Source organism: Diceros bicornis, chromosome 7 (assembly GCF_020826845.1).
Source record: "Diceros bicornis minor isolate mBicDic1 chromosome 7, mDicBic1.mat.cur, whole genome shotgun sequence".
Taxonomy (NCBI): Eukaryota; Metazoa; Chordata; class Mammalia; order Perissodactyla; family Rhinocerotidae; genus Diceros; species Diceros bicornis.
Genome location: NC_080746.1, coordinates 19354635 through 19588923, shown reverse-complemented (window position 1 = coordinate 19588923; position 234289 = coordinate 19354635). Strand labels below are relative to the sequence as shown.

At 46.8% G+C, this 234289-nt stretch overlaps 7 protein-coding genes and 1 non-coding gene across 25 annotated transcripts; 6 read left to right on the top strand and 2 right to left on the bottom strand.

Moving 5' to 3' along the window:
• The first annotated feature begins 6408 nt into the window (after positions 1-6408).
• Positions 6409-29151, top strand: PAFAH1B2 (platelet activating factor acetylhydrolase 1b catalytic subunit 2). The gene is made up of 6 exons (XM_058545170.1): positions 6409-6514; positions 13302-13389; positions 20660-20749; positions 21589-21705; positions 23143-23265; positions 26796-29151. Exons 2-6 carry the CDS (start codon positions 13309-13311, stop codon positions 27072-27074), a joined length of 690 nt encoding a protein of 229 aa, XP_058401153.1. The 5' UTR covers positions 6409-6514; positions 13302-13308; the 3' UTR covers positions 27075-29151.
• Positions 29152-37559: 8408 nt separating this feature from the next.
• On the top strand, positions 37560-37690 carry LOC131409207 (U6atac minor spliceosomal RNA). Its single transcript, XR_009220885.1, has one exon. It is a non-coding gene; the product is annotated as a U6atac minor spliceosomal RNA (small nuclear RNA).
• A 2058-nt stretch (positions 37691-39748) lies between these two features.
• Positions 39749-56010, top strand: SIDT2 (SID1 transmembrane family member 2). Of its 2 annotated transcripts, none has more exons than XM_058545158.1 (26): positions 39749-40764; positions 42444-42565; positions 42838-43002; positions 43088-43133; positions 43549-43650; positions 43758-43841; positions 44616-44715; positions 44913-44978; positions 45908-46001; positions 46357-46409; positions 47151-47222; positions 47391-47462; positions 48467-48585; positions 48895-48968; positions 49066-49132; positions 49728-49801; positions 49942-50065; positions 50305-50422; positions 50917-51053; positions 51291-51399; positions 51665-51741; positions 51892-51938; positions 52216-52321; positions 52998-53108; positions 54378-54491; positions 54584-56010. In XM_058545158.1, exons 1-26 carry the CDS (start codon positions 40582-40584, stop codon positions 54644-54646), a joined length of 2499 nt encoding a protein of 832 aa, XP_058401141.1. In that variant the 5' UTR covers positions 39749-40581; the 3' UTR covers positions 54647-56010. The 2 variants fall into 2 exon arrangements, with proteins under 2 accessions (XP_058401141.1, XP_058401142.1); XM_058545159.1 differs by adding an exon at positions 41014-41274 and having other exon boundaries at positions 40699-40764; positions 42838-43133.
• A 1931-nt stretch (positions 56011-57941) lies between these two features.
• On the top strand, positions 57942-63427 carry TAGLN (transgelin). The gene is made up of 5 exons (XM_058545171.1): positions 57942-58021; positions 61632-61823; positions 61930-62107; positions 62396-62498; positions 62853-63427. The coding sequence occupies exons 2-5, from the start codon at positions 61644-61646 to the stop codon at positions 62995-62997; spliced, it is 606 nt and encodes a 201-aa protein (XP_058401154.1). The 5' UTR covers positions 57942-58021; positions 61632-61643; the 3' UTR covers positions 62998-63427.
• A 259-nt stretch (positions 63428-63686) lies between these two features.
• PCSK7 (proprotein convertase subtilisin/kexin type 7) lies at positions 63687-89330 on the bottom strand. Of its 2 annotated transcripts, none has more exons than XM_058545166.1 (17): positions 89131-89330; positions 87762-87881; positions 86804-87283; positions 85919-86053; positions 85132-85297; positions 83900-83990; positions 82910-82964; positions 82310-82448; positions 81415-81515; positions 78660-78827; positions 78077-78184; positions 77057-77159; positions 67265-67421; positions 66609-66703; positions 65737-65830; positions 65406-65523; positions 63687-65124 (listed from the first exon to the last, which is right to left on the bottom strand). In XM_058545166.1, the coding sequence occupies exons 3-17, from the start codon at positions 87269-87271 to the stop codon at positions 64759-64761; spliced, it is 2364 nt and encodes a 787-aa protein (XP_058401149.1). In that variant the 5' UTR covers positions 87272-87283; positions 87762-87881; positions 89131-89330; the 3' UTR covers positions 63687-64758. The 2 variants fall into 2 exon arrangements, with proteins under 2 accessions (XP_058401149.1, XP_058401150.1); XM_058545167.1 differs by lacking the exon at positions 89131-89330 and adding an exon at positions 88523-88579.
• A 62-nt stretch (positions 89331-89392) lies between these two features.
• RNF214 (ring finger protein 214) lies at positions 89393-133760 on the top strand. 5 transcript variants are annotated; one of them, XM_058545160.1, is made up of 15 exons: positions 89725-89833; positions 91380-91495; positions 93667-94177; positions 94877-94936; positions 98279-98419; positions 101658-101797; positions 128399-128495; positions 128935-129023; positions 129616-129706; positions 129896-129994; positions 130217-130593; positions 130726-130858; positions 131072-131176; positions 131461-131556; positions 132440-133758. In XM_058545160.1, exons 2-15 carry the CDS (start codon positions 91383-91385, stop codon positions 132503-132505), a joined length of 2118 nt encoding a protein of 705 aa, XP_058401143.1. In that variant the 5' UTR covers positions 89725-89833; positions 91380-91382; the 3' UTR covers positions 132506-133758. The 5 variants fall into 5 exon arrangements, with proteins under 5 accessions (XP_058401144.1, XP_058401143.1, XP_058401145.1 ...); XM_058545165.1 differs by having other exon boundaries at positions 89731-89833; positions 93667-93712; positions 132440-133755; XM_058545163.1 differs by lacking the exon at positions 89725-89833 and adding an exon at positions 90061-90526.
• Positions 133761-135113: 1353 nt separating this feature from the next.
• Positions 135114-159074, bottom strand: BACE1 (beta-secretase 1). 2 transcript variants are annotated; one of them, XM_058545168.1, is made up of 9 exons: positions 158386-159074; positions 143576-143664; positions 141842-142058; positions 141202-141339; positions 140360-140494; positions 139066-139167; positions 138557-138706; positions 138131-138302; positions 135185-137461 (listed from the first exon to the last, which is right to left on the bottom strand). In XM_058545168.1, the coding sequence occupies exons 1-9, from the start codon at positions 158644-158646 to the stop codon at positions 137220-137222; spliced, it is 1506 nt and encodes a 501-aa protein (XP_058401151.1). In that variant the 5' UTR covers positions 158647-159074; the 3' UTR covers positions 135185-137219. The 2 variants fall into 2 exon arrangements, with proteins under 2 accessions (XP_058401152.1, XP_058401151.1); XM_058545169.1 differs by lacking the exon at positions 138557-138706 and having other exon boundaries at positions 135114-137461.
• A 5500-nt stretch (positions 159075-164574) lies between these two features.
• Positions 164575-228525, top strand: CEP164 (centrosomal protein 164). Of its 11 annotated transcripts, XM_058545139.1 has the most exons (34): positions 164575-164679; positions 168661-168779; positions 169408-169510; positions 174495-174606; positions 181644-181848; positions 184151-185818; positions 188560-188715; positions 189130-189264; positions 189973-190050; positions 197299-197682; positions 198715-198795; positions 200673-200756; positions 204792-204877; positions 205885-206052; positions 206988-207104; positions 211588-211797; positions 215452-215583; positions 215668-215884; positions 216898-216975; positions 217214-217345; positions 217733-217855; positions 218985-219128; positions 219548-219631; positions 219777-219845; positions 220164-220339; positions 220945-221071; positions 221455-221486; positions 221984-222191; positions 223198-223305; positions 223958-224072; positions 224628-224969; positions 225849-225915; positions 226816-226944; positions 227123-228525. In XM_058545139.1, the coding sequence occupies exons 3-34, from the start codon at positions 169429-169431 to the stop codon at positions 227220-227222; spliced, it is 5949 nt and encodes a 1982-aa protein (XP_058401122.1). In that variant the 5' UTR covers positions 164575-164679; positions 168661-168779; positions 169408-169428; the 3' UTR covers positions 227223-228525. The 11 variants fall into 11 exon arrangements, with proteins under 11 accessions (XP_058401122.1, XP_058401124.1, XP_058401120.1 ...); XM_058545141.1 differs by lacking the exon at positions 168661-168779 and having other exon boundaries at positions 189139-189264; XM_058545137.1 differs by lacking the exon at positions 168661-168779.
• Positions 228526-234289: the final 5764 nt, after the last annotated feature.

Genomic DNA, 234289 nt, shown 5'->3' with positions numbered 1-234289 from the left:
CACATGGATATTTATAGCAGTTTTATCCATGACTGCCAAAACTTGGAAGCAACCAAGATGTTCTTCAGTAGGTGAATGGATAAAGAAACTGTGGTACATCCAGACAATGGAACATTATTCAGTTATAAAAAGAAATGAGCTGTCAAGCCGTGAAAAGACGTGGGGGAACCTTAAGTGCATGTTACTAATTGAAAGAAGCTAATCTGAAAAGGCTATGATTCAACTACTGGGCATTTGGAAAAGGCAAAACTATGAAGTCAGTAAAAAAAATCAGTGGTTGCCAAGATTTGGGGAAGGCAGGAGGGAAGAATAGTTGGAGCATAGAGGATTTTTAGGGAAGTGAAAATATTCTGTGTGATACTATAATGATGGATACATGTCATTATACTTTTGTCCAAACCCACAGAATGTCCCATGCCAAGAGTGAACCTTAATATAAGTTATGGACTCATATTAAAGTATCAGTGTGGGTTCATCAGTTGTAACAAATGTACCACTCTGGTGGGGGATGTTGATAATTGGGGAGGGTATGCATGTGTGGGGGCAGGAGGTATATATTAAATCTCTGTACCTTCTTCTCATTTTGCTATGAACATAAAACTGCTCTTAAAAAAATTGTCTTTAGGGGCCGGCCTGGTGGTGCAGTGGTTAGGTTTGCGTGCTCCACTTAGGCGGTCCGGGGTTTGCAGGTTCGGATACCAGGCGTGGACTGATGCACCACTTGTCAAACCATGCTGTGGTGGCATCCCATATAAAGTAGAGGAAGATGGGCACGGTTGTTAGCCCAGGTCCAATTTTCCTCAGCAAAAAGAGAAGGATTGGCAACAGATGTTAGCTCAAGGCTAATCTTCCTAACACGTACACAAAAGAATTGTCTTAAAAAAAAAAATTTCAGTTAAAGGCATCATTTTTTCCTAGAAGTCTTTTCTGACCACCCCACGTCCAAGTTGGGTTAAATACTCCTCCTTTCATTTTTTAGAGTATTCAATGCTCTCCTCTATCACTGCATATTATATTAGAATCATTTGTCCTTGTGTCTCTGTCACTAGATTGTGAGTTTCTTGAGGAAAGGAATGTTACCTTACTCATCTTTTCTCCTCATGGTTTAGCAGAGTGCTTGGCAAGTAGTAAGAATGCAGTAAATATGTACCGAAATGAACAGAAATTTAATGGGCCTAAGATCACTTGGTCAATTACTTGGCCATTGCCTTTAAGAATATCCGGCTTTTTAAAGCATAGGAGAAGATGCAAGAAACTGTCTGCCAGAATTAAACTGGACTAGGCCAGGTTATCTCCGGAGTTCCAACTTCCCACTGCATTGCCACCTTTTAGGATTCCTGTTGGTGATTCCCTTTCTTGACTTTGATTCCAGCATCAGCTCCCCTCAGCTTTCGTGGTCTTTTTTCTTGAGACCTGAAAATTGACCTCAACTTTATTTATCAATCAAACCTTTACCAAAAAATATTCATTATGCCAGGCACTTCCTGGCACTGTGGTTACAAGGAGACAAGGCTCCTGCCCTAGAAGAACTCATATTCAGTCAGGGAAAGAGATTTGTAAACAAAAGGTTAAGAGAGAGATACATACTAAAATAAAAACATCCATGGACTCTTGGCATTCAGAATTCAGGGTTTTATTTTGAGAGACCCTGCAAATCTATGATATAAAGATTTGTAATTTTAATGAGGTGGAAATGTGAATGAAACTACTTTCAAGGTTGGTGACAATGAAAGCAAATCACTACCCAGTGAGTGAGGCCCAGATGCCTAGATAGGATGCATATTTTGCTGGGATTGGGGTTCTTCATTCCTCCTCAAGCAAATTGTTACACTCATTACAGACATCACGTGATTGCTTAAAATTTTCAGGTACATTTCATCAGAAAATTATATGCTGCTGTGCGGTTCTCAAAAATGGGGAGTTCTCAAAGTCCTCAAGAAAATGTTCTTATGAATGTGAAGGACATATTAGATATACTTAAGGATAAATTTATCATATATATAGACCTGTACAAGGAAAGCTACAAAATGTTGCTGAGAGAAATTAAAGAAGATCTAAAATAATGGCACAATAAACAGTATTCGTGAATCAGGACTCAGAGTTGTTAAGGTGTCAATTCTCCCTAAACTGATGTATAGATTTAATGCATCCCAATCAAAATTTCAAAAAGCCTTTTTGTAGGAATCAACAAGTTCATTCTAAAATTTATATGAAAATGCGGGGCCAGCCCCATGGTGTAGCGGTTAGGTGCACGTGCTCCGCTGCTGGTGGCCCAGATTCGGATCCCAGGCGTGCACCGACGCACTGCTTGTCCGGCCATGCTGTGGCGGCATCCCATATAAAGTGGAGGAAGGTGGGCACGGATGTTAGCTCAGGGCCAGTCTTCCTCAGCAAAAAGAGGAGGATTGGCATGGATGTTAGCTCAGGGCTGATCTTCCACACCAAAAAAAAAAAAAAAGATACTGTTAAGAAAATGAAAACACAAGCTACAGATGGGGAGAAAAATGTTTGAAATATGACAAAGGACTTTTATTCAGAATATAAAATAATTTTTATAACTCAGTAATAAGGAGACATACAATCTAGTATTTTTTTTAATGGGCAAAAGAGTTGAACAGGCACTTCACAAAAGAAGATATATAAGTGGCCAAAAGAACATGAGAAGATGCTTAATATTATTAATCATTAGGGAAATGCAAATTAAAACTATAATGAGATATCACTACATACTCACTAGACTGGCTAAAATTAAAAAGATTGACAATATTATGTGTTTTTGAGGATGCAGAACAACTGGAACTTGCACACACTGCTTGTGGGGGTGTAAAATAATAAACCACTTTGGAAAATAGTTGGGTAGTTTATTATAATGCTAAACATACACTTGCCATTTGACTCAGCAATTCCATTCCTAGATATTTATCCAACAGAAATGAAAACACATGTCCACACAAAGATTTCTACATGAACTTTCATCTTAGTTTTATTCACTATAAGCAAAACTAGAAACAACTGTATGATTCCATTTATATGAAATTGTAGAAAAGGCAAAAACTAAAGCGGGAGAAAGCAGATCAATGTTCTGTCATGTAAAAATGACTCAGGAGCCAACTTGAATAGGGTCTCACTAACTAAGGATGGGGCAATCTGGTTATCAATAAGCTTAATAATTGCAACGGAATGAAACACATCAAGTGTGTTTCAATCCATGAGTTTGTAACGATACTAAAACATATACTAAAACATACACGTGTGCACACACACACGTTGTTAAAAAAATAAGAATATGATACATTAACACTTATCAGTTGTGGAAACAAAAATGTTGTTATAACATCTTCTTTACTATATTTCTAACAACATCTTGGCCTGATCCCAAAGATCTTAAATTTGAGAAATATAGGGGCTGGCCCCATAGCCTAGTGGTTAAGTTCCATACGCTCCGCTTCGGCTACCCGGGTTCGGTCTCCGGGCGTGGACCTACACCACCCATCGGCAACAGCCACCCACATACAAAATAGAGGAAGACTGGCGCAGATGTTAGCTTAGGGTGAATCTTCCTCAAGCAAAAAGAGGAAGATTAGCAACAGATATTAGCTCAGGGTGAAGGTTCCTCAGCAAAAAAAAAAATTGAGAAATATAGTATTTACTGAATATATGCCTACTGAATGAAAGGAATTGAGGCAAATGAAAATGTGTTAATTGCTAAGGACGTGAGTGAAATTTTTTTTCCTGTGGAAACATTTCTTAGTATTGTCTTAACAATAAACCAGGGGCCGGCCCGGTGGCATGGTGGTTAAGTGTGAGTGTGCTCTGCTTCAGTGGCCCCAGGGTTCGCAGGTTCGGATCCTGGGCACACACCAACACACCGCTTGTCAAGCCATGCTGTGGCTTAAAGTAAAGGAAGATAGGCACGGATGTTAGCTCAGGGCCAGTCTTCCTCAGCAAAAAGAGGATGATTGGCATCGGATGTTAGCTCAGGGCTGATCTTCCTCACAAAAAACAATAAACAAAACTTTGAAAGTCTTTTTCTGTAAACCATCTGACCTTGTGTTCTACCCACAGAAATTTGCTAAATTCACACCGTGTGTCCATTCTCAGTCCACATAGCTTTTCTTCCCTCTTTTCACATCTGGAATGCCAAGTCCTCTGAAATCTCCCAGTTTTATTACTGTAAGTAATGAAATGCCAAGCAGTCTCCTGAATTCCGGGTCACTTGGGTAATATTTTGATGCTTATTTTCAAAGTCCTAGGTTTACATTGGATCATGTTTACTCAAGCCCATTTGAGGACTCCAATTAGTCAAATTTCGCCAGGGCTTATATATTTCCTCCCTTTAGGTTGGCATTTAGTCACCAGAGAAAACACTAAAGAATCTGCATGGATTCATAAAATCTATCATCAATGGAAAAACAACTTGAAGGGCAAGCTCTCCTGATAATTTTCAATCTATGTGTCTTATAGTCAGAAAAGTTATTTTTACCTGTCACCAACTTGGACTGTATGGAAACAGAGACTCTGAGTGGGGCCTAGCAGGAAGAGAGGTTGTGTGTGGGAAGTGGGGAGGGAGATAGGTGTGTATGCTACCAGAATTATGTTCCTGCATGTAACTCAGGGAAGGGTGGAAATTTAGAGCTAGAAAAGACCTTAGCAATGATCTAGTCCATCCCTTTTATTTTACAGACTAAGAAACAAAGGGTAGAAGAAGTTAAATGAGTCGTAGCCCTCAGACAAGGACGCAGGGCACCTTGAAGCCTATTTTAGTGTCCTTTCCTCTATACCACCTATGTATTTTTGAAAATGAATTATTTAGAAAGCTGAAACAGACGAATTCAGGATATAAGCTCTTAATAAATTTCAGGGTTCAGTGACATTGAGATTTTGCCAAAACACTAAAAACCGCCTGAGCCATAAAGGTATTTAAATATTTGCAGAGGCCAGTTTCACTAGGTCTAGTATTTCCTGGGGCACACCTCTCTCGTTTATGTGTCTTAATTAAAAAGTTGAAAAACAAGAAAGTATAAAGATAGGCCATGGGTTCCACATAGACACACATTCAGCTCTTGATCATTCATTCCTCATTCAGCAGTATTTGATGAGCATCTGCTATGGATCAGGCACCATGCCAGGTGCGGGGAATCCGTGGGACAAGGTTCCTGCTCGCTCAGAGCTTACAGTATAGCAGGAAAGACAGTGTGCTAAAGCAGTAATTATGGTAAAGTGTGTTGAGTGTAAAAATCGAGGAAATACCACATTCCATGGATTTATCCCTGGAGAATAATTAAAGCTATTTCTCTTCTGTTATCAACATATTTCTGGGCTGTCTCCTTATACCGTCATTTGAGTTCCCCAAACACGAATTCTTTTCAATAAAACAAGAAACATTTACTGAGCACCTACTGGTGTGCCCTATATTGTGTGAACATCTGCAAGAGAACTCCAAGGTAAATTAGCAATTTAAACATCATTCTAAACGAGGACAAAGTTATTTCGGATTACATATGCCTGATAAATTTAGTACCACTTGACAGCACAGATGATGTGGAAAAATAATTTGATATATCTTGAAACTTTAGGCTCCCAGGTTTTTATAGTATTCTTAACTGCTTTTGTCAGCAAGATCAGAACCCCCTGATCATTTGCAGAGCGCTGGAAGGCTCCACCGATTCCCCAGCAGAGATCTGAATGAATCCTATCCATCCTTAAAAGCGCCAGCTCAGAGCGCTGCACCCTGAACGTTTCCGCGTACATCTTTCGCCCCTCCTCTCTTCCCTTACAGATCATGCATTTATATAGCGTTTAGCATATAAAGTTTTCAATATTGACTTTGTTTATGTAAGTCTTTCCCTAACCTAGATGGATCGTTAAGGAAAAGACTGTGAATCGCCATTCCCCGATGCTATCACCTTAAGAGGCGGTCACCTAAAATCCGTACATTCATCAGAGAAACAAATTCCACTCGTAAATGTAGGGAATTGCCTCATTAACCTTGGGGCCCTATTTCCCTCCCACTCGCAGCAATCGGTTTATTCCATGGGGTGGAGAAGGAAGCCAGGCTGGCTGGGTGGGAAGGGAATGGCGTCAGTGTGAGGTCACGCCACATTGTCCCGAATGCCATCTCCACGCCGCAGGGACATTAACTCAGGATCGAGGGATGCAGCTGGAGGAAAGATAGAGACCCAAGTCGCGCAGTCTACACGCAAAAAAGAGGGCAGGATAGAGAACAAAGCGGGGAACCTCGCCAGGCGTGACAGGACACCTGAGCGCCAGCAGCCAGCGCCCGCAGAGAGGGAAAGTGGGGAGGGGGGAGCCACGCCGAGGCCGGCAGGATGGGGCGGGACTTCCGGAAGCCATTTGCCTGAGTGGCAGGGGAACCGGAAGTGGGGGTGCTGCCGCTGGTGCTGGGGCCGGAGGAGGGACGCGCCGGAGCGGGGCCGCCGGGACTGAGCGAGCGACAGACGCGCCACCCGCCGACGCCGCAGCCGCTTGGGGCCCGCACGGACCCTCTGCCTGAGTGAGTGCATCCAGGGTCGCGGGGACCCGGTGGCTCAGAAGTGGGGTTGGACGGGCTGCGATGTGTTATTGTGAGAGGCCCGCGACCTCCCCTCCCCCACCCGCCGGGCCCCTGCCCCCGCGCCGCCACCCCCTGCCGACCTTGGGGGGCCTCGTGCGCGCGCGCTTTCTCTGCGCACCCGGCGTTGGTTTCCCAGCCGACAGCACTGCCCCGGGCCTCCAGGCCGCTCGGCGTCCCCCGAGAGCCTTTCCCCGGCACCCCACCCCCAAACCTGTCGCCTCCTCTGCGCTGGCCGCCTGCTCCACCCCGCCTTTCCCGGTGGAGGAATGCCGTGGCGGGGCGGGCCGCCCGCCCCTGCCACCCCCCGGAGCAGGCCTCCCGCACCCCAGCCCCTTCGGCCGGTGGTTCGCGCTGCAGGCGCCGTTTGTAGCAGCTCGTCTGCCTCCAGTCTCAGCTGTGACCTTTTCCCTCCATCCCCGACGTTGACCGTCTGACCCTCCTCTCCCCATTCCTGTTGTCTGAGGCCTTTAACGCGGGCCCAGTTACTCTGTTGTGTTTTGACTGAGCACTTTCTCCTCCTTTTGTTGAAGAATTTCAACTCTTTAGGAACTTCTCTGTTTCCTCCCCTAAAGTATTCAAAAATCCATGGACTGTCACGACTCGAACGGGATTATTTCTTAGCGGGCTGTCCGGTCCAGCACCTCATTTTAGAGATGAGGCCCAACGAAGTTGGTGATGTGCCCAAGGTTAACCAGCTAGTTCAGCCTGCCGGTGGGCAGGTTTTCTTAGGTGCTTTTACCTGGTCCATGTCCCTTTACTTACCAGATCAGGACCTTCTGGCCTGCAGGTTTGTGATAGACCCGTTCCATGGTGACTCACTGTTCTGCTTTCCATAGCTCCCAGGCCAGCGTGGCTTTTCATAATCTGTTTACACACCTTAAGAAAGCCAAACAGTTGAAGCTTTAGCCTCTTTTTAGAGCTTATCCACGGAGAAAGGGAAGACCGCTTGGACCCACCTTAGGACCTCATTTTGTACAGCTTTAAATTGGGGGGTGGGTAAAGGTGTGGAGAAAGAGGAAGGGGAAAATGGGGATGCTTGTCTCCCCTGAGCAATTGAGTACTCTTTGTCTTTGATATGCCTCGTGTCTTGCGATTCTGCTCCTGGGCACGTTGTTCTGATATAAAGGTTGCCTCCTTGTGGGGGAGCAAAGGAGGAGTAGGAAATCATTGTGCTTTAATTTGTTGGCTTGGGTATTTGATAAGTTATGGCTGTGCTGGAACCCAGGGACCCAGCCACCAGCCCGCTGAGGCAGGGTATTAGGATGGGGCCCGCCTTCCTCTTCAGAATAACCCTGCCAACTCCCTCTGAAGCAAAATGAAGTCTCAGGTCAGAGTGAAAACACTCTAAATCTTTTCATTCTTAGTGCAACTTTTCCCTTTTGTCTGTTTCCTGGTTAAACTAGAGAAACATCCAGCCCAGCTTGAGAGTTTATAATTCGTTGTTTTTGGAATTGGCTTCTGATTAGACATGCTACACCATGCTGGTATAAGCATCTGGAAATTCTGGTGTTATACTGTCATAGTCCGGGTTACGTACAGAAGATAGAAAATGCAGTTAAAGCAGGAAATGCTGTGCAAGTCGCTTATTCCTCATCTTCCCAAAGAACTCATTTTAATGGACAGTTAAGCTTCCCTCAAATAGAATCTCTCCTGGTATATTAACAAAACGTTTGTTCTTGGGACCTTTATCTCCGTTCTGCTGGGTTTTTCTCACCGAACCTGCTGTTTGTGATCTAAGAAGTGAATGAGGGTCCGGCCTGGTGGCGCAAGCGGTTAAGTGTGCGCTCTCAGCTGCGGCGGCCCAGGGTTCGCCGGTTCGGATCCCGGGCACACACCGACGCACCGCTTGTCAAGCCATGCTGTGGCGGCGTCCCATATAAAATAGGGGAAGATGGGCATGGATGTTAGCCCAGGTCCAGTCTTCCTCAGCAAAAAAAAGAGGAGGATTGGCAGATGTTAGCTCAGGGCCGATCTTCCTCACACACACACACACACAAAAAGTTAATGACTTGCTACATGGGGGAGATTATTATGAATAAAGTGAGATGGGAGTCAATTCCCTCCCTGTTGGTACTTTTTTTTGTCGTGTTCCTGACTACAGCTTCACCATTCTGAATACTGCTATGTTACAGTATTGCTCTTTACCTGAGAGGAAGTCAGAATTACTCAGAATTTTGTGACCTATGATAGTTCCTTATTCATTCTTCATTTTTATTGTAAAGAATACAACAGTTTATCTGACTCCCAAATTATTTGAATCTTCAAAATGCATAGTCCTCTCAGTTGTATATTTCCAGCCTGCTTCTTAGAGGAGATTACATGGGTTTGTGGCTCAATGTTTCTTTTCCTGCTGTTTAAAAATGTTACCAAGCCACAGCCATCAGTAAAACTGAAAGCTACTTTGTATTGTAAGATTTTGATTTGGCAAAATAATACAAAATCCAAGTGTCTGAAGGCACAAAGAAACAAACTTTTGCGCAGATGCTTTGCTCTTGTAGAGGAAGAAGGATGACCTTATATTCATAAAGAGGAAAAAAAAGACCAACTGATTAGGAATATTTTGCAATCTTCTCCCGGTTCTGCCTACCTGGTAGCTTCAGATCAATGACATTTTGTTCCTCAGTTTCTCTCTATATATAGCTTTTTTATTTTGCCCGGGAAGAAATTTAGGACTGAGATGGAAGTATTTTGCTCAGGGTATCAGAATGCCATTAAATTAGGGTCTTACTAGTAGAAGATATAAGTGAATTGACTTAGTAAATTAGAATTTATCATTGTTTCATATATAGAGCATTCTGTATAGAGCCTAATGGCCTTTGCTCAAGAGTAGTAGGCTTTGGAGTGTGTCACTTCGAGTTCAAATCCCAGCTCTCCATATCACGGAGCAGCTTCCTTAAATCTCACTGAGCTTCAGTTTTAGCACAGTGTCTTGCAAATAGTAAGTTCTTAATAAATCTTAATAGCAATTATTATTTTAGATCAGTTGTTTACCTGTTGGGCAAACTGTGAAAATTCATGTCTGAAAATTGAATCATAGATCTAAAGAGATCTTATAGCTTATGAGACCATTGGTCTTGAAAGTAGAGTATGTGCACCCCCCAGGGGTGGTGGATAAGATGATCCATTGGAATACAGGAAAAAATTTAGAACTACCTTTTAAATTTATTTTTTATGTAAAAAAAGAAAAAAAACCTCAACTTATATTTAATATACAGATCAACAATAATTTACATGTTTAATTTATAAATAAATATACGTATATTGGGGCCGGCCCCGTGGCTTAGTGGTTAAGTGCACACGCTCTGCTGCTGGCGGCCCGGGTCCAGATCCCAGGCGCGCACCGATGCACCGCTTCTCCGGCCATGCTGAGGCCGCGTCCCACGTACAGCAACTAGAAGGATGTGCAGCTATGACGTACAACTATCTACTGGGGCTTTGGGGGGTGGGGAATAATAATAAATAAAATTTAAAAAAATATACGTATATTGGGGTGCATTTCAAAAAGATTTTGAAACCTTAAAAAATGTTTGAACCCCACTAATCTGGACCAGTCTTTACTCATATGCTTTAGTTCACATTTTGCTTTCCTGTTAGGTGTTCACCTAGCCTCTCTGAATCTCCATTGGAGGAATCTACCTTGTGAGACAGACCATGTCATTCTGTAGTCATATTCGCTAGAAATTTGTCTCACTGTACATTCCATCCAGTGGCCCTGTCTTCCTATTTGGGGACATGCAAAATAAGCCTGACATCTCTTCCTTGTAATCTTTGAATACTTGGACAGCTATTTATGTCCCTGTCTTCCTCTTCTCCAACCAGTTTTTCTACAGATTAGAAACATGCCCATTTCTTTCAACCATGTCTAATATGACAGGTTTTCAAATTTCTCACAATCTTGGCTCCTTTCCTCTACACGCTCTCCAGTTTGTCAGAATTCTTTTTAAGTTTTTCAGCAAGATCTGGACATGATATCCCAAGAACTGAAATGAGGTTGAAGTGTCTGCATTTAGTCTTTAAGTGGTGAGGGATGTATTTGAATACATATATTATGAAGGCGTCTCATGTTCGGTTTGTCACCCTTGTTCTTGAAACAATCCCCGGGAAAAGTACTTTCCACTTTCCATATAGTAAGAGTCGGACAGATTATTTCTCTCCTTTTCAGTAGTGATCTCTCAATTAAGTCTGTCTTAACTTTTTTTTTTTTTTTTTTTTTTTGGTGAGGAAGATCAGCCCTGAGCTAACATCTGCCAGTCCTACTCTTTTTGCTGAGGAAGACTGGCCCTGGGCTAACATCCATGCCCATCTTCTCCACTTTATATGGGACGCCGCCACAGCTTGGCTTGACAAGCGTTGCGTCAATGCGCGCCCGGGATCCGAACTGGCGAACCCCGGGCCACCGCAGCGGAGCGTGCGCACTTAACCGCTTGCGCCACCGGGCCGGCCCCAAGTCTGTCTTAACTTTTGCGTCAAAAATACCTAACGTTATGTTTTTCCAGGTGGGAAAAGAAATGAAAATAAACTAATGAGATGGTTGGGTTTTTAAAATCTATTTAAAAAGTTAGGAAATAGACTTTTTCAATTAGTGAGTGGAAAATGGAGCTGTTTGTTGCTATATTTCTTTCTATTGTATGTCTAATTCTGAAATCCTTAAGATGGGAAAGTTGGTTGCCCCTTGCCTGTCTTAAGGCCAATAGAGCTGGTTGATTAGCAGGGAAGAAAGGTGCTTTTTAAATTAACACTTTTATTAAGCACCATGTCAGATTTAACCTGAATAGCCAGAGTAAATCTAGAATTGAACTTAGACCCGAAGAAACTTTTATGTAGAAGGTATAGAATGTTTTATTGGTTCAAAAACAAAAGCAAAACCCCAAAATTAAATGTTTCTGTATGGCTATTTGTTTTAACCCCTTTAATCATTTTTTCTTTTTCCTTTATGCATCTTTTAATTTTTCCATAGCTGTCTTAGACAATGAAACCCCAAACAGATACCATAGTCTGCTTGGAGCTATACAGATTCATCTTACAGTTCTTCCCAGTTGTTGCATTTTACATTGATGTCTTTAGCTCCATGTAGTATGTCTTTTGGGTGGAATGGTTAGATATAAGGCCCACTTTAGGGAGTCAGCATGAACTGGTTTGTGATCAGTGAGACAGATGTGACATTATTGGGGTCAGGCAAATCTAATTTCAGTCACTCACTGCACAAATTACCCAAATTGTCTGATGCTCGTTTTCCTCATTTTGCAGTACTTTTGTGAGGATTGGAGGTGGTATATATAAAACATAGCATCTATAGTCATTCATAAATAGCTATTATTTTCTGATAGTTGCAAATTTTAGTAATCTAAAGAAATATATACACAGGATGTGGATGGTATTTTACGTCTTTTGTCAGATATGGGCTTAACCCAAAGCCTAACTTTTTCTTTAGAGCTAATGTCTTTTAGAACTGAGCTAATTTGTTTTCATAATTAGTGATAAAATTGTTTGCTTCTGTAAGTTATTTTTCATGAATGAAGGTATGCTTTCATGCTTAGGGCTTGTTAAGTTCTGATTCTCAAAAACTACTACCTTGGCAATCCAGCATGTCTTGTTTACTCAGTAAATGCTTATTGATGAGTATAACTCAATCCTCTTTCCGAGAAAGCTTAGCTGTGCTTGAGGATGGCAAAGGAAGGAAAAAGATACAGAGTATGGCCTCCTTTTCTATAAGCCACAAAACTGCAAGTTTTTCTCATTTTCGTCATCCTTTGCATTTGCCAAGTGATGTCTTGAGCCTGATATCTCTAGTATGTATTCTCCAGAGTTGGATGAAAACAGTCTGGTTTCTTACTTGTCTTTCTAGAAGGTTGGCATTTTTGACTTTTCTGAATTTCACTTATTCCTCCTTCTCCACTATCCAGTGCAGTATTTGGGCTCATCACTAATCACATTTTCTTAGTAGAGACCTGTCAAAAATAAAAATACTTGGGGCTGGCTCTTTAGCACAGCTGTTAAATGCACATGCTCCGCTTCGGCAGCCTGGAGCTCAAAGGTTCGGATCCTGGGGGTGCACTGATGCACACTGCTTGTCAAGCCTTGCTGTAGCGTCGTCCCGTATAAAGTAGAGGAAGATGGGCACGGTCGTTAGACCAGGGCCAAATCTTCCTCAGCAAAAAGAGGAGGATTGACATTGGATGTTAGCTCAGGGCTGATCTTCCTCACACACACAGGAAAAAAAATAGTAAATGTTTGTGAGAAACCAGTGCCAAAGCCCATGACTAGTTTTATCATAATCTGTGGTACAGTTGTTTGTGTGATGTGTAGTAACCAGTGGATTCTAATCATTGCTGTAGTAATTCTTCAGTGTAACTCTAGCAGCCTAAAAGACTCTAGTACAGATTTTATTGAACTATGTGTCTGATTCCTTGTGTCATTTGGTCCTTACAGTAACATGTAATCATGACAAATTAATATAGATGTGGAGTGTATACTTAGAGCAGATTTTTTAAATGGAATGCACTGTTCCTAAATGATATTCAATGATGCTAGGTATTTTTGGGACTTAAGCAGTCATGTCCTGGAACTCTTCTCTGCTGAAAATAAACTCTAGTTGTTTGTTTCTAGGCAAAACCACAGTGGAACTTAAATTATTATTTAAAACCTGACATGTAAGATTTAAGTAAGTGGTAACAAATAAATATTCCTGGTAATGAATGAAACATGACATAGGCATTTTTTTCCTCAGGTATAGAATGAGCCAGGGAGACTCAAACCCAGCAGCCATTCCACATGCAGCGGAAGATATTCAAGGAGATGACAGGTGGATGTCTCAGGTAAAAGGAAGTACACGTATATTATTCACATGAGATGAGTCTCTTCAATTTTGAGAGTCTTTTGACCAAAGCTGCAAAGGGGTGTTTTTAATGGTCAACAAGAATTTATTACTGTAAATAAAAATCTAACATTGGAACGTCATGCCTAGTCACCATCTAATGTTGGAACTTGAGGACTATTTTCAAAGCATGATAATTGCCTTCTGTTAATTTTAAAAGATAACAATGTCTCTACAGTATTCTTTTTTAAGTTTTTTTAATTTTGAAGTAATTTCAAAATTATACAAATATTACAAAAATTTGAGAAAGAACATCTATTCTTCATCTAGACTTATCAATTGTTAACATTTGCCACATCTACCTAATTATTACGTTTGTATCTATTTGTATATGTATATAGCAACATAATGTATTTTATGAACCATTTGAGAGTAAGTTGCAGTTATCATGCCCCTTCACCCCTAAATATTTCTGTGTTTTCTAAGAACAGAGACGTTTTCTTACATAACTACAGTATAGTTATTAAAATCAAGAAATTTGACATTGATATACTGTTACCTAACCCAAAAACCATATTCACATTTCTCCAGTTGTCCCCATAATGTTCTGCCCAGTCTAGGATCACACATTGCATTCAGTTGTCGTATCTCTTTATTCTCCTTTAATCTGAAACGTTTCTCAGCCTTTGACTGTTGACATCGACAGTTTAAAATAGTATGGGCCATTTATTTTATAGAATGTCCCTCAGTTTGAGTTTGTCTTTTTCCTCATACTCATTTTTCAGATTGTGTGTTTTTGGCAGGAATATCAGTGAGTGATGTCTTCAGTGCATCACGTAGAAGGCACGTGATTTTGGTTTGTCTCGTTGCTAATGTTAACTTGGATCACTTGGTTAACAATGGTGTTGGCCTAAACCAGTTCTTATTTAGTTATCATAGAATGGACTCATGGGTTCTTATTTTATTCAGTGGGGTATAGTCCGTTGTAATTTTGAAGCTCAGATTGCCCAGATTTAGCAAGTAGGAATCCCTTCATGCTGGCCCCTTTGTCTTCTTGATGTCTCTCATTGTTTTTTTAGCCTTTTATTTTCTTTTCTATATTTTCAGCTTCCTTTTAATAAACTGTTATCACTTAAAAATAACTCTATTTAACCTTTGTCTATTTGTTTCCAACCATATTACCTCTTTGAAGTAATAAGTTCTATGTGATTTTAAGTCCCCCAAGTTTCGTGTTTTAGTATTTAGTCTATTTATACTCTTCATAATTGTATAGTGTTCTCTTTCTGTTTCTCTCTCCCCAGACTTAAAGAGCAGTCTACCAACTAGCTTATTTTGAGTGGTAGGTAGTTTTTTTTCAACTGTAGCCATATGGATCAGCTACTTGGTTATTTTTACTTAATCTTTCTCATTTGTTTATATCTTTTAAAAATATTATGAAATATTTTGAGCATCTGTGTATTTGCCACTCACCCTAAAAAAATAAAACATTGCTAATAGAATTGGTGTTCCCTATACAAGTCTCATTGATCACATTTCTTTCTTTCCTACCTCCCTCCCCCAAGCCAGTATCCTAAATTTTTTTTCATGAATTGACATACTTACACATATAATCTCTAAACAATATATATAGAATTTTTGCATATTTTTAAAGTTTATGTAAATAGTGTCTTTCTGAATGTATTTTTCTGCAGTATATCATATGTGTTAAAAGTGTAGCTGTAGTTTTTAAATAGTATTCTCCTGCTCTATATGATAATACCACAGTGGATTTGTCCGTTTTCTCATTGATGGACATTTAGGTCATTTATAACTTTATTAAAATTAGTAACTAAAACTAGATGCGTTTGTTGTTCCTAGCGTAATTTAGCAAGCTTTAAATAATTAGCACTGACTGGAAAAAAATTCGTCAAACGGAAGAAAAACAGATACGACTATTTAAAATGTTTTTTAAAACTTGGATGATATGGAAGGACCGACTAACTTTACTAAATATTAAAATGTATTACATGCCCAGATCTTGGTTTTTAAATACGTTTCTCCAGTGAAAGGAACCAGGGTTCCTTGGAGAAATGATTGAGTCTACATCTGGAACAAAGAAAATAAAAGATGAGCCTGGAGCATCTTGTAGTGCAAGAAGCAAAGAAGTACTCAAAAAAGAAAAGGAAAAAAAAATGGATGGCAAGAATATCGCTGAAGTGATGTGTCCTCAGTGCATCACATAGAAGACATGTGATATTGGTTTGTCTCATTGATGATGTTAACTTTGACCACCTGCACCCAAAGTGCAAGGTTGGAAAATTTGAGCAGTGCAATAAATGATGATATTGGTTTATAAGTCAAAGAGTAAAATAAATATTCATGAATCCCTTCTGCTTTAAATAAGTGATTGGATGAATTACATAAATAGAGGAGAAGGGAGAAATCTTCCTTAGAGAATAATTTTAGTTAATAAATGTAAAAGGAAGGAGGGAAAAGAAACTCATGATTAGAATACCACAGTAATAATTACTGCAGGCAAGATCCATTGCTGAATACTAAAATTAGTGGCCACAACTTTAAGGAGAAACAGTATATTTGCCTAGCCTCCAAATATCTCCCTGTGAATTACTTTGGTGATTTTACATGCGACCCCATATTTTTTGATACCCCCTCCCTCCAGGAGGTGGAGCTTAATTCCCCCCACTCTTAGTGTGGGCTGGATTTAGTGTGTCGCTTCTTTTTCTTTTTTGTGAGGAAGATCAGCCCTGAGCTAACATCCATGCCAATCCTCCTCTTTTTGCTGAGGAAGATTGGCCCTGGGCTAACATCTGTGCCCATCTTCCTCCACTTTATATGGGACGCTGCCACAGCATGGCCTGACAAGCAGTGCCTTGGTGTGCGCCTGGGATCTGAACCCCGGGCCACCAGCGGCGGAGCGTGCACACTTAACAGCTACGCCACAGGACTGGCCTTAGTGTCTCGCTTCTAACAAATAGAGTATGGAAAGGAAAAATAATAACTTTATGGTGGAGAACCTGGCCAGCACCACCCTAACTAAGTGATCAATGTTAACATCACCAGTAATAAGTCATGTTGATGTCATGTACCCCCTGATATGATACAACGAGGGCACATCACCTCTGTGGTGGTCTTTCAAAAAGATCCATAACCTCTGTCTACTCATGAGAAAACATCAGACAAACCCAAATAGCGGGACATTCTCCAGAACACTTGACCACAGTTAAACGTGTCAAGGTCATGAAAGACAAGGAAAGACCAAGAAACTGTCCCATTTGGAAGAGACTAAGGAGACACGTAGAGCAAACGCAACGTGATATCCTGGACTGGTTCTGGGAACAGAAAAAGGACATTAGTGGAAAAGCTGCCGAGATCTGAATAAACTGTGTTTTAGTTGATAGTATTTACCAATGTTAATGTCTTAGTTCTGACAAATGTACCATGCTTACGTAAGATGTTACCGCTGGAGAGAGCTGAGTGAAGCATACATGGGAATACTTTACTATTTTTGCAGCTCTTTTGTACATCTAAAATTATTTCAAAACAAAACATTAAAATAAAAAAACAATCATGATTAAAACAAGTATTGAAGTGACACTCAATACTACCCATGAAGTATTGCCAAAATATCAAACCCTAATCTAGACTTGACTACCACGTATCAGGAAACACTTGGAACAGATGAACATGTTGACCACTACCTCAGGGATGCAATCAACAAAATCCAGACTGTGGAGATTCTGTAGGTCAAACAGTCATATTCCTTAAAAAATAAGTTTGGGAGGTGGTGGCAGAGGGAGGGGGAACCTGTAGATTAAAAGAAATTTAAGAGACAGATTGTGTGGATCCTGATTTAAAAAAAAAACTATGCTTTTGATGGTGAACACCACGTAGACTATACAGAAGTCGAAATATAATATTGTACACCTAAAATTTATATAATGTTTTAAACCAATGTTACCTCACTAATTTTAAAACGTAAAAGTTTTACAACATTGAATTTGAACACTGGTTATTTGTTGATATTAAAGAATTGCTATTAATTTTGAGGGAATAGAATTGGTACTGTGGTTATATTTTTTTAAAGGCTTTTTAAAGAGTTACATACTGAAATATTTATACATGAAATGTTAAATCCTCAATTTGCTTTAAAATAATCTGAGGATGGGGGGCCATAGTTTGGGGAATGACTGAAGTAATAGTGGCCATCAGTTAGATGATTGCTGTAGCTAGTGATGGGTATGTGGAGATTCATTGTTAATCTCTACTTTTGTGTGTTTGATATTTCTCATAAGAAAAAGTTTTTTTTAAGGGTGATAATTGAGAGACTTGACTATAGACAAATTTAATACCAATCGCATCAGGGGCCGGCCCCGTGGCTTAGCAGTTAAGTGCTCCAGCTCTGCTGCTGGGGGCCCAGGTTCTGATCCCGGGCGCGCACCGACGCACCACTCGTCCGGCCATGCTGAGGCCGGGTCCCACATACAGCAACTAGAAGGATGTGCAGCTATGACATACAACTATCTACTGGGGCTTTGGGGAGAAAAAGGGAAAAAAAGGAGGAGGATTGGCAATGGATGTTAGCTCAGGGCTGATCTTCCTCACAAAAAAAAAAAAAACGCATCAAAACATATTAATCAGAAAAAGAAAGCTCAGCAGCAGAGTGACGAAAATATTTGCAGTAAATATTACAGATGAAGTATTGATATTTTTTGTTATATTATCAATAAAAATATCCTCAAGTTACCACTAGATAAGTATCTCAAACATGACAGGAAGTGTTCAACTTTTTGTTTCCAAAAAGTACAGATTAAAACAATGGGAAGAGAAAGGAGGGAGAGGGAGAGAGAAGTATTAATATTCAGTGCAGTTGCAAGTACAGTAAAACCAGTTCTGATGCATTGCTGGAGTCAGTATAGGTATAGCCCTTTTGTTAAGAATTTGAAAGTATATCCAAGATCCATGAAAGTGTTAATTCCCTTTGACCTAAGAATTTCCAACATGTAAAAAATAAATTATGCGTGAATTTCTTCATCACAGTAAATAGGCTACTGGCAAGGCTATCAATAGGAAAAAGAGCTAAAATAAAGGGTGTGTCAACAGGTGCATTCAGTAGGATATTATATGGCTGTTAATTATGGTTATGAAAATTATGTAGCTGCATAGAAAAATATTTCTAGTATAATGTTAAGTGCAGTTATAATGGCTGCTGGTTATTGAGTACCTACTGGGTGCCATCCAAAAGCTGGGCCCCTTTCATAGGACTCTCATCTTCACAACTCGAGAGCAGAGCTGCCAGCAGATGTGAAAAGCAAGACACAGATTATGTGCTTGCTTAAGGTCACTGGACTAGGAAGAATTCTAGGACAAGCTAGAATTTGAACATAGGTTTTTCTGTCCCCAGAACCATTGTGCCAGAAGGAGGTGTACATAATGATTCAACTATGTTAAAAGGGGGGGGGGGGCATGTGAAAAAATAGCGAGAAAATACCCCCAAATGGTAACAGGTACTGAGTTAAGATGGTAGGATTATAGGTGTTTTGTTTTGCTCTTTTCTATTTTTCCAACCTTATTGCAACTACTGTTATACTTAAAAAGAAAATGTAGAGTACTCGAATCTTTAGAACAGCAGAGCTTAAATTCCAAGACATTCTATAAACATGAGCTATTTTTCTGGTATTGGGAGGTAGTTGGTACTGTAGGACACACAGTAGAGAGTTAATATGATGTGAAAGTGCACATACTCATTAGCTTAAGTTTTATTCTTGCTCATCTTATCCCTTCAGTTAAAAACTGAAACAACGGCAGTTTTTCAAAAAATTTATTTACAAAAGACATGGATGTAAGAAAAAAGAAAAAGCTATCTCAAATTCTATCACCCCAAGAGGAGCTCTTTTAGTAAATTGTCAGATTATTTCTAGAAGTATTTTTGTATTTTCACCTATAGCAGATGAATATCTCAGTTTCACCAGTGTCATCTGCACTGCTATTACCAGTAGAAATACTTAAATAGTTAACTCTATCTTAATTCCTAGGGGAAGCATAATTGAATATAGAGTTTGAGAAAAAGAAACAAGGTTCAGACTTTTCCCTAGAACTGGGTTAGAAACCTGTTACCTAAAGCATCATGTAAATTTGTTTCAGAGATGAATATAAAAATTTAAACTACATCCTTTAGCATCGATGGGTAAAATCCATTTTAAAAAGTTGTGGGCCCGGCCCCATGGCCGAGTGGTTAAAGTTGCGTGCTCTCCACTTCGGCGGCCCAGGTTCACGGGTTCGGACCCCGGACGCAGACCTGCCCCACTCACCAGCCATGTTGTAGCAGTGTCCCACATATAAAGTAGAGGAAGATTGGCACAGTTGTTAGCTCAGGGCTAATCTTCGTCGAGCCAAAAAAGAGGAGGATTGGCAACCAATGTTAGCTCAGGGCGAATCTTCTTCAGTAAAAAGTAAATAAGCGTCTTGTGCCTTTAGAGCAGAGAGAAGCATTTCAGGACTAGGCCACCAATGCTTATAAATTTGGATTAGACTGAAAAGGCTTGAGTCCTAGTTTGCCAATGTCTCACGTTTGGAGGTTAACAGACATTTTCAAAGGCCATATTAAAAATATCCAAATAAAATACATGCCTCTTGATTAGATCCTAGTTCAAAAAATAGATATCTAATACTTTATCCAACTCTTAGAACAACTGGAAAGATTGAATATGGACTGAATATTAGGTGTTATGGGATTATTGTTCATTTTCTTAGATGTCATAATGGTTTTGTGGTTTTATAGGACACTGTTATTACACTTAGAAGATGCACGCTGAAATATTTAAGGGTGAAGAATCACAGTGTTTGCAGCTTACCTTCAGGTGGTTCAGCACACATACACACAGATAAAGCAGATACGGGAAAATGTTACTGTTGAAGATAGGTGGAGGACGTACAGGTGTTCATTGTACTACTGTAACTTTTCTCTCTGAAATTTTCTTTAAAAAGGTTTGAGGAAAAGATATAAACTTTTAAAAAAACACATTAAACGTATTTTTCTGTTCTGGTTTCAGTTGCATTCCAGTTTTCTTGAGCATACTAGAATGATCAGTATGGTAAGGGTGGGAAGAAAGTTCCAACAGTTAATTGCGGATCGAGAGGAATCAGCTTTAGGAACAGACCAAATAGAATGTTCAACAACAGAGTAACTGGTTGGACAACTGTTCTGTCTGAGCCAAGAAGTCTCACAGGAAAAGAAATGCCAGTTTCTGATTTTTCTTTCTTCTTCAAACCAGCACAACAGATTTGTTCTGGACTGTAAAGACAAAGAGCCTGATGTGCTGTTCGTGGGGGACTCCATGGTGCAGTTAATGCAGCAATATGAGGTAAAGGTGTAAGGGGCGAGCATGCTTCTTGGCTACTAATGAAAATCCGTTCATTGCTAACAGACTTTCATTCTGGGCTGAACCTCTAGACTCATTCCTAACACTTTAGAGAAGCTCAAGTTCAAAGTATAAGGGAAATCAGACCTACGTAATGGGGTTCTTTGTGCCACCGAGCACTATGAGGCAAAAAAAAATTAGCATTGCTTGTAACTAAACTCCTTTTGTTGCCTTGGCTTCCAAGAAGCGTCACATTATATTTGTTTGTATTTGTCCTCGTGGTTTTCAATTCTTCTTTTTTGTATTTTACTATTCTCTTGTATTTGCTCATTTATGTTTGTCCTAGTCATGATTCTCAATTCTTATTGTTTGTGTTTTACCATTTTCTTATTTTATGTATTTTTGTAGTGAGCTGTTCTGAATCCTTTGTTAAAATTAGGCATTCTTCCAAGGGAGACTTTAAAGAAAAGATAGCTTTATTTCTTTTTGGCTTCAGCACTCTAAATTTCTTCATCTCGTGTTTCTGCCTTACCCGATTCCTTTAAATGGTTGAATAAAGCGAAAGGAGGGTTTATTGAGTTGGCAATTTAAATATAAATGTTGGTACCTCTTAAGGGGCATCAGGTTGAGTTGGGACTCAGTTCTTGAGCTGAGACCTAATGCTGCTTTAAGAACTGAGTTATACAGTGGCATCTTCAGAGTTCTTTAAACAGTGAGTGGCACACCATTTGCAGTGTTATGTTTGAATATTGTCATTTCAGATGCTTCACAACACATTGCAATTGAGGGATTTTACTTCTCACTAATTTTGGCTTAAATAAATCAAGTTTTTCTGTTTTTAGATATGGCGAGAGCTTTTTTCCCCACTTCATGCACTGAATTTTGGAATTGGGGGAGATACAACGAGACATGTTTTATGGAGACTAAAGAATGGAGAACTGGAGAATATTAAACCTAAGGTGAAATGCTTATTTTTTAAAGAATATCATTAATCTTGAGTCTTTTCAGATAAACTGTCTGAAACGGGTAGTGAAAAGAAAAATTGCTTCTTCTGGGGCTGGCCTGGGGTTCGCAGGTTTGGATCCCGGGCACGGACCTGTGCACTGCTCATCAAGCCGTGCTGTGGCGGCATCCCATATACGAAATAGAGAAGGATGGGCACAGATGTTAGATCAGGGCTAATCTTCCTCAGCAAAACAAAGAGGAAGATTGGCAAAGGATGTTATGTTAGCTCAGGACTGATCTTCATCACCAAAAAAAAAAAAATTGCTGGGGCCGGCCCCGTGGCTTAGCGGTTAAGTGTGCGTGCTCTGCTGTTGGCGGCCCAGGTTCGGATCCCGGGTGCGCACAGATGCACTGCTTGTCCAGCCATGCTTAGGCGGCGTCCCACGTACAGCAACTAGCAGGATGTGCAACTATGACATACAACTATCTACTGGGGCTTTGGGGAAAAAAAGAGGAGGATTGGCAATAGATGTTAGCTCAGAGCCAGTCTTCATCAGCAAAAAGAGGAGGATTGGCATGGATGTTAGCTCAGGGCTGATCTTCCTCAAAAAATAAAAAAATAAAGAGAAAAACTTGTTAAAAGTGCAGCCTCCACCCCAGTGACTCTTCCTTGAATACAACTATGTATTTATACCTATTACACTTCCTTGGGTATTTTTGTTATTTTTTTCTGGAAGATGCTTGTAGTCAGGGAGTCTTGATGACATGAGTTGCAAATATTTTTTGCCAGATTTTTTAGATTTCATTTTATTTTAATTTTTTTTTTTTTACATACAGAGATTTTATTTTTATACAGTTGAATTTACTGTCTTTTTTATATAGTTTCCGGATTTTCAGAGATTAGCTTCCAACTCCATGATGGTGAAAGAACTCTCTCATTTCCTCCTGGTACAGTTTTGCCACTTAAGTATTAATCTCCCTAGAATTTATCCTGATGTGTATGAGGCATAAATCAGTGTTTTAAGACGGTTCCCAGTTGAAGTTATCCAACACCATTTGAGAAGTTCATCTTTCCTTCTTTGATTTTTGAAATAAGATTTTCCTCTAAATAATTGGACATTCCTGGGGCCAGCCTGGTGGTGTAGTGGTTAAGTTCACACATTCCGCTTCGGCAGCCAGGGTTTGCTGGTTCAGATCTGGGGTGCAGACCTACTCATTGCTCATAAAGCCATGCTGAGGCGGTGTCCCACAGAGAAGAACTAGAAGGACCTACAACTAGGATATACAACTAGGTACTGGGGCTTTGGTGAGAAAAAAGAAAAAGGAAGATTGGCAAGAGATGTTGCTCAGGGCCAATCTTCCTCAAAAAAAAGTAAACAAGTAAATATTGGACATTCCTTTATTCCTGGGTATTTATCTTTTTTCCCTTTTTTTCCTTCCCTCAATTATAGGTCATTGTTGTCTGGGTAGGAACAAACAACCATGAAAATACGGCAGAAGAAATAGCAGGTGGAATCGAGGCCATAGTACAGCTTATCAACACAAGGCAGCCACAGGCCAAAATCATTGTATTGGTATGTAGTCTTTGGGTGGCGGAGACCTTGATATCATTAGGTCAGGTGAGGAATCTTTTAGCAATGTGATCGCTCATGAAGGTACAGAATCTTTAGGTGGAGACAGTTTATAATACTCCTGAGAAGCTCTTCTCTGATATATCCCGTTTTCTTACCGGTCTCATCATTTCCCAGACCAGCTGTGGGGTCGTCTTTTATCTGCTCATCCTTGTTTAGAAGTGGAAATCCTCTTTGTTGCCTCAGGTAGCCCTTTTTTTTGACTGCCTTCTGATAATTTTTAAAATTGCTGTGAGACTCATAGTCCTGGGTCTCTCTTTATTAGACTTGGGTTTGGATTAGCTTAGATGTGTTGTTCTGTTCCGCTGTTAATATGTTAAAGGTGGTGTATTTATTAGAATCTCTGAATTCTCTAAAACATTAGAGATTCCATGAGCAAGAAAATGGGTACTTTTCTGTTACCCCTAATGGAAAGTGCCACCCTTTGTAGAATTAAAGCATTAAGTCTTCATGGTCTCAGAGGTAAGCAGCTGTCTATTTCAATGTAAAAGATTACCTGTAGATATTCTTAGCCCAGCTAAAAATGTATGTTTTAGCAAAATCTGATATGTATTCAGTTCTTGAACGAGATATTGATAAGAAGGTAGTCATTTATACAGCAAGCATGTGAGGATCACCACGTACAAGGCACTGTCCTGAGCATACAGAAATGAGTAAGACAGAGTCCCTCTCAAGGAACTCACAGTCTAGTGGATGGACACAACAGGATAAAGAGAGAATTATTATACTGTATGCTGATGGGAGTAAGGGGACTTCTAGTTGAACATCTGAGTTTTGTTTTAAAGAATTCATTGGTCTCCAGACAAATGGGGAAAGGAAAGAAGAGAAAGCATGACAAAGGAAAATCATCTAAGACTTATATATGTATGTGTTTGTTGGGTGAGTGAAGGAAGGTGCTAGAAGAATTTTAGGATTGTCATTGAATAAAGTTTGAGGCTGGCATGGTTAGGAGAACAAGTACACAGCCAGGTCATGTGGGAATTTGTATGCCATGTTAGGAGTTTGGATTTTATCTTACAGGTGCTGGGGAGCCACGTCTTATCTTTTTAGTACATGGTATTAATTTAGTTGTTTATATCTTTCCTCTTGCCAGAAAGGATTACATTGCGGTTAAGAGTCCACCTCTGAAGTACAGTGGCTGTACATAGTAGTTGCTTAGGACATGTTTGTTGCACGAATGTTGCTGAATAAATCCTCCGTAAATATTCTTTGTTTCAACCAGACTTTTTAATTTGATATACAACGGTGTTATCTACAACACTAAAACATTGGCAGTAACCTAAAATAGTCAGCCCCATGGGGGAAGGATTGCATAAGTCATTGACTGTAATAGCACTAATCGTATGACAATTATGCAGACGTGAAAACAGAATTTATGATGTATTTAAATGAAAAGTTGAAATACTAAACAATATGTATATTTTATGTAGAATTACTTAAAAGCATATATGCCATCAGAAAAGAAAATTAAGGGGCCAGCCCAGTGGCGCAAGTGGTTAAGTGCGCGCGCTCCACTGCGGCAGCCCAGGGCTCGACGGTTCGGATCTTGGGCACGCACCAACGCGCTGCTTGGCAAGCCATTCTGTGGAGGAAGATGGGCATAGATGTTAGCCCAGGGCCAGTCTTCCTCAGCAAAAAAAAAAAAAAGGAGAATTGGCAGATGTTAGCACAGGGCTGATCTCCTCACAAAAAAAAAAAAAAAGAAAAATAGTTGTTACATGGTGAAGGGATTAGGAGCTTAATGTTTTTCTTTTATTTTCTTTAACATAATATTTTAGAATTAGTAATTATTATAGGAAAAAAATAACATGGTATACCCTTGATACTAATATATTAAAGAAAATGCTATGCAAATACATAAGCTACTTTTCTCATCCTTGCTTGAAAATCCCATAGGTGTGGTTCCCTGTTCTTGAGGCTTACTTATTCTTTATTGCTTTGTTGCTGTGGTATTCTTTGTAAGTCAAAGCAAAGTATATATTTACTGTTCACTGGCCATCGTTCATGGTTGCTCAGTATATCTCAACCAGACTTTGATATGTCAGCATGGAGGGCTGCTCTTTATTAACTATTAGATGCAGAGTCTTATACTTTTAACAGTCATATAAACTAGAGTTTAGGATTGACCTCATCTATGAAATTTTTGAGACACTTAACAAGGATAGAAGGAGATGGACTAGGGTAGCAGAGTCATAATTCTCTTTTGTAATGATACAGTCACACTATAAATTGGTAATCAAGGCTCCCCAATATTTTGCTGAAAAAAATTTAAAGCAGATATGAACAAGTTCTTTCTTTGGGCATAAATTTTTTTTCTTTTAATAGTAGTTTAGTAGAGGACCTACAGCAATCTGTTTTTGTGAAATAAGACCTCTTACCATACCCTGTAGGAGAAATGAGTGTCAAAATTTTTGCCTGAATAACAATAATTTGCTGTGTGGCGTCATTAGCTATAAACCAACTAAAAGGTTGGGATGTCTGACAGTAATTTTATAATAGGATCAATTATCTGTAAAAGCTATTTCCAGTTTGAGATGATAAAACCTTGCTCTTGCCATATAAGAGCAGGCTTTTATTTACTATAGTAGAAGGACAGACATCTGATTTGTCTGAAAATTATATTAGATCATTAACATATAAGTTAAAAAGGAATTTAGGACACATCTCTGTTTTTTCCTACCAGATGTTATATGGCTCTGATTCATCAAGACAGCATTTGTTCCAGCTTTCTTTCTCATGTTTAGTAGCGTAGGTTTCATGTGGCGTTAATAAATAGATGTGTGTTTGAGCCAGATTGTTCTGATCGCTATATGGAGAATGAATTAAAGGGAAGGCAACACTGGAGGTAGGAAGACCAGTCAGGAGATTTACGTTAATTAAGGTGAATAGTGATAAGTTCCCTAGCCATAGCAGGGAATATACTATATATATAAGTATATAATCAGAATAGAGAAAAAAGAATGGATTAGAAAAATATTTAAGATGTAAAAGCTGAGTAAGTTGATAAATAGGTAAGGTATGTAGGGTGAAAGACTCAGGGATGTTGGAATGACCAATTGATAGAATGTAAGAGGATCATAGCTTGGGGGGAAGATGGTGAATTGCTTTTTGACATGTTAAGTTGGGAGTGCCTCAGAACACTCAAGTTTGGTTCTATAGCTGGATGTTCAGTGTGCAGTTCTGAAGCTCTAGAAGAGATCTGGGCTCAAGTGTTTAGAGTGCGGAGAGTAGTGGGCCAAGGACAAGACCTGAAGAATAGCAAGAATTAAGGGACAGGAGAAGGGAGAGGAACGCATGAACAAACAAGGAATGGTCAGAGAACTTTGATTAAAACCAGTCTAGTCCAGTGTTTCAGAAATCAAAGATGTAAAAAGTGCCAAATGGAGCAGTTGTTACAGGAATATCTGAAATCACAAATAAATAAGTAGAGAAAAACACGTTCTCATCTTATGTTGTTCTCTGCTCTGCCCCAGGGTTTGTTACCTCGAGGTGAGAAGCCCAACCCTTTGAGGCAAAAGAATGCCAAGGTGAACCAGCTCCTCAAGGTTTCCCTGCCGAAGCTTGCCAATGTTCAGCTCCTGGATACAGATGGGGGCTTCGTGCACTCGGACGGTGCCATCTCCTGCCACGACATGTTTGATTTCCTGCATCTCACAGGAGGGGGCTACGCAAAGATCTGCAAACCTCTCCATGAACTGATCATGCAGTTGTTGGAGGAAACACCTGAGGAGAAACAAACCACCATTGCCTGACCGGCTCCCAGCAGTATTAATAGCATCCCAGCTTCCTCAGATCAGTTATATCACTGGCACTACAGAATCCTTCTCTTTCTTAAGGCACTTTGCATTGTAGAATGTTCATGGATGTTCATATCTAGTGTTTGAAGGGGAGGAGGGATTTAAACTGGTCCTGTACATAGGTTTGTTTGACACAGGAGAAAAATTAGCCAAGGAAGATTTGTGTTTAAATTCATTTGAAACCAGAAGGGGACTTTTTAGTTGTATGTGTGACACATTCATTGAATTATCACTGTTTTTCCTAGGACAACATCAAGCCTAAGTACTGAACAAAATGAAGATTCTTTTCTTGGCCTTTCTTTCTATGGATTATGTCATATATAATAATGATCAGAATTGTACCTACTTGGCTTTAAAAGATTTTTTTTCCAGTTTTTAAGTTTCATAATTTAGCCTTTTGTTTTTATTTTGCTTCACTCATCTGTATTCTCAGTGTTTTCTTAACATATAGCGTCAGATTGGACATGCTTGTCCTTCAGATATAGGAGATGCTATAGTTACAAGTGAATTTGTTCCACTCTAAATCTTTTCCATGCTTAGCAGTGAAAAATAGGTTTTGCCCCGTTTGGGGAACTGTAAGGAGGGTATTATTTTTATGCTGCTGATTATCATGTCTATAATAGACCCATGCATGCAGCCTTTCCTCCCTCTTCCCCCTCATCCCTCTTCTTTTTTGGTCCTTGTTGACATTACAAGCTTGGAACACATTTTTGACCTAGGAGCTCTGTTGCTGGAAGTATAAGTCCCCAGCCAGTTACTCTCATGATGATATAATTGATGTGTAACTCATTCTTGTGTGGTGTTCTGTGCTATAGAGTCGGTGTAGTGCTCTCTGTATTCAGAGTTCTGGTTTGTTTTCTTTGTTTTTCCCTTAAAACCTGTTACAGTTTCCTTTTTTAGGAAAAAAAAAATCAGAACTCTATTTCCCATTTCATAGGCCCTGACATTATTTCAAGTTTTATAGTGTCTTAAGGTGTATATTTTATTTTTTTATTGGCTTAGCTTTTCAATTATATCAGTCCAGAAAAATTTGGCCTTTTCTCATGGGAAACAAGTGAAGCTGCTCTTTAGAATAGACGGTCTGCTTGATCCCACCATTTTAGTAAAAAAGAACTAGGTTTATGTAACTTTCAAGATTTCCCCATAATGTATCTTCATCTGTAATTTCTTTCAAGAGAGTTTTTTGTAATCTTAATGGTTTGCTTGAGCTACAAGAACTGCCATTTTAAAAAATAATGGGACACTAGATGGTTTATTGTTCAGTATACCTAAGGAATATGTACAAACTGGATCTACAAACAAAGATTTTAAACTGGACCAGGTGGGTATTGAAGTCATCTGCCAAAGTGTGCTCTGCAGTGATTCTGCTTAACATTCAAGTTCAGTAACCAAGGTACTTGTTTTATGTTCTGCTTGCAAGGCAACTGGCAGTGCTTTTGTGTATCAGAGCGGGGTTGCTGATTTGTGCTAAGAGCCACTTCTGATTGAGAGCGATAGAACTTGGGCTGATTTTTTTTCTTGTCAAGCCTCTTCCTAGGAACTTTTTGTTTGTGTTTTTGTCTTTAAAAAAAATACATTTCTGAATGTATCATGTCTTCATTAACAACAGAAAATACACAAGGTGTTTACTAAACTTGTTTACTATATTAAAATTTCCTTTTTAGTAGCCCAGGTTCTTGAGTTTTTCAAGACAGACTTTTTTCTTAGCTGAAGTGTAATAGTTCTAGGGAGGAGAATTAATTAAGTCACAATTTTGTGTGTGAAAAGACAGTATCCTATCCAGGTCTTTCTCTGTTTGTCAGAAGGTGGGAGTAGGGTCCAAAAAAACCCATTAAGTTACTCCTGCAGCATGCGCTTTTAGCTTCTCTCTTGACTAAGGATCAAATATCCCTTGTGAGCTGGCCTTCAGCTCCTTTGCTTATGTGTATAAACCTCGGATGTTACTACATTTTATATCTACCAGAGCTATTCAAGCAATAGTATTTGAACCACTAGCCTTTTAAATAAAAGTCTGCCCCATTGCTAATGTGCAGGTATGGAGTCCACTTTCATTTCTTGCCAGCTTTCTTTACACTGCTTTAGGGAAAGTGTTCATCTGTTTTTCTTTGACATCCCAGTTTGCTACAGTGACAGAACTTAATGCTTAATCTTTGGATTTCTCATATATATATATACACATATATATGTATATATATATCTACACACACACACACACATATATGTATGTATATAAAAATTTAATGCATTGTTCAAGTGAAATGTCCTAGTTGTCATTGTGATTAAGGGGCCAACTTTCCAGGCAGCTAGCAGAGGTATTCTGTTCTTCTCCCAGCAAACTGTAATTCCTTTGCCCACCCATTCCCACTATACTAAATGACAGCCGATGATGGCACTATAAAGATTTTGTGATCACATCTCAAATGTGGCAGGTTGAGATGTACTGCCAAGAGTGACCTACAGCATGTTGTTTTGCTTGGGCAGTACTCCGGCTACCACCTTGGGTCTGTTTGGCCTGTTGAGGGCATCTGTCTAAACCTGAATCTTTTGTCTAAAACCTTAACTCAACAAAACCTTGAGTAGCTCATGCCCTGCTCTTAAGAATTCTGTGTCTCCTTGTTAAAAAAAATTCCAACTTTCTTTTTAGTTTTTTTAACTTAGTCACTGTTTACAGTTGTATGCTAAAAGCCTGAAATACTATCTGTGCCGTAGTGTATGAGCATTGCCAATTATATATTTATTGCAGTGAAGAAGCTAAAAATATATGAAAATGAGGAGCATGTCCACGCTCCTAAATCTGTGTGGGTGCATGTGGGAGGAGTGAGTTGGGGTCTCTCGAAAGGAGGCTTTTTGGAGTGGAGTCTCCCGGGCTTTTCCTCCATGTTCCTGCTTGGGGAGCACTGCTGCTAGCTGACTGGACTTCCCCAACAGAAGTTTGTGATTCTGCTTCGGCAAAGTTTCATTGACTAGTAGAACTCATTCTGTTTTAGTGCATATTTCAATATAAATGTAACCATTTCACTCAAACTCGCTGTCTTTCTGTCTCCTTTATCACAGTTTGAATTCCAATAGAGAAAAGAAGGGATGGGGTTTTCTTCCTACCTTATCACAAGCAAATTGGATACTTAAATCTTTTTGCTTCTTTTCTGTGGAACTGAAGGTACCAAGCTGACTCTCATCACTTATCTCCTTGGGGTGTAGGATGGTAGGGTGGGATGAGCAGACATAAGGAATCCTAAGTAGATAAATGAGAAAATTGTCAAAGGAAATGTTTCAGATTGGTTAAGAATATGTGGCAGTTAAAAACAGAATTAACTCTTAAACCATTGAAGTGACCTTTTGACCTTTTTCCTGATTTCAGTATTTCTTTATTTCTTTATTTCTTTATTTATTAAAGATTTTATTTATTTTTTCCCCCCAAAAGCCCCAAGATAGTTTTATGTCATAGCTGCACATCCTTCTAGTTGCTGTATGTGGGACTCGGCCTCAGGATGGCCGGAGAAGTGGTGCCTCGATGCTCGCCTGGGATCCGAACCCGGGCCACCAGCATCAGAGCGCACGCACTTAACTGCCAAGCCACAGGGCCGGCCCTGATTTCAGTCTTTAGAATTTATTCACACTAAATGGCCCAGTTTCCACTGTTTCTCCATTCCTTACACTAATAATTACCAGTTTTTCTTTTTTATACTTTAAAATATCTCTTTCTACAATTGCCCCAGCTTGAACTTGAGTGCTTCAAATTGAGTGAACTGTTCAGAGTTCCTGTGCCATCGAGGAAGAAAAGCCTCAGGATGGTATTTCCCATCTATTAACCACCTAAGCACTTCATGTAGGTGCATCCCCATTTCGCTGTTAGCTGAGAGGCCAGGGACGTGGTGTATCTTATCCAGGGTGAGTCATGTAATTTAAATGGTTGAGCCAGAGAGTTGAATCCGGCTTTACCTGACTTCAAAGTCCTTGCCTTTGCTACTACTCATTCAGCTTGGGCTATCTTTTTAGCTCTAGATTCCGATTCATTGAATTCATTAGAGGTACATCCCTAGTTCCCTTTCAGTTGAAAGCCCTGGGAATGAAGTGACAATCTCCTCTGGACCAAGGCAACAGCTTCCTTCAGTCTGTAGCCAGTCTGCTCTTTTTCAATTCCATCCTCTATGTGGCCACAGAATTAGAATTGATTTAAAGTGCATTACCTGGCCATCTTGTTTCCCACCTCAAAACCAGCAGTAGAATTACATTGTGTTTATGGAGCCAGAATTTTTGGTGGTACACATGAAGGGTTTAAAGACTGCCTGGCTACTATATTAGCATGTCAGTAAGTTCAGATGGACAGGAAGACACTACCAGGGTAAATGAAATAAGATTAAAAATCTGAAGGAACCAGCAAAGTATAAGTACAATCAAAATAAATTGCGGAAAGATAACTTTAAAATAGACAGGAGTTGCCAGCTTCCATATGCTGAGGGGTGGGTGTGGGGACTGCAATTGCAGATGAAAACTTTGAGTGAGGGTTCATATCAGACCATCAGAGAGCACAGTCACCTCCCTTCACGTCCGCTGGTACATGAATCCGGAACTCATGGCAAATCAGTTAGTCTGGGTGTATGCTATGGTCCACCTCCTCCGAACCAGGTCAGTGGCATCAGTCTCAGTATAACACGAGGTGACCGTGGAGTCCAGGACAGGGACCTTGGGCATGGACATAGTTCTCATTTATCACCCCTGCCTCCCCACACTAAAACAGCCTGCCCCAAGCACAACCTCTTTAGAGCTATGTGACCAGAACAAGGGTCAGTTACCCAACTGGCCCATCAGGGTCTATCCTGATGGCTGAGACCACCAACCACTTCAGTAATTACAGCAAATTGATATGCCAACATAATGTTCCTTTGCTGCTAATAGTTTCTATGGTTTTTGTAACATTCACTTTATCACTCTTCACCACAGTGATGCTATTGGATTAAAATGGTTTACTCCTACAAGAGGATAAAATTTGGAGATTTTAAACTGAGGTATTTTTGTTTTACTCCCTCCCCCCATATCTAATCACACCAAGTTCCTCTCCATCCACCCCCGCAGAGACCATGCCTTTGTCAGCTGCTTGCAGGTTCCCCTTAGATCACAGAGCAGCAGTGACAGCAGCCTGGGTCCTGAGGCTTTGTTGACAGTAGCCAAACTACCCCATGTGAACCTCTTCAGTGGCCCAGGAGAAGTGGAAGAGACAGTAGTGTGGGAGAGGGGAAAGCTCCCTCACCAGTATCTACTTGGGGAAAAACTGGACAAAACCAGCAGGAGAATCCATCTCTTACTTTTCTCCAGCCATGGCAGGGGTGAAATCATAACTTGGCTACATATTTTTACATGGCCATGAAGCAAAGATCTTAAATGTTTTGCTAAACACATAGTCTTTCTTTGAGTCTGGCCTGATGTTATGCTATGCCTCTTGCCTTTTGATTATTCACTGCCTTATTTTAGCTTAACTCATCACACCAAAAAATATATATCATTTTACGCACTGATCAAGTTTTGACAGCACACCTGTAAAGAATTCATGACACATCAGTGTACTGCACCATGCTCCTTGATAACCACTGAGACTCCAAGCTATTAAATAGAACATCCAGTGCTCTCTGTGACCTAGCCCTCTTCAATTCATACCCTCTCACCCCTTACTTTGAACTTTTGTTACCGCACCAGGTCCATTTTTGCCCGCCACCCAAAAAGCCAATCACCAAGACGACAAGATTGCAGCAGAGAGAGAGGATTTATTAATCACAAGGCAGCCAAGTGAGGAAAGGAGAGAATGAATCTCAAATCCGCTTCCCTGAAAAAAGGGACTCGGATATTTATGGGGTAGGGGCAAGGTGTCTGAAATGATTGGACATGAGGAGAGGTGAGGTAATTGATGATCTGTGCAAACCTAGTCAGGCTTCGTGCCTCTTCGTAGGATGCATGTTCACAGAATGGTGGCCTTAGCATGCCCTGAAGGTGAAGTCTTAATCTCTTGACGTCCAAAGGTCTCTTATCAGACATATGTCTGCGCGGTCCCAGTTGATGGCTTGGTGGTCTCAACCAGCCTAAAGTGGACAAGGGGTTCCAATTCCTGAAAAAAGCTCAAACACCCATTACCATGGTGTCCCAGGCTTCTAGGGAGATGTTATCTATAGGAACCTAGTGGGAGTCAGAGAGCATATTTCCTAAACAACACAGTTAACAATGGGTAAGTTTATCATGCAGATTTAAGTTCTCGCCTCTGTTCTGATAAGTTTCTAGGTAAGGCTACCCCCCCCCCCTTCTTCCTGGTACAAGGAAGAAGATACCTTTACAAATGGAGATTTCCTTTGCAAATGTAAATGTCTCTTACAAAGAGTAACCAGAACTAAGAATGGGCTTAGTAAGGACCCTCCCAGATACCTGGAGATGTCTATGGTGATGACCTGTTCTGGGGTCAGGCCTCCCATCCCAGACTCTTTTGGTCAGTTAGTGGAGGTGGGGGTCAAAGTGTTTTTCAGGCAGAGACATATTTTGAGGTGGCCAATTCCCATCCCCATAGTTACTAGCTGCTTAATCATCAATGGCTAACTGTTCCACTGTCATGCCGATAGCATTGAACTTTGCGTCTATGCCTTTGCCCCGAGTTGAGACCCCCTGTCTGGAATATGCTCCTGCCCTGTTGCTAGGCTGGCTCTTCTTCATCTTTTAAGAACCCCTCAGGGACACCTCCTGGAGTGTTTTCTGATTTCTCCCATTTCCAGCTCTGGTCTATACTAGGTCTCTCATCTCTGAGTTCCCACAATCCCCTGTGTAAATCTTTTATCATTGCACTTATTGCTCTGTATGGTATGCTTACCTATTTGTCTACACTGCTAGAGTATGAATTCCTTAAGAACAGAGAATGTGTTTTAAGTGTCTTTGTTCCCAGCACCTCGCTTAGTGACTAGTACAAACTAGGCACTGAACAAATGAAGGAATGAATGAATAGGAGATTGAGTGATCTGTTCATGGTCATCTAGCCAGTAACTGTCAGAAAGGGAACTGGAGGGGCCGGCCCCATGGCTTAGCGGTTGAGTGCGCGCGCTCTGCTACTGGCGGGCCAGGTTCGGATCCCGGTGCGCACCAACGCACCGCTTGTCTGGCCATGCTGGGGCGGCGTCCCACATACAGAAACTAGAAGGATGTGCAACTATGACATACAACTATCTACTGGGGCTTTGGGGAGAAAAAGGGGAAAGAAAAAAAGGGAGGAGGATTGGCAATGGATGTTAGCTCAGGGCCGGTCTTCCTCAGCAAAAGGAGGAGGATTGGCACGGATGTTAGCTCAGGGCTGATCTTGCTCACACACACACACACACAAAAGAAATGGAACTGGAATACAAATCTTTTAACTTCAATTCCTGTGCTTTCAATGGTATCATGCTACTGCTTGTGAGAAACAATAGACATTATTCCTGCTAGTGATACACGAGAGCAAACAGAATTCACTTAAGAACAAGAAAAACAGAAAAAGGCAGTACATACCTATTACAAAAATTTTTGAGACATTTTCTGGAATTGTTTGATTGGAACTAGATGGAATTAATAAAGACAGTTTTTATAGGAAAAGTGAAGCTAGAGGAAAAAGCTAGACTGGCTCAGAGGAACAAAGGTACTGTGAATGAGAAACCACCTTCGTGAAGGCTCCGAGGACCAATGAAGTAATACAAGAAGATCTGGGAGTGGGCTATAGCCAGAGTGTGAAGAGAGGGGACCCTTTCTATTATTGAGAACAACTCGGAATAAGGCCTGGGTAGCCGCCCTTGATCTTAAGATACAACCAGAGAGGAGTAACGTTCTTCAGTTGCATTTTCTGATTTCTCAGCCAGAGACCCAAGCTTTCTTGAAACAGGAGGATGGCTGGCTCATTTTTATCAGTGATCTTTGGAGACACAGATTTGAGTTGATCAATTATTTATCTGCTTGTTTTCAGCAATCTGACTACCAATCTCATTTCCTGGAAAGCTCTGATGTTGGTTCCATCACATGGCCACAGGGAACCAGATGCAGGGCCTGAATGTATTGCACACGTTTCCCAGTCTGAATGGTGAAAGCCCAGGTTTAGGAAATGGAAAGTGGCTGATCCATCTCTGGCAGGAAGTCCTGCCCACTTGGTCAAAGCTGCTCTCTCTCAACTCCCTTCCTACTCTTTAGCCATAGTTCAGGATGATGAATGTGGCCAAGCCCAGCTCCACTGTGTGCCATTTAGGAGGACAGTGGAGATAAGACATGACTCCTGAAGGCTCGGAAAGTTTAATATGCCTAGGATGCACAATGCAGAGGTTTCAGTGTAGAACTTTCTGACGTCAAAGTCCTTGCTTTTTCCATAATACCACGAAGCAATGTGACAGGTTTGAGACTTTATCCCCAGAATGACAGAGTAAATACTATATCTTTAACTGATTCCCAACCTGATGTGCATCCAGTTTTCACAGTCCTTGAAGGAGACACAAGGACCAGACACAAGGACAGCCCTAGGAAAGACCAGAACTTGCATGATGGAAAGAAGTGCTGTATTTCCTGCTGCCAGGGCTGCCTATGTCCAGGACTATTCTATTTGAGCTCCAAGTATATACACTGACCCTTTTAAAAAAAAATTTTTTTTTCCTCTCCAAAGCCCCAGTAGTTAGTTGTATATCATAGTTTTAAGTCATTCTAGTTCTAAGTGAGCTGCTGCCACAGCATGGCAACTGACAGATGGCTGGTGTGGTTCCATGACCAGAAAGCAAACCTCCAGCTGCTGAAGCAGTGAGTGCCGAACTTTAACCACTAGGCCCTCAGGGCTGGCTCCACTGACCCTTTTTATGGTCATGATGAAAACAGGGAACTTTACGTCCATTTTCTTCAGAGGGGTTGGTTTTGCAACCTTTTTTTTCTGGGTTAAAGTTACACCATTACATAATGCTCAAGTCCAATTTGATTCTGCCCCCACCCACAGGTATGGCTACGCCCTAACCACTAGGTTCCTAAATTACTTGATTTTGTTCATCTAATCCATTTTACTGTGCTTCTTGCAGTGTCCTGTTTTTTTTGGTGTGGTGTGTGAGGAAGATTGGCTCTGAGCTAACATCTGTTGCCAATCCTCCTCTTTTTGCTGAGGAAGATTGGCTCTGAGCTAACATCTGTGCCCATCTTCCTCCATTTTGTATATGGGACGCTGCCACACATGGCTTGATGAGCGGTGCATTGGTGCGCGCCTGGGATTCGAACCCGAGAACCCTGGGATGCTGAAGTGGAGCACATGAACTTAACCGGTATGCCACCGGGCCAGCCCCAGTGTCCTGTTCTTGGTGCAGTCTTAAGGTCATTTTAACAACACGCCTGGGCCGGCCCTGTGGCTTAGCGGTTAAGTGCGCTCGCTCTGCTACTGGCGGCCCGGTTGGCCCGGGTTCGCATCCCGGGCGTGCACTGATGCCCCGCCTCTCCGGCCATGATGAGGCTGCGTCCCATATACAGCAACTAGAAGGATCTGCAACTATGACATACAACTATCTACTGGGGCTTTGGGGAAAAAAAAAAAAGGAGGAGGATTGGCAATAGATGTTAGCTCAGAGCTGGTCTTCCTCAGCAAAAAGAGGAGGATTAGCATGGATGTTAGCTCAGGGCTGATCTTCCTCACAAAATAAATAAATAAATAAATAAACAATATGCCTGAGCCAGCTGAAGCTTCCTTCCTATATTCTTGCTCCAAACCTCAAAAATCCAGTGACTTAAAATGGAGCTGGCCCCCTGGAAAGCTGGGAAGCTTGTCAGCTGCCTGGTGAATGGTCCCATGTCCTAGGTCCTTTCTGCACTCAGGCTCTGAAGGTTAGCTCACAGGGAAACAGAAGGAAGTCATCTGAGCCTTGTGACCCCACTCTGCCCCCTTCATCGCCAGGGCGAGGCGTTTTATATAACAAGGCAGAGAATGCAGTAGCTGGACCTGCGTAGAAGGCCAAGGGGGCTGCTGGGAGGCCTTGACGTCTCCTCTTTGCGCTCACAAGTCTGGCTTTGAGACCCAGCACTGCCCTTATTTTATGCTGACTGCTGGGGCCAACAAAAAGCTTTCTCTCCTCTCAGGGCTGCCAGATCTCAGAAAGGGCCTATTCATAACTGTATTGGGCTGTTCCCTCCCTGCGGGGTGGGGCAGAAGGTCTGAGGAAAGTTCTGCAGACTTGAGAACAGCAAGAAAACCTGGAGCTGCTGCCCTCCTGTCTGAACACTCAGGGTGCTGAGAATTCAAAGATTAAGCCCTTGAGAACTTGCAAAAGGGAAGGATCCCCTCTGGGTTTATTTGAATAGATTTCTCCCAAGATATTGCCAGGGGAAAACCGAAATATTGATAGTCCACAGTTGTTTGGCCCCAGAGCAATGGTTCTCAAAATTCACTGTGCCTAGCAAACTTCTGGAGAGCTTGTTAAAACACAGATTTCTGTGTTGTATGAAAGGAGAGAAGGTTAGCACTCCCCTTGACAAGGACGGAAGAGGACCTCGGGCCTGACAACATGCATATGGTTAAGGCATTGCCACCTACTTGGGGACTGCCCGGTGGCACAAGTGGTTAAGTGCGCGCACTCCGCTGTGGCGGCCCGGGGTTCGCCCGTTCGGAACCCGGGCACACACCGACGCACTGCTTGTCAAGCCATGCTGTGGCGGTGTCCCATATAAAGTGGAGGAAGACGGGCATGGATGTTAGCCCATGGCCAGTCTTCCTCAGCAAAAAGAGGAAGATTGTCAGATGTTAGCTCAGGGCTGATCTTCCTCACACACACACACACACACACACACACACGCACACACACAAAACAAAAAAACGCAGATTTCTGGTCTCTACCTCCAAAGACTGTGATTCAGTAACTGTAAGTAGTGTCCAGATGTGCATTTTAAACAGGCCTAGAGGCATATTTTGCCCCAAAGCCTAAGTGGCAGACGTGACACGCTTCTCCCCAGCCTCCCCCACCGGCCCCAAGTCTGGGCTTATTTACAGCCACAGCACCAGCCAGGACAGCCTATAGCCAAGACTCTGTGATCCTCAGCTTGTGGTTCACACAGCACCCAGGCAAGTTCCTGGTACTTGGTAGACCAGTTAAATTACATCAGGCTCAGTGGGGCGCTCACACTCAGGGTGGGAGTATTTCTTAGAGTTCCAGATTTACTGGCAAGATGAGGAGGGGGTCACGATGAGAGAGTTGGCATATGGAAATCCTACACTGACTCTCCAAACTGGGCTGCTGAATGCACAGAGGGCTCATTATGAGGACACCTCTTGTTATCCTGAGAGTCCTCCCATTCACGTTTGTCTAGATGTGCTGGAAAGAGTTCTGGACCAAGGCGTTGATTCTAGTGAGTCCTCCCAAACTGACCTCTCCCGGGCTTCACTCTGCCTCTTTGTGAAATGAGAGGTTGGCCCAGGCATCCGCATACGTTCTTGTGGGTCTGACTTTCTGGGATTCTCCAGCCCCTGCAGCTCGCTTCTCATCTTTATCCTCAAGTATGAGTGCCCGGCAGGGTCCAGGTCTCATTCCCCCACATGCCACTTGCCCAGTATAACTAGAATAGTACCAGGCACATAGTATTGTTATTGCAGGAATGAAATGAATCAATATTTATAATTGGTTATAAGGTAAAAGAGTCCTCATTGGAACAGTGCCCAGGTAGTAAGGCAGGGGCTGAGGCTGCTGGAATCTTGCCAGCAAGAGAATGCTGACAAGCCATTGGCTTGGGTGGCTCCATCACTGTGTCTGACAACTTCAGAAGTGGCCACATTACATTTCTTTTCTTTTAAACATATCAAATTTATCTTATGAAAGGAATTTGTGTACATTGTAGAAAATTTATAAATTTGTAAAAGGTATAAAAAATTTAAAAACTACCCACAATCTAGTGATTTTTCTTCTTTTTTTTTGGTACTTTTCTATACTTTTGGAATTGGAGGAAAATGATACTATACAGGTTATTTTAAACATCATCTGTAATTCAAGGAAAATCATCACTAAATTTTTATGCATTTTTTTCAATGTTTTTCTATGTATGTCTGTATATTTGGAAAATATACTGTTTATATACTGTCCTATCCTGACTTCTCTGCTTACATGTCCTTTTAAGTCTTAAGCATCATTTTCGATGGCTTCATGATAATAGTGCATTTAACCACTCCCTCATTATGGACATTTAAGCTGTTTCCTTTACACTTTATATAATAAATGTCACAGTGATAAGCATAGCTGCCCACACATTCTTATCTGTTTTTCTAAATTCCTTAGGATAGAGTCCCAGAAGTGGAATTACTGGGTCAAAGAGTATAAAGCTCTTTAAGCTTCTTGAAACACAGTGCCAAAATATTTTGTAGAAAAGTTTTCACCAATTTACACTGAAAGTCACTATCTTTCAATGAGCTTCGTAGGTGCCTCTGCAGAGAAGAGGAGAAACAGCCCCGCAAGCATGAAGGCATCCCTGACGCCATGAGGCCGCTGCAGCTCCCTCTGTAGTTCTGCCTCAGCTCCCCCTCCCCTGGCAGGGCGACAGCGTTGTTTCCCAATTCTTGGAGTTCTCCGTTTCTTAAGATCCCAGGAGAAAAAATGGCCCAGGGGTGAAGGATGTTAGTGGTAATGGCAGTGGGGCTGGGGGTGGGGGGATCCGTAAGCTTGAGCAAAGAGAGTCTGACAATAAGAATTCAACATTTAGAGATTCTTCACGGGAACATCCATCTATTCCAAAGTGAGCTTCCTGAGACGGGCAATATAACGAAAGAAGAGGCAGTGGCGGCATAGGAGCAGGAGAAGGCTTCCAGCTAGAGGGCTGCGGCCCCTTTAAGGCCAATCCCGGTCCTGGGCCTTTAAATCTGTGTCAGTTTTCCCTGACGTCAGCGGGCGGGCCGGGCGCCCTGCTGTTTACCGCCTCGCGGCGCAGCACACGGTGCCGAGTTCCCCGCGCCGGAGCCTCCGCGTCCGCCCGCCTTAAAGGGCCCGCGCCCCTGAAAACTCGCCGCGCCCCGCGGCGTCCGGTCGCTACCGCCTATCGCGCCCCTCACCCTCAGACTCTCCTCCCTTCGCAGCTGCCCCTCCCGCCGGCTTCCCCTCCTTCCCTCCTCCCCTTTCCCGGCGTTTCCAGGCTCCCGGCAACCAGCCGCCCTTCTCTCTCTCGGCCCCGGCCGGCGGCCTCGGGGGCTCCGGGCCGTGCTCAGCCCCTTGCGAGCTGGGGTCCCTTCCCGTGGCCCGTACCCGACACCGTTCCCTCCCCCTCCGCGCCACCCCCTCCCCTCCAGGGCCCCTGGGAGCGTCTCTGCGGCTCCGGGGAGGGGACGTTTCCTAATCTCAGGCCGGGGTTAAAGTTCTGGTCCTGGTGAGATGCTGGAAGCTGCGGCCAGAGCTGCAACCCGTCCCGGAGGTGTCCTGTCTCCTGTCGCCGCCGCCGCCGCCACCACCGCTACCGCCGCCCCTGCCGCCCTGCCAGGGCCATGTTCGCTCTGGTCTTGCCCTTCTTGGCGCTCTTGGTGGCCTCGGTCGACAGTCATCTGGGGGTTCTGGGACCCAAGAACGTCTCGCAGAAAGACGCGGAGTTTGAGCGCACCTACCTGGATGAGGTCAACAGCGAGCTGGTCAACATCTACACCTTCAACCATACTGTGATCCGCAACCGGGTGAGGGATAGGGCTGGGCTGGGGGTGAGTGGGTGAACAGGCAAGGGCTAGGCGAGTCTGTCAATCCCCTACGCTTTTAGGAGGCCCCATGTACCAGCCACCGCACTGGATTCCGGTTTCCCAGAACCACACTGGACCCTCTCGACCAGTCCTCTTTGCTTTGCCACCAGTGTTTCTCTGAAGCTCCCACCGGGCAGTTTCTGAAGTTGTCTCATTCCCATTTTCTCTTCCCCTCCTTTCCACCATCAGTGGTCTGAGCAGGACTGGCCTGCCGCCTACCCCACACGCAGAACCTGACAGCTCTGTGGGGTCTGGGTGCAAGGGAAAGCAGGCTTGCTGCTATCCTTGGCCCAGAAAACCCCAGGGACGTGAGCAGGCCTGAACTGAAGGCTCTGCCCAAACCAGTCACAGCCGAGACTCCCCAGGGAGGTGAAGCAGGACTTCCCTAGGCTGTGGTAACTGCTGGGACCTTCCCAGCCCTCTTTCTGCCTTAGAAAGCCAGTTGGCCGTGTAAGTTGGTGGAGATAAGGCCAACCTCAAATTGGGTGGGAGGAGAGGGGGAAATCTACCTCACCCTGATTTTTTTTTTCCTTTCTTTCCCAGCCGTGAGTTGAACATGGGCAAAGCTGGGTCTGGGAAGTCTAGACCCCAGGCAGAGCTGAGATTTGGAGAATTCTTGGAGCCTGGCTGTATGGTCTCCTGCCCAGCTCTCTCCATGACTGGATTTACTGGGGAGCAGTGGAGTTGAGAGTGGGAATCTGATTTTTTTTCAAGAGAGGAGGGATTTAGTTTCTGTGGCGGGCCAGGATCTGCTTTTGGTGCCTGGTTCTCTGAAGTTTGATCTCCTGCTTAGAGTCCTTTCTACCTTTTTCCTCATATCTGGGGTCACCCTGAGAGCTGTGGCCTCTATCCCTCTGGGAATGCTGCCCTAGGGCTTTGGTTTCAGCAGCCTAATAACAAGCCTCCCCAGGATTTATTTAGTTTTATTTTTTTCTTTAAGCTCACGCTGTCCTATATACTGTCCTCCATAGCACCAAGGGTGAGAGTGTCTCTGTTTTATAGGAGGGGGATTTGAGGCTCAGAGATGTGAAGTGACTTCTCCACAGCCCTGTACCTTGGTCAGAGCTAAGGACAGAATTTGACTTTCTTGGCTTTCCACAATCCCTGTGGTGGCCACCCTGTCCCCACGCTGGTCTCTGGTCTCCAGATCAATTGTTGAATAGGAGCTTCCTGGCTCATAAGGAAGAAAACTGAGGAGCACTTTTTGCTGTCCTGTGTCCGCGTGTGTGTGTGCACGTGTGTGTGCAGGCATGTGCATCCCATGAACGTGGATGGGAATGGGGCCTCCTGGAGACACCTGAGGTCTCCACTGTGTTTCCTGTTGGCCAGTGATGCCCTACAGTTGCTTGGGTCCTGGTACCCTGCACACACCTGCCATCCAGGAGCTGGCCTCTCCCATAAGCCTCTCCTCTAACTCAGCACAAGTGCCTCCCAGAGACTGGGGGCTGCCCTGGCAGGAGAAGTGTAGATAGCTTCCCAGGCTGACCAGGATGGGGAAAGAACAAAGCGGTTGGCATGAGGGAGGGCAAGGCTCACAGTGTCTGGAGCCACGTGTCCTGGGTGGCAGAGCTAGAGTCACCACAGGCTTGACTGAGGGGCGTTTCCATGTCATTCTGCAGACGGAAGGTGTACGTGTGTCTGTGAATGTCCTGAACAAGCAGAAGGGGGCTCCATTGCTGTTCGTGGTCCGCCAGAAGGAGGCTGTGGTGTCGTTCCAGGTGCCCCTAATCCTGCGAGGGCTGTGAGTAGGACCCGGGGATCAGGGCGGCGGGGAGGCCCAGGCCAGGGCCTCAGACCACCCAGAGCCCCTCTGTTTCTTGTCCCCATTCCCTGAACCAGAAGGCTGGTCAACAGCATGAGGGCCAAGCCGGCCAGGCTGGAGCTTGTCAGCTTAGTGCGGGGAGGGGAGGGAAGGGGTGGAGACCAGAGTGCAGGAACTGTGGCTTTGCTTCCCTGGAGTGGCATGCTGGTGGGGACAGTGGTCTCGTCCTGACTCTCTGCTTCGGGCCATAGATATCAGCGCAAGTACCTCTACCAAAAGGTGGAACGAACGCTGTGTCAGCCCCCCACCAAGAATGAGTCCGAGATCCAGTTCTTCTACGTGGATGTGTCCACCCTGTCACCAGTCAACACCACGTACCAGCTCCGTGTCAGCAGAATGGACGACTTTGTGCTCAGGTCTGCAGGGGAGAGCGAGGGGACCACAAGACTGGCCTCCTTCCCAAGCTCTGGGAGTGACCGTGGGGGGCTCTTTGCCCTGCAGGACCGGGGAGCAGTTTAGTTTCAATACCACAGCAGCCCAGCCTCAGGTAAGATCTCCCTGTTGACCTGCCCTTCAAGAGGAGACGGGGAAGCGTGAACGTGGGAGTGGGAGTGGTCGGTGGTCTTTGCCAGGAGTTTCAAGTTGGCTGTACTTTCCATGAAGGGCCTCTCTGGACACAGAGGCTCTGGCCCTGAGGTGGTAAGGGGCAGACAGCATGAGAAGTGCAGAGACTTGGGGTCTCGCTGCCATCTTTCCTACTTGCCTCTTGGGCACTGTCCTGAGTGCCCAGATGAGGTTGAGGAGAGTGGTATACAGAAAATGGGGCTGCTTATGGTCAAGGCCTATCTCCCCAGAGAGCTTCCACTGCCTAACCCTGAGAAGATTCACACTGTTCCATTCTAGAGGGGCAAAGAGAGCATCCTCATGAGATGAAGCTCTCCCCGCCCTCCCTATGCCCTCAGTACTTCAAGTATGAGTTCCCGGAAGGAGTGGATTCCGTGATTGTCAAGGTGACCTCCAGCAAGGCCTTCCCCTGCTCAGTCATCTCCATCCAGGATGTCCTGGTAAGTTGCCTGCCCTTTTACTCTCCACCAGCGGGTGGCAGGGCTGCTAAAGAGAGGGGACAGGGCCCAGGTCCCTGCCTTCTGCCTCTCCCCTTCTTCCCCTGTAGTGTCCTGTCTATGACCTAGACAACAACGTAGCCTTCATCGGCATGTACCAGACTATGACCAAGAAGGCAGCCATCACTGTGCAGGTAGGAAATGCGTGTGGCCCTGTGGGAGGTGGGGCCTGGTGATTAGCTTTCCAAACCCTTGCTTCTTTTCCTTTGCCCCATTCCTACCCTACCCACATGACTGAGTCTTGGCCCACCAGTCCCTGAGACTTTGGGTCCCCTGATATATGTGAGAATTGAATCATAATCCCAATCACCTTTGGGGACAGGAGAGAGCAGAGTACCCTCTCTGGCTGTCGTATCTACTTCATCCACTGTAATGCTAGCAGGGAGAGGAAAGGGGGCCTGGCTGATGCTTTGTGTTGCTCTTGGCAAAGGCTGAAACCTCTGCTGGAGGCAGGGAGGGGAAGCCATGTGTTCACCTCACAGCATCCAGGCGGCACCTAATGGAGGAGGCCACGTGGCTCCTCTGCTTTTTCTCCTGGCTGATGCTCGGCCTGTAATAGGGCACCCGTGGGTTTCATGGTGGTGGGGCACACACACATTTGCTCATCTGGCTGTAGTGTAGGTTCAAAGTTTGGGCTCTGGCTCAGATAATCCTGGCTCTGCCACTTACTGGCAGTGTGGCCCTAAGCTCACTTCTGAGCCTGTCCAACAGAGATAATGATAGTACTTGTCTCATAAGGATCTTTGTGAGGATTATGTAAAATAACACATATGGAAAGAGTTTAGCATAGTGTCGGGCTCAAAGTAGGTATTCAGGAAAGGATGGTGATGATGATGATGGTGGTGGTGGTGATGATGGTGGTGGTGATGATGATGGTGATGATTGTCATCATCATCACCATCCTGCAGCGCAAAGACTTCCCCAGCAACAGCTTCTATGTGGTGGTGGTGGTGAAGACTGAAGACCAGGCCTGTGGAGGGTCCTTGCCTTTCTACCCCTTTGTAGAAGGTACATTTTTTGCCCTGGGTCTGGCTGTGGATGGGGAGGGCCTGGTCACTTCCTGGGAGGTAGAAGAGCCTGTGTGACTGATTGGTGGACCTGATGGGATATGGGTTTGGCCCCCAGACTCTCCCAGGCCTGGCCCCACCAACTCTAGCCACGCTCCAGGCAGCCACTTGTTTACCAGTTTGACATTTTGCTTCCAGATGAACCGGTTGATCAAGGGCACCGCCAGAAAACCCTGTCGGTGCTGGTATCTCAAGCAGTCACGTGTGAGTGTGGGTGGCTGAGGAGGGGTGGACCGGTCTCTGGCTCTTCCTTTCAGACCTGTGGTAGGGAGGGCTCTCGGAACGGGAAGGATGATGAGGAGCTACTCGCCCAGGCTGCAGGGGGAGGAGGGGAGTGTTCTTGGCTGGGTTCACGCTGGGAGGCCCGGGAGGTGAGTCCCAGTGTGGTGCAATACAGAGTCAGTGACTAAGGACTGAAGTACTGAGTTTTAGTTCTCTCTCTGCCACTTATGAACAGTGTAATCTCCTCGAGCCTCAGTTTCCCCATCTCTGTAACAGGGCTCATAGAGTCTGTCCCAATAGTCTCACTAAGTTGGGAAGTTGAGCACAAAATTAGTAGGAAGTGCCAGGCCCCTTCGTCCTGCTCAATAAATATTTACTGAGGGATTGAATGGAGCCCTTTTTAAACTGGAAAGTATAAGATAAAAATGAGATTGTGAGGGGAGGAGATCGAAGCTGCCTCTCTTATGTGGATTATTTATTCAGCACATGTTTATTCAGCACCTTCTGTGTGCCGGGTGCTGGGTTCCGGCTGCAGTCCTTATGGAGATCGTCTCTAGAGGGACAGGAGCCTGTTCCTGCGCCAGTACCGAGCAAAGGCCAGGCCCCTGGGAGCACAGGACGGAGAAGGCTTCCTAGAGGACACAGTCCCTGAGCTCTGTTTTGAAGGTTCAGTCAAGATGGAGTTTTCAAGAAAGAAGTAGAGGAGAAAGTTCTAACAGAGGGAGCAACACGAGCAAAGACAGGAATGTTGTCAGAGTTTGGCCTATTTGGAGAACTGCCATTGTTCACGCTGGTGGGGTCACTACATTTGAGGGGAGCAGTGGTGAGAGGTTAGGCTGGGCCCTTGTGTGCTGTGATGGGCGGTCGTGGAGGGTATCGGTGTGTTCACCTTCCTGCTTCTCTGCCCACAGCTCAGGCCTACGTTGATGGTATGCTCTTCTGCCTGGGCATATTTCTCTCCTTCTACCTGCTGACCATCCTCCTGGCCTGTTGGGAGAACTGGAGGTAAAGTGGAAGTGCGGGGCCCTCCCCTGTTCTGCGGTGGGTTGGGTAGGGGTTGTGGGGGAGATGGCCTGGCAGGATCTGAGCTGGCCCAGAGCAATCTTCCACACCATCCACGGGGCATAGGAAGGCAGCTCCCTGTTAGAGTCTGTGGTCCATGGGCCCTTCCTCTGGAATCAGCCCCTCCCCCCAGCTTTCTTTCCCAAGCTGGGAGACCCCATATTGCTTCTCAGCCTGGAAGGAACCCTGCCATCATGGATGCAGGACAGGGGTGGAGAGGGTGGAAGGCAGGCTGGCCTGGTGTAAGAGGGATCTTCGTCCTGTCCCTCTGGTTTGCCTCTGGATTCTGTCCCTCCAGGCAGAGGAAGAAGACCCTTCTGGTGGCCATGGACTGTGCCTGCCCAGAAAGCGGTACCTCCAGAGGGCCTGGGTGGGCGGGCAGAGTTTGCTCTGTTTTGGAGGGGGTGGTGGTGGATGGTTCCCTCGAGAGGTTGGAGGAGGAAGGGCTGACTTGGGGCTTCTGGCTATTCAGATTGGGAGTAACACTCTACAGATGGAAATGGGGCCAGAATATTGTGCCTGTCTGTCCCTACATGCCCGTCTTAAAGTCTGCCACTTGATTCGTTCTCTGGGTCTAGCTACAGTGTCCGCCTCAGATGATGTGGCTCACAGTCCCTGGGATTATTAACCTCTCCTTCTCTCTCTCTTTGTTCCACCCTCCCTCTCTTTCTGTCTTCCCTCCTGCTTGGGACCTTCTCTCTCAGCTTCTCTCCTTGGTAAGCTCCTGGCGCTGTGGGCAGAGGAGCTGGAGTCCAGAGTGGGGGTGTGGGGTGGAATCACAGGGGTGTCTGGTGGGACCTGGGCCGGCCCATGCTGTCTGTCCTTGCTGCTTGTAATTTAGATGCATCTATTCCTTGACCTTTCTGTCTCTTTAGAGAAGACAAAGGGTGGTGAGTGTTCCCGTTGGGGACGCACACGGGAGGTCGGGCAGATGGTGGTGGTGGGAGCGAGCTGTTTGCCGCGATAGGTGCTCTTCTTGGCTGCTGCCATGGCCCCTCTGTGTCTCTCTTCTCTGGATTCTTCCTCACTCTTCTCCCTGGCTCTCGACCTCTCTGCTCCCAGGCCTAAGGGGAGCTTGACTTCTTGTTGCAGGTCACCCTCGAGTCCTGGCAGACTCCTTCCCTGGCAACCCCCCTTACGAGGGTTACAACTATGGCTCCTTTGGTACGTGTCAACGCCAGAGGTTGTGCTTGCCCGCTCACAACCTAGTCTCAGGCCTCCACCTCTGAGATGGCAGTGGCAGCTGGCCTTCTCAGAGCCCCTTGGGGATGGGTCCAGCATCTCCTTCCCGAGGTCTCTCCTACCTGCCTGACCACTTGCCGTTCCCTGCAGATAACGGTTCTGGATCCACCGACGCCCTGGTTGACAGTGCGGGCACGGGGGACCTCTCCTACGGTTACCAGGGTGAGTGGCCCAGGCAGGGCAGGGCTGTGCAGTGCCGGGCTGGTGCTGGCTGGATGAAACTTGATGGTGGGCAGTTGCCTCTTCTGCCTGACGCTGGAACCAGGGAAGGACCTGCCGTCTCCCTGCCCCTTTCCTCCCCCTCCTTTCCTCCTTGGCCCCACGTCCCCGGTAACTTTCCCTTTCCTTTGAAGGGCAGGACCAGTTCAAGCAGCGTCTCCGCTCTGGCCAGATGCAGCAGCTGTGCATTGCCATGGGTAGATGTGGGGGGCTGCTCTGCCAATCAGCTCCTGCCAGGGCCGTTGACTGGAGCCTCTCTCCAGGGCCAGGAAGATGCTTTTTGCATGGCTTCCCCATCTAATACCAATGATAGCCAGCTCTTGTGTCTTCTGAGATCAGCAGGCACTGGCCCCTGATGCTGGTGGGCTGTCATGTTTGCCAGCACCTGCACTCCCTGGCCTGCTGGGGTAGGGCTCATGGGTAGGGGTGTCATGTCCTGGCCTCTGGGGGCTTTGGTCAGGCAAGGTCACAGCAGGAAGCTTCTGAAGACAAGGAAAGAACAGATAAAGGAGCAGGTGCTCTTCCTAGAGGCAGCCTCTCATCATTGCCTGCACCCGAGGGCCTGCTGGGTCTTTACCCAGGGGGGCCAAGGCAGTGTCTTCTCAGAACACACGCAGCTGGGCATGTCCTAATCAGCATGACTTCTGTCCAATTCAGTCCTGTTGCTTGTGTCTGGGGCCTGGGATCTGCTCAGTGTCCTGGCCTGGAAACCCTGGCTCAGTGAGAGGGCAGGGCTGGAGTGGTTCCTGTTTGGTGGCCTCTTCGCAGAGCTGATCCTTGCTCTCCTCAAGGACTTAGGAGCACCTGATACCTCCTCCCAGGGCCTGAGCCTACCTCCACCCGTGCTCTGTGCCCACAGTTTGTCTTTCCACAGTTGCCCCAGGTGGGCAGGGACAGACCTCAGATTCTGTGCCCACCGGGCAACCCTTCCCCCTTGTCCCCCCTAGAACGCCCCCTTGATCCCGTGGGCACTCGGCCGCGACTGGACTCCATGAGCTCTGTGGAGGAGGACGACTATGACACACTGACTGACATTGATTCGGACAAGAATGTCATTCGCACCAAGGTCTGTCGTTGCGCAGGCTGGCCCAGCATGGGGTCTCCCAAGGAGGGAGACTCTGTGTTCAGGCCCCAGCACGTCTCCCTCTGGGGTGGCATGTTAGGGAAGCAAAGGGAAAGAGCTCAGCTGTGGCAGGATGGATTCCAGGGGAACTGACTCAACTCCCAGCCCTTCCAGGCTGATTGGTCAGCAGCAATGGGCTGGCACCACAATCCTGGCTGCGTGACGGCGGCTTCTCTTGTTCTCTTCTAACCTGGGCAAGAGAGGCTTCTCCCAGGCAGTGGGACAGTGGGGCTCACTCCAGCTTCTCCCCAGCAATACCTCTCTGTGGCCGACCTGGCACGCAAGGACAAACGCGTTCTGCGGAAAAAGTACCAGATCTACTTCTGGTGAGTCGGCGGAGCACGTGGGGCTTCCTGTTATTGGCAGGGCAAGGTTGCGGTTTCCTGGGTCCTCCTGCCTCACCACTGCCCTCCCACCCCTTAGGAACATCGCCACCATTGCTGTCTTCTATGCGCTTCCTGTGGTGCAGCTGGTGATCACCTACCAGACGGTGAGAGGCCGGGGCCGGCTCCCCTGGGCCTGTGCTGAGCACCCTTACAGAGCTGCAGCCTTGCCTTGGCCGCAGTCTGGGATGCTGCCCCAAAGTGCAGAGCCTCCCAGCCTGGGGCTCTAGAGCGAGCACAGGTCTTAGGTCACAGGCCCTGGGTTCAAATCCCAACTCTGCCTTACCAGCTGGGTGACCTTGAGCAAGTCACTTAACCTCCTTGAGCATCAGTTTTCTCATCTGCAAAATGAGGGCAGCACGATACCAATGACAGCACCTTCCCCAGCTTGTTGCAGGAAGTCCTGGGACTTTCTGAAGCCTGGTTTCCCTTCCCTTTTCTCTGTACTGTGGGGCAGGAACCTCAGTCACGGTCATGCCCCAGGGTTTTCAGCCACTCCTAGGGAGGGGGACAGTAACTGTGCAAAAGGAGGACTTGCCTGGTGGACATGGGCACACATGCTGACCGTAGGGGCACTTCCTCTCCAGGGCAGAATTGGGACCTAGTGGTGTGGCGGGCCTGGGGCCTGGCCCCCCTCCCCTGGGCAGTGGGCTGAGCCCGTGTGTTAGCAGTCCCCCTCCCTGTGCCTGCCCCCTGCTGCAGGTGGTGAATGTCACAGGGAATCAGGACATCTGCTACTACAACTTCCTCTGTGCCCACCCGCTTGGCAACCTCAGGTGGGGATCGGCTTGGGATGCCCCTTCCCCGGACGCACAGTGTACCAGGGCAGGGGCAGGGGCCCTGCGAGTGCCCATCTCTAGTGGGGAAGAGGCCAGGGTAGAGGCTAAGCCGGTGTGCCCTGTGTTGCCTTTTCTAGCGCTTTCAACAACATCCTCAGCAACCTGGGGTACATCCTGCTGGGGCTTCTCTTCCTGCTCATCATCCTGCAGCGGGAGATCAACCACAACCGGGCCCTGCTGCGCAACGACCTCTACGCCCTGGTGAGGGAGCACCTGCCCGCCGCCCAGGCCTTGGCTCCACACCCTTTCTAGCAGGCGTGGCCCTGCTCCGCCCTGCCCTGCTGTGCTCAGCCCTGCCCTTCCCAGCCCCCACGCCCACTCTACCCACATCCCACTCCTCCTCCGCTCTTCTCGTGGTCTCCCTCTTTTGGATCCCTTCCTTCCTTCCTCCCTTCCCACCTCACCTCCTCTCTCCCTTCCCTTCTCTTTCTCCTCCACAGGAATGTGGGATCCCGAAACACTTCGGCCTGTTCTATGCCATGGGCACAGCCCTGATGATGGAGGGGCTGCTGAGCGCCTGCTATCACGTCTGCCCCAACTATACCAATTTCCAGTTTGGTGAGCGGGGCCACCCTCTTCCCTGGCTGAATCTAGAACCTAGAGAGGTGACCTGCCTGAGTCTTCCGTCATCCCCAAGTCACCCACAGGGATCCCCAAGACTCAGCTTTGTAGGAGACTCCAGAGCTGGGTGCTGTGTGCACACGTCCTAGTTTATAGGAAATAGGCATCTGGACGGTGTTTCATGCTACGGAGTATGTGCCAATGCTGGGAAAACAAAGATAATGAAGATATAGTCTCTGATCTCAGGGTGCTCAGACTAAGTTGTCCTTGTCAGGGGAAGTCAGACTGTGGGGGATGGCCAGTGGGGTGGCAGTGTGGTGTGGCAGGGACAGTTAAGGGACTGGAGTTGCAGCGCCAGCCCGCCACCAGCTCGCTCTGTGGCTGAGGTGAGGTGTGGGGGTCCCTCTTGCACTCTGACCGTCCGGGCTGGGAGGTCCATGCTGAGGCTCGGCGGATGTTTCTGCAGCTCACGTCTGCTTCCTCCACCCTAGACACGTCGTTCATGTACATGATCGCCGGCCTCTGCATGCTGAAGCTCTACCAGAAGCGGCACCCGGACATCAACGCCAGCGCCTACAGTGCCTACGCCTGCCTGGCCATCGTCATCTTCTTCTCTGTGCTGGGCGTGGTGAGGCCCACACCTGCTCTGCTCACCCCGTAGGAAAGGTGCACGCGCATTCACACACACGTGCGCGTGCACGTGCGCCCTCTCCACCTCCTGCAGGACAGATCCCTGCTCCTTCCCTCGGGTCCCCTCCCTGGGCCCCTTGGAGAGTCCCAGCTGGGCTGAGCAGTGAGGAAGGGCGACTGTGGGAGCCGCCTTCCTCAGTCCCTCCTCACCCCGCCCTCGGCGGCCCCCTGACAGGTCTTCGGCAAAGGAAACACAGCATTCTGGATCATCTTCTCGATCATTCACATCATTGCCACCCTGCTCCTCAGCACACAGCTCTATTACATGGGCCGCTGGAAGCTGGGTGAGGGCATCCCCAGAGGGGGACATGAGGGCGGGGGCCTGCCGGGCCCCATGGAATGAGGGGTTGGTGGCCTCGGGGACCTGGACTCACAGGAGACCTTCAGGTTCTGCCCTCTCACGGGGGGCCTGGAGGAATCGCTGGCCTCAGATGAGGCCTTGGCATAGCTGTGTGCTCCGAAGGCCCTGGACCCTCTCAGCTGGCATAGGCCAGGGGGCCAGGAGAGAAGGGTCCCCATGCCTTTCAGCACCTTCCCTTCTCCTTGCAGACTCTGGAATCTGCCGTCGCATCTTCCACGTGCTCTACACAGACTGCATCCAGCAGTGCAGCGGGCCCCTCTACGTGGTACCTCCCGGCTCCCCGGCCCCTCCTCCTCCCTCTGCAATCTTCCCTCCAGTGGTGGGGAGGGGAGGACCAGCTGACTTGGGGCTTCTTCTACTTCTCTCCCTGTCTCTCTTCCCCTCTCTCAGTCCCTGTGTCTCTGCTTCCCTGCAGGACCGCATGGTGCTGCTGGTTATGGGCAACATTATCAACTGGTCACTGTGAGTTTGGCTGTTGTCGGTGGTAGCTTGGCTGGTTGTCGGGCAGCTGGGGACTTGGCCAGCCACTGGCTGCCTTGGGGGCCACGGACAAATTCTAAGCTTTGGGCATGAGAAATGAGGGCTGACGAGAGAGGTGTTGGCACCTGAGGTTCTAGAATCTTCTGTGGGCCTCTGAACCCAACCCCATATCATAATAAAACAGAGTAGGAGCAAGGGAGAGCCCTTTTCTTCCTCTTGGCCCTCCCCTGCTTCACCAGCCCTTCCTCCCTCTTGCCAGGGCTGCCTACGGGCTCATCATGCGCCCCAACGATTTCGCCTCCTACTTGTTGGCCATTGGCATCTGCAACCTGCTTCTTTACTTTGCCTTCTACATTATTATGAAGGTGAGTGGGGATGGCTGAGCCTCCTCTGCCTGCTGCTCTGCCTTTTGGGAGGGAGATGGGCACAGCCTGTCTGGGGTAGCACTGAGAGGGAGTGACACTTTTTCTGTCCATCTGTCTATGCCAGTGACGTTTGAGGAGGGGAGAGGCTAAAGTCTCTTTCATGTACCCCCTGGGAGCCAGCTGCATCCTAAGACCCATTTACTGAGCCCCTTCCATATTCTAAGAATGGCCCTTGAAACTGGTAGCACTTGAGGCCACAGTTTGTAAGAGTTGAAGGGGTTCAGTGCAGAAGGGCTTGAAGAGGGGGGCTCACTGAGTTTTGGGCCTCCAAGGGCCAGGTGCTTCCCAAGGGCCCCTCAGGCCAACCAGTGTGAGAGGAGCCCCCTGCACAGGGAGAGACCCCTGGCCAGCACACCCTGCCAGCACAGGGTTCTGGGCACATGGAGGCCCAGCCAAGGCGGACATCACGGGTGAGGACACCCGGCCGCTAACGTGGGACAAGCTGAGCTGGGTAGCTAGGTGAGCTGATGGTGTGAATCTGAAAAGGCTTCCTGAGGGATCCGTCCTGAAAGCCTGGGAAGACACCAGGAAAGCAGCCTCAGGGGCAGGCCCGGAAATGGGCCGGGGCGAGGCCTGGCCCTCAGGCTGCTCTTCGCTCCCCACCTCCCACCCCCAGCTCCGGAGCGGGGAGAGGATCAAGCTCATTCCCCTGCTCTGCATCATCTGCACCTCGGTGGTCTGGGGCTTCGCACTCTTCTTCTTCTTCCAGGGGCTCAGCACCTGGCAGGTGGGTAGTTGTCCTGCCAAAGGGGTGGGGGAGTTGCCCACAGGCTCATCATGAGCCAACAACTGGTCAATTCTCTTCTTGAACATCGTTTGTGAGCACCTACCATGGGCCAGCCCTTTCACAGCTGCTTTCTGATTGAATCCTCCTAACGTTCAACATGCCCACATGGAGGTATCCCCATTTCATTTATGAGGCAGCTGAGGCTCAGGGAGGTCAAGTGACCTGCCCAAGGCCACACAGCCAGTGAGTAGCACAGCTGGGGTTTGAAGCCAGAGATGTCGGGCTCTATCCTCTGCCTCATAGGGCACCTACCATGGAATTCTGTGATCACAACTAAGTCTCTCATGGTCTCTGCCTTTGAGGTACTTATAATCTATTTCAGGAGAGAGACTGTTAGTTCCTGGCTTGCTGTTTACAATATAATACACGAGATGAAGGGTATAGGCAAGACGGGCAGAGGGCATGTACAGGAGGGCAGAGGACAGAGAGGCCTCTGTGAGTTAGGAGGTCCAGGAAAGCTTCCTGGAGGAGGCAGGCCTGGCTCTTGGTCTTAAAGGCCCTGGGTCATCACCCAGGAAGAGCCCTGTGGCCCAGAGATGCTGTGAGCTGAGTGCCGATACAGAGGCAGAACCAGATGGGGCAGATTTGGGGATCAGCGAATGTAGTGAGTGGAGCCGAGTGATGACTGTGAGCTCTTTGCGGGCAGGGCAGGTCTTTCTTGGTCATCTCTGTGGCGTCAGCATGTGGCACAGAGAGCTCCCAGACACGGTGTGATGTTTAGCCAGTGTTGGATGGAGGTTATGGGTAGAGCGTGGAGGACCTTGAGTGGCTCGGGTCATGGCCCGCGTCGTCCTTGGGCTGGGGTGTGTGATCTGACAATAGTGCTTTGCAGCAAAAATGGGCCTGGAGGAGCCATGGAGGACTGATTAGGGCAGGACACAGAGTCCAAGGCAGGGAACTGAGTTAGGAGGTTTGTGGCCTTCTAGCTTCTCAAGGTAATCACAACCCTCTGTTCTTAGATCAAGAAGGAGAATGTAAGGGGAGGAGGGTGAGAGTGGGAGGAAGGGAAAGGGCAGAAGCGAGCGTCATCAGGGAGACGTCTGTAAGGAAAGGCCAGCTCTCAGATGTGGGAGACGAGGGCGAGGAACGAGTCAGGAGGGTGCTCTCCTTCCAGGCTGGGAACAGGGAGTGCCCTGGAGGGAGACGGGAGGGGTCAGGCCCAGCCTCGAAGGGCAGTATCAGCAGGCAGCTCTCCCTGTTCCTCCCCAGAAAACCCCCGCCGAGTCGCGGGAGCACAACCGAGACTGCATCCTCCTTGACTTCTTTGACGACCATGACATCTGGCACTTCCTCTCCTCCATTGCCATGTTTGGGTCATTCCTGGTACGTGAGACTCTTCTGGCCCGAGCCGGGAGGGTGGAGTAGGGGTAGAGGACCCCTCCTTTCCTGTACGTGACTCAGCGTCCACCCCCCAGGTGTTGCTGACACTGGACGACGACCTGGACACGGTGCAGCGGGACAAGATCTATGTCTTTTAGGGGGAGCTGGGCCCCTTGCTTTACTCACGGGGCCTTGAGTGCCTCAGCCTCACTGCCCAGAGCCTCGGTAGCTCAGGGGTGTGAGTCCCAGCCCTGCTGCCCAGTGCTGGGTGGCGGCAGGACAGCGAGGTCTAGCCCGGGCTTGGCCCAGCACAGTCATGGGGGTGGCCTTGAGCCTCGCAGCTGCCCCCTGCCGGGGAGGAGGCCTGCTCCCCTGAAACCCCAGACGTTGGCCAAATTGCTGCTTTCTTCTCAGTGTTTGGGCCTTCCACAATCCCCTGTCCGTTGGCTCTCCATTTGTCCCTCTGCAGGAGGAAGGAGGGAAGTGTTGCCCTGCGCATCTCACGCCTTGCATTCTGCCGGTCCTTCCCCTCCCCACCGGCCTGGGACCCAAAGCCCTTTCTGCCTCCCATGCTCCCCCCCCCACCCCCAGGGCCCTGATCTGGTCCCTGAGTCTCTGTCCTGCACTAGGAGCCCCACTTCTCTTTGGGCCTGTACCTGGCTGCCATCACTGCCTACTCCTGTCAGCCACGATGGATGGGGGTGTAGGATTTTGGGCTCTGGCCAGCTGGTGCCAGGCTTTTGGTGCTAAGGCCTGCGAGGGGCCCTGGCTGGCTCTTTAGCAATGAGAGTCAGCCCACATGTGAGAACCGCCTTTGATCTGAGGGCTTGAGTTCAGAGGTCACTTTCCTATCCCATCAGCCCCCAGACTGATGCTGGCACCAGGATTGGAGGGAAGAAGCAACTCATCCCTTTCCTTCCTTTTTCTTTCCAGGCTCTTACTCCTGCCAAGCCCCAGCTGGGGGCCTTTCAGTGCCATTGACACTGCCCAGGAATGTCCAGGGACAAAGGAGGGCGGATACAAAGGGCCCAGCCCATCCGACCTCCTCCATAGCCGTGGGAGCCCCAGTGCCTATCTTAGAAAGGGGCTCAAGAAAGGGACATATTTCCCTCTGTGTCTCCGGTCCCAGCCTCACTCTAGGACCCAGGGCTGGCTCTTAAGTTTCCGTCCAGTCTTCAGCCAAGTTCTGTTAGTCACACACATGCATACATGTGAAACCTTGGGGATGACACGAGGTTGCCCAGCTCTGGGCGCCCTGGCTGCTCTGGTCCCTGGCTCCCCTTTGTCCTACCTGGTTCACTCCAGCTGCCAAGGTTGGGGGAGGCCAGTCGGGCCTCGGCCTCAGGATGGGAATGTGTTTTATTCTCTCCACTTTGTTTTTATAGCTCTCCCTTGGGCTGGGAGAGGAGGTGGTTCTGGATTTTTTTTTCAGAGCTCCGTGTAATGTCTGTTTCCATGCTATGGTTGCATTTCTGTTTACTATGAATGAGTCTGCATTCAATTAAAGAAACAACCAGACGCAGTTCTTGGGCCCCTGTTTGCTCCCCCTTTCTGGGTGGAGATGTTGGGAATGAGGGCTGGGGCAGGGGTACTCCGTTTTCTAGTTCTTCTGGTCTACCTTTCTCTTTTCCGAGCCTGTCATATCGGGAACAACAATTCCTTGATTCCTCCATGTTTTTCCTCTCCTTGGGCAGTGGCATCAATTCAGTAACCATCTACCAGGGCCTGCTCAGTGCCAGGCACTGTGCCAGGAGGGGAGGATAGTGTGAAAAAGCCTTAGCTGTGCCATCTCACCTCTGAGATCCCCCCTTACCTGGCAAATGAGTGGCCTTTTGCTCACCTGGTCCCCACCCACCAGACAGGCCAGCTTCACTTCTGACCTGAGCCTCCCCCGGCTCAGCAGGCTCCAGGCGCGGGCGGTGCTCCCTGACATGGGTTTAATGGACGAGCATGCAGGCTGAGGCCGGAGTGGTGCTTGGGGAACTCAAGATGGTGATGGATGGTGCGCGAGTGGGCGCATGGATGACAGGCAGCCTCCAAGAGGAGGGAGTTTTGAAATGGCCCTGGAAGGTTGATTTAGATTTCAGCAGCCTAAGGAGGCCAAGATTTGGGGGGCAAGGAAGCTAGTGCATTCAGGACAGAACCAAAGGTCTGTGGGCTGCTCTTAGCTGATCCCCAGCTCCTCTCCCTGCTCTTCCCCGCATGCGCCACTGGGGGGCACTATAGCTCTATGTGCCAGTAGGCTCTGGAGGTAGGCGGCTGTCTGTGGTGTGCTCGCACCTCCCCTGACTGCCGTGCCTGGCCGCCCCTCTCTTGATAGTGCTGGGTGTGTGCGTGTTGAGTGTGTGGTGCAGTGTTAGCTCCTTCCTGCCAGGTTGCCCTAGGATTTGGGGGCGGGGGGCGGGGTGCCACAGCGGGCAGCTCAGAGACACCACTGGAAGTCTCTCACCTTCTTAACCTCCTATCCCTTCCTGAGACTGCTGAAGCCAGGTACAAGCAAGACACAAGTGGGACTCCTTCACCACTGGGTGATAGAGTCCAGTCTGTTTTCCAGGGTGGGGAGGAAGGGATGACAGCAGCCTCTGAGCCTCCTACCCCAGTGTTGGTGTCTCAGGCCCTGCCAGGCCTTAGAGACTCTCTTACCGTCACTGCCCTCTGAGTGAGGGCCAGGGTGAACCCTCGAATCCCACCTCCCGCTAACGCTTATAACTCAAGACCCACCCCAACTGAAAGCTCTCCTCAACCTGAGCAGGGTGGTACCGCTGAAAGAGTGGGTGGGGTCGGCAGGGATGCCCAGGTTCTGCCACTCACCACTCACCATGTGGTCTTGGGTAGGATGCACTCTGAGCCTCAGTTTCCTCATCTGTAAAATGGGGGTAGTAAGTATGCTCTCACGGTATAGCTGAGTATAAAATGAGAGCATTTGTGAAGTGCCTGGCGTGCAGTGGGTCCCCAGGAAAGGTTAGTTCCTATCTCCAGCTAGAGCCAAATCTCCCAAAGGAGAGGGTGGCTGGTTAGTCCCCCACAAACCTCAGGAGTGGCATCCCCCTCATCCCTTTCCTCTCTCTCTGGCTAGACCCTCTTGAATTCTCCCTCCCTTCAAACTTGAGGGCAGGGAACAGTGAAGGAGGAGCAGCCCCAAGTCCAGACAGCAGGGAGAGCCTCATGGTCCTGCCCATAAAAGGCTTTTCCCGCCGGGTCCCGCTGGGTCTTGCCGGCAGCGCGGCCCCGCCCCCGCCCGCTCCATCTCCAAAGCACGCAGAGAATGTCTCGGGCAGCCCCCGGCAGACTGCTCCAACTTGGTGTATTTCCCCAAATATGGAGCCTGTGTGGAGTCACTGGGGGGGCTGGGGGTGGGGAACAGGAGCCGGTTTCCTCCAGCAGGGAGGGGACCGAGCGGTGAGCCAGCGGGGGAGGCTGACATCACCACGGCAGAAGCCCTTTAAACCCCTCACCCAGCCAGCGCCCCATCCTGTCTGTCCAAGTGCAGACAGAGAGCGCTCACTCCTTCCAGCGAGTCCTGAGGAGCCCCTGTAAGTGCATTTGTCCTGAGGTTGGAGGGAAGTGGGCTGGGGCTTGACAGTAGCAGTGGGTGTATTGCAGGCAAGCCTCCAGGGAGGTCCTGATCCCCAGCCCCCCAGCTGGGGAAGCCCATCCTCTCGGTCAGCTTGCATTCCCCATCTCCAAATGGGGGTGGGGGGTGCTATCTTGATGGGTGGGATGGGCTTGCTAGAGCACCCTTTGGCTCAGACTGGGTGGCACTGGGCTCATTGAAATGCGCAGGGTGACTTGGCAGGTGCAGAGGGGTTGATAGTGGAAACCTGGGAACTCGGGTGAGAGGGGCACTCCCCATTTTCAGCCACAGTCACATCCACTGGGTGTGTGTTAGGCTGAAGGTGTTGTCGGGTTAGACCCAAGGCTCTGTCGTCTGTTGTCCATCTAGGAGGACGTCCAGGGAGGTGAGGAGGTGTGGAGGTGTGTGGGTACACTAATGCTGGAGAGCAGTGTCCCACTGGTGGGTGCCCAGGGCCTGAGCAGCACCAGGAGAGCCCCTGGGTAGCCACTGAGGGGGTGTGAGGGAGTCACAAAACTCATAATCTGGACCAGGCTGGGGTGGCAGGGTACAGAGACAGGTGAGAGAGCTGCTTTTCCAGGCACACAGCTCCTTCCATGCTCTGAGAGTTGGGGGGGGGCCACCCCCACTACAGGCAGAGGCGGTGTGGGTGGGCACCAGGAAGGAGTTTTGGAGTGATGGCCTGGGGGCTCTGACAGGGCCAGGCAGGCCTGGGACCCTGGGCCCTTCCGGAAGGGTGTGGCTGGTTCCCCTCAGTGGTTGCTATTCAAAAGGTAGCAGTGAGCAGGGCTGCTCTTCTGTGTCCCCAAGTTTAGATGAGCTGCCTCTCTTGCCATCTCAGAGATCCACATGGGCTCACTCCTATTTGCTGCGTTTTATTTTGAAGAGGGGGCACAGCAGTCCTGGAGAGACCACTGGTTCTGCTGGGTTTTCGGGGTTCTGCTGGTGGGAGGTGCCCCTGCTCTTCTGCAGCTGGACTTCATTCTGTTTTCTGGGCTCAGCATCACCCACTGGGCCACTCTGGAGGGGAGGCTGACGGGAGCCACAGGACAGGAGGGCCAAAGCAGAGCTTTAGGCTGTCCTGTCCATCCTGGCCCAGAAGGCTTTGTCTATAAATGCCCCCCAAGGGGGCTGCCCTGTGGCCGTCTCCCTCTCCCTCTCCCCAGGTGGGACTGTGGAGGTCTTCGTCAGAGGACTGAGGGATTTCTTGGAACTCTCCCCTTTCAGACTCTTCACCAGACACGAGAAGGATGGGGGTGGGGGTTGGGGGCATTTCATTCCTCTCCCTTGTTCTGACCAAAATCCAAGTGTTGTTTCTAGACCTAGGGGCTGCAACTTTGTGTACTTGTCACCGTGCGCCTCGACACCTTGACTGTTTGGAATCTCCTGAGACTGAAAGCGGGGTGTGGGGGGCGTGGGGGACACACACTCTGCTCCCATCCTGTTCCTCACACACCCGCACATGGTCTGGGAGGGCCGGCGGGGTGGGGGAGTACAAGGAGGGCGGGGCACGGATGTGGTGGGTGCCTGGACCGCAGGGATGCCTGCTGCCTGCCTGCAATGATGGGTGGCAGCCAGGATGAGGGGTTGGCTGAGATCACCTGGTCCCAGCTGACTTGTGGGTTTTGGCCACAGCTTGTTGCCCAGGAGGCCGTGGGTGGCTGGGAGGCAAGGGTGAGACCCAAAGCAGGGTGCGGAAGAGAGGCTCTCGGCTGTTTGAGGTTGAGCAGAGCCGAGCACCCTGCCTTTGGGTTCCCTGGCGTCACTGGCTGGGAGAGGGTGGTGGTGCTGAGCACCACGTCCTCAGAGGCAGCCCAGCCCTCACCTACAAATAAGGAAACTGACGCAGAGAGAGGTGAGTTGCCCAGTGGCTGGAGTTTAGATGAGTCCATCTCGTGTTCTTTCTCTCCAACTTTGCTGTGCCCTCACTCAGTGAATGAATTTGAAAAGCTGTGGAGGCTGGAGTGGGAAGGACACTATTTTTACCCCTCAGTCTGGGTCTGGCTCTCCTAGGTCACTACCAGGAGAGCGGCGCTAGGGGGCAGGGGGGCACGGGACTGACATTTTGAGGAGCTCTGCTGAGGGACAGGCAGTATGTTAGGTAGTAACAGACATTGTCTCATCGAACGTTCACAGCCCTCTGAGGTAGATAACATTGTCTTCCCTGCACAGACAGGGAACTCGAGCACAGACATGTTGTCAGCAGTGGGGAGAGGAAGGGTAGGGAGCTGACGTGGGACCGTGTGAGGATGATGTTCACTCTGCTTTCCACGGGGCTGGGTACGGGGGGTCTCAGCTCTGACAAGAGAGGGAGTTGAGGGAACGTACTGACTACCTCCATCCTCAGGCCATTCTCTCTCTTCCGATCTCTGACCTCTCTGAGGCCAGGGGATGAGTTTGGCCTCATTTGGTACCTTGTTCTGAGGGCTCTTCAGACAAACTTGGGCCAGAAGGTATACCACCCCAGGATACCTGTGGCCAGGTCAGGTTCCTCTTGACCAGCCACACCCACATCTGCCCAGCGGCTTACCTGCCTGGCCCTGCTCCTACAGCCCTCCTCTATTAGTGGAGCTCTCCTTTGCAGTGCCTGCCCAGGACCTCAGGGCAGCGGCTACTGCTGGTCTGGACAGGGAAAGACTTCTCATGCTCTGGCTGGCAGATTCTTGGCTCTGAGATATCCCTGGAGGACTCTGGCTTCTTGGTTCGTTCAGCCACCGCAGTGTTAGGAGCCGGAGGGCATGAGAGAGTTGATGGGTATACCAGTTCTCTGTCTCTCACCTGGCTCCCCTGAGGAAATGCAGCTTCTTGGCCAAAAGCTCTTGGGCTTTCATGGCTTCCTAGATCTTGCCAGGGGTGGGTAAAGGTTTCAGCCTCTCCAGCTACAGGCCAGAGGCTGAGCTGACCTGGCCAAGAGCTAGAGTTTTGGAGTTCCAGCTTCCAGAGGATAAAGTGGGGGAGAAGTAAGAGTTGGAACTAACTCCATAACCTGAAGCAGAGCCAGTAAACCACCTCACACCTAGCTGGACAGACACCTGCTGGCTTTATTTTGGGAGGCAATGTGGCCTCCTCCAGAAGGCCTCTCCAGTGCTCTTGTGGCCAATTCTGGCAAAGAACAAATGGTCTAGACTAGGTGTTGTCAAACTATGGCCCACGGGCTAAATGCTGTCTATTTGTGTAAATCAAATTTTATTGCAACAAACACACACTCATTTGTTTATGTATTGTGTAAGGCTGCCTTCACGCTATAGCGGCAGAGACCATATGGCCTGCAAAGCCTAAAATACTGTCTGGTCATTTACAAAAAGTTTACTGACCCCTGCTCTAGACTGCCAAAGATCTGGTCTCCCGTTGCTTTGGTCTCCAAGTTCAGAGAGGCTCCCTGGACTGAGGCCACGAGCCTGGCCCAGATTAGCAGTGCCGTGAAAACAAAATCAGGAAGCAAGGGCCGGGAGATAAACAGCCAGGATGGTTGGGTGCCCCCACAAAGCCAGAAGACCTGCCTGACACATGTGAAAGCAGAGCTGTCTCTGATCCCCTGACCCTCTCCCTTCTCTGGCCTGCTTCCTTAGCTCTCCCCCAACATGGCCAACAAGGGTCCTTCCTATGGCATGAGCCGTGAAGTGCAATCCAAAATTGAGAAGAAGTACGACGAGGAGCTGGAGGAGCGGCTGGTGGAGTGGATCATAGTGCAGTGTGGCCCCGACGTGGGTCGTCCAGACCGTGGGCGCCTGGGCTTCCAGGTCTGGCTGAAGAACGGCGTGGTGAGTGGCACCCTGGGAAGGGGATGGGGCTGTGCCGCCCTGCTGGAGTCGTGGGGGCAGGCACCCCGAGCTGAGTGCCAGGCTGCGTTCATTCTGTGCCTGGCAGATTCTGAGCAAGCTGGTGAACAGTCTGTATCCCGACGGCTCCAAGCCCGTGAAGGTGCCCGAGAACCCACCCTCCATGGTCTTCAAGCAGATGGAGCAGGTGGCTCAGTTCCTGAAGGCAGCTGAGGACTATGGGGTCACCAAGACTGACATGTTCCAGACTGTTGACCTCTTTGAAGGTGCAGAGAGAAAGGGGTGGAGGAGGCAGTGGAGGACGGGAGGCTGAGGCAGGGACGAGGAATGATCAAGGCATGGCATGACGGGTCTGCATGGCAGGGATGGGCCATGCTGGGAGAGTACCACACCACACTCACGAGGGCATGCTGTGGGTCTACTCATGCCTCCTTTGACTCTGGGACAGATTTTGCCCCTGGGTTGGCCATTTTTCTGAGGTGGGGCAGGTCCTGCCTTGGAGTCCCTATTACACAGTCCTGTAATTCATCCCCCTCCCCTCTTTCTTCTCACAGGCAAAGACTTGGCAGCAGTGCAGAGGACCCTGATGGCTCTGGGAAGCTTGGCAGTGACCAAGAACGATGGGCACTACCGTGGAGATCCCAACTGGTTTATGAAGTACGTGGCCACTAGGGCACTCTAAGCTTGGCTCTCTGCATGAGATGGGAGGTGGCCTGGGCTAATCTGTTAGGGCGAGTGATTTGGGGAAGGAGGTAGCCAGGAAGGTACGAGAAGAGGGGGAAAGTGAATGTCTAGGAGAGGGGGAAAGTGGGTCTCTAGTACTTCCTGACTCCTCCCTTTCTACCCTCTTCTGCTCACCGAGTCTCCCTAACCTGTGGGACAAGCTAGATTAATGAACAAGAGAGTGAAACAGGGAGGGAATGGCATCAGGCTAGGAAGGAACAGGAAACAGACAACAGGTGGAAAACACGCAGTCCTGGCAAGTCTTTATCCTGGTTCCTCCTCTTCCAGGAAAGCCCAGGAGCATAAGAGGGAATTCACAGAGAGCCAACTGCAGGAGGGAAAGCATGTCATTGGCCTACAGATGGGCAGCAACAGAGGGGCCTCGCAGGCTGGCATGACAGGCTACGGACGACCTCGGCAGATCATCAGTTAGAGGGGGAGGGCCAGCCCCCAGCCCTGCCCTTCCCCAGCTCATTGGCCGCAGCCATCCCGCCTTGCCTGCCTCACCCACACCTGTGTAGTTCCTTCAGCCCTGGCCAAGCTTCGAGGCTCCGTCACTGAGCAAAGATGACTGCACTTGGGCAGCTCTTTCCACCCCTCAGCCTCAGCCCAACTTCTTACCCCAAAGCACCGCTCGCCTGGCCCTCCTTCCAGCTCCCCCACCTCTACTGTCTCTGCCTCCTGGGCTGAGCAGGGGGAACGTGGGCTGGGGGTGGCCTGGGAGTGGGGCAAGTCCACTGTCCTCCTTGGCAGCAGATGCCCATTGAAGGAGACCCAGCCCAACCTCCCCCTACTTTTTGCTGGAATATTTTGGGGGTTGAAATTCAAAAAAGAAAAAAATACATACATCAGTCTTTTCTCAGGCTTGGCTGGCAGAGTTTGATTTGCCCTGGTCGCTTCTGTTGTAGTTCCAGGAAATGTGAGCAGGGAAGAGGCGGGCAGCCCAGGTTAACGCGTGCTCCTGGCTGCTGTCCTCTGAACGACGCCGCACAGCCCAGCATTCCAGGGGGTCAGATGCTTTCAGAGGACCAGGTGGGGGAAGAGGAGCGTGAACTCGGGAACTGAAGGGGAAGAGGAGCAACCTGGCACCTCGCATTAGCTTTGGGGAGGCAGAGGAAAGGAGATGGGGAGTGGCAGCATTGTGTGGAAGGCTTTTATTTTGGAAAAGCTGTGCAGAAAAAAATTCAACAAAATGTTGCTGTGAAAAGAGAAAACCAAATCTTAAGCGTTAAAAAAATTCAAATCGACAACTAGCTCAGAAGAGGGGAGGAGGCCAAGAATGGGAGGAAGAGTCAGCCTGTCAGGCAGACAGCTGGCCTCTGGTGGGTGAGGCCATTTCCCTGAGCGCTTTGCAGAGGAAGACAGGGTGGTCGCAGAGCTGGAGCAGCAGTGGCTGACAGCTGTCACAGTCCTGCCGCAGACTCCCCTGGTGAAGCAGCACAGGCCCTAGGAGCCGCGCCCATCCCCAGCTTTGCCGGGAGCATCGTACCGATCCTTCAGGATGAAGGAGGGTGGTGATGGCGAAGGAGTCAGGGGTGTGTTCAAGGTTGGCTTCGGATCAGGGATAATGGAGGCAGCTGCTTTTAGGGCAAGAATTCCGGGCTGAGAGCTGATTGCCATACCAATATGTCCAAGGTCCAAAGCTTAGGCAGGAAGGTGAGGGAGAGAGAAGAAAAGTTTGCTGTTTTTGGGCCCTGGGTCATTAGAAGGACAGGCATAGCCAGGGGCTGTTCCCAGCCTCTACCCCTTAGCCCTCTTCCCAAGCGGCCCCAGTGATGTTTCTGTTGAGATGCTCTTCTGGCTATGGCAGGCACCTTCTCACCTATGCATGGGTGAGGGTCCCCATGATCCATCCCACTGGCTTGCCCAGGAGAAAGGAGGATGGAGGCTTGCCCAAAGAGGGGAGGCAATCCCTTGTCCAAGACCTTCTCACCAAAAGCTCCTGTTTGGTTGGAGGAAGATCCTGAAGTTGCCACACTGTTCTGTGGCACTATTGTTCTGCCACTTGCACCTTAAGAAGGCCATTGCCTTCCCTGAGTGTACTCAGAGGGTGCTCTTTAGCCCTCTGGATTCCAGATGTAAGCATCAGGACTGCTTTTTTCCCAGAGCTCCCAAGACTTCGGAGCAGTTTTCCAAGCTTCCCCAAATTTGGGAAGGAAGAGCCTGTTCCATGTTGAGTCTGTCAGGCCCTGGGTCAACACATCTGTTCCTCCTTCCCCTGCAACAGGTCTGGGGGTAGGTGCTGATGAGGGCAGTCCAGGGCACTTCTGATCTGGCACTGGCTCCAGTCCCCTTGATCCAGCAGGTCTGGGGTAAGGAGACCAGAGGTGGTGGGAGGGCCCTCATGCTCTGTCTCCACTCCATCTGGATCCTTGCTGTGGCAAAGTGGCACCGATTCTAGTTCTGTCCCCTCTTCCCTGGCTTTTCGGCTTCGTTGGGGCCAGTGGCAGGGTCCACTCCTACAAATTGGATGAGAGGCCACATTCCTCTGGCTCAAGTATACTTCCAGCATGTAGTAAATGGTCCAGAAGATGGTAAAACAGCCTACCAGCACCAGGGTCTGGGGAAAAGTCAAACACCTATGTTAGGGACAGTTTCCCAAAGCCTGCAGCCTTTCTCAGCCCAGAACAATGAGCTCAGAAAGTCCCTTTCCTTCTAGGGACTGCCTCTCCCATCCAAACCACTTCCCCAGCACACACAGGAATGCTAAGAGTTAGCCAGTAGACTGGGACCCAGGTCTTCCCAACCCCTCATTCCTCAAGTCACCTTGAGTATCTCACCAAGGACTAAATCCCCCAGGACACTCCTGCCTGCCTGTAGCTTGAGTCTTGGCCCTAGTACCTTGAGGGTGTTAGGGGTGATGGTGTAGCCATCTTCCTCAGGAATTTTCAGTCCAGGGGGGCAGGGCAGAGTGAAGCCATCGTGCAGGTATTTACCACTCATGGCACTTTCCAATAGCCTGTGGAGAAGAAGAGAGAAGAGCACGTCCCACTGAACTTGGTTCCTCTACCACCTGCCCACCCATCCTCCCGCCTTACAGCTGAGGAGAGGGAAGCCTCTCAGAAAAAAGGGGAGGGGCGCACCATGGGTTCCCAGGGAGGTGGAGCTCCCTAAGCGGCCTCTTCTCCCACCCCATGAGTTGCCTTCCCTCTGACACATGTAGCAGACCTACCTTTGTCTGTCCCTGATGTCTACTGGACTCCACACAGAGCCATACAGGGTCAGCTGCCATTGCCGGAGGACGCCGGCCTGGAACGTCTCATCCCCTGGAGCGGCAAGTGGGGCAGTCCATGAGCCAGGCCCCTCTGCTGGCCATGCACAGAGCAGGGACCCTGCCCACCCCGCCCCCCAGGGACTGGACCACACGGTCTGCTGCAGTAGTTGTCTGTGTCCCACTGACCCCAGGTGCTGTGGGCGTGCCTCACGGGGTGCCCTTAGGAGGGAAACGGGGAGGCTGAAAGGTGGCACTTCACAGCACAGACGTTTTGCCTTTATCTCCTTCATATTTCGGGGTTTCATTTGGAGTTTTGCTTGAGAAAAAAAAAATGTCCTCTCCTAAATTAAAGAAAGGTTTGAAAACCATCCGTCAAGTGAATACCTAATTTGACTGGAAGTTGGGAGGGTTAGGTTCAATCTCCAGTTTTCTCACTGAAATACTGTGTGACTTTACGCAAGTCACTTCAAACCTCTGGGTGGGCCTCAGTTTTTCCAAAAAAATGGTGAAAATTAGTCCTGCCCTTACCTGCCTACCAGGGCTGGCCGAAGGATGGTTATATGTGAAAGGACTTGAAATGTGGTTTCAACAAGGAATTTTTGTTGCTATCCTGAGGAAAAATGGATCAGTCACTTCTCCAAGGAATATGAGAGGTAGTATAAATGCACAATTTTAGATTTCAATGCCCATTTCTTGGCATCTACCTCGTGGTCCAATGGCAACCCTATGTATTCCACATGGGACAATTTTTTGTGGGGACTCTGAGATGCAGAGGGACCAGATGACAATCATGAAAGGAAGGGCCCTGATGGAAGGGTGGGCAGGCTCACCTACATCCCTGATAACGAGTCTGTAAGTGCCTTTAGCTCTTTCCCCCCAGCATCGCACAGTGGAGAAGGTCCAATCATTGAAGCCGTTGGGATCCCTGGGGAAAGAATGGAGGAGAAAACTTGGAAGGCAGGGAGCAGGGAATGGACTCCTTTGCCCAGAAACATTGTTTTCTTGCTGTAGTGGCCATGAAAATGTAGCAGTTGTTGCCTGAGCTACAGCCATTGGGGAGGGTGCCATGAAGGGTCTGCAAGTGCTGTCTCCTGCCCCTGGGATCTCACAGCGGGATAAGGGCTTGTGTCAATGTGTTGCAGTGGGAAAAGCAAATGGGGAGAGAGCACAGGCTTGGGAGCCCGACAGATCTAGGTTTACTGTTACTTTCTCAGGCACTTACTGGCTCTGTGCCTTGTTTCCTCCTTTGTAGAAGGAACTTACAAAGTCTACTCTGCATGGTTCTTAGAAGGATCAGAGAAAATATATATAAAGTGCAGTGCTTAGCACATTGTAAGCACTTGAACACAGCACATAATAATGGCTTCCAGCTGCCAAGGTCAGCCAGAACCACGGTAGCTTAGTACCCGTGTCCCCTTCTGTATCTTTTCCTTAAAAAGGCCCTTGTTGCAAAGAGAGCTCAGAAGGAATGGGCAGGTGTACGTACGAGTCCATGCTGCGGGGGGCGCCAATAAGGGACATCATGCCACTGGGGCAAAACAGCTTCAGTTCCAAGCTGCCACGTCGTGGATGAGTGATGGAGACTGTCACTGCCACATGCTCCAGGGTCTTCAGCCCCGACATCTCCAGGTCCGTCCTGCTGACTGTGGGAAGTCAGGCTGGGCAGCTGGGAAACCAGCCCCATAAACACTTACGCCCTCACTTCATGCCAATATACACAAAGGCACATACCATTGAGGCCACATACAAATATCTATGGCAACCCTAACAGGGACCTAGTGCACACTCGTAAATGGAATGCAGTTGCTGCTTTCAAGGAGTTCACAATCTAGTTAGAGTCTAGTCGGGAAGACAACACATACCCAAGACACAATATCAGATCCAAACAGGGCCGCTTCAATCATTCATTCATCCAAAAACTAATTTCCTGAGTACCTCCTATATTTCAGGCACTGTACTAGACGCTGGGAATATAAAGACTAGTTGGACACGGGCTCTGCCTTCTACCTGCAGGTGGAAAATGATATGGTATGAGGTATACACAACTGATACTAGAACAGAGATGAGTTGGGTGGGCTTAGTCACACAGCAGTGAGACGCACTCTGAAGAAGGAAATGAACAGACTGGTAGAGAGGGTTGGAAGAGGGTATTCTAGATGGGGAAATGGCAAGTTCAAAGGCAGTTGTGGAAATGAACAATGTTCATATTGAAGGCAATACAAAAATTTTTAAAAAACTCCCGAAGTGAATAAACTTCAAGGAAATTATGCTGAATGAAAAAAGTCAACATCAAAAGAATATATAATGCACGATTTCATTTATGCAATATTCACAAATAACGTAACCACAGTGATGGAGAACACATCGGTGGTTGCTAGGCATTGGGGATGGGGCAGAGGGGATGGGTGTGGCCATAAAGGCGTGACACGAAGAGTCTTGTGGGGATGGTATGGTTCTGGATCTTGGTTGTGGTGGTGGTTACGCAAGGTTACACATGTGGTAAAACTGCACAGTCAGACACACAGACACACAAATATGAGTGCATGTCTGTTAAAATCTGAATAAGCCTTATGGATTGTAACAATGTTATTTTCTTGGTTTTGATATTGTACTATAATGGTTTAAGACATTAACATCGGGAGAAGGGTACACAGGACTTCTCTGAACATTTCTTTGTAACCTCCTGTGAATCTACAATTATTTCAAAATAAAAAGTTAAAAAAAACCCACCAAACTACTGAAGTAGAAGACTCAATTGGGGAATATTAAGAAATTAGGTTACAATGAGAAATGGTTCTCTCTAAAGCACTTTTTCTTCCATTACTTCATTCTAACAGGAAAGGAGCGAACAATGCCTTCATTTTGCAGACGAAGAAGCTCCGAGTGGTGCTGAAAGTAGGGGCAGGGCACCTAGGATGGGAAAGGCTTTACAAATTTTACTTTAAGCAAGCAACTGAGAGCTATTATAGAGTATTCAGCAAGGATGGCGTTAAAAAAAAGTGCTGAAGGAGAGTTACTTTTAACAGCTCTGGGTAGGATGAATTGGAATAGGAAGGAAGAAACAGGTGACAGAAGGCCAGCTAAAATGCCACTGCCTTATTCTCGGGCGAGGCAGTGTGAGTGGTGGTAACTATGATTGAAGAAGAAAGAGAAAAGGAAAGGCACAAGGCTCTCTGTGACACCACTTTCTGTCCTTCCTTGTCCCGGTGCCAACTGGCCTCCTGCTCGGTCTCCTCTCCCCGCATCCACAGAAGAGTGCCACCCCCATTACCCACAAGGACACCAGCGTTCATGAGGACTACCTCTTCGATGTCCTAACTTCCCATTTCTTTACCTCCTCAATTCCAAAGACCTATCTCCATCCCATGTCAGCACTCACTTCCATGACCAGACATTGGACCTTGTCATTATCTGGGACTGCTTCACTTCTGAATGATTTCATAACTTTCATTGAGGGTTTTATTATATAAGCAATGCAAATTAATTGAAGACAAATTAGAAAAGTAGTTGAGCAAAAATGAAAGAAAGAAAGCCCCCACAATTCCTGGTAACATTGGTAAATATCCACCTAGACCTATCTCTGTGCATGTATGTGTGCAAGTGTCTATTTTCTTTAATTCCATCTGTCAACTCTTCCAAGCCAATGTCCCACCTTCTCTGAAAGCAACCTCCTGTCCTTCCACTTTCCCCACGCCCTTCTTGACCCCTTCACTTTCTTGCTCCTCAAGAAGTCCATCAAGCTGCTCCTTCTCACTGGCTAAGACCCCACAGCTCATCTCTCCAACACTCCCTTGTACACTCGCAAGCTCCCTTTGCTTTCCTTTCTTTCACAGTAACTATCTGGCAAAAGTCCAACACTGGATCAGTACAATTATCCATCTTCTTGGCTGGATCTTCTTGCTTACATCTTTCCTACTACAAATGAAAAACAAAAACAAAGAAACCGTTTCTCAACTCTTCACTTCCTTCCACCTACCAGTGTTAACAGCATGGGCCCTGGAGCCATCCAGCCTGGGTTCAAATACCAGCTCTGCCATTTATTAGCTATGACAATTGCATTAGTTTCCTTATCTGTAAAATGGGGATAGTAACAGTACCTACTTCAGAGAGTTGATAGGAGAATTAAATTAGTTACTACACGTAAAATGCTTAGAATAGTACCTAGTAAATATTAAGATTATATAAGCATTAGATATTATTCCTTTTCTTTACTGTTAAACTTCTTAAAAAAGATGTCTATATTCACTCTCTCTACTACTTTTTTTTTTTTTTTTGTAAGGAAGATCAGCCCTGAGCTAACATCCGTGCTAATCCTCCTCTTTTTGCTGAGGACGACCGGCTCTGAGCTAACATCTATTGCCAATCCTCCTCCTTTTTTTCCCCAAAGCCCCAGTAGATAGTTGTATGTCATAGCCACACATCCTTCTAGTTGCTGTATGTGGGACGTGGCCTCAGCATGGCCGGACAAGCGGTGCGTCGGTGCGCGCCCAGGATCCGAACCTGGGCCGCCAGCAGCGGAGCGCGTGCACTTAACCGCTAAGCCACGGGGCCAGCCCACTCTCTCTTCTTACCCTCCCATTCATCCTTAACATATTTTTTTTCTATCAAAATAGTATAGTATACATGGTTTTAAAAGTAAGTTGGTTTTGGAGTGCTTATAATGTAAATGAGCAATTCCCTACCCTGGTCAGATGGGTCACCACCTTTTTGATCCACTCCCCAGAAGCAAGCACTTTTTATTGCCTTTAGTTGTTTTCTTCCAGAATCTACCTTCATGTTCCTAAATAATAAACATGTATGGCTGTTTCATGGTTTATCAATTCTAGACATGATTTCCAATTATAGCAGACAAGGATTTAACACCAGGCCCACACCTTCTCCCTACTTTGCCCTCCTTTCCATCTTCTCAAAAATAATCACAGCACATTTTGATTAGATCAATATTTTGTTTACCCTACAATGACCTTATAAATATTATATGGAATTTAGCCAAGTAGTGTACAATGATTATATTTCATTTTCTGAACAATTTGCTGTTTTCCCCTCGAGTTAATAACTGCCCTGTTTTTTGGTTTAACTTAAATTCATGTCCCTATCACTAATTCTTCCCAAACTGCACAAAAGAACCACATAACCTCTCTGAATACTATTTTCTCAACAAACAAACAAGTCAGGGGCTCCCTTAACGCCATTTGCTCCGTGAAGATTCTATCTCTGGAAACTGCCGTCCCATTCCCATCTGCCGCACTGCTCTGAGCTGGACCTTCCTCTACCTCTCACTTGGGGTTTGGCTTCCTCTCTCTCTCTCACCCTTCCCTCCCTCCCTGCCTTCCTTTAATTGGCCTGGGACCTGACTGTTTCACAGAGGACGCCTACATATCAGGGCCTCTGTCTTTTTTTTTTTTGGTGAGGAATATTGGCCCTGAGCTAATATCTGTTGCCAATCCTCCTCTTTCTGCTTGAGGAAGATTGTTGCTGAGCTAACATCTGTGCCCATCTTCCTCTATTTTTTATATGTGGGATGCCGCCACAGCATGGCTTGATGAGCGGTGTGTAGGTCCACGCCCAGGATCCGAACCTGCGATCCCCAGGCCGCGGAAGTGGAGTGCGCGAACTTAACCACTATGCCACCGGGCTGGCCCCTAGTATCTCTCTCTTTCAATGAGGGGTCATTCCATTTCTCCAGAGAGGATCTTCCAATCTCCTGGCTGCCAGTGCCTTGGGATTTGAGCAGCTGCCTTGGTGGGGTGGGTCTCCCTCTCTCAGAATACTCCCCGTCTCTCGTTTTCTGCTGTACCTGGGGTCCTTGGCTCTGGAGAATAAATTTCCCAACTCCTGCCCGGATAAGGAAGGGGCCATCACCTGGCTGCTAATGATGGGAGAAGGTACCTGAGAGTCTACCTTTTAATGGATCCCTATTATTAGTCTCATACCTCTCTCTATCTTCTGTAGTACATGGGGCCTCCAAGTCCCGAGCCCTGGGGATTCTGTGGCATGAACGGGCTTGTTTCTTACTACCGCCCCTGCAGGTATCTGGTATGCAAGTTTCTTAGCCTTGCTCACTTCTCCATTCATTTTCTGTCTTCCAAAAATGTGATGAAATCACTCCTTTGCTGTGGTCTCCTCTCTCATTCTCTTTGTCCCTGTGCTTATACCATTTTTATTCCTTTATTCTTATTTTGGTGAGGTTTTGGGAGAAAGCAGAGATAAAAAGCATGTGTTCAATTGCCATCTTTAGCCAGAAATCTTGTCCTGTCCCTATTAATTATTCAACCACCTGCAATCCAGCTTTTGCCCCTATATATACACTGAAACAATGTATTCTTCTCAAGGTCACCAATGGCCTCTTTGATAAACCCAGTGACATCCTTCAGTCCTTGTCTACTTGCCCTCTCTCAACGAAACTGTCCTAGATGCCTGCAATTCCATCCTCCTGATTTTGCTCCCACCTCTCAGGCCGTCTCTTCTCAATTTTCTTCAGAGGCTCCTTTCCTCTGTCTACTCCTTTACTGCTAGGCTATGTCCTAGGTCCTCTTTTATCCTTTGTCTACCCACAACCCTGGTGATCTCATTCTTTCCCAGACTTTTTTCTTCTATTTTTATGCTGGTGTCTCCCAAATCATTACCTCTAGTCTAGACCTTCAAACTTATTTATTCAACTGCTTTCTGGATATAACCTTTCGATGCTGCACAGAAGCCTCAAACACAGCACAGCCAAAATTCTCTTCCTCAGTTCTTCATACTCCCTTTGGCCCTTGCCCAAATCTGCTCTTCCTTCTGGGTTCTTAATCTCTTCTGATGGCATCACCATCTAATCAGTTGCCCAAGCTAAAAACTTGGAAATCCTTTTATATGTAAAATATATACAATATTTATTTATATAAATATATACATAATATAATGTATATTTATATGTGCACTTGTATATATAAACTTTTATTATAGAGAACTTAAGACATATAACAGTAGAGAGAACAGATGTTGTCAACACCTAACTTCAATAATTATCAATACATAGCCAATCTTGTTTCGTTGATGATCCCCTCTTCTTCCCCTTCCCAGATTCTTTTGACAGAATCCCCAGGCATCATATCATCTCATCAGTAAAGATTTCAGTATGTTATCTCTAAAGGATAAGGCCTTGAGAATCTCTTTGACTGCTCTCCTTCTCCCTTACTGCTAACATCAAATGGTGACAATTTATCTTGAATGCTCCAGACAGACTTGCAAGATAAAGTCCAAACTCCTCACCATGGCTCATACGGTTCTATCTGGCCCTACCAGCTGCAGTTTCAGGTCTTCCTCTGCCCCTCACACCCCATGCTCCAGCCACACCCCATGACTTGCAGCTCCTTGAAGACGCCATCGATTCTGCACGTTGCCCCTGCTGCCTGGATGTCCCTCTCCTCACCTCTTCTCCTGCCTAGCTTATATGGTGAAGCTCAGGTCAGTCACCAGTTTCTTTGAGAAGCTTCTTCTGTCTTCCCTGGTGGCAGGAGGCGTCTCTCCTCTGACACTTGTGTCATGTCGGTCACAGTGCTTACAAGACCGTGCTCCACCTCCAGACTGGACTGTCTTCTCTACCAGATTGTGAGCTCTTTGAGGGCAGGAATCGTGTCTTATCTCTGAATCCCTACAACTTAATACAGTATCTGGGAAGAGGTAGGTCTCATATATTTGTAGAATGAATGAGTGAATCAATCAAGAGACATTTCAGAGAAATAAATGAAAAGACTAAATTGCAGGGGAAAGGATAGGGGAAGACCCAGGGAGAGGCAAGGGATATAGAGGGATGGAAAACTCCAGAGTTTCAAGTTTGGAAGCCTAGGGAATAGTAATGGCACTGATATAAATGGGAGAAACGTGGAAAGCAAGCTAGCTTTTGAGAGGTGATAATGAAATTTAAAATTTTGTACATGTTAAATGTAATGTATTGGTGGAATATCCAACAGCACACAACGATTTAGGAATAGAAAGATGAAGGAAAATATTCATGGCATAGTTGGAGGAGAGCATTACCACGGCAGAGACAGGGCCTACAGATAGTAAAGGACATGTTATAGAACATTATACAACAGAATTGAGTCCAGAAAGAGCGCTGTGAGTGTGGGTCTGTGTTAGCACGTGCACACAGTGGCACGCCACGTGCATTTTCTTACTGGTGTGCATAGAGACTCGGTGGCCAAGCATGCGAGAACACTCGAATATCTTACTGGAATTAAATGAGTTAATACGTTAAATGAGTTAATCCTTAGAACAGTGCTTGGCACATAAAAAGCACTCGTTTAGTTGATGATAATCATCTTATTATTATTATTTGGCCTTTGGTAAGCTGGAGTCTTTTTCAACTTTTGCCCTCTGGCCAGAAGATTCCAGGGCTTTCTTTGCCCATAATCTTGTGGAAGCTATGAAAATCTCTATCCCTCTCACTGGTAAGGAATCAGAATAAGAGATTTTGATCTAGGAATCATTTGTGGAGAGGCGGTAGCTGAAGCTATAAACACAGCTGCACTGTGAACCATGGACTGAGTCTTAGAAGACACTCGTAGTTTGGGAGTAGTGGAAAAGCAAACAAAGGGAACAAGGACCTCGGGCACAGAAGCCAGAGGTGGTGATGGAGCAAAGGAGGTCACAGAAACTAGAGGAGGAGAAAGGCTGCCCCCAAGCCCTCATTAATAGGGTCAGAGCAACCAGAAGATTGAGAAGGGTGAGCTCTGAACTAGCCCCTGGGTCTGGCCAGGGAAGGGCACTGTGAGTAATGACGGAAGTCTTCAGTGGTAGAGAGAGTGTGTGATAAAAGTGAGCAACTGCTTCAGTTAATTCATTTGAAAAGGTTACAGGTTGAAGGGTGGCAGGGACTTTAATTTCTTTCCTAATAGGTGAACCGTGGATGTTTGAAGGCAGAAGAAAGAATCAGCGGAGAGGGCAAGACTGGGCTGGAGAGGGAAGATGTGGGGAAGCAAAGGAACAGGATCCATCACACAGGCCCGGGGTTGGCCAGCAAGGGTGTAAGGATGCAAGTAAGGATGAAAGGAGAGGTGCGAGTGGTGTTCAGGAATCTTCTGTAAATACACACGGACTCTCTTGGGTTTCACACACTCCTCCAAACCCCACTTTCCCTCCTCCCCTCTGGTAGAGATTTCAGACCCAGAGTCAGACCTAAAGGGACTGAGGGGCCCCAATCCCTTCTGTCCCATATCTCCTGCTGATGGGAGAAATCAAAGCCTGTTCTCGAGCTGCATTGCCCAATATGGTAGCCACAAGACACATGTGGCTGTGTAAACTTAACCATAATAAAATTAAAATTTAGCCTGAGTCACACTAGCCACATTTTAAATGTTCAATAGCCTCATACGGGCAGTGGCCACTGAACTGAGCAGCACAGACAGAGAACATTTCCATCATCATAGAAAGTCCAATTGGACACCACTGCTCTGGGATCTTAGTGGTATTTCACCTCCTCTTCTATTGCAGTGATGTCAGCTCCCTCCACCTTAGAAAAAGTTCTCTTTCCAGCCCTCAGACACTGAATCACCCAGGTCTTGGTGGAAGGACTACAGCTTGGCTACAGGGGGAGAGGTTTCTTAACTGTCTAGACTGAGTTGCCCAATTCCGTATTAATTGAACTTCCTTCCTTCTACCTCCAAGAACGCCTACAAGCTTGTACCTCTGTTCTGTCTGCTCGGGGGTCGATGGAGTCAGAACAGAGGGAGGACACCTTTGCTGACTGCAGAAATCAGCAGCGGTCCTGCTTGCAAACCCAACAAGGGCTCCACCAGCAAAACCCCTGGAGTCTTGACCTCCCTCTGCTTCACCCTCCTCTCTCCACTACCCCACCTCCTGCTCTCCTCTGCCCAGGACCCTTCGTCCTATTTTCTCATGCTTCCTAGTGACAAACAAGCAGTTGCCAGATGCCTCTATACCTAGGAAGTTTGTCAGACATGCTGCGCCAACGTCCCCTGGTCAGTGGGAAGCAAAGGATGACAAAGCTGGAAAGGACCCTAGCCCTCTTCTAAGTCAACCCCTCATCTGGCAGAGGCGACTGTGGGTTACTTTGTTACTGAAATGACAGGAAGCAGTCCTGAGTGGGAGGTATAAATTAAAAGGCACACTATCTCCAAGACACGTGAGTGCAAAGCCCAGGGGTTCTGACCAAATTGCATTCCTGGGAATGTTCCTGCACTTCTCTGCCTTGGCTGATGCTTTATGCCCTTTCCAAGATAGCATTCCTTTTACGGAAAATGCAATGAACTGGGCCCATGGATTTCCTTCCATGTAGAGGGAAATTGGGCAAGTGCTGGAAGTGGTTAGGGAGACAGACAGCGGAACTCTTCTCAGTGAAACCTCCACCCAAGGGAAGCCGCCCTGCCCCTCCCTTCCGAGCTCCTTTCTTTGCCCATTCCTCCTCTTGTCACTACTCTGGTCTGATCACATCCTAGGAGGCCGGGAAAAGTGAGGACGGAGTTCTGGTTTGGGCATAAAACATGACATGCTTCAATCTTCACAAAAAATATGAATAACTCTGCCTGTCAAAATTCCTCAAGGGAAAAAAAATCCCCCAAGGAGCTGGAGGTAGGGAAAACCCTCACGTGGGAACTCTGGGAAATCTGCAGACAGATGATCCTGTAGCACAAGTATCCCAATCCAGCTTCCCTCCTCTCTGGAAGCGGTTCAACCTCTGCGCTCCACACAAAACCTGCTCTCACTTACAGACCTTCAGACAATCCCAGTGACCCTGGGTGTGATGGAGACGGGGACAGAGGATGGACAACTACAGTCCAGGGAGACGTCCACATTCTCCTCTGTCCCACCCCCAAAAGACCCTATCTGACTCTCTCTATCAGACAAGCCTGAGAATCAAAGGAAGAAATCATCAACTCCCTTACTTCATCCAAATGCCACTGGGCTGAAGAGAATCGTCTGGGAAGTTCTTAGCATGCAACTCAAAGGAACGTCTTTCAACTTTTGCCGAGTCTCCCCAAGCCCCAGTCCCACTCCTCCCACCAGCCTCTCTAATCTCAGCTGCTCAGCAGCTCCTTTCCTCTACCAGTAACTCAGGAGAATGGTCTTGTTTAAGCAGCCAGGGGACCGGCCAACTCAGAAGCAGCAACATGTCCTAAAATGGTCAAAGAAAACTCCGCAGGTTTGGCTGGAGCTCAGCTCCTAAAGGAAGGGGGTAGACTCCCACAGGGAGGGCAGGGAGGACGGGTTTAACTTCCCCATGACCCCGCCCCAAACCTCAGCCCCAAGATTAACCCCCTTTCTGCTGACTACTTACCATTCCACAGGACCTCCAGGGAACGGGGAGACAGCGGAATTGCCTTGTTCTCTTTTAACACGGGGCTGACATAGGAAGCTAAGTAAGGGACAGATGTCCAGATCTATTAAAGGAAGGGGGGATGGCAAGTGAACAAACAAGACTGATCCCACACAGCCCCTCCCGTCTCCCTCATCAACTTGATCCTGAGGGCCCAGCTCTCTTATTTTTCTTCCCGTCACCACCTCCTTTCACTCCTGAGGCTCCTGCTGACACCCTGCAGTGCTCCCTGTGGCACCCAATCAAGGAACCAGAGGAAAAGGCTGTGTCCAGGGTGGGAGATGAGAACCAGAGCACCTCGAGAGCCCCAAGCTAACTCAGGTCCCATTTACTCTCTACCAATACAGCAGTCCCCCTTATCCTCGGGGCATAGCTCCCCAGACCCCCAGTGGATGCCTGAGACTGTGCAGAGTACGGAACCCTATATATACTATGTTTTTTCTTAAACATACATACCTAAGATAAAGTTTAATTTATACATTAGGCACAGTAAGAAATTAACAACAATAACTAATAAAATAGGACGATTATAACAATATACTGTAATAAAAGTTATGTGAATGTGGTCTCTCTCTCTCAAAACGTCTTATTGTAGTGTACTCTTGTGATGTGAGATGATAAAGTGCCTACGTGATAAGATGAAGTGAGTGAATGACGTAGGCATTGCGACATAGTGTTAGGCTACTACTGACCTTCTGACAATCTGTCAGAAGGAGGTTATCTGCTTTGGAACAGCGGTTGACCACGGGTAACTGAAACTGCGTGAAGTGAAACTGTGGATAAAGGGGGATTACTGTAGTTTGGAAACTTCAATTATAGTGTTGAGCCTGCGTCTTCATTTGTAAATGAGTATCAGCCAGGATGAGGGTAAATGAAATGGACGAACATTTATTAAGCACCTACGATGTGCCAGGCAACGTTGCTCAGCCCCCTCCCTGGGTCACCCCACATAGGCTCCCTGCCCTGCCAACACCTGTTCACCTTGGCTGCATTAACGAGTCTCCAGGCATTGAGGAGGCCGAATCCATGCTGGTGGCTGTGGCTGAAGCCTGCCTCATTGGTGACCCACTCTGCACGGCGATCCTCATACTGAGAGGACAGAGGTCCTGGTTAGTCTCCTGCGTTTCCAAAATAATCTCAACACCTAACTCTGGTTTCCTGTCTTCCTGCTGGCTGATCCAGTCCAGAGTCTCCCACTGAGGGTACTAGAAACAGACTCCCCAAGGAAAGCTGGGACAAAAGGTCAAAGCTCCACGACGTTACCACCCCAGCGGCCTGCTTCTAGAGAGGGAGCCAGGAGTCACAGGCTCCAGAGCAGGGGAGCCCAGCCAGAGCTCTCCTTTGCCGGTAAAATGGCATCAGCAGAAGAGGTACAAATGAATTTAGGTTTGTGGTCTTGATGGGGTCCCCACACCTGTTCTATACACACCCAACTCTGAAAGAGATTTGGCATCTAATGTTTGGGGCATTTAGAACCTGAAGCCTCTTGATACCTGCAAGTCCTTGGAACCAGAACTCTGGGGCCGGCTGGGCCAGGCCATTTGTCCACCTGCTAGGATCTCACCTGGGTGGCTGTGAAGACAATGATGTGCTGGACATCACGCCATGTGAGGCAGGGCCGCACCTGCAGCATTAGGGCTATCATGCCAGCTGCCAGAGGGGCTGCGGCTGAGGTCCCTGTGTGGCCCTCAGTGCAGCCTGTGCCCTTCTGAAGGTCCCAGTCGGTGGTCACCTGGGCAGTGGAATGGAGGGGAAGGGGACCGCATTAGAGACTGAGTTCAAAGGTGCTGTGGAGGGAGGGGTGTGCGCTGGTCCTCAGAACGAGCCTCTCAGGTGGGCCCTTCCTTTGGGAGAGCTGAATCTTTGACCAGAGGGAGGCCCACCAGCAGGTCAGGACATAGGAGATCCTTCATCCTTCCAGGCCTCACAGAGAATCTCTGGCAAACTGAGAAAAGGAGAAAAATATGAAAGAATTACTTAGGAGGGTCTAGTTGTGGGGGGAAGGAGACGGAGACACGGGAGATGCCCTATGAGCAGAGGACAGTTTCCCGATTCCTGCTCCTCTAATAACCCGTTCCCAAATTCTCCACCCCAGCCCTCCAATTCCTGCAACCATGCTAGACGGAGGAAGTGGCCAGGGGAGCTCCCTGGCCCCAGCTGGAGCTGGGACAACAGTGACGGCACCATTCAAGGAAATCCAACTCGGCAGCTCAGTGATAGGAGCTGGAGTGACATCAGTGTGAACAAAGGGAGTGTGTTCTGAGGGAGAGGGAACTGTCCTTTGCCCACCCCATAGGCTCAGCATGGGATTCCTGTCTACACTGCCTGCCCACCCTGGCCTGTGGTGATTGACAGGACAAGCTTCCTCATTGCTCTGGGCCTGGCAGCCCAGTGTAGTTTCCATGGGTGCCCCCACCTACCTGTGGTTCTGAAGTGGAGGGTGGAGGTGGGGGTGGGGGAAGAGGGGAGTCGCCTTGCGGGAGAGATGGCATCTGTGGACATCGAGTTCTTTTCATGCTCTCATCAACCCTGGAGCCACAAAGGGCTTAGGTGAGGAGGGCCCTGCGTAAATCTGCTCCACTCTGTGGCACTTTGGATCTAGCATGTGGTGCCAATATTAAGACCAGAGAATTTTTTCTTCCAAACTTCTCTTCTGGGTCAGATACCAGGGTGCTAACTTCTGCCAAGAGCTGCCCTTTCCCCATTGTACTCACTGCTTCCCTCCCAGCTGTCACAGCAGCTGCCAAGAGATGTAATTTTCACTCAGACACTGTGCGCTCCAGAAGAAAAGGGAAAAAAACTCTCCAAGTTGTAGCCTCAATGAGAGTGGGAAACCTGGTGTGTGCCAGGGAGCAGATTGATTTTTTTCCTGTTAAGGAAACAGCCGCACAGTGACAGCCTAGTGTGCAGCTGTGAGGCCTGTGAACGTGCCTGTTGTGGGAGGAGCCCCAGGCAGCAAATGGTGGGCAGCATACGCCTCCACGCTCTGCCCTCAGGCAGACAGCTCCACCGAGCTTGTCACTGAACAGAAACTGGCACCAGGAGGTTTCTAAGGCCAGGACATCCCAAAGATGGGAACCTGGCTAAACAGACTCACTTTTCATATCTGGACTAATTACCGTTGAGATGGAAGGTGGGGGTGAGGGTAGGGAGTGGAGCTGGGTTAAGAGGGGAAAGCCAGGCACCGCAGAGCAAGAGTAATAATTATGCTAGGAGCCTTCCTGGTCCCCAGCATGGGCTGGGCTGAGCGGGTTCTGTAGACGTCTGCCAGGGCCTGCAGAACACAGTTATTCCTGCTCCTCCTCCTAACCCAGCCTGGCCTGGGGTGGGCGTCCCCTGCACCCAGACCCCTGCCTGCTGAGCGAAGCCCCTCTCGCCCTTTCACCTTAGTCCACTCCCTTTTCTCTTCTCCCTGGGTGCGAGGAGGGCTGGGGTCAACTGGCACAGAGCCTCGGAACATTGTGTTGACCAGAAGACATTTATTGGCAAAACAAAATTTCAGTTTTGGAAAATGAATTTGAGCCAGCAGGAAGACAAAGCAGACTAATTCCCAAAGGCCCCAGAGAGACCTCTCAAATGGGGCCACCAGAGAAATCTGATACCATCTGGCTGCAGCCCAGCTCTTCCCTGGAGCCCCCGGTCCCCGTCTTACTCTTTTATGGGCAGCAGGGACAGGCAGGGAGCTCTAGGACGATAGTCCAGAGACCTGGCTTGAACCTGCTGGGAGGGAGGTAAGCCAGCCGGGTGCAGGTACCAGACCCTGAATTCTTTACAAGGTTCTCACAGCTTGAGAAGGTCCACTCTCCACTCTAATCTCTTGTTTGCTATGGCTCCCGTTCTAGCTCCAAGGAAAGAGCTGTTTCTTGGGCTGATGAAGACACTCCCCTGACTCCTTTTCCCTCCCCACCCACAAAGACAACCACTAGCTTTACTCTTGATGAGGAACATGACCAGAACTCACAGTATTTACATAAGAGCTGAATAGCAATGGAATGATGATGATTATTTTTTTAAGCCCACAGAAATTAGGCAAGGCCCAAATTCTACCAAAGGAATACATTTCAAAGAAGTTCCTCAACCAACGTGATGCTTAATAGTTCTTAAAATTTTAAAGACAAAAACCATTCACACTGATTTATTTAGAGTCCTCAGCTCTGTTCTTCCAACAACGGCATACCCTTAGAGATACAGATCTGCTCGAGAAGAGGCACTTGAGGGACAGGACCGGGAGGCAGGGAACAAACAGAAACACGGTTGTGCTGCCTGACAGAAGTCTTGTGGGACAGGGGCAGGGAGTGGAGGGCTGGGGAGGCACTCACAATGCTCCGGAGCATCTTGTCCCCACCACTGAAGGTGACTGCCAGCATGGAGGCACACTCCTCTGCATAGAAAGGCATCCGTCCCTCCTCATCCACAGCACCTGGGCACAGAGTAGGGAAAAGAACCGGGATACGGGCTTGAGAACATTGAAGTCATCTTTGAGTTATTGTCTGGGAGGCTGTTCTGAGTTTAAAAAATGATCTCAGTGGCCCAAGTGCCTCAGAGTGCCCACACTCCTTGCTGAACGGGCGACCTCAGACGGCAGAGGTATTCTAAGTGCCCTGTTAGAGGTGCCCTAGTCCCATTCTTTCAACTGGCTCCAGGGTAAAACTGGGGGCATTCCACCTCCATCCCCACTCATCCATTCACACATTCACTTTCCTCAACATTTATTAATTATCTACTGGGAGTTACACACTGTGTAAGGCATTGGGGCCAGATGGAAACGGCCACAGTCCTGATCTCAAGGAGCCTATAGTGAGGGAGGAAGTTAGGTAAGCAAATAAATACAACTGGCAAATGGTAGGCTAGGGAGCACAGGTAAAGGGCATTTAATTTAGGTTAGCAGGGTGTCAGGGAGGCTTCAAGCAGGAGGCAAGTGGCCCATGGGGAGACAGGCCGGAGCAGAGGCCTAACCAGTTGTGGTGGGGGTGCAGGCCGGGTGGGTATCTCCAGATGATGGGTGGAAAGTGTTCCCAGGGTATGGTGACTTCTAAGGAAGTCCTGAGATCCTGTGTGAGCAGGGCTAGTCCCTCCTAACTATCTGAGCCCGAAGAGAAGATCATGCTCACATTTCACCAGTGAGTGACACACACCCACACACCCATACACACACACACACACACACACACACACACACACACACACACACACACAGCACCCCCGGGTCATTACCTATGGTGACGGTGTAGATGGAGTTGGCGTAGCCATCGTAGTTGCAGTTGTCGTTGTGCTGGCCCCCATTGCCACTGGCTACCACAAAGATGCTCCCAAAGCCCTGGCGGCCAGCCATCACCCCATGTTGCAAGGCAGCCTGAGGAGCAAAAACATTGGGGATCAGTTGAGATGCTCATAGAAAGACCTCTACCTTCCATACCAGTTGCCCTCTCCTCCCCTTCTAGAAAGAAGAGGAAAAAAGCCCAAAGGCAGCGGGCATGCGAGAGACCTAATGATGGACTCAAGAAGGGGAGGAGGCTGTTAGTTGAGCAACCATTTGACGGATGTACTCTGCTTATCAGACAGGGTGGGGCCAGAAATGGGGAGCCGAGCACAAAATCAAAGGGAAACCATCTCAAAGCACCGTTCCACTTCTCTCTAAGAACTAGGGTCCCCCACACTCCCCACCTCCAAGTTAGGAGCAGTCTTCTGAGAGGAGGTGGTAGGTCTGCCACTGCAGATGGGGGTGGGATGGGAGAGGGAGCGACTTGTAGTAGTTCTTCTAGGAACTGAATGGTGTCTTAGGTCTCCTAAAGTCTTCATGCAGTTCACAGTTACCTTTCCAAGCTGATGGGGGCCATCCACTGTCTTTCCATCATCATCTGGTCCCCAGCTGTTGAGAAACACCCAGAAGGAAGAGCGAGAGGCAGGCTATGGCTGCCCACCCCGGCCTCCCAGTCCGAGCTGGCCACTCCTCTGCCTGGGCTCTACTCTCCTCCCAAAGGGTCCAGTTCAGGACTCCCATGATTAAAGGACATAGAGTTCAAGGGTCCAGCCCTCACTCCAAAGTGGAAAACAGAAATATGTGCCAAGGTTCTTTTCCTTGGAAACTTTCCCAGTTTAGGACTACTTTAACTTGCCCCTAAAAATCCTTTCTCAGGTCCCAGGGAGCAGGAGACAGTACACAGTGGTAGACAGGGACAGGGTCTACCCCGTGCCGATCTAGGGATCTAATAGTAGGCTTGACGGCAGAGCACCCATGAAAGGAAGTATTCAATCTGCGTAAGTTCTTGGATCTGAGGCGTTCTCTAGTCTTTCTCTAAGAGGAAATGTACATCATGGATGATGTCTTGGATTTGAGGGAGGTGCTGGTTAGGGGGAAGAACAAGTGCCATCAACGTCGTAGGGGCAGCCTAATCTCAGTTCCTCCTTATCCACCCCACCTTAACTGTGAGCTGAAGCTGCAGGCGTATTTTTGTGTGTTGGGTGGTGGGGATTGGTGCTGAGCGTTCAGCTCAGCCGAGGTTGGAGAGGAAAGTCCACTTTCTCCCAGAAGCCTTATGAGTTTATTAAACAAATAAACAGAGGGCAGGCTGGAGCACTCCTCATGTGGCAACCTGATTACTGGGTGGCATGGGGCTTAAGACTGAGAACCCAGTGGCTGGGGATCTGGAGAAATGAGGGCGATGGACTTATAGGTGGAACCCAGTGAGGAGACCCCTGCTGGGACCTGCCCGGGTCAGCTCACTTTGCTATTCTTGTGTTGGAGGATTCATTCCAGGGGCCCGAGCCTCCTGACCTCTCACCTTGTTCCTGGGTCTGCCTCACCTGCAGCTGTAGATGTCATTGATCTGATAGTGCTTGTTGAATGCCACAGCCTCCATGCTGTCTGTGAGGGGTCCATCCAGTACCCGGATACCTAGGCAGTGAAGGCCACACCGGCTCCTCAATAATTCTGGTCCCCTAATGGGGAACTGGGTGGTGGGGAGCCACACGTGGAGACTTACTTTTCAACCTCTAAGCACTCTTGTATCTTTTGAATTTTTATACCATGTGTATGTAACTGTCCAGAAATATTTTTTAATGTAATGCTAAATCTTAGACTTTAAATCATAGGTGACAATGCAGGTAGCCAAAGTTCCCTTCTTATCTGTATCTTTAATCATGTGAAACACTGGTGTGGTGCCTGACACATAGAAGGTGTTCAATAAATGGTACTCATTACCATTACTACTCCCACAGATGCCTAATTTCACCCTCTAAAATGGGGTGGCTCACATCTGGTGACCATGTAGGACAAATGGAGCCTTCAGAAGGGACTCGGGCCCTGAAGATTTCTGGCTCCTCTGTAGCCTCACTTACAGAGAGGGCTGCTGACCTCTGCTGGAGTGTAAGAGGAATACAGGCAATCTTTTCAGTGTGTAGGGTCCAAGAATATGAGGAATCGTGGGGGGGTGCTTCCCCATTCATTCCCTTCACCTTCTGCCTTAATGGACAAAGACTGAGAGGCAAAGGAGCCACAGAACCACCCCCACTGGGGGCCCGGGCTGCTCAGCTCTCTTGAAAGGATAGAGTACAGACAGTGACCATCAGAAGGGCTGGGAACTTGAGAGCTGGGAGATGGAAGAGGAGTCTCCACAGACACATGGGGTCAAGGAAGAAGGGTGGATGAGAAGACAGCTGGTAAATTATGAAAATACAAATCTAACGTAAATAAGTAAAAGGAGTTATCATTACAACGAGTTGGGTCATTGATGGGGCATAATGGTCAGAAAACGGGAAGAGGAGACTGAGCAGGCGGGGCTTGAGGCCTCCACCCCACAGCAAGAGCATTTCCACTTTTATCTGTTTTATATAGTGGGGTTTGCTACTAAAAACATGTTTGAAACACCACTGCACTGAAAAAAATCAACAAACTGATTTGTCCTACAGATGCCTATTATAAGCTTACCCTTTGCTCTGCGCAGTGTGTTGAGGGTGGGTTCAGAATTCAGGGAGGGGGGCAGGGAATCATGACTGTCATCACAGGAGAAGCCTACTGAGGTGAGACCAGAAGGTACCTGCTATGCGGCTCCCATATGCCACTCCCACTGCACAGAAGCTGTTGTTGGGCACAGCGGCGATCTCTCCTGCACATCGCGTGCCGTGGTGGTTGCCATTCTCCACATCCGGGTGGGGCATGGGGTCAGGGTCATTAGAGTTGAGGTCGTAGCTGCCCTCAGGGCTCTGAAACATTGTGGGGATGACATGTAGTCACTCACCTGTTATGAGGGATCAGGTCTTGGAGCTCAAGGAAAGTGGGCAACTGGGAGTTTGGGGCTCCGAGCCAGGGCAGCAGGCCCATCTCTCTCTGCAAACCACGCGGGATACAAGAAATGAGAACAGGACACATTGGGGCAAAACGGAGAAGTGCCACAGCTCTCAGCAAACATCTCTCTTGTCCTTTATAGAAACGTGCCCAGGAGCCTGCTCCACGGCTTGGGAAACCTGGGATAGAGAGACTTAGGGGTACCAAAGGCCAGGCTGGAGAGAGAGGAAGTTGCTCAGCACTTGGGTGGAGAGGGAAGTTGCCTTCAGGGGCCACTCCTTACTCCCCACGGCAGGGAGCGGCGACAGGAACCAGGAAGTACCACCTGGGATCCTCTCCTTGCTGAGGCTGGAGCCACTCCCCGTGTCTTAACTGACAGTCTGGAATGCTGGCTGGGGAAAAGGAGAAGATGAACATCATCCCACCTCCCAGGCCCTTTTCTTTGGCCCAATGACTTCTAAGAAGGGGGATAAGCCAGAAGGAATATCAAGAAGGAGGTAAGACATGGGGGTGGGAGGGGTGGTTCCAGGGCCACTCACATAGTTGGGTGCAATGTCCTGGATGGTGTGCTCCACGCCGTCATCCACTACCACCACGGTCACCCCTCGCCCGGTTACATTGCGCTCCCATACACCTGTCACGTTGATGTCCCTGCCAGGGCTCCGCCGGTTATTCTGGAGGAGAGCCAGGGTCAGGAACTGCTCTCAAAGCCTCGAGAATCCAGTGACACACAGCATAGCCCATAGAGAGACAAGCTGCAGCTAGCAGCCCCTTTTCACTCTTGGCCGCCATCAAAGAGCCAGATAGAGGTTGTAGACCAATAGGTCTAGGAGGGGATGGAGCCGAGAAGGGACAAGTGAGAGCTTTGCCACAGCCTAGGTCTCCAGGAAAGTCTGGCATCACTCACAGGCAATAAAGATGGAATGGTGGCTAGGGGTAAGGGTCAGATAATACAATTAATATGCCACATAATATATATTAACGTTATATAACATAATGTTAGTAGTTAACAATTGTAAAGTGTTTACCATGTCTCAGGCACACATATATTAATTCACTTATCCTAACCATAATTCTACAACGTAGGTACTATTACAATCTCCATTTTACAGAAGGGAAAACTGAGGCACAGAGAGGTTAAGCAGCTTGCCCAAAGGCACATGCTAGTAAGTGGCAGAGCTGGAATTTGAGCCCAGGCAGCCTGGCCCCAGCACCCAGGCCCCAACCGCTGCAGTCCACTGGCTCTCTAGAAGCGAGCACAGGGAAGGTGGAGCCCAGGATGAAACACACCACCGAGGCCCACAGAAAGGTCTCCTCAGCCAAGGATGGGGACAACTGAAGAGTAATACAGTCAAAAGCCCACTGAGGAACTGGATACCTAGAACCTATCCATCTGAAGCTAAAAACCACAGAGCTGGACTCACCAGGTGCCACTGCTGTGGGTACTTGGGGTCATTGAAGTGGACGCTGCGCTTGGCCCGCTTTAGCAGCCTCTGCTCTGAGTGCCAGCGCACAGCTTCATGCCTGGCTAACACAGCCTCCGCCTGCTGCCGGACGGCCTCCACCTGCTGCTCCTGCCAGTGCCCAGCCGGCTGGACGAAGAGGTAGTGTCCCTGGAGCTCCCCGATGCGTCCAGCATTCACCAGCCCTGCTGCTTGGGCCAAGGCGTCTGCCCGCTGCTCCAGGGTCTCTTCCTCCCCCTGGCCTTCCGGGCTGTCCAGATGCACGGCCCAGCTTAGCCCCCCTGGACCCTGGGCCCCAGGCCCACCTGTCCCTGCCAGGCCCATGACCCAGGGAACCAGCAAGAAGAGCCCAGCTAACTCAAGCCAGAGGCAGGTGGATAGGCCCAGGGGGGCATCCAAGTGTGGCACTTTCTGCCTCCCCTTCGGCATCAGAGCAGTAGGCTGCAAAGACAAAGGACACCAGAGATAAGAGCTGTTACCTGCAGGAATCTGAGGGGGAGACCGAGCCACTAATGTATTACTCCTGGAACCCCCCATCTGCTCCTTTTAAATTATTAAACATTTGATCCTCTCTTTTTATTCACATGTATCCCTGACCAACAGGGAAAGCCCCCAGGTGGAGTGTGGGCCAGTACTAACCCCAGTGGATACCTCCACAGCACAATGGGCCAATCCCCATCTCACTAGATGATCAAGCAGAATGGCCAGTTGCTAACAGGCACCATGCTGCTCTCTCCCACTGTTGCCATGAAAAGGGCTCAAAAGTCATATCACTCCCACAAATTACTGGCAGAATCATGACTGTTCTTTAGAAGAGACCCTCCTCCCTTATTTAGAGGGGACATAAACCTCTCCCCAGCTGATTTCTCAGTCCAGTTGTCCTCAGGGCTAACTCCCCCCAGTGGGGCCCCATTCCCACCTGGACTCTGTGTGAGGGTGAGCTCCTGGTCTGGCTAACCACCTCACGCTCATTTTGTGCCAATGGAGAACAGGCATCACTTTCACTGTGAGTAGTGTTGGCTCAGCACAGACTGCAGACCTGTAGGTCCCAAGAAAAGAAGAAATGTGTCCTCCCAAACCCAGTGGAGCAAGCAGAGGCTGGCCAGGAACTCCAGGACCTTCCACCAAAGAAACTGGCCAATGACCAAGGATCATTTCCAGGGATCTCAAACCGAGAGAGAAGAAATGACTGGAATGCAGCGCTCAAGGACTACCTTTAGTCACTGGCTCAGGAGGTTGGCTCGGAAGTGAGGGCTCAGGCTCCAAACCCGGCACTGCCAGCCCTGGTTTGACAGAAGGGCCAAATCAGAACTGATGGGCAACTGTGGCGACAGGGGCAAGTAAATGGGTCGCAGATATGTGTGTACTTATTGGTGGCTGGGCTCCTTTAGAAGCATCTGCTCTCTACTGGTGTCACCCTGAGGCACGGCTTAGTCCCCACACACATGCCCAAATGGATCCAACTGAAAACATTACAGAAAAATGGGTATTTTACCGAAGTCTCTTTGGAAAGAGAGAAGGGAATTTACACCACCTAACATTTCCCTCCAAAAATCTGCATTCCTCACTTTCTCTCTTTTCCTCTTAGGTTCCCAGGCATATTCCCTCTCAAATTCTTCCCTGCCCTCCAGCAGCCTAGACTGTCACAAGATATTCAGATGTCTTTCCCAGTCTGCATACCTCGTTAAGTAAAAAAAAATCTTGTTAGATAGCCAGAGAGAGTGACCCCTCTAGGCAGGCTCCTTCAGTCTCAGCAGATCCCGCAGATTTCCGGAAGAGAAGAGAAACCTGACCACCACTTCCTCCTTTCCCTTTGGCAGAGAGTACCTTACCCCCACCCGCCCACCCCAGGCTTCTGAGAAAGGAACCTTAAATACCCTTTGAAAGTGGATTCAACCTCACCCAAGGGCTGGGCATATCTTTACAGATCTCAGGTGCCAAAGGAGAAGAGGAATCCTATGGGCAGACCAGAGTCTGAGATTCTGCTTCCAAGAGACTGTCCATCTCGCAGCCTCTACACCCTGCTCCTAGAAACCAAGCTGCGTCCAGGGGTCAGCTTCATTGATTTCCCCCTCCCCCGCCTCGATTGTCCCGTGCATGTGCGCCTCTCCTCAGAGGGACCCACACTATCTGGAATCCAAGACCCTGTTGCCCCGTCTCCCTGGGCACCCCCACGCCAGGACTGAAGGCGCACTCCGGGCAGCTCCCTCATTCTCAGACACCAGCTTCCCCCACTTCTAGGCCACTCGGACTTCCAATGCCCCGCCCCCACCGAGTTCCCAACTCACCGGCCCGGCCGCAGCTGCTGCCGCCGCCTCCCTGCGGAAACTCGCGGCTTCCCGGGAGCCCGAGGAGCCAGTGACAGTAGCATCACTTCCGCCCGGCGGCGCAGCCAATCAGCGGCGGGTCCCCTGGCCGACACGACGGGCCGGGAGCAACCGGCGCTAGGGGGCCGGCTCCCCCGGGCATCCTCCGCCGGGAGAGGAGCGTGCGGGTGTGGTGGTCTTTCCTCGTGGGGTCCCAGCGCCCCGAGTTCTCGGGGCATCTTCTAAAGGAGCCCTCCCCAGGGACCGTCTTCTTCATGGCGTCCTCTGGAGAGGGCATCTCGGTTGCGACCTTTAAAAACACCTCGTTCTTCTTCTCCCTCTGACCGCCATGGCCCCGACTCTCTCTGTAGCCTTCCTAGAGGAGCTCCTCCCTCCACCAAGTCTCCTTCCTTCTCGCGGTCACATCTCCTTTCTTCCCTGCGTCCCCGGAGAGTCCACTTGTATCTTAGGGGGCTTCCGCCGCGCCCACGTCCCCTCGACGGTGCCAGCTCTGGCCGCCAGAGGGCGCCGTCGCGGGCGGCCGGTGCCACCGCGGCCTCTCCTCTCCCGGCCGAGCCTCTCCCCCTCCGCTCGTGCCGCCGGAAGTGGGAGGTGTCGCGCGCGGGCCGGCGCTCGACCCCTCCCCCAGGCTCGGCCGCCCCCTCCCCCCGCTCCGCCCGCTCAGGTGCGTCCCGTCCCTCCCCCCTTCCCTCCCGGGGGCGCGGCGCGGGAGGGGTGTGCGGGGCGGCGCGGGCCGGGGGCTGCGACGCGCGGGGACGGGGTCGAGGTGGGGGGCGTGGAGGGTGCTGTGCGGATGGGAGCGGGGGGTCCTGGCCTAGAAGTGGGACGGGGGCTGGCGCCGGAGTTGGGGGGCCGAGAGGAAGGTGCGAGGGGGTTCTGGCTGGAGGAAGCGGCCCGCTCCGCTAGTCCCTTGTTGAGGGCGGCCGTGGCCACCGGCGCTGCTTCCCCCCATTGTCCATTCGCGGCCGTGCCCCGTTCTCCCCCGAGGACCCGTGGCTCCCAGCGTCGCCGCCTCGCTGGTGGTCGACGCCGGGGTGCAGTGCGGGGATTCTCTTGGCACATTCGACTTCCTGCCCTCTGTTGCAGCCTCCAGCTAGATGGACCTGCCCCGCTCTCCCTTAGAGTTGCATGTATGACCCGTGCTCTGTGCTTTCGTGCACCGGGCACCAGCGACTCCCGACCCGGGCTCTGTTGGGGCAGGATGTTTGCACCTGAGGGAGCAGTCATGGCGGTTTGGGGCCCATTTTCTCCTCGGAGCGTTGTATCCTGGAGGAGACTGAGGCACAGAGGGTCTCTGGCCTGTGACTGAAGTGTTGACACAGCCTAGCCTCCATCCCTGCCCTCTGCGCTCTTCAAGGTGCAGGAGTATAACTGTGATGCTATTAAAATTAAAACAACAATTTAAACCAACCCTATGTTGCGCCTTTCTCCTTCAAATATTCTTTTTTCCCCTTTCTCTTCACCGTAGAGGGCCATGAGTTTGTCTTACAGCATAAAGAATGACCTTTTGATCTAAGAAAGGTGTCTGTCCCGGTTCCCTTACTTGGATTACCCTGTTTTTCAGCTTCTCATTTTCATGCTAGAATAACCCAAATTCTCATACTCTTTGCACCCCGGTGGTAACTGTGAGGAGTCTGTACTTTGCTCAGTCACTGGTTATCAGACTTTTCCCAACTGTGGGGAACATACTGACAGAGTAATAGATACTTGGATTGCTCAATGTAATACTGCTTTTTCTCTCACACGCAGACACCTCCAAAAAACTTTCCATTAATGGGGAATGCTTTTAATGTAACAGCCATAAAATGATTTAAAAACATAAGCTATTATTGATATTAGGCCAAAAAATACATTCTTTATAAAGGATATTAGGTAAGGTAGGTATGTGGACCATTTGGAAGATTCTCACAGACCAGATTCCACTGTTTTAAATAACTGCATTTCTGCCAAAAGTGAAAATCAAAGCTGTACACAGACTGCTAGATATTTATATGAATATAGTGACTCCTAATTGATATCCGCTGGGACCTATTGCGTGCAATGGCTCTTTTAATACGCTACTACAGAATACTCTTAAGTATTTTCTCCTGGAGCCCAACTTGGTGTTTCTTTCCTGGAACAACTCTGTGTATGGACATTCTGAGGGGGGAAGATGGATTTGTTTTAAAATTTTGAAACTTGTAGCCTGTAATTTGTTTCTGAATGTACAGAGCATGATGGCAGCGTCTGAGGTGGCTGGTGTGGTGGCCAATGCCCCCAATTCTCCGGAATCTTCTTCCAGTGTATGTGCTTCCAAATCAGATGAAGGTCTCCCAGATGGTCTAAGGTAACGTGTGGATTCTTGACTGGGAAGATTTCATTTGGGTAATGGGCTTTCGAGAAGGGCTTCTTATGGAAATATAGCTGGTCTTTCCTCTTTTTGGCTCTAGTGGCACTGCACTAGATTTAGCTTTTTAACGGTAGGGACTGTCTGATCTAGATTTGTATTTCAGGTACCTATCACAGTGTCTGACACTCAGCAGGCATGCTGAATGTTTGTTGAATAAATAGATTAGAATACAGGGGGTCAAACTCATCCAAAAATGCAAATATTTCCGTACCCTATCCTACATGGGCTACATGTTCGTTTAATTGTATGTTTATATATCGTACCTATATATACACGTTTTCTATATTAGATAGATATAGATATACATAGACACGTATAAACAAATACACATGTATGTTTATGTGTTTGTATTTCTATATCTATCTCTCTATAGATAAATAGATAGCTTTATTAATATGGCTTATTGCTTCCTGTATGTATTTTGCCTTCCATCTAAACTCTGGAGGGCAGGACTTATAATTACCCAACCTTGCTCTTACAGTGCTTAACACATTGTTATGTACAATGTTGTCCTAAATTGACTATATATTCTACCTTAACTCTTTTCTAGATTACCTAGGACCTAATACAATAGATAATACTGCACTAACAGCTGTATATGTACTATCACATTTAATTCTCACAACAGTCTCAGGAGGTAGGTGCTGATATTATTATTCCCATTTACAGGTGAGGAAACTGAGACCCAGAGAGGTTAGTAGCTTGCCCAACGTTACTAAGCTAGGTTGGAGTCAGGGTGTGAACCCAGGCTTGTCTGACCCTAGAGTACTTAATAAATATATTTGTTTAAAAGAGAAGTTTGTAGTGAATGGATAATGGGGAAAAATGTTAAGTAAGTTTACTATAAGCATGGATCTTCATTGTATAAATAAAATCAGCCGCATGCTACTAGTGATAATAACAGCGTCTAAGGTCTATTGAGTGTTTACTATGTGCCAGGCACTGTATTAAGAACTTTGTATGCATTATCTCATATAATCCTCGTGATAATCCTGTTAGATGAGTAAGATTATTTCTCTTTTACTATTGAAGTTAAGTAACTTGCCCAGAATCAAACAACTAGTAAATAGCAGAGTCAGGATTCACACCCAGGTACTGTATATGCCCACATTTATGACTAAGTGTCGTCCCCCACCCATTAACTCCCAACAAGGAATCAGCTTAGAGTGTTTGTAAAGATTTTCATATCATGAGATGCTCTCTCCATTGTTTTATTTTGAACAGCTGGTACTATTGAGGGAAGAAGGGCACAGTGACCTGAAGCCTCAGACAATGCTAGTTTGAGGTGCTTAAGGGCATCAGTTGACAGAATCAGTTTAAAAAAAAGAAAGGAAAAAGAAATTTAACACAGTTTTAGTCATTATTCTTGAGTGAAGGACTTACAGTTGTGAATGTTGGATGTCATTGTCAATAGACTTTAAAGATCTCTTAAAAAAGCAGGATGTTAAATGGCCGTGACAAACATTAAAACAACTATCCCAGAGTTATACATGTGTATACCTGTCATCTGGGGTAAAATTTCTACTGACAGCTTCAATTTTGGATTCAAAGTTGCCTGTGCTTCAGACAACTTGAGGTGAAGGTGCTATGCTCTGGAAGACTGTTGAAGAACCTAAAAGGTGGTTCTGGTCAAAGACCTGTATAATGAATTTGAATGAAGATTATTTTTGTGAAACATGAGAGTGGAATAAAAATATTTCTAAATTAGTATTTTCTTTATTAAAATATTATGTGTAACTAAATGAAATATTCTAACTAGCATTAGGCTGTTTCATCTGCATCCTCAAAAGTTACTCAAATTAGCCCTTAAAAATTTTTTGAGTCTTCAGTGTGGTCATTTACTGCAGTCATGTACTGTGTGGTCATGTACCATGTGGTCATTTACTGTAGACTGTTGCCAGAACCCAGGTTCTTAACCACCAAGCTATACTCCCTGCATGTGAGATAAAAATCACTGGATAGAAACTAAGTTCCTTTTCGTTCTGATAATTTGGGGGGTTTATATAGTCTTGTTTTGTTCCTCTAGTGGTTACGGTAAAAGTATTATATATTCAATCCTCTTTAAGATTGAGTGAAGAGAAAAACTTTTTATTTTATGTTTTTGATAGCCCCAAAGACCCTGCACAGAAGCACAAGAACTCGCCTCTGTCGAGTGTAAGTAACCAAACGATAACCAAGGAGAATAACAGAAATGTCCATTTGGAACACCCAGAGCAGAATCCTGGTTCATCAGCAGGTGACACTTCAACAGCGCACCGGGCGGTTTTAGGAGAAAACTTGATAGCCACAGCCCTTTGTCTTTCTGGCTGTGGGTCTCAGTCTGATTTGAAGGACGTGGCCAGCACAGCAGGAGAGGAGGGGGACACATGCCTCCGGGAGAGCCTCCATCCGGTCACTCGGTCTTTTAAGGCAGGGTGCCATACAAAGCAGCTTGCCTCCGGGAATTGTTCTGAAGAGAAATCCCCACAAGCCTCCATCCTAAAGGAAGGGAGCAGGGACACAGGCTTGGATTTCCCACCTGTAGTGCCTCCAGCAAATGGGGTTGAAGGAGTCAGAGTGGATCAGGATGATGATCAGGATAGCTCTTCCCTGAAGCTTTCTCAGAACATTGCTGTACAGGTCAAGTATCAAGTTTCTACTATTAAAATGGAATTTGGGCTTTTTATTTTATGTTTTTTTGAGAGTAGGAGACGTTTCTTCTTAGTTGGTGGAGAACTATTCTGTCTTGTTTTTTTTACTGGCGACTATCATGCTACTTGCATACAGTGCTATGCAGTGACTTCATTCTGGTGTTCAATAAAGAATACAGCCAGGAGCTAGTGACTAATTGTGGACTAGGAACTTGATGACCTCCGTATAATCTCTTTCACTGAGTGATTGATGAGTGTAGGTCATCAGCATTCACATTTCCCATCTTTGTCCTTGCAGGAGGAATCCTTGTTAATTCTCTGACCTTCATCTTAAGAACTGCAGTGTATCCTGCCTTCTAGTGACTGGTGTGCTTTGTCATAGGAGGAAGGATGGGCACAATAGGTTATAGGGGGCAAAATTCTTTTCTCAGTCTTGAGACTGTCTCTCCATCAGTTGTTGGGTCATTTTTAGGTTATTTTGTGGGATAAATGCTTAATGCAATATGGATGTCAGTGTCTGTCTGCTAGACCTACAGTGCTTGGCTTGCTATGAAACCATTAAGGGCAAAGACCAAAAAGTTAGTTTCTTAGTTACTTGTGGCAGGTTTCCAGGTGAAAGTACTAGAGTAATTCTGCCTTTTAAAATATTTCTGAACAGTTCTGAATATAATTGTTTCTTTCTTTATAGACTGACTTTAAGACAGCTGACTCAGAGGTGAACACAGATCAAGATATTGAAAAGAATCTGGTAAGTATTTGAAGTGTCGTTGTTGATATATGAGAACATTAGTGCAGGTCTGGAGTCATATCATCTCAATTGGAAAAGTTGCAGGAATTTCCTTTATAAAATCCCTGACATGGGCCGGCCCCGTGGCTTAGCGGTTAAGTGCTCGCGCTCCCCTGCTGGTGGCCCAGGTTCAGATCCCGGGCGCGCACTGACGCACCACTTTTCTGGCCATGCTGAGGCCGCATCCCACATACAGCAACTAGAAGGATGTGCAGCTATGACATACAACTATCTACTGGGGCTTTGGGGGAAAAAATAAAATAAATAAAAATTATAAAATCCCTGACAGATGGTCAGCTAACTTCTACTTGATCACTTCCAGGGATGGGAAGCTCACTACTCACAAAGCAGCCTATTACATTTTTAAAATAGCTCTTATTGTTAGATCTTATTCTGAGATGAGGACAGAACCTCTAAAACTCTTGAGCCATGTAGATTAAATCTAAATCCTGTTTTACTTGTTAGCCCTCCATGTATTTGAAGTTTTTTTAGTGCCTCTTCCCCTTACCCCTCAAGTCTGAACCTTTCCAGGTGAAACATCCCTAGATGTTTTAAAATTCTTCTTTTCTTCTCTTGATTTGTTTTTCAGTTTTTCAGTCATCATCCTGGTTACTTTTTCATCTAGACATGTTCCGTCTTATTAATGTTTCTTTTAAAATGTGATTCTGAGAACTAAAGATAGTAATCCAGATACAGTATAATTAATTCACAATACAATGGGACTCTCGTTCTCTCTCATTCTAGACACTGTTTCTTAAGCTTACATTGGCTTATTTGGGCAGTCTCGTCACACCGTTGAGCTTTCAGCCAAACTCCATCAAGTCTTTTTCTTATGTATTATTTAGTTGTATCTTCCCATTTTATTCCTAGGTAATTGGTTTTTAAAACTTAAAGAACTGCACATTTATTTTTGTCAAAATGATCCCCTTGATCTATTTCTGGCATTTTGTGGCAAAAACTTCTGTCTCTTAAGTGTGTGTATATCTAAATATCTATTTTTCAAGAGGAGGGATAACACTGGGAAAGACACCCTAGGATCAGGAAGAGGTCTTTAGGGTAAAATGTGTTAATTGAGTGGAAAAAGGAGGATAAGTGCTTGTAGCAACCATTATGCTAAGAAAGTGGATATTTGGTTCAAGTTGAAGAAATTGAGGGACAGAAGGAAACAAGTAAGTTATTGGAGTACATTAATCAGATGAGACCAATAAAAATTTTTAAATAGAGAGTAGCAACTCAGGAGTTATTTATAACAGGCAAGTAAAAAGATCCTTGAGATGAGAGACCTAATGGAGATGTGCGGGTGAAAACCAGGCCAGGAGAAAACCTCCATGGAACGGGGAGGAGTCACCTTTCTTGAGCACTTTCTCTAAACACTTTACATAGAGTATTTATTTTGTCCCCACCATTGTAAGGTGGAGTTCGGATGACTATATGGCAATTGAAGGGGCCAACTTAAGCTTTAGTATCAGTCAGGAAGCAGATGTGGAAACTGGCAAGCCATTGTGCTGAAAGAATCCCGGGATTGTGTTTTGTTTGGCTGCGTTCTTTTGGGTGGTGGTGTGGCCCACATGCTTTTCAAAAGGCGGTGGAACTAGGCAGATATTAAGCTAAGTGGCAATACAAGAAACTTGGCTCCTGTTTTATTTGCTACCCTTTTCATGCATTTACGGTAATTACCCACTGCCTCGATTTGAAATTATGACTCCTGGTTCTCAGAACCAGTTAGCCACTGAGGAAACAAAGTAACAATGTGTAACAGCCTTTTGGCTTGTTAATATGAGATGAATTGGATCAAGTAATTTACTGTATGCCTTTAAGTTATTCATTTGTATATGCTAATAGTATGTACTTTGAGACTTCTTTCCATGAGACTAGAGTTTTTTTCCTCCATTCCTGTTTCTAAAGCTGCATCAAGGATAGAGAAGGTACCATAAAGATAAAGAAGTAAAGGGAGAGAGCTGTGGTTAAAAAAGAAAAGAATCTTCTGATCTACTAGTTTCATCTATTGGATTGGTTCTTAACCTTTCTTTAACTTTTCTTGGGTTAAGGTCCTGTTTCAGAATCTTTTGAAAACTTTGAATTCTCATCTCAGAAAAATTTATATACATACACACCAATTTCAGAGAGTTCAAAGATCTTTGAGGCCTATCCATATACCCCTTGTTCAGAATCCTTATAGAGATGTGATGCTGAGGAGTCATCTGTTTGGGAAGCCTTAGTCATATTTCATTATATGGACTAAGGACTAGCTTATCCCAAAGCTAAAGTCCTATCTTGAGAGTTTATTTTTTATCATAATGTGATAAATTTTCCCCCACTTATCCCCACTTTTCCCCCACTTATAATTATTTTTATTTGGAAATAATTATCTTTTAATGAACAAATTCAGTTTAATGCTCTCAGTTTAAATTTCACGGGGGCTGACTTATACCAAATGTGTTTTAAATTGAACCTCTTTAAATCTTAGTGTCGCTTTGAAAGGTAACCATTGCTTTTCTTGATGTGCTAATATGGGGGAGGCAGAACTGAACTGTGGTCCTCAGAACCCTTACTTTCACTCCCTACTTTATATGAGAGCTTGCCGATTTGCCTGATCTGAATGCCAGGTTCTCCAGACCACTTTAGTGCATGTATCAATTTTCAGTGCTAATGACCAGTAAGGAATCCTGTTTCTGGATACATTTTGAGTAGGTGATCTGTTGTTTGTGTTTGCCCATTCTTGTTTCTCTTTCTTAATGGGTAATAAAATGCCTCCTTCCTCTTATTCCCTAGAGCAGGGATTGGCAAATGTTTTCTGTAAAGGGTCAGATAGTAAAAACCTTAGATTTTTTGGGCTACGTGGGGCTCTACTGTAACCATTTCACTCTGCTGTTGTAGTGTGAAAGCAGCCTGTAAGCCATTGGGTATGGCTGTGTTCCTGTAAAACTTATTTATAAAAACAGGTGATGGCTGGATTTGGCACACAGGCCGCAGGTTGCTAGCCCACACCTTAGAGTGGTGTTGTACAATAGAACTTCCTGTAATGATGGAAGTGTTCTGTATCTGTGCTGTCTAATATGGTAGCCACTAGTCACATGTGGCTACTAAGCACTTGGAATGTGGCTAGGTGACAGAGGAGCCAGATTTTTAAGTTTTCTTATTTTAATTAACTTGAATTTACACAGCCACATATGGCTAGTAGCTATAGTATTGGACACGGCAGCCGTAGAACTCTGCACAATGCAGAGTTTTGAACAGGCGCGTGGTGAAAGATTCTTGCAATTAAATTAGGGAATTAAACTATTCTTCTGTTGTTACCAATAGGATAAAATGATGACAGAGAGAACCCTGTTGAAGGAGCGTTATCAGGAGGTCCTGGACAAGCAGAGGCAAGTGGAGAATCAGCTCCAAGTGCAATTAAAGCAACTTCAGCAAAGGAGAGAAGAAGAAATGAAGAATCACCAGGTATTCTGCTTATATTAAAATTGTCAGTAAATAAAGCTGCATTGCCTGATCAAACTTTACTTTTGTTTCTGAGTTAATAGAAATAGAAAAGCATTATTTAACTCTTTAATGGTTATTGTAGAATTTTAAGGATAAAAAGAACCTTTGAGGGCATCTTGTCCAAACTCTCACTCTTAGTTTAGTTCAGAGAGAAAAGGATTATTTATTTAATATATTTTGTTGACATGATTGACTGTCTACCTGGAAAATCATTTGATTAGACTCTTGTCTTACATTATATTAAAAAATACAATTCTAAATAGATTAAAAGTCAACATATCAAAACCGGAAAAAAATTTCAAATTAGGAAAGAACTTAGGAGAATATTTATAAAACCTCAAGTTGCAAGAAGTCATTGTAACCCAGGCAAAAAACCCAGAAGCTGTAAAAAAATTAATTAATTACATGTAACAAAAAGTTTTGATATGGTAAGTGATACAAAAACCAGTCAAAAGTTCAATATTAGACTGAGAGAAAATATTTATAGCACATCTGATGAAGGGTTTAATATCCATGACATTCTGAGATTCCTACAAATTCATGGTAAAAGTCAAACAGTCTAGAGAAAAACCAGAAAAGGTTATTGTATTAATTTTGTATTATTGCTATAACAAATTACCATGGATTTAGTGGATTAAAACAGCACAAATTTATTATCTTACAGTTCTGTAGGTCGGAAGTCCAACATGCCGCATTCCTTTCTGGGGGCTCCAGGGGAGAGTGTGTTTTTCTGCATTTCCAGCTTCTAGAGGCTGCTTGCATTCCTTAACTTGTGGCCCCCTTCTCCATCTTCAAAGCCAGCAACATTGCATCTCTCTAATTAAGCTCTAACTTAATTACAGCTTCCTCTGATCACAATTGGGAAGGGTTCTCCACTCTTAAAGACCTGTGTTGTTATTAGATGGGCCCATCCAGATAATCCAGGATTACCTCCCTATCTCAAGATCCTTACTTATAGTACATCTGCAAAGTCCCTTTTGCTGTGGAAGGTAACATACATTAGTCATAAACAGTTATTCAAAGAAGAGGAAAAGCAAATGAGTAATAAATATATGAAAATAAGCTCAGCCTCACTAGTGTTCATTCATTCATTCAGTAAGTTTTGAGTTCCTGATCTAGGCTCTGAAGATTTAGTGGTGAACAAAACATGACCTCTGCCTTCACTGAATGCTTATTCTAGTTGGAGGAGACAGGCAGTAAAAACAGTAAACAATGGGAGGTAGGGAAATGCTCATTAAAATTATTAGATACCAGGGGGGTGGGCACAAGGGGTGAAGGGACACATTTATGTGGTGACTGACAAATAATAATGTACAACTGGAATTTCACAATGTTATAAACTATTATGACATCAATAAAAATAAATAAATAAAATTATTAGATAACCATTTCTCCCTCTCCCCAAGAGATTGGTAGAAATGAAATAAGTTGTCAAGGGTGAGGAAAGGGTGCCAGCCCGGAGGTGCAGTGGTTAGGTGCGTGTGCTCTGCTTTAGCGGCCCGGTGTTTGCAGGTTCGGATCCCCGGTGCGCACCAATGCACTGCTTGGCAGGGCATGCTGTGGCAACTTCCCATATGAAGTAGAAGAGGATGGGCATGGATGTTAGCTCAGGGCCAATCTTCCTTAGCAGAAAAGAGGAGGATTGGCACTGGATGTTAGCTCAGGGCTGATCTTCTTCACAAAAAAAAAAAAGGGTGAGGAAAAATGAGCTCTTTTTAGACATTGGTAGGGGTGCAAATTGTTACCGCTTTTTTGGAAAAGTTACTGGGAATGGTCAGTTAAAATTTAAAATGTACATATACAGCCATGTGCCACATAATGACGTTTTGGTCAACGATGAACCGCATATACAATGGTGGTCCCATAAGATTAGTACCATATAGCGTGGGTCTGTAGTAGGCTATACCGTTCAGGTTTGTGTAAGTACGCTCTATGATGTTCGCACAACGACGAAATCACCCAATGACGCATTTCTCAGAACGTATCCCCATCGTTAAGTGACACATGACTGTACTTTGACCTAGCAGTCTCATTATTAGGAGTCTATTCTATAGAAATAGAAGTTTTTGCATGAAAGTGTAGACATATGGAGTGTTTACTACAATATTGTTTGTAATTACAAAAAAACTAGTATCAGCCTGATGGACTTTTAACAGAGAATGGTTGGATAAATTGGATCTATACATATTATGCAGCTATTTTTGAGTTTGATCTATATTTATTGACAGTATGTTCATGTCAAGTGGAAAAAGCAAGATGCAGAATAATGTATATAAAATGACCTCATAAAACAAAAAAGCAAAGAAATACATACGTAAATATACATGTATTTGTGTGAGAATGGAGAAAGATGTGAAAGCATAGTACAAAACAGTTAACACATTTCTTACTTTATGGGTGGAATTGGTGTGAATTAGGCGATGACTTAACTTTATCACTTTTTTTCTTTTAGAAAGATTGGCCCCGTGCTAACATCTGTTGCCAACTTCTGCTTCTTTTCTTTTCCTCCCCAAAGCCCCAGTACATAGTTGTATATCATAGTTGTAGAGTTGTAGCTCTTCTATGTGAGATGCCACCCCAGCATGGCTTGATGAGCAGTGAGTAGGTCCACGCCCAGGATCCGAACTGGCGAAGTCTGGGCTGCCAAAGTGGAATGTGTGAACTTAACCGCTACATCACCGGGCCGGCCCCAACTTGATCACTTTTTTATTGTTTGACTTCTTATTACAAATACGTATATTTTTTGTTAAATAATAAAAAAAGAAAGAAAATAACCTTGCACATCATAAAGTGGAACCATAACAAAACAAAACAAGACCATATTTGTTGGGAGTAACAAACTCCCACCTTGTGCAAGAATGCCTTTCTCAGCATTCTTGACAGGTGTTCCTTCAGCCTTTATTTGAACAAAAGAAATGGAGAGTTTATTGCTTCACAAGGGAGTAAATTCCATTTTTGAACAGTTGTGGTTGTTAGAAATTCTTTCTCCTGTTGAATTGAAATCTGCTTCATTGTAATTTTCTCTCTTACATCTAAATACTGGCTTTTGGAACTACTCGTCAGTCAGATAATTTCAGTTCAATTTGAATTCACTAAAGTTATCGTGTTAATTTGTGATAGTTGAAAATGACCTTCAGACCAAAAGATCTAATTCATTTCCTTCTTTATTTGTGCGTGACTTGAATTGTGTGGGACTCAGGAGATATTAAAGGCTATCCAGGATGTAACAATAAAGCGAGAAGAAACAAAGAAGAAGATAGAGAAAGAAAAGAAGGAGTTTTTGCAGAAGGAGCAGGATCTGAAAGCTGAGATTGAGAAGCTTTGTGAGAAGGGCAGAAGGTAAATGATGCTGTTAAGAACAAAAACCCTGTGTATGTTTGTGCATAAGGGCCGGTCCTGTTTGTGTTTCTGGTTTCTTTTCTTTTGGTCTAATTTTTTATTTGAAAAACAAGCACACAAATAAAAATCCTCCAGTGATTTTAGCTTTTTCAGCACCCGGTATTAGATTTAATTAAAAGAGTTTTAGAGATTCATTAATACCTTAAAATAATAGCAGCTAAGTGTTGGGTCCCAAGTATGATCAAGATTTTGATCTAACAGCTATTTTGCTTGCTTTATCTGATGTTTTATCAGTTCAGGCTATGAGAATACTTTGATTATATTTATTCTATTCAGCACCAAAGCGAATTCAAACAGGAACATTGTAAGCTGTTTGGAAAGAATAATTTAGTGGATCTGTGTCCTCTTCTGGGTACTGCAGCAGGACCCAGGTGGGCACAGAATTTGGTCAGATTTTCAAGTTTCCAAATTTCTTAATATGACCTATTTGGAAATCAGAATAGCTGTGACTACTGTGATAATTTTATTTAAGTTCTACTAAAATTCATTTTTATTCATCAGGAAAATCTTGGCTTGCTGTTGTGTCAGAGAACTAAGTGAAAAGTAGCAAGCTCATTTGCTGAATTGTTTTGCAAGTATGACAGATGATAACTGTGAAAGGTCAACGTAAGAAAGAATGTTTGAGGAAGGGCCTAAAGACCAGTCACTTGTTTTGTTGAGAATCTCATGATAATGATTAGAAGATGAGTCAGTTGTCCACCGTGATCCATATGCCCGCAGTTAAGAAGAGTGTAGTAGGAGCAGAACACTGTACCAGGCATTGTTAGCAATCAAGACAGCTACACCACCACTCAACAATGGCCTCTGCCATCATCTTCACAATCGGTGTGGGGAAGAGGAAGCATAGACATGTGTGTGTAAGCAACTTAGCAGCAGATATCTTAAAGAGCAGAAGTTGAGCAGGTGAGTCTGTAATGTTATTCTAAGCTCCATGAAAGATTTCCTTTTGATGTGCGCTCTTTACACTCTATGTATCTCTATCTTCTTTACCATCTGGTTGGATAGCTACGAATGGTGATTGATACTAACAATTTGCTCCTTGTATTCTTGAAGATCCGATTGGTTTTTTTTATGTATGTCATGAGTGTCAGAATGATGCTTTCTGTCATTCTTTCTGTTAACTGTGGGATTCTGTTAAATTTTTCCAGAAGTGGGAGGAAGAAGTCCACTGTGTGTATCTTTGTTCTAGCAGTGGTATAGGTTTTGTTTAGCTTCCGTTATTCATAGGAACTGTGGACATGAAGATTTTGGTCATTGTATTAATATGCTTGGGCTGCTATAACAATATCACAGGTTTAACAGAATATCAGGGGCTTAAACAACAGAAATTTATTTTCTCATCGTTCTAGAGGCTAGAAGTCCAAGATCAAGACACATGCAGGGTTGGTTTCTGGTGAGGCCTCTTCCTGGCATGCAGACATAATTGCCTTCTTGCTGCCTCACATGGCCTTTCCTCTGCATGCACACTCCTGGGTGTCTCTCCTCTTCCTGTAAGGACACCTATTGGATTAGAGTCCCATCTTTATGACCTCATTTAACTTCAATGAACCCCCTTATAGGCCCTATCTCCGAAATATAGTCACACTGAGGGTTAGGGTTTCAACATACGAGTTTTGAGGGGACACAGTTCAGTCCATAACAGTCATATTTCTGGTTCATAGCTCTTTCATTCCTTCATTCACCAACACGTATTGAATATCTATGATAAGCCAGACAATAGGGGTCTGGAAAATAAAAATTCCGCAAGGAGCTTATTGTTTAATAGGGGAGGTAGATAAATAAACACATAATTACAAAATAGCATAGTGATACCGTGATAGTGGTGGTATGAAAACATATAGAAGAGGCATGTATCCCAGACTGGGTAGGGGGAGTCAGAGAGGGCTTTGCAGAGGAAATGATTCCAGAATTGAGTCCTAAAAGATAAGGGGGAACGTGACCACCAAGCACAATGCATGATCCTTGGTTTGCTCTTGGGTTAAACAAACTATAAAGGATATTTTGGAATAATTGGGAAAATTCGAATATGGAATACATATTAGGAAATATTGTATCAACGTTAAATATTTTGGATGTGATTATGGTATTGTGTGATTATGTAGAAGGTTGTTTTTGTTCTTAAGAGAGAGTTGCTGAAGTTTTAGGGGTTAAGTGTCATGATGTCTGTAACTTTCGGATGGTTCAGAGAGAGGTAGATGTGATGAAAAAGTGTAACAACTGGTGGATCTAGATGAAGGGCATATGTTCATTGTACATTCTATTAACTTTTCTCTTGGTTTTAAACTTGCAAAGAAAAAGTTGCAGGAGTCAGAATAGATATAGGGAGGAATTAGCCAGGCAAAGAATAGGGAGAAAGCCATTGCAGGCAGGCTACAGAGGAGAGAGAATAGCAACTGAGCTGTGAGGTGGAGAGGAATGAGGCTAGTGACGTAGTCAGAAGCCAGATCACAAAAGGCTCATTTACTGCGTTAAGGAGTTTGGGTTTATTCTTTGATAGTGAGAGATACTGAAGGATTTTAAGGGAGGGCAGTATCAAAGGGTGAGATCTGCATTAGATAGATGACTTAGGCAGTTGGAAAATGGATTGGAGTAGTGTAGAGGACCAGTTAGGATACTTACCTGTCAGAGCCTGCGTTAGAATAATGGTGAGCAAAACTAAAGTGGCATCCATGGGGAGAAATGAACGTGTGTGTAAGATATTAGAGGCAGCACTGGTAGGTGGGCAGGGCAGAGTTAGAGTAACTCCCATATTTCTGGCTTGGGAAATAATGGGGTTCTTTTATAAGATGTCTTATCCATTTTACTCCTCTTACAAGTTTCAACTTCAATTCTACCTCCTTTGTGAAATCTTCCTCAGCCATTTCTTCCTGAACTAATTTCTCCCTCAGGATACTTGTACAGCATTCTTTCCATTTAGCACTTATTTTTATATTATACTCTACATTTTTTTCCAGCTGTGTATGTCTTGGCTGACCATTTATGTTGTAAGCCTCTTGAGGAAAAGACGAGACTCGCTCTCTCTGTATATGTATTTTCTAAAAATTTTCTATTCTTTTGTGTTCTTTTACAACACTAACACTTAGTTCAGTGCTATGTATCTGGTAATTATTTGACAAGTATTTGTTGAATCACTGGGTAGAAAATTAAGAGAATTTCACATTGATATTATATGCAGATGAATTTACTTAATAGAAATCTGCTAAGTGCTTTCTACAGTCCTCCCTTGGTATCCGTGGGGGATTGGTTTTAGTACCCTTGTGGATACCAAAATACACAGATGCTCAAGTCCCTGATATAAAATGGCATAGTATTTGTGTATATATAACCTATGCACATCCTCTCGTGTACTTTAAATCATCTCTAGATTACTTATAATACCTAATACTATGTAAATACTATGTAAATAGTTGTTATGCTGTATTGTTTAGGGAATGATGACAAGACAGAGTCTGTACACATTCAGTACAGACACAACCATCGTAGGCCTTTTGGTCTGTGGGGTTGGTTGAACCTGCAGAAGCAGAACCGTGGATACAGAGGGCTGACTGTACTATTCGGAGGTAGTCACTATGTGTTTTAAAGAGGACATCCTGAATTGACGCCACAAAAGACCAAATATTCAGTTTAGTCATGTATTTGATTTTTTTCCCCTTGGACACCTGGCTGCTTTGTCATGGACATTGTCTTGCTTTTGTGAGGATACTTTCTACTTCCCAGCTTGCATCCTTCAAGATTATTGCTGGCATTAGAAAGATGAGGCTTCCATGCTGGTTTTTGCAGCCATATGACCTCCCTATTCTTCTTATGCCTGGGCTGCTGAGTGCTACTGGGGAAAATCTACAGCTGTGTGTCTTGGGGCCAGAATAAATTTATGACTTCCAACATCACCTGGATCCTCAGGGCTCCCCCTCCCTCTGAGGGTTGTCCTAAGCTTTTACTTCTCTTTCTAAACTTTCTGTCTCCACCATTTCTCTCCTTAGTCTTAGCAGATGATCTCGCCTCTTATTTTGCTGAAAAAATAGAGGACATCAAGTAAAACTTCCTTCAGTTTCCTAACCATCAGCAGATGCATCCATCCTTTCTTCCTATCCTTGTATCTGAGTCTAAACTTTCTCGTCTGTGTGAATCCCATTCCCTCTTGCTTCTACCACTGCTCCATAAGTGGCACCACTCTGTCCTACAGTGCCTAAGCCGAATAACTGGGAGTCATTCTAAATTCCTCTCTCTTAGCCCCTCTCCACCACATCTACTTTTACCAAATTCTGTAGATTCTTATTTATCCCTTTCTCTCCATTCACTCTGCCACTGTCTTAGTTTAGGTTCTCATCAGTTCTCCCAGATTTCTGAGGTAGGCTACTAAACTTTCTTTGCCTCCGGTTTGCCTCCCTTCCCATTTGTCTAGTACACTGCTACCATAGAAATCTTTCTCAGCTACAAATCTGATAATATCATTTCTCTGCTTAAAATCCTTCATAGTTCTATGTAGTTTTTAGGGTAAAGTTTAAACTCTTTAGCTTAGTATAAGGGGCCCTCAATTATGTAGTCCCTGCTTATGTCCCTAGCTGTATCTTTACCCCTCCCCCAAGCCACCATGCTGGTTTATACCTAACTACTGCATGTAATATCCTGAACTCACTGAAAACTCAGCATGTATCATCTACTTTAGAAAGCCTTCCCAGATACTCCCCTTCTTCCCCCCTTCACACACCCTGACCATTTAATTTAGATGACCCTCCTGCGTACTCACCTAGCATAGTGTGTATACCTCTATTGTAATACTTACTTCTGATGGTCTTTTTTTTTTTTTACTTGACTGCTTCCCGCATTATATAGTTAGCTTCTTGAGGGCAAATATTTTGATTATCTATCGCTATGTAAAATAAAACACTGTCGGGCCGGCCCTGTGGCTTAGCGGTTAAGTGCACACGCTCTGCTGCTGGCGGCCTGGGTTCAGATCCTGGGCGCGCACCGAGGCACTGCTTCTCTGGCCATGCTGAGGCCGCGTCCCCCATACAGCAACTAGAAGGATGTGCAGCTATGACATACAACTATCTACTGGGGCTTTGGGGGGAAAATAAATAAATAAATAAAATCTTTAAAAAAAAAAAAAAGCACTGTAAAACTTAGTGTCTTAAAACAGCAATAATTTATTATTTCTCACAGTTCTTTGGGTTGACTGAGTCTCAGATGGACAGCTCTGCTAGTCTCCTTTGGAATCATTTCTGTAGCTGCAGTCAGATGGCGGCCTGGGCTGGAACATCCAGTGGCTTCATTCATATTTCTGGCACCCTGGCAAGGACACCTGGAAGGCTGGGCCCAGTTGGCCTTGGATGTCTAGGCCTGTGTCATGCTCTCTCCATGTTGTCTCAGGGCTTTTTCCTCTCCAGGTGGTCTTTTCAGCAGAGGAGCCAGATTTCTTACTTGGTGGCTCAGAGCTCCTAAGAGTGCAAAAGTGAAAGTTTCCAGGCTTTCTTAAGGCATAGACATGGAACTGGCACAGTGCTACTATGGCATTCCGTTGGTTAAAATGAGTCACAGGGCCAGCCCAGCTTTAGTGTTGGAGAGGACTATGAAGAATGTGAACAGCAGGAGGCGTGGTTCATTGGGAGGGATCCATCTTTGGAGATTTGCCTCCACAGCAGGTGTCACACATCTTGTTTAACTTTTTCTGCTCAGTATGTAATATAGTATCTTTTAGATATGGGAAATCATAGAAGTTACATTAATAGGGGATGCATAATTAGAGATGTTTTAGACATATGCAGGATGAATTATGGGCAGAGATAGAGGCTGGGACATCAGCAGTAAGCTCTTACAATAAAGTGAGTTTATAAGAATCATTATAAGACTAACTGGTGGAATGATTCAGGAGGAATTGGTGTCTGATGATTTTAAGGATTAAGACAGAGAGAGAAGTCAAAAATAACTTCACTGTTCTGACTCTGGGTAACTATGTTCCACCATGGACAGTAATTGGGAAGTGGAATTCCAGTTCTAAATTTTGAGGGTAAAATAGTAAATTTGATGATTATGGGATGTGCAACTTAAAATACTGAGTAGGCAGTCGGAAATGGGAGACTGGAATATAAAAGAGATGCTATGTCTTGATTTGGAGTTGATTGCAAATGGATGATAGTTAAAACGACGGAAGTAAGTTTTCTGTGGGAAAAAATATAGAATAAGGCTCAGTTCTGAAGCCTGAGGTACAGCTACAGTTTGAAAGGAGAAAGAGGAAGAGAAAGCAAAAAGAATAATCAGAGTAAAAGAGAAACAGTTTCGAATAGTAGTATAGGGTTTCAAAAGGGAGAAGATAGTTAACAGTGTCAGAAACTACAGAGAAGTGAATGAGAACCAGGTCTGAATAAAGGCCATTGGTAATTGTTGAGTGTAACCAACAGGGATTTTTAGGCAGGGGAATTAAATTATTGGATTTATGTTTCCCCCAATATTTTATTATGAAAATTTTCAAAATTCAGAGAAGCTGCAAGTATTGTACATTAACACTCACCATCTAGATTCAGCAATTAGCATTCTGCTAAATTTGTTTTAGCAATCTCTCTCCATCTATCCATCCCTCTATCCACTCGTCAATCCATCTTATTTTTTTATTCATATTAGAGTAAGTTGTAGTCATTACTAACTTCACCTCTAAACTCATTAACATGTATATAGTTAATTAGACTTTAATAGTATTTGCGTTTCCTTTTTTGTGGTAATAAAATGTATATGCAGTTAAATACGTAAATCTTAAGTGTAGAGTCAGTGAGTTTTGACAGTGTATATACCTGTGTAATTTGAACCCCATCAAGATATGGAGAATACTACCATTAAACAACATAGTCTCCTCGCGCACCTTTCCAGTCAGTCCTTGTCCTCACACTCCCAGAGGCAACCACTGTTCTGATTTTTTCACAATAGACTAATTCTGCATGTTCTAGAATGTCAACATGAATGAAATCATACAATATGTACTCTTTTCTGTAAGACTTCTTTCATTCAGCATAATGCTTTTGATAATCATGAATGTTGTCTCTTTTTATTGTTGAGTAGTATTCCTTTTGTTAATATACCACAGTTTGTTTATCCATTTTCCTGTTGATGGGCATGTAGTGGTTTCCAGATTTTGACTATTAGGAGTAAAGTTGCCATGAGTATTCAGGTGCAAGTCTTTGTGTGAACATAGACTTTTATTTCTCTTGGGTAAATTCCTAGGAGTAGACTTGCTGGATTGTAGGGTAGGTATATATTTAGTTTTATAAGAAATGGCTGGGCAGGGCCGGCCCCGTGGCTTGGCGGTTAAGTGTGCGCGCTCCGCTGCTGGCGGCCCGGGTTCGGATCCCGGGGGCGCACCGACGCACCGCTTCTCTGGCCATGCTGAGGCCGCGTCCCACATACAGCAACTAGAAGGATGTGCAGCTATGACATACAACTATCTACTGGGGCTTTGGGGGGAAAAATAAATAAATAAAATTATGGAAAAAAAAAAAGAAATGGCTGGGCATATTTCCAAAGTGGATATACTACTTTACACACTACCAACAATGTATGAGTTTTGGTTGCTTCGTATCCTTGCCATTCAAGTGGTCGTGCAGTGGTATTTCATTGTGGTTTTAATTTGCGTTTCCCTAATGACTAATGATGTTGATCACTTTTTCCATGTGCTTATTGGCCATTCATATATCCTTTTTTGTGAAGTGTCCAGTCAAATTTTTGGCCTCCCTCCTTTTTTGGGGATTGAGTTTTGGCTTTCTATTATTATGTAGTAGAAGTTTTTTACGTATTCCAAATAAAAGTTCTTTGTCAGTTATATGTTGTGTGAAATTTTTCTCACTCTCTCTTAGCTATTCATTTTTTAATTGCATGTTCTGATAAACAGAAATTTTAATTTCAATGATGTCTAATTTATCAAATTTCCTTTTGTAGTTATTGCATTCTCTGTCCTAAGAAATCTTTGCCTACCCTGAAGTAGCAAAGATGTTCTCCTCTGTTTTCTTATGGAAGGTTTTTCATTTTAGCTTTTATATTTATGTCTGTGATCTGCTCAAATTAATTTTTGTGTATGGTTAGAAGTAGGGGTTGAGGTTTGTGTTTTTTCCCGTGTGGATATCCACTTGTTTCAGCACCATTTGTTGAAAAGGCTTTCCTTTCCCCATTGGGTTGCTCGACACCTTTGCCAAAAACCAAATGACAGTATGAGTCGTTTGTATAAATAGTGGGTCTATTTCTGAATACTATTCTATTGCATTGATGTATTTATCTCTCTTTATGCTGGATCACCCTGTTGTGATTATTATAGCTTTATAGTAAGTCATGAAGTCAGATAATGCATGGTCTTCTACTTTTATTTTCAAGATTGCTTTGGATATTGTAGGTCCTTTGCATTTTCATATATATTTGAAAAGCTGCCTGCCAGTTTCTGCAAAAACAAAAACAAAACTGGTAAGAACACAGTTGCCTTGAATCTATAGATCAGCTTGAGAGAAACTGACATCTTAATAATACTGAATCCTCCAATCCGTAATAAAGATATGTCTTTCTGTTTATTTAGGTCTTTAATTTATCTTAGCAACATTTTATAATTTTCAGTATACAGGTCTTACACATCTTTCTTTAAATTTCTAGAGAAATTTATTCCTAAGTATTTTATGTTCTTTGACACTATTATAAATAGAGTTAAAAATTTTTAAAATTTTCCAATTGTTTACTGCTAGTATGTAAAAATACTATTTATTTTTGTATATTAACCTTGTACCTGCTACTTTGCTAAATTTGCATATTAGTGTATTATTTGTTTTATCGATTCCTTAAGTTTTTCTACATAAACAATCATGGTATCTGTGAATATACGGTTTTATTTCTTCCTTAAGCCTTTTATTTCTTGTAAATATTATTGCACTGGCTAGAACCTCCAGTACAATGTTGAATTGAAGTGGTAGAATGGACATCTTTGTCTTCTTCCTGCTCTTAGGGGAAAGTGTTTGGTATTTTACCATTGTTTAATGATAGCTCTAAGTTTTTTTGTAGATGCCCTTTATCAAATTGAGGAAGTTCTCTTCTATTTTTAATTTTTTTAGAGTTCTTTACGTGAATGGAAGCTTAGTTTTGTCAAATGGTTTTTCTGCATCTATTAAAATTATCAAATGTTTTTTCTCCTTTATTCTGTTAAGATGGTGAATTACATTGATTTATTTTCAAATCTTAAACCAATTCTTCGTTCTTGGAATAAACCCAACTTGGACAAGTTATATCATTGTTTTTATATATTGCTGGATTTGACTTGCTAATATTTTTTAAGGATTTTTGTGTCTATGTTTATCAAGGAACATTGTTCTATATTTTTTTAATTTTAAAATATTTAGTTATATCAGTTGCTGAAGGGGTGATTTTAAAATCTCTATGATTATAGATTTTTCTCCTTTTCTTTTTAATTCTGTCAATTTTTACTTCTTATATTTTGAAGCTGTGTTGTTAGATATATATATACATTTATGATTGTATTCTTGATTAATTGGCCATTTTATCATTTTGAAATGTCTTTCTTTATCTTGGTCATACTTTTTTTTTTTTGGTATAATTTTATTTATTTATTTATTTTTCCCCCAAAGCCCCAGTAGATAGTTGTATGTCATAGTTGCACATCCTTCTAGTTGCTGTATGTGGGACGCAGCCTCAGCATGGCCGGAGAAGCGGTGCGTCAGTGCACGCCTGGGACCCGAACCTGGGTCGCCAGCAGCGGAGCGTGTGCACTTAACCACTAAGCCACGGGGCTGGCCCTCTTGGTCATACTTTTTATGTTAAAGTTTACTTTATGTGATATTAATATAGACACTGCCGTCTTCTTATGCTTACTCTTTACATGATATATGTTTTTCCATCTTTTACCCACAGCCTATCTACATTTTTATGTCTTGTAGACAGCATATAATTGGGTCTTTCTTTCTGATCTCTTCTGATAAACTACTTTTTTTGTGTGTGTGTGTGTGTGAGGAAGATCAGCCCTGAGCTAACATCCATGCCAATCCTCCTCTTTTTTTGCTGAGGAAGACTGGCCCTGAGCTAACATCCGTGCCGATCTTCGACCACTTTATGTGGGACGCCGGCACAGCATGCCTGACAAGCAGTGCATCAGTGCGCGCCTGGGATCCTAAGCTGGGCCACCAGCAGTGGAGCAGGTGCACTTAACCGCTACGCCACGGGGCCGGCCCAAGCTACTTTTTAATTAGAGGCTCTTAGTGTATTTATATTTAATGTAATTATAGGCATACCTCAGAGATATTGTATGTTCAGTTCCAGACCACGGCAATAAAAGGAGTATCACAATAAAGAGAGTCACATGAATTTTTTGGTTTCCCATCGCATATAAAAGTTAGATTTACGTTATACTATAGTCTATTAAGTGTGCAATAGCATTATATCTAAAAAAACAATGTACATACCTTAATTTAAAAATACTTTATTGCTAAAAAATGCTGCCCATCATCTGAGCCTTTAGCAAGTCATAATCTTTTTGCTGATGGAGAGTCTTATAAAAAACTCAGTATCTGCAAAGAGCAATGAAGTGAAGTGCAATAAAACGAAATGTGTGTATTGATGTGATTGGATTTAGGTCTTCTCTTTTACTGTGTAAATAGAATATTAATTCATTGAATATTCTTTATAATTCCAGTTTAATTTGGCCTTTTACCCCCAAAATACACATCTGTTACTTTAATTCACTAGGAATATGCATCATAAAGACAAACTATGTGCCTGCTTATTATGCTGTATTAGAAAGACTTGTAATTTTCTTGGATAAAGTGTTTGGGAAATTTTTAGTCTTAACTGTAGAAACTTAGAATAATCCCTTAGATTTTTAAAAAATTAAATCTTTTAGATGTAAGTTACATGTAATAAAATGCACATATTTTAAGTTATGTTTTGATGAGTGTTGACAAATTAATCATGCGCGTGAACACGAACACAGAGTATAGCACATACCCATTACCCTAAAATGTTCCCCGTATTCCTTCTCAGTGACTGTCTTTCCTTCCCTTCATTCCCAGGTAAACACTGATCTGCTTCCTGTCACCGTAGATTACACTTATCTTTTCTAGACATTTGTGTCTAGCTTCTTTCACTCAGCATATTTTTGAGATTTATCTATGATGTTGTGATAGATGTGAATTGTATTAATAGTTCATTCCTTTTTTTTTTTTTTGGTAAGGCTTTATTTTTTTAGAGCAGTTTTAGGTTTACAACAAAATTGAGAGGGAGTTTCAGAGATTTTCCATATACCCTCTGCCCCCACACATGCGTAGCCTCCCCATTATCAACATCACTCACCAGAATGGTACATTTTTTACCAAGCGTGAACCTACGTTGACACATCATAATTACCCAAAGTCCATAGTTTACCTTAGGTTTCACTCTTGGTGTTATGCGTTTTGTAGATTTGGACAAATGTATAAAATGACATACATCCATCCTTATAATATCATACAGAGTATTTTTCGCTTCCTGTCCTCTATGTTCTGCCTATTCATACCCTCCCACCCCTGCCCAGCTACCACTGATCTTTTTATTGTCTCCATAGTTTTGCCTTTTCCAGAATGTCATATAGTTGGAATCATACAATATGTAGCCTTTCAGTTTGGCTTCTTTCACTTATTAATGTGCGTTTGAGGTTTCTCCATGTCTTTTCATGACTTGATGTAGCTCCTTTCTTTTTAGCATTGAATAATATTCCATTGTTTGGATGTACCAGGTTTTCTATCCATTCATCTACTGACGGATATCTTGGTTGCTTCCAAGTTTTGGCAATTATGAATAAAGCTGCTATAAACATCCATTTGTGCATTTTTGTGTGGACATAAGTGTTCACCCCCTTGGGTAAATACCAAGGAGTGTGATTACTGGATCATATGGTAAGAGTATGTTTAGTTTTGTAAGAAAGTACCAAACTGTCTTCCACTGTTCCACATACCACTGTTCATTCCCAGCAGAAATGAGTGAGAGTTCCTGTTGTTGGCGAGTTCCATCCTCGCCAGCATTTGGTGTTATCAGTGTTCCAGATTTTGGCCATTTTAATAGGTGTGTAGTGGTATCTCGTTGTTTTAATATGCATTTCCTTGATGAGAAATGATGTGGAGCATCTTTTTATATCCTTATTTTCTATCTGTATGTCTTCTTTTTTTTTTTTTTTTTTTTTTGTGAGTAAGATCAGCCCTGAGCTAACATCCATGCTAATCCTCCTCTTTTTGCTGAGGAAGACCGGCTCTGAGCTAACATCTATTGCCAGTCCTCCTCCTGTTTTTTCCCTAAAGCCCCAGTAGATAGTTGTATGTCATTGTTGCACATCCTTCTAGTTGCTGTATGTGGGACGCAGCCTCAGCATGGCCGGAGAAGTGGTGCATCGGTGCGCGCCCGGGATCCGAACCCGGGCCGCCAGTAGTGGAGCACGCGCACTTAACCACTAAGCCATGGGGCCGGCCCTGTATGTCTTCTTTGTTGAGGTGTCTATTAAAGTCTTTGGTCCATTTTTTAATCTGGCTGTTTGTTTTAATAACTATTGAGTTTTAAGAGCTCTTTGTATGTTTTGGATAACAGTCCTTTATCAGATGTGTCTTTTGCAAATATTTTCTCCCAGTCTGTGGCTTGTCTCCTGATTCTCTTGATACTGTCTTGCAAAGCAGAAGTTTTTAATTTTAATGTAGTCTAGCTTATCACTTATTTCTTTCATGGATTGTGTCTTTGGTGTTATATCTAAAAAGATGTTACCATACCCAAATTCGTGTAAAAAGGTATTACCGTACCCAAATTCATCTAGTTTTTCTCCTGTTGTCTTCTAGGAGGTTTATAGTTTTGTGTTTTACATTTAGGTCTATGATCCATTTTTAGTTAATTTTTGTGAAGAGTGTAAGGTCTGTGTTTAGATTCATTTTTTGCATGTGAGTGTCCAGTTGTTCTAGTACCATTTGTTGAAGAGACTCTTTGCTTCATTTTATTGTCTTCACTCTTTTGTTAAAGATCAGTTGACTGTATTTATGGACGTCTATTTCTAGGGTCTCTGTTCTGTTCCATTGATCTATTTGTGTATTCTTTCGCCAATACCGCACTGTCTTGATTACTCTAGCTTTATGGTAAGTCTTGAAGTCAGATAGTGTCAGTCCTCCAACTTTGTTCTTGTCCTTCAATATTATGTTGGCTATTCTGGATCTTTTGTCTCTCCATATAAACTTTAGAATCAGTTCGTTGATATCCATAAAATAGCTTGCTGGGATTTTGGTTGAGATTGCATTGAATTTATAGATCAAGTTGGGAAGAACTGACATCTTGACAGTATTGAGCCTTCCTATCCATGAACATAGACTATCTCTCCATTTATTTAGTTCTTTGATTTTGCTCATCAGTTTTGTAGGTTTTTTTTTTGGTGCTAATGTAAATGATACTGTGTTTTTCATTTTAAATTCCACTTGTTCATTGTTGGTATATTGGAAAGCAGTTGACTTTTATATATTAACCTGGTATGCTGCAATCTTGCTGTAATTGCTTATTTGTTCAAGGAGTTTTTTTATTGATTCTTTCCAATTTTCTTCATAGACAATCATGTCATCTGCAAACAAAGACAGTTTTATGTCTTCCTTTCCAATCTGTATGCCTTTTATTTTCTTTTCATGCTGTATTGCATTAGTAAGGACTTCCAGTATGATGTTGAAAAGGAATGGTGAGAGGGGACATCCTTGCCTTATACCTGATCTTGGGGAAACTTCGTGTTTCTCACCATTAAATATGATACTAGCTGTTGGCTTTTTTGTAGAGTCTTTATAAAGTTGAGAAAGTTCCCCTCTATTCCTAGTTTACTGAGAGTTTCAATCACGAGTGGGTGTTGGATTTTGTCAAATGCTTTTTCTGCATCTATTGATATGATCATGTGATTTTTCTTTTTTGGTCTCTTGATGTGATAGATTACATTAATTGATTTTTGAATGTTGAACTAGCCTTGCATACCTGAGCTAAATCCCACTTGGTCGTGGTGTATAATTCTTTTTATACTTTTTTAGATTCAATTTGCTAATATTTTGTTGAGGATTTTTGCATCTATGTTAATGAAAGATATTGGTCTTCAGTTTTCTTTTCTTCTAATGTCTTTGTCTGGTTTTGGTATTAGGGTAACGTTGGCCTCATAGAATGAGTTAGGAAGTATTTCCTCTGCTTCTATCTTCTAAAAGAGATTGTAGAGAATTTATATAATTTCTTCCTTAAATATGTGGTAGAATTCACTAGTGAACCCATGTGGGCCTTGTATTTTCTGCTTTGGAAGGTTATTAATTATTGATTCAATTGCTTTAACAGATGTAGGTGTTCATTCCTTTTTAATGCTGAGTAGTAGTCCATTGTGTGAACATCCCACAATTTATTTATGCAGTCGAAGATGCTTTTGTAATATAAACTATCTCCTCTTGTTTTTGATGAGAAGTCAATGGCAATTCATATTGTTGTTTCCCTGTATGTATTGTATCATTGTTTTCTATGGCTTCTTTCAAGATTTTCTCTCTATCTTTGGTTTTCAGCAGTTTGACTTTGATTTTCCCAGACGTGGTTTTCTTTGTATTTTTTCTGTTTTGGGTATTCTGAGCTTCTTAACCTGTAAAGTTATGTCTTTTACCAATTTTGTGAAATTTTCTGACATAATTTTAAATATTTTTGTCCCATTCCCTCCTTTCTTTCTGGGACTCCACTTTCACATATGTTAGACCTTTTGATATTGTCCTGTACTTCATGGAGGCTCTGTTCATGTCTTCCCAATCTTTTTTACTTTGTTCAACATATTGGATAATTTCTGTTGATGTATCTTCAAGTCTACCTACTCTTTCTTATATCATTTCCATTCTGCTATTAAGCCCATGCAGTGAATTTCATGTTTCCAATATTGTGTTTTTCAGTTCTATCATTTCAGTTTAGTTCTTTTTTATAGTTTCTGTTTCTCTGCTGAGAGTTCTTATCTGCTCACTCCTTGTGAGCATATTTTTCTTTATGTCCTTTTGCACAGTTAAAATAGATGCTTTAAAATCTTTGCCTGCTGGGGCCGGCCTGGTGGCGCAAGTGGTTAAGTGCATGCGCTCCGCTGCAGTGGCCCAGGGTTCGCCAGTTTGGATTCCGGGTGCGCACCGACGCATCGCTTGGCAAGCCATGCTGTGGCGGCATCCCATATAAAGCGGAGGAAGATGGGCACGGATGTTAGCCCAGGGCCAGTCTTCCTCAGCAAAAAAAGAGGAGGATTGGCAGATGTTAGCACAGGACTTATCTTCCTCACACACACAAAAAATAAATAAAAAATTAAAATCTTTGCCTGCTAATTCCAACATCTTGGTCACCTTGGAGTCCTTGCTCATTGATTGCCCTTTTTCTTGACCAGGAGTCAGAATCAAAAGCATTATCCTAAATAAGAAACTAGACGCAAAGGTTTGCACTGTATGATTCTATTTACATGAAATTCTAGAGAAGATAAAACTATAATGTGAAAAAGCAGATCAGTGGTGGCCAGTGGTTGAGGGTGGGGGGAAGAGATTGACTGCCATGAAGTAAATGTTTGAGGCTTTGCAGACCATACAGTCTCTGTCACAACTACTCAACTCTGTTGTAGCATGAAAGCAGCAATAGGCAATATGTAAACAAAATGAGTGTTCCTGTGTTCCAAAAAAACTTTATTTACAAAAGTAAGTGGCAGCCTGGATTTGACCCACAGACCATAGTTTGCAGATCCTGCTCTTGACTGTGGATCATATTTCCTGTTTCTTTGTATGTTGCTTATGTGGGGTTGAATTCTGAATATGGTGAACAATACATTGTAGAGACTCTGGATTCTGGTATCTTCCTCCAAAAAGTCTTGATTTTTTGTTTTGTTTTTAATTTGTTTTATCAGGCTGCTTCCTTGACTGGGCTTAAATGTCATACTTTTGTTTGCTGGACAGCAGCTGTGGTCTGTTCAGTTCATTTAGTGTAGCTGGGTTCCTTGGAGTCTTTTCTGTGGATGCGTGGTTCAGGGAACATCCAGGGATTTGTGCAGATTTATATGCAGAATTTGGGGCTCCCCATCTGTGGCTCTTTCTTTTTTGGGATTCCTCCCTCCTTTTCTAGCTGTTATGGTAGCTCCCACTTTTGTCCTTTGGTTCTTGAGCTGGTAAGGCTGCATGGTTTCTATCTCAGTTTTGCTCGTCAGCACAGAGGTGGCTGGGGTTTGCCCTTAGATGAATAATTGTAAAAAACAGGAAACAACAATGATATTCACTTCTTCCAATTGTCAGATCTTCTCTAATTTATGCCTGGTTCTTATTTGCTCTTTAGTGCCTTCAGAGGTACTTTTTTACATTTTGTGTAGAATTTATAGTTTTTTACCTGCAGGGTGGTTGGTCTATTAGGAGCAACTCTGCCTTTATTGGAAATGGAACCTCTCTAGATTTAATTTTTAGAAGGGTAACTCTGGTTGCAATAAGTTAGATGGGCTAAAGTGCAGATAAACTGATGTCGAGAAGACAGAGTTTCAGCAAGATAAAATGAAGGGCTGATCTAAGAGGCAAAGAAACAGAAAGGAGGGGTATTGTGAGGTAGGATTGATGAGATTTGTTGATTGTTAGAGGGAGGAGAGGAGTAGTGACAGTGAGATGTCTGGGACGGTGAATATCGGAAGTGGAGCAGATTTAGGGCAGTGGCTTTAGGGGTGGAAGTTGTAAATTCTAAACTCAGCTTTGTGGATGTATACTATATGTATGATAAAATTCACCCGTTTTAAATGGTGAGTTTTGACAAATGTATGCAGTTATATAAGCACCACCACAGTCATGGTATAGAATATTTCCATAACCCTAAAAAGTTCCTTCATGACTCTTTGAAGTCAATTTCCTTGTCCACCCTGAGCCGCTGGGAACCACTGATCTACTTTCTGCACTATAGTTTTGCCTTTTCTAGATCTTCATGTAAATAGAATCATACAATATATAGCCTTTTGTGTCTGTTTTTCTTCTTTTTTTTTTTCCCCTGAGGAAGATTCACCCTGAGCTAACATCTGTTGCCAGTTCTCCTCTTTTTGCTTGAAGAAGATGGTCCCTGAGCTAACATCTGTTACCAATCTTTCCTCTATTTTGCATGTGGGTCACTGCCACAGCATGGCTGACGAGTGGTGTAGGTCCGTGCCTGGGATCTGAAGCTGTGCACTCGGGCCGCCAAACTGGAGCACGGCGAACTTAACCACTACGCCACAGGGCTGGACCCTGTGTCTGTTTCTTATTTAGGATAAAACTTTTGTAATTCATCCATGTTGTTGCATGTATCAGTAGTTTATTGCTCTTTATTGCTGAGTAGTATTCCATTATAAGACTACACCAAATTTGTTTATGTATTTGCTAGCTGAGGGATATTTGGTTGTTTCTGTTTTTTGTCTGTTATAAATAAAGCTGCTCGGAATATTCAGGTACAAGTCTCTATGTGGACGTATTTTCTTTTCTCTTGGGTAAATGCTTAGGAGTGGGATTGCTGGGCCATGTGTTTGCTTAACTTTATAAGAAACTGGCAAACTGTTTTCCAAAGTTACTTTACCATTTTGCACTCCCACCGGCAATGTATAAGCGTTCCAGTTACTCCGTTTCCTTACCCAATACTTGGTATTATGAGTCTTTTTGGTTTTAGCCATTCTAGAAAGTGTTCAGTGGTTTCTTATTGTGGTTTTAATTTGCTTTTCCCAAATGACTATTGATGTTGAACATCTTTTCATGTCCTTATTTGCCATTTGTCATTCTTTTTTGATGAAGTATCTATTTGATTATTTTACCCATTTAAAAAAAGCACTTTATTTTCTTATTGGGTATTCTTGATACAAGTCCTTTTATCAAATATGTGTTTTGCAAATATTTTCTCCCAGTCTGTAACTTACTTTTGCATTTTGTAACAATGTCTTTGGAAACGCAAAAGTTTAAATTTTGATGAAGTCCAGTTTACCAGTTTTTTCCTTTCATGGTTCATGTGTTTTGTGTCCCAAGAAATCTTTGCCTACCCAGACCAAAAGTCAGTTTAGTTCTAAGAATGACTTTGTTTACGTTTTTGCAAGTCTCTTTAATGGAAGAAGCTTAAGTGTCCTATCTACTGCATTTAATCTATTGCAGTATGTTGTTTTTTAAAGTATATGGAGAAAATCTGGTGATACGCAGATGTGTAGTTGGAAAAGTAAGGAGTATTTTAATAGCTTTCCTAGATGATTGTGGATATTTTTCTTTGATAGTACTCCAAAACTTGACAGCTGATAGTTTCTTAAAGGTTAATTGCATTGTAGAATCTGAAACCGCGTCAATGAACTTTTTGTACTGTTACATTAAAATCCATTGGCTTACCTTGCACTTTGAATGGATCTTTTAACTATGTTGGTTAGGGGAGGAAAACCTTTTCCTTCTACCCTATTAGGGTCAATGGCTGTGCCCTGCGAATAAACTGGGAAAAGACAGATTTCAGGAGAAAAAAAAAGTTTATGCATGCAGCGTGCATCCATGTGGGAGAACTCAGTGATGAGTAACTCAAAAGAATGGTTAGAATTTGGGGCTTATATACCATCTTAATAGGTGAAGGGGCAGGGGGAGAAAGATACTTAGGGGAAAACAAATGACTTCTTAGAAGTGGGGGAGAAAGAGCACTTATAGGACTTTTGGGAAAGATAAATGGGTTTTCAGGAGAACAAGCAGAAGTTGAAAAGTTTGCGATATTTTCCCATATAGGTATTAGTGGTTTTTCTGTCTCCTTTAGGGCCATAAAACTCCACTGGAGAAGGGATTTAGGGTGGATTTCATTCGCGTTCTCTCTTCTGGGAGTAGCTCTGCCCGGAAGAGGAATTTATGACAGCCTTATTTCCCAGAAGTTGCTGCTGTTGGTTAAGGGAAGGTCTGAGAAGGCCTTTTGTTCTGCATCTGATGAATCTCCAATGTCTTCAGCTTAAAGTAATCTGTATACCAACTCTGGGGTTCCAAGTGGGTCCCACAGTTGACTTGGTAATACGATGCATTGATAATTTGGAAAATATTGGTTCAGAGTTATGCAGCTCTTCCAAGTGTTGATACATTTTATTATACAATATTTAAAGAATCACATTTGTTTATGTGACCATTGATCTCATCAGAATACTCTTGAAGTAATGGGAAGCCTTCAAGCTCCCAATAGCTGGTATAGATTTTCTAAAAGTCTAATTTTTGCTTGAAATCTCAAATTTTATTGTTGGCAACAAATATTGTCAGTTGTTTTCTTTAAAATAACAAGAGTATTTTTAGTTCATTTTCAAGAACGTGTTTGCTAAATACTCAGGTTCAAATAACCATAAGTTTCTCAGTTTTTCTTTTAAGTAAAAATGGTGTTACATGAAAAAAGAGGCTAGTTCAACTCACAACTCCAACAGTCTCGCAAGTCATTTTCATCAAGACAACCATTGTACTTTGGCATGTAGCATTTTATCAAACAGAATATTAAAAAGATGTGTATTTAAGGGTCAAGGTGTAATAAAATTATTTTTTTTTATGGCTTCATCAAGGGCATTCTTAAGTAAAACTGCCCCTCGTCCACAACTGCAAGTGTGTGGCGGTAAAGAATACAATGACTAGTGGTATAATTTGGTGCCACTGCCTTGATTTATGTACGGTGCCAATATTTTTATCCAGTAGAGTTTTTATACTAAAAGTGCAGTGTAAGTGTCAACACAGTTGTTCTAGGATAAAGCAGGAGATTCAAAATGGTTATTTAACTTGGATTATGTGAGCATCACTGCGTTTGTTGCCAAGAGTTCACACACAACATCATCTTTGATGATTAGTTGGTACCAATACTAGACAAATATAACCAAAATAACAAGTCTAGTCGTGTCTGTGCATTTGTCTATTTGTAAAGTAAAATTACAGTTCTGCAGATGAGATCTTAACTAAGTCTTCAAATTTGCAGCAAAATCTTTAATTTTATGAGTTACTATATCATTCAAAAGTGGCACTGCCATGATTTATTTTACTGACTTTTCATCCAGCAGGCATGTAGCGCTGTCAGCTGTGCAAGGCTGTGCTTCCCCAGTTAATGCACTACAGTAGGGTACCCTGGGATGCTTCAGTAGCTTTTTCATTTCCAGTTTGAAAGGCTTTAACAATTTTTAAGAGTTTTAAAGAATTCGTCACATTTGCATTTAAAATATTCAATTCATTTTTCTTTAAATTCAGAATGATTGATCCCAAAATGTCACCATAACTTAACTGGCACAATAGAATTAGAAAATGTCCTGTTGGTTAAGGTACAGTAAGGTAAATTATTAACATCTGTAAAGTCAAGAGAAAGATGGCTCTGGGCATATTTTGGTTTCTTTTTTTACAATTTTGCACAGTTCCTTTGGAGTAGATTCTTTCCATGAGTCAGATAACTCTAGGCCAGTTGCATCTTTTTTAGTATTTTTAGATTATATATTGCAGCTGTGGGTTGAGAAAACGAGTTTTCTAATCTCCCTTTTTTGAGCCAATGATTCCTTCTTTAAGAGAAAAATTAGAAATAAATTTTCTTTTATTTTAGAAAAAAATATTAAATTCTAAAATAATACATTTTATTTTATTTTTTTTTTGTAAGGAAATCAGCCCTAAGCTAACATCCATGCCAATCCTCCTCTTTTTGCTGAGAAAGACCGGCCCTGAGCTAACATCTATTGCCAAGCTTCCTCCTTTTTTTTTCCCTTTTTCTCCCCAAAGCCCTGGTAGATAGTTGTATGTCATAGTTGCACATCCTTCTAGTTGCTGTATGTGGGACGCCGCCTCAGCATGGCCGGACAAGTGGTGCGTTGGGATCCGAACCTGGGCCACCAGTAGTGGGGGCGTGCACACTTAACCGCTAAGCCACGGGGCCGGCCCCTAAAATAATACATTTTAGATATAACTTAAAAATTTTTTAAAGTTTTCAAAAAATTTAAAAAGTATTATTGCAAAACAAAATAACAAAAGTACTTGTTTTTACCTAAATGCGTGGAGAACTTTGAAATTTTATAATAATGATTTATTGGACAATAATGAGATTATTGTAAGTATAACTAAAGATAGCTAGTAAAAACACAAAATACTTAGAAGAAAAAAATTGAGAGCTTAAATTATACCCTAAAACTATTACCTTAGAAAGTGCTAGAAAACATAAGAATATAGAAGCATATATTCCATTAGCTGTAGAGTGATGATATTATCACATGTTGTGTATCCCCAGGAAAACTCCATTGTAGACTCCTGAGAGAATGAGAGTAAAAAAGGCAGCTAATTTTAGTGTTACTATGAAATTAGTTTTTGTTCCATAGACCAGGTCCTCAAAGGGTTTTGGGGACCCATAGACTGCGTTTGACAAGCCGCTGTTCTAGATTATTTCTTCCATACCTGGGGCTTCCACGACTGTCTCTATGCTAGTGACACTCTCGTCTGTATCCCCAGTGCGGACCACACTACTGAGTTTTAGACTTGTATACTCGCCTGCTGCACTCCCTGGACCACTGCCTTAGCTTGATGCTCTCTTTCTCTTTGGCTGTTGCACATGGCATTTGACCTGCCCAGGATTTTCTTGTTCCTTTTGTTCACCTGGGAAACTACTGTATTGTGAGCTTCTTGGGTGCAGGAACTAGGCATTTTTATATCCCCAGCTTTTAGCAGAATTCCTAGCAGTGGTAGGCTGCTCAGTAGATGTTGCATTAAATTGAATCGAGGAAGAATTCTAGCCTCATAAACAGTGAGTTTGCAGTTCATCCCAGGGTAAATTTTTTTCTGTTTATGTCTCATCTCCTTCATTCTATATGGGTTTGTATTAGCTTCAGTTCAGAGAAAAGGATTCATAACCTACCCCAAATGCAGGACAGCCAACCCCTATATATTAACTCACCCAGTGGTTTTTGTTTTGTTTCCTTTTGCCTTGCCTAGAGTATAATACATTCTGAAAGGAAGGTATTTGGACTGAGGACTCAACATCTTAATTTTTAGCTCTGTCTCTGACTATTGACAGTATTTTGCAAAACACTTAGTATCTGCTTCTCTCCATTAAAATCACCTGATTTCCACCACTACTTGTGGTGGAAAAAATGTATTCATATATTTTAGTTTCTCTGAAGGAAGATGTTCTAACCTCTAAATGGTAACGAACATTATATGCCAGAGACTGTTCTAAGTGATTTATGTAGATTAACTCATTTCATCTGCGTAAGTGGTCTGTGAGAGGCAGATTCTTTTATTAATCCCATTTTACTTTAGGAAAATGAGGTACAGAAAGGTTAAGTAACTTGCCAAAGGTGGCATAGATATATAGGGTCTGGAGTTGAACTCGGAGCTTAGTTTGGCTCCAGAGGCCGTGCTCTTAACTACTGTAAGTAGCTTCCTCTCAAATCTAAATACATTACTTTTATCATTAACCTGTGTTAGTACGCCTGTACAGGTGGTCATTTTAGTATTATTTATAATTGTGAAATTGAAAATAACAAGAGAATACCTAAATAAATAATGATATGTATATACAATGGATAGTTATTTTATTTTATTTTATTTTTTTGTGAGGAAGATCAGCCCTGAGCTAACATCCATGCCAATCCTCTTTTTTTTTGGCTGAGGAAGACTGGCCCTGGGCTAACATCTGTGCCCATCTTCCTCCACTTTATATGGGACTCCGCCACAGCGTGGCCTGGAAAGTGGTGCATCCATGTGTGCCCAGGATCTGAACCCAGGCTGCCAGCAGTGGAGCTCGCGCACCTAACTGCTACGCCAGGGGGCCGGCCCCAGATAGTTATTTTAAAATCACATTTCTGAAGGAGACTTAGTGACATGGAAAAATACCTTAGGTTGAAAAAGTAAGATAAAAATCACAGTTTTTGGGGGCCGGCCCGGTGGCGCAAGCGGTTAAGTGCGCGCGCTCCGCTGCGGCGGCCCAGGGTTCGCTGGTTCGGATCCCGGGCGCGCACCGACGCACTGCTTGGTAAGCCATGCTGTGGCGGCGTCCCATGTAAAGTGGAGGAAGATGGGCACCGATGTTAGCCCAGGGCCGTCTTCCTCAGCAAAAAAAACAAAAAGAGGAGGATTGGCGGATGTTAGCTCAGGGCTGATCTCCTCACAAAAAAAAAAAAAAAAAAAAAAAAAAAAATCACAGTTTTTGTTTGAAAAGCATATATAATGGATTTATATGTTACCTATACATATATAAATATAGAAATATTTATTTTAAAAGACTGGAAAGAAGTATAATAATGATTCCTTGTGATTAGTGTAATTGTGGGAAATTGAATTTTTAAAGAAATACTTAAAAAAATTTGTTGGATGCTTCCCATGTGCTGGGCACCAGATTAAATCGTGTGTGTTTCTGCAGTGACCTCTTCTGTTAGTCCCATGATGTAGGTCCTACTGATTTTTCAGATGAAGAAACTGAGGCCTAGAAAGATTAAGTAACTTGCCTGGGGTCATGCAACCAGTAAGTAGAAGAGTTGGGACCTCTATATTAAATTCTTTCTGTTTTGTATTTCCTAAACTTTTTATAATTTGTATTCTTTACATGATCAAAAACAAAATTTTTAAAATTATGCAAACATATTGGGACCTACAACAAGTCAGACTTGTACAATCTGATAGGATTTATTCATTTGAGTCATTGATCCCTTAAAATAACTATGCAAAATAACAGAAGCATGAGACTTGAGAGAAATTAGATCAAGCATTTAAAAAGTTAAAACAGGGCCGGCCCCGTGGCTTAGCGGTTAAGTGCGCGCGCTCCACTGCTGGCGGCCCGGGTTCGGATCCCGGGCACGCACAGACACACCGCTTCTCCGGCCATGCTGAGGCCACATCCCACATACAGCAACTAGAAGGATGTGCAGCCATGGCATACAACTATCTACTGGGGCTTTGGGGGAAAAAATAAATGAATAAATAAAATTAAAAAAAAAAAAAAAGTTAAAACATACACAGTGGTTTCTATTCTACCAAGGATGTTTTTGACCCTTTACTATGGAGAAGTGACTTTTTTTCTAGCATGGGTTGCAGCTAGTACCCTTTAATGAAGTGAATCTGATGCGTATGTTGTAGGCCAGTTAACATATGATAAGGCTGAGCATATCATATGCTGTAATTGCATAAAGCATTTTTATGACTGTTTAAGAATTCCTTAACCATTTTTGTTGTGGTTGCTAGTAGTTCCTTTTGACTTGTTGGATCCCAATGAGGTAAATGTGGCCAAATGCCCAAAGAAAAAGATTTTTGTGTATGTGAATATGTGGAATGTCCCCCATGGGCATGGTAAGAGAATTTTTCTAATATAAGTATATATCTGTAGTTGACAAATGTATTTAATGAAAGTTAGAGATATTTGGTGAGCGTCTATAATCTTCAAGAATAACATCATCACAGAAGGCAATTGTCATATTTTCTTAGAATTATCCCATTGTCAGAGGTGACTAGTAGGCTAAATGGGTCACTGATTGACCCTACCACATATTTCACACATTCTTATGGTAAGAGTGTTCTGACTCCTCATATATTTTTTAACTTGAGGATATGTGTTATAGCAGGAAAACACAGCTACCTGTAAACCTTTGTCTAAAGAACTATTAGAGAATTCTTCCTCCAGCAGGAAGTTTATTTGAGGAGGACAACACGTGGAGATTAAGGAAGAAAAATGCCCACCTAGTCGTATCTATTACATGGGTAGACCTTGTCAGTAGAGGGGCAGACTAATGTTAGTGAATCAGTAAATGAATGTGTGTGTAACACACACACGCACAAATACCTATACTTCTGAAGTAGAGAGCAGGGATGTGTGGAGAATTGGGTCAAATGAAAAAAGGGACCTCATGGGGCCGGCCCGGTGGCGTAACGGTTAAGTGCGCGTGCTCCGATGTGGCGGCCCGGGGTGCACCGGCTGCCGGGCGTGCACTGATGCACCGCTTGTCAAGCCCTGCTGTGGCGATTACCCATATAAAGTGGAGGAAGATGGGCACGGATGTTAGCCCAGGGCCAATCTTCCTCAGCAAAAAGAGGAGGATTGGCATCGGATGTTAGCTCAGGGCTAGTCTTCCTCACACACACACAAAAAGTTAAAAAACAAAGAGGGCCGGCCCGGTGGCTTAGCGGTTAAGTGCACGCGCTCCGCTGCTGGCGGCCCGGGTTCGGATCCCGGGCGTGCACCGACGCACCGCTTCTCCGGCCATGCTGAGGCCGCGTCCCACATACAGCAACTAGAGGGATGTGCAGCTATGACATACAACTATCTGCTGGGGCTTTGGGGGAAAAAAATAAATAAATAAAATCTTTAAAAAACAAAGAAAATGGGATCTCAAAAACTTATAGTAAATGAGTTGCTCCCTTTCATGTATGTAAGGTTACTGAAAAAACGGAAGAGGAATAAAATTGTTTCTCTCACTCGGAAAAGTGGGAACATTTTTCTTAAGATGTCACTCTTCCCAATCTTTTCTTCTTACTTTCATCTTTTTAAAATCCAGTGAAAGTAATTTAAACATTTCCATACTATTCTGTCCGCTGATCTGGGTAATCCTTTTGTTTTCAGCCATATAACTCATTACAATCAAGTGTAATACAAGGAAATTCTTTTGCTGGCTCTGTTCCTTTGTTGGCATCTTCAGTCCTGAGTAGGGTGTTTGACTGTCCCACATCCTGGGAAATGCCTCAGTGCTGGGAAAACTGGGACAGTCGGTCACCCTAATCCTGAATATGTGTATTATACTCTAGGAATGGGGCTGGTGGGGGAAGGGGGTGTAAGAAGGCAGGAAACCAGTGGAAAGGAGAAGTCCTGAGGTATGATGGGAACATTTTTTCCTTTCAAAGAATGTTTACTATCGATAAGAAAATGTGAAAATCAGTAAGCCAATGTCTGTGTGCTCAATAGTGAATGAGTGATTGCTGCATTAGAGATAAGTATTAAATGGACCCCCGTGTTTAGTCCTGCATTCTTCAGTACCCATACTACAAGACAAGTTGGGGAATACGAGGAATGCCATAATGATTTCGAGTCCTCCTTGAACATAGAAGAACATTCTGCCTTCAGTTGGTTTTGGTTCTCAGTACACTTTTTTTCCTGTTCTGGGTAGCCTTATTTTAGTAAGTGGAGATGTGAACATTTTTACTTTCAAATATAGGGTCTTTATGCAATTACAGACCACTTTAAACATTTGTCTATATTTATAGCTAATATTTATTTATTTATTTTTTAAACTTTATTTATTTGTTTTTCCCCCCAAAACCCCAGTAGATAGTTGTATGTCATAGTTGCACATCCTTCTAGTTGCTGTATGTGGGACTTAGCCTCAGCATGGCCGGAGAAGCGGTGCTTCGGTGTGTGCCCGGGATCCGAACCCAGGCCGCCAGCAGCGGAGCGCACACACTCAACCGCTAAGCCACGGGGCCGGCCCTATAGCTAATGTTTAGAAGAAGACTTCCTGTAACTCACCTGGCAGACCAATTTTGGGGTTTACTTTTGCCCTGGTGTCCCTTAACAAGTTTGCCTTTCTCCCCTTAGTCTTGTTCTTGGTTTCTTCTTTTACAGAGAGGTGTGGGAAATGGAACTGGATAGGCTCAAGAATCAGGATGGCGAAATAAATCGGAACATTATGGAAGAGACAGAACGGGCCTGGAAGGCAGAGGTGAGAAGAGCTGCTATGTGGAAGGCCTTGATTTTGGGCTTCCAGATGCTGTATGCTTTGGTATAGTATTATACCTCTAAGCTATATAAGTGTTATACCACATAGCCCTTAAGCATTTGTTTTAACTATCTAGGGGTAGGGGCCGGCCCCGTGGCGTAGCGGTTAAGTGCACGCGCTCTGCTGGCGGCCAGGGTTTGGAGCCAGGGCGCGCACTGACGCACTGCTTGTCAGGGCATGCTGTGGCGGCGTCCCATATAAAGTGGAGGAAGATAGGCACAGATGTTAGCCCAGGGCCAGTCTTCCTCAGCAAAAAGAGGAAGATTGGCATGGATGTTAGCTCAGGGCAGATCTTCCTCACACACACAAAAAAAACACTATCAAGGGGTAGCTTCATGTATGTAAAATTAATAAAGTATTTGTGCGTATGTGGTTTCCTTAGATCTTATCACTAGAGAGTCGGAAAGAGTTGCTGGTATTGAAACTAGAAGAAGCAGAAAAAGAGGCAGAACTGCACCTTACTTACCTCAAGTAAGTACCTTCCCATTCTAGAGTTTTAATGGTTTTTTAGTTTGTGTGGTGTTTTTTTTTTTAGGTTTTTGAAACCTGAGGACAGCTATTCTGGCACTTGTTTTATCTTCATGGAATTTTGAAGGCATCTCTGTCAGTGCAATAATAATTGTCCAGTGATTTCTCTTCCTGTATTCTAAACTTCCTCACTATGTAACTCTTCCCTTTTACAGTTTTATAGTTTTGTACTTTTTGTTGTATGGTTTTCAATTGGGTAAACAGTATCTCTTATGCTGTCAAAGCATACAGATGTCTTGGAGATTTGTTTCTTATGTAGTCATTTCTTCTCTTTCTGCCATGGGATCTGGAGGACGCCTGTGGTGTTTTCAGGCAGACAAGAACCCTCTCTCTGTGGTTGGTCCTCTTTCTCTAATACTTGGCTTAAAACATGTTGAAGTTAAAGTGAGGCAGACAACTTAGAACCTTGGCCTTCTCCTGCACCTGCTCCGACCTCTTCTCTGCAGGCCCATTAGCCAGCTAGTGTTCTGCTATCTCAGAGAGTTAGGAGTTGGGCTTTCTTTAATTCTGTAAATTACTGTTGGTTTCTTGAAAGGTCAACTCCCCCAACACTAGAGACAGTTCGTTCCAAACAGGAGTGGGAGACAAGACTGAATGGAGTTCGGATAATGAAAAAGAATGTTCGGGTAAGTGTAGTAATGGGTGATCATTGAGTCAGAGTTAATCTGGGCTTTAACACTTCTGGTGATAGGGAGGGACTTTGGGCATTGCCACTTAGGGCGTATCCTACCACTCCCCTTGTTTTCCTGATACTGGATGGTGCTGTCTTTCAGCTCAGCTGTAAAGGATCATCCTTTCCTTTCTCTCTTTTCTAGGACCAGTTTAATAGTCATATCCAGCTAGTGAGGAATGGAGCCAAGCTGAGCAGCCTTCCTCAAATCCCTACCCCCACTTTGCCTCCACCCCCATCAGAGGTGAGAGTGCTGGCTTTGGGGAGTCCACTTGTCTGTGTTGGTGGCAGAGTCAGAGTCTTTCACTTGTTCTTTTTATGAAGATGATGGTTTTATCGTTATATTATTTTGATGATTATTATTTGTATTATTTGGTGTAAGAGTTGCTCATTGATTTCTGCTCTGGTTTCCTAAACTTTCGTTTTCTTCCTTTCTCTCTTGTCCTCCACCTCTTCCGCTCTGCAGACAGACTTCATGCTTCAGGTGTTTCAACCCAGTCCCTCTCTGGCTCCTCGGATGCCCTTCTCCATTGGGCAGGTCACAATGCCCATGGTTATGCCCAGTGCAGATCCCCGTTCCTTGTCTTTCCCAATCCTGAACCCTGCCCTTTCCCAGCCCAACCAGCCTTCCCCACCCCTTCCTGGCTCCCATGGGAGAAATAGCCCTGGCTTGGGTTCCCTTGTTGGCCCCCATGGTCCACACATGCCCCCTGCCGCCTCCATCCCGCCTCCCCCAGGCTTGGGCGGTGTTAAGGCTTCTACTGAAACTCCCCGGCCCCAACCAGTAGACAAACTGGAGAAGATCCTGGAGAAGCTGCTGACTCGGTTCCCACAGTGCAATAAGTAAGTAACTTTAAGGCTTAATTAAAAAAATATTTGTCGAAGAAATGCCTATGGGCTAAAATACGGGAGGTTTCATGGATATTCCCCTTGAGTATAGCACAGACTCTCTCCCCCTCAACATTTTTCTTTTAGGGCCCAGATGACCAATATTCTTCAGCAGATCAAGACAGCACGTACCACCATGGCAGGCCTGACCATGGAGGAGCTGATCCAGTTGGTAGCTGCACGACTGGCAGAACATGAGCGGGTGGCAGCAAGTACTCAGGTGAGACAGCTGCTGGGGGGAGAACTCATATCTGCTGAGATGTTGGGGAAGAGGCAGATTTCAGAAAAATTTGGGGCGGGAAGCTGCACGGCAGCCAGAAGTGTCTAGTCTGCTTTCTTCCGTTGCTGGACTCGGAAATGAGTGATTTCTTTGTGTTATATATTCTGTTATTCAAACTCTCTTTCCTTACTCTGACAATGGTTCTGCCCACAGCCACTCGGTCGCATCCGGGCCTTGTTCCCTGCTCCATTGGCCCAAATCAGTACCCCAATGTTCTTGCCTTCTGCCCAAGTTTCATATCCTGGAAGGTCTTCACATGTAAGACTCTTTTTCTTCAAAAACTGGGATGTGGAAAAGCTGGGGGGTGAGGAGGGAGCAGGTTTACAGGTGGAGTGCAGGCAGAAACCATTATCTCATCAGCTGAGTCGTTGGCAGCCCCAACTTGGAAAACGCAAGTACTTTCGGCAAGAAGCTGTATTTGAACAGTTCTTTTGGTGTAAAATCTTTTGCTACACGGAAATAGTAAATAGAATGATGGGCATAAAAAGCAAGGAGACCCAGAGGTTCTTTACTCTTTTGACCGTCTTTCCTCTGTTCTACAGGCTCCAGCCACCTGTAAACTGTGTCTAATGTGCCAGAAACTTGTCCAGCCCAGTGAGCTGCATCCAATGGCATGTACCCATGTATTGCATAAGGAGGTAGGTGCTACATACCTTCCTCATTTTCCACTCTTTATTTTGACAGCTGAGATAATTTTTTTGAACATTTTACTGTGTTGATGCTCATCATTAATATCTGAACATAAGGTTTTCAGTAAATTGTGGCTTAAACATCAGCAGAATTCAAAATACTGGCAGCTAGGCTCCCCCAGCTTCCTTTTACCCCGTTCCCTTTAGGGACTGGATAAGCAGTTCATACTAGAGCACTGATAGGTCACTTTCTTGGAAAACTGACAATAAGATATGCATATCTAACTGCTGTTTCAAATATAGCATTTTCAAGAGACTTGCTTAGATGAGAGGAAAGGAATAGGGAACCTGAATATGAGATTAGTAACTCCGTTGACAGAACAGCTTGAAGCTCTAACTTTTAGAGGTGATCTTCACAAACTGACAAGTTATTCCTCTCATTATGTTACCAAGCAGAGTTAAGTCTCTTAGCAACAGAGATGATTCCTTTTTACTATTTTGTTTTTCCAAGAGGTAAAAACTGAATTTACATCTAAATTATTGGTATGGGAAAATCCTGAATATGATTTGAGGGTGGTAGATATTAGGAGATGGACGCTCATCTCAGCCTAAATGGATCATAAGAAGGAGCAAGCCTTGATATTCAACAAAAAGCAGTTTCACACCGTTATTAGCTGATTGTTCATGTTCTCTGTGAAAAGAACAGGTTCACCTGCTCTGAAGATTGTTTTGGGGGTAAGAGCCAATGAAATAGCCCTTCTAGTCCCCCACGTGAAGAGCGTTTCTGACTTAGTATACATTCATTAGACCTGTTGAACCTTAATAGCTCTCTCTCCCATCCTTCCCTCCATCTTTCCTGATGAACCTGAGGTATATCTTTCTTTCTTTCCAGTGTATCAAATTCTGGGCCCAGACCAACACAAATGACACTTGTCCCTTTTGTCCAACTCTTAAATGACGGAGCTGACTGGGGAGGAAGAAGAGGAGAAACTGATGTGAACAGGAAGCGCGGGTTCAAGATTTCTAAAACTCTATATTTATATAGTGACATATACTCCTGCCATGTACATTTTTATTCCATAGGTAATGTGTGTATAGAAAGTCTGTATTCAGATGTTCGTAAATGAAAGTATGTATATTATGCAGAAACAGTCTGTCCCCATCACCTTGCAGTTCCTTTGGGGGATGCAGATTGTAGGTAAGATGATGTTTAGTTTGGCCTTGAAATTATGATATTCCTGCCTAGGGCTGTTTTCAAATACATGTAAAAACCATCTAGGAAGCTGCTGTTGCTCTGAGGCCATCCTGCTTTGATTTGGCTCAGCCTCTAGTCCATTTTCTTAAGGCTCATGTATGCAGATTTGAACCCTGGTGCTCACCTGCTGTCCAACCAGATGCCTTGCTTACCGAAAGCCTCCAGAGGCTTTGGTGTTGTTCTAGCCACTCTACTCCGAACGGATAAAATGAGACTGATTGAGAAAAAAAAAATGTAACCCTAATAGTTTCTTTTCATTGAATATTTTACTGTGTTAACACTCATTATTTGTACATAGACGTTAGGTTTACAGAATATTCTCTTTTACGTCAGCAAAATTCATAATCCAAGAATAAGAACATAACCAGGTCCCATTTCCCCCACACCCCCAACAAACTTCTGTCCAGCCTGCTTCCTGGATAGTCATTCCTTTGGAAACTAGCACAACCCACAGGTCTTTCCTGGGCCAAGCCATCCCTTGCCCCCACTAACCTGGCTTCTGATCAAGCTCTGACAGACCAACCTTGTGAAGTTCTCACTTCTTGTCCTTCACTTCTGGTCTCCAAGTCTAGCTAACCCCCTTCCTCCCTGAAGGTTAAGGCAGTTGGTTCACAACCAAGTTGTTTGGTGACCTTGGGTGAGCTCCAGGCAGGCACTAGGGTGAGGAGATGTCTGTGCAAAATTTCTTTCAGAATGATCTTGGAATACTGAGTTTTAATTTTTGAAGCAAGAAAGCTGTGGGGAACATGTTTCCTGTCCTGGGAAAAATGGAGACCAAAGGGATATGATGGGAGGTTGGATTTTAAGTTTATAAGTCACTTGTTCTATGGATAGCTATCTGGAACTAGATCGTTTTTGCACCTCTGCTTATTGAGCACTTCTGGTTTTTATTTATTTATTTATTTTTTGTGAGGAAGATCAGCCCTGAGCTAACATCTGCCAATCCTCCTCTTTTTTTTTGCTGAGGAAGCCTGGCCCTGGGCTAACATCCGTGCCCATCTTCCTCCACTTTATATGGGGTGCCGCGCAGCATGGCTTGACAAGTGGTGCGTCGGTGCGTGCTGGGGTTCCGACCCTGCGAACCCCACCCCCAGCCGCTGCAGCGGAGCATGTGCACTTAACCGCTGCACCACCGGGCCGGCCCCAGAGCACTTCTGGTTTTTAGATTTATGCCTGGGAGAGCTGTGACTGTATTAGAGCTTCGAATTTTTTCCTATCTTTTTATTTTTACTCCTACAGGAAGTGGCTTTAGCTCCCTTCTCTTTTGGAATTAAACAAGTAAAAACTAAGTGTTAATCAAAAAAAAAAAAAAAAAACTCCAGGGGAAGGACATTATTCTATTATCAACAGCTGAGTTTTCCCCATTCTGGGACCTGGAAATGCTTACTGGCACTAGCAGTACATATCAGGGTAGCAAAGACTTTTCCTTTCAGCTCCAACTAAACTCGCTTCTGTTTTTGTTACTCTTTCCCTCTTTGTCTTTCCTTCTTGCTGTCAGCTCATGGACATATTCCTTCTCTTCTCTTCCCTTACTTGCCTGGGTTTATTGACTGGCATCAGTGTAAGGAGCCGGACTTCATGGGATCTCATTGGCATCTTGTAGGGTGATTGAAATGGCCTGAGTACTCCCCGCTTAGAGGTCAGATGACCCACTTTCTTTGGTTAATGAAATATTAATGTCTCCAGTTTGATAGGTGTCATGAACAGGGAATGTGGCAAAATGGAAGACCAGTACCTTTGTTCTTTTCATTTGAGGGGACTTATTTTTAATCTTGTAATCTTAAGATTTTATTTCCCCTCAACTTTGTGGCAGCCTTTGGGCTACCTGCAATATTTTTCAGTATCTTCTGAAAATTTAGAAATGAGAAATGGGTATAAAGAACATTCTGTTTATTTTCCACAAATCTTTGAAGCCAAAGGAGTAGAGAGAAAAAAGGAGGGTATAGGAGGCTTAACTGTTTCCTAGTAAAAGCCCCTTGAAAGCCAACTATAGCGGGAGGACAGGTGTTTTGGAGAGTTGTGCACGGGAGCTGGGGCCTCATTGTTGCTCCTCTCTCTTTCTTGTTCAGGATCAATCTGAAAGCAACACTGAAGCCTTGGCTGCCCTTGTTCTCCTTTCCCTGTGTCCACTGGCTGCTGTGGTAAAAGCCATGCGGACCAATGGGAAAGGCCCCTAATGCAGTGAGTGGAGTGGGACAGTCATTTTTCTGGAGCAGAGTTTAAAAAGAGAGATATATAATACATATTTTTACAAGCAAGAAGCTGTTGTCAAGATTTTTTTTTTACACTTAGAGCTCATAGTTTCAGGGTAGAATGGAAGTAACTGTAAAAAGAAAAATAAGTACCAGTTTTCTCTTAAAAAAGATAGGACAATGAGACTTACTAATGAAGGGGTTGAGTTTTATGCCCTGGAAAGAGCTGGGAAAAAGCCAGTTTTCCCCAACATGGGTAGAAATTATAAAGCAGAATGTGGCATTTTCATTTCATGGTAGCAATTCTGGAAGTTTATTTACACAGTAGGTTCCGAGCTGGAAGTGGACAGTCTCCAGTCTTCCTGTCGGTCTTTGTGGTTATGGGGTGTTCCCAGTCAGCCAAAGCAGCACCAGGTGCAGTGGGAATGAAGAGAACCCAGATAAAAACTGTGACTCAGTATTCTTGTTTTATTGGTTTATGGCTTGTGGGCAGCTGGCTGAGGCCAGGATCTCCAGAGGCCTTCTTTGTATTTCCCTCTCCCTCATCAGGTAATTCCACATTCAGCAAGTCCCATACCTGGAAGCAGTGTGTTGACCAGATAGGAATAGGATCCAGTGGGTATACCATGAAAATTCAGCTCTTCGTGCTAACACTGGTATCATAGTCGACTGTGTTAGAACTGATAGGGAGGAAATGAACTTGGTCCCCACTACGTAGCCCAAGAACCAGCCTGGGAACCCAAGTACTATTCGAAGTGGGGAGTAGAGAGTAGGATACGGGAAGAGGATGGCCTCCATCCAGGGGCTCTTGTGGTGAAAGAATTAAGGAAGCCCTGAGGCCGCCATCCTTGCTTCAGGCAACCTTGATAGTGAAGGCGGTGATGTAGAGCCAGAATGCCCTGTGTTCCTGACACTCGTGGTGTAATACTAGTGCCCCTGTGGGATGCCTTGGCCAAGTAAATGGAGGGACATTAGAGAGGGTGAGAGGGCAGTGAAACTGCTCTGTGTTATGGTAAGATCTTACTACTACTTACAGCTGATCAGGAAGAAATCCAGGCAGAGGTACAGGGCATCAACCCTATACCTGCTGGATGAATCTTCAGGATTCTGCTTTTGAAGATTAGGTAGGAGAGGTCTCCTATCTATTCTTAGCACCTCAGCTGCAAAGCTCCAGAGGAATAGGGATTTGGGGGAGGGAGTGAACATGTAACCAGGAAGACAAAGCCCAGCCCTGCTGTGTTTGCTGTATTCCAGCTGCTTTCCCACAGGGCACCTGGGACTTAGCGGGGTTGGGGTAGTTCAGTGCTGCCTATCATATGTAGAGTAAAAGGTTCAGGTAGGGACAAGTGGAATTATTAAGGTAGAAATTTGTTTGTTGGATGGAACCTCTTAGTGGGCACTTTTCATTTAAGAGAGCTAAATAGAGCTTTTTGGCTAAGTAAGCCCTTCTTCCCATCTCACTTTTGGTCAGGCTGCAACCACAGAGAAGAAAACATTGGGAACCAACACCCATCTTACAAGATGGAATTCTGTCTTGGAGATGAAGTCTAAAACTGGGACTGGCGAGTGGGCATGTTTCTGCCTTTCCTAGCTTTGATCCCAACTGTTCCCTGTCTTTGCACTGCCTCTCCTCCTCTTCCAACTGCCCTGTTTTGTACAGATATCCAATCTAATTTTTTGTTTAATTGAAGAGAGGCAGTCTTTGCACCGATGTTAGGCTTGTTTATACAGTCCCTGTCTCTAAAGCAAATAGCAAACTGTGCATCCTCTCCTGCTGACTGTGGCCAGCAGGGAAACAAGATTGGCCCTTTCTCTGCCAGGGTTCTGCAGAGACACACACGGGGGTAACCTGGGTGTGATGCCACTACTTCTGGAACTAAGAAAAGAAGAATACTTCAGGTTGGAGAGTCAAAAGGGATGGTGGGCAAAGGTTCAGAGCTGAAGTTTCAAGCAGCAGAATTTTCCCAACTCAAGTTTGAGGTGACCAAGAATGTTCCCGCCACCAGAGCGCTTCTTTCTTCCCTCTCCTGTTTCCTACAGGTGCAATCCCTGTATCCCACCTTGCCAGCTTTTCCTTCTTTTCTGTCAGGCAGAGGCATTTGGTGGGTGGGTGAGGGTCCTGAGGTGCTCTGGCCACAGGTGCCATCTGTGTCTCCTACTCATGACCAAAGTGAACCACCCAGATGTGGTCCAGGGGAATCTCTGTCTTCTGCCCATGGATCTCCTCACTTCAGCAGGGAGATGTCATCAGCAAAGTCATCGTGCTGATGGCGCAGGCAGCGGAGGCAGCGCCACTGACACACCATGAGGCAGAGTGGCAGCATGAAGAGGGCGCAGATGGCAGCCATGACATAGGCTATGGTCATGAGGGTTGATTCATCTGTCTGTGGAATGTTGTAGCCACAGTCTTCCATGTCCAGGGTGACAAAAGGGCCTTCCACCGCTGCTGTCCTGAACTCATCGTGCACTGGAGAAAGGGCAGATGGGAGTGGGCAGTTCTCATTATCATATAGCAGTTTGGATTATACAACAGAAGAACTTCCTGATAGTGAAGCCTTGAAATTAGGCCCTGAGGAGGCTGTAGAATCTCCTTCCTTGGAGATATTTAGGAGCAGGACAGAAAGCCAGTGCTAGGTGGAGGCCTGTCTTTCCTCCCAGGTCGTTGGGAGCAACAATCCTTTCCTGTATACCTATCCAGTAGGAATGATACCTAAACGTCAGTAGTTCTGAGCTGATCAAAAAGCCAGCCCCATATACATCTGGTAAACTTACTGGCTGCTGCTGAAATCCAGTTGCAAGACCCTGCCCCCATTCTGAAGTAGCATTCAACCTCTTTACAACAGCTGACAGGGTCACTATAGGCTCAGCCTGCTGCCCTGGGATCTAGAGCTTGCCAAGGTGCCGAGAGCAGGTCCTGCTCTGGGTCTCCAACAGAGATTACCAATCCAGGCAGGGTCACCATCCCAGGCAATACAAAAAAAGCACAGGCACTGACACTAGCTTGTGCAGAATATGTTGACTCTGGCTTGAGGCAACTGTTACGACCTCCCACACTGACAGGGGCCCAAGTGTTCTAACTGCTGGACAGGGAGAACATGCATAGACTGGCCCACACCCTCATCCCCGGTGCTCTCACCATGGCAGGCACTGACAGCAAAGCCAATTCGTTTTCGGGCTCGATCAAAGACAACGTAGAAGCCCTCCATGATAACAGCTCCCATAACAGTGCCTGTGGATGACTGTGAGATGGCGAACTTGTAACAGTCATCTTGGGATGTGGCCACGTCTTCCACTGGCCGCAGGTATTGCTAAGGATAAGCAACAAAGCGTGACAGTGTGTCTTCCTCAGCCCATCCTTCCCCACCTTTGCCTGTAGGCCCTTAGGCAGCTCTTCCCTTTGTCATCCCTGAGCTGTGAGGGGTTGGTTTTTCCAAGAGCCCTTGACCACTGGACACTCATCTATTTTGTCTTCCAAATCCTGAGAATCCATGCCTGTTCACTATCTCCCAATATGTACTTTGTCCTCTTCCTGGGATCCCACTGACTCAGGTTGGGGACGTACCTGTGGAAGGATAGTGATGCGGAAGGACTGATTGGTGACCTCCCCCATCAGGTAGAGTGAGATGACTGGGAAAATGTTCCAAGGGGTAGTGCCTGCTTGCCAGCACACCAGCTGTTCCCCGAGCCAAAAACCATCTGGGAACTTCTCCGTCTGTGTTGGCAAGAAAGGGATAACCATGAGGGAACAGCCTCTTGCACCATCTCGCCTTTCCCATTTTCAGATAACACTCACTAGGCCCTTGATTTGCTTTTCCGTGTACTATCCAAACTGGGGAACGGTAAGCTGAAACCCAAGGATTAGAGGAAGAGAGCGGGAGAGTGAGGCCAAAACTCTCTACCAGGGGGATTGTGTGATGAGCAAACTTAGGCCCATAAAGGAGAATAGTTTTAAGAGATCTAAGTAGAAGGATCTAAGGGTAGACATCTTGGTTCTTGTTGAGGAATGTGAATTTCCCGGACTTCCTCTGACACACTGTCATCTCTTGTACCCCTGTCCTTAGTCCCACTGACCGAAGAGGCTGCCTTGATGGATTTCACAGCAGCTTCAAACACTTTCTTGGGCAAACGAAGGTTGGTGGTGCCACTGTCCACGATGCTCTTGTCATAGTTGTACTAAGAGGGAGAAGAGAAGGTTAGAAGAGTCAAAAGCCTTTTGATGCCAGGCTCTGGCCAGACTTGGAGGGGTGAGTCTGACTATGGTCCTGCCTGGGTTGGCATCCTGGCTTTGCTACTTCTTAGGTGGCAAGTTACTTAACCTCTGTGCCTCAGTTTCGTCATCTTTAAAATGAGGATAATAATAGTACCTACCTCAAAGAGTTATTAAAGGATTAAATAAATTATTACATTTGAAGCACTTAGCATGGTGCCCGGCACATAGGAAGCATTCAGTAAATGTTAACTCTTACTATCGTGAGTGGGCAGACATTCTCCAAATCTTGAAAATAAAAATACTTTGTATAGTGCTTTAAATTTTTTATAGTACTTTTATATCTAGTCTAATTTAACATACATTAAGAACGTAGGTGGGCCGGCCCGGTGGCTTAGCGGTTGGGTGCACGCGCTCCGCTGCTGGCGGCCCGGGTTCGGATCCTGGGCGTGCACCGACGCACCGCTTCTCCGGCCATGCTGAGGCCGCGTCCCACATACAGCAACTAGAAGGATGTGCAGCTATGACATACAACTATCTGCTGGGGCTTTGGGGGAAAAAAAAAATAAATAAAATCTTAAAAAAAAAAAAAAAAAAAAAGAGAACGTAGGTAAGCAAGACCCAAATGGTTTAGCTGCCATGTATTGGGTACCGCTATGTGCCAGGCGCTGGGAGAAACCCTTTATTCATTTTCTCTACCTTCCTCAATCTTTGGAAAAGCTGTTTTTCCCTCTGTTTTGCAGGTGAGAAAACTGAAGCACAACATAGTAACTTGCCTGAGGGCACTTAGCTGGTAAGCAGAGCTAGAAACCCAGGTCTTTCTGATTCCAAAGCTGGACTCTTCTACCATATCACACTGCCTCGCAGACGACTTGCCCAAGGCCATAAAGCAAGGCTGTGAATCAAGTTCTGATACGCTTTTTTCCTTACTAGACCATAAGCCACGTGGTCCTGTGAAAGTGCTCTGCCAGTCCCTACCGCAACCTCAGGTCCTGCTATGTGACCATTAAGCTCCTGACTGTTCTAGGCGCAGCCCCCAACCCTTTCCGCAGGTCCTGCACCTCTGCCTCATCCTCCCAACCCCGTAACTCAGGGTCTGACCTCACGCTATGTTGCCTCCTCCTTTACCTCTCCCTGGTTCTCCCTTGGTTTTATTACCTCCTTGCAGTCCATTTTCAGATCCTGTCCATTGATCTCCACCCGCACAATGATCACCTCATAATACCACTCCCGCCGGATGGGTGTGTACCAGAGGCTGCCTGTGTACAGCGAGTGATCGATACCCCCAATGATCTAGGGAGAAAAAGAGACAGGTGCACGAGTGTCAGCACAGAAGGACAGCAAGTCACCCAGAAAGCAAGCAACAGGATCAGTAATTTCTGGGGGTGGCAAGGCCTGCTATAGATCACCTTTCTCCTCTGCCTGCTTCTGATCAAATCATGCCCCAAAGTTGTTTATAGTTTCTTAAATGTGTTAAAAATGTGTTCGGGGGGGAGACTTTTCAGGATTTTTAATTATTTCTTTGAGAATCACACAGCCCTTGATATAAAGTTATTTAAACCTAAACTGACACAATAAATGTTGAATGAATGATTATTTGCTTCTATTATAAGTTTGTCTCTGCTTGTTGGAGATGGAGCACCATTTGCCATTTGTCATAATTAATTAATAAATAGACTTTTAAACTGCTTACCTCTCTGCCCTCTGATCATCAGACTAAATAATCTTAATATGAGAAGTCTTATTTTCATTTTCTTTGAAATTTTCCTAATCATCTCATCCTTTCCAAGTTTACTATAGGTGCCTCAAATCCTTTCTGGAATAATGCAAGGAAGGAAAGAAGGGAAAAAGAAAAGTGGAGTGGGGAATATAAAGAGGCTTCTCTTGATTGTAGATAGTGGAGCCCAAGACTGTGGTATAGCCATGGGGTGGGGTGGGGGGGCAGGTGGTACCCATCTCTGCCCAGTGCCTGGACCTCCCCTCTCCTAGGATCTACTCACCATGCTCCCTCCAACTGAAGCCAGCACTTCTGACTGGTTGAAGGGGAAGCCAGCACCACAGAGCTGTAGGGAGAAGAGGTTGGGAACGTGGGTCTGCTTTACCAGGGAGTCAAAGAACGGCTCCAGGGAGTCATCGGGCTGTGACAGAAAGAGACAAGGAGTGAATCCTCACACAGAGGGCTCTAATAGAAAGAGGCCTGCTTCCTGCCGAAAGTGGAAGGCAAGAGGAAAAGCCTGGGGGATGTTCCTTGGGAAAGACTATCTTGAAGCACTGAGATTTGGCAGAGAGGGTTAGCAAGAGACACTGGCAATGCAAACAGAAAAGGTCTATAGGATCTTTGATCCCCATGTGCTTAACCTGTTTCAGATTGATGGGGGCCTCTCTTATTTTCTTAAAGATCTTAGAGTATAGAAACCACAGTCTGTTCCTGTACCTATCACAGCAACTCTCACTATAGTTCTGCCCTGTATAGGGATGCAATTCAGACTGCCACCCTATCCCCCTGTTAAATAATCCTTTAAACTGAATTGTTCCCCTCCCTTAGTTCCCTCCCCTTCTCTCTCCCAACTCCGTCGCTGTGTAGCATGCAGTGTGCAATGTGCAGACATAGTGTCTAGGGCTAGGCCTTGTTCTTCTCACCCTGGCAATCTCAGCATAGGCCAGCCCCAAGATGCCCTCCCAGTTGGAGCCATTGATGAAGAACTTGTCTGATTCAGTGATGGCAGCGATGTTGGCACGCACAGTGACGTTGGGGCCATGGGGGATGCTCACCAGGTCGGTGCCCAGCTCCCCCTCCCACTTGCCCTGGGTGTAGGGCACATACACGCCCTTCCGGAGGTCCCGGTATGTGCTGGACCTGTGGAAAGGAGGCAGAGTTCTGTGGATGCATAACCACAACAACTGGTAAAGGGATCCAGCATCTAATCTACTCCCAAATGTGAGACCTTATCTCAGGGGTACCCTACAGAAGATAAGGTGCTTTCAGGCTCCTCAACAGACCATCCGTAGATCAGTCACCCAGAACAGAATGTAAAGTGACCTTGCAAAGAGATGAGGGAGCCATTGCTGGGGCTCACTATCCTGTCTCCGTAGCTCATATTTCTAGATCTTGAGCTCAGGCCCTGCGAAGAACAAGCCTAGGCTTTGTGTATTATGTCTGCTGCCACTGAAGGGACAGCCAGTGGGCATCTCTTCCTCCCCCCAACTCCGTCAAGCTCCCAGAGAAAAGGAGCCATTGACTCTTGCTGCCTTGGGACCCGATGGTACCATCTGAGTGGTAGAGACAGTGCCAGGTGGCGTGAATGTGGAACCTCTACAGCAAGTTCTTCCAAAGCAGGGATTTGCACAAGCATCTCAGCAGGGCACGTAGGTATTACACACCACTTGTGTGAAACATGCTCATCAACACATGACACCCCCACCTGTGTTTAATCATGCCCCTAACCAGGGCTGGTGTGTGTGAGTTTGTGTGTGTGTGTATGGGACTGGGATAAGAATCCAGAACGAATTCCCTTTCATTGATTCTGACCACACCCCACTCCCTGACTGCTTTCTCTAGACAGGGAAGTTAAAGGGGAAGGGGCCTAAGAAGGCAGGAGATAGGGAAGGTGGCTTTGGCATCTGCCTGGAAGTCCAAGAATAGGATTTAAGCCTCTACTCACATGTTTTCACACACAGGGAAGCCTCAGACATTAGATGTCCCCTCTGCTAAGGGCTTCATCCCTCACTGCCTCTCTTACCTTAAAAACCCACTTCAACCCTCCCTTCCACCAGTTAGTTAAATCCAGCTGGGGGACCTCTGGGTGGTATGGGGGGGGAGGCATTGTAGCTTTTCGGCCCTGACACTGGTACAGGCAGTGGGGTCTATGGCAGGCTCTTCCTTCACTTCCGTGAGCTGTGCAAAGCCACTGGGAATAGCCCACGGGTGAGAACACTGCAAAGGGGGCTGCCGCTGCAGCCCGCTCCACTAGACTTGGTGTTGTCAGAAAACTGAGAGCCACTGAGGGAGTGTGGGATGAAGTCCACGCCTCCCCATGCAGGCAGAGAGAATGAGACCCCTGAGATGGCTCTGAGAGCTTTGGGGCTGCTCTCCGTCCTTCTTTCCCTCCCACAGGAAGCTGCCCTGCTGCAGTACTGACGAACATCCTGGCTGCCCCTCAACTTACCCTCTACTAAGGGAGACAGTACACCTCCTCAGATCCCTGCCTCTCCACTCTTCTCTCCTGGTAACTGTTGCCTTCTTTTCCCATCCCCTTCCCCAGCAGGAAGAAAGGACCTGAGGAGCTAGTCTTTCTCCCTGCAGCCCTCCCCTGACCCCTCTTGGCCCTGGATCCTTGGGAAGGTTTCTTCCCTCCAGCTGTCCCCAGGACTCACAGCTGCCTCTGGTAGTAGCGATGCAGGAAAGGGTGGGGGGCAGCCCCTACTGCAAAGTTACTGCTGCCTGTGTCCACCAGGATGTTGAGCTGTCAGAGAAAGGGGAGAGAGAGACGTTATTGACACGAGGCCCTGGACTCACCACCTCCATCGTCCTTCACCTCACCGGCCACGTAGTCTCCCTTTGGGACGTCCAAGGTGAAACCTTCACGACGCTGGACTGGACAGGCTGGCATGTGCTACTACCACGACCACAGACAGAACAGGGGGTCCCATGGCATCCCCTTCATGGCTTCAGAAACCTTGTGTCTGCTTCTGTCTTCTCTGTAGAGTCATAACATTTTCTGTGTCATCAGAGCCTCATTCTCTCTGTGCGTGTGTGTGGTCTCCATTCCCGTTTCTCTCTACCATCAGCTCGCCCTTACTCACGTTGTGTACCTGTCTGATTCTGTCTTCAGAGCTTGCCCTTTCCTCTCCTTTTCTGGTTCTCCTAGGAAGCATATCACTCAGCAGGCAGCCTGGCTCATCCCCTCCAGCTCCGAGCTATTCTAGGAGCTGGCATTGGTGAGGGGAGCTGTGGGGACCAGGATGGCACGTTGGTGCCCAGGTTTCTGACCCTGCCTGCCAGAATGTGGCTCCCCATGAAGGGCTCCCCTTCTGTCTCAGAGGTGACATAGACCTCTGAGTCCTACTGTCAGAAATAGTGGGGAGCTAGGAACCCTGTATGATGTCCCATCTTGTCAGGGCCCTGGTTTTGGCTAAATGAACACGGACAGGTGTCTCCTTGGTTCCTTCTCCTAGCATCTCTCTTACCTCGTCCCTCCTTCCTCCTCCAGTGGCCTGACCCCTCTCTTGAGTCAGTCCAGAGCCATTTTTTGAATGCCTACTGTATCCTCAGAGACAAAAAGAGGAAAGGCCCCTGTCCTCAGAAACACTGGGATCTGTAAAGTGAATCCTCTCTTGCCACCACCTCAGCTTCTCCCCTGACCTCAGGGCCCTTCATGTCTGTATCCTCTCTCCTCCGTGCAGTGAAGTCAGCTGACCTCAGTTTCGCTGCAGGCTCTGACCTTGTCACCCGGGGCAGGTCACTGTGCTTCTCTGGGCTTCAGTTTCCTCCTCTCTGCCAGATCCTCTCGCGGCCTGTGGCTCCTTCCTGCTCTCAGTGGTCTTCTGTGGCTCTGCTGACTGCATCTCCCCCAATGCCCACTCAGGCTTCCTGGCCTCCCCGTGTCCCCAAAGACTGCTCTCTGCTGTCACCCCAGCCTTCCTTCCCAGCCCCCACTCCTGGCCTGGTGACATCTCTCTCCCTGCTCTCCTTCCCGTGCTCTCCCCCAGCCCTTCTCCGTGGTGTCTGAGCAGCCACCAACTCCAGATGCTGCACTTTCAGAGAATCAATAGAACTGGAGGCAAAGCAGTTCAGATTTCAATCAACCAGGTTAATGATTAAAAAGGCTGCTTTACCCACCTACTCCCCAGGATCCCCCTCCCCCACCTGCCAGGACTCTGCTCCCAGTACTTGGTCAGTCTCATATTTACAGAGATCCTTGCTGTCACTGGACCCCCCAGAAAAGAGGGTCTACCCCACAACACTGGTCCCCGTAGCTGTGCGAGGGAGAACTACCTGGAATGTGTGTGCCCGGCTGGCTCTAGAAAAATATGACCACTTTTTACACTGGAATGCAGCTTTTATCTGGGGGCTCTGCATCCCAGCTGTTCTGGGCGCCCCCCTCCCATTCCTCTGCTCTCCTGCAGGGGGAGGAGCTCTCTCTGCAGGCCACTCCCTCCCCAGCCAGGAGGTCCAGTCACTCTCATTGCCCTTCCAGCCCCAGCCTTTCTCCTCGTCTGAGGAAGGTCTTCCCCTTCCACATAAAGGGGGTCAAAGCGGGGGGGGGGGGGGGGGGGAGGAATGACCCCCTCCACTCCCATCCCCCTCTCTCTACTCCCCCTACTCCCCCCCATACCAGGAACTCAGGCCACCACTGCTCTCTCTGCCTCCCCCTCTCCACCCTCCACAAAGAAATGGGAAACCGAAATAAACAGTTGCCATTCCCCCCTGAGCTAATGTCTGACTGTCTGTTTGCCCTTTGCAGTGTACGCCAGCTTCTGAGAGGAGTGATTTCCGGTCCTGTCCTATGTTTCTAATGCGAGCCCCCTGGGCTGCTCCCGCAGCCTTTCTCCCCTTCCTGCGCCCACAGAGGCCTCTTACAGGGCAGGGGCCTTAGGCAGCTGAGCCACCGCACTCCTGCAACAGGGCAGTTAAGGGCAGCCTGAAAGAGGAAAATAAGTGGTGAAAGGGTTGCATGCAGCCAAACCTTTTTAGCAGATTCCCTCACCTCTCATTTCACCCAACAGAAGCCATCAGATGGGACCCCCCTCATCTCCCACAGCCAATCACTGAACCCTGCCTGCAGTTGCGCTGGACAGCCCTTTCTCTCAGCTGTCCCTACTCCTGGCTCAGGAGTGGACTTCTACCTGGGCTTGGGAGACAATTCCCTCCTCCCTTCTCAGGCACCTTACCCTGTGAATTATCCCTTTCCCTCAGGTAGACTGAACCATCATGCCAGCTCCCCACCCACCCCCAAGTCTTCCTATTGGCATTTACAAATGCTTCAGTCTCTTCATTAAAAAAAATCTTTAATTTCACATCCTCCTCCAGTTACCTTCTCTCCTCTCCCTTCACAACCAAAGTTCTCAGCCAAGCTGTCTTCATTTCTTCACCTCCCACTCATTCCTCAACCCATTCTAAAACTGAGTTTCACCTCTATCCCTCCCTCCACTATAAAACAGTCTTTACTACGGTTACCAATGATTTCATGTCACCAAATACCAAAGACATTTTTCAAATCAGTCCTCATCTTACTTGACTTCTCCGGAGCATTCAACATTGCTGACCTCTCCCTCCTTGAGACACTCTTCTCTGTCACCCCACCCTGTGATTGGCCTCCCTGATCATATCTTCTCTGTCTCCTTTGCAGGGTCGCTTCTCAAGCCTTGAGCTTTGGCCCTCCTCTCTCCCTGAGACATCTCACCCATGGCTGCAGCTGCAGTTATCACCTACATCCCGACGACTCCTAAGCTTATAGCTCTAGCCTTGTCCTCCCATTTGAGCTCCAGAAGCACATACTGAACTGCCTCAAAGATACTTCAAATTCAAGATGTCCAAAACTGACCTTACAGTCCTGCCCTTCTGTCTTTTCCCAGTGTTCCCTATATTAGTGAATGATGTCACCATCCATCTGTTCCATAAGTCAGCAACTTTGGAGACACCCTAACGCCTTCCTCTTCTTCACATCTCTTTCCAACGCATCGAGTCCTGTCCAATTAACCTTCTTAAAAGTCTCTTGAATTTATTCATTTCTGGCCATCTCTCTTGCCAGCCCTAGGCCAAGCTATCATCTCATTGTCTCATTTTGGAATATCACAATAGCTTCTCAACTGGTCTTGGCACATCCGCATTTGACCTTTCCACGCTGTTTCTGCGCTTTGGCTAGTGTGATCTTTTCAAAGGGCAAATTTGACCATGTTACCTTCTTATGTCAATGGTTTCCCTTTGCTATTAAAACAAAAACTTAAAGCTTGAACATTTCCTACAGGGCCCTTCATGCTCTGGCCCTACCTACATATCCAGCCTAGCTTGTCCCATTCTCCTCTAAGCCCTCTGCCCACCAGCCACCCTGGCCTCATCTCAGGTCCTCAAACCAGCCATGGTCCCTCCCGCAAAGGCTGGTGAGTGGTCATTCACTCTGCCTAGACCATCCTCCTTCCACCTGCAGTTTTGTCTGCTCATCTATCATCCTTCAGTCTAAGCCCAAAAGGACTTCCTAAGGGAGAAAGAGTAGGTCATATTCTCCTATTAAAGAGGAGTTCTTCTATAGAACTTGCCACTCTGTAATTTCACACTGAATCTCACCTTCTCTTGTACCTAATTTTTAAAAAATCCCCAGTGTGTCCCTAGTGGGTATCATAGTGCCTGGCAATAAGTATTTCTTGAATTAGTGAATGGTTAAAGGAAAGAAAGGGGAAAGAGCTAATCTACCCTATTTTGGGGGTGAGGGAGGGATCCTTCAGTGGCTTTCAAACTGTGGGTGTTTTTATAGTTGTGGCTCTAGCTCAGACCTGCCTTCCTCTCACCAGGCCCCCTGGTTTGACACAGGATGTGCATCTTCAGGCAGCCTTCGGTCCTGGAGCCATCTTACTTCTTCCTCATCCTTTGGGGCCAGGCCCACACAGGAGTCAACACGTAGCTATTGCCTATAGATGCCCAGGGGGCCGCAGCCTGGGGTCAGGGCTAGGTCAGCGCCAATCACTTAACAAACAAATGTGCCCCAGGAGGCCTCTGAGGGAAGGCAGCTTCATGGGAAGTGCTAACAAGCCCCACAGGGATAGGCACACCTGCTCGGTTCATTCTGCAGGCAAGGCTCCTCTGGAGGAGTTTTCAGTAGTAGATCTTGGGTGATAAGATAGGTATGGAGCAGGTGAATTAAGGGTAAGCTCTTTGTTCCCCAAATCCCACCTGTCTGGGCCCCAGCTCTCGCTTGCAGACAGGGATAACTCAGATTCTTCTGGATGAGAAGACCCCTCAAGAGTCATCTGTCCACTAGCCTGGAGAGACGGGGGCCCTTTCCAATTCTGAAAGATCTCTAGTTATTAAGATCCACAACCTCTCTTGGTAGCCTATCCCAGGGTCTTACCACTTTTGCAAGCCTCTGACAGGGGGCTTTAAGTCTAATTCTTTCTACTAAAGATGAAGTCAGTCTTCTTCCTTCTGTGTGGGCATCAGAGTTAATGGGGGAAGAGCTCTTATACTCATATATAACAAGCCTTTTAGGTAAAGGTGAGATGTAGAAGCCTTTCTTGCATTTTACAGAGGAGGAAACTGAGACCTAGAGTGAGTAAGCAACTTGACCCATCTTACACAGTAAGTCACAAAGCTAGGACAAGAGTCCATTGATTCTGACCAATTCTAAGTCTGGTCTGTCATCTCCTTGACCTTCCTGTCTCTCTCATTTGGGAAGGAGGTATATGGTAGATTGTTACACGAATGAATCACAGCCCCCTGTATCCATGCCCTGCTGAGACCCCTGCGACATTTTTTTTTTTTTTTTGTGAGGAAGATCAGCCCTGAGCTAACATCCATGCTAATCCTCCTCTCTTTGCTGAGGAAGACCAGCTCTGAGCTAAGATCTATTGCCAATCCTCCTCCTTTTTTTTTTTCCCCAAAGCCCCAGTCCCCAGTAGATAGTTGTATGTCATAGTTGCACATTCTAGTTGCTGTATGTGGGACGCGGCCTCAGCATGGCCGGAGAAGCGGTGCGTCGGTGTGCACCCGGGATCTGAACCCCGGGCCACCAGTAGTGGAGCGCATGCACTTAACCACTAAGCCACGGGGCCGGCCCAGACCCCTGCAACATTGACTCTGGGCTTGGCCATGACTGCTTTGGCCAGTGGGACATCAGCAAAGGAGGAAAGCAGAGGCTTGATAAGGGCTTGTGCACTGGGGATTAGCCTTTTGGAATGCTGCCCTGAGACTGTATGTGAAGCAGCTCAGTCTTGCCTCCTTGAGGATGAAAGACTTTATGGAGAAAGAGGTCCAGCAGGCGCAGCTTTGTCCAGCCTCAGCTGACCCACCAGCTGAATGCAGCCACATGCGTGAGCCCAGGTAAGACCTGGAGAGGAACCACAAGCCACCCCACAGATTCCTGAGAAACAAAATGGCTCTTGTTTTTAGCCACCAAATTTTGGAGTATTTTGTTACACAACATCAAATAACTCATACGAAACTATCTGAATTAAGTCCCGAGATCCTTGACCTTGGGGGCATCTAAGAAACCATAGGTCAACTCCAGTGAACATCTCTCATCCCTTTTCTCCTTCCTCACCGTGCTTCTTGTGAGGTTGCTCAATAGCATGATGCTTTCTCACCTCTGTACCTTTGCATATGCTGTTTCCTATGCCTGAAACATTCTCTCCCTGTTCTATTCACTTTTCTTCTATTCACCTTTCAAGTCACAGTTTAAACATCCTTTCTCCCAAAGGTCTTGCCCCGATGCACCCAGACAAGATTAGGTTCCTTCTCTTACAGATCCTCAATAACACCTGTGCTTCTTTGTATACCACTCACCAAACTTTTAATCATTTATCTAATGTCTGTCTGTCCCACCCACTACCACTAAGCACATTTATATCCTTATTGTCTAATTCTTACCTAGCTCTCAGTAGGTGCTCCTTAATGGTTTTTTTGGGATATAGACACTTTATTTTTTTTTTGAGGAAGATTGGCCCTGAGCTAACATCTGTTGCCAATCTTCCTCCTTTTTCTCCCCAAAGCCCCAGTAGATAGTTGTATGTCCTAGTTGTACATCCTTCTAGTTGCTTTACATGGGACGCTGCCTCAGCATAGCTTGATGAGTGGTGAGTAGGTCTGTGCCCAGGATCCAAACTGGCGAACCTTGGGCCACTGAAGCAGATCACGCGAACTTGCTACGCCACTGGGCCAGCCCCCATGATGATTTTTTTTCTGACAGTAATTGCCTCATTTCCTGCAGTTCTCTGTGACCCTACAGACTTTTGCTACTAATTCTCAGCCCTGGGTCCTTCCAAGGGTGATTTTCAATTTGGTACTGTGCATGGTGATGGTGACAACTGATGCCCACCATACCCACAAACTTGACTGAATATCCACCCAGTTTCTTAGAGCATCGTAGTGACTTTAGGACTTGTTGGTCCCAGACCCTTCTTTTTTTTTTTTTTTAAGATTTTGTTTATTTATTTATCTTCCCCCCAAAGCCCCAGTAGATAGTTGTATGTCATAGGTGCACATCCTTCTAGTTGCTGTATGTGGGACGCGGCCTCAGCATGGCTGGAGAAGCGGTGCGTCGGTGCGCGCCCGGGATCCGAACCCGGGCCACCAGCAGCAGAGCGCGCGCACTTAACCGCTAAGCCACGGGGCCGGCCCAGGTCCCAGACCCTTCTGAATTAGCTTCATCTGCTTTCCTAAGTGGATATTCCCAGACCTGAGCTTGCCCAAGGCTGAGAGAAGGGGGCAAGGAAGGACACGAGGAGCCTAGAGTCAGTACTGGGAGTGGCTGAGGGCCAGCAGAGCACATAGCTCCTGCCTCAAACTGAGTCCAGCGATTGGGTCCTGTCCAGGTTCCTCCCACCTTGACCCAATCAGCTGACCCTCTGGAAATGGACTCCTTTCCCCGGACACATCCTGTGTCTTCCTTCGCTCCCCAGGCTGAAGCTGGCCATCAATACCTGGAAGCAAGCAGGCTTCCTGGTGTACCTTACTCTACTCTGGGCTGGGTTTTTTAAAGGAATCCCAAGGTGGCTGGGTCACCCCAAATGTTATCTAGTGTACCCTTCTCCCTTTAGACAGGATGCTCCATTTTCCCCAGCCCCAAACCCAGGTCCAGTAATATTTATCAGTGCTTCCTATTCAAATGAGATGATAAATGTGAATGTCAAAAAATATACATGTCTGTTCTTAAAGAGCAGATCTAAGACAATGGTTTTCAAAGTTTTTTTTTTAAGCGGAAGAACTGTATCCCAATCTTACACAAGATCTCAGTGTACCAAAGAGAAGAAAGCAGAGATGTTTTCTTTGAGGGAGAGGTTTTACTTCCTCTGTCTGCATCCCCTGCTACTGGTGGCTCTTGGGGCGTCTCGAGCACGTTCAGTCTCCATGGAACCCACCTGGAAAACCCCTGATCTGTGAGGTATCAAGCAGCTATTAGCTCTCTGCTTTTCATTGTCAGACAGTAAGTCCTTCCTATTGCCTAACCTTGACCCACCCATAGGTTGCAGTGGCTTTAATCTTCTCTGGGTCTTTCCTCAGTTGAAAAAGCAGCTGATCTCTGGCATAAGCCCATTTCCCCTCAAGGCACCTGGTTTATGCTCAGCATATAGGCTTGGTTGGTTGAGCCGCTGGGAGATGCCTCAGTCACTCCTTGTGCTATTTGGCAAAAACTCCACAGGCACTAGAAAAGAATAATTGGTGGGGTTCACCAACCCCAAGAGGCCAATCAAGGAGACATCCAGCCTGGACACAGTGTGGTTACAGTGGGCAGCAGACAGGGTAGCCACAGAGTCGTAACAGTTCAGGAGGTCTGGTGAAAGGGGATAGGCTGGGTTGGGAGAGGCAGGGAGCTCAGCCAGTTTGCTCTGTGGCTTTTTCAGAGTCTGTGAGAAAAAAGACCTAGGAGTCCTGGCTCCCCCATGTCAGCCCTTAGGACTATTGATTCATCATTCTCCTCAGAGGGAGTACCTCCTCCTTCTCAGGAACCACTGGCTGCAGCACCTGCAGCAGAGGATGTGGTGGATGAGCATCAGTGAATGCTTCCCAGCCCTCTGGGCCCATCCTGCCATGGGCAGCTCAGGGCAGCTCTAGGACCCGAAAAATGGTCTGGGTCCTTCCCAGAACTCTCCACTGCCCAGGCCCCCAAGAAAGATGGCTCCCAGCAGATATAGAAGTTAGTTGTCAGGTATGGGGGCTTCCCTGAGAGATGTTTCTCTTCCTGGATTCTCAACCAGAATTTTCTGCTTAGCTCTTTATTGGAGATACCCAAGAAGGATTCCTGACCTTCTGTCTTAGTGAGAGGGCACAGTCTTTCTGAATGCCCCTCACTTTCAGCTGAACTCTTTCTTTCCTGACCTGGGGAGGCAGAGGAGGAGAAGTGTGTGAAATGAGAGCATGAGGGTCCTAGCAAAGTCCTATGTGCAACCTGAAGCCCAACCCCCGTCAAGCCAGTTGTGGTCTCAGGGACTGGGTAGGCAACTTACACAACTGGGATCTTGTCTAATCTTGCCTTGTCTAATTTGGAGGGTGGTTCTTTGAGTTCAGTGGTTTTCAACCTTTGTAGTACCAGAACACGAAAGAGAAGGGAAAGAAAGGCAAGGGAAAAGAAAAGAAAGAAAACCTGGAATTCTGCTGTATAAAAACCATAAAAGCTGAACTATTCTGGGAGGGCTGGGAGATGTGAGGGCAGGGGGGAGAGGGGAGGGCTTGGTGATGGGAAGGGTGGAAGATCCAGAGTCTTGCCTGCTTACCTTTCTCCTTCACCCTGAGGTCCCTTTAGGGATCCCACAAATCACAATTTGAAAAACATTCTAGGGAGAGGGGAGGAAAACCACTTGGCCTTTCTTGGTCTCTGAGACCCTGAACACTCACAGTTTTCTACTTCTCTCAACATTTTCTCTTGCTCCCTTGATCCCTAGTCTACACCCAATATTCTTTCCCTAATCGTTTTCCTCTTTTCTCTCCATTCTCTCAAAGAGCAAGTCTGTTTGCTAACTTGCCTTCTACAACCACCTCTCTGCAGGTGACTCCTAAGTCTACCTGTCCAGTCCTAACATCTCTCCTGTTTCCAGATCCCCATTCGCAGCTGGTTGCTGGATCCACAAGAATGGTCCACTGGCATCTCAAAGTCAACCAACATGTCCCAGACTGTAGAACCCTGGTAAGAACGCAGTATTTGGACGTGGAATCCAAAGACCTGGATTTGAACCTCTTCCTTAGCTGAGTAACTTTGGGCAAACCACTTAACCTCTCTGAGCCTCAGTTTCCTTATCCCCAACATGGACATGTTAATACCTATGCCTTGTAATTAAAGCAGAATAATAAACATGGAATTTTGGTGAACTCTATTGTGCTTTAAAATCTTGCTCCTTTTGCTGTGTTCCCTGGTACATACATAGTCAGAGGGGTTAAAAGGAGGGGAACCATCTTCTCTTTCCTCTCCCTCACCAGAGCAGAGAACACCTGGTGGAACCGACATGGGAATGCCAGCTCTCTGAGGACCTCTCCTTTCTGTCCTCACTGCCACCCCCTCTTTCAGGCCCTTGTATCCTAACTAAGATCCTCATCTCAGGCTCTAGAGTATCCAAGTTATCCTCCACACTGGAGTTGTTTTCCTAGGACGAATATTACACTAGACCATTCCCCTTCTCATATGCTTACAAGGAATCTCTGCTGCCTCCAGAATAAAACCCAACTCCACTCAGCCTCACAGCATCCCTGCCACAACGTCCAGCTTCTTAGCACTGCTCATACCTCTCTTTATTTATTTATTTATTTTTTAATTTTTTTCCCCAAAGCCCCAGCAGATAGTTGTAGGTCATAGCTTCACATCCTTCTAGTTGCTGTATGTGGGACGCAGCCTCAGCATGGCCGGAGAAGCGGTGCATCGGTGTGCGCTCGGGATCGAACCCCGGGCCGCCAGCAGCGGAGCGCGGCGCACTTAACCACTAAACCACGGGTCTGGCCCTCATGCCTCTCTTCATGAAGTGTCTCTCCCCTCTCTCCAAATAGCCAAGCTTTCTCATCTTTCTAGGCCGTATCCAAATGCTACCTTTTCCAGCAAGGCTTGCCTAACATCCTGTCAGAAGTAGCCACTTCTTTCTCTGCACTTCAAGACTCACTGTTCTTCACTTTGTACCGAACGCATTCGATCTTGTATGGTATTTAGGTGTTTGTGTGTCTGTGTCTCACACCAAATTGTGAGCTCTCTAAGCGCTAAGACTATTACATTATTTTTCTCTTCTGCACACAGTAGGTGCTCAACCAGTATTTGTTAAACTGAATTGACTCTCAGCAGATTTCAATCCTAACAATAAAATCATTATCTGTATTTTGATATTGATGCTCATACCATTAAAATGAGATGCCATCCAGGGCCGGTGCAGTGGCATAGTGGTTAAGTTCGCACGCTCTGCTTCAGCGGCCTGGGGTTCACGGATTCAGATCACGGACACGGACCTACATACCTCTCAACAAGCCAAGCTGTGGCGGCACCCCACATCCAAAAAATAGAGGAAGATGGGCACAGATGTTAGCTCAGGGACAATCTTCCTCAAGCAAAAAGAGGAAGATTGGTAACAGATGTTAGCTCAGGGCCAATCCTCCTTACCAGAAAAAAAAAGAAAAATGAGATGCCGTCCTTTCATTTAAGTGAAAAGAATGAAAACACTTTCTCCAGGAGCTGCAGTTCTGCACTTACAATTGCCCCTCAGCAGTTCTACTTAGCTGTCTTACACTTCATTCATTCATTCACTTGACGTTTTTTAGGTACACATTCTGAGCCTGGCGCTGTCATAGATCTTAGATAAAGAGAAATAACACTGCAAAAGAATAAATTAAAAAATGTAGAAAGACGTTGTCTTTAAGAGCTTGACATTTTATGAGGGAAAAACACAAAAACAGTTATAATACGTTGCTATAAGTGTAGGAAGGGAAACATGAGCAGGTGTCATGGGAGGATGGAAGAGGGATGCTCATGATAAACCCTCTCTCTTCTCCCCCAAGACACAAAGGTGGGTGGCATGGTGTAGCGGGAAGATCAAGGGTGAGACACGGTCTCCGCTTAGTGGCCTGCCACCTGGCCAATTGTTTCAACTTTCAGTTGCCACTTCTTCTGTTAGAAGCTATGAATGATAAGACTTTTTATATATATTGCAGGAATTATTGTAAAGAACAAAATAATCTATGTAGAATATATTTTAAAACTTTACATAAACTCAACCATAAATACAAGTATATATTCGTATACCGCTACCACTAATCCATCCCCTCCTGCCAGCTTTCCTACTCCCACAAATGGTCTTCTTATCCTCCAATTCACCCCAGATCAGAATCTCGAAATCATCTTTTATGCCCTCTTCCTCACCCTTCACACCGTGTCACTAAGTCCTGTCCATCTGCCTCGTACTGTTCCTTGTATCCTCGTCTTCCCTTCCCTTTCCATCTTATCACTGCCTCATGCCATCCTTGTCATAGTGCCTCACACTTGGACTTTTGTGACAGAGCCTCCTGTATCTCTCAGTCCCATTCTTTCTAAAATTCAGATGTCTCTTCCTAAACGATTGCTTTCTTTATGTCATTCTCCTGCACAAATAAATTCAATTTTCCCCTTATTTCTGCAGACTGAGGTCCAAACCTGATAGCTTGACATTTAAGGCTTTTGGCAGTTTGGCTCTATCTTATTTACCCAAACCTGTAACATTAACTGGACTGGGTTTCTCACTGTCTCCTGAGCAAACATGCATAAGCCCAAACACACATAACTCACTCTCTCATTCATGGTGGCCTCCTTGGTCTAAGGGGGTAGGGTGGGAAAAAGTGGACTTTCGCGTAAAGTGCAATTACAGTTTGGTGGGACAGGGGCCATTTCTCCACTGGGAATGGCTCTCTCCTCCTATCCATCCTTCAAGACCCTTCCCTGATTTTAGTGCCTGCTGAACACTTATAGCGCTCACTGTGCTGCTATAGATCAGTGCTTCTCTGTCTTGAGAAATAGCCTTGAGACACAGCCCCCAAGATTCTGACTCAGTAGGTCTGCGGTGGGCTAGAGAATTTACATATCTAACAGGCTCTGATGACAAGTGTCTGGGACCTCACTCTGAGTCCACTGCTGTGGATTACCTTGAACTAGTACACATACTTCCACATCCACTCAAAGCTCTTTGTGGGCAGAAAATGTATTTTCTGTCTCTTTGTGGATCAGCCCCTCCAAAACCCAGCAATTAATTGCCTGGCATTTAGAAAGTGCTCCCCAAGTTTCACTTTTACTCGTTGAGAGCACTCTGCCCTTCATGTTCTCACTTGGTGCTTACAACAGCCCCACCAGGTAGGGAAAAAGGGCATCCTTCTTGCAGACTGCTGGGGAGAGAATCAAAGTCACTCCGGAGCAGGGACTGGCTGGCGTTGGCTTGGGTCGGAGCCGTAGGGAGTCCACCGAGTTGCTCTAATCGTGGTCTCCCTGGCACTGGCTCTTTGGGCTGGTGTTGGACTTTGAGCCCGCTTTCCCCTTCTCCTTGGAAGGAGTGGGAATGAACTGACATTTATTAGGCAATTACTGTCTGTCAATTTTTGGGCTGGGGGACGTATCCAGCATCCCAGGCACTATCTCAGGGGTCCAGGGAAGTACAGTTACTGGGCCCCACATGTGGTCTACACATGTAAAACACGGAACACAGAACACCCAAGTTTTTATGCTTCATTGCATAGCACAGAGGAGGCAGAAGTGGCCAGACAAGTTAGGAAGACGTGACTTCCTCTTTATTGGAGGTCAATCACTCATTCAGGTACATTGTTCTAGGTGCTTTCACCTATATACTCTCATTTAAGCCTCACAATTACCTTGCAAGGGAGATCTCATTTCACCCATTTTAAAGACAAGGCAATAGCCTCAGACAGGTTATATAATTTGCCCAAGGCCACACAGCTGGGGAAAGGAAAAGCTGTGGGTTGTAGAGCTGGAATTCCCGGTCTCTCTGACCACAAAGCCCTTGTTGGTTTCACAGCCCCATCTGTGTCCACGTCACAGGGTCTCTGCACAGTTTGCATGGCACATCAGTAGCAGAAATGAGAGTAGGTCCCAGGTCTTCACATCCCTGTGCTCCCTGACAATACCTGGCTGCTAGGGCCCTGGATTCAGGCTCTATCCTCACACTGATTCGAGACTGTTTCTGAGGAAGTGCACAGGAAAGAGGGGGGTTCAGTGGGTGACATCAGGGCCTTGGATCCGCAGGGAGGTAGGCCTGAGTGGCATGGACCTAGGAAGGCCTGCTTCTGTCAGGTAATTGGGTGGTAGAGGTCTGTGTTTCTCTCAGACCCAGTGTAAGAGCTGTCAGGCAAGTCCAGGGAACTGTGGCTATTCCCTCTACACACAGACACACTTCCACCTTCACAGACCCTCCAAGGACAGGCCTCCCGGACACAGATCCGGGGGAGGGGGGTGGCTCACAGAGTCTGAGCTCACAGGCTCAGATTCAAGGTGACACACACCAGCACAGACAGAACCATCCTGCCACCCGTGCCAGACTCACCCACAGAGAAGGCAAACACACACAGAGGTCAGCCTCGGCACCCCACAGAAGGCTACTCATGCCCACACTCCCACCCACTCACAGGGGCACAGAGGGTGCAACTCCTACAAGGTAGCCTGGAGGACTGTCAGGAAGGATGGGGGGAGCTGGCAATGATTTCTCCATCACTGCCATGCCCCCATCCCCCCGACCCCAGCACCTATCAGCTCATGGAAGGAGTCTTATTCTTAGAAGGGGTTCTGGTTCCTTTGCTAGAATTAGTCCTTTCCCCAGGCTCAGTTCAATCTCCTCTGGCCTGTGCTCAGGAGGCATGGGGTGGGGGAGGGGCTTGAAAGCAGAAGGCAAAGGGCGAGGAGGAGGTGGGAGAAGGAGGAGGGAGGGGCTCGGGGAAGGCAAGAGCCTGCCCAGGGCTTCTGGGCTAGAGAGGAGGTCAGGAGGAGCTCAGAAACCTCGCTTTGCTGTCCCTCTGACAGCCTAGACAGTGGGAGAGAGGGGCTCACCCAACTCTGCCAGCGTTCCCCGGTCCACAGGTGCTGGGAACTATGGTCAGAATCCCAGATTCCTGGAACACCAGAGGAGGGGAGACCAAGATCCAGAGTGGTGGGGTTGGGAGACTCAGACTCGGCCAGGGCTGACACCTGTTCATAGCACGCCTGTGACCGAGACCATTCCCCAGGTCAGGCTCCCCCCACTGAAGTGTTTCTCTTGCCCCAAATCCTTACTGAGAGGGTATGTGTGTAAGATTGCAAGTAAGGGGAGGGCAGTCATACAGGGGGCACTGGGGAGCCTGTGAGGGGAAGGGAGGTGGAGAAGGGGAGCTTTGGGGATGACTTCTGCCAATATGGTCCCAGAGGAAAGGTTTGAGAGAGGGTCCCCCCTGCCTGCACCGTCCAGCCTGCGTTAGCAGGGGCCAGCATGCTGCATCCCCAGCCTGCCTCCCCTCTGATCCTGCAGGAAGGAGGGGAGGGCTGGCCTGGTGACCTTACCGTCTGTGGGGGGCTGCCCACGGTCATCTCCACGTAGTAGCCCTGACCGGACTTGCCCCTCAGGTTGTCCACCATCTCCACAAAGCTGCCCCTCCGGCCGGGCTCCTCCGGCTCCTCGTCAGTCTCCCGGGGCAGCCGCAGCCCCAGGGGGGCGCCCCCCAGCCCACTTCGCAGGGGCAGCCGGATACCAGGCTGGGTACAGTGGGCAGGCAGCACTCCCGCGCCCATCCACAGCAGGAGCCAGGGCAGCACTTGGGCCATGGTGGGCCCTGGCCGTCGGGCCCTCTGGGCTCACTCTGGCCCGCGTGTCCCTGTTGCCTGCCCCCAGCTCTGGGTGCCGGTAGTGGCTTCTTAGGAGAGTGAGCTGTGAGACATCAGGGCTCTGGAGGCTGCAGGCCCCTCAGCCAGCCCGCCATCCAGGCTGTGGGTATCGGGCAGGAGAAATTCGCAGGGAGAGAGAAGGGGAGGAGACGGATCCGAAGCCCGGCTACATCTGGCCGCCGGCAGCCAGCCTCAGCAGAGGTCTGGGAGAGGACGGCTCCGGCCCCCCGGGGGGCTGGGAGGGGCGGGCATGGCCGGTCGAGGCTGGTTTCCTGGTCCTCCTGGTGGGTCGGCAGCGGGGGAAGGGGCAGGGGCTCTGGGCTCCTGCGGCTGCGTTTGCTGGTCAGGCGACCATAATCCAGCTCCCAGCTCCCAGGCAGGCTGGGGAGGCGGAAAGACTTGTGGCGGCGGCTGTCAAAGCCAAAGGGTTTTCGCTTTTCCCTGGGATCGCTGGGAAGTGTAGTCTTCCCATGGCAGGCAGCCCAGCTTCCGGGCTTGGTGAGGGGTCTGGGATGCCCTCTGCCGAGATGGAGTCCACCCTGCAGGACCCTAGGGGGAAAGGTTTCCTCGGCCCTGGCTGGGCAGGAAGGGCCATCAAGATAGAGAGGCGGCAGACTTCTCTCATTCTGTCAGTCTTTCATTCTGCATTTATTGAGCACCCACGGTATGCCAGGCACTCTGCCAGGTACTGGGGCTGCAGAGAGAAATACAATGCACATGTACCACACAAAATGATGTGGCATTAAGGAGTAGGGATTTGGGGGACATCTAGGGGATCTGGGAAGACTCAGTGGGAGGAGGTGGCTTTTAATTTGAGCCTTAAAGAGTGAGTGGGATTTCCATGAGTAGAGATTGGGGGAGCAAAACTAAGGGGGATAGAAGGGTATTCTAAGGAGCCAACTGCATAAGCAAGGTCCAAAGGGGAAGAGTGCGGCGCAGTCTGTCTTCCTGGAGCCTGCAATCTGTGGGCAGGTGAGAGCCAGCCGGGACTGCGCTCATCTGAATCTTTTTGTGCCTTTGATGCTCCACCTGCCCTCACCTCCAGCCCAGATGCTGGAAATCCTCAAGACCCTCCTGATTTCTGTGCTGTTAGTCGGAATAAGGGTAAATGGCTAATATCAGATTTAAAGTGTTAACTCCCCAGCTTGGTGGTTACCAGAGGGAAGGGGGTTAGGGAGTGGGCAGAAGGGGTGAAGGGACGCATTTATATGGTGACTGACAAACAACAGCCTACAACTAAAAGTTCACAATGTGGGGTGGGCCCGCTGGTGCAGCAGTTAAGTGTGCGCACTCCACTGCGGCGGCCCGGGGTTCGCGGGTTCGGATCCCAGGCGCGCACCAACTCACGGCTTGTGAAGCCATGCTGTGGCAGCATCTTATATAAAGTAGAGGAAGATGGGCATGGATGTTAGCCCAGGACTGGTCTTCCTCGGCAAAAGGAGGGGGATTGGCATCAGATGTTAGCTCAGGGCTGATCTTCCTTGCAAAAAAAAAAAAAAGTTCACAATGTTATAAACTATTAGGACATCAATAAAAAAAATAATAAAGTGTTAACTCTCCAAGAAGTATCTGTATATTGTTAAGAGCTTAAAACAAAAAGCTTTAGAGCTCTAATAGCTTAAAGGAAAAAAGCCATATGATTATATCAACATATTATTTATTAAATGTGGAAAGCTTTTGTTAAATTCAGTAGTTGTTCTGGTAAAAACTAAGGAGAAACTTCTTAAACAAGATAACAGAAATCCTAGAAAACCTAATAGTAACAGGCTAAAGTTATTTCCATTAAAGTCAGGCTTAGGAAAGGGAAGGTCATTATCACCACTCTTATCCCATATAGCTAACTCAAAAAGATGACAAAATGGAACAAGTGTTATAAATATTAGAAAGCAAAAGGATCAATATTTGCAGATGATATGATGTGGGTAGAAAATCCTACCCAACAGGTAGTTAGACAAGTTTAAAATAAAAATCAATAGATCAATGTCTGTATGGGAATTTTGTATATGATAAAGATGGCATTCATATCAAAGGGAAATAGATACGTTATTCAATAATTGTTGGGACAACTGGCTATCCATTTGGAAGGAAAAAAAATGAAATCCCTATCTCATCTAAAAATAAGCTCCAGATAGATCAAAGAACTTAACATGAAAAGTAAAACTGCAGAAAAAAATAGAAGAATATTTTAATAATCTTATGTTGAAGAAGATCTCTAACAAAACTCAGAAAATTTTCTCTTTTTTTTTTTGGTGAGGAAGATCAACCCTGAGCTAACATCCAATGCCAATCCTACCTCTTTTTTTGCTGAGGAAGACTGGCCCTGAGCTAACATCCGTGCCCATCTTCCTCTACTTTATATGGGACGCTGCCACAGCATGGCTTGACGAGCAGTGTGTTGGTGTGTGCCAGGGATCCAAACCTGCAAACCCTGGGCGACCGAAGTGGAGGTTGCACACTTAATAGCTTGCACCACCGGGCCAGCCCCCAGAAGATATTTTTAAAAACAGTGGATAGACTTGACTACTTAAATTTTAAAAATGTCTGTAGAATTGGACATCCAGGATTCCAATTCTGGTTCTGCCACTTAGAGACGGGGAAACTCCAGGCTAGTTACTCATCCTCTCTGTGTCTCAGTTTTCTCATTTGTAAAACGGGGATAACCTTGTACTGTAAGAATTAAATGAAATAATCCATATAATGTGCTGAGAATGGTGTCTGGTACACTGTAAATGCTCAATAAAGGTTGACTATTAGTCTTATTATCACTACAACTACTGAGAAAAATGACATTTATGAAGTTAAAGATAAGTCACAGACTAGGAGACAACATTTGTCACTCAATAGAGAGACAAAGGGTTAATGTCTATAATATACAAAGAGCTTCCACAAGTCAATAAAACCTCCAAACAACCTGGTAGAAAAATGAACAAAGAGTGTGAAATTAATTAGGTAATTAATAGAAGAAATTCAAATGACCAGTAAACATGTGAAAAAAAGCTCAACTTCATTAATAATGAAAGAATGCAATATTTAGAGACCACCATCATTATTTTTTTTGCCTCTCACATTGGTAATATTTGGTGTTGATGAAGGCATTGGTTGCACTGTAAATTATTCCACTTTTAGAGAGGAATTTGGCAATGCTATTGAAATGTAAAAAATGTAAATTCTTTGAGCAGTGTCACTCCTAGGATCCTATCCAACAAATATAACAGTATTTCAGCATTGTATACAGTTTCAAAACTTTAGAAACAAAACAAATGATTATCAATAGGGGAAGGAGACATTCATTCAATGGAATCTTAGGTAACCAATATAAAGAATGGAGTAACATAGCCGGCCCCGTGGCTTAGCGGTTAAGTGCGCGCGCTCCGCTACTAGCGACCCGGGTTTGGATCCCCGGCACGCACTGACGCACCACTTCTTCGGCCATGCTGAGGCCGTGTCCCACATACAGCAACTAGAAGGATGTGCGGCTATGACATACAACTATCTACTGGGGCTTTGGGGGGAAAATAAATAAAATTATAAAAAAAAAAAAGAATGGAGTAACATCTTATGAACTCACCTTGGAAGATGTTTATGACATGTTAAGTGAAAAAAAGCACATTGTAGAACAATGTGTACATTATAATCTCATTTCTGTAAAATTTAAAAGTATGCATATGTGCATATACATGTATGCATATAAATTTACATCTGCATAAGCATTAAAAAGTCTGGGAGATAGGAACCCAAATGTCAACAGTGGTTTCCTCTGAAATGCAGGATTCCTTCCTTCCTTCAGTTTGCCCATTCATTCATTCAGCAAATGTGTATTGAGCGCCCACTACATGCTAAGCACTGTTTTAGGCACTGTGGATACATCAATAAATAAAATGGACAAAATTCCTGTCCTCATGCAGCTTATATTCTAATGCAGGGAGACAGACAATAAGGAAATAAAGTAACAGTATTTCAGAGGGTGCTGTGTGCTATGGGGAAAAACAAAGCGGAGAAGTTAGGTGGAAGGACAGTTTGCAATTTTAAATAAGATGGATTGAAAGAGTAGAGGGAACATTTTGCATCTTTATATACTTTTTTAAAAAAATGGTAGGATTAATGAGTGTTTTTCTTTCTTACTATGTGGGTTTTCTCTATATTACAAGTAAACAGTATGAAAAGGGAAAAAGAAAGTTCTAAAAGTGGAATTTATGACGTGGGGGTAGGGCATAAAATTTGGGACTGATTTGGTTTTTTCCACCCGTTTCTTTGAAAAATCACCCCTGTATGTTCATCCTTGACTGCAGAAGATAATCTACAACGTGTGAAATTCTCGGTCTCTCTTCTCGTTCATTGGGCATGTTACTGGCATATCAATTGGTGTATCATTTTTGTCATTTCCCCCCAAAGATTTGCTTTCTTAATTATATTTGCCTAAGGGCATTTTGTAAATTGGTTTGTGTGTCTGAGAACAAACCTATAGGGGAATCTGATAAAATGAAAATTGTTTATCTATGTGGGGTAATCCCATCAAGCCCATAGTGACCCTTATTTATTAGCTCTCCCCATGAGACAGCAAGGGACCCATGCGAAGGAACAAAAGTTAAGAATTTTGATGGCAGCTAAAGTCAACTAGATTGATTGCAAGCTCTTGGATATAGGCATCAACTCTACAAATGGTTTTTGAATCCTTGCTTTGTGCAAGGTCTGTGGTGGATGAACTGGTGAGCCCTTCGAATCCCTTTGAGTCTGGTCCCTTTGTCCCTTCAGTGAGACTTTTAAGGAGTGTGGAGAGGAAGGGGCAGCCATGATTTGTCATCTGCAGGCAGAACAAAGGAAGTACAGGCAGAACTGCCACAGAAAAGATTTGAAGTTAAACATGAGGAATACATTCTCCACATCTGGTTTGCGGTCTACAGGAACAACACTTTGAGTTCCTCATTCTGGGCTCAGGCCCTGAGTGGTGCTGGGACTAGCTTTGGGAGTTGGTACAAGCCACATAACGTCTCCACAATGCAACCTATAGGGAGCTGCTCCAGGTGCTCTGTTCTCCTCTTCCACTAGCAATGTTTCTTAACCTTTCTGTTCCCCGTTTTTCCCACTGATGTAATGGCCAGAGGTGTCTTTGCCCCTCTTAACTTCTCTAGGAGGTTGAGGACATATGAGAGAAAGGAAGATTTGCCCTCTGCATAAATAAAACTAAAAGCTCTTTGGAGTTACATTAGTAGCAACCCTTCTGCCAGAAAGGGTGTGTGGAGGGGCTACATATTGTTTCACTTTTTTTCTTCTTCGACAGACTCTTTGAAATAGTTTTGACAAATAGTATTAACCCCATCTTGCAGACATGCAAACTGAGTTGAGTCCTGTGCTCTGGTGAAAAGATAGACAGTAGAAATTAGGTCTTTTAACTCTTGGTCAGGTGCTCATTGATTTAATCAGAGCACAGAGGAGCCAGTTTTTAATTTTTTATTACTTATTTACCTTACAGTCACATTTGTTTTTTTATTAAATGCTCAATGGGTTGATTATTGATGATCAGTGTATTCAGCTGATATTAATCACAATACTAAAAAATGATGACCAATAAATGGCCTTCGTTAATTGACGTTACTGTAAATACTATGAATGGGCCTTTCTTGTCCGGGAAGAAATTCCCCTCATCTAAATTCAGAGCTCCCTTTTAACCCCTTGTGGACCCCCATCAACTATCTTGGACTACATCTCCCATAGTGCAACGGGAAACGAGCAGCCCTCCTCCGTGATCGGACAGGAGCTCTAGCCAATCCAGTGCCAGAGCTCTCATTCAGCGCCCTATTGACTCAGGGTAGAGGCGGGACTCTCAGTTGCTAGGTTGGTACCCTTTCCGGAAGTGGTTGTTGGCCGCTGCAGGGCAACACCCCGGCGTCCCTGGAAGCCGGGAGCCGGGGTGGTGCCTGGGAAGCTGCGCAGAGTCGGGAGCCATCGCCCAGAGCCTCCTGGGGTGGGGGACAGGTGAGGACCTCCTCGAGAGAGGGGTCGGGTGGCGGGGGAAAGGAGGGAAGTGGGAGAGTTGAGGCACACTAGTGTGCCAACGAGCGGGATGGGCACGAGTGTGGGCGGGAACTGAAGGTCTCTTAAGAAGTGAAGAAGGAGCGGCCGGACTGGTGCATCTGTCCAGAATCTCTCTGAGAGGCGGAAGGGCCTTGGGCTGGGGGACTGGCGGGGGAGTGAGAGCGGGCACTGCATGTACTTGCTAGGGGCTCGTTTACTGGTCCTGTTCGTGGGAGTGTGTAGGGCCCGGCCTTGGGAACCTTGTTTCGGTACCTCTCTTGTGGGGAAGCTTCCCCCCGTGTCCCAGTCTGGGGCTAGTCCGACCTTATGCCGGCTTCTGGTCAGCTGGGGAACCTAGAAAGTTTTTTGCTTTTGTTTTTTCCTTTCCTTGCTTTGATTAAAAAAATCTATCTTCTCCACCTGCAACCGCTCTCCCCGCTTGGCTTCCACGACTCCTCTCTCCTGGTTCTAATTCAGCCCTCCGCAGCCGCCTTTGCAGGCCGCTCCTTTCTGCTCATCACACGCCGTGTCTGGGTGATTTCACCCCGAGTTTCAGTTACCATGTATTTAGCGGTGACCCCAAATTGCGGCTGTAGCCAGACCTCTTTCCTGAGCTGGGGCCTGCTTACTGATCATCCCTGGCTGCATGCCTCCCCACCCTTTCTGGTCCCTCAGATCTGTCCCTCCTCTTGTAGTTCCTGTCTCAGTGAAGGACTTCACCATTCACTCAGTCGGAATGAAGGGAATTCATTCATCTCATATATGCAGCAAACATTTGTTGGGCAGGTCCTGTATTCTAGGCAGTATGCTGCGGGAGGCTATCAGCAAGGCACAGAAGTGAACAGATAGTCATGGCATACTGGCTTAGTGCCCTGATTTCCCTCCTCCCTCTTCCTCACTTGCTGCAGACGTCAGGTCCTGTCATTCTGCCTCCTAATAGCCCTAGAATCTGGCCCTTCCTTTCCATTCTCACAGCCACTGACTTAGTTCGTAATTTCTTGCCTTTGCTTTCAGGATAATTTCCCAAGTGGCCCCTCAGCCTCTGTTCTTGCCCTCCTCTAATTAGTTCTTACTAATTAACAGCTGTCAGAATCATCTTTCTAAACTGTAGATCTGATCATGCCAGTCTCCTTTGTGCAGTCCTGTGATGGCTCCTCATCATGTGCAGGATATAGCCTCGGTCCTTCCGAGCCCTTTATAACGTGCCCTTTGCCTTCATTGCAGATCTCTCTCCTGCTACCCCTCCCATCTTCTTTTGCCCTCTGGTCTTGTCAGAGGTCAGAGCTCAGGCTTTGGACTCAGATAGATGTGAGTGCGTGCATGTTCTTGTTGAGCCATTTACTAGCAGTGAAACCTCGGGCAACCTTGCTGAGCCTCAGTTTCCTTCTTGGAAAAATGGGGACAGTAATCTCTGCCTCACTGAGAGGTTTCATCTGATCTGTTGGTGAGCACTACATGGAGTATAAAGTTGATGGTTCTGAAGCCATGTCTAGGGTGCCATGATAGACTAGTGATGTCCCTCACAGTCTCAGGCTTGGAGGGAAATGTTAGAACATGTGCCATGTACTTGCTGTAGCAGATCTCAGGGCTGCTTTCTTAGCATCTCGTCTTCCCCTCTGTAACCACTCCAGCCAGGTTATCATCATCTCACTTAGACTAGCTCATGGTTTCCTACCTAATCTCTCTGCAGCCACTCTGATTTTCTTCCTTCCAATCTGGCCTCCGTTCCCATCTGTATTTCCAATGACTGCCAGAGCAATCTTTTCAAAATGTGTATCTGGAAAAACCCTTTCCTAGCTTCCAGCTCTCTTATGACTAAGGCCAAGTTCTTGGCATGATCCTGGCTCCCACTCACTTCTCCAGTGTCATCGCCAACTATGCTTCTTCTTCCTTGGTGTTCTTCCTGTTGAAGGGCCTTTGCACATGCTGCTGCTTCTGTTAGAACACTTTTTTCTCCTCTCTTTGACTAGTGAATACCTACTCGTCGTTCAGTTCTCAGCATAGGCTTCATCTAAACTGGGCTCATTTCCTTCAGAGCTCTTACCTCATTTATAATTACACATTTGTCTGTGAGTGGTTGGTTGGTCTGTCTCCCTCCCTCAGTAGAGTGTAGCTCCAGGGGAGGAGCAGCTGAATCTGTTTTTAATCACCATTGCGTCTCTAGTGGCCAGCAATAAATAAACTTAGTGGCTGCTCAATAAATAAACTTAGTAGGTGCTCAATAAATATTTCTTGAATGAGTAAATGATCTCTAGTAGCCATTAAACAAATAGGATTTCTCTTCCCACCTTCCTCATTCCTACAATTCCTGCCCTTTTGGCCCTGTTCTTACCCACATCTTTCCTGAAGCCAGGCAAGGCAAGGAGAAGGTATAATACGGCCCACCCATAGATATATTTTTTTCTGGCAGAAGATTTGTTTGATATTTGAGTGATGCATGATTTCAGATTTTCCAGGTTCTTCTTAAATATAGGTAATTATGTATGTAGCTAATTAGGCATTTTGCCATAAGGATGAGATTTTACCTACCCCATGCCTTGTGGAGATGGGATGTGTCCAGGGATAAGAATGCAGAATTTCTCAAATGCAGAATTTCTCATTCTCTGAGAGAGTTGATGCAATGCCTTATATAGATCACTGCCTGTTGGATTGAATAGTGTCCAGCCTGATGTTCAGGCCACTATCGATTCCTCCCTCCCCTTTCCCTTTCTCTTTCCCTGCCCTCCCTGACTCAGCGGAGTACAGATTCCAGTGATTCCTGAAGTCACAGGCATCGGGCCACGTCACTGCCCTGGTCCCCTGTACTTTTCTGCTCTGCTTTTTCAGAGTCAGTGGCAGCTGGGCTCTGCTCATCTCTGACTGTGTGTATAGAGGCTTGACTATTATGTCTGCAGGATATTACGGGTTCTTCTTAGGGTAAGGAAGAGATTCCCACTTGGGCTTATGTACTGCAGACAGGAGTGCTTCTTCCATTGGCGTTTTCTTCCTAAGGCACGAAGTTACTGCGTGGAGCTGTCATGGTGGGAGTGAGAGGGGCAGAGCCTGGCTCCCATGGGTCCAGTGGACTGGCAAAGGGAACCAGCTCTGTGAGTCCTAAGGCAGGACACCTCGTTCGCCTGTCTCTCAGCTGCCAGGAAGCAGAGAGGGCCATGGTCGCGATCCCTCATAGATCCTTTGCTGTTTTTCAGGCGTCCCTCTCTAGGGACCTTGGAATAGATTCAGAGTCACCAGATCCAGCTGTTTCCTGAGCACTCATTGCAGGCCATGTCCTGACCTTTTTGAGGACAGGGTCTTTCTGTTCATGTCCCTGCTTGAAGAGGGCTGTGTCATGCTCGCTGCTCCGGGTGGAACAGTGACAGCTTCTGAAGAAGTGGCTACAGGAGAGGTCTGCTCCTCCAAACTCCTATTGGTCACACCAATGTGGCTGACGCCTCCTCGGTGGGGGAGGCTCTCCGGGCAGGGCTTGCCACGGCAGCCACTTTACAGGGCGACTTGTCTCTGTGTCATCGGGCTTCAGCCTGAGAGCTGCCATGGGGGAGAGTTGGTGTGACCTGGGGGTCCTGAGGTAGTTGCAAGAGTAGGGGTGAGAAGGGAGGAGCAATTCTAGAACTGCACTACCTCGTCAGTTGAAGAATTAGGCACCACCTTGTCCCTGGAGCTAGAAACCTTAGATTCAAGTTGGACTCTTTCCACTCTTTCCTCCCACATCCTGGTCCTCTCCAGCCTAACATCACAGTGTCCCTTGTGTCTGTCCCTTCTTCTCCATTCCCACTGCTCTGCCCTAGTCTGAGCCCTCATCATCTTTCACCTGGACGGCAGCCTCGTCCGTGCTTTTCCCGACACCAGTCTCGTTTCTCCAGTCCGGTCATGCTGCTCCTGCCAGAGTTCTCATGCTAAACAAGGCCTCTCTGTTGCTTTCTCTCACCAAACCCTTTGCTACAGGGCAGAGTCGAGGCTCTTCTGCATGGCCTGCCAGGCCCTCCGTGACCAGACCCTGACCTGGCCATCCACCCAGCCTCTGCCGTGCACACTGCTGTCCAGCACTCCAGATCGCCTTGTCTGTGCGTGATGTCCCTCTGCCTAGAGTACCTTTCCCCACTATCAGAATTCTTGTCAGCCTTTGGCCCAGCTCCTTGACAAAGCCTTCCTTCTTCCCTTCAGTGGAGGTGTGTTACTTCTGAGTACTCCCGGAGCAGGACTCTTTTTCCCTTTTGCCTTCCACTACTGCTGAAGTTGTGCTAGATTCCCTGAGGGCATTGTTGAATGCAAACGGACATGTGTTGAGACAGTGTGACTGCACTGGGTATGTTGGTATTTGGGGGGGTGTGTGCTGCTAGCTATTTTGCTGTCTCGCTATAGTTTTCTAGCTTGGGGTCCTATATTGTTAATTCCTTTCTCTTATTTGGGGGGGGACATGAAGTCAAACTCATCAGCGAGCTGGGCTTCCAGATCTTTTGTGGTCCACAGAGTGTGGACTAGCCTTTGGGAGGTGTGTCTCAGGGGACTTTTTCAGGCATGGAGGCTGTGAGTCCTGAGTTCGGCCCTCCACTCTCCCTGGTGTCTGGAAAATCACCAGCTAAGTTGGCTTAGGGTCTGGTCTGAGCGAGGTGCTCCCTGACCCAACTCCAACTTTTCGTCTTCTGAGCTGGGTTACTGATTTCCTTTTTGGGTGGGGTCTCTGGGATCTAGGCATTTGAGCCCAGACCAATCATGGCTGGAAGACCCATCCGCATAGGAGACCAACTGGTTCTGGAGGAAGATTATGATGAGACCTACATTCCCAGTGAGCAAGGTAAGAGGCCTGGGGTGTATTGTAATAGTTCTTTGAGGGCAGGAATTATCTCTCTTTTTGTTCTTCTGGTGCAAAGTATGGTACATGCACAGGGCTGCTCAGGATAGTTGAGTTAGATCAGGGGTTGGCAGACTATAGCCCATGGGCGTAACCTGGCCTGTTGCCTGCTTTTGTAAATAAAGTTTTATTAGAAAACAACCACACTTCATTGTTTATGTAGGGGCCGGCCCCGTGGCTTAGTGGTTAAGTGCGCACGCTCCGCTACTGGCGGCCTGAGTTCGGATCCCAGGCACGCACCGACGTACCGCTTGTCCGGCCATGCTGAGGCGGCGTCCCACATACAGCAACTAGAAGGATGTGCAACTATGACATACAACTATCTACTGGGGCTTTGGGGAGAAAAAGGGAAAAAAACGGAGGAAGATTGGCAATAGATGTTAGCTCAGGGCCGGTCTTCCTCAGCAAAAAAAGGAGGATTGGTGTGGTTGTTAGCTCAGGGCTGATCTTCCTCACACACACACACACACACACACACACACACACAAATTGTTTATGTATTGTCTGTGGCTGCTTTCGTGCCACAAGGGCAGTGTCGAGTAGTTGTGACAGAAACCATATGACCCACAAAACCTAAAATATTTACTGTCTGGCCCTTTACAGAAAAGGTTGCTGACCTTGGGTTAGATTGATGATTAATTTTAAATGAAAATATAGTAGAGGATATCATAAAATGCAGTGTGTCCTGAGGCCAGAGGAAACCCAACTTGTTAAGGACAAACTAAAGTGGGTTTTTTTTTTTAATAATAGTAACATTATTAATAACTATAACAACAACATTTATTGAGTGCTACTATGTGCCGGTCTCTGTACTAAGAACTTTACATGTATTTCCTTTCCAACCCTCACAGTAACTCCGTGAGTTAGATACTATTATTATCCCCGTTTTACAGATGAGGAAACAAAGGCACAGAAAGGTTAAGGAACTTCCCTACAGTCACACAGTTCTACTAAGTGGTGCAGCTAGGATTTATACCCAGGTATTCTAATTCCAGGGCCTGCACTTTGAAGCACTGTGCTATTTTTGGGGGTGAAGATTCCTTTGAAATTCTCTTAAGTTCTGGGCCTGGACACACAAATTTTGCTTGCAAATCAGATGGTCTGCAGGCCTGTGAGAGAGGGGGAAGCACTCTTGCACCCCCAGGAGTCCATGGCTCCCGCATTAAACCCTGGACTTTGCTTATAGCATAGGAGTTTTCTTTCTTTTTTTTTTTTTTAAGAGTTTTATTTATTTATTTATTTTTTCCCCCCAAAGCCCCAGTAGCTAGTTGTATGTCATAGCTGCACATCCTTCTAGTTGCTATATGTGGGACGCGGCCTCAGCATGGCCGGAGAAGCGGTGAGTCGGTGCGCGCCCGGGATCCGAACCCGGGCCTGCAGCAGCGGAGTGCGCGCACTTAACCGCTAAGCCACGGGGCCGGCCCAGCATAGGAGTTTTCTTTGTTTGCCATGTAGAAACTTTTAATTTTTATGTTCAATTTATCAGTCCATTCTCACGTGGCCTCTGAATTTTTTTTTTTTTTTTAATTTTATTTATTTATTTTTTTCCCTCAAAGCCCCAGTAGATAGTTGTATGTCATAGACGCACATCCTTCTAGTTGCTGTACGCGGGACGCGGCCTCGGCATGGCCGGAGAAGCGGTGTGTCGGTGCGCGCCTGGGATCCGAACCCGGGCCGCCAGCAGCGGAGCGCACGCATTTAACGACTAATCCATGGGGCCGGCCCGCACATGGCCTCTGAATTTTGTATCATAGTTAGAAAAGCCTTCCCTGCTCCAAGGATAAAATACTTCTTTCATTTTTCTTCTGGGTTTATCCCCACACCGTTCATGGAATAACTCATCTTTCCCCCATAGATTGGGTGCTGCCTGTATTTGGGTCTACTCTCTCTTCTCTTCCACTGGGCTGTCTATTTAGATGCCAGTACCATCCTCTTCATCACGGATGCTCGATAATAAATTCTAATATCCAGTAGGGCTGAGATGCCCTCATTGCTTTTCTTTTTTGAAAGTTTTCTTGCTTATCTTGTTTATCTTCCCATGAACTTTAGAATCACCTTGTCCAGTTCTGGGGAGGGCTGTGTGTGGGGGAACTTGTGGTAATTTGGAGAAAATTGTGTTAAATTTATGAATGAACCCAGGGAGGATTGACATCTTTATGAAATTAAGTCTTCCTCTCCAAAAACATCATATTCCTTTCCATTTGTGTCTTTTCTTTGTTCTTCAGGAGTGAACGTCAAGTTTTCTTCTTATAGGTTTTGCACATTTCTTGCTCAGTTTATTTCTTAAATATTTTATCTTTTTTGTTTGATATTATAAATGAATCTAACATTTTCCTAAGGATGTTTATAAAGACTCTCTGGCACAGTCCAAGTTTAGACATCATAAGCTCAAGCCTCCTTTTTCTCTTCCTGGACTGTCAGTAGCTTCCTAATGAGCCTCCCTGCTTATAGTCTTGTATGTCTGCAGTCTCTGCTCCGTGTAGCACTAGAGTAAGTGTAAAGCAGATCATATCAGGGCTCTGCTTTTAAGAATCTTCCATTGTACTCAGCATAAAACCCGTAGTGGGGTTATGCTGAGTACAATGCATGACCCAGCCCTGCCACCTGCCCAGGCTCACCAGTGCCGCTCTGTCCCTTGTTCACTCTGCCAGTCACATGGCCTTTCTGACAGTCCCCAGATGGGCCAAGCTGCTTCTTCCCCCAGGCCCTTTGCACCTGCTCTTCTTCTGCCTGAGCACTCTTTTCTCAGGGCTCTGCATGGCTGGCTTGTTTCCTCCTTCAGGTTTCAGTTGTGTCACCATTCTGAGAGGTTTCTTTGACCCATTCTAAAGGAGTGCCCCCTCCATCTTGACATTCTCTGTCTCATACCTCATTTACTTCATTCATGACATTTATCAGAAGCTTAATTCTTTGTATATTTATCTGTTTACTTCTTTAGTGGCTGTTTCTTCTACGAGAATGTAAACTCAATAAGGATAGAGACCATTTCTCTTAATCAGGGTGCATGGTGACAGGCACATAGGAGGCACTCAAAAATTATTTGTGAAATCAATGAATAAGTTAGTCCTTGGCTAGCCAAATTCCAGCTGGTCCTTTGAAAAAGTGCTTCTTCTTTCCTAGTCCCCAGGTATGTCAGCCTCCACATTCTCCATGGAGATGACCGTACTGGTGATGCCTTCTGACCTGGGGTATTGTCAGCTCAAGCATGACGCCCCTTGGTATTTCTTTGATTATCCTGGGGTTCTGGTGACATATTCCAATGGTCATCTCATTTCTCTTTTTTCCTCTAGGGGAGATAGCTCTTAACTCAGGACATATATGTCCTCTAGTCCTCCAGATCTCTGGCAAAAGAGCTTTTCTAAATGCTTGATTCCAAAAGAGTACAACAAAAGTATTAGAGTCCATAATATATAGCAAAACTGAAAAAGAAACAACTCCCTTGGTGGAAGAGAGGGCTCAGTGAGTGGGGAAGAAGGCTGCCTGCGTATCATCCCACTTTCGCCGCTCAGATGTGCCCTGGCCCTGGGCAGGATAAGTCACTGCTTTCTCTCTGCTCCCATGGCACACGACACCCGTCTCCCTTACAGCACATATCACCTGGTTTGCACTCTGTTCCTGTGCTGGTGAGGTCCCCAAGGGGCTTAGTCATCTGTAGTTCAGGACGTGTTTGTTGATAGAGTGACGAGCACTTTTGCATCAAGATCTTGCAAATCTTGGGAGAGCTTGTGTCCTGCCTGGTAAGACTGCCCACATTCAGGATGGTTCTGGCTGTGGCTGTTGGGTTCTTCCTGAGGCCTCTGCCACACTGAAGTCTTGGTCTTATTTTTTTTGCCTTTGTTATACTTGGCTTCAGATTATATTCTTGGAGTATGGAAATAGTATGCCTTGATTCAGGTATACCATTTATAAATGGTAATTTAAGAAAACAAAATTATGTATGTTTATTATTTATATTTAGAGAAATAATACCTGTTCACTGAAGAAAATTTGGAAGGTAAGGGCAAAGTAGAAAAAAGCTTGTCTAGGAAAAATGTCTGTTTTCCCTTTCCCTCACACTCAATACTTCTGACATGAGATGTGGGTTTTTTCCCACACTGACTAGTTCTCCGACACCGGCTGGGTGTCCTACAATTCATTTCAGTTCTGACACTGTCTACCTGGAGATAGCATCAGATCCCACAAGTTAAGGGCTCAGTCACACAAGAATGCCCCCACTCCAGACGCCAATTGCAAGTTCCAGGTTGTCCCTGGTACTTCTGACCAACTGGCTGTGTACCAAAGTTCCCATGACCCCCTCCTCGGGTTCAATAATCTGCTAGAACAACTCACAGAACTCAGGGAAACACTTACATTTACCAGTTTATTATATAATGAAGGATATGATAAGGGATATAGATGAATAGCCAGGGAGGTCTGAGCGGGTCCCAAGTGCAGGAGCTTCTGTCCCCATGGCGTTGGGAGTGCACCACCCTCTTAGCATGTGGATGTGTTCGCCAACCCAGAAGCTCTCTAAATCTAGTAGTTTAGGGATTTTTATGGCGGCTTCATCATGTAGGCATGACTGATTATTAACTCATTTTCCAGCCCCTCACCCATCTCTGGAGAATCAGGGGTGAGGCTGAAAGTTCCAAGCTTTTAATCATGTCTTGGTCTTTGTGGTGACCAGCCCCCGTCTGTGAGCCATCCAGGAGCCTACCCAGAGTCACCTCATGGAACAAAAGATGCTGCCATCACCCAGGAAATTCCAAGAGATTTAAGAGTTCTGTGTCAGGAACCAGGGTGAAAGACCAAATACTACCAGGAACTGGGGGCACAGACCAGTATATATATATCTCGTATCTCACGAGGCTGTGTGATTTTTTTTCTTCTTTCCATCCACCTTCTCTCCATCTCTCTTACCTTCCCACCCTCCTGCCTCTCCTTCCAGAAATTATTGAATTTGCCAGAGAGATTGGGATTGACCCCATCAAGGAACCAGAACTGATGTGGCTGGCGCGGGAGGGCATTGTGGCCCCTCTGCCCGTGGAGTGGAAACCATGGTAAGTCAGCACAGGCGCAGCCTACTGACTTGGCCTGTCAGAGGCGGAGGGAGCCTGACACTGGAGATCAGCTTGAACAGGTGACCTTTGAAAGCCTTTCCTGCACAGAGCCGGGGACAGCAAGGGGCCATTCCTCTGCTGGACCGCCTGATGCTTTGGGCCTAAGCGTAGGCTGACTTGATGGTCGCTGTGAGGGGTTCAGCGCTTATATCCAGGGTCCCAGGAGCTGCTGCCCTGGGTCAGATCCTCCAGCACCTGCATCTGTTTGGGACATGCCAAGGAGGGGTTGTTGTGACTCCTTGCAGACTGATATAGAGAGTGACAACATTGAGACCTCCTCAGCATGTCCAAAATGGATGCTGGTGCTGAAGAGGTTTGTAGTGAGGCTACACAAACTGGCAAAGGTTTCCTCTGTCTTGGCAACCCGTCCCAGGATTTGTGTAAAACTTCATGGTCGTGGATTCGTTCATATTGTCATTTTCAGTTGGAGCTCTTTGGATTGTGAGGAGCAGAGACTCACCCAGGTTCTCTCAAGGAAGCAGAGGTTGATGGTGAGGAAATAGGCTGGCCGAGGTGGGAAAGCTGAAAGGAGTCGTGGCCGCCGCTGCATCTCCCTGCTCCTGAGGGCTGCGTCCCCCCACTTTCGGTGACGTGGTTTGCTCTCTTCTGCATATCTGCTCTGTTCTCCTCCTCACCTGCACAGAGCTCTCTCCAGGTTGTCTCTCTAAAGTGATACCCTAAGTTTACTTCTGCCGTAGCATGGGATTTCCCTAGATTTGTCCCAAACTGGTCCCCAGATGTCTTAGGGGACCCCCTCTTATGCTAGTATTGTGCAGTTTTGTGTACAAGGTGTCATTATCCTGTTTTTATCCATACCAGTTAATGTGTTGGCCGTATGGCAAAATGACTTCAATTTAGCCTTACTCGTCTCTGCTAAAGAGTCGTAATCCTTTAGCTTCTCCTCACATGGCAGGCTCCCTGTTCTCTTGATCTTTTTAGCTGCCTTTCCTTGGACCTTTTCCAGCTTCATAACATCTTTCTGGTAGTAAATCCGTCAGCACTGCACACAGTATTCCAGGTGCTGAGGACTCGTGGTTGTGTCTATAGGATACGTTTGTAGGATTGTGGTTTCTGTTTTGTTTCTAACACCCACCCTGATGGAAGGAAGGAAACTATCATTGGTGATGGGCCAGCTGTGTGCCAGGCTTTCTGCCAGCTGCTTTTACGTGTCTGCCAGAGAGGTGGCTAACACTCCCTTGTCCTGTAAGGAGACTGTGAACTATATCTAAATTATTTTTAAATAAATTAAAAAATATTTAAAAAATAACATAAGTCATTAAAACTTTATATACATGTCATCTTTTACCCTTACTCCCAATCCCAAGAGTGATTACTGTTAGTTGGGGAATTCCTTCCAGGCCTTTTAAAGCTCCCTGCCTCTGCCTCTGCTCCTCCTCCCTCTGCCCCTCCTCCCTCTGCCCCTCCTCCCTCTCTCCCTCTCCGCCCTCCCCGCCCTCCCCGCCCTTGCTCTCTCCTCTCTCTCCCTCTCCTCTCTCCCGCTCCTCTCTCTCCTCTCTCTCTTTCCCCCTCCCTCTCTCTCTCTCCCTCTCCCTCTCTCCCACATGGTTTTGTTTTTTAAACATAAGCGCTGTTCTATATATATTGCTCTGCTATGTCAGTGTGTGAAGTTCTACCTCATTCTTTTATCAGTTGCATGCTTTTCCATATGTAGATGTACCACAATTTTTTAAAATCCTGATTTATTTAACCACTCTTATATTGAAGGATGTTTAGATTTTTTTCTAAATTGACCATTACGTGTGGGTCTGTTTCTGAATTCTCTGCTGTTTGTCTGTCTTTGTACTGATACCATACTATCTTGATTACTGTAGCTTTATAATATATCTTGAAATCATTTAGGGTAAATCCTCCAACTTTGTTCTCCATTTTCAAAATGCTACGTCCTTTGCATTTCCATGCGAATTTTTGAATCAGCTTGTCAGTTTCTACAAGAAATCCTGTTAGGATTTTGATTGGAATTGCATTGAATCTCTAAGTCAATTTGGGAGAGCTAACATCTTAAACAATATTGAGTCTTCTAACCGGTGAACATGGTCTATCTCCATTTGTTTAGGTTTTCTTTAATATCTCTAAAAAATGTTTTGTAGTTTTTAGTGTAAACCTCTTGCCCGTATTTTTTCAGATTTATCTAAGTACATATTTTTGATGCTTCTATAAATGGTTATTTTAAAATTTAGATTTTCAACTGTTGGTTGCATTCATATAAAAATAAAATTGGTTTTTGTATATTGATCTTGTAGCCTGCGGCCTTGCTCAACTCACTTATGTCAGTTCTAGTAACTTTTTTATAGATTCCATAGGATTTCCTACATAGGTGATCATGTCTTCTGGGAGTAAAGACACTTTTACTTCTTCTTTCTAATCTGGATACCTTTTATTTCTATTTCTTGCCTTACTGCACTGGCTAGAACCTCTAGTAACGACTGAATAGAAGTGGTGACAATGGATATTTTTGCCTTATTCCTGATCTTCAGGGGAAAGCTTTCAGTCTTTCACTGTTAAGTATGATGTTAGCTGCAGGTTTTTTCTAAATGCCCTTTGTCGGGATGAGGAAGTTCCCTTCTATTCCTAGCTTGCTGAGAGTATAAATCAGAAATGGATATTGGATTTTATTAATTTCTTTCCTGTATTTATTGATAGGATCACATGATTTTTCTATATTGGTCTGTTAATATGGTCAGTTATATTGATTGATTTTCTAATGTTAAACCAACCTTACATTCCTGGGATAAACTCTGCTTGGTCATAATTATATATTATTGGATTTGATTTTCTAAAATTTTGTTGAGTATCTTTGCTCCAAAATAATAGTTTGAAGGGGTCAGTTTGGGTATTTTTTTTTATTACTGATTTCCAATTTTATTTATTCATTATATTCTTTGTTACAAGTTGATACTTTTTTGTGGTTCAGTAAGTGATTCTGTTTATGTAAATGTTCTGTATGTAAATGTTCTGTGTGTGCTTGATAAGAATGTGTAGTCTCTCATTTTTGCGTACAGGGTTCTATAAACGTCCTTTGTATCAAGCATACTAAATGTATTTATATCTTCCTGTGTCCTTAGTCATTTTTGTCTGGTCTCACTCTTGAATAACAGTTTAGTTGGGTATGGAATTTTTTGTTGAACAGCTCTTTGATAATATTATGTACCATTATCTTCTGGCTTTTGGTTTTGCTAATAAGATACATATTTTCTTAGTCTCATTTGTTGTTCCTTTGTAGATAATCAATCAACAACCCTCTATTGTTTTTATTATTTTGTTTTCATCTTTGGTGTTCTGTAATTTCACTACAGTGTATCTAGCTATGGATTTGTTTTTATTGACCATGTTCAGGATTTGGAGTGCTTTCTTTCTGTGAAGACTCATGTCTCTCTTCAATGTTGGAAAATTCTAAACTTTATCACTTTTCTTTTCTGGAACTCTTAACTAGAAATGTATTGAACCTTCTTATTTTATCCTCCATGTCTCTTCTGTTTCATATTTTTAAAATCACTTTATCTTGCATTCTGCATTCTGGATAATTTCCTTTGATACATTTTCCAATTCACTATTTGTTCTTCTGTGTCAAATCTGCCGTTTAACCCACCTGATTTTTTTGTTTTGTTTTTTAGTTTAATGATTACCAATTCCTACAAGTTCTGTTATGTTCTTTTCAATATGTCTGGGTTTTTTTAGAGTTCTGTTCTTTCATTATGGATTCTACTCCTTTTATCTCTACAATAACTTTAAATGTAGTTATTTTTAGTCTTCTTTTGATTGTTCTGTGCTAAGTTTCTTTGTGTGCTAATTCTTCTCTTCGTTGTGTCACTGATTTTCCTTCATGGTGAACTGTTTCCTTACATGGTTTGTAATTTATTGTGAACTCATCTTCTGTAGAGGTTATTTTTTGTGAAGGTCTTATTCCTAGCTTGTTGAGTGGCTTTACAATGGCTTCGGCCAAGGGTTGATCAGTGGTTAAGGACTAAATTTTTCCATTAATTTCCTGACTTGGGATTTCCTTACCAGATTTTGGACTCTCTATCTACATGTGTCTTCGGGTTTCAATTTTTCATTAAATTTTATTTTGCCTGCCTAGAACCTGGAGTGGGCGTCATGCTTGCTTGCTGCTTCCATGACCTGCTAGGTCCTTTTAGTCACAGAGGGAGCAGCCTTAAGGCCCACAGACATATGTAAGGGTCTGTTCTAGTTTCCAAATTCATGAAGGCCTAAGGCCACATTTTGTGTCCCTAAGTTGGCATTAAAACCCAAGTTCTCAGGGCCTATATCTGGGTAAGATACCACCCTTGACCTGTCAGTTCATGCACTTACTACTCAGGTTTCACATTTTCTTTCTGGTTCTGGCATCTGAGAATTTCTCTTTCTGTCTGGTATGTTGAAAAAATTTTTTTTTGTCGTCTTGTTTTGTTGTTGTAATTGTTATATATTAATCCAGTATTTATCTGTGTTGGCATGGAGAGGTCAGATGTCTCCTTCAGTTCAGTTAAGCATGTTGCCTGAAGTTTTGTATGTGTTTCTTTAGAAAAAATTTCTAGAATTTGAAATGATGTGTTAAAGTTTGTGCAGAATTTAAATATAGTTAGTTAATACCAAATTACTTTCCATTAAATTTTAACAGTCTCACCAGCAGCACATATGATTGTCCATTTAAAAATGTTATCAATTAACATCTTGTCAATGTCAAAGAAAGTATCCATCCAAAAAACTTGTCAGTCCAAGGGCTAGAAATTATACCTAATTGTTTTGATTTGCGTTTCCCAGATTGTTCATAGAGTTGAGTTGACCCATGCTTATCTTTTTATTTTTGTTTAGAAGGTGGAACTCTGGTTTTTCTGTGTATTAGTCTTATACTATTGTTTGTACTATTTTCTCCCAGTTTCTTGTCTTCTAATTTTCTGTATGCTTTATTTTATCACACTGAAGTTAACAAATTTTTTTTCTGGTAAAATATATAGAAAATAAAATTTACGGTTTTATACATTTTTAGATATACAGTTCAGTAGCATTAAGTACATTCATATAGCTGTGCAACCATCATCACCACCCTTCTCCAGAACTTTTTCATCTTCTCAAACGGAAACTCTGTACCCATTAAACAATACCTCCTCATTCTCCCCTCTCCCCAGCCCCTAGTAACCTCTCATCTACTTTCTGTCTCTATTTTATTTGCCTGTTCTAGGTACTTCATATAAGTGGAATCATACAGTATTTGTCCTTTTGTGTCTGGCTTATTTTACTTACAATAATGTCTGCAAGGTTCATCCATGTTGTAACATGTGTCGGGATTTCATTCCTTTTTAGGACTGAATAATATTCTAGTGTATGTATGTGCCGCATTTTGTTTATCTGTTCATTTGTCAATGGACATTTGGGTTGTTTCTGCCTTTTGGCTGTTATGAATAACGTTACTGTGAACATTGGTGTACAAATATCTGTTCGAATCCCTGCTTTCAGTTCTTTTGGGTGTGTACCCAGAAGTGGAATCGCTGGTTCATATGGTAGTTCTATTTTTAATTTTTTGAGGAACCTCCATACTGTTTTTCACAGTGGCTATACCAATTTACATTCCCACCAGCAGTGCACAAGGGTTCCCGGTTCTCTTCGTCCTTGCCAACAGTTGTTATTTTCTGCTTTTTTGATAATAGTCGTGCTAATGGGTGTGAAGTGGTGTTTCACCACTTGGTGGTTTTTTTTTTTTGTGAGGACCAGCCCTGAGCTAACATCCGATGCCAATCCTCCCCCTTTGTCTTGAGGAAGATTGGCCCTGGGCTAACATCTGTGCCCATCCTCCTCTACTTTACATGGGATGCCGCCACAGCATGGCCTAGCAAGTGGTGCGTTGGTGCGCACCCGGGATCCGAACCCGTGAACCCCGGGTTGCCGCAGTGGAGCACCTGCACTTAACCGCTGTGCCACCGGGCCGGCCCCGCATTGTGGTTTTAATTTTCATTTCCCTAACGTTTAGTGATGTTGAGCATGTTTTCATAGGCTTATTGGCCATTCGTATAGCTTCTTTTTATCTTTTACCTCTGATATTCTTCCTGTTTACTTCTGCATATTTTTCTCTTTTATTTGAATTGAGATTGAGCTTGTCAAGTTTCATAAGGAGCCTGATTGGGGTTGTATTGGGATTGTACTGGATTTATACATTAATTTGCAGATTATTGGCATGTTTATAGACTTGAATCTTTCTATTCAGGAACATGGCATGTCTTTCCAATTGTTTTTTTTTTTTTTTCTGACTTTTCAGTAAGCCTTATAAAGATTTTGCACACTTTGGATTTATTCCTGGGCATTATATCTTTTAGATTGCTATTGGGAATTTTTTTTTTTCTATTAGCTATCCTAATGGATTATAGATAGTGGTGGATGGGATGAATAGTTTATTTTGGATTTGTCCATGTTGAAACACAGATTCTTGAAACTCACCTTCTACGTTATTTCCTTCTATTGTTGATCCCCACTAGCTTGGATTGTCACCTCTTAGAGTTTAGAGTCTTTTGCAAAACCAGAGCTTTCACAATGTGTCTTTCATCCTCAGACCATTTATAAAAATATTAAACAAGGTCTATCCTAGAATTTATCTTCAAGATACTGTAGTGTTTGTACTTATTCATCTAAATAAAACCAAGTTTATTCCTGCTCTAGTCTAACATGAACTCCCAGGAGCCCCAGTGACTATATGTCTCCATCTAGAGAAGTCCTTAGGTATCCCAATCCTTTGTTCTATCTAAGTTAACTCCTTATTCTTAGCCAAATGGTACCCTTCAATTTTGTATTAATCCTTTCCTCTCTTCCCCGTCCCTCATCCCTTTTTCCCACCTTCTCTCTCCCTCTTCCTCCCTCCCCTCTGTCTCCTTCTTTGCCTCCTCTCCGTGTTTTTTCTTTTTTATTTCTTTTTTTCTTAAGTAGCTTTGGACCTGAGCAGGGACTAATTTCTGACCTCTGCTCATCCCCAGCCAGGACATCACAGGTGATATTTACTATTTTAACTTTGCCAACGGGCAGTCCATGTGGGACCATCCATGTGACGAGCACTATCGGAACTTGGTGATCCAAGAGCGAGGGAAGCTGTCAACTTCTGGGGCCATTAAGAAGAAAGAGAAGAAAAAGAAAAAGGAAAAGAAAGACAAGAAGGACAAAGAGACCTCCAGAAGTCCCCTGGTGAGTCGGTGGATGCCAGCTCCAGAGAGGCCAGAGCTGAAACCTCAGGGGATATTGGGGACCTCTGGGTGTTTACAACTGGGATGTTGAGAACAGCAACAATAGTATAGTAATTTCTTGATGGTACATCATCTGAATTGTGCCTATCTTCTGGCAAATTTTCCTTTCAGCTTCTAGAAGTTGTTACTGTCTCTAAACAATTCCTTTGTGCCCCCTGGGTGGACACATTACATAGTAGGATTAGTGAGAGAGTGCTCTGCTGAGGATGGTGTTTCGCAGTGGTCTAAGAAGTGATGCCATCTGCCCCTCTGGAGAGTGCAGGGACAGGGAGGAGTTGGCAGAGGCCAGAGAGCCTGGGTGAGGGGAGAGTCCTTCCTGTTCTTTCAGAGCCAGGCCTTCCTAGTGTGGGTTCATCATTTGTCTCAGTGGTGCGAATTCCTAACGTCGCTTGTAGCCAAAATTCAGTTGTCGGAACACCAGTGCCTTCAAGACCCAAAAAGAACAGCTTTGGGCTTTCTCCACTCCTGTGGATTGTCTTTGTTGCCCGTGTCCTTGGTTAGTGGCGGATAACTGAGATTTGATTGCAGCGTGATCACCTTGGTCTCAAGTAGCTTTTTTATTCAAAGTTGAAAGTGCTCTTTCCCATTATGGTATTCTTTGTCCCTCCAGTATGTCTGAACTTAGGAGGCAGAGTTATTGCCCTCATTTTATGGGTGGAGAAGCTAAGACTTGGAGCCATTCTGAAGTGAGGTCCAGGCTCTCCTTGAGTGCTGTGGCGGTGCAGGGAAACCCGCCTTCTTCCCTTCACCCAGGTATGGGGCAGGCGGAGCATGTCGAGGAGGAGGAAGGACATAGGAACCTGGGTCAGCCAGGTGGGGAGCATTGGGAATACTTCTGTAACCCTCTCAATGCTCTGGTTGATTTGCTCTTCTGTTTATAGTCTTTATATCCCACCAGGGCCTGGTGCTTACTCCTCAGCCAAGATTTCCTCCGTCTTTCTTCCTTCCTTCCCAAGGTGTCAGTTCTAGCGTTGGATGTTTGCTGATGAATTTATCCTTTTTATCATTTCCAAGCTCCACAGATAACTCCTCCCTCCCTTCCCCTCCTCCACATATTACTACTCATGGCTCTGAGAAGTAAGATAGCAAGCCTATTCTTCCAGATAGAGAAAAGAGGACAGGTAACTCCCAAATTGGCTACATTTTCTAATGTCACGTGTTTGAAAGGCGAAAGATGGATGGTGGGTTTTTTACTAACCCAGGACTATTTTAAAGGATGATCAGCGTGTTGGCAGGCTCTGGCATCACTAAAGGTGTGAGAGGAAATGAATTGAGGGCTCTAGGGTGGAGGGTTAGGTAACAGACTGAGTTCTGGGTGTGTGATGAGTTCCTGGAGCTCCCTCTTAAAAAAAGATTCCTTCTGTGGTTTCAGGAGCTGAAGACAACTGGACAGCCCTGGGTTGCCAGTCTAGATCTTAGGGCTCAGGACAGGCATCTCAAACTTGAGTTTGTCCAAGGGGCAGGCCTGAACCAGGTGGGCGACCTGGACTCAGGTGGTTTGGGCTCTCTGGAGGTGTGCCAGCTTTCACGGGCTAGGTAGTGTTTAGTGCGACTGTTTGCAAGGTGTGGTTGACCTTGCAACCAGGGTTTCTTCTAGCCCCGAGATTCTATGACTGTGGACCTCTCTCGAGCAGTACCAGCTCGTGCCTTTGATAGAAGACCTAGACAGAGTTTCCGAGGCTCAGCTCACTGGTTACGTTTCTCCTCTCTCTCCCTTCTTAGACAATTTCTGGTAGTCCTTGCTAAGGTTGGTGATTTTATAAAATGAACCAATCACAGAACTGAGAGCTCAATGGTACCTTAGGGATAATCTGGTTGGTGATTTTCAGACTTTCGTTACTAGTGAAGCCCTGTCTTCAAGTCACTTTCTCCATAGAGATCCAGCATATAAAGGAGTGGAGCTGCCATGGTTGAACCTGGGGGTGTAGGTCTTGGTGATTCTCCTTCCCCATCACATGCACACTATAGTGTCCCTTGAGGTACCATGTGGAACCAACCCCTGGTTCCATGGCGCAAGATTTGTAAGCCATTGATCTAATCCAGCCTCTTTATAGAAACTCAGTCCCAGAAAGCAACATATTTTCAGCCCAAGGGAGTTTTTAGCTTTTCTTCCCTCTTTGGTTTGTGTTTTACTTTAAATGGAGGGTGGGTTTCTGCTAAGGGCTTGCCAAGGGCTGAGGTAGTAAGTATAAATCTGAGGTACTTTGTCTTAGTTTTCTCTGCATGTTTATATACCCATCTAGGAAACACAACGTGAGCAGGGACTTCTGCCTTCTTCCTCCTTTCTCCGTGGCCCATCCCCTCTCCCAGCACCTGGGCTTGCTGGTATGGACCTAGACCAAGAGATGCAGGCTAGAAGTGAGGGCTCCTTTAAGAAAGTGAAGAGCCCATGCATGCTGGGCGACACCCCTTGGCCTCTCATGGGCACCCTGCCTGGCAAGCTGCAGCCACTCTCCAAACGCCAAGCTTCCCGAACCCATCAGATCTTTGCTGACATGGAGAAAATCTTAGGCAGGGCCCCAGCCCAATGTAGGACAGAATTAGGTGATCGGCAGGGTCTGGAGAAACCTCAGGAGCCGACAGAGAAAATCTACCTGGGGTTTTCAGACCCTGAAATAGAAGAGCTGGAAATGAGGACCAGACAGCAGAAACCTGGCACTCCGGGCCCTGAGAGCCCCCAGCCCCTCCAGAGTGGGCAGGATGTATTAGAAAGCAGGAACCAGGCCTCTGTCCACTCAAAGCTTTCTGAAATCATCAATGGCTTGCAGCTGAAAGGGGAGCAGCACAGCCAGAACATGGCCAAACTAAGCTCCACTGGCCCTGGGGGGGACAAGGGCCAGAGCCCCATTCCCTTGCCATCCTCTGAGGAGGAGACTTCCCTGTCCCCTTGTTCTTCTGACCACATGCTGCCTATTAGGAAGAGCAAGCTGTTCTTGTTAGATAACAGCCCAGCAGAAGACCTGAGCTGGCAGGGTGTTTATGGGGAAGGTGGGAGCGTGGGCAGAGGGAGGAGGAGGAGAGAGCCCCCAAAATCATGGATGGGACAGGTCTCCAAGCTTGTGAACAAGGACACCCCCAGGAGCTGCAAGAAAACGGAGCCCAATGACGCTGAGGCTCCAGGGGCCTCAGCTGGAGATTCACCTCAGGGGCTCTTCCTAATACCACCTGATACCCTGGCGTCAGAACCAGCTCAGATTTGCCCTTCAGGGAATGCCCCTGGGGAGTCTCCTACCAGTGAGAAGAGACGACCCCCAGGGTCTCCAGAGCCCCCTGAAGAAGACAGGAAGCCTAGTGGGTCTGGGCCTGACTTAGAGAGCAGCAGCCTGGCCTCTCCCCTTGGCTCTCAGATCCTGGATGAGGTGAACAACTTCCCTTGGGACCTGCAGAGCTCTCGGGGATCTGAGCGAGGCACGGGTCAGTCAGGCCCCAGACCCAGAGATCAACACTCTAGCCCCTTCCTAGTGCCCCCGTTATCCCACATGCAGAGCTCTGCTGATGAGCCGTCAGAGAGTGAAGACTACTCTGAGGATCAGAGGTTCTACCAGCACATCCTGCAGATGGTCAAGATCTCCAGGCGGCTGGAGGGCCTGGGGCTGCCCGAGAGCGTGCAGGAAATGCCGTGCAAAGACATCGCCAGCATGGTCTGTTGCATGGCAGCTGAGTCCTCCAGAATGTCTAGTGAGGGTGAACATGAGGCCATCAGAGCCGTGGAGAGGGACTCAAGGTTTCTGGCTTGGAGGCCAGAGCTGCTGGAGCATCCTCAGGAGGCGGCCCTTGCCCCTGCTGGGCAGGAGGCCTCTCAGCAAGCCTGTTTCCAGCCGAGCAGCAGCCCCCTCAGGCAGGGGCTAGTTGAGCTGAGTTCCTACAGAGGGCTCACTGCAGAGCCAGGCAAGATGCAGCTTCTCAACCAGGTAGGCGTCTTAGACAGCATGGCCCATAGGCCTCAGTGCACTTGGCAGGGAGGGAGCAGGCTGAGTTGACGTCTTAACGCAGCCATCAGGTCTGCTTTCCTGCTAGTTGCCCTCCCTTGCTAACTATTGATCCCTTAACTACCCAGGATGGCCATCTTGTGGGATTATGTGTATTGCATGTTTCTTCTACCCCATCACCTGCAAGATAGGGGCTGAGGGTATCTAGACTTCCCTTCCCTGGATCTAACTAATCCATGGGTGGTTCACACTGAAGATGATCAGTTTTGAGGGTGAGCAAGGTGGTGCCGATCCTGGCACTCACACAACCTATAGGTACCTTCCCTCTATCATTTGGGAAGCCTTCTGCATCAGCTGATTATAAAGAGAGGTCCTTCCAAGTAGACACCCTACTCCCAAGCTCTGAATTGAGTCCCTTCTTGGAATCACACAGAACTAGAGTTAATACTGTCATGAGAGGCTACGGCCCAGAATCTCGCTCTGCCATCCAGTGAGCTGCTTCTGCTCCTTGCTTCCCAGGGTTCCCAGAAACCACGTCCCTTCACTTCCTCCTGTGCTAGGATTTACCAAAGGGCTGGGCTTGCCCTGTAGTTCTGACACCTTGTCCCTTTAAAGAGTCACACCATAGTCTTCATTCAGAAGAAGTCAGGTTGGAGCAGAGACCATGGGGGTCAATCTGAATTTCCCCAGCTATTCTTTTGCTGTTGCCCAGCTGTGGCTTTACCCAGTTGTTACCTCTGGTTCCTAATTGCTGGCGTGCACTGGTTCTCCGTTAGCTCTAATAACTACTGTAGCACTATAAATATCGGATAAGCTGCAGATTATCTTGAAAGTTTTAAGTAGCCCAATGGCAGCAAGTTTATCCGCTCTGAAGGACAACGCCACGCACAGCCCATAGTCTGAGTTAATGGCCAGCTATAGAAGATGATCAGCTGGAGCCAGGAATGTATAATTTCCCCGCTAACCACTGATTTGGTAAAGGCCTGGGAGAACAAAGCCCTCAGCATGCCTGTCTCTCTCCCTCAAGCCCCCAGCACGTTAGCAAATTAGCCATGTTAGGAGTCTGTAATTTTCTGTAAATATAGTGTGGGAAGGATTTTGCTTGCTGATACACCAGGGCTGGTGGGAAGGGCTGAAGCCAGGAGGAGCAGGCCCGGTTTGTGCCCAGTTCACCTCGGAGCAGCTTTCGTGGGCTCCTTTTCTGCCACAGCCAGGAGGCACTATAAAGTACTGGCTTAGAGACAGCCCTGGGTTCCAATTCTGTGTCTGCCCCTTGCTGGCCCTGTGACTTTGGGCAGGGGTCTTGACCTTACCACGTTCCATTTGCTCACGTGGGGATGGTGACCTCGAGTTGTTGTGAGAGTACGATGAGACATCACATGTAAAATGCTCACCCCGGTGCCCAGGGCTGGAGTATTGTGGGCACGTGTTTTCTATTATCAGCTCCTTTTCTCCCTAACAAAGATCCCCTATAATAGGCCACATGATCGGGAATCTACAAAGGCTCGGGAGAGGTTCTCATCTCATCTTTCTATGAGCATTTGATGCCCTCCTGGTGCCGAAACGGGCCCTGTTCAGAACCCGCCTGATGGTCTGGTCTGTAGGCTGAGGCTGTGGGTGAGAAGCTGGGCCATCCGAACTTCCTCGGCCTGACCTCCTCCATGTTCCCCTTTCTCTCTTCAGCCCCTGTGGGATTAGAGAGGAATGGAATTTTTGTGTTGTTTTATACATTTTAAGTTTGAGAAAGGAATCTTAAAGAGCTCTTTGTAAACTGTCCCCAGAATGCTATCCTTGCCTCTACTTCTAAGCCCAGACCATTGTAACGTGAATCCCCGTAACAGCAATTCCATAACGTTGGCGTGGCCCTGGACCACCCACGTATGCTCCTTGCTTTCATTATCTCATTTGAACTTCTCCACAAACCTTCTTAAGTGGCAAGGCACATGACATCTCTGTCTTGTAGATGAGTAAACTGAGAGTCTGAGAAGCCTGAGGTCTCACCCATTCTGACTTTCAGACTGCTTTCTCTCCCCAGTCCTCTCTGGCATGAAGCACAGGGAGAAGAAGGGGCCTGGTCAGTCCCTTGGCAAGGCTCCTTTCAGCCACTCTTCTCATCAGTGGAGAGGGGAAAGAGAGTTCTTCTGTTGCTCGTGTGTATTTTTTCACAGTTAATATTCATTTTCATCAAAGTAATACATGCCCATGTTAAAGTCAAATGGCACCAAAAGGCGTATAATAAAATACAACAGTCCTCTGGTGTGTGTGCCCCTCCCCAGAGGCAGCCGCTGTCTTCTGGTATTTACTTCCATTTTTGTAAATAATATGCTTAGACTGCTTTTTCTTGATTCATCAGTTTTAAACTTTATGTACTGAGACTTCGCATTCTGGTAGATGAGGCTTTTTGTCTCTGCTCTCCCTTCCCCCTACTTCCCATGTGGCTTCTGAAAGGAGAGCAGAACCCTGTGCATCATCTGCCAGATGTGAAGGAACGATTTACTGTGAGACAGCAGCAGAGTCAGGAGAATCAGGAAACCAGCCTGTGATTTCTCACACTGTTCGCACGATGGTAATTTCTGGATGTTGTGTTTCATTAGCAGCCTCTCATTGGAGGTGGTTTAAATTTGAGCGGGTAGGATTTAGAAGTTTTATTTTTATATCTGTCTCCGACACTCTCAGAGACATGTGGTTTCTTGGGTTGTAACAAGATGTTTTCTGTTGCCCAGGCCCTGGGCTCCTCGTTAGCCCCAGTCCACATTCCTCTTGGGGGCCTGGCTCCGTTAAGAGGCCTTGTGGATGCCCCACCCTCTGCCCCTCGTGGATCTCAAAATGTGAGCCTGGGGAGCTCAGTGGAGTCCGGTCAACTCGGAGAACTCATGCCGGTAAATACTTTTTCTTGTGTTCAGTGTTATTTAGTTACTCTGAGGCCTCTCATGTACCATGCTAGGAACTATGGCCCGTGGATGAGACATAGAAGGCACAGGCTGAGTCCTCAGAGTTCATAATCTAGTTGGGAAGGTGAGTCACACACACTTGTATGATGCTGAACATGGACTCGGGGCAGTGGAGGATAGACCCATGCTATAGGGCCTGTGGTGCTGATTTCTCAGTCCATGCAGCCAGGGCAGTAGGAGTTGGAAAAGGGCGGGATCCCTCCAGTGTGAGCTGGAGCTTCCTGGACACGGCAGACTTGCTCTGGGAGACATCTAAACAGAAAGAGAGTGGGGAAAGCATTCTAAAGGTCATTCTGAAGGTCTTCCTAGTGAGTCCCTTGACTTTCCTTCTCTATTTTGGAGCCTTCACAGGGTCTCAAGACTTCTGCTTATACAAAGGGTCTCTTGGGCTCCATCCATGAGGACAAGAATGCTCTCAGCCTCTTGGCTTTAGGGGAGGAGACCAACGAGGAGGATGAAGCGGAAAGTGACAACCAGGTAATGATGAATCCTCCTTCTGGCCTGGAAACCCTCTGTGCCATTTATTTTTTGAAAAAAATTTTTTTTTATTGTGGCCAAATGTATTTAACATGAAAGTTACCATTTTAACCTCTTTTAAGTGTGTAATTCAGTGGCCTTAATTACCTTCACAATGTTATGCAATCATCACCACTATCCATCTCCAGAACTTGCTCATAATTCTAAACGGAAACTCTGTACCCATTAAACAGTCGCTCCCCATTCTCCCCTGTTCCCAATCCCTGGTAACCTCTTTTCTACTTTCTGTCTCTATGGGTTTATCTATTCTAGATATTTCATGTAAGTGGAATTATACAATATTTGTCCTTTTCTGCCTGGTTTATTTCACTGAACATAATATTTTCAAGGTTTATCCATATTGTAGCATGTATTAGAACTTCATTCCTTTTTATATCTGAATAATATTCCATTGTATGAATATACCACATTATGTTTATCCATTCGTCTGTTGAGGGACACTTGGGTTGTTTTCACCTTTTGGCTAACCTCTGTGCTACTTTGAAAATAAGTAAAAATGATTTTCCAGCCCATGGCTTCATTTCTTGCCAGTCTATATACCCGCTGGATCTGACCCAGAAAGCGTAACCAGCAAGGAGCTTCTTGGCCCTCACCCTGGGCTGACCAGTTTCCTTTGATTTAACCACTCGTAATCGTTTTTGTTTTCAGAGTGTCCGCAGCTCAAGTGAGCTTCTTAAGAACCTGCACCTGGACATTGGGGTGCTGGGGGGCGACTTTGAATATGAGGTAAGAACATGAAGCCCCTGCAGGCAAATGCCTCCACCTGGTATGTCCCTCCTTCCTTCTTAAGCCTTTCTCCTTGTGGGATGCATATTTGGAAAGAGAACCATTTTGTCCCAGTCCTCTTCAGATGGGATTTCTGGGGTTCGAGGAAGCACAAGGGTGGAAAGGAATTCATCCATTTACTCATTTATCAAATAACCACCATTTATTGAATGTTTTTACATGATGCACTTTGCTAGGTGCTGTAGAACGTACAAGCATAAATTAGATGAGCTTACTGCCCTCTGAGAGTTTACAGTCTCATCAAAGATAGGCTTAAATGATTGGAACACAGAGTAGAATGCAATGAGGCTGTAAGGAGGGTAAAACAGAGTGCCACGGGAGGGGAAAATTAGGGATCTCCTCTCTGTTTGGATTGATCTGGAAAGGCTTTATTGAGAAACTGACATCTGAGGTGAGCCAGGAAGGATGATGGGCAGGACTGGACAGGGAGAGGTGAATGGTGAGAGAGAAGTCCAGGTGCAGGGCACTGCACAGGCAGAGGCGAAAGGTGCAGGGGGAGTTTGGGGAAGATGAGGCATCTCCTTGGACTGGAGTACAGAGCGCATGTGGGAGGTAAGACTGTGGAGATAGATTGGGCTGGATCATGGAGGACCTGAGTGCCAGCTAAGAAGTTTGGATTGGATTACACAGGCGTTGGGAGCCATCAGAGGTTCTGAACAGAGGTGTAACATTGTCCAGATTCTTAACACTTGTCGAATGCTGGCTCTGTGGCAGGCCACTGTGCTAGGTCCCATGGGAGATACAGATGTTGGTAAGATATGGATCTGGACTGGCCTCAAGGAGTTTGAGAGAGAGAAAGGACACTAGTCCTTGGTGGTTAGTAAGCACTCAGTAAATGTTTAAATGAATATTTAGGAAACTATAAAGCAGGGTAGTACACGTAAAGAGCTCTAGCACAGGTGCGCTGTTTGGAGGAGTTCTTAGGGGCAAGAAATTACTTTTCTAGAGATCAGGAAAAACTTGGTGGAGGAGATGACATTTGACCTGGGTCTTGAAGAGGAGGTAAGTTTTACACATGGGGGTTTTAAGGGATATTTTAGGGAAGCGAACAGCTGGAGCAAAGGCCCGAGGCCTGGGAAATGCAGAATATAGATGGGAGTAGCTTCCAGAATACCCCAATAGTCCTCTTGCTTCTGATTTCTTTCCCTTAGTCTGTCCTTCACTGCCACCAGAATATTCTCTATAAAAAACAAACAAAACCCCAAACTCATCATGTCGTTGTAGTGCCTAAAAACTCCCAGTGCATTTTTCTACTTGAAAAGGAACACTCCCTACTATATGTACTTGTCTAGCATCCAATTTATTAATTTTTGACAACATTTCTCCAAATATTCCTAAAGTATTCACACAACCAATAAATCATGAGGTCAACAACTCAGATTTCCCAAACATTTAAATATTGATTATAAGCTTAATTAAACTTTTCACAAGTCTAATATATCAAATTCTTTTAAACACTTTAAACACTTTCAAATGAAACAGATCACTCACATTTTATTAGCATGATCACAAAAAAACGATCAGTAAAACAACAGTGCCTGTATCATGGATTTAAATTTGTTGTCTTATTATCTCTTATCGTGTTCTTATTATTTCTGACTCTTGTTTCTTGGTCTTCAGCTCACCTTGAGAGCCAGAGTTAATGTCTCAGGTTGGCTGCGGTTGTGGATGCTGGCTGACAGGCCCTGGGTTGTAGGTGGGCTTCCCAGGGGACCCAACTCTGGCCATTGGGCAGGCCCCTTTATAGTTAGGCTTTCTCTATTGTCTCAGAAACTGTCCACGATTTTGGCTCTGCACAATCACATGTGTTTTGATTGTGAGTTTAATACTTTCTGCCAAATGTGACACTTTTTCTCAGTGCCTTTCTTGATCATCAGCCTGACCTGTGTCTACTTTGAAACTGTTCCTTCTGATTGGTGCCTGGTCTGTTTGCATTAAATCCAAAGCCTTCAGTCTATTGGGTTTCCTTTTTGAAATGACAGCCTTGTTTTTTCTCATCTGCCGTTAAGACCTTATAACAATGATGGAATCAGTAGCTCAGGTTTTGAGCCTAGAAGGATGGCCATGAATGGGAATGGGGTGTCAGGAAGACTTACTTGCTTTTGGAGACAGAAGCGAGACTCCAAGAAACTGAGCAAATTGAGGGTAGAGATCCTGCCCTATTCACGTCTATATATCCAGCACCTGGCCCACTGCCTGGAGCATAGGAAGCACAGGGGTATGCTTTGCTGAGCAGTTGAGAGAATGAATGGGTGAATGAATGAGCCACACTGGGACCGGAAGGGTATCCTGGCAGGTTGTGTTGTGCTTTTTTTTTTCCCTTGGCTTTCCCAGGTCCTGGGTAGAGTAGATATGTGGTCCCTGCTGTCAGCTGGTGGATTGAAGATTTCAGTGTCAATCTTCATCTTCGGTGAAGATTTCATGATCCATCATGATGCACTTTGACTTCGGGCTAGTTAATTTTTACTTCACAGTGGATTATAAATGTCAACCAAAAAAGAGACTTTCTTCTTTGACATGTCCTGGGTTTTCAAAAGCTTCCCTCCTCATGATTATGTGCTTCTTTGGGGGAGTGGGAGCTTTTAAACATATTTTTTTTATAACCTCTTTAATATAAGTAGGCAAAACAGTGTGATGAGGGAAATGTTCAGAGTGGGAGGTGTTAAACACACCTCCCACCCCTGTCTCTAGCAGCCCAGCAGATTTAGTTCTTTTTGCCACGTGGAGTGTTGGGTTCCTGTGTTCTAACCTCAGGCAGGAACTAGGGCTTTTCCTGGTGGGGAAAATTGTTGGTGAGATGAATGGGGGTTTCAGGACAGAGAAGGCTGCCTCTGCCTGGACCACACCTTTGAAAATGGCTTTTGTCCCAGTTTATAGTCCTTGGATCCTCTGAGCTGCCCACCTCTTCCCCCTCCGGGGCATCCCAGGAAGCCCTAGATGGAGATCTCCATCCGTGGTTAAGTACTATCTTGTCTCACTGTCAACAGTCACTTTGCTCATAATTCCATGAGAGGGCAGTAGGATGGCAAGAATGTGTGTGTTGCTCTGGCTCTCTGTCTCCTTCCCCCTCCTCTCCTGCCTTCAGCTTAAACTTATTTCTAGTCTATTACAGAATCAAAAGGGATAGGTTCATGGAACAGACGTTGAGAATGGGTGTGAAGGAAAAAGGGGAGGCAGGCAGGCGGCGTGTGGCCTTGTGGTGCTGGAGAAAACCCCAGCAGCGGATCAAAGGAGAGGGAGGGAGCTGGGCTTAGAAATAACAGGATGATGTCAGTGTGATTGGAAAGCACTAACAACGCCGGGGCACAGTGCAAAGAATTGAGACCCACGAGGTTGGGAGTGAGACGTGGAAAATAAACTGGACTGATGGTGGGCTTGGTGGCGGTCTCTCCAGAACAGGATCAATGCACAGACATCGTGTTCAGCTCCCCCATCCTCCGCTCCTTCCCTCCTGAGCTGTGTGGATTATAGGAGCCCCTGCCCTCCGTGCTCTGGGCCAGAGGGGGCGATTGCGGCACTGGAGACCTCATGGCTTTTGGGGGATATGTTCAATATTCATGAAATGGTTGCTACAGGCACTCTCTACACCCCCGTCCTCGTGCAGATGGCAAAGTCTTTTGAAAAAGCAGCAGAAATTTGCCTTGAGATACTCAAGCACCTGGGGCTGTGACCGGAGGAGACAGACGGAGTCTGAGCACAATGAGCTGAGAGCAAAGCTGTGCTGAGGGTGCAGTCCCCCTGTATACCCCATAAAACACCGACACAGGAGACTGTACACCGGGGCCTGGAGTGTGCATCCTGGGCCTGGCCTCACGCCTTGGGCCCCGTGATGTGATGAGGAGCAGGAGCTGAGTGAAGGGAGAGGAGCGTGGAGTCAGATGGGTTTTCCCGACACTCGGCTCTCGCTCATCCATTTGTGGAGAATCTACAACACATGTCTATTCTCCTTCTGCTGTCCTAACCCTCAAGATGTACTGCTGGCTGTCGTGTTGTTCAGTTAGTCGACATGGATGCAGAAAATGCAAGCTTGTTTATTTTGATGTTAGCCATGTTTTAATATTTAGGCAGATAAAATAGGATAAGCTCCGTCATGTGAAAATCTTCTTTTGAGGAACTTAAGCTTGAGAATTGCATAGACTGGGCCTAACGTTCTTGTCTGTATTCTCTCCATGTAAATAAATAGGAATCTCTACCTGTATCTGGGGTCCTCTGATTTTTGATAGGTTACTTGTTTTTCTGTCATTTTGAATATATTAATAGTTAACATTTGTTTAGCTATTTTCCATTTAATAAGCACTATAACAAATATAATATAGTTTGATCCTTGTATAACCTTGTAAAATTAATATTACATCGCCATTTTATGGAGGAAGGGAAGCTTCAACTCTTATATCTGCATGACACACTTATTCTTTATTAAAAATTCAGTCAACAAGCATTTACTGAGCCCCTATCATGTGTCAGAAACTAGGCACTGAGGGTAATAGGGAGCTGATCTGATGAGGGAAACAGATGAGGAAATCAGCAATTAAAATATAATAGTTGTTATGGGAGAGGATGGGGAAGGCTCGTCTCAGGACAATTGCCCCAGGGATCGAGGAAGGCTTCCTGGAAGGTGTGATGCTATGAGGACCAGTGGGAGTTTGTCAGGGTAGCATTGTGTGTGTATGTGAAGAGTGACCATGGCAAAGTGGTGAAATAGCATGATGTTTACTCACAGGCAGGAGGAGATGTGTGCAGGGAGTGGCTGGAGATGACCCATGAGAGGCAGGCAGGGTCTGGACCAGGAAGGGCTGTGGGCCAAGTGAGGAGGTGTGAACTTTATCCTGAAGGCCATGGGCACTTTTTGTGGTCTGACATCTCCTCTGTCCCCTAACCCCTGTTGCCAGGCAGCTGTCTTGGGGCTAGGTTTCACTCCTTCCTTCAAGCAAGAGAGCCTTTCTTTATTCGTGGGATGAGCATGGCCAGGGTGGATTGGCCCTGCTTGCTGAATGAGGGAGTGTGGCTGGCCAGACACCCCTCACCCACCCCAAGAAACTCCCACGTCCTTCCTGGAGTCCATGGAGCGCCACAGAACAGTTATTGAGCTCCTGCTGAGTGCTGGCCACTGTTCGAGATAGTGTGATGAAAAAGCCTGGCGTCACCTGAAGATCTCTTGAAGAGAAGGTGCCCATTTCACCCTCTTCTCCTAGCCCAGTGATCATGGCAGATTTCTTCCATGCTACAGGTTAGGGGTGTTGGGTGGATGGGCACATGCCTTGCCTTCATGCTGCCAAGGCACAAGGGAGGCCCACCCCTTCTCTCCTTCACCCTCTGCTTTTCTCCTTGGGACAGGCTTGGGGCTGGTGAGAGTATCACCACTGTCCAATGCCCCTTGCTTTGGGTAGTAAAGGCTCATAACCAGAGCCACCTGGGACTTCTTTCACTTTTCTTCATACTCAGCTGACTTCCTTGAGGGCAGGATCTATGTCTTGTTCATATTTGGGTTCCCAGGTTGGTATTTGGCACATATAAGATGGTCAGTGAATGGGCGTGTGGGTCTCATCATAAAACCTTAGTTTAACATTTATGGAACACTTATGGTCCGCCAGGCACAGTTCCCAGTTCTTTAACTCACTTAATGAGTGTTAACTCATTTAATCTTCCCATTAACCCTTTGAGGTAGGTCCTACCATATCCCCATATTTTAGAGGAAGAAACTGAGGCACAGTGAAGTAAAATAATTTGCCTAAGGTCACTGTAAACGTGGGGCCAAGACTTTGGACCTTGGTAGTGTGTCTCTGAAGCTGAGCTCTGAGCTGCTCTGCTTTCTGCCTCTCTTAACTGTTCCTGGAAAGCCTGGGCTAGCTTGTTAGTAGGCTGCCAGACCTGCAGGCGCGTGGTCATGGCTTTGGGTTCAACAGGTCCTTTAACATACAGACAGCATCGATGAATGCCGTGTTTAGGCCTCATTGGACCTCTGGACTCTGGTCATCATGCTCCTTGTTTGAGTCTCCAGGGTAGGGAATCAGGAAGTCTTAAAAATCCCTGCTCAGAAATTGTTCAGACTGGCAGCCCGAGTGTTAACACAGATGTGTTTGGGAGGAATGCTCCTCTGCCTGAGCCCAGGAGAGATCGCTGGCTGTATTTCCAAGGGAGGGTTTTCTGTTTCTATTTTGGCTGGCTCTAAGGGTTTCTCCTAGTCTTTAAAGTGAGGTTTGTGTGTGAGAAGCAGGTGTGGCAGCTGTAGAGGTGCGCTGCCCACATCTCCTTTCAGGAGACCCTGCCGAGGGGACATTAGTGGATTGATAGCCTCCATCTGCTGCACCTGGATCCATCCTGGCTCAGGCCAAGGCCTTGCTTGTTGATGGAGTTCAACAGCCCCTAGAGCAGGGCCATTTCTGCCTGATGCGGGACTCCTCCAATGGGTAACCTGCTTGGGGACTCTCCGCAGGGCTGGCCAAGACTGTCTCAGAACTGTGCTGTGGCCCGAGGCTCTTCTTACTCAAGCCCTCTCCTGTCACAGGTCTCAGACCTGTGTTCTGAGGGCTCTCCCCACCTTCTTTATCTTTCATAGGCATTTCCCCCAATAAATCTCTTACACATCTAGTCCCCTCTTGGCATCTGCTTCTCAGAGCACCTGAGTTGACAGTCCTCTGTCAGAGGACCCTGTCCCCAGGGTTGCTTGTACAGGGGAGGCTTTAGGGAGAGAGCCAGCCTCATTGCTATTGAAGAAGGGCACCCTCCTGGTATTTTTTTCCCTGCTGCCTTTTAAAAATGAAGAATATAAATTCTAGACTTTGGTACTTTTCTCTCATGTGATTCTCCATCATCGTAACTAAGTATTGGTTTCTGAGTCTGCAATCTTTTGATTTGCCTAATCGGGCTGGAAAGAGACAGATTTATTACTTGAGGACGTGGTAGGTGGTGATGGAGTTGTATAGTCCAATGCAGTGGTTTCCAAGCCCATCAGTGTATGGGGGTCAGGTTTAGTGTATCCAAATCACCATAGAAGTTCAGATTCAGTAGACCTGGGATGGGGTCAGGAATCTGTATTTTAAAAAGCTATTGGGATGTTTGATAACCATTGGTATCAGAGCACTGGCCTGTAGGAGTCAAGGAAAGGCAGCTCCATCTTGTACCAAGTCTCTAAACTCCTTTTATTAATTCCTGACGTCTTCCTTTCTGACATGGTCTGCTGATCCCTAGGAGTCCCCCAGAACAAGCCAGCCAGAGGAGAAGAAGGACATTTCTCTTGATTCAGATGCTGCCAGCCCCCCTACTCCCGGCAAGCTCTTCAGCCAAGGTGCAGACAGCAGCCTGAGCAGTGCCGATGGCAAAGGGCGACAGGGAAGAGGGGCAAGTTGGCTCCCAGAAAAAGAAAAGAATGAGAAGAGTGATCCTGGGACATCCAGGAGTCTGGTGACCCTCGGGGTGGACCCTGGGGGCGATCAGCCTGCCAAAGCCAAGAAAAAAGAAGCACCAGAGGACCCGGTAGATGCAGGAGAGGAGGGTTCCAGGAAGGAAGAGGCAGCAAAGGAGCCAAAGAAGGATGCTTCTGTCCTGAAAGAGAGCAGATCAGATGCCAGTGAAGTAAGTCACTTTGTCCCACAGGCTGTTGCCGGCTACGACCCTCTGCTGCTCTGTTAAACCCTGTGCAAATTCCTGTCCCCACATCTTTATTACTGAGTTAAGAGCTTCATTTGAGACCCTGCACTGGGCTGTCAACATCAGCCAGAACCCTTAATTGTGACAAATATGCCGGGACCCAGCAGGCAGGAAAATCCTGAATGAAACTCCAAACCTGCTGGCACTAGAAATTCAGAGCAGAAATTTGCTTTTCCATTGGCACCCTCTTGGGATGTTTATGTTCTTCAGTTCTCCTACTTATGTCCTCTTCCTGTTTTTTGCTTCCCCTTCTACTTCTTGACATCTGTTTGGGGTCAGTCATGTTTGCGGCAGTCTGAGTTCCTATAGAGAGAGCAGAATGTTGAGGGGGTGGGGGACAGTTGGGAGTGTCCTGTCCCAGCATTGGCCAATTAGGTTACAGGAAGACTCCTCATTGATTTCTGTGGCTCTTTCTGAACCAATCCAATACACGGGAGTCTTGCTTTGGCAAGACCAGACCAATGACCCAAATGGACAACAGTAGGACCCAGTGCGGAGAGCCTTTGGCATTTTCGATTTTCCAACCTTTAGTCCTGTTCCTCCTCTAGGTAGATGGTGAGGAAATTCATTTAAAGAGATTTTAGCTACTTCCTGGAAAAGATACTCTGATTCTGTTTCTTTAGAATAGCATCAAATCTCCCTGTTGCCAACTTTCTAACCATCTCCACTACACTTCACTCGGCTCTTCTTACACAAGTCAATCCTTGTTGACCTAAGTCATCGTGTGGTTGTTTGTGCTCAGCTCGGCTGCCCAGCCTGAGTGGGCCGGGGCCTGGTGCATGTGTCCAGAGAGAATGAGAGGGTCTACAGGCCTCTTTCAAGTTTTCCAGAAGAGGTGGATTTTAGTTTGGGCTCCGCCCTGTGTTGGCAGCATGACCTGAACAGAATTTCCTGGATAGTGATCATGACCCTCTATGCTCTGCTCCAGGCGACTTCTCTATGGGTCTCTTTCCCCAGGAGTCAGAAATTAGTGAACACGTGAAGGAACTACAGCTCTCAGACTCGGCTGCTTCTGACCCCAAGTCCTTCCTTGGCCTGGTGAGTCTGAGATGAGGGGCAGCAGAGTGGTGGTGAAGAGCATGGATTTGTGAGTCCCTGTGGTTGAGTAATTTGCCTAGCATCACACAGCTTGTAAGTGGGGAAGTTAGGATTCACACCTGGGTCTTGTCTAACTCCAGTTTCTCAGCCCATTAACTAAAGATAACACTACCTATGTTATAGGTTTATTGTGAGAAGACAGTGAGGTAAAGAATGTAAAACATTAGTATATACACATTAAATAAATGTAGCTGTTATTACTATTACTGCTGTGTGAATTGCCTGTGAGATCATTGCCTCTGGGCTCTAGCAGGAACATTACATGAATCTAGGAGGTTAGAGACTGGTTGTGTGTGTGTGTGCACGTGCACGTGTTTGTGTGCACACATGCCCGTGCTTATGATTATGGAATCACTGAGCTATGGTGAGGACCAGTCATCAGGCTCTGGCCAGGAGGGATGCTGTGGTTTCATTTCCAAAGTTAAGACTTTGTCCTGCGATGCCAGCATCCGTGGTTTCTTTGCCCCAGACCTTTCGCCCAGCCTGCTGTATCCCGGCTGCATTTGCCAGTTCTGTATCTAAGGGGAGTAGTTTGGGGTGCTTTTTGGCAGAGCATTACCTCTGGAAGTTGTGCTCCATCTGTTTGGAGGAGGCTGATCAAAGGGAAGGGATTAGTGGGAGAGGGTCAGGGATGAACAGTAATGATACGAGGGGCGCAGAGGAATTAGAAAGTTGTGTGCTGTAGCCCCTCACTGAGCCAGGGGCTTAGGAGGCAGATGGCAGCTGCATTAAGTGGAGTTGAACTCAAACTGAAAGGAAAATGTCACGAAAAAAGAAAACCCACAAGCTAGGAAGGGAAGGCAAAAAAGTCATTGTTGGCAAAAACTGTCATGAAGAATAGCCATGTCACAGAACTCTTTGAAGCCAGGGCCCTGGCCCTTCTAAGGGAGTTACCATGTGGAGAAATGTGCCCTTCAGCATTTTTCTTCTCTATGGGAGTAGGTGGAGGAAGCCATGGACAGCAGGACCAGACCTTGGCTGGGTGTCCCGCCATTTATCAGGGCTGATGACAGAACTGTCCCTATTAGCATGCTGTCAGGTAGCAATCCTTCACTTAGCCCGGTGAGGATCCTCGGCTTGGAGGGGGTGGGACCGTGGTTCTATGGCAGCCAAAGGGCAGCGGGGGAGCTGGCATCTGTGAGGGCACTTGCTGTCTGTCCCAAAGAGAAGCCTGTGGAGGAAGTACCGCTAATTAATCTCCATTGTTCAGAGTGGCACCAGTATGGGAAGGGGAAAGAACAAGCTGGGAGGAGCCTATCAAGTTTCATTTCCAAGCTGCCCACAGGTCTTCTGGGTACTTTGGGCACCAGGAGGGAGAGGCAGCTGGAAAGTGACGGCTTTGTAGCACGTGCCATGCAAAGAGCTCGGGCTTTGGCGTCAGCCAGGGCAATCTGACCCCAGCCCATTGCTTATCAACTGTGTGACCTTGGGCAGAGTACATGTGCTCTCAAACCTGCTTCCTCCTCTGTGAAATTAGGGCAAGAGGATCAGTCTCACAGGGTTACTTTTCCCCGTAATTTTATTAAGAAAAATTTCAGACATACAGAAAAATTAAAAGAATTTTACAGTGAGTACCCACATATTCACCACCTGGAGTCTACAAGGAACATTTTCCCATACTTGCTTTATCACACATCTTTCCATCTAGTAACAGTGTTATTTTGAAGATTGAATTAATTAGTAGATGTCGAAGTGTTTAGCACAGCACCTGGCACATAGTAGGTGCCTTTCTGGAAGGTTAGGGGTAGAGGAGAGGCCCTGGTGGGTGCTGACTGTGACGAAGGCAGAGTTGACCTCCCCATCCCCACTGTCTCCAGGACTTTGGTTTTCGCAGCCGGATCTCGGAGCACCTTCTGGATGTTGCCGTGCTTTCCCCCGTCCGGGGTGGAGCCCGCTGGGAGGTGAGTCTCTGGGTGGTGGGCTGGGCTGGGGCCTCACTTTTTGGGAAAACCAAGGTCTGAGCTCTGCCCATCCCAGGGTGCATTTCTGGGAGTTGCCTTCCTTTAATTCATTAAGGCATGGCCCTGACGGTCCTGGGAGGGGCTTCTGATCCTCTGTCACTGCTATGAATTAAGGCACTGTCCCCCCACCCCATATATTTGTCTGTTTATCCATTCATTTAGCAACTGAGGATCGATTGCTTGGTCCTGTGCAAAGTGCTGTGTAGATTGCGGATTTCAAGGCACTTCCCAACCTGGCCCATCCAACCTCTGCAGCCTCATCCTCAGCCCACCTCGCATGCACCAGCTGTGTCCAGCACTCACAGTTCCTAGGGTGCCCCATCCACCTCCTTCACTGCTCTGCCTACTGTGCTGCTTCCCCTTTGTCCTTTGTCCCTGTGAGCTTTCTTGGTCTTGGAGTTCCACCTCTGACGTCACCTCCTCCAGGCAGCATGAATCATTCTCTTCCTTTGTTCCCTTTAGTGCTGCTGCCTTTGTTTTATTGTTCTTTGTCTCCCCAGCCAGATGTAAGCTCCGTGTGGGCATGGGTGACATCTGACCCAGAGTAGGGCACAAGGATGACCCAGAGTAGGGCACAAAGATGACTCAGACAGAGATCCTGTCTTTAAGGAGCTTGAAGCCAAGAAGATCGTTTTTTCCTCCTCTGGGGTTTGTTAAGAGAAGAAAGATTCTGGCACATAGTCTCTGCAAGTTTAAGGGAGCATTTGGTTTGGGTGAAACGGAATTTTCTTGGGTGAAACAAACAAGGTGTTCTCAGTGGATCAAGCCTGGGAGCGGTTAGTGAAATGAGCACTGGAGATGGGGTAGTGTTGTGAGGCCGGTTGTGTGGTGTGTGAACCTGACGTGTTCCTCTCAGCTCTGGCTAATAAGCCTTCCTAGGCCACTGCCCAGCCACCAGGTCCCTGCTGGACCTTGGTTACCACATTTGCAGCACTGGAGGGATGTGAAGGCGCAAACAAAGGCAGGTGGGATTAGTCAGGAAGAGTTTGGAGCAGGTGAGTTGTGAGGCACCTTGGGCAATAGATAATTGGGAAAGTTACCAAGCTGGCCGGGCAGGGTGGATTTCCATTGCCCTGGCTCCAAAACCTGGCCAGTATCGGAATGCTTGGGGGCTTTAAAAAAGGCAGATTTCTAGGTCCTGCCTAAAAATGAATAAGGCTGCCAGCCTCTTTTCGGGTCATGCCACTTGGTATAAAGCAGTAGCAGGGCCCGGCTTGGATTTGGTTCTCACGAGGCACCCTCTGAGGCAGCCGGCCCTGGCAGAGGAAGCCCTAAGCTATATCTCATGACCAGCATGTTGGAGCATAGAGCAGTGCTGGGTGCTCAGGTTGGCTGACTGCGTAGAGCCCTTTGTGGGTCTCAGTCTCCAGCTCTCTCCCGTCTTCAGGGCGTGGAGGGGTTGAGCAGGGAGGCAGAGCTGGAGAAATGAGCAGCAGCCTCTTTGTGGGACAGACAGAACTGAACGTGCTGTCCCCTTTGTTTTTCCTAGGGGCTCTTGCCCATTTTCCATATTCTCTTAAAAAAATTGTTTTATGCAGCTTTATTGAGATATAATTGACCTGCGATAAGCTAGACAATATTTAAAGTGTACCATTGGTAAATTTTACCATATGCATACACCTTTCAAACCACCACCACGGTCAAGATAATGTTCATAATGAATTATAAACATAATGAATATTATAATAAATTATAAAAGTGACCATAATGTTATCTCACATAACACGGAAGGTCCAAGTCCTCCACTTCCTGCAGCCTTACACAGGTGGGGATTATTAACTGTTTCCATTAACAGTTTTCGTGTGCCCTTCCAGAAATTTTTCTGTGTACGTATAAGCATGTATCTATTTTCTTCCCACAAAAATTGGGACTGTGCTATAAAATTGCTTGGTATTATGCTCTTTAAATTTGAGAATAGACCCTTGACTTATTTCTAAGTTATTTCAGATCTACCTTTCTCTTTTTATTGGTTGCATAGCATTCTGCTTTATGAATGCACCATTATTTGTTTAACTGGGGACAGGATCATAAAAACAAAGTCCAGAGCTGTGTCAAGGATGGGGAAGTGGTGTCTTGTGCAGTCTTCGGCCAGAGGCCTCTGACGTGCTTGCTGTCTCCCGTTTCTGAAGAATGCTGACATGGCCGATTTCCTTGTTTGGTTCTTTTGGTTCCTTTTCTGGGGCAAAAAGTTCTAGAAGTCAAGTAAAAGTCTCCTCCAAGGACCTCTGTCTGGGTACTTTCCGAAGGTAGCCCCTTTTCTCTAGCAGGGGTCTAGTTCAATTTCTGGCAGAAATATAGAAGATGAAACAGACAGACTGTTTCTGCAGCTGGTCCTTTCTAACTCAGGGCTCAATCCCCCCACTTTGATTGCCATCACCCTACTATGTTACCCATCTTATATTTTAGTTTCTTAAATGGATTGGCCTGTGTGGTTTATTTTTCCTTGAAAAGTGAGAGAGGGAGCTGTTTGCTAAGCTTGGTGTGATTTGTGGGGGAAGACAAGTTGCGAGTTGACCAGTGGAGGGGAAGGGTGGGCGGGAGAAGGCCTGCCCGCCCGTGCCATTGTCTGCAGGCTCTGCCCAGGCTGATGCGATTAGGAGTGGCAGCGCTGGCAGGGAGCCCTTCTGCTTCAGGCACCAGGAGGTGCTCATTTCTATTTTTAATGTAATTTGGGGGAGCTGGCTTTTAGTTCAGGGCCTGCCCTTCCTCGCCCATCCAGATGGCAGAGTCGGCCACAGCTGCTGGGGCTCAGGCTGCCAGTGGAGAGGCGTGGGGGCCTGTGGGCACAGGGCTGGGAACACTGCAGTGTACCAGCCCGGCCAGAAGCCTACTGTGGAAGATGGAGTGAGTGGTCTCCTGCCCCATCTCTCCTGTTAACCCTTGTGTCCCGGAACAGACGGGGCTCCTGTCAGCGTGACAGAAGGAGTGGAGGTCCTAGAATGAGGACTGGCTCTGGCAAAGCTTTTTTTTTTTGTGTGTGTGTTAGGCTGGAGGAAGGTGGAGGAGTGTGAGTAGGGGAGCTAACGTTTGTGGCATGCTTCCTTTGGGCCAGAAGTTGGGCTTTATGCACATGATCTAATTTAATCCTCACCAGAAGCCCTGTGAGCTGCGGTTTACTATCCCATTTCGTAGTGGAGGAGACAGACTCCCAAGGTAGGAAGTGCTAGAACAAAGGATTGAGTCCAGGCCAACTGCGGTACTGTGCCCCTGTGGCCCCACCCCTGCAGATAATTTAAAATGATCAAGAGTAGTCCCCTTTTTCACCAGCTTGCTAAATTTGCCTAGACATCCAAGCTTTAAAATGAGATTTGGGTTTTTTGTTTGGATTGATGGTATAATCGCTGACTGGGAAGGGGCCATCATTGTCCACTGATAAGGCCTGGGTGCTTGGGGGAACTCGGAATGCAGCAAAGGAGCACTCTGTCTTTCTCGCGTCAAGCGCCCAGATGGTGCCCTTTTTGTCTGGAGTAGAGCTCTCTCTTGTTTCACCAAGTCTCCATCTCCTCAGGATCCTTCCTCTTTAATGTACTTGTCTGCTGCCCCCAGTTCTGCCCACTTAATTTCAGCATCCCCCTATGTCGTTGGCACAGGAGGTCTGGGGCCTCTGTGGATTTGGGGATCCGTGGATGTCTCTGCTTTCTCTTTGCAACTGACAGTGAGGACTTTCAACAGCAGGAGGCAGGATTTTCTTTTTCTTGTGTGCTCTCCTTCAGCTTCTGGCTTCTGGCTCTGCATGCAGTGGCTGTGGTGTCTGACTCATCCTCCCCAGGCCAGTAGGGAGCAGCTGCGAGCCTGGGGGCTTAGCCAGAACCCCAGGAGGCTCATTGTACAGTAGACAGCCCTTCTCTTCTGTATCCTGAGTGGTCCTCATCCACTTGAGAGCCACCTCTCACTGCTTCCTCCTAGGCATGAGAGTCAGAGGGACCCAAATGCAGATCTCTCCGGTATACGCTTTCTACTGTTTCTTGCCTACAGGCCCAGGGGTTGGGAAGAGAAGACAAGGATGACAGCCAGTCCAGCCGAGAAGAGCTGCAGAGCAAGCAGTCCAAAGGCTTGGAGAGGTACAGTACATGGGAGGCCACCTTCAGGGACCTTTGGGATGGCATGGACTTGGGCAGAATTCTTGGCTTTGGTCTGTGTGGCTCAGTGTGCCCCTGCCTGAAGACAGATGATGAACCCACTGGATGGCCTTGCAAAGTCTATGTGTGTGCGTGTGTGCGCACATGTGTGTGTGCGTATATGTGTGTGTGCATGAGCAAACCCTCTGATTCTGCACCAAGACAGGAATGTGTAGTGCTGCTGGGTGTATTTGGTGAGACTTTGTGTGCATAGCATGATTGTGGGCCCGGGGCTCTGTCCTCTTCGCTAGATTGGATTAAGCCATGTGTGTGCCTGGTCATGGGCCGGGGCTCGAGTTGCCTGCTGTAGGTCTAGGGGAGCCATGCTAGAGGGTTGGTACTGCAACTCAGAGCTCTAGCCAGGGCCCTGCCACGTCAGACATGGCTGCAGCTGACTGTGTGTGTGTGTGTGAGTGTGCGTGAGTGACAGGGGCTTCCAGCTTCTCAGGCCTGAGCCCCTGAGAAGAGAAGGGCTGCCACCCTGGAAGGGATGAGGGGTACTCATTCTACTTTTTGGACCTCGAAAAGCTATCAGCTTCCTTACTTCCTTAAAGCTATAGCTTCATGAATTTTCTATAGTCTGATCACTTGAGTCTGGGTTCTCTTTTTCTCCCTATTTTCTGCTCAGTTCTTCCATCCCTCCCTGGCCCCAGTGATGGTGAACTCTGGGAACCGATACACCAATGAGTGTGCTCAGCTCTCACTCCTGGGCTGAGCAGATGCCGTGCGGGGACTTGGGAAGGCTGAGTCGAGTCCAGGCGAAGGGAGAGCTCAGTGGGGAGTTTCTCCTGCCTGCTTTGCCCTCCGTGGTTCTCCACGCATTTGGGGCGAGGACTGGGGTCCAGCCTGGGAAGAGGAATGGACCTAGGTCCACATAATGTACTCTCAAATTCTCTTCCTGCTCTCCAAATGGAGGGGCCTGACTCTGCTGCTCTGGCTGGTCTGACCAGGTTATCTCCTCCACTTCTGCGTGGGGAGCGGCTCCAGAGTCCCCTTCACAGCCAGGCCACTGAAGAAGGGCCTCCACAGGCCTGTGAGGGGCAGCCCGAGCGGAAGGGGGCAGAGGAGCCTGGGGAGGACTCTGCAGGCAGCCCCATCCCACCTGTTTCCCTGCAGAGGTAAGGGTGAGCTGCAAGCCCCCCAGGGTGGTGGTGGGCTTGTCCTGTATGTAGTTGTGTGTGCTGGGGCTGAGGGAGACAGGGGTGGGGGTGGCAGGCCTGGAGAAGTGGGGAGAGCTGGGGTGGGTTTGCAGCCTAAGCAGTAGCAACAGAGGTTTCCTCTTAGTGTCTCACATGAGCTAGGGAGTGAGGAAATCTGCCTCTTCCTAGTCCTCAGTCTATAGCTAAAATTGGGGTGCACAGACTGATTAGGGTAGCTTAGAAACTCTTGAATGAGGAAGCATCTCTTCTGACCCAACTGCCGCCTTGCCAGGGGTTGGGGCAGAGAATGCTGTCTTCCCGGCTGCATTGTTCCTGCTGCGGGGGCCATTTCTCCCAGTCCCCATCTGCCAGCCCCCTCCCTCCCAGTGTCATCCCACCTCTAGTCATTCAGCAGACCCAGGTAGAGCCCTGTTGTGTGCTAGGCCCCAGGGAGAGGGAGGTGCAGAGTCCAGGCTTCCTTAAGGCCAGCTGAGAGGACCTTGGCTCCCTAGCGTGGTCCAGAGCCTGGTGTATATTTGCTGGTTCTTCTGTTCCCCTGGCAAGAGAAAGATGCTGGTCTTAGAGCTCATCCAGTTGGAATGAGTCACTGGGGGAAGTTGAGCAGCAGCAATGTTCAATCAACAGCATCCGTTGAACACCTGCTGTGTGCAGAGCTCTCCTTGGGCGCCATAACCATTCTGCGGCCCACATGGGATGTGAGTGTTGGTTTTCAGTGTAAACAGTTCTGGAAGAGGCGGGGAGGGAAGAGTGAGATTTGAGACCCGAGATAGGGAAGCTCTGTTGAGGCTGCCGCCCTTGTCTCCATCACAGCCCTTTGACCCCGAATAGGGTACGTCTGAAGCCTTTCGCCTTCCTACTGGCTTTAACACTGTTGCTTCTTTATTGCTATCAAGGGAGGAGACCCCAAGCCCACCTGCCACCCATGAGAGGGACATGGAGCCGCACTCCCAGGCGGAGGAGCCCAAGGAGAAGGTGGCGGTCAGCCCCAACCCGCCAATCTCTCCAGAGGTGTAAGGGCCAGTTTCAATGTGTCTGTCCCTGTCCTCCGCTGTGCGTGGATTGCTTTAGTGCTCGTCCACTCTTGGGAGGTGGGGAAGGGCTGCTTTGGCCCTTGCCTGGCGGTAGAGCTGGGGGAGGGTGAGTGTACCCCTGGTTCTGTGTGCAGCCTTGAGAGCTGGGGACGTGAGCAGCCGTCACTGGTCCTCCTGTGGGTTAGCTTAGGTCCCCGGGGCTCACCTGGTCAGGACCTGGGGTTCAAGAGTGGGAGCAAGGGGGTACCTCCTGGCTCGTTACCAGAAACCTGGTAAATAAGGTTTTCCCCTCTACCAAGCATGATTTTTCTTTTTCTTGAAAATTTTTATTGAGGTATTTATATACACAAAAGTACACAAATCTGAACTGTACAATTCAATGAATCTTTACACATATATACACTGTGTAACAACCACCCAGATCAGATGTAGAACATTTCCATCCATCGAGGAAGTTTCAAGCCCCTTTCCTCTTAATCCACCTGCCCCAGCTCACCACTGTTCTGGCTTCTGTCCCGTAGATTCATCTTTCCAGTTCTCCAACTTCATATAAATGGAATTGTACAGTGTACAGTATGTATCGTTTGCGTGAGTTCAAAGCTCACGTATGTTGTTGCACCAAGCACTTTTAAAACTTAGAAATCATTTAGCTTTTCTCCTCCTATTTGCACCTTCCCCTCTCTCCCCCCTTTTACAGATGAGGAAACTGAGGTTCAGAGAGGTGAAGGGATTTGCCCACAGTCACATTGCTAGTCAGTTGCAGAATGAGGACTAGACTCTAGTCACTGGAGCCCCAGACTTCTGACTTTCAGTCTGCAGCCACCGTTCCTTTTTGCTCTGTGGAGAGAGACAGGTGCCAGGGTTATGCAGTTTTTACTGTGTGTGAACTGAGCAGTACAGAAGGATTAAGAGTCATCAGGATTCAGGGCTGGCTGTTGAGCAGAGACAGGTTCATGTGTTGATTACTCACAGGAAGTGTCACCTAGAGCTGGCAGGGCACATGAGCTCAAGATCTCATGTCATCACCAGAGCACTGCAGGGGTGATGGAGGGAAGGGGGAGCCCCATTTTTCAGGTGGTGATATATCCTACAGTGACAGCTCTGATGCTGAGCAATGACATGGCTTTCCCAAATCTCCTTGGTGACTGTGGACAGCCAGATCAGAGTGCTTTTGATGAGGACAGGAAGTGAGTGTGGTTCAGAGAGAGGACCCTCTGGGCAGAAGTCAGAGGTCAGAGGGCATCTTTCAGGCCTCTTGGAGGGAAGCTGGGTGGTGAGGCTCCTCCCCGGCTGCCTTGGCTGACAAGTCCCCTCACTTGGTGTTTTCCTCTGTGTCAGGGACGCTGCCCCTGCTGGGGTCTCAGAGACACTTTCCTTGACCATGCAATTTCAGCTTACACAGTACCCTTAGGAAATGTCTTCTGTTCCTTCCCTGAGTCTTCAGGCCCCTTAAGTTCCTTGTTGTTAATCTTTACAGCTACAGTGGAATGGATTGATTTCTGCGTTTTGTGGGTAGTGTCTCTGTGTCTGTATCTCATTTGTACCTGTGGGATTGTAATTTATGGAGGTGACTGAGTGACCAACTTGGAGGGGCCAAGGCCACTGAGAGAAGAATTTGTTACTACATTTCCAGGGAGGAGAGGGCCTGCCGTGCCACACAGGCCACATGGGGAAGCACCAGGGCCGGTCAGGAGGCAGAAGAGGCGAGAAGGGAGAGCATGGCCCAGAGTCTTGATTGGGGATTTTGTGGGAAGGAATGGCATAGGCGGGCTGAGTGCCCTGAGAGAGTTTAGGATTGGGTAGTTTGAATGCTTTTTTGGGCTCTGGGCTGTGAGGGTGGGGTGGTCTCTAGTTGCCTGGTAGCTGGCCCTGGGTGACTTAGGGCAGGGGAAGTGTCCGCTTGGTGTGAGTTAGATGAGGAGTTAGTTGGGAGTATAGACTGGGGATTGGTTGGTTTGCATATGAAAGACATGTTCCCTTTGCTGTGTATAAGAATTGCCTAGGCTGGGAGGGGCGATGTCTCCTGTCCAGCAAGCTTTTTAAGATGGCAAAACATCATACAATATAGAAAATAAAAAAACATGATTAATACAGTCTGTCACTTTTCACAGATGTTGTCAAGCTGAATCAGGAGGAGGTAGGAGCAAAGGGCAGGCCAGAGAGCTTGGGCAGGGCCAGCAAGCAGCCACCGTGGGGCACGCTTTGTGGCCAGAAGGCCTGGGTCTGGGAAACAGGGATATCCTCCCCTCGTCGTCCAGCATCTTTCATGAAGTGTTTGTAGAGAGACGGTAAATGAATTAAAACCACTGGGTTGACTGTGAGAGGAGACAAGAACTCTTGGGTTGTGATCCCAGTTTTTGTGGTAGTGTGGCCTTTTCAGAATGTTCTGGGTACCGTTTCCCCTCCCTGTTCTCCCTCTCTACCCAATGCCTTCCCTCCTGGCTTTCCTTCACAGTCTTGGAGCTGCTTGGTGGCCAGCCTGAAATGATTATGCTCCCACAGAGCCTCTTCTTGGCCACTGACTGTTGGAAACTGGGTCTCGCTGATGCTGATACCTGAGGAGTGGCCTAGAAACCAGACCTGCCTCTTCCTCTGGAGTCCGCAGCTTCCCATCGTCTCATTGACCTTTCAGGCCCATTGTTGACGGCCTTGGACCTAAGGGGGGGACAGGAGAAGAGGCTCACTGAAGAACAGCCCCGTTTGCCTGCACGCCAAGTGTGCAAGCAGGTTTACCGGTGTGTGTAGCCTGGGCACACGCCGCCACGCTTCTGACGCCCCATCTTTCCGCAGCCTCTGTCCCCAGGGCTCTGCATAGCTGTGTAGCCCACAGGGGAGAGAGACATTAAAAGGTACCATCTCAAGGAGAAAAGATGTTTGCAGCCAAGGTTGGAAATGAGTTGGAGGGTTGATGAGGCGGAGAGCTGCAGGGGGAGGCTGTTTCGAGGGCAGGGTTCTCAGAGGAGGTGACAGCCACATCTCTTATATCTGCATCAGCTGGGCTGCGTCAGGGGACTGAGAGGAAGCTGGATATTGGAAGGACGGAGGAGATGGAGTTGGGAGCAGAAGAGGATTGAAGGCATAGCTCAAGACTGTTTCTGGTCTGAGTTATGATTTTAGGAAAAGGGGAAGGAAAGATCTTAATGGTATCTCAGACACGTTAGTAGCCTTTTATGTCTTCCTTCTCTCTCTGGTCTCAAGGGGCTGAAATGGAACTCCAAAGCCCTTGTTTTCTTCTGCTGTTCTCATCTGATCCTGCCTGCTGCCTTCCATCTGCTGCAGTGCTGGCACTGAAGGGAGGAGGGAGTTCTGCATCCCCCACAGGGGGGACTGGCTCTCCTGTTCAACTCTTGCCTCAGTCCTTGATTTGGGCCATGCACACATGCTGCTGAGGTCGGCCGGGCCACCGTGCCAGGGCTGCCGCAGCCTGAGCACTGAGGGAGAAGGGTGGTGGTTGTGTGGCGAGCCCGATTCCTAACGTAAGAGTAGGGACCTGGGAATGCAAACAAGTAATGGCCTTTAGGAAATCCACTCTGGAAGGCGAAATACTTTGTCCTGCTTATGTTTTCATTGTTCCCAATGTTCTTGGGGTTTCTCTTTGGGTATTTCCTTCAAGAACCAGAATACAAGCCACATACCAACCTTCCTTACCTTATAGACATCTTTTTAACCAGTACCATTATTCCTCATCTTACCATTCACCTTATGAATCCAGGTTAGCTCTGGATTTCTTTACCCATTTCCAAATGGAATTAGCTCTAAGCAGATGAAAGGGTGGCCTCACTGGGGAGACATGGAGCGTGGCATTCCTGTTGCTCTCTTGCTACTCTCTCTGGCTTAGGGACGGTCTCCTGCCTGGCTTCCTTGGCAGTGTGGGAGGGGGGTTTCCCGTTCCTGGACCTCCATGGACTATTTTAGGTCTCAGGGTTGGGAGACATGCTGTGGCTTCTCCTGCTGCCTCATATGCATTGGTCTCTGTTCAGTCTGGGAGGCAGAGAGCTGCCTCTGGGGACTTCCCAAACTGTGAACATGAGCCTCAAGGTGCAGGCAGAGCCCTGGTGGGGAGACGGAAACAGGGTCATGAGCCAATCTCGGGAAGACTCTGTTAGGGACAGAGCTTCACTCTCTCCCTGCTGCTGCCAGCTCTTGAGCCCGAGCTTCAGGTTTTCAGCTTGGGCTACAACCTACCGGGTCTACTGGGAGCCTGCTATGGGCTGCCCTTCTCCCTAGGCTCGTGGGGCCTTAGACAGCCACAGTGGGGCTTGTCCTAAGAGCAAATGCAGCCTGTATGTTCCAGAGGGCAGACTCACTGCCTGCCTTTGGGTCACCTGATTTGCATATGTGATTCCTGATCATGGGCCCTCCATTAGGGTTCCGGATGTGTTGTTCTGTGTCTGTATAAACCCTGATGCCAAAAGGTCGGTGGATATTAAAACTAGTGAAATGCTGTTCCCCACCTTGGTAGGCGATCTGCAGAGCCTGTGGCTCCCCCAAAGCAGCTCTCAGAGGCCACGCTGAAGGCTGTGGAAGAGGCAGTGGCCCAAGAACTCGAGCAAGACCAGAGGCGGCTCCTGGAATGGAAGCGAGAGAAGATGCAGCAGCTGCGGGAGAAGCTGTGGCAGGAGGAGGAGGAGGAGATGCTGCAGCTTCACCAGCAGAAAGAGAAGGCTCTCAGGTCCTGCCCCTCCCCCTGGGCGAGCTGCCGGGGGCCTCGCAGTGACGTGGGAGTGAGGGACCACTGGGATGCCTGTGGCCCCACCGAGACGACTCCTCGGTGGCCTGTGGGGAGGCATGGGCTCCCTGGCCAAGGCTCATGTCTTTCCTCTTTTTGGGGGGGAGTTGGGAAGCATGATAATAATGGGAGTAGCTAACATTTTTTGAGACATTACACTGATCCATGTGCTTCATATCTATTAATTTGTTTAGTCCTCAGAGCGGCTCTTATGAGGTGTTATCCACCCCATTTTATAGACTCTATAATATAGACGAAGAAATGGGGCACAGAAGGGTTAAGTAACTTGTCCAAGGTCGCAAAGCTGATAAGCAGCAGAGCCCGATTAACCCAGGCAGGGTGTCTGCGGAGCCCATTTTCTTAATTCTCATGGGAATCAGGGCCTCTTGGGATGCAGTGAGATTGGTAGGGACCACATGATACAGTGTGAGGTGCTCTTGCCCGGGACCCAGAAGTTTCTCTTTGGGTTCCTACTCTTTGAGTGGCTGGGAGGCTCTAGACAAACAAGAACTTAAGCCTGAGCTGGGCCTGTGTGTATGTGATTGTGTGTGTCTATGTGTAAACGAACTAGAGGTTTACTTTTATAAAAAAAGGCAGTCTAGGGCTGGCATCCTGGCTCCACAGAGTCACCAGGTCCCTGGTCTCCTTTAATCTCTGCCATCTTTAGTGCTGGCTTTTACTCTCAGAGTTTCTTCACAATCCAGTATAGCTGCTGGATCTCCAGCCATCGTGTCTGTGCTCCAGGCAGGAAGAATAGGGTGGAGTACAAATGGTGGAGCACCTTCTAGCTCGTTCAGTCCCTTTAAAGGTGCTTTCCTGGACACTTTACCCAATAATTTCCACTTACATCTCATTGGTTACCCCTAGTTGCAAAGGAGACTGGGAAATGTAGTCCTTTAGCTGGTCCTCTTTACCTGACAGAATAAAATCAGGGTTCTGTTAGTAAGGAAAAATGGGAGGATGGATATTGAAAAGGTAATTAGCAGTCTCTGTCACAGTCCCAGGATGGGGAAGATGCTAAAAGGTGTTAATTTATTTATTTGGCAATTTAACTGAAGACGAAATCTTGTCCTCTTGGACAGAACCTCCAGAAATGGTAGAGAATTATTATTTTTATATCATACCTAGCAAGACTGTATAAAATGTTTATGCTTAATTTATTTTATTTTTTATTTTTATTTTTTGCTAAGGAAGATTCATCCTGAGCTAACATCTGTTGCCAATCTTCCTCTTGTTGCTTGAGGAACATTCGCCCTGATGTTTATGCTTAATTTAGAGAAACCAAGAGAAAACCAACATCTCAGTACCCTGATGGTCAGGGCAATCTCTCATTAGCCCAACACAGGGTCCACTGACCCAGGTCCATCCTCATATCACCCCTCTTGGGTCTCTGGCCAGGGAGCATCCCAAAGAACAGATCTTCCCACAGGATCCCTTCTCTCAGCCAACTGAAAATTGGGGCAGGGCCCACCCAAATAGGGTGTGACAGCTTACCTTGAGAGGCAGTGCCTGAGAGAAAATCCTGGTGGTGTTTCCCTGCCAGCCCACCAGGCTCCTCTCTCTTCCTGACCACCCTGGGCTCGGCTGACAGTGCTTTCTATCACTCCTCAAACCCCCCAACTCCAGAGGGGCGTCTTAGGTTGTGGTGAAGACTAGCATGCCCAAAGTATCTGACCCAGGGCCTCAAACATAGTGGTTGCTCAATAAATGGTCGCTCTTGTTTTTTTTTTCCCCAGTTGAAATCAGTAGTTTCAGGGGTCTTGATTAAGTGATTTCTCTATGGGCAGTGCCTTGCCTGGCTCTCTTGGAAATAGTTCGTCATGAGAACCCTGTTTCTGTTTATACATGAGCCTTGCTTTCTTTTCTTTTCTTTTTCTTTTTTTTTTTTTTTACGAAGATTGGCCCTGAGCTAACACCTGTTGCCAATCTTCCTCTTTTTTTCCTTTTTTCTCCCCAAAGCCCCAGTACATAGTTGTATATCCTAGTGGTACATTGTTCTGGTTCTTCTATGTGGGCCGCTGCCTCAGCGTGGCCTGATGAGCAGTGAGTAGGTCCGCGCCTGGGATCCGAACTGGCAAAACGCGGGCTGCTGAAACGGAATGCGTGAGCTTAACCACTATACCACTGGGCTGGCCCCACACTAGCCTTTCTGAGGAGTGGGAAAGGGGAGCCTTTCTGAGCCTCCTCTCTGCTGGGAAACTTCCACTTGGTAGAAATTTCTGGAAGCCACAGCTGACCTTGTAGCAAATATTTCTTGAATGAGAAGGTAGGCAGGAAGACAGGCAGCCTGACCCCTAGTATCTTTAATTGTAAAATGAAGAGATTGAGTTCAGTTGTAAGATGAAGAGAGTTGTAAAATGAAGGACTTAACCTCTAAAACCCCTTCCAGCTCTAACCTTCTGTGGTTCTATGTGTAAAATTTAGCCATAGGACAAAGAGAAAGCGTTTCTGGGGAAGCTAGAGAGAAAGATTTTTACTTAACTCAAATTTTCTGGCATAATGGAAGAGAGCAGTGGTGCTGATAACTTGAAATAGAAAATAATCCTAAATCTTTTCTGGCTTAGGAATTCACTACAGAAGCTTTCCAAAGAAATCGTCTTCTGCATCATGTTTTTCTTAGGCTTGAGCTCCCTGAGTGCACAGCACACAGCCCCTGGCCGTGTGGGGCTGCGTGAGGAGGATGTGGTGTGTGGCAGCGGGGGGGATGTCCGCTTGGGATGAAATGGTTGCCATCATTGGTCTATGAATAAGACAGCCTCACAGATCATCAAAGCTTGCTTATCGTTTAGGGCTGGGTGATACTGTTCAAATTCAACGACATTTATTGAGCACCTGTTTCATGTCAGTTACTGTGTTTGGCACCTGGGATATAACAGATTTTAAGACAAGGTTATTTCTCTAGAGAAGCTCCCAGACTTGTAAGGAAAATAGACATACAAAAGATTAATTATGATGCAGTATGATGCATGGTACAGAATGTCATGGGATAAGAAAGATCGCCATAAAAAGTGTGATGGGAACAGAAAGGCTAATTGATGAACTTGGAGGGAGCTGGAAAGCCTTCTCTGAGAGGAGGGAGCCAAGTGTTGAACAATGAATATGGGCTCGTCAAGTAGAGAAGAAAATTCTAGGTGGAGGAACCAGCGTGAACAAAGGCCAGGAGGCCAGGAAGAGTGTGTGGGTTAGAGATGGTGGTCATCTGATGGGGCTAGAGCAGTCTGTTGGGTGGGGAGTGAAAGGCTATGGAACCAGAGTCAGATTGGGGTCGACTGTATCCCAGTCCTTGAGTGAATGCCGTGCCGAGGTGGACCTGTAGCCAGAGGGGAGCCTTTGGAAGAAATGCTGTTCTGGGATCAAGCAGCCTGTAATCTGCTTCTTGTGGCCGAGGGCAGGTGAAGCTGATGGCCCCCCTTTTACCCTGAGAGGTATTATAGGGAGGCAGCAGGACCTAGAGGCTGAGGTTAGACTCGTCTTGAAGATTTAGGAGGCCTCACAGGCAGGCTTCAGGCTTTTGGAGGCCAAGAGCCAGGGATTACAGATAGAAGAGGGAATACCTTGTGGTTTCTCCAACAAACTTTCCTTTCCCTTCCTTTCCAGTTCCCTGAAGGAGCAGCTGCAGAGAGCCACTGAGGAAGAGGAGACTCGGATGAGAGAAGAGGAAAGCCAGAGGCTGTTGCGGCTCCGGGCCCAGGTCCAGTCCAGCACAGAAGCAGATGAAGTCCAAATTCGGTGAGTACTCACCGTGAGCCACACAGCCCCATGGAGGCGCCCCCCGACTGCACAGCCCGTTCCTGTTCCCTTCTGTCTGCCCAGGGCCGAGCAAGAGGCTTCCCTGCAGAGGCTGAGAGAAGAGTTGGAGTCTCTGCAGAAGGTCGAGAGGGCCAACTTGGAGCAGAGAAACAGGCAGATGCTGGAGCAGCTCAAGGAAGAGATGGAGGCTTCGGAGAAGAGAGAGCAGGCTGCCCTGAACGCTGAGAAGGAGCAGGCTTTGCAGCAGCTGAGGGAGCAGCTGGAAGGGGAGAGGAAAGGAGTGAGCAAGCAGAGTGGGGACCTCCCCCTCGGACAGGTCCCTGGGCTGCCTGGGGAAGGACTGAGTGTGGAGGAAGAGGAAGGGCCAGCCTTGGGCCCACAGCGTGGGGAGCCAGGTGGAGAGCAGGTGTATGCACAGATGGGCATGGGGGACAGTGGGCTTGCTGTCTGGGCCCATTGCTACGTGTGGACCTGACCGTCTCAGGGCGGGTGCTCGCCCTGGTCTCCCGGCAGAGCGGAGGGTACTGCAGGTGTCAGAGGCTCCCCCCCAGGCCCGCTGGGCCAGCAGCAGCTGGGTCTTGTCAGTGGCAGTGAAGAGGTTTGAGGGGAAATGTCCTGTAGATTTGGGAAGATTTCATGGCTGAAAGAACTTAAACCAGACCAGAGGTCCTGAGACAAAGGTGCCCTGTCCCTGTCCCCAAGGGGCAGCTGTGGTGACCTCTCATCTCTCTCCTTTTCTCTCCTGTCTTTGAGAGGTTAGCACACTGAGAGGAGATTTTTCTCCTTTGTCCTTCCTCCCTGTCCCTCCAGTCCGATGGTCTGTCTCTGGGTAAGAGGCAGAAGTAAGTAACAGGCCACGTGGAGCTTTTGTTTCCTTTTGGTGAAGGGCGGAGCTTCAGCTCTTAGACAAGGTGTGGGAAGAACTTCCTCATACTGCGAGTGCTCAGGGAGATTGTGCTAAATGTCCAGCCCTCCCAGCCCCCGGCCTGATTCATAGGCATGGGTGTCACTTGTGTACCTGTGGCCTGGCCCAGAGGCAGGGGGATGGAAGCAGTGATCTGAGGCTTCCTGAAACGCCCCTCCACTCAGGCCTTCATGTTCCTGTTCATTTGCTAGTTGCAGACTTTAGGGACTGAGTTGTTTCAGAGGAACAAGGACGTGTCTGTGGTTCCCCTTGGTGCCTTAGCTTGAGGGAGCGGAGGACAGTCTTCCTGGCTCTTCCTTACACCAGGGTCAGTGCCTGGCCAGCCTTTCCTGCCCTGCATCCCTCATGGGCCCTTTGTTGCTCCCCAGGCAGTGGCGGCGCTGGAGAGGGAGCACAGAGCTGAGCTGGAACGGCTCTCTTCCTCATTGGAAGCCAAGCACAGAGAGGTGAGGTGCATCTGGCCCTGGCCTGAGAGACAGAGCTTGTGCTCTTGCTCCCTTAGCATAACCCACAGTTCACTGCTGGTCAGCAGAAGAACTCAACCCCATCCCTGCTACTAGGGAGGGAGCTCAATCTCCCTGCAGCCCCGGGGGGTGGGCGCCGGGTCCCTGGGAAGTGAGTCCCTCGTGGCCGCTCTGCAGTGCTCTCTGAGGGTCACATTCCCTTGTGCTGGGGCCTCCTCAGGTGGTCTCCAGCCTCCAGAAGAAGATGGAGGAAGCTCAACAGAAAGAGGAGGCCCAGCTGCAGGAGAGCCTTGGGCGGGCGGAGCAGAGAGCTCATCAGAAAGTTCACCAAGTGCTTGAGTATGAGCAAGAGGTGAATGCTGGTCTGCTTCCTCAGCTGTGCGTGTCTGTCGTGGATGCTGTGACGGTCAGCTGAGCCATCCTGGCCCAAGGGCCCTCTGCTTTGCTTTGGATGGCTCAGCTGGGGTTAGAACTCTGGTTCCATTTTTAGGCCTTATTCCCTCGAGGCCAGGTGCTTCTCCACCCCCACGCTCCTGTACGTGTGTGGGGAGGGGGTACTGGGGTATGGCTGTGTGTATGTCACCTGTCATGTACGTGTGATGTGTAGTTGTGTGCGTGTGGGGGACGTTGGGGAGCTGTGTGTATGTTGCACGTGTGTATGAGACCTTCACGTGCTTCAGTCCCCGAGTGCTGGTCCACCCTCAGTCCTGCATGTGCATCCCTGCTGCCTGCTCTGCAGCTCAGTGGCCTCCTGAGAGAGAAGCGCCAGGAGGTGGAAAGGGAACACGAGAGGAAGCTGGACAGGATGAAGGAGGAGCACCGGCAAGCGGTGGCTGAGGCCAGAGAGCAGTATGAAGCCGAGGTGAGTCGGTCACATCCCCTGGAGCGTGCACACATAACACACACACTCGCCCTGGGGCCCTTCCCAGCTGGCTGGAGGACAGGGGGAGGGGACAAACTGTGGTCAGGGATTGTGGGAGGCTTTCTTCCCTGGCACCCTGCAATGGTGAACTCGTGTTTTGCCTTTTTACTAAAGCGTTAGGTGAGGAGCGATTCCATCAGGCAGGCTGCACTTCCCTCTCGTGGCAGCACTAGCTAACATGTACCGAGCTCTGGCTGTGGGCGACGCACTGTTCTAAGCTCTGTGTGTATGTTAATTCATTCAGTCCTCACAACACCCTTAGGAGGGACAAACTATCATTATCTCCATTTTAAAAATGAGGAAACTGAGACTTGGGGAGTGTAGGCAACTTTCCCAGGCCCACCCTGCTAGTAAGTAGAGGGGCTAGGATTCAAGCCCAGACTGTCTGACTCCAAAGCTTTCAGTTTTACCCACCCAACACCAGGGTTAATCGAAATTCCAGGACACCGAGAAATAGACCAGCAAGAGCCAAACGGCATTTAGATAGTGATTACCTGCCCATCCTCAGCGTTTGGCCTTAGGCCGGCTAGGTCAGTTACTGAAGGGCCCCCCACGCCCCTTGGCTTGCTTGTGTTGGGGGTGAACAATGCTGTGGGCGGGGGGGGGGGTGGTGGTGGCTGACTTTAGCCCACAGCTGGGCCTCTGCCCGGATTTCTAGGCTACTGCTCCAGTAACTGGAACCTGTACCCCAGACTCTTTGTAGTCTTTCCCAGGGCAGAAATAGCGGGCCTGTGATGAAATGTAGTTGACTCCCTTGCCAAACCAATTCTGACCTTGCTGAAGAACAGTGATGATTTATTAGTGACCTCTCTGCCCTCAAGGAAGGAAAGCTGTGCGTGTTGGAGCAGTAGGAGAGGCAGGCTCCCCGGGGGGGATTTTATCAGGACATCTGACCAGCGTCTGCTTCAGCGGCAGAGTCGGGGTGCAGGCTTTCTGGGGGATAGGACCATGCCTTTCTCAACGCCGCCTTCTAAGAGCTGGCCTTAGGGAGCTGATGGGGTCCCTGATGTTACTGACCCAAGGCTGCAGGGGTAGGCAGGGCTGCTGCAGTTTCCCACCCTCCGTGCAGGAGAGGAAGCAGCGGGCTGAACTCCTGGGGCACCTGACTGGAGAGCTGGAGCGCCTGCGAAGGGCCCACGAGCGAGAATTGGAGACCATGAGGCAGGAGCAGGACAGGCAGCTCGAGGACTTGCGGCGTCGGCACCGGGAGCAGGTGGGGGTTCTGGGCGGGCACTTGGGGCCCACCCACCCCGACACCTCCACACAGGGTAGAAGAGTGCCAGGAGCAGCAGGACGGAGCCTGAGAGCTTTAGGAGTGGGGCTGTCTCATTGGCCATCCCGAAGCTGGGGCATCGTTGCTCCTTTGTTTTCTGGGCCATGGAACATCCCCAGGCCCTCAGAAGAGGAGGTCAGCCCCTCTTGGGCCTTGGGGTTGGCGGCTTTACTTCTCCTTGCCCCCAGTGGAAATCAGCAAGTGTGGTGCTTTCCCAGGAGGTACGTGGGAGGAAGCCCGGGCCCAGCGTGGAGGGCATGGTGTGGTGTGATGGGTCAGGAACCCCTCCTGCCCCCTCAGCTGATGCCGTGCACTCTGTCTACACGTACATCTTCCTCTCCACCTACATTTCTGTGCAGGAAAGGAAACTCCAAGATTTAGAGGTGGAACTTGAAACCAGAACCAAAGATGTCAAGGCCAGATTGACTCAGCTGGACATTCAGGTGAGGGAGTGGTGTGGAGAACAGGATCTCTAGGTCCCAGGACATTGGAGTCATAGCTCCCCCAGGAGACGGCGGGCCTTCCTGCCCCTTAGACCTGGGGCCTGGAGATGCAGGTGGAGGACCCTGTTTCTTTCCTTCCCCCCAGGAGGAGACTGCCCGGAAGGAGAAGCAGCAGCTCCTTGATGTGCAGAGAAAGGTTGCCCTGGAGAGCGAGGTTTGTCTGCCTCTTGTCCTCCCTCCGTTGTCTCCCCTATTCCCTTTCCTCCCTTCCCTCTCCCCGCCCCCCATACCCCTTCTTTTGTTCACCTGGTCTCTCCAGGGCATTGGGCTTCCAAACTGTGGTGGCCAGTATTCCACAGATAGCACCACTGTGTGCAGCCCAGCTCGGACCCTCAGGGAGCCGGGATATGGGAGGACAGGAGCCTGCACGCTTCTCCCGGGCTCTTCGGGCTTCCCTGTGCTCTAGTGCTGCCTGCTTCCTGCCTTCTCCCTGCTGAGTCTCCAGGTGCTTCTATCTTTTCTTCTGCCCTAGGAAGCCACAGCCACCCATCAGCACCTGGAGGAGGCAAAGAAGGAGCACACCCACCTGTTGGAGTCAAACCGGCAGCTCCGAAGAATTCTCGATGAGCTTCGGGCCCGCAAGTTAGAGTTGGAGTCCCAGGTGGATCTGCTGCAGACCCAGAGTCAGAGGCTGCAGAAACACATCAGGTGGTGTGGGCACACTACACGTAGCCACCCCACTGCCTTTCGCTGGCCCTCTGACCTCTGCTGCTCACGGGTCCTGTCTAATCATGGCCCAGTTAACAGGCAGAGGTGGACCCAGGCAGAGGGGCTGTGTCTGCTGTATTTTGTAGGGAGTGGGGGATGTTAAGAGGCTATGAAGGGCCGGCCCCATGGCTTAGTGGTCAGTGTGTGCGCTCTGCTGCTGGCGGCCCGGGTTCAGATCCCGGGCATGCACCGACGCACCGCTTCTCCAGCCATGCTGAGGCCGCATCCCACGTACAGCAACTAGAAGGATGTGCATCTATGACATACAACTATCTACTGGGGCTTTGGGGGCAAAAAATAAATAAAAATTAAAAAAAAAAAAGAGGCTATGAAAAGCTGGGGGTCCCTTGTTCTACCATCATGCCCCAGCCCTGCCTCAGGGACTTTGACAGAAGTGAAGGGATGGAGATGGTCCCACTGTCTCCCTAAGGTTGAGGCTTGAAGCCCACCCCAGGAGTCCCGACAGTGTGCTGCCTGGCCTGCTTTATCATGTGACCCTGCCTCACGGCCCCCTCCCAACCTCCCACTCCCCTTTCCCACCACAGCGACCTGGAGGCTGAAGCTCAGAGGAGGCAGGACACGTTGAAAGAGCTGGCAGTTGAGGAGAGTAATGCTTCTCCACGTTTTGAGCCAGATCTCCACATTGAGGACCTGAGGAAATCCCTTGGGACAGTGAGCTTCTCTGCCTTGGAGGGGACAGGATGGCTGGGCTGGGGCATGGCGCCAGGAGGGGAGGGGCGCCAGGAGAGGTGGGGTACCAGGAGAGGGTGGGGCATGAGGAGGGGGCGGGGCACCAGGAAGGGTCCTGGCTCTGCTCTATATAGGACCTTAGCCTTCTGTTCTTATAATTCCTAGTCCCCCATCTCTGTCAGTCAAGTGATGTCTGTAAGTGAGTAGTGCCCAGCAGCTGGCAGAGCCATTTGTGTCTAGGCCACGGGGAGGGGCCTCGGGGTCCCTTAAGCCTGCAGTGTATCTGCTTTTATTGCCTTCAGTGGGTCTTTTCTACTGTGTGTCCTTAGAACCAGACCAAAAAGGTATCCTCTTCTCTCTCCCAGAGCAAGGAGGAGACCGACTTGTCCTTGGACAGGTGAGCTCCCATAGCTTGTCTTATTTTGGGTTGAGGATGCCATGAAGGGGTGAGTGAGTGCCAGTGTCACAGAGCTTGGGCGAGCTGAAATGAGGTGACAGGGATCACCAGTGGGGCTTGGTTCAAGGAAGGGGGCCCGGGAGACTGAGGAATCTTCTCTGGCAAGCCAAGAAGCTGCCCACTGTGACCGTTGACACAGCATGCTGGCATCTGCTGACCTCAGGTTGAGGATCAGACTGGGAGTGTCTGGCCATCTGTCCGGAGGCCTCAGGCACGATCCCTTTCAGAGTCAGAGTGGGAGGACTCAGTGCAACATGCCGCACCCTGTAGGTATTTAGTGGGGGTACCCCTACACACAGCCCAGCCTCAGCCCCAGCCCAGCAGCCTGAGTTCAGGGTGGGCATCTGCTGGGGAAATGGTCGAGTGAGCCACAACAAGGGTTCTCAGAGTCTTTGTTTTCCATCTCCACCTCCCCTGCCCTGGCCTGTCCTTCACAGCGTCCGGCACTACCTCTCTGCTGAGGGGATAGCCCTCCGTAGTGCCAAGGAGTTCCTGGTGCGGCAGACACGCTCCATGCGGAGGCGGCAGACGGCTCTGAAAGCCGCCCAGCGGCACTGGCGCCATGAGCTGGCCAGTGCTCAGGAGGCAGCCAAAGACCCGCCAGGCACCAAGGCCCTGGAAGACATGCGCAAGGACCTGGAGGAGGTTGGGAGCCTGGAGGAGAGCCTGCCAGCCCTGTGCTGAGCGGGGGTGGGGGGGGTGGGGACTTGCGGGGAGCCAGGGTAACACTCGCCTTTGGGCTTGCTCTCAATTGATCATTCTGGGGACGCCATGAGGGTGGTCACATGGGCCTTGGGGAGACTGGACAGGTGATGCTAGTTATGTATCTCCATGAAGATGAAAGCATCTTACAGTTACATGGCATGCACAGTGTGCAAAATGCTTTCTAATAGTAAATCTTTTGGTCCTCACAATAACCACAGATGATGTGCAAGGTCATAGTGTCATTCCCATTTTCTAGGTGAAGAGTATAAGTAAAGTTTTTAAAATTTCACATCCAATGCTTTGCTTGTCCTTTCGTCACACTAAAGACTTCATCTGTGAGTGAAAAATCTTTTGAGCACACTTGGCATAACACTGAGTTACTTCTCTGTTTTACTCTTTGATACCCTAATTTGCAATGAAAAGGCAGAGACTTCATTATTATTAGTTGGGATCACAGATTCTTGTGCCATTTGAGGGTCCTAGCAGAAGACCATGCCTGCTCTGTTAGAATTCTGACGATGCCCAGAGCTGGTGAGGGAGCTCAGGCCCCTGTGGCCCCTAAGCCTGGCTTTGGGGCAGCAGAGGGCAAGAGGCTGGTACAGAGGAGCAGGCTTCCCAGGGGTATGTACACGCTGCCCCAGGCCCTGGCATTGCTTTGCTGAATCTCTCCCGACAATGATGGCAATAGTGATGGTAGTTAGAGTGGTGATGATAACCATTGGCTAACAGGAACCATTTGAGAATTTATTAGGTATGGGCATGGTGCTAAGCATGTAACTCTATCTCATTTAATTTTCACGACTCTGTGAAAGTAGTATTTCTCTTGTTTAGATGAGAATCGAGACAGAGTTAAGTAATTTCTTCAAGATCACCCAGCGAGCAAATGGCAGAGCTGGACTTCAGCACCTGTGTGCTAAGTCACCACATTTCTCCTCCCTGGCTACAGGAGACCAGGCACCTGGATGAGATGAAGTCGGCCATGCGGAAAGGCCACGACTTGTTGAAGAAGAAAGAGGAGAAGCTGAATCAGCTCGAGTCCTCTCTCCGGGAAGAGGTACAGCCCTGTGGCCACATAGCCCAGTGTGGCCATGGCCTCCCTCTTCTGTTCCTGGTATTCAGTTGGGTTCTTTGGTCCTGTGTCAAGGGGAGCTGGGCCTCTAGGGCCCAGGACTGGCAGTAGGCATAGGGCTGGTGGAAACGGCTTCAGCTTGGTGTTTGTTAAACACATCTGTGGGTTTGGGTATCTGTGCTGAATGGTCCTGAGCAGACCTGTAGCCTCTTGCTGAAGATTCCTGAGAGAGAGACTAGCCCCTGCCCTTCCCCTGCTATGGTAGCTGCAGAGAGGTGTACCCAGGGTGTCAGGAATAGACTTATCTAGGAGGTGTCCCTACCTTGCCTGGCCTTGTAGACTTTCCTCTGGATGCCTGAGGCCTGGGTGTGGCAGGAAGGAAGCTTAGGTGGACAGACACTGCAGGGAGAGTCTGCTGGGGGGAAGGGTGGGCATCTGTCTGGTCCCGTGGCCCTCTTAACTCTATCTCAGGCAGTTGAGTTCCCTTAGCCTTGCCTCCCTCCCACCCGCCTGCAAGGCAGCCTGCGTGATGTGCCTCTCCCAGCACTCTGGGTCCCAGAGAGCCTGCCCACCAAGTCCTCAGTCCCCAAACACCACAAAGGCGAGTGCCAGTAATAACTGCTGCTTCTACCCGCAGGCTTCAGATGAGGACACTCTGAGAGGAGTCCCCACCAAGAAGGTGGTGACCTTTGACCTCAGTGACATGGAAGACACGAGCAGCGAAAGTTCTGAATCCTGCCCCCTACCTCACAGTGAGTGGTGGTGGCAGCAGGGAAGAGAGGAAGGGGAAGCAGGGGGAGGACCACAGGATCCGTGGAGAGGGAGGGACTTGGGGAGCAGAGGTGCAGCCCCTTTCCCTCAGCCCTGCCCAGGTGAGCCTCTGGAAGCCAGTGTCTGGAGCAGGTGCTCAGTAAATGCTGGGGAAGGAGTGAACCCATCTGGGCTTGCAACACGCGGGGATGGAAGGGTCAGGGAGAGCCTTCTGAACGTGCAGAGCACTTGACAGTGAGAGGTGTCCCTGGGAGGCTGTTCTTCCTCTGCCGCTCTGGCCTACAAAGGGCAGAGGGCCCTCTCCCCTTCCTTCCCCAGGGTCTCGCCCTGGAGAGCCTCTTTCTCACAGCCAGCTTCCTGTCTGCACTGTCTGGAACACAGAAGCCCTGCCAATGCCCCTGATCAAGGCTGAGGGGCTGTTGTCTGGAGCAACAGGGAGGGGTGTGCCAGTAGGGTGCCATAGTGCCAGCTGGGCCTGGGGTTATCTCAGGGCCCTGAACCTGAGTCCTTCGTACCATCTGTCTCTTCCCTTTCAGTCACCCCGACCCCAGGTCCCACCTTCCCCAACAAGATCCACTACTTGAGCAGCTCCCTGCAGCGGATCAGCAGCCAGCTCAACGGCGTCCTCAGCATGCTGGGCAGCCTCAGCACTCAGCCACCACCACCGCTCGTCACTTCCGCACCAGTGCAGATCCCTCCCTGGTCCTCTAGGAGCATCCCCTTTCCCACCTCCCCCTCCCGGGTCTCAGCCTCCTTCCCTGCTACACCCACGTCCACCCGGTGGGCCTGGGACCCGGGGCTGGGCCCCAGGCTCTCCTCCTCCGTGGCTCAAACAGTGGACGATTTCCTGGTGGAGAAGTGGCGCAAGTATTTTCCAAGTACGCCTCCTCTGGACTGTGCCTCCCCGCCTTCCTCCTCATCTTCCTTCCTTTTCTTCTTCCCTCTTTCTCCTCTTTCTTTTTCTCCCTTCCTCCTTCGCCTATCCCTTGCCTCCCAACTTTGGCATGGTCCATTGGTTCTGTCTGTGGGTCCCTGCGAAGAAAACTTGCTGGTTGCCCTGCCCCAGAGGCTCTGTGTGTTTACCTGGAGCTTGGGCTGACTGGGGCCTTTACGATGGATTCTAGAGCTCTGCAGAACCTGCAAGATCATCGTTGTTGTGATCATAATAGCTATCATCTTGTGCGTTATATTATGGGCCAGGCATTTTATATACAGTTTTTCGTTTGGTCCTTATAACCCTCTGAGGTAGTAATTATTTATCCCACTTTACAGAAGAGGACACTGAGACTCAGAGAGGTTAAGTGACATGCTCCAGGGTACCCAGCGAGTAAGTAACAGACTAGGTTTTGACCCTGTGTCTCTGTGACTCCAGGATTCTGTTTGTAACCCCTTGGCCATATGGTTTCCCCCTGCTTCTGGGCCAGGTGGCCTCACCTGGTTTCATAGCCCTGCTGAAGAGTGTGAAAAGCCGTAAAAACAGTTATTTTTTTGAGGGAAAAAGTTACATGTCTTCTCCCTAGCCTAATAACCCAAATAGGAAAGTAGATTAAGTTTTAGGAATAAAATAGGACAATTTTAGTCTGTCATCTGTCTCTCATCTCCAAGCCCTGAAATTTTCCCTGTTTTGGGGAGCACTGCCTTTCCAGTTTCTGGGGAGGCAGGAGGTACTGGTGAGCAGGGAGGCGGTCTGCTCTGGCCGGGGTCTGGCTGAGCTGAACCACTGCCTATTTCTGAACAATTTCTTCCTACTTTTCCAGCTGGCATCCCGTTCCTCAGCAGCGGCCCTACCCCCGTGGAGAACAGGCTGGGTTACGTGTCTGCCAGGTAAGCCTCCTTGTGGGCTCGAGGTCAGCCACAGAGTTCAGCTGCACCTCCCTGGGCGAGTGGCACCTCTGAGCGGGGAGCGGGACTCTGGGTCAAGTTGCCCAGAGAGGTCGGTTAGGCTCCAGACCACAAAGCTGCCTGGGTCTGAGGTGCTTCTCCACAACCAGAGGAGAGTCCAAACCGCCCATGTCCCAGTGGGGGTGGGGCTGGGCTTACCTGGCCCAGCTCCATCAGGAAGCTGCCCTGTGGCACCCACGGGGAGAAATCAGCCCCTGGCAGGACCCTGCACCCTGCCCTCGCACTGCACCCTCCGGCCCTGGAGTGTGGCTTTTGTCTTTGCCATTGAGCTCTTTGTCTGCTTCATCTGGCTCCCTTCTCCCCCTAGTCCTGCTGAGCAACATCTGGAGTGAGAGGGATGCCCCGGTTGGGGAGACAGATGGGCAATTATTTAAACCTGTTATTAATTTCACATTTATCTTATTCCTTGCCAGATATGTCCCCCTCCCCACAGGCCCCCAGCCATAAGTACCCCCGCCACTCACCCCTTTGGCCAGGTTGGGAGCCAATGCTGGCAGGTGTCTGAGTCGAGAGGGGAGAGTTTTTGCTGATGAGGTTGGCCGGGACTAGGCAGATGTGGGAGTCTAAAGCCTTAATGGCAGGAGTACTCACCCTGGAAGGTTGGGGAGGGTCCCCCACCCTCCCTTTTGGGAACTGATGCTCATCATTTCAGAGGGGCATTCTTGCCAATAGAGGAAGCTTGAATTGGTAAAGGGACTCTGAAAAGGCTGCAGCTGGTATGTTGAGAGAAGAGCGAGGAGGCAGATATGATGGCCGCCGGTGGGCTCTACCGCACATCCCCTTCCTCCTCTCTTCCTCTCCCTGTGCTGTCCTTCTTCCTAGTGAGCAGCTCCGCCTCCTGCAGCGTTCCTCTCTCCATCCTCAAGTCCCCGAGGCGGGCAGCAACAACTTTCAGGGCATGATCGAGGCTAACCGAAAGTGGCTAGAACGTTACAAGAACGACCCCAAGTCGTATCCTTTTAGCCAGTTCCCAAACCCCATTACTTCCTGCTGCGGCCTCTAGGCTGGCTGAGCTGGGCTACAGGGCTTGTGTTTGTGCCCTGGAGGACACTCTGGCCTTTGCCTCTTCCATGGCCCTTCTCTGGATGTGCTCAGCTGACTGCAGAGTTTTCCTTCACCTCGTGGCCAGACATCTCTTCTCCTCGATGCCCAAGCCAACAGCCCCTCTGGGCCTCCTGCAGCTGGGCCTGGATGAGAACAACAGACTGAAATTGTATCATCACTATTGAGGCCCAGAGCAGTGGCGTCTGGGGCACCGGCCTCTCCTGCCTCCAGACCAAGTGCCTGAGGAGCTGCCTGCACTTTATTCCCTGTGCTAAAGCATTCTCCTGGCCCGCCTTTGCTGCTTTCCCCACTCAGAACTTGGAACCATGGGGGATGGGTGAAAAGGATGGTCCGACTGGAAACAGTAAGCCGCCCCCTCTGTGACCACGTAATGTTTCTCAGGCTGAAATGTGTGGACTTCTGTGAGCTCCTGCATGGACGTGGCAACACTGGTGATGTGGGGCAGCTGAGGGGCATCAGGGACATGGGCACCTTCAGGAGGAAGGGGTGGGTATCAGAGGAGCTGCTGTCAAAGGCCAACGGACTCCCTTTGGAGCTGACACTGCTGGAGGCTCCCATAGTTATGGGTATGGTCCTTAATTCACCAGAACAAAGCCCCCGGCATGTCTGTACCCTGGGACCAGGCTCTGTCTAATACCTCAGCCACGTAGAGATCAGACCTTTCCTTCTTTTTCTTTTAATGTCCCCTTTTCAGGAGCCCTGCAAGAGGTTGCTGGAGGCTGGGCCCCAGAAGTTTTGCTGCCTCTCTTCCCTGTGCTGGCACTATGCTTCCTCAGGGGCTCTCCCTTCCCCTTCTCCTTCCCCGGGGCTCCTCCCCAGAGCCGTCCCAGCTAGAGTCTCAGGTCTCAGCACACAACTTTCAGAAAGCCAACAAGCCCTAGGAAAAGGCTAGGATGGCTTCTGGTCCTCAGCTTATTTTCTCTTCCTGGCCCACCTCAGGTCTGTTCATGGATTCTGTTTCCAGCCATCTTTTCTACCTGTGCCACCCCCAGCCCCATCCACTGCCGCCCCTTCCCAGAGCCTGGAGACTCATTCTGAAGGAGCTGAGGGATCCTGTGCCATTTGGAGCTGCTGCCATTCTGGCACGGCTCCCTGCAGTCCCACCTCCCATCAGCGGGCCCCTGAGGGGGTTGCAGGGGCTGTTCTCTGACAGCTGTCCCATTGTTTAAATAAAATGCCCCCATTTTTCTTGTCTTGAAAGCTATGGGGTTGCCCTTGCCTCTCCAACGCAGAGAAACCAACTCTCCACCATCCCACCACTCATTTCTTTGTCATTAAGATCCAGTTGGCTTTTCTACCCCCCAGATACTTTTTAGGCATCAGTCACATTAGCCAACAAAAAAAAGTCCATTTTATTATTTGGCTCATTCTGTGTGCTTTGGGAATAGCTCACATGTTACAGCCAACTCTGGTGACAATCCTGTGTTTTCTACATCAATTAAATCTCTGCAGGTCCATTTTCTATAAGGCAGTTGTGTGAATGTGTCTCCTTCTCTTTGAAGGCTTTTGCCTCCTTCCTCTTAAGGGGAGAAGAAAAATTATTATTCACATAACCAGGTATCTGATCTAATCACCACAACAATCCTACGATGTGGAGATTTTCAGTCCATTTCTATGGGTGAGAAAACCAAGGCTCAGAGACCTTTAAGTACCTGGGGTCCTGGAGAAAGTAGCTGAGTTCCCTACAGGTGCAGAGCCCTTACCCCATCCCTGCACCCCCCGGAGCTCCCTGTCCCCTGCTGCCAGTCTTGGGAAGTGCTGACATCCTCCATCTCTCCCTTCGTCCCCCTCCCTCCTCCTCCACCTACCAGCTGGGGACTTACTGGGCCATTTGCCAAAGGCCACTTGGCATTGTTTTCCCCATGCAGACAAATGAAAGATAAGCCCCCTGAAGTCCTAAGCTGGCAAAGTTAGGTGGGGTTTTTTTCCGCTCCGGTGGTGTGAGCAGCCTACATACAGTCTTGGATCTATAGCAACAGCATTGCTAGAACCAACTGAGGTGGCCAGGTTTCATGGATTTGCATGAGAAAACCAACTTAAAGACAAAACATGCGAACTAACCCAGCCTCCTCTGTGTCCCAGCTGCTCTGATGAAGGGAGGGAGGAAGGAAGCGAGCTAACAAACATTTGTTGAATGCCTTCTGCGTGCCGGGTGCTTTTCATGTTATCTCATGTAATCCTCTTAACCTGTGAAGTTGGCATTCTTATTTTATAGAGGAGGAAATTTAGGCTCAGAGGTTAAGGGACTATAGCTCAAGGTCACCCAGGATTTGAAGCCAGGTCCATATGTCTCTGAAAGCCGAGTTCTGTTGACCACGCTCCCCTTCAGCATCTCCTGTCCTCCTGACTCTCGGAACAGTCCTGGCCAGCTTGGTCTGAAGACCTGGGTCCCAGGGAGGGAGTGGCTTCTAGCTGGGTGAGCAAAAGGCCCCTTGGCCAAGGTTTACAAAGAGACTTTTTCAAAAGGCTCCAAAATTGTCCCATCCCTCCCCTCATGGATTTTAGAATGTAGCTGGGGAGTCTAGAATCATAGCCCTCTGGAGCTGAGAGGAGCCTCGCAGATGACTTGTTCAGCCCACTCGTGTTTTACAGCGGAGGAAACGGTGTAGAGAGATGATTACCTGAGTTGCCTAAAGTGACAGTCAGTATGTGGAGAGGTGGGACCAGATCCCAGGAGTCCTGACTCCCAGCCTGGGGCTTCAGGGAAGAGTGTTTTTAAGAAGATACTTATTTTGAGTAGGCCGTGTGTTCACACGGCTCAATATCAAGTGGCACAAAAGTCAGTCCACCCCTGGGCCATCTAGTCTCCTCCTTGAAGGTAACAAATATACCAGTTCCTTCTGGAGATTTTATGCAAAGACAAGAAAAGAGCAGGCACTGTTTTGATTCTCTTTCCCTTCAGTGGTGGGGTAGGGGTCGTTTCCTAACGTAGGATCAGACGACTTCCCACAGGTCTTTTGTGAGATGTTCACTGACTATTAAGGGAGCAACATTGGAATAATGACAGCTTCCCCAAAAGACTTCCACGCAGAATGGCAGTGTGTGTGTGTGTGTGTGTGGGGGGGGATAACCCTGGCCTTAGGACACCTGGGGTTACTTTTAGCTCTGACACCTACAAGCTCTGTGACCTCAACAAGTCCTTTCTGGGCCCGTGTCTTCCCTGGTCAAAAGCTGTGAGTCTGAATCCACACTCCAGGGATGAAGCAGGGTGGCGCTCTCAGCTTCAGTGACTCTGAGGGGGTCTGCCTTGGGTAGGGAGCTGCCCTCGTCCAGAGGGAGGCTGGAGCACCTCCAGTGACCTGAGATAGGGCTCGAGTGGGGAGGGTGGGGAGGGGTGCTGGTGAGCAGGTTGCCAGTCCCACCACCAGCTTTTTTTGTGGAGGTGGAAAGTGATGATTAAAAAGTGGTACCTGCCATCACCAGTGCCCTGATGAATCGAAAAGTCCTCTTGTTCCTCCTTTCCTCTTGTATCGCCTACCTACCTCTCTTGCCTCCCCCATTAATTTGCCGTCTCCAGCAGGTGCGTTACACAGAGGGACCAGTGAAGGGCACTGTAACACTGCCATGTTAGAGGTGAGGCATGCCTGCTCTTGGGAGGTGGGGAGCAGAGGGACAATTTGGTGAGTCCCACTCTCAGGGTTAAAAGCACAGGGGCCATGAATCAAACAAGGGTTCCCACTTCATCCTCTCTGTGTCTCAATTTTCACATCTGTAGAATAAGGTTAACAGTATTACCTATCCCATAAAGTGGTTGTGAGGATTAAAGAGATTAATCCATATAAAGTCCTCAGAACAGTGTTAACACACAGTAAAGGGACTGATGTCACCAAGATGGTGATGTAGGTCATTCCTGACTTTGCGCCCCCTCACAAGAAGAACAATTAGCAACTATTCATGGACAAGACACCACTTAGAGAGTCCTGGGACATGGGAGGGAGGCTGAAGCACCCCCTGCACCACAGAGACCAAGACAGACTGTTAGAAGGGTAAGAGGGACGGGTACACACTGACTGCATTGCCCCTCCCCCAGGCCAGCGCAGCGCCACACCAAGAGGTCTCCTCTGAGCCTGTGGCTCCTCCAGAGGGAAAAAGAGCCCAGGGGTGACATCCAGCACCCCCAGCATTGTGGGTTACTTCGTGGGAGCCCCTACTCTGGTTCCACCCCACGGGGATCACAGGGGAATTTATGGGGCACAACTATTGGGAATCTGATTGTGACAGAAGGGGAGAAGGGTTCCAACAACCAAGTTCCTACCCGGTAGTGGTCTTAACCAGCGGCTTTGCTCATCTGCAGAACCAAGTCAGTGGTGCAGTCTGACCAGGGAACTCGGCAGGGTGCAGGTCCTCAAATGAAGAATTTTGCCACCCTAGAGCCTGGTCTGCCCATGCTGAAGAGCTGAGTTATAGCCCCACTAGCTGTGGAGTGTGGCTCCCAGCCCCTCCTGACCAGAAGGCCAGTTTGGGAAAATTTGGGAGTTGCCTGAGTGGGTTCTCTCAGTCCCTCCAAGGCAGGAGAGCTAGGTCCACCTGTTATGGAGCGTGGGCCCTGGCCCTATCTAATAAGATGGGCTGGTGAGAACACCTGGAAATTGCTGTATAACCAGCAATGCTTGAGCCAAGAGGCAGGCAGGCAGAGCTGATTGATTTGACCTCAGAGCAAAGCCAGTGGCCCTGTTCAGCCAGGGAATTTGGGGCAAGGGTCAGCTTGAGCCAAGACCACGAAGAGCCTCAGTGGCCTTGGAGCTGCTTCTCCCACTGCACCTGGGCAGGGAAACTAATTCATAGCCCTGCTTATTGCTGAATACAGCCTTTAGCCCACCTGGCCAAGGAACCTGCATAGCCTACCCAACAGCCCTGCCTGGAGTGGCACTTGAACAGAGAGCACAGCCCGTGGCTTTTCCTGTCTGCAGAGCAAAACTGGTGGCCTCACCTGACCAGCATATTCAGTACACACTATTTTGGGTCCCCAAACAATGAGCCCCTGCAGGCCCTGGGTCTTGTCCTGCTGTCCTGCCAGGGCAGGGAAGCTAATTCATAGCCCCACCTACTGCTCAGTATCATACCCAGTCACGACTGTCTAGTAAGCCTGACCAGAGGATTCAGGCAACCATGGAGCTCATCCTACAGCCTCATTTGGGTAGGGGACCAAGCCAGCAGTCCTATCCAGCTGTTCTCAGCTAGTGGTACACTTCCCCCACCCCCAACCTCAGACCTCAAACAGTTGCCTCACCCCAAAATAGACCCTAATAGCAGGCCCCACCTGCCCAAGGACATTACCAGCAGACACAGCCAGAAACCCAAACTGAACTGATTGGTGAACTGTCTCTGCCAAAACAAACCTGCAAAGTCTGAAAGAGGAGACCATTTACTCAAATGCACAGATACCAACATAAGGAATCAAGGATCATGAAAAATCAGATAAATATGAGACCACCAAAGGAAACTAATAAAGCTCTAATAACTGACCCTAAAGAAGTAGATATCTATGAACTGTCAAAGAATTCAGAATAATACTCTTAAAGAAGTTTAGTGAACTAGAAGAACAAATAGACAACTAAACAAAATTAGGAAAATAATGCATGAACAAAATGAGAAGTTCAAAGAAATAGAAACCATCCAAAAAAAAAAAAAAAACCCACCAGAAAGAGCTGAAAAGTAAATAACTGAACTGAAACATTAAATAGAGAGCTTCAAAAGCAGACTCAACCACGCAGAAGAGAGAATCAGTGACCTAGAAGATAGGACATTTGAAATTATCCAGTCAGAGGAGTAAAAAGAAAAAAGAATGTAAAAGAGTGAAGAAAGCCTACAGGACTTATGGGACACCATGAGAAGAAATAGTATTCACATTATGGGAATTCCAAAAGGAGAAGAGAAAGACAAAGTGACAGAAAGTATATTTAAAGCAATAATGGCTGAAAACTTCCCAAACCTAGGGAGAGAAATAGATGTCCAGATCCAAGAGGCTCAAAGGACTCCAAATAGATGGCATCCGAATAGGGCTACATCAGGACACATTATGATTAAGTTGTTAAAAGTCAAAGATAGAAAGAATTTTGAAAGCAGCAAGGGAAAAGAGAAGTTACATACAAGGGAACCCCTGTAAGACCATCAGTGGATTTCTCACTGGGAACTTTTCAGGCCAGAAAAGAATGGGATGACAGGGCTGGCCCCGTGGCTTAGCGGTTAAGTGTGCACGCTCCGCTACTGGTGGCCCGGGTTCTGATCTCGGGTGTGCACTGATGCACCGCTTCTCCGGCCATGCTGAGGCCGTGTCCCACATACAGCAACTAGAAGGATGTGTAACTATGACATACACCTATCTACAGGGGCTTTGGGGAAAAAAAAGGAGGAGGATTGGCAATAGATGTTAGCTCAGAGCCGATATTCCTCAGCAAAAAAAAAAGGAGGAGGATTAGCATGGATGTTAGCTCAGGGCTGATTGTCCTCACAAAAAAAAAAAAAAAAAGAATGGGATGGCATATTCAAAATATCGAAAGAAAAAGACTATCAACCAAGAATACTATACCTAGTGAAGCTGTCCTTCAGAGATGAAGGAGGGATAAAGTCTTTCCCCAACAAACAAAAGCTGAGGGAATTCATTACCACTAGACCTGCCTTACAAGAAATGCTAGAGGGAATTCTTGGAGTGGAAATAAAAGGATGCTAACTAACATCATAAAAACATAAGAAGGCAGTGTAAAACTCACTGGTAATGGTAAATATTTAGTCACTCACTGGTAATGGTAAATATTTAGTCAAAGTTTTATTTTGTAATATGGTAATGGTGGTGCATAATTCACTTACAACTCTAGTTTAAAAGTTAAATAAATGTAGTAAAAATAACCATAACTACAATAATCTGTTATTAGTTACACAAAATAAAAAATATGTAAATTGTAACATCAATAACCTAAAACGTGAGGGGGAAGAGATGTAAAAGTGTAAAGCTTAGGAATTCTATTGAAGTTATTATTAGTTTATTGTTATTATTATTGAAGTTGTTATTAGTTTAAAATAGGGTGTTATAATTTTAAGATATTTTGTGTAAGCCTCATGGTTACCTCAAGGGAAAAACCTGTAGTAATTACACAAAAGAACGTGATAAAGAAGTCCAAGCATACTAATACCACAAGACATCGAAAAACACAAAAGAAGACAGCAGGTTAAGAAACAAGGAACAATGGATCTACAAAACAACCAGAAAACAATGAACAAAATGGCAATAGTA

Excerpts from the sequence above, each read along its gene's own strand:
- PCSK7 (XM_058545166.1), bottom strand. The coding sequence starts at position 87,271 with ATGCCGAAGGGGAGGCAGAAAGTGCCACACTTGGATGCCCCCCTGGGC. Across the intron at positions 67,422-77,056 it reads CCTGGAGGTCCTGTGGAATG|TCAGCAGGACGGACCTGGAG; the intron begins GTAAGTAGTCAG and ends GACTTCCCACAG. Across the intron at positions 65,125-65,405 it reads TCACCCCTAACACCCTCAAG|ACCCTGGTGCTGGTAGGCTG; the intron begins GTACTAGGGCCA and ends ACTTTTCCCCAG.
- CEP164 (XM_058545137.1), top strand. The coding sequence starts at position 169,429 with ATGGCTGGAAGACCCATCCGCATAGGAGACCAACTGGTTCTGGAGGAA. Across the intron at positions 185,819-188,559 it reads AGATGCAGCTTCTCAACCAG|GCCCTGGGCTCCTCGTTAGC; the intron begins GTAGGCGTCTTA and ends TCTGTTGCCCAG. Across the intron at positions 219,129-219,547 it reads GGCGTCGGCACCGGGAGCAG|GAAAGGAAACTCCAAGATTT; the intron begins GTGGGGGTTCTG and ends ATTTCTGTGCAG.
- RNF214 (XM_058545161.1), top strand. The coding sequence starts at position 89,498 with ATGGCCCCGACTCTCTCTGTAGCCTTCCTAGAGGAGCTCCTCCCTCCA. Across the intron at positions 128,496-128,934 it reads AACGGGCCTGGAAGGCAGAG|ATCTTATCACTAGAGAGTCG; the intron begins GTGAGAAGAGCT and ends TGGTTTCCTTAG. Across the intron at positions 129,707-130,216 it reads TAATGAAAAAGAATGTTCGG|ACAGACTTCATGCTTCAGGT; the intron begins GTAAGTGTAGTA and ends TCCGCTCTGCAG.
- PAFAH1B2 (XM_058545170.1), top strand. The coding sequence starts at position 13,309 with ATGAGCCAGGGAGACTCAAACCCAGCAGCCATTCCACATGCAGCGGAA. Across the intron at positions 20,750-21,588 it reads AGTTAATGCAGCAATATGAG|ATATGGCGAGAGCTTTTTTC; the intron begins GTAAAGGTGTAA and ends TTCTGTTTTTAG. Across the intron at positions 23,266-26,795 it reads AGGCCAAAATCATTGTATTG|GGTTTGTTACCTCGAGGTGA; the intron begins GTATGTAGTCTT and ends GCTCTGCCCCAG.
- SIDT2 (XM_058545158.1), top strand. The coding sequence starts at position 40,582 with ATGTTCGCTCTGGTCTTGCCCTTCTTGGCGCTCTTGGTGGCCTCGGTC. Across the intron at positions 43,651-43,757 it reads TCTCCATCCAGGATGTCCTG|TGTCCTGTCTATGACCTAGA; the intron begins GTAAGTTGCCTG and ends CTTCCCCTGTAG. Across the intron at positions 52,322-52,997 it reads CCTTCTACATTATTATGAAG|CTCCGGAGCGGGGAGAGGAT; the intron begins GTGAGTGGGGAT and ends TCCCACCCCCAG.
- TAGLN (XM_058545171.1), top strand. The coding sequence starts at position 61,644 with ATGGCCAACAAGGGTCCTTCCTATGGCATGAGCCGTGAAGTGCAATCC. Across the intron at positions 62,108-62,395 it reads GACTGTTGACCTCTTTGAAG|GCAAAGACTTGGCAGCAGTG; the intron begins GTGCAGAGAGAA and ends TTCTTCTCACAG. Across the intron at positions 62,499-62,852 it reads GATCCCAACTGGTTTATGAA|GAAAGCCCAGGAGCATAAGA; the intron begins GTACGTGGCCAC and ends CTCCTCTTCCAG.
- BACE1 (XM_058545168.1), bottom strand. The coding sequence starts at position 158,646 with ATGGCCCAAGTGCTGCCCTGGCTCCTGCTGTGGATGGGCGCGGGAGTG. Across the intron at positions 142,059-143,575 it reads CGCTACTACCAGAGGCAGCT|GTCCAGCACATACCGGGACC; the intron begins GTGAGTCCTGGG and ends TCCTTTCCACAG. Across the intron at positions 137,462-138,130 it reads TGCTGTCAGTGCCTGCCATG|TGCACGATGAGTTCAGGACA; the intron begins GTGAGAGCACCG and ends CCCTTTCTCCAG.